The sequence below is a fragment of the Malania oleifera genome, chromosome 2 (assembly GCF_029873635.1).
Source record: "Malania oleifera isolate guangnan ecotype guangnan chromosome 2, ASM2987363v1, whole genome shotgun sequence".
NCBI lineage: Eukaryota > Viridiplantae > Streptophyta > Magnoliopsida > Santalales > Ximeniaceae > Malania > Malania oleifera.
Window position 1 is genome coordinate 66663491 of NC_080418.1, and position 288358 is coordinate 66951848.

Below are 288358 nucleotides of genomic sequence, written 5' to 3' on the forward strand. Positions count from 1 at the left end.
CCAAGCTAATGTGTACAATGAAATCCTAAACACTCTCACAGGATATAACTTGAAACTCAAGAGAGAATATGTGTTAATCCCAATATGATTTTTGTAATGAAAAATATATGATCTTTGTATACAAAAATATGTATGAAGAGTTTTCTCATAAATCTAAACCCAATACGACATATCTCAAAAAATTGATTTTTCAAATAAGATGTGTGTTGGAGATCTAGGGTTTTCTCAAATAACTTTTGTAAACACAAGAAACTATGAAATCTTTGAATGAATATATGAGTGTGAATGCTTCAAAGATTTATGCCCAGGGATAAACTTTTCCCAAAATATTTTTCAAATAATATATGGAAAACTAGGGTTCTTGCTCTCTCAATAAAATATTAAAAATAAAATTACAAGAGAAGAAATACTTTGAATGCACAAATCAAATGCTTGTTTTTACCAAACCTCAATCCAAAAGATGCTTTGTAAGATGTTTGCATGAAAGTCCTTTGAAAAACTGAGAGAATGCCCAAAAATGTCTTAATGTGATAGAGTGTAGGCAAGAGATTCAAAAGTTGTTCAACTAGGGTTTAGGGTTTGATATTTATAAGTATTTTTGGGATCTAGGCATTTTTTGGCTATTGGATAAAAAATAACCATTTTTATTATAAAAAAAAAATCTGCCCATTGCGCGCTGAAGCGTCAGACGTCCCGACTGACTCATCGACGAGTGTACACACTAGTCGACAAGTGTTCAATACTCGTTTGTCGACGATACCAGGGGTTCGTCGCTGAGTGGCCTGTTTGAGATTTTTGAGGTGTCGGTATTTTCTCGTTGACGAGGGCAAAGCGTTCGGCAACGAGTGGCCTTCAATCATTCATCAATAAGACCAGGGGAATCATCAATAAGCTGCATGTTATTAAGCCCGATCCAACTTAGGTCAATGCATATGAATATGTCATGAAAAACATGCATCTTAAGGTTAGTCTATTTGTCATTTTTGAGCTTTTAACTTTATCATGTGATCATACATATACCAATATAATCTAAAACAATACAACTGAAATAAAAACTACGTCTTCACTCATTTTCTTTTAAATTATCTTATTGAATGGGCCAAGGTTTGTGAGCTTTATATTCCTTACGACTTCTATTTTTCCTTTGCCTTGTGTGCGTGCTTGAAGTATAAACCTATTCAAGTACTAAATGCACAGATGAGATATATGTATTTTGCATTATCAAAACGAATCAGACTCAAAATGTCAACATCTTGCATCAATGAGAGTAGATGAAAGTTTGGCATACCATTGCCTTGAAGTTTGTTTGAGGCCTTACAAAGACTTAACAAGCTTGCAAACTTTAGTCTCCCCCTTTCGTCCGAATCCCGAAGGAAGCTGCATATAGACTTCTTCATCAAGGTCGCCATAGAGAAAGGCATTATTGACATCGAGTTGATGGATATGCCAATTGCGAGCGGAAGCAAGAGACAAAATGGTATGGATGGTGGTCATTTTAGCTACCGGAGCAAATGTCTCGGTGTAATCAATGCCTTTTTATTGACTGTAGCCCTTGGCAACTAGGCGAGCTTTGTATCGTTTGATGGATCCATCAGACTTGTATTTGATCTTGTATACCCATTTGCAGTCAATAGGTTTTTTACCAAGAGGAAGAGGAGTAAGGTGCCAGGTGTTTTTGAACTCGAAAGCATCAATTTCAGTACGCATGGTAGTACGCCAGTTGAGATCTGTCATGGCCTATAAAAATGACTGTGGTTCTTTGGCAAGAGAAAGAGTTGTGGTGAAAACACGGTGAGAAGGAGATAGGTGGGAATAAGATAAAAAATTAGTCAAACAATAAGGATTACGTGACAAACAAACCATTGTAGAGTCATATGATTGAATGGGCTGAGATGGTAAAACCTATTCCACTTGAAAATCTTGCAAGTATGTCGGTGGCTAAGTAGGATGACTAGATCGTCGAGGAGGTGGAGAAGAGGGTAAAATATTAGATGGAGATGAAGGAGAGGTTGGTGGTGAAGATGGTGATGAAGGTAGAACTTCAATGATGTCAAGAGAAGGAATAGGACAAGGTAAGACGTGTTCCATGGATTTGAGAGTAGATGAAACAAAAGGGAAGGAATCTTCATGAAAAAGAACATCTTGAGACACATTGTATGTTGCAAGGTTATAAAGTTGGTAGCCTTTTTGGCCATATATATAACCAAGAAAAACACATCGAGTCGCTTTGGGATCAAATTTAGATGGATTTTGCGAGTGAGTGGAAGCAAAACATAGGCATCCAAAGACTCGCAGATGGCTATATGCAGGTTTGATATTATACAATATTTTGTAAGGAGACAAACCACCTAGAATAGGGGAAGGAGTTCGGTTAATGATATAAGTTGTGGTAAGAATAGCATCCCCCCAAAAGTGTTTCGGCATATGTGCTTGAAAAATTAATGCACGGGCAACATTAAGAAAGTGATGATGTTTGCGTTCAACTACTCCATTTTGTTGGGGAGTGTTGACGCAATTGGTTTGATGTATAATGCCTTTGGGTGCATAGAATTAAGGCAAGTCAAACTCAATCCCATTATCACTTCGAATAATTTTTATGATGGCGAAAAACTAATTTTCGATAAGGTGAATAAAGGATTGCAAAATAGGGCGTGTGTCAAATTTGTGGCGCATTAATTAAACCCAGGTACAACGAGTATAATCATCAACAATGGTGATAAAATAGTGTGCACAACTAGTGGAAGGGACACGATGGCTCCCCTAAATGTCAACATGCAACAAGTCAAAAGGTTTAAGAGAAGAAATGGAACTAGATGGAAAAGGTGCATGAGTTTGTTTTGCCAATGGACAAATTAAATATGGATCTGAATTGGAACTACAAATTTCTAAAAATTTATTGGAAAGAAAAGACAAATTTTTATTTGACAAATGATCCAAACGACAGTGCCAAAGTTAGGAAGTGGATGTGGATGTGGATGTAGCCACTTGACAACGAGCATTCCTGGTGAATTAATATAAGCCATCCCGCTCAGTTCCCATCCCAATCATCTTCATCAAGCGTAGGTCCTGAATGAAACAAAAATCTGAAGAAAAAATAACGCGACAATGATGGATTTTGCACAATTTACAGATAGAAATTAAGTTGAAATGAAAAGTCGGGATACAAAGGACATCGTTTAAAACAAGATTAGAAGATAAGTGAACTGATCCAATATGAGTGACGGTGGCATGAGACCCATCCGGTAATTGAACAGTATGGCCATGTACGGGGATAGACTGTGTGATAGCAGTAGGTGAGTAAACCATATGATTAGTTGCACCACTGTCAAGAGTCCATAATAAATCATTATGAGATTTACCTAACAATGGTAATTCAACACTACCCACTTGATGTGCTATGGGTTGATAGGGAGGAGAGTTGTTAAGAATGGCAAGAAGTTGCCGACACTATTCAGGAGTGAAAGGAAGGCTGCTGGTAGATGGATGTGAAGAAGCCTAATGAGCACTGTGCTTAGGACCCTAATTGGGTTTAGAACTGCGAGGCTATGGAGGGAAGCCATGGATGCAGTAGCATCGATCTATAGTATGACCTTCTTTGCCACAGTGAGTACATTTGAAAGACTTCCTGGGTGGACTGAGGCATCCTTCCTTTCATGGCTGATGTTTGGTGGTAGCCAAGGCAATTCCATTAATGGATGGTGGAGACAGAATGTTGCGATGACGTTCTTCTTGAAGCACAAGGGCATAGGTACGATTGAGAGTGGGAAGTGGATCAATTAGAAGTATTTGCCCACAGATTGCAGTGTATGAATCGTTGAGCCCCATCAAAAACTTCAAGACATGATCTAGTTCTTGTTGTTTAAGGGTCTCCTAGTGTGCGCTACAAGTACAGGTAGATGTTCCTTGAATTGCGCATAATTCATCCCACAAACTCTTTAATATGGAAAAGTATGCACCAACTGATAAGGATCCTTGAACAAGATTAGCAATATCTTGTTTAAGCTTGTATAGGCGGGGGCCATTGACTTGGGAGTATCGATCTTTCAGATCGTCCCATATGGCATGAGCAGTTTCATAATAGATCACACTGCTAGAGATTTCCTTTGAAATAAAATTAAGAAGCCAAGAGATTACCATAACGTTGCATCGTCTCCATTGTGAGTATTCTAAGGATTCAGAAGGTGGTGGAGATAGTGTGCCATCAAAGAAGCAGTTTTTGTTCTTCGTTAGAGGTGCGAGAATCATTGCATGGCTCCATGTAGAATAATTATCCTCCGTAAGTGGTGGAGAAACCAAAATCAGTCCAGGATAATTTGATTATTGGAGATATAAGTGCAGATCATCTTTGCATTGCTACCATTGCAGTGATTGGGAACCGTTGTGATCATAAACATATGCCAAAACACCTTTGCGGATGAAGTTGTTGGTCTTACAAGGCTTAAAATCTTGTTTTGATGATAACAAATAAGAAGAACTTAACATATTTGGTTAAGCAATGATATTTCAGGATTTAAGTATGAGAACATAAGGTCAAATGCTTATAAGGATGAGTCAAAGCTTATATTCAAAGAAAGATGATCATATAAAGCTTTAAGAATCAAACCATGAATGCAAAGATGAACTAACAAAGCTTGAAGTCAAGATGGAGCTAAAGAAAAGCAAAGCAAGAGAGCCAAAGAAAAGCAAAGCAAGAGAGCCAAAGAAAAGCAAAGCAAATGAGCCAAAGAAAAGCATGAAAACTTAAGTGCCAAGAATGTCAAAAGTCCTAGAAGTCTTTATGTAAGTACTTCATATTTTAAATATCTTATGAAATACTTTGAAGCTCTTTAGGATGCAATTAAGACTTAGAGACCAATTTTTGAAAACTCGGGAAAATGATTTTGAAAAGTCACAATTGAGTTTTTCAAATAACAAAGGTTTAAAATCTTAAAAAAAATGAAAGTTTTGGAAAAATGGACTACTCAGCCAACTAACCAGATTGTACTATGGTGCCTCAGGTGACTAGCATTTTAAAACCTTTAACTGAACTATTTAGCCGACTGACAAAATTGACCTGTGTCCAGTCAGCTGACTGACAAGGGGGCTGTCTAGCCGACTGACAATATTGAACTGAGTTCAGTCAGCTGACTGGAAATTTATTTCTAAAATTCCCTGACAAACAAAATGGTGTCAGCCGGTCCAGCCGGTTGATCTATACAAAAACTGACCCAGTCGAGTGACCCAGCCGACTGACCCTACATGAATTTTAAATTTCGAACTTCAACGGGAAAATTCTAAAAATTAGTTTTTCAAATCTAAATGATATAAAAACTTAGGGGACACTTCAAGTAACTTGGGAAACAAGGAAACTCACCCTAAAAAGTCTATAAATACTCCTTTAACCCAAGGAATCAAATCGCCAAGCAAAAATCAGCAATCAAGCATCCTACTTTCAATCTCTCATGAAGTTTACTCTTGCTCAAATTCTTGCTGGGAAAATTTTATTGAATTGTTGTTGATCAAAAGCCACGATTCTAACTTGCTACTAAGTTTTCAAATCCAAAGAAAGAACCTCTGGTGATATCTTGAGCTTCAATTCTATTTCATTTTGATATTTAAATTTTGAAGTACATAGTGCTGAATTTGTACTAATCTGCTCTGTTTGAGAGTGTTCTTGTATGCAGCGTTTATTTTGTATTTCTTGTAGTTCTTGAATGATTTCAGGTTATTGGATTGTTGACTAAGCGTGGGTTATCGCTTGGAGAGGTGACTACTCTAGCCTATTAAAGGAGTGCCCAAGCGTGGGGTATCACTTGGAGAGGTGATTACTTTAGCCTACTGAAGGAGTGTGTAACGATTTTGTCCCACCCGGAAAGGAATTGGTATAGTGGAATCCTTAGGTGGTTTTCCTAAGGCGAGGACGTAGACTGGGGTTAAGCTGAACCTCATAAAAACCTTAGTCTTCTTCTCTTTCCCTTACTCTCTTTAAATTCCTGCAAACATATCAACTGCGTGGATGATTTAATTTCTTAATCATATATACTACATAATTTGGAAATTAAATAAACTGAAGTTTAATTTGGTTTTGGGATTGTAGAAACCGAAAGGGAGTACATTGGCTGATTAATACTTTGCAGAAACCTCAAAGGGAGTACGTTAATTGGTTAACACTCAAAGACAAATTAACTGAAAGTTTATTTAAATTCTGAGTTGTTTGGGATTTGAGTTGTGGTTTGCATTAATCAAATTACATTCACTACAGGACTTGAAACAAACATATACACAGGGCTATTAACAAAAGCTGAAATTACCAAAGTGCTGAAAATTATATTTGCTTGAGTATTTTGTTTTTAATTACTTAGATGTTGATTGGTTATGTGGATGTTTAAGTTTTTGATCACTTGTGATTGGTAAATCAATTGGTTTGGTTGATTGGTTTTGAGGATTGCTTGTTCATTTAAGTTTTCGTGGTTATGGATTGAATAAAGAATTAAGCATGTGTTGTGTTGTTCATAAATCATCAAGAGCTTAAGAATTCATTAAAAGATTTGAAAGAAATTTTAATAACCAAATTCATCCCCCCTCTTGGGACACCTTGGTTTTCAAAAGTGATTATATACATATATATATATATATATATATATATATATATATATATATATATATAATCAAATAATTGGAGCAAAGGTTCTACAACCTTACTTTGATACCATGATAAAACTAAAGTAGAAATGAGAAGAAAATCAAAGAAGCAAGGATTGAATTTTTGTGTGTTATTTCAATTTGTACAACCCCTATTTATACAAAGAATTAGGAAAACATTCAAACAATCTATACACCAAGATTGACATTTCTCCTTACGTGATTTCAACCGTGATTTGATTTCTTGATTCATGCAACAGATTGCGGCATTTCTCAATGCTCGATTTATGTCGTGAAATGTGATATTCCTCAACATGAAAAGAAAATAAAAAGGAAAAAAAAAAAGCATTTTTAAGATTTTAAATATATATATTTTTAAATTCCCATAGTGGGCCAAGTGTCACCATTGACTGTGACACGTGGCACAATCAGGGCCTTAGGTTGTTTGTTGGGTGATCTCATCATCATGATATCATTCAAACACATGTTACCTTCTGAATGCTTCCCACCTCAAATAAAAAAATTTTAATTACTTAATTTTGGCCATCCGTAATGGGCTACGTGTCACGGTCTGTGTTAAAGGGTTGAAGCAATGAGGCAGTGTCATCTGGTGCATAACAAGACTTTTTGGTGACATCATGCTGACGTTACCCTACTATGTGTCACTCTCATGAAATTGTTAAAAAATATATAATTTTTAGTTGTTGAGGTTTTCCACATGTCACCAATTTGTGGTGAATGTGGCAACGTCCAAGCCATTGAATATGTGAATTTAGGTGTAATTCCAAGAGGGGAGTGAATTGGGTATTTTAAAAAATCTTGGTCTCTTGAATCCTAATTTTGAAAACTTACAACCACACACGCACAAGCTAGGTGACAAGCAATTCAGTATTACACAACCTAGCAATTTCAAAGTATGACTTTATCAACCAAACAATATTACCCAATCACTCACAAACGTAATGAATATTCAATATATACACAATAATCAAATAATTGAAAGCAAGCAAAAATTAAAGTGAGATAAGGGAAGAGAGATGCAAACGTGATTTTTATGAGGGTTCGGCCAACCTGGCCTACGTCCTCGTCTTGGGTTTACCCAAGGATTCCACTATGCTGCTCCTTAACTTGGGACGAAACTTCCCGTTACAATCTGCTGCTTACAAGAGGTGTAACTACCTCCTAATCCATTGCTTACAAGAGGCGTAATTTCCTCCTCACGATTCACAAACCGAACTGTTAATACAAACAATGAATTACAAATTTTTGAACACTCAGACACTTCTCAATTAGCTAATGAGCACAATCAGCCCTAAGCACTCTCATAAGGTATAATATGAAGCTCAAGAGAGAATATATTTTTCTCAATGATGTATGTAAAAATATGATCTTTATTTGAAAAATATGTGTGCATAAGATGCTTTAAAGATCGAAATTTTATTTAATATCTCCCAAAAATAATTTCTTAAAAATATATGCTTTGGAGATCCAAGGGTTTGTTTTCAAATAACTTTTGCAAGAATAAAATATGAGATCCCTTTAAAAATAGTCTTAAATTTCACACAAATCTAAGTTCTTGCTTTCAAATATTTTATGCAGAGATAATATTAAATCTTTGAATAAAAATAATACACATGAATATCACAAAGATATAATCCCTAGAAAGAAATTTTTCCCAAAAGATTTTTCAACCAAATATATGGAATACTAGGGTTCTTACTCCCAATAAATATTTTAAATAAAAGACTACGAGAGTATATGAGCTTATAAAAATAAGATTGAATGCTCAATGTTAACTTTTTGAGTCAGATCCCTGCTTTGATGCTGAGAAAACACCATTTTCTTATGTGTGTTTTTAAGTGCCTGAACAAATTTACTATTCAACACACACATAAGGCAAGTGGGAAATGGAGGCCAAAAGACTTAAAGCTTAATTTAACTGGTGCATTCCATGGAGAGAAGAGCAATGGAGAAGAAGAAGAAGACATTTAATTTTAATTTGTAAATACATTTAATTTTTTATTATTTGGTATGTAATAATGCATGTATCTGCATGATATGGATAAAATACTCAGAATGACTATAAACAAACCCTAAGGACCAACACACTTCACATAAAATCTTTTCCTAAAAGGCTAAAATAATACAAAAGGTTTAGAAATAATTTATGGTCAAATTTGGGGCAAAAACGAACTTCGGTCGACCGATGTTGGATTTTTTGGCTTAATTTAAAAGCCTGGTCGACCGAACCTATGGCAGTATAAATGCCACGGTCAATTGAATCAGCCAGAAGTCAACATGTTGACTTCGCTTGATCGACCGTTCTATTTTGAACACATCACCATCGGTCGACCTAACCGACACGTGTTTGACACCCCAACTACTTGGTCGACTGAACTCATAGTTCAAAATAGCCTTGGTCAACCGAACCTCAAGGATGGTCAACCGAACCTATGTCATGATAGACCGAACCTACGAAGGGTTCTGAATCACCCTGAGATGGTCGACCAAATCTGTAGTTTAAAATTTACACGGTCGACCGAACCTATTAATATGGTCAATTGAACCTTGAATATGGTTGATTGAACCTCTCGGGTTGAGAATTTTTTAAAGTGCTAAAACGTCATTAATTTTTAATTAAACTTTTCAAAAATACCGAGTGTGTCCCTCAACGGTCAAATTTTCAAAAAATCTATAAATACCCCTTCATAACTTAGATTAGCAACTTTGATTAGCCAAATTTTTTTCTCTAATCTTTTGGGCTAATTTTTATCAAAGTTCCCCTAAACTTATTTTTCATTGCAAAACTTTTTTTTTTTGGGGAAAAAATCTTTATACTCTCCCAACTCTCTTTCTTTCATTCCTTGAACATTTTCTATAAGAGAGCATTTTTGTTGGGGCACTTATTTTTATTGCAAAAACGTTTTGAGCATAAATCCTATCTTCTCCAAAAATATTATTTCAAATATTTATTAGAGAAAATATTTGTTTTACATTTGATCTTTGAAGCTTTTATTGCATGTTTCATATAACATCAAAGATCTTATTTATTAGTCTTTGCAAAAATATTTTTAGAGCAAAAGCCCTAGGTTCTATGGTGCATATTTGAAAAATATTTTTAGGAGAATATTTTATCAGGGTTCAAATCTTTGAAGTATTTTATCATGTATATATTTCTTCAAAGATTAGAATGTTTATTTTGAAAAACACCATTTCTCTAATGAGCATAACTCATATCATATGAGAGTGCATGTATTTGAGCTTTTAATGTGTACATCCATGCTTGTATTTAGAAGCATTTTTATATGTACAAAAATAGTTTTTATTGTACCGGTTGGGTTCAGTTCGTAAATTGAACTGGGGAGTCTCAACCCTGTAAGTGAAACCGATTCGGTTCAACCCGAAAATTGAACTGGGGTGTTTCAGTCCCGTAAGTGAGACAAGTTGGGCTTAGCCTTGTAATTGAGCTGGGATTTTCCTCACCTCGTAAGGAGATGATGTAAACGGCTTTTGCTCAACCCGTTTAAGTGAGCAGGTTTAGTGGAATCCTTGGGGGGTCTGCCTAAGGTGAGGACGTAAGTTGGTTTGGACGAACCTCGATAACAAATATCGTTTGTCTCTCTCCTTTATCTCATTTATTTTATACACTTTAATTTCCATATGTGTATGCCTACTTATTTGAGTGTAAGCACTTGGATCTTGAAGGTGATAGTGACGAATGCCCAAACTTGATGTGAATGCTTTGGAATGCAGGCAAATTTAGCAAAAGCTAAGAAAAAGTCTCTCTAACGTGTTTCTCCTTGCTTCTTGGCGTTTCTTAGTATTTCTTTAGGGTTTAGGGTTGATTTAAATAAGCATTCTTGGCCTTTGATTAATTCTCAACCGTTGGATCATTTAATTAAAAAATTTTCGCCTGTTTCTACACTGGAGCATGCATTCTGTGCCATGAACTCGTCGAAGAGTGGATACATTCGTCACCGAGTGTCCTTCATTCGTTCATCGACAAGGCTAAGGGATTCGTTGACGAATGGGATGTCTGAGATTTACATGGTCTCGGTATTTTCTCATCGACAAGACTAAGCATTCATCGATGAGTGACCTTCATGCATTTGTCGACGAGGTCAGGGGACTAGTCAATGAGTGCCCTGATTTTAAGCCAAATCCAACCTAAGTTAAATGCATATGAATATGTCATGAAAAACATGCATCCGAAGGTCTGTCTATATGTCATTTTGAGTTTCGCATCATATCTTATGAGTTATGCAAATACAATCAAACCTAATTTGCGGAATACAATTGAAAATCTGGATTGTCTTTATCCTTATGCTTTTTTGCTTCCATGGATTGAGTCAAGTGGTATGTACACGAGCAAAAATGGGATAAACCTAACCAGGCTCCCCCTAAGATAATGCATGATTTATAATATAGTAATTTAATCCAGACATGTTGTAGAATATGACATATGAAGCAATTTACACTGTAAGAACCCAAACCATGATATATGGATTTAATTAATTAAAAGAATGGTAGAATGGTAAATTGAGTAGGCTTTGTCGACGAAGCCAGAGTTCGTCAAAGAAGGCCTTATGTTGCTTCGTGACGAAATGCAGGGGCTCGTCGACGAGGAGAAGCCGAGGGGTTTTGAGAATTTAGAAATCTCAGGCTCATCGATGAGGTCACTGTCTCGTCGAGGAATTATCTTCAGTGCCTCGTCGATGAAGACGCCATCTCGTTGATGAGGGTGGCTGAGTCAAAGGGCTATAAATATCCATTTTCATTACTTCTCAGCTAAGAAATCTCAAATCCTTTCTCTATCTCTTTAAGAACTCAAAATACTCTTCTCTCTTTTTAGATTTCTTCGTCGTACGTTGCGGATATTGTAGATCTGACGTTACCACGAGGATTAGGGAAGGATTCTCTACAAGATTTACGGACCGAATCTTTGTTTCGGGCATTTTCGGGTTTTAGCTTGAAATCGAGGTAAGGCTCTATTATCCATTCTATTCCTATAGTTATGGAGGGAATAGAATTGTGAGTATATTATGTGTAGACACCCTATTTTTGCCCTAGCCAAATAGAACAATGGGTCTCCTCTTATTTTCATTATTATTATTATTACTATTATTATTATTTTTCATTAGTATTATTATTAGTACTTATTTTTACTTCTATTTTATTATTATTATTTATTTATTTTTCACTATTATTTTTAATTTTTATTATCATTATTATTAGTATTTTTTATTACTATTATTACTATTATTTTATTTATTATTATTATTATCATTATTACTTTTATTTTTATTTCTATTTATATTGTTTATTATTATTATTATTATTTATTATTTTCATTATTATTGACATTATTTTAGTATTTTTACCTTTACTATTATTACTATTATTATTATTATTTTATTATTATCATTATTTTACCTTATTATTATTATTATTATTATTATTTTGTTATTATTATTTTCCTATATTATTAGTACTTTACTTGTATTTTTATTATCATTATTATTATTATTATTATTCATTTTTATTTATTATTACTAGTACGTTTATTTTTACTTTACTATAATTACCTTTATTTTTCATATATTATTTATTACTATTATTATTGTTATTATTTATTATTATTACTATTATTGTTTTTATTACTTTTGGTGATGTTATCATTATTATTATTATAATAGTATTTTATTTTTATTAATATTATTGTTATTATTATTTTACTATAATTATTTATTATTTACTAGTAGTATTATTATTATTATTATTATTTATTACTATTACCTTATTGATGCTATTACTATAATTATTATTACTATTATTATTATTTCTATATCTATTATTACCATAAGAATAAGAATAAAAAAAATAGAAAAAGAAAAATAAAATCCCAAAAAGGAAATATGTTTAGGGTTTTTCAAAGTTTTTTTTATAAGAAGAGGGGGGGAGCCACAGCCGGAAGGGGGGGCGGCGCTGCACAGGAGGCCAAAAAAGAAAAACCAAAAAAAAAAAACCTAAACTTCTCTCTCGCTGCCACAGCCTCACGGCCGCCCCACCATCATCCTCACCATTCCCTTGATCTCCATAGCCTCTCCCCCACCACCATCTCCTTTGCTCTTCCCTCACAGCAACCCGAGTACACAGTAGCCCGCAGAGCCTCGACCATCTGCTCCCCCAACTTCATCAGCAACCACTCCGACTGCCTCTCCGTTCCACAGCCCAACAGCCCCACTCCGTACCTCCTCTGCCCCGAACCTCCAACGCCTCCAACCGCTGCGGTCCTGCATCACAGTCCAGCCACCGGCGACGCCTCATGCACAGCTCCGGCCACGCGGAGCACTCCCTCACGCTGCCCCTCCTGAACCTCGACCACCGGTAAAACCACCACTCTTGCCATCCTCCAATCTTAACCTGCAGCAGACCCACAATCCCCAGCAGATATCTCAGCCACCAAAAAAAAATAAAAAACCTGAACACACACACAGAAACGCACACACACAGCACACACACACAGCAACACACACACACAGCACCCACACGCTGCACACACACACAGCATACACACACACAGCACACACGCACAGCACCCACACACTGCACACACACACAGCATACACACACAGAAACGCACACACACAGCAACACACACACACAACACACACACACTGCACACACACACAGCAACACACACACACTGCACACACACTGCACACACACACACACACAACACACACACTGCACACACAGTAAAACACACACCTTTATCTGTATTTTTATTTATTAATTTATTTTTCTTTTTTTCTTTCCAGTTTGGTTTATTTCTTGGTTTTGACATATTCTAATATTTGGGTTTCATTGTAAATGCAGTGGCATGCTTAGGTTGTATATATATTAAATGAGTACCATTCGTTTTATAGGTTTTTATTTATTTATTTAAGGTTCATGGTAATTTTTTTTTTTTTCCTTGTTTTTTTGTTGTATTTGTTCCATAGGTTAATTGTTTTATTATTATTGTTGTGAAGTTTTTTTTTTGTATAGTTGGATTTTGTCTTAATATTTAAAGTTTAACCTTTTGTATTTTTTTGAATTATTATTAGTGTAGGATCCTTAATGTTATAATACGTGGTCATATGTTTTATTCATGTTGTAGGTTTTTATTATTGTTATAGTTATTTGAAATATTCGGTTTTCATGTTTGGGGGTTATTTTTGTTTACTGTTGTGTGTTCAATGTTTGTGCATTTAGGGTAATTTTTATTTAATTTCATTGTTGTACTTATTTATTTGACATTCATGTTTGATAATTGATATTCATGTTTCTATGTTTTGTAGTATTTATGATTATATTTGTAGAATTTTCTTGTTAAACTTTTACTGTAATAGGATTTTTAATATTTGTTAGTTAGTATCCATGTTTGTATTTTGGCTATACGTATTATTTAATAATCATTGTTGTTATCACAGAATTGTTATGGTTAAAATATGTTTTAAAATTTAAGTTTATATTTTTGTTGTATTTAGTGTCCGTATCAGGTTTCATACTAATTTTTTAGGGTTTCCTCATTTTGATTCATAGTGTTCCCATCTCATCATACATTGATTTCCATAATTCGATGTGTAAATTATTTCCTTAGTTTTGGTAATATTGTTTCCGTATGTATTAAGTGTATCACTGATTGCATGTTCATATTAAGGTAAATGTCTTTTAGTTAAAATATGCGTATTACTTTTATTATTATTTTAATATTATTATTATTATTGTACTACTTACTATTACTGTTAATATTACTATTATAATTATTATTACTATTAGTATTTGTTATTATTTTTATTATTATCATTTTTAGTATTGTTATCATTATGGTATTAACTATTATTGTTATTAACATTAGTATTGTTATCACTATTATTATTAATATTATCATTATTATCAGCATTAGTATTATTACTATTACTAATATTTTTATTTTTTATTTATTTATTTATTCATTTATTTTTTGTTATTTGGTCTTATATGTACTAGAATATTTATTTTTATTAAAATATTTTTGATTTTTATCCCTATGATTTTATTGCGGGGGTATTAGCCTTTGGGCATCACGTACCCTAAGCTCTGAGGGAATATATGTATATATTTATTTATTTTCCTATGTATTTATAAATTCATAAAAAGGAGTAATGTAAAGATTTATTAGATTAACTTAGGGATAATTTTAAATTAATTAGGTGCCGTTCTTAAGAACGGGCGCGTAGGGGGTGCTCGTACCTTCCCCTCGCGTAACCGAACTCCCGACCCCAACTCTGGTAATGTAGACCGATTCTACCCCTAACGGGGTAGTGATCATGTGTTCTAACCGCACTAAAGGTTAGTGGCGACTCCTACACCATATTTTTCCTGAAAATATTAAATTGATTTTTAATTTCGCCGCTCGGGGCACTCGCGCTCCCGGGACGTCGCGACATTATGTACTGTGGTTTATAGGATTTGGGAACTCGGTTTGCTGTTTAGGGGCCATAGAGTTTGGGATTTGTTGTTTGGGGAGGTAAGGGGATTCAATTTATGTCAATTATTTTTGAAATCGGACTCGATAGAACTGTAGTTCACGGTCCTGTGTGCGTTTTGGTAACTCATTTGGGGGAATCTAACGGGTAAAATTATGGGTTTTTCATGTTACAGTTTTGGGAAAAAGGGGCGATAGGCTGCATCCCTGTTTTTATTGGAAACCGTTAATATATTGTGATATATATTGTGTTATAGGGATGACCGTGTCTTGACTTGTTTAAACTGTATATGGTTGGAAAATCATGATTTTAGATTACCAAATGGGTGTGGAATTGTTTGGTTATATGAACATGCATGTGTTGTGTTTTGATGAAATGAAATAGGAACGGGCTTCCGAATTGTTCCAGGTTTTGAAATTCGGCTTTCGCTGAAGAGTGCGCAATACTACTAGATAGGCTGGCTTTTGCCGAAGGATGTGAAAACACCAGATCTGCATCGATTCAACACTGTGGGTTGATGCTATGCTAGGTTACAGGGGGCACCGGCGTTTGCCGAAGGGTGTGAAATATCACCAGACTGCCGACGTTTGCCAAAGGGTGTGAGATATCACTAGATCACCGATTTTTACCGAAGGGTGTGAAATACCACTAGACAGTCTGTAGTGACCCGAAAAATAATACCATTTTAATAATAAGAGGGAGAGAAAATAGATACAGAAACAGAAGGAGACCATAGACTTCGTCGATGACATTGCATTTTGGAGATAATATGAAATAATCATAGTTACGGGAAATTGCCAAGCTTCATCGACGAACAAAGGGTTTTGTCGATGAAGGCTTCAAGGATTTCGTCGACGAATACAAGGCTTTGTCGACGAGAAAGTACCGAGAGGGGTTCTGAGGCAGCCTGAATTTCGTCGACAAATACAAGGCTTCATCGACGAATTTAATGAAGGATTCGTTGACGAAGTGATGTGTCTTGTCGACGAACCCGACAGTATAAACATGGGAAAACCGGGATTTTATCTCATTTCCAGTGCCTCTCTCTCTCCTATGACTTTCTCCCTTCTCTCTTCATTTCTGGCCCCACCAGTCGCCGGATTGACGATCCGAAGCTATCACGACGCTCTTGGTAGAATTCTCTACAAGTTTGCCGGAGCGAATCGTCTAGGAAACGAAGTTGGATTTCATCCCAAATTCAGGGTAAGGTCTTTTATTGAGTTTTTGACTTCCTGACAATTATAGAAAATTATGTAGACTAAGAAATACTGATGTTTTGTTATGGGGGATTATGTTTTCAGGATGTTGAGTTAGGAATCCTGCGGGTATAGAGCCAGATTTTTATAAGGACTTTTCAAAGTTAAGGTAAGGGAAATATGCTATGTTAGGAATTTTTATAAAGTTATTAGAGAATTTATAAACATATACTCATATCAGTTTATTATATAGTTTATACAGAATATGAGTTAAATGCTTGTGTGGCGTAGATTTCCATGAGATAAAGAATTTATATAGTTTTGTGATGTATCATACTATACTGAATACACAGTTATTGACAGTACATACAATTTACATAGTTTTTCCAGTATATCGGTTTACACAGAATATACAGATATAGATTTATATTCACAGAGAAATGTACATGCTTATACAACTTTTATATGAATGGTTTCATGAAACATATATATACATATATCCATATACATGTATACAGGTACTTAGATCAGTATTTTATATTACAGCTTTATACAGAACAGTATATATATATATATATATATATATATATATATATATATACAGTGTTATAGCATGCCATGTTTTCCTATTACCATAACATATAGAACACACAGACCGAGTATATGTACAAAATACACAGATAGATATACAGAGGTAGCATCAAGATGCTACAGATACAGTATTTACAACACAGAAAGATAAAGTTATGGTAATTTTGAAATCATGATGAAAACAGTAAAACAGTATATATGTATATATGTATATAGTATTAGATCCCTGAGAAAAGTTACACAAACAGATACAGATTACAGAGCACGGTACCGTTGCTAGATACAGATAGAGTACAACCACATATCTCAGATAGTATGTGAGTACCGTCAGTCGTGCTCGGAGAGTATGCAGCTCCCCAGTACACTGGGTTGAGGGGGCCGGTTTGACGAGGTAGTAGCCAGTCTCGAGCTTAGGAGAGAATACAGTTTGGCCAGGCTGAGGTAGTGTAGAGTATGATGACTTATCTGGAGGGCCGACTAGATAGTGTCTCGCCTACGGGCCGCACAACCCTGTCATGAGGGGTCAAATCATGACGTACAGAGTTCTAGGGATACAGAATAGTTATATGTATGAAAACAGTTCTACAGTATATGATGAAAATAGTATGATATATATTATCAGTATGAAAAGTAGAAATAGATGATACAGTATGTTTTAAATAGAGAAAGAAAGATATGCTTGAAAGATATGATTTGTAGATGATTTATTGCATTACAGTTCAGTCATTATTTTAAAAGTATCCTTAACTTAGTTGTCATACACTACTAATAGCATATTTCCACTTACTGAGCGTCGACTCACCCCATTTGTAACGACTTAAATTTTAAATGAAATTTAAATAATAAAGAAAGGAAAAATTGGAAAAAAGGAAAAGAAGGAAGCTACCAAGCTTTGTCGACGAACACAGGATTTCGTCGACGAAGGCTTTAGAGATTTCATCGACGAACCCAGGGCTTTGTCGACGAGAAAATGCCGAGAGGGGGTTTTTGAGCTGACTAAATTTCGTTGACGAAGGTCGGACTCGTTGACAAATTCCACCACCTATAAACATGAAAAATATGATTTTTATCTTCAATTGCAAGCCTCCTCTCGACGAGGAGTGGATTTCTTCAACGAAATTTGTGAAGAACTTGTCGACAAAGGTCGGACTCGTCGACGAATTCCACCGCCTATAAACATGAAAAATCTGATTTTTATCTTCAATTGCAAGCCTCCTCTCCGCACTCTCTCTCTCCTCTTTGGCTCTCTCACTCTCTCTCTTCGATTTTGGGTTGGTTTTACGCCGGATCAAAGATTTGAGGCTACCACGACGCTCCTGGCGAAGTTCCCTACAAGTTTGTTGGAGCGGATCGTTGGGAAAACGAAGTTGGAAATCATCCCTAGGTTGAGGTAAGACTTTTTAAGCCACACTAGACTTTATGGTAGTTATAGAAATTGATGTACGCATGAAAATACTGATGTTTAGTACTGGGGGTTTTGAGTTTCAGGGTGTTGATCAGGAAGTCATACGGGGGGTTAGCCTAGGATAGTTTGGGGGCTTTCTCAGTAGCCAGGTAAGGGAGTAAATTAAAGCAGTTCTTTTCCACGCAAACTATTATTGATTATGAGTAAATTTATTTTCAGAAAAGCATATGATATACCTATATATTATAGATGAAATGTACGTTTGGGAAATACTGCTATTATGATGAAACGTATATGTATGTATGAGATGATAGAAAAGCACAATTTTAGAATATGAAGTATGACTTTTAACAGAGCATGTGTGGCATGAATATGATTTTACATGAAATGAGATATGATATGTATGCTTTTACGTGTAAAACACATTTTCAGGTATTTTGGAAAGACGAGTTATGCTAGATTGAGTTTGATGAATATATGATAAAAGAGTTATTTTTAGAATGTAAATACCTGAAACGATTCGGCACGAGGCCGTATTTATGTTATCGGTGTGAGGCCGTATTTAGTATGCTATCGGCTCGAGGCCGTATTATTTATGTTATTGGCACGAGGCCGTATTTATTATGCTATCGGCGCTAGGCCGTATTATTATGTTATCGGCACAAGGCCGTATTTATGTTATCGGCGCGAGGCCATATCTATGTTTTTGGCACGAGGCCATGTTGATGTTACGAATGTTCATGTATTATATGTTATTGCAACTAGGATGTTAGTTTAGTTCAGACCAGGAGCTCGGTACAGTAGCTATGGGTAAATTTTGGCACAAGGCCGTATTAGTGCTAACCATCCCACGAGGGGATGGGAGATGAATAGTCGATGTGGCTTTTAGTAGAGTGTGGACGTCCACCTGGCAGTCCGAACCAGGGTGTGGTAGGCTCATCGTACTTACAGACATATTTGATTTGGCAGTGGTTGGCCAGCCATTGTCGGGTCCCGCTTTCGAGCTGCACAACCCGTCATGGGGGGTAATACATGATATTAGCAAGCTATTCATCCTGGGTTGATTTTTTAGTATTACAGTTATAGCAGATGTTTATGTACGTTACGAGTTATTAGCATATATGAAAATGTATGATTATTTCGAATGATATGACAAATGTTTTCCGACTTATGAAATGTACAATATATGTATATTGCACTAAATATTCATGTTGTCACACAGCTGTATTTAGTTTATTTTCCCTTACTAAGAAGTGTCTCACCCCCAACATTATTAAATTTTTTAGGAGCCCCTAAAAGACCGATGGGTCAAGGCCGCCGTTGAGATTAGTGAGATTACCCCGTGAGGAGGGTAAGATTTTGTACTAGGGTTAAAATTATTTTGTGTATGACCCTAGAGATATTTTGATGTATATGAGGATGTATAGTAGTACAGTATATTAATGTTAATAGAAAGCTCTGGTATTATGTTTTGTGGATGGATGTATGGATTTTTATGTTTACTGCTGCTAGGAATTTCACTATGTATGACAGGTGTCCCCATTACCCACGGGTTCGAGATGACCATTTGATTTATTATGTTGTATTTTGTTATATTTTAATGAGGGATGTTACACCATTATCTTACCATTTTTCAGTTGAGCCAGCTAGGCGAGCAGATCAGGCTCGCGGATAGAAAGTACTTAAATCACCCTGGTTATAGGGTGAGTTTTTGTCAAAACTGTATATCTTTTTGAGTAGATGACACTGGAGGGATATTTTTGTATGGTCTGTATATTCTAGATTCTGGTATTGTACAGTTTATGCATAAATGGTTATATGATTTGTGTTTTCACTGTGTAGGAATGTTTATTGTATATATTTAAAAAAAAAATGGATAAAATTTTGAGGTCGTTACATAGTCCAGCTTCGGTCGAAGGGTGTGATGACACCAGATTGTATTGCTTGTTTTGTGAAAATATTGGAACTGTTTTAATTGTTTGAACTGTGCATGTTAGTATGTCATGATAACACTCATATGTCACACACCGATATAATCTGATTCTTCCTTATTGAGAGGTGTCTCACCCCTACTGTATGTACATATTTTTCAGGTCCTTCGAGTTACCGGAACTAGCGTCCTTGTGTTGGGAGCGTAGTGGTCGGTATATTGTAAGAGGTACTTGGGTAAGTACTAGGATTGTTTCGGGTTGTCTTTTGTGGTTTTGGACTGACACTCGGATTGTGTTTTGTATTATGGATCCTAGTTCTTTTGTATAGACTCTGGTATGGTACAATATATGAATAGAAAGACCTTTTTCCGCTGTGTATCTGTAATGTATATGAATGTGTATAGGGTGTATGAGAACCCCACGGGATCGGACCCTCATTCATTGTATTGTGTCATTGTTGATTTGCATGATACAAGGATATGTTAGATTACTTATTCACCCCTAGGTTCCATTACCGGGCTCGGGGCGTGACATACACAGTTTAGTTTCTCCAAAATTTTCTTACTTAAAGTATGTTCGATTTTGCAATATGCCCAAAAATATTTGTTTCCATCTCTCCCTATTGCTCTAAAAATTATTTTTACTCTAGAAAATATCTCTCCTCCTTTTGATCTCGAAAAAAAATTTTGCTCTAGAAAATATCTCTCCCCTTTTGATCTCCTAAAAATTATATTTGCTCTAGTAAATATCTCTCCTTCTATTGACATCAACAAAAAGGTATAAGGAAAAAAAAATGTGAATACTCAAATATCTTACCCCTCTATTGAAAAATTGTATTTCTCCCTCTTTTTAAAAGTATAGCTGTTTGTAGAAACAATTTTCATGGTGAATATACAACAGTATTATAATTAACATTTATATAGGCAAGCAAACAATTCAGTACAATATAGTCCAAAAGTCATGTGTGCATCAACATGTATCAAATATCCATTTAAGAGTTTAACACGCAGTTCTTTATGAATAGCAATTACTTAATTTTAAGTTAAGTTGCTCCCCCTTAGTTATGTACTCCAATATATCTCAAGGCAACTTCTCTATTATGCATCAAGCCTAATTCACATATGATTTGGATAAACCTATCCTCCGGAAGTGGTTTCGTGAATATATCTACCCATTGCGCATCTATGCACATAAACTCAAGTGCCACGTCCTCCTTTTGCACATGATTACGAAGAAAGTGATGTCTAATTTCTATGTGCTTAGTTTGTGAGTGCGATATGTGATTTTTTGAGATATTTATTACACTAGTATTATCACCTTTTATGGGAACAGTTTCATAGTACAATCCATAGTTCATGAGCTGTTGCTTCATATATAGCGTTTGAGTACAACAACTTTTAGCTGCTATGTATTCTGTCTCAGTTGTGGACAATGCAACTTAGTTCTATTTCTTGGATAACCAAGAAACTAGAGATTGTCTTAAAAAGTGACAAGTGTTGCTCGTGCTCTTTCTATCTGCTTTATTATCGATAAAGTTAGCATCATAATAACTGACAATCTCAAGAAAAGTGTACTTAGGATACCATAATCCTAGTTCAATAGTTCCAATAAGGAGGGAAATGTCAATACTCAAAATTTTGTTAAAAAAAACCCCTTAAGACTTGGCTTTACTACAAGATGAGCTAGAACATAGCTAATTATTAAGGTGAGGGCATTTGTAGGCATGAAAAAGTTATCAATGCCTAATAAATAAATAAATAAATAATAAATAAAAATTGTTAATAACAAATTAATCTTCAAATTAAAAAAAAATAAAAAAATACATCTGATTGATTATTTTCACAAGCCAAGGTAATTAAAAAGTGTAAAGGGCCTAAAAAAATAGGCTTCGAACCCTAACATCTAAACATAGGCTAACCCAATAAACATGACTATTTATTTTATTAGACCAAATTCATAGATAAGGACACATGTCAAAATTTGAAGGGCTGTAGGGTTTCATTTAACCCTAATCCTTGCCTATAAAAAATGCCTCACGTTGGCTTCAAAGGGGATAAGAAAGGAAAAGAAAAGAAAAAAACAGAGAAAATAAAATAGAAGAAGAAGTAGGAGAGAACATGGTTTGAAGAAAGGAAGTGACAAACACAAAATCAAAAATCAACCTTTATTTTTGTAGCAACCTCGACAATTGAAGAATACTTGAATTTTGGTTAATTTTGAGAGATCGATTTTTCTTCCAAGCATCTATTGCTCGTGATTAGGCTCACGTTCACAAAAATTGGATTCAGATCCACCTTCTAATGAATTGTCAAATTTCATTGAAACTAATTGTCCCTTGAAGATCCAACATTAACTCATTTGATTGCAACTTTAAGCCTTCAAATTAGCGGATCTCATCAAATAGATCAAAGTTTACACAAATTCACCTTCCATAAATTACCAAATTTATCCTTCGAAAAAAATCCATCACAGGGCTCTCAAATAGACAAAATTCTGTTAAATATTAAAAGATCAAACAAACTCATACTTCATAAATCGTGAAATTGTTCGTTTGGAAGATCCAACATCGACTTATTCAAGAACAACCTCGAGCTTTCAAATTGATAGATCTCATAAAATAGATCAAAGATTAAACAAATTCACTTTTCATAAGTTGTCAATTGATCACTTGAAAGATTCATCACCCACTTCGTCAAATCAATATATCTGGTCAAATTAATCCAAAATCAAACAAATCCAACATTTGAAAATCGTCACATTGATCATTCGGCAAATCAACCATTGTCTTTGGGAACACACTTCTCGAGACTTCGAAATCAATGGATCAACTTTTAAGGAGATTGAATCAAAAAACCACTTTACTTCATTGTAAAACATACAGAGATTGTTCCAATTCATTTATTCATTAAAAAAATGAACGTTTATTCCAATTTTCTTATCTTATTTTTAAAGGTACAAATTTTGTCCTTACCCTATTCATAGAGTAAATATTAAACAATTTGCATTGAAATCATAAAGATTTAAAAAAAAAAAAAATCATAAAATTTAGTAAATATACAATTTTAAATTATCATAAAAAATTCTTAAAATTTGAAAACAGGCCATAAAATTCTTTACACTTATGAAATGTCATAAGAAGATTCTATGAATTTAATAAAGGTTCATAAAAAAATTAAATATGCCATAAAAATAAAAAAATCTTCAAAAAATTTCATCAAATTAAAAAATTATAGAAATTTTATAAATAATTAGAAAATAAAATTCGGTTGGCACCATAAGAATTGGTCCGATTTTCCAAAAATCCGTTGAAATTGTGTATATCAATAATATAGTTTGTGGATTAACACTCCCTCAGTTGTTAGGTCTAAGCTCTTACTTTTATTTTTCAGAATCATAGAGTATATAAATAATTTGCTAAAATCGGAAAAAATTAATCAAAATTGATCATATTTCAACCAATTTTATTGCGGTTTGTCCATCTGAGAATAGAATCGAATTTCAAGAATAAAATAGAGTTGCTGCATCTAGTTTACAGAATCACGAAGAACTGTATTTTATCCGGAATCCTATTTCCACAATTGGGGGAATCCCAAATATAGACCAGAATCGTTCCGCATTCCATGGAATCGACCCATTTCCCATAGTACCCTACCTCCCAATCTGCCCTTCTTTCCAGTTCTTCATTCTTCCTCCTCCTCTCTATCTTTCTCGCTCACCGTCGCTCCTACAGTGGCCCCTCTCCGCCGCCGCCGTGAGCCCTTGCCGTCGTAAGCCCTCTTTCACCGCCAACATCAAAACAACGGCTCTGCAATAGCGAGTAACCAAACCAGCGACGCATCTCCAGCGAGGTTGTTTCCCAAATACCGTTACCCATTTGGACTCCCGTCCGCTCCCCTGTTCCAAACCTTCAATCAGCAGCCATGGTCGGAAATCATGGGTAATCGGAATCGACAGCCATGGTCGGACAAACTCTCAGGTGAAATTGGCAGCATTTCAAGCGATCGAAATCGGCATCCATTTCAGCCCATAAGCAAGTTGCAGCTCAAGAGGGTAATCGAAATCGACACACATAATCGGAAATGGTTTTGATCAAGGCTTTGATTTGTTGCTGAAAAACGCTTGATTATAGTTGTTTGAATCAGGTTCACAATCTAGTTGTTCATTTTCTAATCCTTGATCTAATGGATTTCGCGTGAAATTTATGCAATGCTACAGAAATTATGTTGATTAGGTTTTATTGTAGAAGAGCATCATGCTTATTTGTAAATTTGGAGTGTGCTATAGCTTGTATTTTCAGATTATGTGAACCAAACGCCCCCTTAAACAGTATATGCTCTATGGATTGACTTCCATTTTTGGCATAATTTTTTTAGAGAACTGCAGATATTTTGCGAACTTATTGATGCCAAACATTAGCTGAAACATGTGGCGAGGAACTGAATCGTTTCTTTGTCCGACCACCGACCATGAACATATGATTGAATTTCACAATTTGGGTTTAGTATGATTCTTCTCTCTTATTATTATTATTATTATTATTATTTAATTACATAGTTTGGCTCCGTATTTACTCAACAATGTTTTGGCCTGTTTCCGTGGGTTCAATTTCAGTGTTCTTGATGAAATTATAATAATGTGGTTAAGGTTTATCCAGAATATGCATTTCCCCATTGTTTGGTTGCTGATGAATGCAAGGAATGGAAAAGAAACTTACATGTTAGTTCTGTGTTTCATCATCCGGCATTACAAGAAATTCAAAATTTGTGTAAAATACATTTTGCTTGTGGTGAGGGTAGGTTTCAATTTGTCCACCTGGGACTTAATGTTTTACACTTGAACAACCTGCTGTTTTACACTTGAACAACCTGCGCTTTAGTGCTTCCATTTTTCATCGTTTCAGTCCGTTAACTACCTATACCATTCAAGTTATTCTAATAATGAAATTAGGGTAAAATTGGGGGAAGTTGGAGCTAGGGCTTGCATAAAAGTTTTAAGTAGCCGAAGGTGATATAACAGGGCATTTTACTGTGCTGACAGCATATGAGCAAGTGGTTTCCTCTCCTCTCTAGGTGGCTAGAGTTGTATTAAGGTCATGTTGGTGCCTTGGTGGTGGCGGTTGTGTGCAAGTGGTTGCAATAGTAGTGCTTGCATGGTGGTGTGCATGTGTGGCTGTGAGTGGAGGAGAAAGGAAGGGGCGGTGGTGGCTAGGATTTAGATGGCCATGGGGCTGCTCTCGTTTTGATGCTAGGGATGTTGCAACGGGCTGTTGCTGTCGTGAAGCCTATAATGTCTGATATTGCACCCTCTCAATATAGGTGGGTAATGACATAAACCATACAAAATGGAGAAAACTGTATCCATTAAGTGTAAACTTGAACCATAGGGGGGTAAACTGAAAATGGCCAAACCACGAGGGGAAAGTGTATTTAACCCTGAAAATCTGCACAATTCCTTCTATCAAGCATGTGTAGTTTGTGTCTTCAATCAACAGTACACTCTTTTCAAAAGAAACATTTGTTGAGACCGGAGCTTGGTTCATTGGAAAAGTTTGAGATTCAAAATAAAGATTTTTCCTCACTTGTCATTTGTTTTAAATAATTTGGAATGTAACTCTAGTTGCCTTTTGCTAGGTGTTCTTGGCTGGGAACATCACACAAGGCTCAAACTTAGCTAGGAAAATAGTGTATATGGTGGGTTTTCTTGTGCATGGAGATGTCACTTTCCTCAAACAATTTGCTGGAAATAGAAATATGAGTTAAAGGAAAAGTCTCGTCCTTTTGTGGGATTAACCTTGTTTTATGTAGTTGTAGGGTTGTGTAATTCCCTTTTGATGAGCCATAGCGGCATAAAGCTGAAGGTTATTCTGAGCTTGAGGACGAGACAACCAATTGTCTTATATTTCAAGGCCTTGTGACTCCATATCATAGGATTGACACCATGACCCATGCTATCATTTTGATTATTAGAAAAATGTTTTTTGGTGTGATCTTTGAATCATCCTTTATAAATTTTAAAATCCCAAGTATCTTTGTGAATACTAAGTAAATTAGGAAAGTGGGTAAATGTAGAAGATTATATACTATTTTGTAGGGGGATTATTTCCTTGTTTAGAATTGTTGATTGGATTATATAATGTAATATTGAGATGTACATAATCAGAAGAAGAAATATAGAAATTTATTCTATCTTCATGGTATCAGAGCTAGGGTTTCTAAACCTTAATTAGCAATGGAAGACGGCGCCGTCAATAGCAGAGGGTCGAGCTCCTCTGCAACTCTTGACGGCGACTGTGAAGTTACCTTCATCGTGGGTTCGAATGGGCTAGACAACTCAGCCTTCCCACTCTCGGTGGAGAGATTGAATAGAAAAAATTTCCGTGAATGGGCTCAGTCCATCAAACTAGTGATTGGAGGTAAAGGAAGGTTGGGATACCTTATCGGAGAAAGGAAGAAGCCAGCCTCAACCAACGTAGCCACTCTGCTAAATGGAAATATGAAAATTCCATGGTGACTGCATGGCTCGTAAACTCGATGAAGCCCATGATTAGCAAGATTTACCTGTTTTTACCAATGGCGAAGGATGTCTGGGATGCTATTCGTGAGACGTACTCTGATGTTGAAAGCTACTCCCAGATTTTCGAGATAAAGACTCGATTGTGGCAGTTGCGGCAAGGAGAGAGAGATGTCACCGCTACTTCATGGAGATGACAACTCTCTGGTAGGAGCTTGACCTAAGTGTCGATGAAAAGTGGGAATGCCTTGGCAACAACATTTGCTATAAGAAGAGTCTCGAAAACGAACGAGTCTTTGAGTTCTTGGCTGGCCTCAACTGTGACTTGGACGATGTGCGAGGAAGGATCCTTGGCCGATGCCCCCTTCGTTCTACCCGAGAGGTATTCATAGAGGTAAGGCGTGAAGAGAGCCGTCGTAGCGTGATGATGAAAGGACCAACCGGACACACAGGGGATGAAATATCGGCCCTGCTCTCGAGAAATCGCAGTATTATGACAAAGGTTCCGACCGGACATACAGGGGATGAAATATCAGCCCTTAACTCGCGAAATAATGAGGTATCGGCCCTAATCTTACGAAATTCTATGGGTACAGGATAAAGGACACATAAAGGGAAACTATGGTGTGAGCATTGTTGCAAGCCAAGCCGTTCAAAAGATACCTGCTGGGAGATTCATGGAAAACCTGCAGATTGGAAGCCGAGACAATATAAAAAAAATCGTGGGTATCAAGCTACCACTGACAGTTCAACTGAAAAATCACAAGGTGAAAAAACCAATAATACCACTCCAAGTAGTGCATTCAACCCTGAGCAGTTGATTAGCTATATGAAATGTTTTTCTTAATTCAAACATCGGGTTAGTCTTCCATTGGTTCTCTAGCTCACCGAGGTAATTATTTGTCTGCATTAAATAGTATATCCTGTTACAAATCACCATGGATCTGATCATATGACTGGTTCTTATCAATTGTTTTCATCCTATTCACCATATGCTGGAAATCTGAGAGTCAAAATTGCAGATGGTTCTCTCTCACCATTTGCCGGTAAAGGAAGTATTCGCATATCTGACTCTGTAACTTTAAAATCTGTCCTACATGTTCCCAAGTTATCTTGCAATTTGTTATCCATCAGCCAGTTAACAAAAGACTCCAATTGCTCTGCTAAATTTGTTTCATCTCATTGTGTTTTTCAGGACCTATCATCGGGGAAGACGATTGGCACTGCTAAGGCGTATGAGAGACTCTACTACTTTGAGGAGGCAAGGTTGAGTGAACAATGTAATATTGCAATTTGTATTCTGCATCTATTTCTAGAGATAGTAAACTTTTGTTATGGCATTCTAGGATGGGTCACCCAAATTTTCAATATTTAAAACGTTTGTTTCTGTCTATCTGTTCAAATAAAATGTCTTCTAAGTTTCAATGTGAAGTGTGTGAACTTGCAAAATACCGGCGTACTTCTTTCCCAACATCCATATACAAACCATCCCGCCCATTTACTATGATTCACAGTGATTTGTAGGGACACTTGAGATCCCTCAATCGCACCTATACGAAATGGTTTGTTACTTTTATTGATAACCATACTCGTCTTTGTTGGGTTTACTTGTTGAAAGATAAAACTGAAGTCCGTTCCATTTTTGTCAGTTTTCATTTCATGATTCAAACATAATTCTAGACTCACATTCAAATTTTACGTACTGATAATGGTACGGAATATTTTAATGATATTTTGGGAACTTATCTTCATGAAAATGAGATTGTTCATCAGAGTTCTTATGTGGATACCCCTCAACAAAATGGGGTTGCTGAACAAAAAAACAGACATATACTTGAAGTAGCTCGGGCATTGATGTTCACTACAAACATGAAAAAATATTTTTGGGGAGATGCCATCTTAACAGATACACATCTCATTAATCGAATGCCTAGTCGAGTACTTTCCTTGCCACTCCTCTCCAGATATTCCAAGAACATTTTCCTACCTCTGGACTCCCCTCCAATCTTTCGCTAAAAATCTTTGGCTGCACTATATATGTTCATGTTCATGCTCACCATCGGGATAAATTGGATCCTTGTGCCGTTAAATGTGTCTTCATTGGTCACTCCCCTACCCTGAAAGGCTACAAATGCTATGACCTTGTCTCAAAAAAGATGTTTGTTAGCCTTGATGTCACATTCTTTGAAACCACTCCTTATTTTCCAAAGACCTCTCTTCAGGGAGAGAAATAGAGTGAAGATCGGTTCTTTGACTTCTTTACTACTGAATTTGTGCCATCTATTGAGTCTCCCATTGCTTCATTCCCGGACCCATCTACTGAGCCTCCCATTGCTTCACTTCTTGACTTGTCAAACACAAAAAAACACTTAACCTTAGGGGGAGATGCAGGAAAGCAAAACAACACAGACATACTTGTTTACTCAAGAAAGCCAAACACAAAGAACAGGGAGAATCTCATGCCTGAGGCACGAAGAGCGTTGGAACTGGTGATGGCTCCGAACAACCATGAGTCCACGCCTAATCCCGATTTGGTAATAGATAGTCATGAGCTCTCTTCTGATAATCGTGTACCCGATGACATCAATTTACCTATTGAAGTTAGAAAACAAACCAGGTCATGTACTCAATATCCTTGGTCTAAATACATGTCTTATAAAAGCTTGTCTATAGGATATCGTGCTTTTGCCTCTAACCTTGATAGGATGAGAATTCCAAAGAATATTCAGGAAGCTCTGGAAATACCTAAATGGAGGGAGGTTGTCATGGAGGAAATGTGAGCCCTAGAGAAAAGTGGAACTTGGGATGTAATGAATTTGTAGAGAGGGAAGAAACCTGTTGGTTGTAAATGGGTCTTTACAGTGAAATATAAATCTGATGGGACAGTTGAACGATATAAATCTAGACTCGTTGCAAAAGGATTTACACAGACTTATGGCATTGACTATACGGAGACATTTGCACCAGTGGCAAACTTGAATACAGTTTGGGTCCTTTTATCCTTGGCAGCCAACTTAGATTGGCCACTGCAACGACTTGACATTAAGAATGCATTTTTAAATGGCAAGTTAGAAGAAGAAGTCTACATGACAATACCACCAGGCTTTAGTAAGAAAGGTGAAAAAAATAGAGTGTGTAAACTCAAGAAGTCCTTGTATGGACTCAAGCAATCTCCCAGAGCATGGTTCGACAGATTTGCAAAAGTAATAAAGAACCAAGGATATCGACAAGAGCAATCAGATCACACCCTGTTCTTCCAATAGTCTTAAAGGGGTAAGAGAACAATTCTTAAAGTGTATGTTGATGACATAATCTTAATTGGGGATGATACAGTAGAGATGGAAAGATTGAAGAAAGTTCTAACTACTGAATTTGAAGTTAAAGACTTGGGACAAATGCGATACTTCTTGGGCATGGAAGTTGCTAGAACGAAAAAGGGTATTAGTGTCTCTCAGCGAAAGTATATCACTGATCTCCTAATTGAAACTGACATGCTTGGATGCAAACCTAGTGAAACCCCGACTGAAACTGTAAAGAGGGTCGAAGACTATGGAATTCCAGTTGAAAAGGAGAGGTATCATAGATTGGTTGGTAAGCTAATCTACCTATCACGTACCAGACCAGATATTGCATTTGCAGTTAGTGTGATAAACCAACACATGCATTCACCAAAAGAAGCTCATTTAGATGCTGTGTACAAGATCCTTCGATATCTTAAGGGCTCCCTGGGCAAAGGACTCTTCTTCAAGAAATGTGAAAGCAAGGAAGTAGTGATCTTTACAGATGCAGATTGGGCAAAATCAGTGGAAGATAGAAGGTCCACCATTGGTTATTGCACATTTGTCTGGGGAAATCTGGTAACTTGGAGAAGCAAAAAACAGAATGTAGTGGCTCGTAGTAGTGCTGAAGCTGAGTTTAGGGCAGTTGCTCAAGGAATATGTGAAGGACTGTGGTTACGGAAACTCTTGGAAGAACTACAGGTCTCGTTGAAATTTCCTATCAAACTCTATTGTGACAACAAAGCGGCCATTAGTATCTCTCTCATTTCGGTTCAACATGACTGGACTAAACATGTGGAAGTGGACCGACATTTTATCAAAGAGAAAGTTGAAGAAGGAACTATCTGTATGACTTATGTACCCACCAAGGAACAAACTGCAAATATCTTTACTAAAGGGTTGGCACTACAGAACTCTGATGATCTCATTAGCAAGTTGGAGATGATTAATATCTATGATCCAACTTGAGGTGGAGTGTTAAAATCCCAAGTATCTTTGTGAATAATGAGTAAATTAGGAAAGTGGGTAAATGTAGAAGATTATATATTATTCTGTAGGGGTATTATTTCCTTGTTTAGAATAGTTGGTTGTATTATATAATGTAAGATTGAGATGTACATAATAAGAAGAAGAAATTGAAAAATTTATTCTATCTTCAATAAATTATTTTCTCATCAATGAAATCATATATGCAACCATTTTGACTTGTTGATTCCATGAATAGGTAGATAAAAATGGCAAGATGGGTTTTCCTCCCTTTCTGTCTTGTAGACGTGAGAGGTAGGGGTGGTGGGTTTCTTTTGTGTATGGGCCTTCTAGACCTACTCTTAGGAGCTATTTTGGGATGATTATACTCTATTTTTGGTCTTTGTTCCCCTAGGTGTATTGTTGGTGGTGATTTTAATGTTGTTAGACTCTTGCAGGAATAAAGGGGGAGGGAGGGTTACCTTGAGCATGCAACATTTTGATACGTTTATTGGGGAGTGTGGTTTGAGAGATCTCCATTTGGGTAACCCTTGCTATTCTTGGTTTGTTGGTAGTTCTATGTCTGTTGCTAGTTGGCTTGATAGGTTTTTCTTTTGCATTGAGTTAGAGTGTTTGAGGATAAGTTTTTGAAACTTTCCCAAATTGTTCTACCTAGACTTGCGTCTCAACACTTTATTGTTTTTTTTGGTTGGAATCTAGCAAGGTCTCTTGGGCCCAACTCCTCTTTGTTTTGAAAATATATTGTTGGATCATGAATCTTTTCATTCTTTGGCTAGGAATTCTTGGAATGAGGATTGGCGTGGGAAGGTTTCAAGTTTATGAGGAAGCTTATGCGTTTGAAAGAGACTTTGAAGATGTGGAATCAGGAGGTGTTTGGAGTTATTACGATTAGCAAGGCCAACATCTTTGGTGAGTTAGATTATCTAGATAGAAAAGAAGAAGATGCAAATCTTTTGAAGAGTGAGGAGGTGAATAGGATTTTGTTGAAGAATGAGTTAGAAGACTTGATCTTTAAGGAAATAAGAAATTGGAGACAAAAGACTTTAAATGGGTTAAAGATGCTGACCATAGTTTAAATTTTTTTCATAGGTTAGCTAGGAGGAAGTGCTTGATTGGGGAATTGGATTTGTATAAAGGTGAGGTCATCTAAGATCGCTCTTCGATTGCTTCTAAGGTCATTAATTTTTGCTCTAACCTTTACACTGAGGAGGATGTCTTTAGACCGATGATCGAGGGGCTAGAGTGGAATCCCATTTTTGGATATAAGATGTTTTGATTGGAAAGATAGTTTAAGGAGGAGAAAGTGAGGGGTATTGTATTTAGGACGGAGAGGGATAAGGCTTCGAGGTCAGGTGGATTTAATATGATTTTCTTTTCAAGGTTGTTGGGAAGTGATTGAAGGGCATTTGATTGAGGTGTTTAATGAATTTTAAATCTTCATCCCCTTACCTTTTCACTTGGAACAACATTCTTTGGAGGGATAAGGTGATTGGGAAGATTCGGGCCTTTGTATGGACTTGGAAAGCATTAACACACAATATGCTTCTGCGAAGAAGGCCCGCATTGTGTGTTGTGGATGCAATGAAACAAGCACCCATTCCTTCATGCATTGCGGGTGGCAATGCTGCTTTGGAATTCCCTCTTTTCTTATGCAGGAAAGAGAGTGGCTTTGTGAAAAGTGGGAGAGTTTCTATTGAATAAATTCAGGGGCTTTGGAAAAAGATAGAAATGGTAGAGCTATTTGGAGTGCGGCAGTTTTTACCATTCTTTGGACCTTGTAGATTGAGAGGAGTGCTAGGATTTCTAAAGGTCACGCAACCTGCTCACTGCTAGTATGAGATAGAGGGGGTGTTTGTTTGATTTGAATGACCTTTGAATAGAGGTTATGTCTAAATTGTTTCACTAAGATAGTTAGACATTAGACCGCTTGGTGGTTGCTTTGAATTTTCTTAAAATTTGTATGATAGAATCAGACTTAGAAACATGTTTGATTTTCTTTTTTCCAATTTTATCCCTTCTAAAAATTGAAAATGACAAAAAACTCAACACCTTAAGTGGTTAAAATTAAATAATAAAATTTATTTTAGTTTAAAAATAATTATATTATTTTTACTTATTAACTAAGTATTTGACAAGAAAATATTATTATTTTATTAAATTAAAAAGTTTAATTTATGTAATTGTTTATTAATTTTATCAAATATTTATACTTCTAAGAGTTACGAAGGTTAAAATTCAAAAGCAAACACATATTTAGATATTAGATACCAAGCAGTTAAAATAGTTAAAATGTTCAATATTTAGATCTAGTGACCAGTTCAAGTTGAATTCAGTGGTTCACGAAATCATATATGAATTTAGGGTTCAACACTTAACACTTAGTTTTTACCAAACACCCCCAGAGTGATATTCCTCGCCCCCTTTTGGGTGCACTCTCTTGGGTTCTTTTTGGGGGATTGCCCCTATCCAATCTCAAAAGAGATTGGATGGCAGTGCTTTTGTACTTAAGTACTCTTTTTGTTACTAGTTATTTATTTATTTTTTTGGTGTATTTTTTTTCTGTTCTGAATCTTTGGGGAGGACTCATTATTCTCCAAGTCTTGTACTCTACTTTTTGGATATTAATAAAATTTTTTTCTTTAATCTAAAAAAAATGTTTGATGAATTTTTTTGGAATGGGATTTTGAGTAAGAGCATTAATTCCACCTTTATTACTTTGGTGCCAAAAAAGAGTTGGTCTATCAAGGTTGTAGATAAGATCTGTTAGTCTAGTATCCCTTGTGTATGATTTTATCGCTAAAGTACTAATGAATAGGCTGAGCTTTTGATGAGACTATTTCTAAGGTTTAAAGTGCGTTTGTGGATGTAGGCAGATTGTGAATGCTATTTTGATTGCCAATGAGGTAGTGGAGGACGCTCGAAGAAGGAAAAGGGGATCATTTTAAAATTGGATTTTGAGAAAGCTTATTATAGAGTTAATTGGAATTTCTTAGATGAGATTTTGTGGATGGTTTTTTGAAATTTTGATGGAAATTATTTTAGATGGAAATTAATTTGCATTTCGATTTCAAGGGTCATGGAAAATGGAAATTTCGATAATTTCATGGAAATTTAAGACTATGCTCCTGACTCATCTCCTCAGAACCATGCGTACACTCACAAATTCACAAAAATGGAATTAGGGTTATTTCCCTTACCCTTGTGTCTTTGGCTCGACCAATGTGGCAACACCCACTCAGTAGTTAGCCCACCCCATTGCTGGCAGACCAGCTTCACCATTCCAGCCTCTTCCTATCTTTCCAACCTCCTCTAATCCCCTTTGGCTGCCTTTGCCTATCACCGGTCACTCTAGCCTCCTTTGTAAGTTCTTGCTGCGTTGCTATTTGAAACTTTTTGGTCTTCATTCTTCTAGTACAGGCTTTGGAATAATTTTTTCTTTGCGATGTTATATCTTTTACCACGAATTTGGACCCCAAGAGATAGTGCCTCCACACCCGGAGATAGTGTACCACAGCAAGAAGCTCCTTTTCCTGCGCTGTATAGTTCTGTTCCGTACCTGTTAATTTTCTACTTTCAAAAGCAACTGGATGCCCTTCCTGCAAAAGAACTCCCCCTAATGCAAAGTCTGAGGCGTTTGCTTGTACTTCAAATGACTTTGTCACATCAGGAAGGATTAGCACAGGATCTCCCACAATCTTTTTCTTTGATTCAACAAATGCTGATTGACACTCTTTTGACCACTCCTATGGCACTCCTTTCCTCAATATATTTGTTAACGATACAACTATTCTAGAATACCCCTCTATAAACTTCCGATAGTAGTTGGCTAGCCCCAAGATGGATCACAGTTCTCTAACGGATGTAGGTGCTCGCCATTCATTGATGATTTGTACCTTTGTTGAATCCATCCATATCTGGCCCTCTTCAATGATATACCCAAGAATTTAATACGCTTTGAGTGAAAGCACACTTCTCCTTTTTTACATATAACTGATTTTGGAGTTTTTGAAAGACCTGCTAAAGGTGGTCTTTATGTTTTGCTAAGGATGCGTTGAAAACCACTATGTCATCAAGGTAAACGACTACAAATTGACCAAGGTAGTCCCAAAAAACCTGATTCATTAAAGTACAAAAGGTTGCAGGTGCATTTGTTAACCCAAAAGGCATGACAAGGAATTCAAAGGCTCCATAACGGGTGACACAAGTGGTCTTAGGTTCATCTCCCTCTACAATGCGCACTTGGTGATATCCCGATCTCAAGTCTAGTTTAGTGAAATATTTAGCTGTACTTAACTGGTAAAAAATATCGGCAATCAATGGAATGAGATACTTGTTGCGAACTTTCACCTTATTAAGAGCTTGATAATCTACACACAAACGCAAACTTCCGTCTTGTTTCTTCTGGAATAGCATTGGGGCCCCAAAAGGTGCTTTTGATGGGCGGATGAATCCTGTTGCTATTAGATCATTTAGTTGTCTTCTAAGTTCAGTTAACTCAAGCGGCGCCATTCGATAAGGGGGCACATGCTGGCGGTTTTACCTGCGACAAAAGCTCAATTTCGTGGTCAATCTGTTGTCGAGGTGGTAAAACCCTGGGTAGCTGTTTTGGGATTACCTCCTTGAATTCTTTTAACACTTCCTTAATTTCAACCAGATAGTCACCTATTTCTTCATTTTTTGAAACTACTGGTAGAACTACGAAAGAAGGTTATCCCCTTTTTACTCCCTTCTTGAATTGGAGGGCTGAAAGCAGTTTCCTCTCATTGAAAGTGTTGTAGGCTGCGGGAACCGCACAAGGTGTGTCTCCCATTATCACAAGGCAACCCGCAGCTGCGATCGGCATTGAGAGTGTCACTTTAAGAAAATCCATCCCTAATACCACATCAAAGTCATCGAGGGGTGCCATGATGAAATCAATTATTCCAGACCACGACCCCATTTGGTAAGCTACTTTAGGTGCCACTCCCACCGTGGTTAACGCTTTAGAATTTACCGCTTTTAACTTTCCCACATCCTTGTCTACTTGTAATTCTAATTGCTGAACTTCTGTACCAGCAATGAAATTATGGGTGACCCCTGTATCAATCATGACCTTGATTTTCTTTCCATTCAGAAGTAGATCAACGCACATTAAACCCTTTTCCTGAGACTTGTTGGTAACTACTTGGCGCTCTAATGCCCCCAAAAATCTCAATGCTCCCACCATATTTTTTTTTTCTTTTGGGGTGGTTGTCGGGATTTTGGTTTCCCCTCGAAGGGCCTTTAGAGCATTCAAAATCTTTCGTTCAAGGCACTCCGCCACTCGATGTGGTCCCATGCAAAGGAAACACGAGACCGGAAATCGACGCTTCCCACCACTTGTTCGTCCGCCCCTCCACTCCCTAGTCATGGGCACTTTTCTATTTTTGCAAGGATTATTCATTTCCTTGTCCCTTCCCCCATTTGTGGGCTTATACACTTTATTGGGTCGGAATCATTATTGGTGGACATTGGGAAATTCCGCTTTCCAGAACTGTCTGAAAAATTATCCAACCGTTCCGCAGCGGTGAGGGTGGAAGAGAGGTCACTAGCTACTTGTCGGCGCAGTTCATTCTTCGGTCATGTTTTCAAACCTCGGAGAAAATGAAATAGCCTATTTAATTCGGTCATGTCTATGATGTCCAACATCAAGGCCTGATATTCCTGAACATAACTCCTTATTGAGCCGGTCTGTTGCAATTCAACTACTTTGCCCCGTGCTATGTACTCTACATTTTCTGGATAGAATTAGGTCTTCAACGCCTGTTTCAAACCATCCCAGGTATTAATGACACACCTATTGTGCTGAATATCATTCCATTTAGTTTTCCACCACAATTTAGCATCCCCAACATAGTATGAGGTTGCCATATTTATCCGGTCCGCCTCCAGATCAACCCATGAGCACATGAAGTAGTGCTCCATAGTAAAGAAGAAATTATCTAGTTCCTTTGCATCTCGAGTCCCCCCAAAACTTTTAGGTTCCGGTACCTTTAATTGAATACCCTCACTTGGTTCCGCAATCGGTCTTCGGGCTATCTGCCCCATTGCATTCACTTCCACCATCATCTCTTGTAAATCCCTCTAAACTGGTCCACAACACTTTGGACATTGCCCATCTCCTTCAAATATTCCTTTAAAGCACTGATGGACTCCTTCACATTTTCTGCAAGGAAATCGAAATCATCCGTTAGCTCCCGTAAAGAGGCCTCAAGCTCTATTGGCTCTCCCTGGTGGAATGTTAGAGATGACAATGTGCCCTCAATATGTTCCAGCCTACTCTCAAAGGCTTCCAACTGCTCGATACTCCTTTAGAATGCCTCAAGCTCTACTGGCCTTTTCTCCAGGGATTTTACACGTGGAATGAATTTTTCAAGTTCCTTAATTCTCTCCTCAAATTGTGATACCCCATAGAGATTTCCTTTAGGATTTTCTTCAGCGGCCTCAAGCTTTGTTGGCACGCCTTTCTCCTTCATCAATTTTGCCACCAACCCTTGGAGTTCTCAGCACGTTGTCTCCAAGGTTACAAGTTTTGCCTCAAGTGCCTCACTACGCTCTACTTTTTCAGACTTGTTTCTCATGTTATACCGCTCATGGTGCTTGCATACACTGTGCTCTGATACCAACTGTCACGAACCCCAAAAATAGGATCAAGTTAGGGTCGTGCAGCACTTGTTGAGAGCTCTCCCCCGACGAGTCAGCCAATAATCACACGTTCAAGCCTGTAGGCACGAACACCAGGTGAGTCTCAATACTCAAGAGAAACAAGGAACAATATGATATCACACGAGCAAGATATTCACATACACGGAATAAGGCTACAACAATAAGGTATATCACAATCCATGGCAACAAAACACCACAATGAAAAGGACTACTTGTATTATTTTAGATCCAAAAGAATAACCTTACAAATGTTAACACAAATAATCATAGATTCATTCTAAATCCCTGGAGAATATAATTAGAGCAGTATCTCTCTCCCCCTTTTCCACATTACATTGTCACTCCCTAACACACAGTCATAATAAAGCTTTTTAGTGGAGGGTCAGTGTTTATCAATCATTGTAAAACTCACTAGAATTTGTAAATGTGTTTAGCCTACTTGCCTCCCTCACCAAGAACACATTTCCTACGAGGTGTTGTTAATGAATTACATTGCTTCAATGTTGCCCAAGTGATTGTCATTTGCTTACATGAATTGTTTACTGCTTATGCATACTTTGCATTCAATTGTTGTGAATGTGTTCTTGTGGGAACCTGCGATATACGTTGGTTGACAAGTTGAGCAAGAGTGCTTTAGCTAGTGCCGCTTGATCCTTCACAAGGCGTGAAGTGTTCGACCCGTGATTATTGATATTAGAGCCTGCTTAATTGTTTTATGAATTTGGTTGCCTTAATATTGTGGGATTGTGTGAAGCATCGGTAAGTGACCATGCCAACCAATATTGAGAGAATTGAGGCGCTAGAGGCGCAGGCTAAGACAACCAACAGTGTGGCAGTGGTGATGACTAGACTTGTTGAGCCTGTTGATGTATTGGAGAGATCCCAAAAACATCTATAGGGTTATTGTGGAGATATGTTAGAGGACTTCCATGCCACAATTGAAGCTTTTCAGATCTAGTCGGGAGATCATAATGCCAAGATGAACTTGATGGTTTGTGCTATGGGAAATTCCAACTCTATAAGGATAGAGTATGGAAGAACAAAGGTGTAAGAACCTAGAGCATATGGTGGTGCCTGTGATGCTAAGGAGTTGGAGAACTTCTTATTTGACATGGAACGATACTTTTGTGCAGCAAGGTCGCAAAAGTATTCGTGGCTACAATGTACTTGAGTGGCGATGCTAAGCTGTGGTGGCATACCAAGTACGATGAGGGACATAACGGACGGTGTGTAAATGATTGTTCGGCAGACTTGCAGAGAAAGCTCAAGGCCCAATTCTTTCTTGAGGGACAATATGGGTTGTGGTTAGCTAATCTGAAGGGACAAAAAAGGTTCACTTGGATGGTGGTAAATGTAAGGCTAAAAGGGGTCAAAGGGAATTGGAAATTTGCATTGCTGTATTAAACATGATGGAAAAGGTCTGAGAAGTGGCTTTCTTTGGTAGTGCTTGTTAGGTTCTGAGTTGGTGGGATTGCTTTTTCATTCTTTGTTTCTAGCTTTCATTTTTGAGGACCCCTTGTTTTCTCTTGCTTGTATTCTCTTTCCTTCTTAATATAGCATTTTTTAAAAAATAAATCTAAATATATATCATATATGTATGTATGTCTATGATGTCTATCTATATATGTGGGTGGCCTTGCCTCTTTATTATTGGGCTGTGGAAACTGGAAAATATCTGCACACTTTTTCATTGGTGCTAAATCTGTGGTCTATCCTGGGCTCTTATTTTAGGTGTCTTATTCTCCTGTGGTTTTGTTTTTTATACCAATCATTTTTATGCTTGTATTGAAAGTGTAATTTTGTTGTTTTCTTCCTGTGCAGTATTTGACATTAAATGCTTGTGGTGGGGCTTCTAATGTTTTTGAGCACCCATTGACAGTGGAAGGAACATGTTAAAAAAGTTAGTGTGCTTTTAAGGCAGCAATGAAGCGCTATGTTTATATCAATGATGATGAACCATCACATGATCTCTACTGTGACAATCGTATATCAAACAGAAAGTATACTGTACTCAACTTTCTTCCCAAAAATTTATGGGAACAGTTCAGGTGAGCCTTGAATTGATGCCTTAATATTTTAGTAATCATCATTTATTCATAAATTTAGCTAGTCAGTTGAGTAAAAGTGCATGTTTGACAGTTACTGTCTTATTAAGTATTAAAACATCAATTTTGCATTAACTCTCTCTACCTCTCTCTCATTCGTACTTGGGTTAATTTTATAGCAATATAGCATTTACATTTTGCTGAAAATTATCCTTTTCATGCATGAGACTGGTACTAATTTGTCCACTAAATCTCATATGTTATTTTCTGTGGCTGACTACCATGTTTATTATTGTTGTGCTGTTATGTTTTGGGTTTTATATTGTACTAAGAATTGCATATTCTCTTACTGACTCTACAAATGATTGCCTAGGAGCAGTGCACAATCACTTTGGTGCTGTTTGGTGTTACTATTAAAAATAATGAAAACGAAAACCAAAAATTAGAACTAAAAACTAGAAACAAAAACTAAACAGTGAAAACCAGCAACTCATTGGTCAATATTTATTTATTTGTTAACCACATTGCAGTATAGCATCAATGAAAAGGAAATGACAGCACTTTCAAGATTCAAAATGGAGGAGCAAGCATAGGCTAGGCCAAGAGAATACAAACAAAAGAGGAGGAGAGTCCTTAAAAAAGAAAGCTAAAAATGAAGAAAGAAAAACAACCCAAAGCATAACTGCCTGCCAACCCAAAGACCGCACTACCCGAAGAAAGCCACTTTTTAGATCCTTTCCATCAGAGTTAATAAGCATTAAGCATTGCAAGTTGCCAATTTCCTTTGACCTTTCTTAGCCTTACCACCATCAAACTGGGCTTCCTTTCCTTCTGATTGGCAAACTACAAATCCATTTTATCCAGAAGATTCTGAAAACAAGAGCCAGGAACATGCTCAGTCTGCTCATTCTTGCTTATTCCATCCTTCTCTGAACCAGAAACTCCTAAATCAGAAGAATCTGATTCAGACCCGAATTGTTCACGAACCTCGTCTATAAGTAGTCCTCCACCAAAATCGAAGTCACCGTCTAAGTCACTCTCCTTTTCTCAATAGAATTTCCCTCTCTTAACTTTTTTGGGTAGTTCAAATTTCAACCTAGTCAAAGGCTCCTCAATGTAAAAACTGCCACTGCTTCTCAAAAATTTTGGGCCCGTTTAGTTGTGAAAACATTTTCTAGTTTCCAATATTTAGTTTTCCAAAGAATTATAAAAAATTTTGGTTATTTTTTTAATTTTTTAAGATTTGTATTAAGAAGGTAGAAAATTATTATAGATGTGCAAAATAATTTTTCATTTTTTATTTTTATTTTTTAAAATAATCACAAAAAAAGTTCAGTGAATTTTTTTTTTTTTTTTCCCGAATTTTCAAATTTCATATAAGGTAATCTTAGGAATCATGGATTTTGGGTCTTGCATTTGGATTTATGTTGATTTAGAACAAACTCTCTATAATCCACACAAGTTAAAGTCCAAGATCCGAATTACATGCTCCCATATGCAAAGCAAGAGCTGGAAATCTAAAAAATAATGAATAGATGTTTTCTAACTTTTCTATGGCTATGTTTGGAACTCAGGAAATATCGGAGAAAGGAAAGGAAAATACTAAGGAATTCATATTTTCATGTTTGGTTATCAAGGAAAGTGAGAGAAAATAAAAAATATTTCAAATCTATGAACAAAATTTTAATATCATTAATATTTAATTTTTCTTAATTTTTAGTCATATTAAAACTAACTTTCATTTTTAATACTATTTCATATAGAAGGAAAATACAATGGAAAATGAATTTCCTCCTTATTTTCTTTTCCTAAACAAAATTCTTGATCCAAACGGACCTATATAAATTTGGAAAATTGGAAAAAGGTGGCATTTTGTAATTATTTGAAAATTTAAAATGAAAAATAAAACTATTTTCACAAGCAAATAGTGCCAAAATTGTTTATTGTTGTTCATTTATTTAATACAAATGTTGTAAAAATGAAAAATGAGCTAACTTTTTTTTTTATTTTTTTACTTAATTTCTTGGAAAACTAAAATTGAAAATGAAAATCCTTTTCAAAATTAAATGGGCCCTTAACTTTCCTTGCATCTACATTAGAAGATCTCTCAATTGAGGTGTCCCTTTCTTGCATACTCTTCTGCTGCTCTTGAGAATAAACTTCTGGTAATGCTGACTTTCCGGAGATCTGAGATATTGTCTCCTCATCCATCCTCACTATGTTATGACTCGTGTTCACACTATCTCAATTCCTAGCCTTGTATGTAATTGTATTTTCCTCCTGTACATTGAGAGCATCATTGTCAGAAGAAACCCCTCCACAGTGCTTATCAAATTTCAAATTGTCCCTTCCCTCCTCTCTCTGCTGTCCGAAAGAGGATATAAAAACTAAAACAATTTAAAAACTTGATTGAATAGATGCTCATTTTTTTCCTTGAATCAAATAATAATAAAATATATATTTAAAATAATAAGAATACAAAATAATACAATTTTAAAATATTATAATAAAAATAGAATTTATTATAATTATTTTACTTAATTCTTATATCTTAAAACTCAATTTTTAGTGCTACAAGAACAATCCTATTGTATATGAAAGAAAAATAAAAAAAGGATGTCCCTGGGCCAAGACTCCCTGCTTGGCAAGGAAAAATAGTGAAAAAGGAAGACATTTTTATTTGTACATGACAAAGGAAAAATAGTGAAAAAATATTTTTTAAATGGTTGCTTTCCCGTTTGGGGCAACACTAGAAGAAAAACTTATTTAAAGATTTCCTCTTCTTCCATGGCATTCTAGATTTTAAAGTTCCTGAAAACTGTTGCTTGAAAGGCTTTTGTATCCACCTCTATGAACTTGTAAAAAGGATTCGAGTATGCTCTGTGCTTGCCTCTCCAGGAGGATCCTGCACATCAGAAAGATTGTACGGTCCCCTCTGGTCTTGATTTTGACACCACTGTGGCTCGAAGTATCTGGTGCCCTTTGGAGTCGGCGAGAAGAGAAAAAGGGCTGATTGGTGTCTCTATTTAGACCTTGGGGCTCCCTACCCTGTGTGGTATATTTAAATTCACATGGTTATTTGATTTTAGTTTGAATAAAAAATATGTATAAAATGATTGATTAAATCACAAAAGTTAATTCTGAATATTAAATGTTTTGGAAGGTTATCAAAACAACTGAAAACAGTTGAAATTGAAAACTAGCAACATAAAAAAACTTGTGACTTTGGTGACCCCAAGGTCATGGGTTTGATTCCCCCTTGAGAGTTTACCCCGGTGAATTACCAGGGGTGCGTTAATAGGCGGGTGGCTTTCACCTCCCGGGTTTGGTACTGCACCATAGTATCCAAAATGGGGGCGATGGTGGCGGAAGTCCCCGGGTTATCAAAAAAAAAAAAAAAAAACCTGTTGTCATATCTGTTTCTTCACTGGACATAAACGCAAACAGAAAACAGAAACAGAAATAGTACCAAACAGATCCTTAGTTTAGTTGCTCATTTTGCACACTGTTTCTGAATTTTTACGTATTCATATAATGTGACCATTGCCGAGTAGCCCTCTGCATTTGTGTTATATAATCTTCTGCTGTATTTTTATCTTATGTCTGTGTTTTGTTTTTTAATTTTATTGAAGTTTTGTGTTGCATTTATTCTGAAATCTTCTCAGATTCACATGTCTATTATACGTTAAGTTGCTTCCATGAATTTCGTACACATGATTTTCTGTTTTATTATGTTATATGTATCTCTTAGGTACTGTCTTTCTTTCTTTCTTTCTCTTTTCTTCACCACTTCCTAACAAATTTATCTTTTTTTTTTTTTTTTTTTGTTTTTAAATAAAATTTCCAGCCGGTTCATGAACCAGTATTTTTTGTTGATTGCTTGCCTTCAACTGTGGCCGCTTATTACCCCTGTAAATCCTGCAAGTACATGGGGTCCGCTTATTTTTATTTTTGCAGTCTCAGCATCAAAAGAGGCATGGGATGATTACAATAGATACGTTTCTGACAAGAAAGCAAATGAGAAAGAAGTTTGGGTAGTTAAGCAGGGCATGAAAAAACTTGTATGGAAGTTCTGCCAATCCCTGACCTCTTGTGGTTTATGTTGTTTAATTTTATGAATTAAAAGAGAAGCTAAATTTACTTGCATTTATTGCCAACTGCAAAGCAGCATTTATCACTGATGCATTACCGGCTTGCAGTCTGAGGAAATTTAGTTCCATGGGCTTTATTTATTTTATTGTTTATTTTTACTATTGAAGGGAAACAGTGATGTTGAGACTCTGAATCATTTGGAACTACTTAAAGAAAATTACTTTTTTGGAAAAAAGTACTTATATGAAAATGTACTTATCTATAAGTAGTTTGAGATTACTTATTATAAGTACTTTTTGGGATAAGCACTTTTTTCAAAAAAATATATTTTCAAAAAATACTTATTTTTCTTTTTAAAAAAATGACTTTGGAAAAGTACTTTTTGAAATAAGTACTTATTTAAGTATAAACCAAACGCCACATATTGACACAAGTACTTAAAATAAGTACTTCTATGAAAAAGTACTTATTATTATTATTATTAAAGACTTTCCAAATGGCTAAATTTGAGGTAAGAGTGAGCAAGGCGATTGAAAGTCTACAAAATAGGAGTATATGTAAAGAATAGAGAGGGAAGAAGAATGATCTAGGCAACTGTGTGTTATGCTCAATAATGAAACCATGACACTCAAAATTCTATTCATTGACATGGGAAGCTGTTTTGATGGGAGAGAACCATGGAAGGCGAGATATAAGTCTGTTTAACTGGTATTATATGTGCAAGAAATCAATGTAAAGAATAGAGAGAGAAAAAAAGAATGATCTAGGCAACTGTGTGTTATGCTCAATAATGAAACCATGATACTCAAAATTCTATTCATTGACATGGGAAGCTGTTTTGATAGGAGACAAACTTGGAAGGAGAGACATAATTCTGTTGAACTGGTATTATGTGTGCAAGAAGATCATCTTCTTCTTTATTGCAAAGGAGTTAAGAGAATTGTTGTGTCTATTTTGGTGGATGTTTTACATCTTTTCCTGACCGGTAAGCATATCAAATTTTCTTGAAAGGATGCATCAAGACTTTGATGAATCCATCAGTGGTATGGAACTCTCTTAGCATTGCCAACACATTCCCTGACAACCTCCAAATTATGCTGGAAGAAAGCTATGGTAAACCCACCAAACCTTGGGGCATTGTCTCCATTTATTTCTTTAAATGGAAGAAAGATCTTTTCTCTGGTTGGTTGTGCTTAATAGGAAGAGCACCAATAACTTGTTGCAGATTAGAAGACCGTTTAAGCTCTATCTGCAGATGTATGTGTGCTTTGTTTTAATTGCCCTGAAACTGTTTTGCATCTTTTCTTACATTGTGACTTCGCCTGGAGGATTTGGAACAAGCTATTTAATTATTTGGGGAATGCTGGGTTTGTCTAAAGACAGTGGAGGAGTTTATGGCAATTCATTTTGTTGGTTTCGGCAGGAAAATGGAGGGTAAGGAGTTACAGAATTGTGCCTTATTTGCTGTATATTGGGGCTTGTGGATGGTACGAAATGTATGCATTTTTTCGGGGAAAAGTTCTCTTTTGCTAGTTAGGGAGAAGATTCAAAATTTGGCTGAACTTCAGGGCACGTGCTTTTTGGATGTTCAGCGTGATTGGCTTTCCTCGTTGAAATGATAGACCTGCTGATTTTTTTTGGGCTATTTCTAGTGTTCTTTTTGGTTTTTCATTTTTTATTTTTTATTTTCTGAGGTAGCCCAGAGTTTTGAAAGGGAATGTCTTACTCTCTGGCTTGTACATCCCTATTCTATCAATGAAATTCTGATGTTACAAAAAAAAGATCTTTTTTCCACTTCTGTCTCCTCAAAAGGTGTCTCTAAATCAGTGGAAGCCTCTCCATCAAGAGCCTTCCCCACTAAACCATCTATATGGAATCTACAATTATTTCTACCCTTTAAGAGATCTTTAGATTGAATGTGCCCCCCAATTTCTAGATCTTCTGTCTCTGCATCCCAATTCATCTCCATCATCTCAATAAAATTGAATATCATATGGGTGCCGACAATTAGGCAAAAGAATTTTTTGTTCTTATTTCCTCTTAGCCAAAGAGATTGATTTCTGCCTCCATGAGTTCTCTCCATCTTAGCTTGCCTAATTTTTTTGCCTCTTGCTTCCAACCTACTCTTTCTTCTTTTTCTCTTGGAACTCTCCCATAGCTTTTGTTAGACACCACTTTACCCAAAACTTAAGCTGTTAGGTGGTGGACCAACAATGTATGTCAAGCTATTCAACAGACCTCTCATGTGCTACCCCATCTTGCACTTGAGGAGGCAGTTAGATGAACTTGAACACCTGCAAAAACACAAAGGCAAAGTGCACTAAGATAGACATAATGTGCGATAACATAGATAACAAGACTTGAATCCAGGACCTCTCAGAAACAAAGCTCTTACCATGTTATATTACACCACTTTACCTATAAGCTTAAGCTGTTAGGTGGTGGGCCAACAATGAGTATCAAGCTATTCAACTGCTTCTCTGGCATCAAGCCTTTTTATCTCCAACTAGTTCTGTTAGATGATCTTGATGTGCCCCAAAACTTCTTATTCCAACTTGCTCTTTTAGCAATTTAAACTTAGTCACTAACACAATGCTAGTACTTCCTCTTTCAACGAGCTGATTCCACCAGTCTTGCGGATTTTCTAAGCAATCTGCCCCTGGTCACATTCTCAAATCAGAATGGCACTTTGCCATGCCATATTTCCCCAAATTCAGAGGAATTGAAACACTTGATCTCAAGAGTCGATCTCCCTAAAGTTGGACCAAGTAAAATCCAAACCCCTAAGGGCAGATCAATAAGAGCTGCTTAGTGGATGAAGTATGTAAATCCCTCAAAAACCAGAAAGTTCGCTCTCGTACTACTTCTTTCCTAGGTCAACACCACATTGAGATTTCCTGATATGCACCATAGTTCAGCCCATCTCAGCTTCATCTGAAGTCTGAACTAAATCTTGTTACAGAGCATTTCTTTTGTCAACTTGCTGCCCTAACAAATACACCTTACCAAACATCCATCCCAATTTCTGCTGTTTCAAACTTAACTTGATAGCGATTAACATTTCCAATGACTTCTTCCTCTTTCTCTATCATCCCTTGTGTTCAACATGAACATGTTTTTTTTGATAGTAAAAGAAGATGCATTAGAAAGAGATATGATCAAGTACACCTAGTTGAGTACAGGAGGCCTTCCAAAAATTAAAAAACAAATAACAAAAAAGGGAAGAAAAATAAAAATAGAACAAAAAATTACGAATAATCAACCAAGAAAACCCCTTTTAAAATTAGCTAGTTTCTCTTGTTTCTTACTTACCTTACTTTTACCGCTATTGAGTTGAACTTCATTTCCTCTATGATCATACAGCCGCATCTTATCCATCAATTTCTGAGCTTCTAAATTCTTCCCAGAAATCTCCTCGACAGGGGTAGGCACAATTCTATCCTTACACACTTGCTTTTTATCCATTCCATCATACTCAAAAAATGGAAATACCCTCCAAATCTGCCATTAGAGGTGGAGGCACATACGATAACTCCCCAATTAAGTCAGAAGAGTCAGAACTATGTCCATATCGTTCCCAAATTTCATCCAAAAGCAGCCTCGCCTCACCATCAAATTCACTAAGGACTTCACTTTCATTACTTGAGAGATCTCCCAGTTCTCCTTGCTTTGCTATCCCACTCACTAGTTGTACCCTTCTGAACATTTGGGCCTTCCACAATATGCAACTTTTATCCTTTATATCTCCTTAATAGCTTTGGCACTATCCCACCAGAATACCCCATAACCATCTGAACTGGCTAAAGCATAAATTTGGTCCTGTACCGAAAGATTTCCCACCCTGAACCATCATTTTCTACTTGAATCTTGTCTACACCAGCTTCTAGGTCCTTTTTAATACCCCTTTTTTTAACATGAACAAGATGCCACCTGTAGCTCTTGTCGCAGCTTTACCAAACCTTCCACATGCTTGATACCCTGCAGTGCTTTCATATCCATCCTTCACTACTTCCCCATATTTTTGTTTCATGAGGACATACCATATGTGGTTTTTGCTTGCTACCTTCCATCATTAATTTCCCTTATATTGTGCGAGAGCTGCATTAACCTTCAAATCTACTGTCCCCTTCCCTCACCTCCCCTCTGCACATCCTCACCCTCACCTGCTTCTCATAATTAGAATAGCATTGCAACCTCTTAAAGTTCTCTGTTTTCTATTTTCCGCATTTGAAAATTTCACCTCGTACTCCTAGATTTCTTCCTCACTGTACTTTCTAGGATTCATAAAGCCTCCTCTTCAATCCCTTCAAACAGCAATCTGAATTGTGCCATCCACCTTCCCACCCTTTTTGAAGTCTCCATCTGATCCCAATCAATTCTCTCTCTCGACATTTGTTTAACATTTCAGTTAGTACATATTCATGCACTCCATCTAATTCAATTTACTGTTTAGAACCTTCAGTTGCTTCAGATTCAACTGGCTCTAATTTTAAATAAAAATTTTCTTGTCTTCCTGTCCCCGCACTCATATATTCTCTCATCTTCTCCATTCAAGTACCCCTTGAAAGTTTTGTCCTTCCAACTGACATTGTTCTGGTGAACAATCTTAAAGGACACTTTTACCCTTCCCTTAACTTCACAATCTCGGCCATTCCAAGACTAAGAGAAAGAGGAGAGAGGAGAATATCCATTTGTACATCCTGTCATCCATCTAACTCAGTCTTCTCATTTTGTTTCTCTTGCTAATTGTTTGTGGAAAGCAAAGACTCCTTCTAAGGTTAGGTTTGGCGTTGATGGCCAATTTTTAATAGAGTTAACATCAGCAACCTGTTACAGATTAAAAAGCCTTAAGAGGCTTTGTCTCTTGATGCGTGTGTGATGTGTTGTGCTAGTTGTAAGATAAATGCGCATGTATTTCTCCATTTTATGTGGCTTGGTTATTGTGGAACAATCTTTTTGGCTTGCTTGGTGGGTGTTGGGTGTGTCCTAACACTCTGGATGATTTTCTGTAGATCGATGTTAGAGGTTTTGGGAGGTGTAACCATGCGATGATTTTATGGCAATGCGCCAGTTTAGCTACTCTGTGGGGGCTTTGGCTGGTGAGGAATGTTAGTTTTTTCCAATATGAGGCTTCATCTGCCAGTTCGATTTGGGATTGGATTGTATTTTAGCTTCATTGTGGTGTTTTTGTCAATACGCTTTGGAACTTAAATATTGAATGAGATTGGATGGCTCTGCTAGTTTGATTTGGGCCTTCCTCTTTTTTGTTTTCCATTTTATTTTTCCTGTTTTGATTTAGTTTGGAGGATTTATTATACTTGCCTATTCTGTCCTGTCTTGATTCTTTTAGTCATTTTCTTTTACAAAAGGCTCTCTCACGTTTTTAAGAGGAAGACAGGATCAAGTCACATCTTTCCATTTGTTATGTGGGATATAGTACTTTTGCTATTGATATATTTTGAGTTGTTTCTCTAACTGATCTGTAGAGAGATTGAGGGCTGCTCTCTTGTAATAAATATCTCCTCTATATAAAAAAAAAGAATAAAGAAAAACAGGTCTAGCTTGTTATCCCTATCCATATCTGTTGTCCCTTCCATTGTTTCCTTTTGATCCTTTTTGGGGGTAAAAAAAAATAAAATTATTAAGGGAGAATATGAGATATAGACTGGAGTGATGGGGATCAACATGCACCTCGAGTATCTTTCGCGGATATTGTGACACGTGGACGACCACCCTAAGTCCACCATTGGATGTGAACTATATTTGTAGGTACTCTGAAGTTCAAGCCCAAATGATCACTTAATGGACTTTTACATTGGATGGGCTTGAAGAATGAAATAAAGGACTTAAGCTTTGGAGCATGGAATTGAAGATCACTTGAAGATCCATGAAATAATGGACCAATATCACCCCTTTCGCCCCCTTTGAATTCGGCCACTACATGACAACTTGCAAGTCAAAGAGTCTTGGTCTTTCAAGAAGCATTTATTTCATTTTAAGTTCCTAGACTCCACTATCATAATTATTCTAGTTCCTAGGCACTTATTTCCTATGACAGACTATTTCCTAGGAACCTCAATGTCTATGTTTTAAATGTTTTATACTATTTTTGTATTTTATTTAATCTCTTAAGAAGCCATGTGCAAGTCACGTGCATACTCATGTAAGGCTATAAATATGCCATAACTTGTATTGTAAAAGGGGTCTTTGCATTATCAATTAAAAGAAGTCTTTGCTTGAGCTTGTGAAGCTTGTTCCCCTCCTTGTGATTGAGTAGTGTGAGGCTACATTCCGTCTCCCCGAAGATTGGGTGGTGAGAGACCACAACAACATTGACGTCATCATCAACACTCCATGCCCCACTCCTCTTTCATAGCTCATAGCCACAACCTTCCTCAAAGCTTCATTCTTGTCTCAAGAATTCGAAGGATTGACAAGCTTGTTCGTGGTGCGATAGAGTACTCGTGTGCCTTGGTGTTTGTCATTCTGAACCTCTTGGTAAGCTCGCTTTAATTCCTTGTTTGTGACCATCTAAAACAGCCCCTAAAAGTCCCTTGTAAGCCTTGACACCCTACTTGAATATTTGATTGAAAACCTTGTTCATTCTCTTTGAATTCTCCTAGATTTTCATCATGAACAGGCTTGCTAGTACCGTGCTTAGGGATATTTGATTTATATGCTAGGACTTGTGATCTAAGACTTTTAATATAACATCTTTTAAAGTGAACTTGATTACTTGAATGAAATGATCAACTAAGGGCTTTTAAACCAAATCATATACGTTAAATTTTAACAACTTGTGATCACTAGAATATGTTTGTGATGTTCAAGCTTGGTTAATTCAATTCTACCCTTAGATTGTGATATTGTGTGTGTGCTACAAAGAGGGTCAACTGTAGGACTAGGGCTATTTAGAGCTGTCCTACATCATGGAGGATAATATATCCTCCTAAATCATCCTACAGAATACAAAACTAAAGAAAATCTTGAAGAAGGAAAGAATGGAAAAATATCACATCAATAGTGTTCGTTAATATCTCAGAAAATTTGAAAAGAAAATCTAGTTGAAGCCACCAGAGGAGAAAGCCCAAAGTCACACAAGAAAACCAATTCTATCAATGACAAAGTTAGTGTGTGTTCATTAAAAATACTGACATTTCTTTCCAACCATTGCCCAGAACACAGCTAAAAAGTTAAAACAGCGAAAATCATGATCTTTTAGTACTCTTGTCCTTCCCAAAACCTCTAAAAGAAGTAGAAAGGAAGTCTTACCATGAGTCTGCAGTGTTTTCCAAAAACTCCCAAGCCATTGTGTATCTGTTAAAAAGATGATAAAGAGTCTCAACACTATGAAAACACATAATTCAAACCTACCGGGATATAGCCTTGTTGGCCCACCTGCTCTGCAATGAATTGTTGATGTTTTTCTATGAAGGATAGCCAAACAAATAATTACCTCAACCTTGGAAGGAACCTTTGCCTCTGAATATGATTAACAAGAGGAAAAGACAAGGAGGAATGGATCAAGTGATTGAAAAATGATTTTACATAAAAAGCCATCCACAGTCCAAGCCCTATGGCCTCTCACCTGAATGAAGACCGAAGAGGATCCTAAATATTGAGCAACAAAGAAAGTCCACCCACCTACCAATGACTGGAATTCTTAGATAATCATAAGGGAAGAAATAGGTAAACATAGAAAGCTGATAAATGAGGGAAAGTGATGTTTAAATAAAAAAGACATGCCCCACCCACAAATCCTCCCAAAAATGGATACGAGAGCCTTCACCTACTTTATATTTATTACAGATTTGAGAGCCATCAATTTTCTTTCGATCCATTATCAATCCTGCCAGTTTTTTTTATTCAAGCCAGCCCATCAAATTTAAAATTTGAATTCTCTTGATAATAGAGACACCTGAGTGCCTATTGTCTAATGACCTTAACTGCACACCTTTAATCCCTCTAGCATCCCTTCTGATCCATCTCTTCCTTTCAGATCTTTCATCCTTGCTATGAATTCACATGCTGCTGTCTGAGGATGTTTTGCATTATTTGGGTGATTATTTTTTCATTTCATTTCTTTTCTTTCTTTCTTTTTTTTTATTTAATAATTTGCTTTTGCATTGTTTTAGAGCAGTGGGCAGGAAAGGGAGGTCTAAAAAGGTGTGGAATATTGGCTTTGAGGTGGTGCATCTGGCGAGAGAGAAGCATGTTAACTTTTGAAGGGAGAAGACCTTTCTTTTCGATTTTGGAAAATTTACCTGTTATTTTTTGTCTTTCTTGGAACTTATTTGAGCTGTAGCTATGGTGGTCTAGACATCTGGGCATGCTTGCTGGTGCTGTATTTCATAGAAGGATGGGGAGTTGGTGAATCACCTATTTCTCTGGTGTTCTACTGCTTTTGAGATGTGTTCTCTCCTGTTTATTGTATTCAGAGCTTTGTGGATGATGCTGAAACCAGCTTTGGATTTGTTGTGAAGTTCGTAAGGAGGGAAGATGAAGCTAGGAAGCCATTTGGAAGGAAATAAAAATGCCTTGGTAAAAACAAGCCCCTGTTTGCATGCCTTGGAGTCTGGAAAGAAAGGAATGAGAGGGCCTTGGAGGATGTTGAGTTCCATATCCATCGTTTATTGTTCTGTTCTGGTGTTTCCTGGAACTGTCTTTTTGGAATGCCATTTTGATGGATCATTACTTTTATTTGCTAGAATTTCATAAATGAAACTAGATTTTTTGGTGGATCCTTTTCATCTCTTTTTGTGGTCTTCATGTATTTGTGTGTCCTGGGTACTTGCCTTTTTCTTCATTAATTTTCTTTACTTATCGAATTTCATTCATCTAGCTCTAATCTATGGTAAGGTTCCGTACACTGTTATATCATACATTATTACTCAAGTAAAAACCCCTAAAGATAAGCTTGACCAAAATGCAATAATTTCTTTAAAATAGAGTATCTATTTTGGTTAATTCTCCATCGAGTTTAATTAGGATTCTTTTGGCTGCCAAAGCTCATCAGTTGAACCTAACACCCCTCCCCCCCCCCTCCCCCCCCCAAAAAAAAAAACTATGAATTCATCAATGCAATATTGCATCATTGATCAGTTGTTCCTGAAAACACCACAAAATTTTGAACTAGAAATCGGATAGAAAGATTAAAGGCCTTAGAGGAGATGAAGAATCAAATTAGTCGGCCTCCCCCACACCTTTGAATGATAAACCAGTGGTTGAAAGCTGAAAATAATGAGAAATATCGGATTTGTCTTTAATCGCAGAACATATTGATTTATAGTCCTCCTAGAATCCATTGCATTTCGTTGAAATACATCCTGTCTTTTCACCTTAGTAGTCCTATGCATGGTAAGTACTATAGCCCCAATCATGGCTGCTAATAGAATAAGACTAGGAACCAAAAACTAGATGGAATAGTAGGTATGAAGTAAATTGCCCGATGTTTCCAAATTAGTCCAACTTCATACCTTTGCGGCATAAACCGTAATCTCAGAGAGGTCGTATTTCTTTGGGCATCTCTAACTATTTGGTTAGCGTCTTTCACTTAATGAATCACGTGATTTTCAAAGCATTAATATTCCTCAGTGCAGCGCACCATAAAGACTAGGCTTTTGGCTAAAAAGAATAATAGTGTTGCCAAGGTCGTAAATTTCAATTTCGACTCAAATTTCGAAGCTCCAAAAGTACGGAAATTTCAATTTTGATGTCAATTTCGATTTCGTTTTGGAAAAATAATGGAAATTAGTAGTAAAGCATGGAATTCTTGTGAAACTTTAGAAATGGTTAACAAACATAATAATATAAGTTTTAGGACTAATATATTACAAATTAAATACATCTATGTTTTGTATGAGGTGGAAAAGTTGTAAAATAGTATGTGTATCAAACATATTTGTAAGATAATGTACATTAAACATATTCAGTTAATACAAATGAAATTCATAAATCATTTAAATATTATTCATTATACAAATAATGATAATTTAGACATGAATAGTTAAATAAAATGTTACTATAATTTTATTTTTTCATATAATTTCAAAAGCACTTGTAATAATCTTTTGCTTCGATAAAATAAATAAAATAAATTAAAAGAGAAATTTCACTTCACTCCTAAATCTCTGATTTGAATTTTGACGAAATTTCATTGTATAGTTAAAATTTTGACAAGTTTCACTAAAATTTTGAATAATTCGTTGAGATTTTGACGAAAATTATGCAAGATTGAAATCGACTGCCATTTCGATTTTAAGGGTGACGAAAATTGGAAATTTTGACAAAAATTTCGACAATTTCGTGGAAATTTGAGACCATGAGTGTTGCCTTTGTCTTCATGCAAAACACGTCTACCATACTGTGAGGAAAGTTGTGCGTGGGTCTAAGGCACAGGAACAGGAAGTGCCACGACAGGAAGGCGAAAGGAGTGATGCACACTCTACTCCTCGCCAAGAAAGACGACAAGGCCCTCCGCCACTGTTGTCATTGAAGGATTCTCTTTGAATGAATCTGATTTTTCACTGTGAAGAATCTTTCATAGTTGCATCCCAGTAAGCGTCCAATGAGTCGGGATTGCCCTGGTCAATTGTATTGAATTATTTTACTATGCATTATAAGCTATTAATTATTAATAAGATATAATTAAATTTTGGAATGAATAAAAAGAACCATTTATAAATTTAAATTAACATCAAATAAGCTAAAAATTTTAATTTAGTTATTAATACTATTTTTAACATAACTTAATGTGATAATTATATATTATAAATATACATCAATAACAAGATTATTGTTTATTAATGAAAAATAATATTATATTATTTTTGTTAATAGAAAATATTAAATTTTAATTATAAATAATTAAAATAATTATTAATGAAATTTTCAATTAAAAAATCTTCATAGTTATAATTTAAAATACGTTTAAAAATAATCATATAGTACTCTATTATAAAAGTAAGTATCCAAATACCACATGTTTTAAACACAATCAAACACCACTAGTAAGTTATAACTTTCAGCACTTTTTCAGTTTAGTGCTTATCATTAGTACTTATAAAATTCAACACTTTTTCTGTAAAGCGCTTCTGCATAAGTTGTTGTAAACGATCTTTTTTAAGTGGTTATGGCGTTTGCTTATAGAAAAAAGGATTCTCTATGGTATGCGGTGGTTAAAGATAAATTTGGTTTGTGAGGAATGCTAATATTATAGCTAAAGTTACTCATGAAAGCCCATGCAAATTCATTTCGCGGGTATATTCTCTCTCTCTTTGTTTTTTTTTTTCTCTCTTTTTTTTTTCCTCCCTCCTGTATCAAGTATAAAATGGAAGATGGCTGTAGGGTTTGGTTCTAGGAGGACCTCTAGATAGGAGAATCATGTTTTTCAGTTGCTTTTCTTTGTATGGATTGTCTTTGTGCCATGATTTACTTATTTATTCTTTTTCATTAATCATGACATTGGGTTTTCTAGTTAGATTCTTTGGCTTAGTAAGCTTTACCTCATTATCTGTGTTTCATTTTTTGTTTTGAGTTGGTGGATTTCTCGTCTTTGCCTTGGGTATTTTTCATTATCTTGAAATAAAATTTCTCTCTTAGCAAAAATAAAATTGAGAATTTTTGAGGGGCATGTGATGTCTTCTGATTTCTTGTAGCATGAGGGATGGTTTCCCAGCTTCATGTTGGTGCTCTGCCTTCCAGTTTCTTTGGAGAGGTCTCATTAACTAGTATGAAGAGAGATTGGAAATTCTTTTTATTTTGTTTTTTCATTTGTTTCTTCTTTTGTTTTTGTTTTTTTTGTTTTTTTTTTGTTTTCTGTAAGAGGACACCTTATCTTCTTCTCTTCCTTTATTCTTCTTTTATCATAGAAGAAAAGGCATATGGTTTTAGAATTGTATGACAAAGCAGAAGAAGCATGAGTAATTATGCACCTAAATGCTTGGACATTGATGGGTCAGGGTCAAAGAGAAAGGTTCGACGTATAATTGTCTTATGGCCAAACTGATGTAATATAAGAAATGTACTTTCTTTGATTGAAATTTTGAATGAACCCAAAAGTCTTGGAGAAACTTAAGGATATAAAACCCACTTCCAGTAATTTAGTCACAGGAGTGCAATCTGTCTGATGAAATATAGAACTATGATAATTAATACTTCATAGTCTTAGTGACAAATACAATACTGTTTTGAGGAAGGGTATGAATTAAATCAATGCTATAGACATGGCAAGCATTTGTATGAGAAATGATTGCTTCATGATCATGGTAATTTTTTGATTTTTGTATGGCATTTTCCTTATTTGGTCTGACAATCATGTCATGTTTAGTGATATGAAATCATAATCTCTAATACCAGAAAGGGGATTCCCATAATTGGTCTGGTTTTTTAATTCCACAATACACCCCCATAGGGCCATAACTTCCCCATAACTATTCTTCTAATCAAATAGAAATACCCTTTAGCTGCTGCCTATTTTCTCTATACTTGGTCTGGTTTTTTGAATGGCCAAAATACCCCTATAAGGCTATAACTGTCCCATAACTGCTCTATAACTACCCAAAGTACTCATAATCAAATAAAATACCCTTCAATGCCTGCCTATTTTCTTGACAGTTTTTTTTTTTAAATTAAAAAAAAAAAAAATAGAGAGCCTTGGAGCACAAATGTGATGCGTGCCCACGGCTAGCTGATGGTAGCGAGCAATGACAAATTCTGTTACCAGGAAGAGATATAGACTTGAGATGCTACAAAGCAATATTTTATTAGTTTCTTTGTCTTATATATATAGAAGACAAATTCTGTTACCAGGAAGAGATATAGACTTGAGATGCTACAAAGCAATATTTTATTAGTTTCTTTGTCTTATATATATATATATATATATATATATATCTATCTATTTTTACTTATTCTCTTGAATTGGTTTACCCTTTTTCATTTGCATTAAATTTTCTGGAACTAACTTTTTTTAATCTTGCTTGTTTGTTGGTGTTATGCGCTTGTAGATTCAAGCACAAGATATTCGTGTTGGGAATATAGTGTGGCTTCGGGAGAATGATGAAGTGCCATGTGATCTTGTTCTAATCGGTACCTCAGAACCGCAAGGTCTTTGCTACATAGAGGTAAATTTGTCAGTCTATACATTCTTCTTCTCAAAACTCTTGGTTAGATTTGAAGTTGCGAAAAGACTAGGGATCCAAGATTGCAACAAGGCTGCTAGATATATGAAGTTTGGTACTATAATATCAGATTTTTTCTCTGTTGAATTCTCTTTACGAGGATCCTATAACTGCTAAAAAGAGCGAATATCAAGGGATGTTGCTCCTAGAATCCTAGATGTTTCAATCTAGTTTTGCATTAGCTCCCACATAGAACTTGTCATGACCTTGGAGGACCCAAAGTTGCAAAATAGGCTCTATCTCAAAATGCAAAAATTGAAGTATTTGAAGATTCTTTACCAATTATGAATGCAATCTGCAGCACAGTAATTGGGGTCTGACTATTTTTCTATGCAATCTGATTGTCCAGAGTCACAATCTTTTTGCAAAATTGTCATCGCGTTATAGAAGTATATGGCTTTAGGTATACTGTCTATAGTGGAAGTGGAGTTACTGATATAGTTATGGATTGGTAAGATAATTAATAGAAGATACATAAAATGATGTCATATTAAAAGAATTAAATTTGTGTGTGGCACCACTTTTTTTTTTTGATTTCCTGTTACTCTTTACAAAATGCTTGTTCATGTATTACATGGTAACTTTAATTTATTTGCTAGGGATCCTGTTTGACTACTGTCTTTTGAAAGTGGGAATCCAAAATAGTGTAGATGTATCTGGGATGTGAGAATGAATCCATTGGAATGAAAATGATTTGAGTGAATCAAGCATCTGGATTGCATGTTAGGAATGATGCCTCATGGTGAGGAAACCTTGGCACAATGATAGGGGGCTAAATTCATTAAAACAATGTTTCCAAAATGCAGAAGTAGAACTGTATACATCATGCCCCTTCCAGCCTTTCCTTCCTCCCAATCCCCCCAAAGAAAACAAAGAAGAAAAAGAAAACAAAGAAGACCTTTTGCACCGGATGATATATGTTTATATTATATTTGATAATTACGCCGGTAAAGAAGGGCTTGGGACAAGATTTTAGAAAGCTGGAAAGAAAAATGATGTTTTCCTCTTGGTGACAATGTCCCTGCCCATTGAGCCCTCATGCATGGCGTTTCCTCCCTCATTTCATTTCCTAGCCCTCTTTCTAACCTTCTTCTCTACAGAAAGGACTACTCTCCCCTCACAATCATCCCTCCATTTTATTAGTTAACCCTTGCCTCGAGTTCAAAACCTACTCAACACCGGATTCTAAAACATACCAGCTTATGGAGTATGCTAGAAACATTCTTTCATCATGTTGGAGAAGGAGGAACTCGTTTGGGTCCTTAAGATGCTGGGAGTGATATGTGAGGCCAATGTAGGTACTGCAGAGAGTTGTCATGGAACCAGATACAACATGGCTGGGAATAGTGTGGGTCTGAAGTTTCTTGAAAATGGTAGAGGCAGATATTTATGTCTGGAGAAAGATTACAACAAGCTTCTTCCTGCTGTCCGCATCCTGAAGGGTGGTCAAAAAAAGGGGTGGAGGGCTCTTCTTGATGCTCTGTTGGAATTCTTGTCAACCACAACTGAGATCCCAAAATCAAAGAGTGTAACTTGAGGTATTTGGATTGCAGATCATCAAACATCAGGACAGAGGAAAAGAGTGAGAGGAGAAGTGCGTTCTTGAGACTTTTGCTGAATATATCCTTTGCCAGCATTGTCAGAGGAGGTTCAGTGATGATGACAGATTTTGGAATCGCTACCATATGCAATCACAGGGGCTGGGGGGTGGTTCCTATCTGGCATTCCATCTCAATGCGAGAAAACTAGAGGCCGAAGTCTTTTGACCATAGGAAGAAAAAATCTGTATTAGTCATTAAAAACAAGGGCCCAAATGCTGAGAGCTCAAATTAAAAAATGCAGTATGCCAAGCTTGGTTTGGAGATAGCCGACCTCAACTAGGGAAATTAGAAGAGTTGGGTAGGCAGGGTTCAAAGGACAGACTGTGCCCAGGAGAGCCAGTGGAAGAGTGTTTTGTTAAAGAGGTTGTCATGACTGGTAAAAATTTTGAAAATATTGGCAAGCAAGCTGATCCTTTAACAACAGCTTATGTGGAGACGATGAACATGATTCTTGAAGGGAATATAGAAGATGTTTCAATGTATGGTTCAGATGAAGATTTGGATAACATGTGCGAGTCTGTGAAGGAGCTTCTCGTTGATCAGCTGATAGATGATTTTGATGAAGGATTGTATGATTTGTTTGAACCTCCTGATGGAGATTTTGAAGAGGGTGAGGAAAATAAGGAGGAAATTTTAGAATTGAGTTCGCAGCTAATGGAGAATGGTAGCCTTCACTCGAATTCAGATCTTGCTCAAGTGGGTATAATTTCTTCTAAGCATGATTTTGACCAGATGAAAGCTTTAAATATTGCAGGAAATTTGCCTTCTGACCCTAGTATTGTGATCAGTCCCTACCTTGTTTCTAAGTCTGTTGTTCCTTTTTTTGATGTTTTTTTTGGGGGGGGGGGGGGGGGGAGGGTTAATACTTGGAAAATGGATTTTCTTTTTGGGGACCCTTGTACATCTAAAAGTAGTAAAGGCCTTCTTCCTATCCCTATTTAACCGATGCCTTCTTCGGATACTTTTTGTCATAGGGATGACTTTTCTAGCGGGGAGGGCTATGATCCTAGCTATAAAGGAGGCGTGAGAGACTGTCTAGTCCCGCAAAAACTCCTTGAAGACATGGGGTTTGGAGTTGGTAGAGCTGGTTGGAGAAGTGGTTAGGTTGGGTTTAAGTCTTAGGATGTATGAGAGAAGGAAGAAGAAAGTCCAAAAGGAGCTAAAAGATTTTGTGTTGTCAATTAGTTGGGGGTGGGAAAGGCTTTGGGAAGGGCAGGAAACACATTAGATTATAAAGATAATCAGTTGGAATGTGATAGGTTTAGGTAGCTTGAGGAAGAGGAGCTTGATTAAGGAGGTTTTGGATAAGAATTCCCCCGATATTGTTCTTATCCAAGAATCTAAATTGGAATCGATAGGTGGGGGCATAGTGAAGAATATTTGGGGTGGGCTTTGCAGCAATCGGTTATTTTTGCCTTTGTGAGACACTTCAGGGGTTATTCTCATCTTATGAAATTTGCCCCCTATTTTGAATGTTGATACTTCGATGGGGTTTTTTTCTTTGTCGATTTTATTCAAAGTAAGAGGGAGGGGGCAGTGGTGGGTCTCTTCAGTTTACAGACCTTCTAGACCTATGTTGAGGAACTCTTTTTGGGAAGATATTTGCTTTATCTTTGGCTTTTGTTCCTCTAGGTGGATTGTGGGAGGTGATTTTAATGTGGTTAGATTTCCTAGATAGAAGAAAAAGGGGGGCATGGTACTGTGAGTATAATCAAGTTTGATTCATTGATTAGGGATTGCGGGTTGAGATATCTCCCTTTGGGAAATGCTTCTTTCACTTAGTCTGTAAGGGGGGTCTGGAGTGGTGGCTAGTAGATTGGATAGTTTTTTGTTTTGTAGTGAGTGGGAGTATGAGTTTCCTGACCCCTCTCATATCACTCTTCATAGAACTACTTCCAATCACTTCACTAAGTCTAGTAAGATGACATGGGGTCCTATCCATTTCAGGTTTGAGAACGTGTGGGTGAACCATGCAACTTTTTAATCTTTGGTTGGGGATTCTTGGGGAGAGGAAGGTTGAGTACGATGCTCAATGAGGTGGTGGAGGACGTCCATAGGAATAAGAAGAGGGGGTTTATTTTCAAAGTAGATATCAAAAAGGCTTATCATAGAGTGAGCTGGAGTTTCCTGGATAAGGTTTTCGTGAACAAAGGTTTTGGGGAGCATTGGCGCAGGTGGGATAGGGGCTGTTTGTTTAATGTGTGGTTTAGTTATTGTTAATGGTGAGCCTTAATATTGGTTTACTTCTTTGAGAGTCACTAGACAAGGAGACGCATTATCTCCCTCTTTGCTTGCCATTATAGTTGATGTCTTAAGTAGGATGGTGGATAAGGCGGTTGATAGAGGGTTGACTAAAGGTTTAGGTGTGGAGGATGATGGGGTTGCGGTTTGGTTTCTCATCTTCAATTTGCTGATGATACCATTTTCTTCCTTGATGATCATAAGCTTCTATTTAGAAAAATTTTGGGTATACTTCAAGTTTTTAAGAGGGTTTATAGGCTTAAAATTAATATGGTGAAGAGTGGTTTAGCAGCCTTAAATGTACCCGTTGAGAGAACTAGTGATTGGGCTGCAGATGTGGGGTGTGATTTTTTGGATTGGCCCCTAGCTTATTTAGGGATTCTGTTTAGAGGTAAAGATTTTTGGAATTCAGTAGTGGAGAGGGTCACAAAGAGATTAGATGGTACACAGGGAGCGTTCTTCCTTTTTTTTTGTTTTGGGTAGAATCACACATATCCAGGCTTAGGCTTGTCTTTCTAGCATTCTTCTGTACTTATAATCTGTTTTTAGAGATCTAGTGGGGATTGCTAGCAAGCTTGAGAGAATTATGAGAGATTTTTGTGGTCTGGTGTGGGGAGTCATTGGGACCATTAAGTAAGTTGGATGGAGGTTTGTAGGTCTGAAAAGGTGGGGATTAGGTCTTAGTAACGTGGTGTCGAAAACACTGCTTTTTTAGCTAAATGGTGTGGGGCTTCCCCTTAGAAGATAATTCCCTATGACATAAAGTTATTCTTAGTAAGTTTGGGTTGGATTAGAATGGGCGGGATGCTGACGGTAGTTTAAGATGTTCTTTGGAGAGTCTGTGGAGGTGTATTTCCTAGATTTACTCTATTTTTATCCCTCACACTAAATTTGAAGTGGGGAGGGGTTCCCAGATTCGTTTTGGGAAAAGACACAGGCTCGGGAGTGTTTTTTTTTCCACTTCTTTTCCTCGTCTTTTTAGATTGTTCTCTAAGCCAAAAAGAGTTATTTCTTTTTATGTGGACAATGTGAGCAGCTTTCTTGGAATCTTCATTTTAGGAGACCTATTAATGATAGGGAGAAGGTGGAGTTGTCTTCCTTACTGTCTGTACTGAAAAATTGCAAATAATCCTTGGGTAGGGATGTTCGATCTTGGTGTTTGGATCATTGGGGGAGGGGGTGTTTTCTTATAAATCATTCTTTGAATTTTTGATCTATTCAAACTCTCCCTTTCCTCTATATCCTGTTATTTGGAAGGTTAAAGTTCCCCAAAAAATTAAAGCATTTATTTGGTTGGTTTTGCTTAACAAAATTAATATCAGTGACTTGCTGCAGATTAGGAGACCTTTGAAGGCTCTCTCTACAGATGTTTGTGTGCTCTGTTATAGTAATTCTGAAACAGCCTCCCATTTCTTTTTGCACTGTGACGTTGCATGGAGGATTTGGAATAGATTCTTTAGCATTATGGAAGAGAGTTGGGTTTGCCCCTGTTCAATGGATGACTTGTTAGTCATCTCTTTAGCTGGGCTTTGGAAGAAGGAAGGGTAGGGCAGCTCTGTGGAAGTGTGGCTTTATGCAGTTTTATGGGGCTTATGGTTGGAATGTAACATGTGGATGTTTTTTGGGAAGAAGTTGTATTTGTCTTTGGTGTGGGATAAGATTCAGTTTTTGACTTCTTTATGGTGTCTTGGGTTTGGAATTTCTAGGGAAGCTAGTTTTCAGGATTTATTTGGGGACCGGAGGAACCGTTTTGCATGATTTTTGTTCTTTTTTTTCTTTTTCCTAATTTGTGCCAGATTTTTTTTGCTAGGTTCTTACACTCCCTCCTTGTACAATCTTCTTTTTCTAATAAAAATATCTTTTGAAAAAAAAAGAAAAACTTAAACAATCAGACTAACAAAGCCAACAAACAATCAGACTAACAAAGCCAACAATCCTGTTCAATATTCGAAAATCTAACTCCTTTAAAACAACCAGTAGAAGCACACCAAAGCGAGGCCAAATAATGAATCTTCTCCCATAATGAAGATTTGTTCAGCCTTTTTTCCATAAATATACACGCATTTCTTTCAATTCATAAACCCCACAGAACTGTGAAAACCACATACATCCACAAAGCATGAGCATCCTTCCTTTTTCCAAAACCAGCAAAAGAAGTGGCCAACAAAACCTACACTGACTTTGGACAAACCTAAATTTCCTGAAAAGGCCAAAAAGCTTATTTCATATATTCAAGCAAACAAGAAGTGCGAAAACAACTGAGGCACTGTTTTCAGAATTATCACGACAAAGAAAACATATATCAGGGGAAAGTGCCTTTGAATGTCTCCTTCTCTGCAACAGATTGTTGGTGTTGAACACTGTTAAGAGCAATCAACCAAATAAAAGCCTTGATCTTTGAGTGATATTTGACCTTCCAAATAATTCTATCGACCAGAAAGGAATATTAGCATTGATCAAATAGTTACAAAAGGATCTGCAAGAATAAGCCCTGAAGAGTCTAAAGACCAAAAACGCCTATCCACCCCAAAGGATGGACAACAAGTCCCCAATAACATCAAGGAGGAGACCGCTCCTCTACCTCTCTATTGTTGAGAGTTCTATGGAAAGGGAAGCCCCAATGAATGACCTTCAGAAATCAAAAAGAAGGAAATAACCTCATTCTGACCTTAACTGAAATGATAAAGATCAGGAAAAGGATATAATGAAGCAGCGTTACCTGTCCAGAAGTCTTACCAAAAATGAATACGAGAAGCATTACCCAAGACAAACATAGTGTGAGGAACAAAGAGGGGGTGTACCTGAGAAATTCACCTTCACGGGCCTTCCGAAGAACATTTAGTTCCTAAATTAGCATCCCAACCATTCACATGCATACCAAATTTACTTTTAATGAGTCTATGCCAGAGAGAGGGCTCTTCTAAGGGAAACCACACCATTTAGCCAAAAGAACAGTGTTTTCAGACACCGGGTGACATATTTTTTACATTGAGAATTATTTTGAATTGCCCCAGCATGAAACCTGAATTGATATTCCTGAGAAAGGCGTATGGAAATGAGAATTTGGCTAGAGAAAATGGGCTTTTGTGATTTGAAGTGACAATATTTCCCTTCCATTCTATTAAAGTAACAAAGAAGTCAAAATACCATATCCGTGCAATGATTCCAGTTCTAACATAGTCAATCCAAATCCATAAACGGGAATGAACCATTTCTATTCTCATCGTCTGGGAATGGCAGAACAGGATTCCGAATCTGGTCCCTTCCTATTCCAGGGTCCAAATATGACCTACGTTCACTGATGATAATTTGTACATGTAGTATTTTTGTTCTTAAGAATTCTACAAAAGCCACAATACATTCAATAGAAAGTAGCATATCCATTAGAAACTTCAATGCAGTATACTAAGGGGATGTTGAGTTTACGTAATCTTGGATGCTTCATGGATCATTTGTCCAGGAATGTAATAGTCAGGAACAGGAGTACTGTCTCATGGGAATATTTCTGTTTGATTTACACGCCAGGATGCTTTGGAATATAAGATTAATGTGTTTGGCTCAACATTGGTATTTCACTATTATTTTATTCAGATCACTAGAGTACCCTAAACTCATGAACTTATATTGAGAGAACAAGAACATTCCCAATGCTGGAAAAAACTCTACAAAACTCCATATCAATCCAAATATAATTAATCATCCTCCATCCATATGATTTTCTAAATGCACAAAAGAATAAATAACTCCAAATCATTTACAACAGATTGTTAGAATATATTTATTTTTTTGCTTAAATTGTACTTGAAATATTTTTGTCAGATCCTGCCTTCTGCCAATGTGTGGAAAATATGCTGCGGATGAGGATGTATTCTTTGCGGGTTAAGCATAGGCTTGTCTGAAGCCCTCTAAAAAGTGATTTCCTTAAGCCTAAGATATTGGCAAAAAAGGATTGGGTGGTGGTGTGCTTGCCTCTGCATTTTTTGATTTTGATTTTGGTGAAAAAATTAGGTTGGTAACAGTTTCTGATGGAGGAAGTTGGACTGTACTTTGTTGAAAAAATAAGTTCTGTTAAACGTAGTGGTAGCTTATATACTTTATATTTACAACCTTTCTAATTGAAAATTAAAATGCGCGAAGAGATTGGGGTTGCAATGCTAAATCAGGAGGGGCATGCTTGTCTCAACAAAGTGAAATAGTGGGATCTATTTTTCCCACAAGTTTGGATTCCCACTGAAATAAAAAATATAACTTAAGGGAGAGGTGGGTTTTGAATTCCCATAGTGTTTTTCAGTATTCTTGGGAAATTTCAAATGCCTGCCTCATTTGATTCCATGTTATGCCAAAATGTGGCATTTGAAATTTTGGAGGTAATATTCCTGAAATCCTTTAGGATAGCCCATTTTTTTTTTGATAGCGAAAAAATCTTATATTAGTGGGAAAAGAATTTACAAGAGTTGGAATGGGAAATCTCACAAAGATAATCTGGAACAAACCAGAGAAGGAACAAAAACCTACTGGAAAAAGAAAAAACTCAAAAGCCAGCACATTCCTCCAATCTCTTTGAATCTCCTAGAAACTATTTCCTCTGAAAAACCCAAAACCAACACACTGCAGTGATGCTAAGAACTGGATCTTATCCTAGACCAACTCCCAAATTAATTTTTCCGTGGAGAATATCCGTGCATTCCATCCATATCCCCCATAAAATTGCAAATAAACCACTCCATAAGGCTGCCATATCCAACCTTTTGCAACACCTGTGAAAGAAATGGCTGATAAATCTTCCACCAATATAGTGCATCCCCACCTTTGCCTCATTATACCAAAACAACTTATTCCAAATACTCCGTGCAAAGTTGCAGTGTAAAAGGAGATGAGAAGCTGCCTCAATGTCCTTGAAACAGAGTCACAAACATAAGGAGAAAGTGCCTTCAAAGGTCTTTTGATTTGCAGCAAGTTAGTATTTTTAAAGCCTTAATTTTTGAGGGAGTCTTGGCCTTCCAAATTATAGAAAAGAGCGGAAATGAGGAACAAATCAAGAATTCAAGAAAATATCTGCAAGAATACACGCCTGACTGATCCAAGGACCAAGGGTGAATATCCTTCCTCAATGAAAGATTACTTCTGTTCAATAAAGATAGAGAAACGGAAGACAACTCCTCCATCTCCCTACCATTAATAGGTCTCCTAAAATGAAGATTTTAGGAAACCAAAGGACTACGTAAAACGTTGACAAAAAAAAGATATGGCTTTATTTTTTTGCTTAGAGCACAAATGAAGGAGACTAGGGAAAGAAGTGAATAAAATTTCATTACCTAGCTACGGGTCTTTCTAGAAGTGGATACGTGACCCCCTCCCCACCACAAGATTAGTGCGAGGGGTAAGGGAGTGAGAAATTTGAGAAATGGACCTTCACAGACTCTCAACATATTAGACTATTATTGGTATCCACCCATTCTCATCCAACCCAAACTTGCTTCTTATTACTTGATGCTAAAGGAAAGATTCTTCTGAAGGGAAGTGCCATAACCATTTAGCTGGAGGGGCGGTGTTTTTAGACACCAAATTACCTAGACCCCTTACAAACCTCATCCCATCTGACTAAGTGATCCCTATGACCCCCCACCCTAGATCACAGAAAGTCTGTTATGATTTTCATAAGTTACTAGCAATCCCTATCGAAATCACAAAAACAAACAGAAAATAAAGGGGAATGTTTGAAAGACAAGCCTGAATTAGAGTAATTCTTCCCCCTTTAAGAGAAGAGAGTCCCCTTCCACACATCTAACCTTTTAGTCACCCTCTCTACCATTGGATTTCAAAACTCTGCTGCTATAGAATTCTCCCCCAAAGGAAGCCCTGAATAAGTCAAAGGCCAATCCAAAATGCCACAATCCACTTGTGTGGTCCACTCCCTAACTTGCTTGTTGGGTACTTTTAGAGTTGCTAATCCACTCTTCCCCATATTAATTTTGAGGCCAGACATCCTCTTGAAGATTTGGAGGATACCCAAAATACCTTTAAAAGGACTGTGATCATCAAGGAAGAAAATGGTATCATCAACAAACTGGAGATGGGAAACAACCACATCTTCTCTCCTTACTTTTAAGCCTATAACCAGCCCCCTTTCCACAACCTTATCCTCTATCCTTCTCAACACCCTCTACAAGAACAAATAGAAAAGGGGAGAGAGGGTGCTAAACCAAGATTTGGGTTCGCCATTAACGATCACCAAAAGCCACATGTTAGAAAGGTAACCCCTAATCCAACGATGCAAACACTTGCCAAAACCCTTTCTCGCAAAGACTTTATTCAAAAAGCTCCAACTTACTTTATCGTAAGCTTTCTCAACGTATAATTTAAAAAAAAACCACCTTTTTAATTCCTATGACAAGAATGGCATCCATGATTCCCCCCCCCACCCCCACCACCACCACCACCACCACCACCACCACCACCACCACCACCACGACCACCACCACCACCACCACACTCTGGGCACAAGATATAGTATTAGCAAGCATGACACTCAACCTATTAGCTAAAATCTTAGTAATAATCTTGTACACACAAGAAACTGGGCACAAGATATAGTATTAGCAAGCATGACACTCAACCTATTAGCTAAAATCTTAGTAATAATCTTGTACACACAAGAAACAAGACTAATAGGTCTAAAGTCCTCAACCTTAATAGTTCTACATTTTTTAGGCACCAAGGCTATAAAAGGAGGATTTGGTACTTTTGGTCAAAGTTTTGTTCCCAAAGAATTCAGTAAAAACTTTCAACAAATCACTCTTGACAACCTCCTAACAATCTTGGAAAAAAACGATGTTGAAACCGTTAGTACTTGGGGCCTTATCCATTTCCATCCCAAAGACCACTCCTCTCATTTCTTCCTCCTCAAATGGTCTCTCGAGCCAACTCTTCTAATCGCTGGTAATAGGATTCCTATCCAGCCCTTTTAACGTTGGTTGACAATTATCATCCTACGAATACAAATTGTGAAAGAAATTAGTAATAATGGAAGCGATATGATAAGAGTCATTAAAAACTCTCCCATTCCTCATGTCTAACCCCTGATCCAATTCTTATTCTTCCTATCATTGGCTAGCCTATGAAAGAAAAGGAGCTACAATCACCATCTTTTACGCATTTTAGTTGCTCTTTTGTTTGCAACTCTTCAATTCCTAAAAAATAACCTCTTCCAACTCATTCTTCACGGAAACTCTCCTACTTTCATTGCTAACTAAAAGGCTAACCTCCTCCTCCTTCCTATCCAAGGATTTCAACTCACCTATAATTGTCGACTTTATAATTCTAACGTTCCCGAACTCCTCCTTATTCCATACTTTCAACTTCTCCTTCAAACATTTCAATTTTCTCATAAATCTAATCCCTTCCCACCCCCTATTGATTTACTCTCCCCTTGACTCCCTAACTAGAGATTTGAAAGTCACATGGTCTAGCCACATATTTTCAAACCTAAAAATGAGTAGGTCCCCATGCAACCTTATTATATTCTAACAAAATAGGGAAGTGATAGGATGTGGTCCTAGGGAGAGTACTATTGGTAGGGTTTGGAAACTCATCCTCTCACTCCCTACAAAACAAAAACCTGTCCAACCTACTGGTCACCGCTCTTGCTTCCCGTTATGGACCAAGTAAAAGAGGCATTCCCTTATGGGATATCTCTTCCCCAATCCTTAGTCAAAGAGTCAAAGTTTTGCCTACTAGTAGAAAGTCTTACTCCCCTTTTTCTTCTTTAGGAAATCGCACCACATTTAAAATCATCTCCAACGATCCATCTACGGGAGCAAAAGCCATAAATGGAGTACAATTGCTCCTAGAAGAGCTTCTGAGACTTGGTCGTGAAGGTCCATAAACTGAGGAAACCCAACACTGCCCTCTCTCTCACTTCAAAAAGCATGGAAAGGGAAAGAAAACTTGCTAGCGTGTCAAATTTGGAAAAATTTTGAGAGTCCCACATGACGAGGAGGACACAAGAGGCTCTGCACAAGGTTGAACTATCCCAATCCCTACTACACCCTCACCCCCCAACTAGTTTTGGCTTAGTTTCTTGGATGAGGACTATGTCTAGGGAATACTTTACCGGAATGAACTTAATCAGATTCCTCTTCCTAGTCCCCAGTAAACCTTTCACTTTCCAACTAACAATCCTTATAATTTGACACGTTTCCCTCCTTTCCCTACCCCTTTTCCACCCTCGTAATTTATTGAGGAGACCAAGTTTTTAAGTTCCTTTTGAACTTTTCTTTTTCTGCCTCTCATACGTCTTAGGGCTCAAGCCCACCTTTCACCAAATGCCCATTAGGATCAAGTAATTCCTAGCTAAGGTCCTTAAGGAGTTTTTGTGGGTCTATGTTGTCTCTCTCACCGTCCTCAAAGCTTAAACCACAACCCTCCAATCTATTAGAATCTTTATGGCATACAGTAAGAAAAGAAAGAAAGTGTTGATTAGGAAGAGGAAGAATTCCTCTACTAATGAAAGATGTGCTTGGATCTTCCCAGAGAGATTCACCCTTCCTAGACTCACTCCCCCCAACACCAAAAGAAGGAATAACTGGATTACCAGAAGTGGAAATATTAAGCCCAAGGCTAAGGTCGGAATACAAATGCCCCTCATTATTTAAATCTAACACATGATCAGGATTATGATTTGTAAATTTATACCTTCTTGAGTAAAACCAGGATCCGACTGAGACAATCACTTATAAGTCTTGTGGAATCGTTTCTGAACTGTTGTTTTCACACTGCCCTAGTCCTCGAACTTTCTGTTATTGCCTTTGAAGAGCTGTTTTAAACCCTCCTCATCTGCATATTCAAGGTCAGCTATCATCTGATCGACCAATAATTCCATTATAGATTCAGCAATGCTGCCCAAATAATCTTCTGAGTTGTAAGATAGTTCATCTTCAAATTCCCTCTCTTGTCCCATCGTGATCTCCTCTCTCGGGATTGAGTAAAAAGGAGAGATCTGGTTACAATTTTCAGTTTCCTCCCTGCTGTTTACAGTCTGGTTCCTGCTGGTAGTGAGGAATTCTGTTTCATCACAAGCAGCCTTTCGTCCATCGCCAGCCAAAGTGCTTCCTTGATTCCTTGGAATCTTCCCAACTGAATTATCCGAGCTTGCAGATTCTGTATTTGCTCTTACCACATCAGCCGCAAGCCCTACATGCTGAATTTCTTGAGTTGGATTCTTATCATCATCCCCTATTGGGTCGGTGCTTTGATTTTTAATAACCCATGTTGCCTTTTGTTTTTTAAGCCCATATATATAGGGCCTTTGAGTTTCGGGCCCAACCTTGTCCATAAAAGAATAATTCCCTGCTTTCCCGCCACCGTCTTGTATGTTTTTGGAGTTCCTGTAAGGAAAAGAGCCTCCCCAATTCCTGAGGATTCGAATGATTGCCTTTCTTGATTCATTCCCCATTGTTGTAACTCATTTGGTTACATTGGCAAATGAGACATTCAGCAGAATTCTCTGGAAATGCTTCTTCTCTTTGCACTTTTCTCTGACCTCACATTCATTGAGCCACAGTTGGCACATCTCCAGCTACCAAGGTTAGTTTCACTGGTTTCATTCGTGGGCAAAGAAAGTTCCAGGAAAGCAGCTAAAAAGGCCCTCTACCTGCATTTTTGGACTCCTCTGGGGACTCACACTATATTGATTTTTCCTTTATTCTCTTTCTTCAAACATATATATATATATATATAAATCTACCTCTGCCATTTTCTAAAATCTGTAGGCTAACTCTGCTGCCTGCTTTACTGAAAATAAGTCTCTTACGACATCCTTCACTCCCTTAGCTAGCTTCACAAATCAACCCTTTCAGTTTTGCAGCCCGTACAAGCTTCTCTTTCTCCTTCTCAATAGAGGCAACATATTTCCCTGCAAATCCCATGATATGGTACATTGAGAAGGCCAAAATAACTAAAGAGACTACCTTCCTTTTAATTTTGAGAGTTGCAAAGCTTCCTGTCTTTATTGCGATAATGGATCAGGTGACCAGGGTTCAGGTGCTAACAGAAAATTGGGGTGTCATTCTAGAAGGGTGAAAGTGATATGGGTAGAAAAAGACCTGTGTAGTGGGGTACAAGAGCTGTTGGTGCTCGATCACGATGGTTTGCTCTTATTCTAGAAGGCACAACAGTTCTAGTGTTCTTCAAGGGTTTTGAAGGTGCTTGGCAAAGGAAGAACGAAGAAGTTCTGAATCTCGTCGGCTGGTTCTAGGTTTTGTGACATGAAGAAAGAAGCTGCGAGTCTGCACGACTCTTTTGTTAGAGGGTGGTTGATCATGAGGGGAAGGGTTTAGGAGAGAGGGAGAAGGGAAGGTTGCCATAATCGCATTATCAAAGAGGCTCGGAGGGGAGTGTCGCCATGCACGCACAGTCGCCATACTAATCAACAAGAACATTTAAATTTCATATTTGTTTAAGTAATTTCTTTTTTGGCATAACCAACCCAAATGTTCCCTAAGAGTCCATTCCCCTCATTAATTCCTAACATGACTTTGAGTTTTGAATTTTGTGGGGCTGATGTGATGCTTGTGAGTCATTTCCCTCTCCATTTTTGAGGTTTTCCTTTATTTTTTAGCCCTGGATGGCTGTCTGACTAGTCTGATTTGTCCTCCTTTGGCATGTACTAAGTAAAAGAATTGTTTTTGGCTTTCTTGATTACAGATTTACAGTCTCCTTAATATAAATTTTTATTTTTATTTCTTCCTAGTGTGTGGTAGGACTATCTTGTCTTTTATTTGAGGAAGCAAGTGTGGTGATGCACATCATGGTTTATGTTGCAAAAATATTTCATGAGTAATCACCAAAGACTTCCAGTTTAGTAGAATCACTGCTAATTAAAACAGACAGTAGGCATAGATGATTTGGTAGACTAAATGTAGTGCATATTGTGCGACTAACTTGGATGTTGATTAAGTTTTCTATTAACATAGGATCTTCTTATGAGCTGGCTGTAGTAGAGTTTTGTTCAACCTGCTACCGTATCTGCTTTTGTTCCAAGTGGAGTCTGAATGCTGATATGGGCTTGTTGAGATGGGCATAACTGAGTTTGAATAGGCTTGACTGGTCTAGTTTGCTGCACAATTAATATTAACATTTGTGTGTGTGTGTGCATACATACATACATACATACATACATACAATACATTTATAATTTATTTGGTGAGGACCGTGAGGTGAGGTGAGAGGCTGGTGCCGAGTAGAAATCGTCCAATATGTGACCCTTTTCATGCACTTGAGTTGTGCAACAGTTGATCTTTCTGTGAGCGTGCAATAGTATTAAGGTTGATCTCCTTCATCTTTCCTCTACCCTTTCCTTCAAATTTGAAGGAAACTCCTTTTACTGGGCAAATGCAGTTTTTAATATACCTTGTAACTCTCATTTGAACAGAACAGAGCCTTAATATCTTTAGTGTTTGGTTTTGTTTGAATTGTTTTTTTTTTTTCTGGGGATTCCCGGATTTCGTTGGGAGATGTCTTCTTCCTGATTGTACATTCTTTCTGTTTCTAATGAATTTCTTTTTCTATAAAAAAAAAATCTTTAGTTTTGAAGAATCAAGGATGCTAATTTTTCCTTTAGAGCATGATCTTTCTGATATTTCAAGGAACGTAATGAAGTAAAATACTTTGCAGACAGCTGCCCTAGATGGTGAAACAGATCTTAAGACGAGGGTTATACCTTCTTCTTGCATGGGAATAGATTTTGAACTATTGCATAAAATCAAGGCAAGAATTTCTTATGTCTCATCCTGCCTGGAGCATCTGTTGGTTATTTGCTTTCTTATTAGTTTCTAGTGGGTATTTATACTTTTTTTTCTCTATGCAGGGTGTTTTTGAATGTCCCAGTCCAGATAAGGATATTAGAAGATTCGATGCAAATCTACGGTTGTTTCCACCATTTATTGACAATGATATGTGCCCTTTAACTATAAAAAACACAATTCTTCAATCTTGTTACTTGCGGAACACTGAGTGGGCTTGTGGAGTAGCTGTTTATACGGGCAAGTTTCTAGTTTTTCGGAAGTTTCTTGTTCGAATGTAAATTGTATTTCTAATTTTCCTCCTACCCTCTATATTGTTGCTCATTCTTTTTGCACTTTTGGTTTAAGTAAAAAGGGCTTTGAATTCCTAAAGTGTCTTGAGGTTTAAAGGGGCTCTCTATTGAACTATCGAGGGATGAGGCATGTGATTTGACAATCAAACAAAAAATTTTGTTGGTTAATTGTGTACAATTGAAAGAAAAAGGTTAATGGTGAAGGGGCAGCTATGGCATTCTTGGTTCGTTTGAGGTCTGGAGAAAGGGCATTGATTGAAAGGCATGTGCTTGCCATGAATGAGATTGATAAGGGTCTGGAAAGGGAGAGATGGTTAATTTTAAATTAATAAGATGAATCTTTGTTTCCCTCTCAATTTATGAAGGGGGATTGGACATAAGATCTTTCACTCTCTTCAGTAAGGTTCTTCTTGGCAGATAGCTTGGGAACTTTCTGTTAGGAAACTTAACTGTTTGGAGGAAGGTGGTGGAAGCTGAATATAGGGTGTAATAGGGTAGATATCATCTCAACCTAAGCAGTTTGTGGGGTTTGCCTACGGAATTTACATCCGTAGTGGTTGGTGGTATTTTCTTTAACTTTAAACTTTAAGTTGGAAGCAACAGTCATTTTCTTTTATCGATAATATATGGGCTCCTTTTTGATGTCAAAATTATAAAAGGGGGGAGGGGTTTGATAAAGTTGTTTGAATAGCATGAAGAGCATGTGCTTTGAAGTTTCTTCATACTACAATATTGTTCATCTTAATGTTGGGAGGATGAGTTTCCCTCGGTGTATCATTTGAAGTTGAAAGCTCCATCTGAAGTGTTTTTCCCTATGGGAGGCATCTTGGCAAGAAATATTAATGATTGATGATTCTCAAAGTCATGTGGAATATTTTGATGTATGGATGTTATCTTCCAAGGAAGATGCATAGTTTGTTGATTTTCTTCTCTCACAAGCAGATCTTTGTTTTAACCTGTTTATGCTTTGTTTGGTATTTTCTGGGCTCAAGCTGGATCGGTTGATGAGTTGGATACTTGGATGCTTGGAGAGGAATTAGATGGAGATGTAAATACCGAATCATAATATAGTCTCTCTGGCAAGAGAGGAGTGGTTGAGCTTTTGAGGGGTTGGAGTCATCTTTTGAGAGGCTTAAAGATGGTTAGATCATGACTCTGCATTATGGGACAGAGGGCAAATATGTTACTGTCCCTATATTTATTTGTTTGAGGGTAAGAAGGACTTTTTGTGTCGACCCAACGAAAAGATAATTGCTCTGTAGTGATCTCTATTGACAGCAGTTGCCTTTATGCATCGGCCTTGCATGATAAATCCTTAACAAAAGACAACCTGACTTGCCCTTCATTGGGAGGTTTGGGTGCTTGTGCTATGCTTACAAAGTGTTTATGGTGCCACTATTTCTTTTTCACTTTTTTTAAACTTTTGACACTAGATGTATACTCATATGATTAAGTGATTTGGCTAGGCTTACATGTCCATAAAAAGAATACAAAACAGAAGTGGCAAAAAAGTCTAGAGTACTGATAAAAAGCTGTATCATCTGGAATAATGAACACAGTAAGAGCACTTCTATGTTAAGAACTCCTTTCAACTTCACATTTAGCTAGTTTTTTAATTGTAGCTGCTGTCAGCAATATGCTTTCTCTGTTTTACTTCCTTCTCATTGCAAATTATTTTTTCTTATCCTTCTGCTGGATGAATATTAAGATCAAAAGCACATTGCAAACTGTACTGAAACTATTCTTGCAGTGTGTATAAGAATCTGGATCAAATTTCATCGATTGAATGAAACCCCTCAGAATGAATTGCAAATGATTTAGTGTCAAGAGAACCGAGGACAAATGGCATTAATTACAAAATTCTCAATAAATTTAATTAACCATAAATATTAATGCTCATTTTTTGTTTTTAATAAAAGAAACTTGCAAATGAAATTCCAATGCCAAAGTTCTTCTTGGATTGCTTCTTTTTGTTGATATTTCCTTTATTTGTTTTTTGGACTGTTTAATGGCAAATGAATTTTAATGATCTTATAACATCACACTTGAATTATGCCTGTCCATATATATGATTTCAGGCAATGAGACCAAGCTAGGTATGAGTAGGGGCATACCTGAGCCAAAGCTTACGGCCATGGATGCAATGATTGACAAGTTGACTGGTGCAATATTCATTTTTCAAATAGTGGTGGTAATTGTTTTGGGCACAGCTGGAAATGTCTGGAAAGATACGGAAGCAAGAAAGGTTTGTCAAAGTTACAACTTGCAAGTTTTTGCCATTTATGTAGTGAATCTGTTGGGCGTATACTTCACATGTTTCTCAAAGGCTAATGTGCTTGCTCTGTGGGTATCATCAAAAGGGAAGCCCTTCATCATCACTTGGAAGAAGTGCATAATTGTTGCAATATATCATTTTTTCCTAGTCATGTAAGAAATATGGTGGTTAGGGGTTTCCTGATTGCATTTCCATATTCTACTTTTCCTGAGCACTGAAGCAACCCTTAACTTTTTCATTATGAATTCCAGCGAATTTATGTGTTGTATTTTCTATTATTTCAATAAGATAAACTTGAAAACTTGATGGTAAATGTAAAATTTTTTAAAAATCATGAATTAAGTTGAATGGTATCACCCTCATGTAACACAGATATCAAACTTGATGGTAAATGTAAAATTTTTTAAAAATCATGAATTAAGTTGAATGGTATCACCCTCATGTAACACAGATATCAAAGTTGGAACTGTGGCATTCTTAAATAAAACTAACTTATAATGAAAAGTAAATAATTGTATAAAAAAGGTAGTATAATTTTGGAACATGCATCAATCAACAATTAAACAACATACAAAAACAACCAATGCTAACTTATAATGAAAAGTAAATAATTGTATAAAAAAGATAGTATAATTTTGGAACATGCATCAATCAACAATTAAACAACATACAAAAACAACCAATGCTTAAGTCCCACTAGGTGGGGTTGGCCACTTGAGTTCCTATTCTGTCATTCTACATGATCTAGGGCAATATTCTCTGACATATGGAGGGCTGTCTAATCCTGACTCACTATCTCAAACTCTCAATCAAGTTTTTAACAACTACATAACCTGAACACCTAAATTCTCAAGCACAGCATGAACACTCTTAAAATCTCAATGAAATTTTTTTTTTTGTTAAGGTAAATGGAAGAACTTTATATATATATATATATATATATATATATATATATATATTTTCTCTCTTCTATCAACTCGAAAACATTAACCTTTAGGACAAACAGAAAGTGCTAAACCACAAGGCCTAGAGCTGGTAACAAAGAACTTTGTTAAGAAGGAAGAGAGTGAGTACAAAAAGAAGAGGGCAAAATGTCCTCCAAAAACAGTGGAAAATATTGTAAATAAAGTATATCAATGAAGCAAAGCTCTCCAATCTCTTTGCATATCTACCATAGATAGCCCCCGAAGGCCATCAAGTGAAGAACACCAAAACAATGCAACTTATCCAGGCCACATAAGTGGAGTTCTTTTGACTTTTAAAGATCCTGACATTCCAATGCTACCAAATACACCAAATAAAAGCTAACAAAGCACATTTTGAAATACGCCTCTTCTTGTTGGGCCCCAAGAAAGCATGAACTTGTAAACAAAAAGCACCTTTGACAGGAAGGGCAGCTCAACTTCTCATCATAAGCACCAAATAATTTATTCTACAATCTAGATATTTCAAGAGAACGGAAAGTGCAAAAGATTTGAGCATTGGTCTCGTTAGTTTGGGAACAGAGAGCAGGGAGGCATTTTGAGGCAATGATCTAGGTCAGCAACTGAGATTCAGAACAAAGAGAGAAAGAAAGCTAATAAAGAGAGAAATAAGAGGGCGAGGTAGAAGGAAGAAGAAATAAGAAGAGAAAAGGTAAGGAAGTGCTGCAGGTTAGCTTTGAGAGTCGAAGAAGGAATAGAGACCGAATAGAGTGAGAAAGAAGAAAAAACATGTCTCGCGTGCTCTCTCTCTCTCTCTCTCTCTCTCTCGTGAAATGATTCTATTTCCTCTTGTGCGTACGGTGCTATGGAGCCTCTTGGTGTAGGTTATGTTGAATACCAAATAGAAGGAAAATCCTTGATCTGTGTTTGGACAAGGTGGGGGTGGAGGCATTCTCCTCTTTGCTCCTGGTTGAGAATACTGTCATTCAAAACAGGTGGGTTAGGTTTTTGAGAGAAGCTGCTTCCTGGTTTGCTGATGAGTTGTTGGTCTTTGGTTGGATGGAAAGGGGATTTTGGAGCATTTGGAAGGGTATTGTTTGAAGAGAATCTGTTATTTTAGTAATTTTGATGTGTTGAAGGGGTAATTTTAATCCTTAAGACTTTATTATTATTATATGGGAGGGCACACTTGGAGTTGTATGTAGACACCACCAAGCTGCTGCTCAATTGTCTTTTCTTTTTTACTTATCTCCTTGTCTCTTCTCTCCTTCCCTTCTTCTCTTCTCCGTGGCTTACTTTACAACATTGTATCAGAGCATTGATCTCCCTCAAATCAATTTTGTCTGGATTGGTTTTGATACTCTGTTTTTCGTTTGTTTGTCTGTCTGTTTGTTTGTTTGTTTTGTTTTTTTTTAATTGTATTTATCATTCCCTAATCAGTCCTCAAATCTTATTTTCTGGTTGGTTTGAGATTCTTAAGGACACCCTTCCTCTGGGTTGGTTGTGCTGCATCCTTGGCAGGAAGCTGTGTGTTTTGATGATGATTTTCTGATGTTAAGTCAGTTATACTCTATTGCTAGTATGCTGCTGTTCTTATGTCACTGTTTTTGGTATGATGATGGTGCTGTTTTGATGCCGTGTGTTCATGATTGATTGCTTGAAATCTTGTGCCAATTGTTGGTTGGTTTCAATTTGTGTTCAAATATTTATTTCCTGTTCTTTTCTGCATTTGTTTGAAGTAGCTACCAGCCATAACGCCTGGAGCTGCTGCCAGGTTGTTTATTGAATGCCTGATGTACTTTGCTGCGGTCTGCCCTGTTCTCAGTGGTTAAGTAATTCCTCCTAGGATATTGTGAGATCAATTCTGTAGTCATAGCTGCCTCTTGAAGTTCTGGATTTTGGAGAGTCTGAAATGTTGTAAGTTCTGGTTTTTGAAGTCCTGACGGTGCTGTTTGTGCTATTGTGTGATGCCTAACTTATTCTCAAGTTCCTTCCTGTGATAATTCAGCCATGGATACTACCTCGAACCGTAGTAGGGAAAGTTTTGGAGAACGAGGACAAGGTTTGGGTTCTGGTCATGGTAGTGGTTGTGTACTATGACGAGGAGTTTGTAATGGTGATTCTCGCATTGGCACACATTGTGGCAAGGAAAATCATTCCATTGATTGCTGTTGGGATTTCTTTGGGAAACCAACTTGGGCCATCAAGTCCCTTGTGAAAGGCGATTTTACCATTGACAATTTAAATGCACCTAGCTGCTCCACTTGGGATTTGTATACATCATTCGCCATTTCCTAAGAGGAGTTGAACAATATTTTTTGTATGATTCAACAACTCCAAAATCAGTCTTTTATATCTAGTGCTACCGTGGCCCATTCAGGTACGATCGGGATTCTTGCCTCTTCATCCTCTTCGCTTTGGGCTATAGATTTCGGTTCCTCCTTCCATATGACAAGTAGCCCTAATTTGTTTGAGTCCTTGAACCCCATTACTTTACACTCTAAGGTTATTCTTGCCGATGGTTCGATTACACCGGTTTTTGATTCTAGAAATATTCTCTCAATTCCTTCTATTCCTTTTTTCACGTGTGTTATATGCGCCTAACTAAGCCTCATAACCGTTCTATGAGACTATGACCTTCTTTCCTTCTCATTATGTTATTTAGGATTTCCGTACGAAGAAGAGGATTGGTGGAGGGCTTGAGAAGGATGACCTGTAATATTTCAATGGTGCTAATGATGGGTCCAATAATCTAGGCATAGAATCTTTTGGAGATAAGATAAGGGATGGGCAGCTTAGATGTTTTAGGCATTTGGAACTCAGGCCCAGTAGCACGCATGTGAAGAGGAGTTAGTTGTTGTTTTTGGCATGAAAAAGTGTAGGGGTATACCTTAACTAATTTGGAATGAGCTATCGAGGGAGGATTTAATAGTTCTTAATCTAGTAGAGGAAAATGCTCTCGATCTGGTGAATTGTCGAAAAAGGATTCATGTAGCCGACCTCACCTAGTGCGACTTAAGGCTTGTTGTTGTTGTTGTTGTCATGGTGGGTTTAGTTCTTATCTTACGGATTCCTCAATTTCTACTCATGTTATTTCTCTTGATCAATGGGGCGCTTGCTTGGGCAATCCATCCCTTCTAAAACTACAAGAAGTTTTTCCTATGTTCAAGTCTGTTTCTTGTTTTGAGTGTTTTACATGTCAATTTTGGAAAACATATTAGGACATCTTTTCCGCCTAGAGTTGATTCTTTTAGTAAATTATTGTTTTCCCTTACTCAGATATTTGGGGTCCATGTAGAGTCGAGTTTGTTTGGTCATCAATATCTTGTGTCCTTTGAGCATGAATTTTTGCGCACAACTTGGATCTATTTGTTAAAAGATAGGTATGAATTTTTGAATGTATTTACTAATAGGTCTAGATTTTTGAATGTATTTACTCAATTTTACCAAGAAATAACAGCTCAATTTTGCATCGGTATTCAAATTCTTTGATCTGATAATGCACTTGAATTTTGTTCAAATGAGCTTCAATCTTTTTGCTTGTCCAAAGGGGTTACTGATCAAACAACATGTATACATGCCCTCCAGCAGAATGGAGTAGGTGAAAGGAAAAATAGACATTTACTTGACATAGCACAGTCTCTACTCCTTCATATGCATGTTCCAATAACCATTTGGACTGATGCTCTTCTTACAACCTCTTTTATTTTATGCTTAACTGAATGCGCTTAAGTGTTCTAAGGGGACAAGTTCCCTTCTCCATTATATACCTAGAAACCTCCATTTTTTTTATTGTGCCTAATGTCTTTGGGTGCACATGTTTTGTTCATGTTCCACATATTGGTCAAGACAAGTTTCTCCTCATGCTATTACATGTGTCTTTGTCGGGTACTTGGGAACTTAAGAAGGATATAGATGTTATGATTCCATCACACATTGGAAATGTGTCAGTGCCAATGTTACCTTTTTTAAGGGGACAAGCTATTTCTCTAGTGTTGGGTCTTCTTTGGATGAATTTATTTTGATTGCATAAAAAATTTATGGTCTCCCCTCTTGTGTTGATCCTCCTATTCCTACCCTTAACCCTCTTAATAAATCGTCTACCCCTCTTCCAAATCCATCAATTATTGATTCAAAGAAACAATTGAAGGTTTATGAACGACGGAAAGCAAGCATAGACATCACTACCACCATGTAGGTGCCTCTTAGCAGTCTTTAGTTGCTTATCCTATTGCTCATTATGTTTTAGTTCTTCACCTTCCTAGTCCTATGTGTCCTTCTACCTTTTCCTCAGCTTCTATCCCTTCTTTGCATGTTGAAGCACTTGTTAAACTTGGGGGAAGCATGCAATGTAGAAATGGATGCCTTGACCACTCGAGGGATATGGGACTCGATGGATTTTTATCCTGGTAAAGAGTTGGTTAGGTGTCATTGGGTGTTCACCATCAAATATCTTTTGATGTTTTTGTTGAATGACTTAAGGTTCGGTTTGTTACCAAGGGTTGCACCCAAACATATGGTATTGATTATTTTGAGACCTTTTCGCTCGTTGCTCAATTAAATTCTATTAGTGTATTGATCTCTTTGGCAGTTAATTTCGTTTGGCTCTTATACATGTTGGATTGAAGAATGCCTTCTTGTACAAAGATTTGCAAGAAGAAGTATAAATGGAACAACCTCTTGGGTATATTGCCCAAGGGGAGAATGGTAACCTATGTAGTCTGCATTAGGCCATTTATGATCTTAAGTGGTCTCATCGAACTTGGTTTGACAAATTTAGTGTTGTAGTTTTTTGCATTTTTCTTTGTCCAATGCTACTCTGATCGTTTGGTTTTTGTTGGCGAAATGGAGACAGGATTAGGGAATGGTCAATCTTGGAGTACCAAGTAGAATGAGCTACCATGTCAAGCATATCCTCAAGTCGAGGGTTAGGAAATCTTTACTTGATGATAATTTTATTGAGTTGGGTTATGTCTCACAAAGCCCATTGCCAAGGAGTTCTCCTACTTGCCTATTCAACTCAATGCTTTTTAAGGTTCATCCTATAACGTGGCAAAATAGGTGATTGTGAACCTAGAATGAGATCTATGCCATGCTGAATGTATCGCATAGATGGTAGCTTGCTATGTAGCTCACTAACTCAACTAACAACTCTCCTACCTCATGTGGATCCCCACACAGAAAATCTCGATCTTTAGAGAAGGAAGTTCACCTGATTGCTAAAATACTCTTGTTTTCTTAGCCCTCTGGCTCAATAGCCCTATGATCTAGCAAATGAATGCTTATTTGAGCTAGGACTTAAAGGGCTACCTTTTTCCTGAACTTGGGATCCTTGGGAGTGGGCTTGGTAGGGGTCGAGATGATCATCTCATCTTTATGCCTAAACACAAGTGTTTTCCTTACCATGATTGGTTACATCATGATCGTATAACCATAGATGCCTAACAGGACATGGGTCACATCCATCAGGAGTACATAGTAGTTAACCCTATCCTTATAAACCCCCATTGGATGTGTACAAGTCTACAAAACATATCTCCACAACAAGTAGATTTGTTTTGTTCACCAAACTCACTTTAAAAGGATGAGTATGTGACTCTACCTTAAGGTTCAATCTTCTTGGTGCAGCTTTGAAGATCACATTCATATTACTATTTCCATCAATAACTAGCTTGCATGTGCTATCTCCACATCAAATGAAACTGTAGAAAATAGTGGTCTGTTTCCACTCCCCACTATCCATAATAGTGGATAAAACGCATCTAACCATACTAATGTGGCTGTCATCCTCATTAAAATCATCCAAGCTCATCTTCATCTCCAGAGCACTCAATGGCATCTACAATTGGATCTTCACAATTAGGCATGTCTTTAGTCTCACACCCTAAAGCGAAGGCTCATTGGGGACAAGGGGCAGCAATATGATCTCTAGTGTGGCAACGATGACACTGCACTGATGAGCTAGTAGCTCGGGGAAGACTAAACCCGCTAGAGTGAACAACATGATGGAACTCTATTTGCTTTGCAGAAATCTCTCAAGGGATAGATTGAGGGATAATAGACCTAGGTTGATGAAAGGATTTTGAATGATGAGAATCACTCAGTTCAGCTAAAGAGCTATGAGGGATCTTGAAGTCTGGTAAGCTGCTTTAAAGACTAAGGTGAAAATGATTAATGACTCAATTTCTATCCAAACATTCTCCTTAGAGACCATTCACGAAAATAGTCACTTAGGGTGTATGACCTCAACTATACCACTTCTAAGCAATATCTCCTCGAACTGCTCAATGTACAGAGGTGTATTGTCAATGGTTTAAAAGGTCACTGAACATTTGGTTCTTGTAGGAAGGAGGGAGGTTCTTCTCTTTCAAATTGTCTTGTCACTTCCCATAGGTAATGGGAGGTTCATCCAACCGTTCTAAGGTTTGTTGCACAGTTTGCCACGACTTCTTGGCTAGTCCTACAAGTTTTATCTTGGGAAACTAAACATTGTCCTCACCTCGTACATGGTACCACTCAAAATAATCCTTTGTCTCCTATATGCATTCTAAAATGGAATTTGAGTCTTATTTCCCATCATAGATAAGCATACCTTGCTTGACCGTTCTTGAAATATCTTTGTAGTCCTCTTGATCATGTCAAGGGGAATGTGGAACGTGGCTAGGCTCAGGTTGGTACCCTACATTGTCAGACTCCTCAAAGCTTCCCTCTTCAAATCTATACTCTAGATTAACATGAGTCTGGAGGGGCTGGTTTGTCTTGGGCTTGACTCATCTTGTTAGGTGCTATAGGAACTCGTGGAGTGGGAAGAATGCCCTGGGCTTATCCTACTGAATATGGGGACTCGTTAAGGTGCCCAATTGATTGTTTTAAGCCATCGAGAACATGGCATTTACCTAACAACTATGACTTGGACTAACTGTTCTGTGAGGTGCTCAAATTTTTGGTCCACTGAATCCTAAAGAGTATCTAATTTGGAAGACAAAGATCAGGTAAACAGAGTTCGGTGGGGATGGGTTCAATGTTTTTGTTGGTAGCTATGGGTAATCAGTATTGCAAATGGTACAATGATGCTTAGAAAGACTGAACTTGACTGCAAGTGATATGAATCCTAAAATTGCCATACCAATACAACTGTAGCAAACCTGATCATACTCCTCAAAATGTAGCTTAAATACTATCCTTTTCCTATGATGACTCCTAACATCATCCGCCACCTCTTCAACCACTAAAGGAGCATCTAAGATCTGATGACTATTAACATAAAATTGTTAGATTGCCACTTTACTTAAAAGCTTAAGTTGTTAGGTTGTGGGCCAACGATGTATCTTAAGCTTTAACATTCTTCCTCCCCCCCCCGCCCCCCCACATGCAGGCTGACGGCAGGTGGATAGAAAACACATGATAGGTAACACCCATTGGAAGGAATACAACAATTTTTTAAACACCACACGATAAATGCGGGCAACAAGACTAGAACCTAGGACCTCCTAGTAATTTGCTCTAATACCAAGTTAGATTACCACCTAGAAGCTTAAGCTGTTAAGTTGTGGGCCAACAATGCATATCAAGTTTTAACAATTATAAATAAAGAGTTTTGAGAAATTGCAGCTGTGTTAAAAGCCCATTTTTGTTGGAGAGCACCTTAGCCTAAATCTTATAAACACTAGTAACCAAATTGCTTGAAAGTCACAGTTCAATAGATTTATCTTTCTTAGGCGCTAGAGTGATAAAAGGTGATTTTTACTCTTACCATTCCATTAGCAAAAATGTCCCTAAAAAATTTCATTATATCAGCTTTACAATTGCCCTACAAGCTTGAAAAAAGGCCATAGGAAATCATCAGGATAAGGTGCCTTTTTCTTATCTCTCTCAAAATCTGCCTTTCTTGCCTCCTCATGTTCAAAAGATCTCTTTAACCATTCATCAGGATCAAGAGAATATGAGACCAGCTTTTATGAAAACTAGCAATCTTATCTTCACTCAAAATAGGATTCTTAAACTACCTACACTGACTCTATCCCCAACTCCTTAATAAAACACTTATGCCTCCTAGCACTTGCCACCTTATGAAAATGCCTAGTACTACAAAATCCTCCATCTTAACCTAAACTTTTGCCTCCCAGTAATCTTTTCTCTTCGAAGAACCTTATTGAGCTCATTTAACAGTTGAATCCTCCTCCTAGCCAAATCTTTCGAAAATGACCCCACTAACCTATCAACTTGCCCAATCTCCTGTAAAATCCCATTCTTCTTAAGACCTCACATGCCCAGAAACCTCTTTATTTCACACCTTCAGCTCTCCTTAGCGAACTTTAATTTTCATGTTAATTTGATTGTTTGATTTTAGAAAATAACAAAACCAAAATATCATTTTAATTCCTCAACATTAATGTCATAATGTAAGCCACAATTTGCATTATTGGTTTCATTGTGACTATCAAAAATGGCTTCATCAGGCCTACATCAAAATCATCATTGCTATCAACATTTGTGTTGGTGTATGAATTTCGTATTCATACTCACTAAACATCAACATTTGAATCAGCTATAGAACAAAATAAATTTACGATTTCGTCATTTTTTAATAATAAGTAAACAAAATCAGTTCTTAGCTTTGTCTCTTTCATAGTTGTAACTCATATGATAAAAATACCAATTTTTTAGTCATAGCAATTTAGAAATGTGTCAAAATATATATGTGTACTATAGGTTCCTACCATCCATCAACATTCCTACCACAATCCTACTCTCATCCCACCAATTTGTGTGAAGATCAGGATCATTTTCGCAAAATAGAATAATAGGACGATCTGGATGGTGATAATCATGACCTAGGTTGGTGAGGTAGGATTATGTAATCATAGGATTGTACTATTCTACTACGATCCTTCTGAAATTTTTAGATGGCTTTGTCAACATTTACATCAGCAGTATTGCAGCTCCATCATCTTGACATAGCATGGAAGTTTTATTCTTGTGAATCATGTTGCCATTATTTGAAAAACATTTTGCCTATGTTATCACCCCCTTCTCCTATCCGGTGTATTCCCTCCTTTTTCTTTTCTCCATTGTTTCTTTCCTTGTGCATTTCGCAAATCAATTTTCTACTATGTATTTTCTGTCTTAACTTTAAGAAATGGTAAATTAGTGAAGTTATTGGGACTGATTAGTTGTTTATATTGTGAGGAATGATTTCTGTAATAGAACATTTTCTGTTTTCACTTAAGAAATGGTAAATTAGTGAAGTTATAGGAACTGCTAAGCATAGTTGTTTATACTGCAGAGAATGATTTCTACAGTAGAAACATACGCGATGTGTTTACATTATCTGTGCAATTTGTTTTCTAGTTATGCAATACAATCCAACTTAGTAAAATGAAAATAAGCTGCTTGTCCCTTTGCTTATAGAAATAATGTTGAAAATTTTGAATCCATTGATTAATAAATAATTTGTATTTCATTGACATTGAATATATTTCATTAGTAATTGTCCCTTTCAACTTTCTCAATGGTCTTCAGGTCAGTTACATTTATTTTTTGTTTTATGATTTTCTTCATTGCCCAAATTTACTTTTTTTTTTCCTACTCATAGTATATTCTTGGATTGAATCACAAAGCCTACTATAATGGTTCTTTCAATTTTTTTGTTGCCTAGTTTTGAATCCATAATAACATATTTTTTCTCTTGGATAGCAATGGTATGTTTTATATCCAAAGGAAGGGCCGTGGTACGAACTACTGGTCATCCCTCTACGATTTGAGCTTCTATGTTCCATCATGATACCCATATCTATAAAGGTAAGCAGTTGGATATTTTTCTCATTATGTTAATTTACCTATGTTATTTTTATGGTTTGAGGTGACTATTGTGAATTTGCCATTGTTTCTATTTGATACAAACTTGCTGAAAAGCCTCTTGTTAAAGATGAAATAATCTTAATAGGTTCCTGGTTTTATAGTTTATTGCCACGTTATATTTTTTGATTGGATCTGAATGAATATTCCATGGAATTTTTTCCACATATAGGTGCCCATTTATTTATGTTTAGTTTGGTATACATTGTTGGGTTGGGCCCAGCTCCTTGTAGCTTAAGCTTTTGGGATAATTGCGATCCAGCATGGTATTAGAGCTGGTCCAGGAGGTCTTGAGTTCAACTCTCACTATCTTTGTTTCACTGCTAGGTTTGCTATAACACACCATGTCGTGTTTGTATTTGTGCACCTGTTCAGTTTAATTTCCACATGTACGACTGGGTTCCCGGGGGGGGGGGGGGGAGAGGATGTGTTGGCTAATTTGATACATTGTTAGTGCCACTTCTGACAGCTTTAATTTTTGTGAATATATTGCTGATATAAGTTTTTGTTTCTGTAGTGTATAAGAATGCTATTTGATGACCAACTATTTTTTGTGCATCAGTACTAGCTTATTGTTTGGACAATACAGTTGAGTGATGAGCATTTCTAGAGTTTTTACAAAATTTGCTAACATTTATGGCAGGTGTCTCTGGATCTTGTGAAAAGCTTATATGCTAAGTTTATTGATTGGGATAATCAAATGATTGATCAAGAAACTGGTACTCCATCCCATGCAACAAAGTAAGAAACATAGAAGCCACTATGACTTTCTGTGTCATCAGGCATCGTGTTAGCTTGGACATGTGTTTGAATTGTATTTATTGCTTTTGGCAGCACAGCAATAAGTGAGGATTTGGGGCAAGTTGAGTACATTATGACTGATAAAACTGGAACCCTTACAGAGAATATAATGATTTTTAGACGATGCTGTATCAGTGGTGTCTTCTATGGAAATGAAAGTGGGGATGCATTGAAAGGTTGGTTTTCTGTTTTGTATTAGCAGCTTGGGTATTGACTTGTCTGTTCTGTTACACACTCATTGTACTTTTAATGTCCAAACTTTGTTCTGATTACTATCACATGGATTAGAAATTAATTTTGGATTTTGAGATAAAGTCGATTTCATTCATACAAATGTAACAGATTTTTTTGGCCACTTTTTTATCTGTACACTTGCTTTTAGTCAGTCTTTTATCTGGATTCTGGAGTCCTTTCCTTAAGGTTTTCTGTTTAAAAAATCATGTCTAATGTGTAGCCAGCCACATTAGAAACCTAAACTTATTCACTTTCAGTAAAAACAAGTAAGGCCACAAATCCTTACCTTTATATTGGCTTTGTTGTGTTTCCTTCTTTAAATGATCTCATAGTCTTTCTCTTGGCTTCTAGGGATGAAGAAAGAGAATGTAGAGCAGCCCTTTTAAATATGTTTTAATAGAAATGAAATTTTATTAGGTAAGAAAAGAGACAAAGCATAGGATAAGGTATCTTCGTAAGGAACAAAGCAGAAATAAGGGTAAAAAGAAGGGAAGAAAAGCAGAAAAAATGGAAGACATCAAGTCAATTGGGCCAGTCAATCCCTCGGGAATCTGAAAACCCCTATTTGAAACAATTAGAAGAGAGCCCATAGCGAGAAGCAAGGCATCCAATTCTATCTCAAAGCAGCGGCATAGGCAGTGAGCGTCCATGAAGAAAGTGTGCATTTATTTCTGACCATATGTCCTAAAAGTTATAACACAGCGATGATGGTATAATGGCACAACCTGCTAGCATCCCTTCCCCTCCCAAAATTTCAAAAAGAAATAAGGAGAAAAACCTCCATTGATTATGGACACAATGCTCACCAGATGACCGACAAACCTTATTCTTGCAAACTCGGAGCCGCAAAACAGTGGAAGAAAAGATGTGAACCATTAAAAATAGTAAAATACATAAAAGATAGGTCTTGATCTTGGAATGAAGCCTTAAAATTCCTGTAGTAGATTATTGGTTTTAACTCTATTAAGGATTGCCAATCAGATAATGCCTCAATTTTGGAAGAAACCTTTGGTCTCCAAATGCGATAAACAAGAGAAGAGTTGGAGGATCAAATCAAATAAGAAGGAATTACAAGAGAAAACCCTAGATTCTATCCTAGATGAAGTTCAGACCTTGAAAGCCTCCTTGATGAAGGCTAAAGAGCATCTAACAAACTAAAGAAAAAAAGAAAGCTCAGCCACCTCACAATCATTCAGATTCCTGTAAATAAAAATTAGGGAATAGATGCCTCTTTGATAACCTAAGCAATTCTTCTCACCAGCTCCTAACCTGAACGTCTCCTCTCTCTCCAACACCCTCTCTATTTTTCCTGTTACAGACAAAAAAACAAAGTGGAGTACGCCAAAGATGGGCGTGGACCAAAGTGATATGTTCACCCAAAGAATACAACTAACATTTCCAATCATCAATATGCTTTAGATACTATATAATTATTTGATATCTGTCAACCTTTATTAGAGGCTGATCTTTATGAGATTTACTGCTAACAAATCAGTTGGTTTGTTAGCTATTTTTGGTTCCACGATCCTAGGGGATTTGGGTAGCATGTTACCTGATTCTGTATATAGTCTTTCCTATTTTACGGTTTTCCATTTTCAATAGGATATTCTATTTTTAGTAGGCTGTAAATATCCCTAGTAATTAGATGAGAAATATCATCTATTTAAAGGGAATGTAATCTTTTTCATAGGTGTGTGGAATATTCAGTTTTCTTTTCCACATTTCAACATGGTTTTAGAGCATCCTCTGAACCCTAATCTTCCCATATGACCAAATACGGTATGGCCACTGGGAAACGCAACTCTACCTCTTTAGTCTCAGATGTCACCACCAATCAGGAAGCCATGGTCTTAGGCAACAGCAGAAATTCAGATGGCAGCCTCATGCCCATTACAGGACACAAACATAATGGGAAATAACTATCTCCAATCGTCCCATTCCGTGATGATGTTTATATGCGGAAAGGGAAAGGATGATTATCTCTTAGGAGTTGTAGCCCAACCAAGCAAGGAGCAACTAGAATTATTGTAGAAAATGTTCAGCCAATTTTCAGCAGCCCCTACTACTGTGGTTGGTACCAGTCCTTTGGCACACAGGCAATTTTTTAAGTGTTCTTAATGTTAAAAAGGAGAAGCTAGTCCCATGGATTATAGACTCAGGAGCATCAGACCATATGACCGGAGTAGAAATTTTTTTTTTTCTACTTATAGTCCCTGTTATGAAAATTTAACAGTCAGGATAGCAGATGGTTCACTTTCAAAGGTGGCAGGTTCTGTTAAAATTTTAGAGAACCTAACACTCAACTCAGTTCTATTAGTGCCAAATTTGGATTGCAATTTACTGTCTATTAGTAAAATAACTCAGGATCTCAATTGTGTTACTAAATTTTTCCCAAATATGTGTGAATTTCAGGTCTTGGATTCGGGGAAGACGATTGGCGGTGCTAAGATGTGTTCGTGGCTCTATCTTCTCAAGGTTAATGATCCTCCGCAAGGAACAACTCATAAATCCAATTGTTTAGTGTCTAGAAGTCAAAGTTATTTTTCTGTCATTAATTCTAATAATGATAGTGCAATTATGTTCTGGCACTATAGGTTAGGACATCCAAATTTCTTTTATCTCGAGAAACTCTTTCTTTCATTATTCAATGAGAAAAATCCAAATTATTTACAGTGTGAGATGTGTCAATCTTCAAAACATGTTCGCAACTCTTATCCCAACCGACCCTACAAAGCATCCCAACCCTTTTCAATGATTCATAGTGATGTGTGGGGGCCATCTAGGATCAAGAATATTATTAGATCTCGCTGGTTTATATCTTTTATATATGATCACACTAGACTTACTTGAATATTCCTCATGAAAGAAAAGTCAAAGGCAGGTCATATTTTCAAAGATTTTAACACCATGATCGAAACACAATTCCAAGCAAAATTACAGATTAGGAAAACTGATAATGGCAAAAAATATTTCAAATCCATTCTTGATGATTATCTCTTGAGTCGAGGTATAATACACCAAAGTTCTTGTGTCGACACTCCTTAGCAAAATGGAATTGCCGAAAGAAAAAACCGACACCTACGAGATGTTGCCCGCTCCCTCATGTTCTCTACACATCTATCGAGACACTTTTGGGGTGAAGCCAGTCTCATTGCATCCTACCTCATAAATAGGATGCCCTCTTGCGTTCTCAAATTCCAAACTCCCTGTCAAACTCTACTTCAGTCCTTTCCCAATACTCGACTTATCTCCACTATTCCCTTCAAAGTATACGGGTGCTCAGCTTTTGTTCATGTTTATAGTCAACACCAGGGTAAACTTGATCCTAGAGCCCTTAAGTGCATTTTTCTCGGAACTCTCCAAACCAAAAGGGTTATAAATGCTATTCACCGGCTACTAAAAGATATTATCACTCCATGGATGTCACCTTTTTTGAGCAACAATCATATTATCCCAAATCTGAAATTCAGGGGGAGATTACAAAGGAATTCCAGCTTTAGGATATTGAAGAGTTATCTCACCCTTCTTCTGATTCTGGTCCTTCTCACCTATCACAAATTTCTGAATCTATTCCAACTACTGACTCCATTTCTCCTTCACATCCCTTCTTAGAATCAACTGTGAAACATTAGCATCTGAACATTATTCAATCTACAAAAAATGATGAGTTGATTACCTATTCACGGAGGAGAAGGAACCAAAAGGAGATAGAATAACAAGCATCCCATGAGCAAATCCAAGAGTTTGTTCTGAGCCCTAGATCAAGTGAAAATCCACCAAGTAACTCTAATCCCGAGACTTCCCATGATGAGTTAACTAATGATGATAGTGATTGTCCTATTGTTGTGAGAAAAGGTGCGAGATCATGCACAATACACCCAATATATACTTTTGTGTCATATCAGGGGCTGTCATCGAATTTTACATTTTTTTTGCCAACCTCGGCAAAATCCAGGTTCCTAATAACATACAAGAGGCTCTTGGTACACCTAAATGGAAGTCTGCTGTCTGGGAAGAAATCAGTGTACTAGAAAAGAATGGAACATGGGAGATCACAAAATTACCAATTGGAAAAAGTTCAATATGTTGCAAATGGATATTCACTGTGAAATACAATGAAGATGGAAGTGTTAACCGATTCAATGCTCGGCTGGTAGCAAAGGGATTCACTCAATCATATGGAATTGACTACAAAGAGACATTTGCTCCTGTAGCCAAGTTAAATACAGTGTGGGTCCTCTTATCTTTGGCAGCAAATTTAAGTTGGCCTCTTCACCGACTAGATGTCAAGAATGCCTTCCTTAATGGAGACCTAGTCTACATGGAAATTCCTCCTAGATTCGAGACACAAGCTACACACAACAATGTCTGCAAACTCAGAAGATCTTTATATGGGCTCAAGCAATCCCCAAGAGCTTAGTTCGAGAGATTCACAAAGGTAGTCAGGAGGTATGGCTATTCTCAATGTCAATAAGATCATACACTATTTGTTAAATACTCTCTTGAAGGCAAAATTTCTATTTTCATTGTATATGTGGATGACATCATTTGAATGGGAGATTATGAGGAGGACATGAGTAGTCTTAAAAGTCTTCTAGTTGAAGAATTCGAAACCAAGGACCTTGGGAATCTCAAATACTTCCTAGGCATGGAAGTGGCACGGTCGAGGAAGGGAATCTTTGTCTCCCAAAGGAAATATGTTCTAGATCTTTTGAAAGAGACTGGGATATGCTAAGATGCAAGGCAGTTGATACTCCTGTGGATTCAACAACCAAACTAGGAGCCAAGGAAGACAGTGCACCGGTGGATAAAGGCAGATTTCAAAGACTAGTTGGAAAACTTATATATTTGTCTCACACTTGACCTGATATTGGCTTCTCTGTCAATATGGTGAGTCAATTCATGAACAATCCCAATGATGAACATATGGAGGCAGTTTATAGAATCCTACGATATCTGAAGCTAACATCAGGTAAAGGATTATTTTTTGAGAAGAACCAAAGAAGAGATATTGAAGTATTCAGTGATGTATATTGGGCAGGATCAATACATGATCGAATGCCAACTTCTGGGTACTGCACATATGTGTGGGGAAACATGGTTACATGGTGAAGTAAGAAGCAATTAGTTGTGTCAAGAAGCAGTGCAGAAGCTGAATTCAGGGCAATGGCACATGACATTTGTGAAGGAATATGGCTAAGAAGGCTTCTAAAGGAATTAAAGATTTCAGGTGAAGAACCCATGATGATGTTCTGTGACAATCAGTCAACCATCAACATGGCAAAGAACCCAGTGCATCATGATAGAACAATGCACGTGGAGATTGATCGACATTTCATAAAATTAAAAAATAGAGGAAGGAATAATCAAGATGTTGTATGTGCCTATATGTCTCCAAATAGCCGATATCCTTACCAAGGCTCCGCCATGAAAGAATTTTGATGATCTGAGTTCCAAGCTGGGCCTAATCAATATTTACAGCCCAACTTGAGGGGGAGTGTAGAATTATTAGATGTCTATCAGCCTTTATTAGAGGCTGATATTTAGGAAATTTACAGCTAACAAATCAGTTGATTTGTTAGCTATTTTTGGTTCCACGATCCTAGGGGATTTGAGTAGCATGTTACCCGATTCTGTAGATAGTCTTTCCTATTTTACTGCTTTCCATTTTAAATAGGATATTATATTTTCAGTAGGTTGTAAATATCCCTAGTAATTAGATGAGAATTATCATCTCTTTAAAGGGAATGTAATCTTTTTCATAGGTGTGTGGAATATTCAGTTTTATTTTCCACATTTTAACAGATACCTTAGCAATGACTAGGCCCCAAAAGCCAAAGACTATGGATTACCACCCAAAGGAAGCCTAAATAAGTCATATAGGCCACTGCAAGAAGGCACAGCCTGCTATTGAAGAAACTCTGAAATCCAAGCTGAGCACAAATTAGTAGTAGTTATTCCAGCATTCCATGTGTTTATCTTCCGGACGGAAACCTTTTATAAAATCTATAGAAGGGTAAATGTACTGCAGGACTCCCTTACTTCAGCCTGAAAGAAAATGGAGTCATCATCATACTACAAATGAGGTACAATTACATCCTCAGTTCAGCAAATAAGACAAATTCTGCGAACCACAGTAACTTAATTCTCTAATCAGTACCTGTTTTAGCACTGTTTTGGAACAGTAACAGCAGATTTCTGCTAGCCTCTCGTGCCTTTTGCTGCGAGAGTGATTGGTAGGCACTGCAGGGTCGAATCCTCAAAATCCTAGCCTCCAAATGTTCACAATCCTAACTGGTCTTGAGCTGAGCTTGGGAGAGAAATCTTCTCAAAGGTAAAATGCCAAAATACCTCCTGGAAAAGTGGCTGAAGGCTCCACTAGGGTTGAAGCTTCCAAGAGAAGCCGACTATTTATTTATTTATTTTTGATAGAAAGAGAAGCCAACTCTTATTCTGCACATAACTCTCTCTAAAAGCCACTTATGTTCTACAGCTCCACCAAAAATAAATCCCTTGACAAAATTACCCCCTGAATTTACAAAAGAGACCCCCAAAGCTAATTTGACCAAAATGAACCCACCCCAAATTTCAGAAATTACAAAAATACCCCTAGCATCCATAAATAGAAACACTTGATATAATCAGAAAATTAAATAAATACTGGTGATTGCATCATTTCCCTCCCCCCCCAACCCCCCCTGCCCCTTTCTTAGAAAGTACTTGCCTCCATGCGAGTTGTCATCTTGGCTGCCTTGCACATGTTGTTGGTCCCTTAGGAAACCTAAGAGGGAGGGGGGTGAATTGGGTCTTTTTATAATTTTTATGACCCTTACCCATTTTATCAAACTCTTGGTGAGTACTGCTAGTATGTATATTCTAGTGAATGCGTTGCGGAAGCTTAGATAAGAATAAGTTTATGTTCACTCAGAACTCATCCTATATGCACACAATTGAACAACTAATTCAATCAAATAATAAGTAATGTAAGAGAGGGGGGAGAGAAATGCTCAAACTCTTTTATAGTGGTTTGGTCTCCTTCACGAGCACCTACGTCCACTCTCTCGACCGAATCCAAGCCAAGGTTCAACTAGCAAACTTCTTGCCTTTCAATTGGGGCAAGAGCACAATTACGAGACCTAGTCTTTCACCAGAGCTAGAATACAAAATATGGCTTTCATCGAGGCTCAAACAACACTTACAAAGATGAGAAATTTCAAATGATTTGTGGCTTAGTATCTCTTAAGTAGATTGATGCTACAACTCAAGCTTACAACTCAAACTCAAAGAAATGAGACTTGGAACTTGAAGAGAACTAAAACTAATGAAAAAAACTTTTACAAGAAAGTGCTCTCTTAAGAACATAATACTCTCTCACTTGGACATGTGGATGAGAATGGAGACCACTTTATAGCAATTTCTCTTGTGCTTCTTCCTTGAAATTGGACTCCTTTTATAGTCAAAATTGTCCACTAGACGTTGGAGAGGTTTTGGCTCCATGTGATTAAGGTTGGAATTAAACAATCAATTATATGACAAGAAATCTGTTTTTTAGATGCGATGCTTTTTCTTTTATAAAATCACAAACGGTCAGTAAATACCAAATAAAATTCTATAAAAATTCATATTTGACTTATTAACGAGTTTAGTTTCCTAAGAAAAAAGAATCACGCCAATTGGAGTAGCCGTTGACAAGATAAAATTCAAACACTACAAATATGTTGAGCTGCTTGTATGGACAGAATCTGTAAGCTGACTTGTACAATTATAATAAATCAAATATTTTTTCAAATTAAGTGTGCCATATCGTCCTGGAATCCCCATAACGCCTACTTTCATATAAGTAAAAGAAGAGAAATATTTGCAAAGATTCTATAGAAAGATGTGTCTAATTCACTGCAGCATACTTATTTTTGATTCTGATTTTATGATAGTGCAGAATGATTATATTGCTTTAATTATTAATCCTACATTATAGCTCCAAAACGTCTACATAAATTTTTTTTGGAGAGATTGATGAGTTTAATTTTATATGAAATAATATTATAATTTTTGGACTCACGTGGAATAAAATATAGAATTAGATTCACAAATAGTACAAAATTATAGTCTGAGTTTTTTTATAGACATAGGGTGCACTTTTACAAAAACACCCATTTTAGCTCTAGATATATAAGAGTCAAATTAAATGTTCTTGAAAAAATTTATGTGTTAATTGTTATATATAAAGGGCCTTGTCACATTTGGAGCTTTCAATAAAACTATATAGTCATTTTACTATATGATACTCAAGTTGGTACATTTGCTTTCTGGCTAGGTATTAACATACTTAGCCCTAAATACCAAAGATGATTTATATAAATATAAAAGAAAATAACTATCACATAATATTTCATGGAGCACAAATTCATATAATACATGCAATAATTCTTATTTGTTTTGTAATCATCAAAATCATCATGAAACCTAGTGGGCTAACACATGTTAGCGTCAATCTTCATGAATTCCTCCTTGCTGATCCATGAGTTCTCACAATTGGGTCTGCCAGCCCATTTTACCAATAATTTGAAATAAATTCCAGTCCTAGTCTTCATCCCTTGTACATGTATGACAACCTCAATTTTTTCTTCCTCACATGAAGTGACTGGTGGAGTTCTTGCACTCGACACTTTGTATATCACCATGGAGTGGGTTCAGCCACATTAAAATTGGCGATATATCTACAAGCCATGAGAGAGCTCAACTTCAGAGTCATTTTCACCAAATGTGGGTGCAAATCTTTCAACCTTTCAACTTGTTGTAAGGATGGAAATCTCTCTGACAGAAAACCATCACCCAGTCACCAACTTGATACTCCTTGAACTGCCCCTGATGATTAGCAGCTTCCTTATAGAGTTGGTTCAAACATCTTGGCATCATTCAGAATATGCTCCCATTTGCTTATCTAGGACTTTTGATGGTCAAGCTTTCCTTTCTAGATGATAAAAAATCTGAAGTGATTATCATTTTTTCTTTTAATTTCCTGCACCTCGATTGCCCTTTTCACCACATCTTCTCCTTTGCAGGTAATCATTTTTGAAATTTTCCTAGTCTGAAATTCATCTCTATGACTGTAGTGCAATAGCCTTTCTGTCCACAGTCTCCAAGTTCCATCCCTAAAGAGTGAATAAAGCTGTGTGATAGGAGGACTTAGGGTTTCTTGAATAAGTACGTTTCCAAGAAGATCTTTGACTTGCTTTTGAAGCTCTTCATGCTATTTTGGGCTCATTCGATAGTGGGGCAAATGAGGTAATGTAGCATGTGGTAAAAGATAAATTTGATGTTGTATATCCCTCATGGTAGGGGGTCCAACAGGTAACTCAGCTGGCATCACATCTTTGAACTCATTAAAAATCTCTTTGACATCGTTTGGAAACTCCAACTGCAGCTTCCCTGCCTTTTGAAAAAGACATAAATCAGCCCACTTTCACTTTCTTGAGTAAAATCCTTTTTTTTTTAAGAGTGAAAGTGAACAACCATTTTCTTGCCTCTTAGCATCATCACCCATCATTGATTTTAGCACAAACTTCTTCTTTCTCTCACCACTGTTGACAAAAAGATGAATAAGTATTCTTGGCACCATCATGGATTGTGTCTCCATCATATTGCCATGGCTGCTCAAGAAGAATATGACATGCATCCATTGGAGCCACATCATAATAAACATATTCTTTAAAGAAACCAATTGAGAAATTAATGTGGCATCTTGAAGAGGCTATTACCTCATTTCCATTGTTGAACCACGGAGTCCAGTATATGGCTGTGGATGTCTTTCAGTTTTAAATCCCAGCTCGTCTACCATCTCTTGAGAAACTAGATCCTCACTGCTCTCACTATCAGTTACCAAGTTGCAAAGCTTTCCACCAGCTGTACATTTAGTTTGGAAGCTATTCTTACATAGAGAATTGCTGCTGCTGGCTGGAGGGGAAAGTAATGCCCTTTGATGACTGAAGCCTTACCAAGGACATTACCCTCAATCCCTTCTTTCATCATATCCTTTTCAACTTCCACTTGCTGCTATTGGTCCTCAAGCATTGCATAATTGTCTTTACCAGCAGCCTCTGGATCCTTGGCAAGATTAACTCTGGCTTCAGCCCTTTCTGGACGCTCGTTGGACTTGTGGCCTAGCTTGAAGCATCTGCAGCATTTAATCACTGTTTTCCCCTGGTTTTGGGCTGTTTTACCACTATTATTGCTGATTGGTTAGTTAACACGCACAAGGACTGTTGTCTGACCACTTCTAGTGTTGCCATCCACCTTACTAGTTGATGCACCATTGCTGCATTCTATCCCAAGCTTCTTAGGCATGTTGCAGGTAAGTTGTGACTCAACTTTTAGTGCAAGCTGATAGGCATCATTAACCTTATAAGGATGCTGAAAGCTTACTTGATCTTCTATGGTATTTTTTAGACCATTCACATAGCGACTAACCCTTAGTGTCTGTTTCAGCAAGATTGCACCTCAATGAAAGCCTGTGAAACTCGAGTGTATTCTTTGACTGACTTGTCATGCTGCCTCTAGTTTCGAACCCTTGGTACAAGTTTTGCTCATTATCTGGGGATAGAAATTTAGCTTTTAGCTTCTCTTTGATCTTATCCCATCTTAGGACTTTCCTTTTTCTCCTATTCTCAAAATCATTTTGATAATGTTTCTGCCGAGTAGAAGCAGGTCCCTTGAGCTTGGCTACCACAAGCTTCATTTTCCTCTCTTCTGGCATATTTTCCACAACCTTCCATATCACCACAAAATTCTGAAATATTTACTTGTACACTGTACTATTGAAATTTTGTCGGGCACATACAATGCGATCTTCCCATCTTGTAGGCCTTTCATTTTGTCGTACGGGCTTTCACTTTCAGAACTCCTATCCTCACTAGAGCTGTCAATTTCAGCCTCAGGTTTCTCATTAATTTCATTTCTTTCTCATTTAATTATCACCATCATTTCAATGGCCTCGATTACCCATAGATTGTGTAACAAGCTGGGTAAGTTGGCTAACTTGTTCCTGCAGCTCCTCAAACATCTCGATTGTCATATATCTACCTCTATGGTCCTTATTTCCTCTTCCACCCCTTGCAGCCATGAGCTCACAGGATCGAACTTGCTCTAATACCAATTTGATGCAAATAGAACAAGAAATTCAGAAATAAAGACTGAGTTCAGAATAGTATTTCAGCAATTGATTATATTCTCTTCTAATTATCACCATCATTTCAACAGCCTCGATTACCCATAGATTGTGTAACAAGCTGGGTAAGTTGTCTAACTTGTTCCTGCAGCTCCTCAAACATCTCGATTGTCATGTATCTACCACTATGGTCCTTATTTCCTCTTCCACCCCTTGCAGCCATGAGCTCACAAGATCGTACTTGTTCTAATACCAATTTAATGCAAATAGGTGTAGAAATAGAACAAGAAATTCAGAAATAAAGACTTGAGTTCAGAATAGTATTTCAGAAATTGATTAAAGCAACTAATAAATCCATAAAATAATGAAAATATGCCTGCTGTGAGTTTTAGTTCAGTGAACAAGACAAAGTATGGGAACCACAGCAACCTAATTCTCAAATCAGGTCCTGTTTTGCACTGTTTCAGAACGGTAACAGTGGATTTCTGCTAGCCTCTCATGCTTTTAGTTGCAGTGGAGGGACTGGTAGACACTGTGGGGTCGAGTCCTCAAAACCTGGCCTTCAAATCTTCACAATCCTAGCTGGTCTTGAACTGAGTTCTGGAGAGAAATCTTCTCAAAGCTAAAATGCCAAAATACTTCCAGGAAAAGTGGCTGAAGACTGCTATTTATGCTAGGGTTGAAGCTTCAAAGGAGAAGCCAACTCCTATTTTGCACACAATCCCCTCTAAAAGCCACTTATGTTCCACAGCCCCACCAAAAATAAATCCTTAACAAAATTACCCCCTGAATATTACAAAAGAGACCCCCAAAGTTAATTTGACCAAATGAACCCAGAATTTCAGAAATTACAAAAATACGCCTAGCATCCTTAAATAGCAACACTTGATATAAGCAGAAAATTAAATATATACTGCTGGATGCATCACTGCAGCAGACCCTGAACAAGGCCTTTTTTAAGAGCCTTAGTGATCAATTTACTTGAAACATTAGCATAATTCAAATCAATATTCAAAATGTGAACCAAAATCTTAATTTTATGAATCGATAATTGAGTATTGAATTGAATAATAGGATTTGATGAAGCTTCTAAAATTCAGTTGTAAGTTGCACTTGCATATATGTATGAGTGTGCGTATAAGAAAAACAACATACATTAAGAAATGATGAACATTGAACAATCAGGTGCCCTAAATGCATACATGCATATCTATGAGTGTGCATATAAGAAAAACAACATACATTAAGAAATGATGAACTTTGAACAAGCAGGTGCCCTAAATGCGTACATGCATATCTATGGATGCGTGAAAAGTATATTGTTTATTATAATATTAAAAAGCAAAGATAATTACTATTTCAAGTATAGAAAGAACTTCATATCCAAGCACTTCTAGCTCAATTGGATTTGGATTGAATCTGAATGCTTCTCACTTGTGATTTGTAGGATTCAAGTTGAGAATTGTATGGTTTGTGGTCCATTCTCCCTTACTTCAATTTGCTCAAATGATTAATATGGGTAGGCTAGGGAAAATTGTACCTTTTTGGCTACTGTGGTAGCAATCAGACAAGCCACCTCTCAAACTCCTAATTTGAAGCCCTTTTCTGCCCAAAACTTTATCTAAAAACCTGCAAATACTCGACCATACTCTCCTCCCCACCCTCCACCCCCCCTCAAAATCCAACTTAAAAACAACCCTCTGGCTCTTCCTCCTCCTTTATACATCCTCAACCACCTCATTGGTTGCAAGCACACAACATCAGAAATTGGCTACCAAGAATAGGAAATAGAATAAATCAAAACAGCACTCCACAAATCCTTAGCCATCTTCTTATGCATACTAGTTACCAAGCTAATAGGCCTGAAATCCTTCATCTTAATAGAATGATTTTTTTGGGCAGCACCAAAGTGATAAAATTGAGCTAATTTCCTTCACACCGTTTACTTAAAAAAACCGGTAATCTCAGTCCCCAAGTCAAATCATTTCGTTTCTTTTCATTTTGGTCCTTATCTCCCAGTGTCATTCACCCATAACACCATAATAGAATTGTTTGATTGTCATCTGTAGATTGGCAATTTCATGGCTCTTTGCGATTTGAGCTGTCTGTGTGTGTATGGCACATGTATAGTGAAACCAGAGCAGTGCTGCCGTCTTCTTTGTTCCCCATTTCATCTACCCTGTTCCCTTGAACCCTCCAGTCTGATTTTTTCCAGCACTGGCCATCATGATAGGCTTTAGCAATGCCCCAGCTTCTTGTTCCTGTTGGATTTGCCTTGAATTGCTCCTTTAGAAGTTCTCCACTCATTTTCTAAGGTTCTAGCTTTTTAGCTTAGGCATAAGGCATATTGATGCAGGATAGCATCAGAAAATAAAGAATTTGGGGGAAATAGATGAGAGAGGAAAACTAAGGAATAAGGAAGAAAAGGAAGTAGATACAATCCTGCTGCATTTCTTCCAAAGAAACAGTTGGAAGAAACCGTTAGCTGAGCACCAAAGAGAGAATTTTATCTTGTTGTCCTCTAGCAAAATTAGAGAGGTTTGGGGAATGGATGCGAGGACAATGGTGGATTCTGGCAGATTTTTAACCCTTGTTGAGTTGTGCCTCTGTTCTTTTGGTATTTCTTTAGAATTTATTTAAAAAAAGTTTAGGAATTGGTTTTCATGGGGAGATTTAGCATCTTTATTGATTAAGAGAGCTTCCCTTTTGAGGAAAACAATAGTGCGTTCGACATCATTGAGACAAACAAGACGCATTGTTATTCTATCTTGCTTTCTTTAGAGAAGCAAAGGTGGTTTGTGGCCTAGCTTCGCGATTTCATGTTTATCAACACTCCACTTCCATGGGTGAAATCCCTTAGGATCCCAAATCATTTCTTCTTGGCTTGGTTAAAAGCAAATGAATTTGGTCTTTTTATTCAATTGGAGAATATTCTTAACAAAGGGGCCATGCATATGATATGCGTGCTAGATGGTAAGATAGCTTAAGGGTGGAAGAACTTTCTTGAAATTTTCTAGGGGAGAGTGGAGGCAAACAAAACTAGTCGAACAGTCCCACAGAGAAATGAGGTGAAAAAAGAAAAAGAGGATAAGAAGCCTAGATATTTGGATTGTAATTCTTTGAATGTAAGCCATGGATCAGTTTTTTTGGCTTCAACTAGTGAGAATCTTTGGAAACAAGTATCTCATAGTTTGGAAGCTCCTTGGTGGTGGTGATGGAGCTCTTCTGGTAGGAAGACAATTTTACAATATTGGAAGGATGAATCATAGCAAGATTGACGGGATGCTGAAAGAAAATAAGATAATAAAGGGGAAACAAATCAAATATGGCGAAGGTCATACAGCAGGTTGATACAGGAGGGCAGTACTTTCAAGGGCTGAGGCCTAGCTTTCACGATAAAGCTCAAATTCAGATTGGGCTTTCAACTTAAAATGGGCCTCAAAAGTTTTTAACTAATGGGCTCAAGGAGGCCAAAATGCTTAACATAGTTAATGGGCTTCAGTCTAATGAGTACCAAGTCACAAGCACAAGTCTAAGGAGTTTTGCGTAGGTGGGCTAGGAAGAATTTCACCAGGGACTAAAGCAAACGAGCATGAAAGAAAACATCGATCCAAAGTTTTGGAGTTCATGAGATGGATCACAAAGTTGTCTCTTGCAAAGGAATGTAGGATTGGAGAAATTGCCTGGGGCAGCAAGAGAAAATAATGGCAAAGGTAGAAATGAAGAAATTCCATTGAAATAGAAAGCGATGGTTCAATGACTTTCAAAACCACATGAGAAGGCGAAGGACTCAATTGGGATTGGGGATGAAGAGGCGAAGAGGAAAGGGAAGGAAGTTTTTAATTTGTGAGCTTCTTTCCGCTTGAAGAAATTGATGAGAAGACAAAGTTGTTACATTCTTATGACTCTGAGGAGAGACTGCTACTGGATTTATTGGGGCACATAGAAATCTTTAAGTTCGAAGATAGAGTGTCCTTGCAACAGATTGGCCAAAAGGAGTGTTTCGTAGTAAAGAAGGATGGAGTAGGATCAAATACTATCTTCTCAACAAAGAAGACTTGGTGTTGAAGATCTGAAGGGAGGTCAAAGTTCAGATGAGACCCTAATTTTAGAGGAGCCTAGTCTTTCTTGGGGGCTAGGAAGGTAGTGGGCTATTAATCCCTTTGTCATCCTAAATTCGATCTCTGAATCTTATCCAATTGAAGTTTGCAATTTGGGTAATGAAAATCTTGGGCTTGCTTAATAAACGCTGCCAACACTAAAGCTATTCTTTCTACTCCTAAGCATTCTTTTACATCATTTAATTCTCTTTTATGCCGTAAGGAGTCAATCATTGATGGTAAATTACAAATTATGGACCTTCTAGGCAATGAGAGGGGCAACTGTGAGGTTTAAATTTCTTGATGAGTTAGATCTTAGCTTGGCGAATTGTAAAGGCGAAGTTGTCAGGATTGGGGGAGTGGCTATGGGAAATAAGACAAAATCCTCTAAACTGAGTAGGGAACTAGGCAAACTTGCTTCCTTGATAAATTGTGGAAAGGGTGAAAGACGTTTGGTTAATAGCAAAATTAATCAATGAAGGTTCTTTCTTGGAATGTCTAGGGTCTAGGGTGCACTTGAAAGTGTAGAGTGGTTAAAAAATTAATTAATAGTCTCTTTCTTGATATATTATTTTTATAGGAGTCTAAGGTAGAGCTGTTGGATGGTTTTTTGGTGAGGAGTGTTTCGGATTGGGGTAGATTCTTGTGTGGGATCTTTGGGACTGTGTGGCGGGGGTCTTTTTAATTTGATTTGTTTCTTTTTTAATATGTTGTTGGAGGTGAGAGACTATGGTAATTGGTGGTTTGCTTCAATTCATGGATCCACAAGGTTTGGCAATGGTTTTTTATTTTTTATTTTATGAATTAGGAAGTTTTTTTGGTCTTTGTAGCCCTCATTGGGTGGTTGGTGGGGATTTTAATGTTATTCGCCATGGTTGTAAGAGGGGGCACTAGGGTGACCAATAGTAAGCCTGAGGGGGTTCAACTTTTCCATTCATGATTGTGATTTTAGGGACATAGGCTTGAGTATGATCTACTTGGGTTGATTTTGGGGGTAGGTTGTATTCTTCCCACATTGATTGTTTCCTTTTCACTAATGAGTGGGAAGTTATGTTCCCTAATGTTGCCCAAGAGGTTGTTGTAAGGCTTGTGTTGGTTCATTGCCTAGTTGGCTGGATGCTAATCCTATGCAGTGGGGTTCTACCCCTTTTAGATTTGAAAATATGTGGCCGACACACCCTTCCATTACTTGGGTGGGCAGGGTTCAAATTTTCGTGTTAGTTGAAGTTAGTGTAATGCTAATTGAAAGTGTGGAATAGGACATTTTGGGGACCTTAAGAACAAAAGGATGTGATCCTTGATGAAATTGAAGGCTTGGATAGCTAAGAGTGTGGTTTGGCTTGTGAGGAGGATAAGCTTAGAAGGGGTCACTTGACTCACCTTAGTGATGATTTGGATTTGGTCTTGTTTTGTAAGAGGGATTGTAACACCCAATTATTTCATTGGGTGGTGAATGGGAGCATTGGGAGGAGGAATTTTATTAGAGAATTGGGGTTAGATTTGGAAAGAGTTGCATATAATTCCAAACTTATTGGGGAAGGAATCATGAATTTTTGTAGAAGCTTGTCTGAGATTTCCGAGCATAGATTAATCATTGAGGGGTTTGATTGGTGCTCTATTAGCGAGGACTGTGCTATTTGGTTAAGGAGGTGAATGGGGCAGTATTTGAGATGGAGAGATACTCCAGGCCAGATGGTTTTACCAAGGATTTTTTACTTTATTTATTATTTTATTATTTTTTAGGAGAGTTTGGAGGTATATAAAGATGTTATTATGGAGTTCTTTCATGAATTTCGCCAATGGGGTGGTGGGGTAGAGTGTAAACTCTGCTTTTATGCCCCTCTTCCCTAAGACAGAGTGATCTAAGAAAGTGAGGGACTTTTGGCCAATTAGTTTGGTTACTTGCCTTCATAAGGTTTTGGCCAAGGTTATGTCTTGGGGGTACAATAACTTTTGAGTTATTTGCTTTCTTTAAGGATAGGAAAATTTTAGATGTTGTTTTGTTTGCCAACAAAGTGATGGAAGATGTGAGGAGGTGAGGGAATGAAGTCTTATTTAAGTTAGATTTTGAAAAATCTTAGACATGGTGAGTTGGAATTTTTCAGACCATGTAATGGACAAAAAAGGGTTTTGGGGAAGTTTGGAGACTATTGATTGAAGGTTGTTTGTTTGTCTTCTGTAACCATGTCAGTTATAGTGAATGGTCAATTGAGGGATTGGTTTAAGGTCTCTCTTGGGTTGAGACAAGGGCATCCTCTTATCCATTCTTCTTTACTCTTGTTGTGGATGTGCTAAGCCGTATGTTGAGTCTTGAGACTTGCTCAAGTTCTTGATGTGATTCAGGGGGCTTAAGGTGTGTAGGGAAGAGATGGTCGTTTCTCACCTTCAATTTGTGGATGATACCCTTTTGTTTCTTGAAGACAATGTTGTGAATTTTTGAAAGGTTTTTAACTTTGCTTAAATTTTTTGAGAAAAATTCGGGAGTAAAAATCAATGTCCAAGAGTGGGGTTGCAGGCATTTATTTGAGTAAGGATGTTTTAGAGGCTATTGGCCTTTAACTTTCCTGTGTCTCCCTCTAGGTGCCAATCCCAATTCCTGTTCTTTCTGGGAACTGGTGGTGGAGAGAGTAGGTAGAAGATTGGAAAAGGACTTATTTATCTGTAAGTGGTCGTATTACTCTTATCAGTGCTGTTCTCACCAATATTCCCATTGATTTTCTTTCCATTTTTAGAGTTGCAGCTGGGGTGAATCTAGCTATGGAGAGAATTATGAGATTTTTTGTGGTTAGGTATTGGGGATGAGAAGAGAGATCATCTAGTTAGTTGGGAGAAGGTGAAAAGACTTGAGCTTGGGGGGTTTGGGCTTTGGGAACTTGGTGTCTAAAAACATTGTCTTAGTGGCTAATTGGCTTCGGAGATTCCCCTAGGAGGCTGACTCTTTATGGCACATGGTTATTAAAACCCAGTACGGATTGCACATCAATGGGTGGGATACTATAGGTAGTGGTATTATTTCTTATGCTAGTAATTGGAAATTTATTTCTTAAGTAGCTCCGTGTTTTTTTCCTATTACTTCGTTATTGTGTAGGGCACAGGAATTGGGAAGATGTTTGGGTGGGTGAGGTATCTTTGGAATTTTTGTTCCCTCGTCTTTCTAGATTGTTCCTTTTGCATAGTGCAATGATTAATGCTTCGTATTCTCTTGAGGGGGGATCTTTTTCATAGAATTTTATTTTCTTGAGAAATCACAATAAGATAGAGGTTGGGATATGACTTTGTTGTTGCATATGCTGGATTCTTTTGTTCCTCAAATGGGTGGTGATTCGAGGAGTTGGGTTGGGGATTCTTTTGGTTTGTTGCCACAAAATCTTTTCCTGCCTAGTTGTTGAAAAGGCCAAATCTTTTTTTCCCCACTTGAACGACTTTGTTTGAGGTCAAGGTTCCTCGATCAAGGCTTTTATGTGGACTCTTCCTCTTAATAGGCTTAAGCTTAATACTAATGATTTGATTTAATTGAGAAGACCTTACGTGGCCATAAGTCCAAATATTTTGTGCCACGTGTTTGGAAGCCAAACATACAAGCGACCATTTGTTTCTACATTGTAGGGTGGCTAGGCTGCTTTGGGATTTTCTTGTCTTGGTTTTTGAGGAGGCTTTGGTGCTTCTTGAGACTATTGATGTTTCGCTAATAGTATGGTATGAAGGATTTGGGAGGAGTAAGCGGGGAAAGTTTTATCGAGGTGTATGGTTTGCAGCTTTTTTTTGAACTTTGTGGATTGAAAGAAATGCAAAGATCTTCATTGGAAAAATAATTATGTGCATTTCCTTTGGGACAAAGTTACTTTCAGGGATTCTTTTTGGGCTCGTTCTTTGAGTTTCTTTCAAGGAATGTTGCTATCGGATCTTCGAAAGGATTGGAAGATGTAATTGTTTTCTTTTGATTCTTTGTGTACATATTATATCTGTGTTGGGAGGATTTTTTATCCTTCTTTCTTTTTAAAAAGTAAAAATATAAAGTCGAGTTAATGCTCTTTCCCATGGTTCAAAATCATGGTTGCGGGTAACGTCGCGTAACGGTCGTGGGTGTCACGGGACGCGGGTGTTGTGTAACGGGAAGTAGGCATAATGGTGGTGAATTTTTTTCACGCATGCCCAACCATGCCAAAATTGGAAAATAAGCGTGAAATCCATTAATACATGATTTTTAATGAATTTTGAAGGCTTTCATTCAACCTACAAATGCTTTTTAATAGGCATTATTATTTTTATATTAATTCTAGTGCGCTGTTTACTAAAAAAGGCATATTTTTTTATAGTTTGCAATACTTTAATGGGTCAAAAGATGTAGAAATGTAATTAAAATGAAAATCAATTAATTAAAGACATAGAGTTACTAAAAATGAGTCAATAGACTCTAGACTCAATATACACATACATGAATTTGAAAAATGATTGGCATCTTGGATTCTTGGTGCTTGATTAGATGACTTCTACACAAGTTAAAAAAAAAGTTATCATCCTTATACAATAAATGAAGAATATAATGATACATATTTCATTAATTAGTTAATTACATAACAATATTACATAAATGATGGATTAAATTTGAACTTTAAGTTACCAACTATTAAAAAATTTTAGTTGATTTATACATATATAATACAATAATTTATATTACAATTTACAATTTAACAAAATAAATATGGAATTGTAAATCTTAAAATTTAATTATTTAAATGGTAGTGTACTTGAACTTGAGTCACTTAAGAGTTAGGACTTGACTAATTGTGTAGAAATTAGAATTTATTATAAATTGTAGATCTAATATTAAATTATTAATTTTCATGATATTAAAAAATATAATTATGTAGAATATTAGTTATTAATTTTTTACTAATCTTTACAAGTTTCTAAGTTCTAAGTTCTAAGTTCTAAGTTCTAAGTTCTAACTCTCTGAGAGTCTTAAGTAACTCTATACATTTTATATTTTAATAATTTTATACTAATTTTTTATTTTAATTAATAAATTCTACTTATACAATCATTTACAAATTTACATACTAATTAAATAATAAATATAAAGTATAAATTGAAATTATAAAACAAACTAAATTATTAATTCATAATAAATTAGTAATTTACAATTGCAAGTAGAACTGAAGTGAAGACTGAAGATTGAAGAAACAAACATACCCAGTTACCCACTCCCCACTCTTGAGCCCTGACAGAAGCTGCGAGAGAGCTGCTGCAGCTGCAAATCTGCAAGCCTCCAAAATCTGGAGGAATCGAAGGTTTCGAATAGAGGAATTGAAGGCTTCGAAGATTCTTAGCTGATTTTTGGATTCTTACGCTAGACGAAGGAGACGAATGACGAAGAGCGAAAAATCAAAAGGCTTCAAGGCAAAAATCGAAGCTGATTTTGGGAATTTCAAAGCTTCAGATCAGTAGATCGAAGCTGTACGAAGGAAACAAAGAGTGATTCGAGTGAAAGAGGGAAGGAACTCATCTTGTGGAGGCAGAGCACAACAAATCGAAGGCTTCGAAGCTGCTTCTTGGTTCTTTGGAGGCTTCAAATGAGGAGATCTAAGCTAGACAATGGAGAAACACACAAAATGGAGCATATTCGAGGAGATAAGGAAGGTACGCACGCAGTAGTGTAAGGGGCTGTTGGCCGTAACGTGTTGTAACGGTGGCCATTACCCACGTGAATTTTCTGCTCACTGCTAATGCGGCTTGTAACGGTATCGTCGGCCTGATTTTCCGTGACGTAACGGCCGTTATTAGCGTAATGGCCGTTATTTAATACCATGCTCTTACCTATAGCCCCATTAACTTGGAACTCTTGAAAATTCATTAGCTTGATCCTTAGCAAAATTTTGAAGTTTGATATTGTTAGATTAACACCTTGCCCGAAAGCTTAGGCTGTTAGGTTGTGGACTTGTGGGGTAACTATATATAGAAAGCCTTATGACTCCCGCATTGTGCACCCTGATTGCATACAAAGAGAAACGGATGATAAATAACACCCATTATAGGGAAATAAGATAGTTTTTGATGACCAAAAAATAAATGCGGGCAGCATGATTTGAACCCACCTCCTGCAACCATGCTTTCTAAGGTCATGTTAGATTACCAATTTACTAAAAAGGCTTAAACTGTTACGTTGTTGGCCAACAATTTATGTCCAGCCTTAAAAAGATGTCTTATTTTATTACTTTATTTTTGATATTTTGATTAAACAATAAACCTGTTTAGCCATGCTGAGCTTGGTTAGGTGACATTCTAGTATATTCATTAGCGTATTGAGTTTGAAGTTTCATATTGTTTTGTTCTCTCTGATGCATTCATGTTACTATTCAAAATTTGCTTTATAACATGCTTTTTAGGATCTCTTGCAGAGACAATGTATGTATTATATGTCTTATGGTTTGTTTCTATATGCTACACAGATGTGGACCTGCTTGATGCTGTATCCAGCGGCTCTCCGGATGTTATCCGATTTCTTACTGTTATGGCTATATGTAATACAGTTATACCCACGGAAAGGTGGTTCTAGCTTCTTTGTTTGTAAAATCTTGCTGGGATGCCCAAGAAAAGCATGGTTGCCATTTTAATGCTTTAAGCATCATCACAATTGTAAATAATATTATGGTTCCTAAATTATTTGGCTGTTTTTTATTGTCTGTAGCAAAACTGGAGTAATCACTTATAAGGCGCAATCTCAGGATGAGGATGCTCTAGTTAATGCTGCTGCTCGTTTGCATATGGTTCTTGTTAATAGGACTGCAAATATTCTTGGTACTACTCATTTTGCTTCTGGCCATTTCTCAAGATGTCTTCCGCTCATTTTTCAAGGCATGACTTTGATAGTGGAGTCAATGATATAACTTCCATGAATTTGTTCAATTGCAGATATCAAATTTAATTCTTTAATTATGCAATATGAAGTATTGGATACTCTGGAGTTCACTTCTGATAGAAAAAGAATGTCAATAGTGTTGAAGGATTGCCAGAATGGAAAGATTCTCCTCTTGTCAAAGGGAGCAGACGAAGCAATTCTTCCTTATGCGTCTGCTGGTAATCCTATTTATAACTGGTTTTTATTCCTTTTCCAATAAGGATTGCAAGAGAACTTTATTAGTTGTGTTTGGTGGTACCTGTCTTAAGTGATGTGATCTACACATCCACTTAATTTTTTCTTTTCCCTTACACGTTATTTGTAGATGAAGAATACGTGATAAATTATAAATCTAGATAAATATATGATAAATCATAAGTCTAGATAAATAAATGATGGATGATTATATCTGATGGGTGATTATTTTTTTCTTTCTTTAAATTATATATTGATAATTTGACAATGGAAGATCTAATTTTTTTTTTTTATATTTTTAATAAGCTTTATTGAATCTAGTTCACACTCGAAGTAGAGAGGAATTTGTGCATAAGTTGGGTGCTGGCTCTTACATCTGGTTAATTCAGCTGGGTTTTCTTTGTAATCTGACCAGGGATGACTGAAGCCACAATCCTAGAGATTTTACTATCCAGGTCATGTGATATGTGATAGGGTATTTTCCAAATCAGACTCCACTGTTGTTTTGGGCATAGATTCCCAACTCCCATGCCCTTCATGGTAAAGCTGTTGATGCAGCATTTGGCAAGCTGTATGCTAGAACATGTGGTTAGGGGCAAAGAATGGAGAGCTAAAATTTTGTTATTGTCAATTAGCATTGAAGACCGACCACTGATGAAACTGGTCGCTTTGGCACTGCTGCAAACTGTGCCGACTGAAATTGCTCTGCTGCCTCTGCAATGTTGTAACCTGCAAGCCTATAATGTTGCAATGGTTTTTAATGTGTTAGTGTTGAGTGTTTGATATATACAAGATTTAAAATAGATGCAATAGAATCTTTGTATTGTATTCGGCTCAATCCTTTATACTATTTTAGTAAAAGATTGGGCCGAGTTTAATTGCAATTCAATTAAGGGAACGAAGAGTAATTACTGGATTCCATTACAAAGTATCCATTGCTTTGAATTCAAATTTGATCTCCTTCCATACCTTTCAAGCAGCAGCTAGTTCAGGACTTCACTTGCTAGCCTCACGGATAATTTCATTACCCTCATTAGCAAGATCACGTCCCTTATTAAGCGCTTGTACACATGCTTCTAGAGCTACTCGATTAGCTACAGCACCCGGCGCATTTCCCCAAGGGTGTCCTAAAGTTCCTCCTCTGAACTGTAGTACGGAGTCATCTCCAAAGATCTCGGTCAAAGCAGGCATATACCAATCGTGAATACCCCCCGAAGCTATGGGCAAACGAGTGTTGAGTGTCGAGTGTTGGTTGTTAGACCAACACTAAGGTACTGAGGGGTGAAAAGCTGTTGAATGTTGGCCAACACCAAGGGAGTTAGGCCATAACATAAGGGAATAAGGAAGGACCGAAGGTGGAGTGGAGGAGGGTTTCCATATAAGGGACTTAGGATTGAGGAGCCATCGCACATGGGTGTCTAGTTATCAACCCTGAGGATTGAGTATTCAGGGAGGAGGAGAGAGCAGAGACAAGTAGGCAACCCTAAATTGACATAGTGACTTTTAAGGAAGGAGGAGGGCAGAGACGGTGAGACAATATAATTTGGTAACCTGTAAGCCCCAGCCCTAAATCTGAGCCAGGGCTGCTGGATCCTGGGGAACTGTGCCTTGGGTATATTTCTTGGTTTTTTGTTAATAAAAAAGAACTTCAATTGTTGGTTGGTTTGGGTTTTTTTACTAGCATAACTGATAACCAAATTGGATATAATTCAGTACCCATAAAAAATGAATCTTAACTGGTTAGATCGAATTGGTTTGGTTTGGATGGTTTGAACTGACTTCTGCACAGCCCTACCGTATGCTACTTGAAGCTGATTTTGTTGGCGCCCTTCATCTGGATTGGAGATGGATCATGGTTGTTTGTGTCTATATGGCATGTGTTGGGCCTGTTAGCACTTGGGTAAATAGATGGGAGCTGCGGAAGGCAGGTGGAGATGGATGTGGCAGAGCAGATGGGAAATGGATTCTTTGTCTACTGTTGCTTGAACTTTCTTATAATAAAATAATTTGATGAGGAACCAACATATTTAAATTATCTACTGACATCTTCAGAGCTGTATGACTAATGATTGGATCTTGATTTAGCTGGAAAATTGTAAATTGCCAACAGCGGCACTTCTCTTAGAGGCAGAGAGAATGGGGGATCAAAGGTGGGTGGCAATTGACCCACCCCCTACCCCCTTTTCTTCCCCAAGAAGAATAGAAATTCTTAGGCCCTTCAAATTTTTTTTAATATTTACAGCATAAATCTTAATTCACCCTTCTAAAAGTTTAGATATTTTTCCTGAGTTTGTTCAATATAATCAATGGGATGTCTCTGTAGTGGCTCTACTTTGCCCCCTGACAAACCTCCGACATAATAGTCAGAGGCGCGAGGCGAGCTGAGGCGCAAAGGGTCTTTGAAGCCGAGGCGCGAGGCGAAGGCTTCGTGAGGCGCACAATTATTAAAATGGTGTAAAATATCTATTTGGGGTAATTTATATATGAACATATGAATATCTAGTGATATTAGAATTTAAAATGGCAAAACATTCAATAACAAAATTGGAAATTTAATAAAATTGCCAAGACGAAGCCCAAAAGCATCAACAATTCAACATAGTTCAACATCAAAAGAAAAGAGTACAATAAAAGATTTCAAAATATAAAATCTAAAAATCCTCCTCAATCATCACTCATCACTCATCATCAACTAAGTCGGCGAAGATATCATCATCTTCCTCTTCATCATCAGAATTGTTTTCTCCAACATCTTTTTCCTCTTCCGTCTCCTCTGCACTATCCACTTTGATTTCTTCCTCATCTACAAGTTCCAACATTGTGGTCCGACCCCTAGCACTTGTTGCATTACTAGATGAAGCCCTTCCTCTTCCTCTAGACAATGATGGCACATTTGTACTTATTCTTGATCTAGTGTGATGCAGGGGGTTATTTAGTCCAGCAGCATTAGCAATAGAATCCTAAGTCAAATTATCATCTTCAAACACAAGTTCACCATCCTCATCAGAATCACCATCCATCCTACCAATCAACCACTCATTGCTATCATCAATGTCCTTTAGGAGGATGGGATCAATGATGTCATGTTTGTCGTATCGACGCCTCAGAGTTCGATTATATTTCACAAATACCAAATCATTCAAGCGTTGCTGGGATAGCCTATTTCTCCTTTTGCTATGAAGCTGCAAAAAGTTTACAGTAATATGGTTAATAATGATTCTAAAAAGCAGTAGATTGGTAGTTCTTGTTCTTTAATAATTAATCCATGATATACTAATGACTTACATGTTGGAATATGCTCCAATTTCTTTCGCAGCTGGTAGCACTACACGTGAGGCTAAGAATTTTCACAGCAAACTTTTGCAAGTTTGGAGTTGTTGATCCATATGCCATCCACCATTGCGCTGTTATAAAATAAATTTTAAATGAATACCTACTAGGTAAATAGCAAAAATAATTTTCAAAAATAAAGAGGTAGTACAAATGCCACTTTACCTGGTGCTTTTGTCTTCCTTTGTCTCATTGCCAAACTAATTCCAAAGACACCACTAGCGGCATTGTATTTTTCCAACTCATTTGAAACTTTATCTTGCATTTCAATAGATGGCAGTAACCTTGCAATACATTTGTACAAACCCGTCATGATTTCTTCATCTTGCAAAATGTTGGGGTTTGAATAGAAAAATTCTGGATTCAAGTAGTGTGCAGCTGCATGCAACGGTTGATGGAGTTGGCATTCCCACCTCGTATCAATAATTTCAAATGCCTCCTTGAATTTATCCTCTCTCTCACCAAAAGCCTTAGCTATGGCTTCCTTAGCCCTATCCATTGCTTCATAAATGTATCCCATTGCAGGCTTCTTTTCCGCATCAACCAAACGGAGTACACGAACAAGTGGACCTGTTAACTTAAGAGCATAGACGATGGTACTCCAAAAAGTAGGCATCAAAACAATAGTAGTTGCTCTTTTGCCAGCCACCTCCTTTGCCCATTTAGTAGTATTCCAATCTTCAGAAGTAAACATCTTCCTCAAGTTGTTCTTTTGAAGATGGATTGAACGAAGGGTGTTGAAGGCAGTTGCAAATCTTGTAACTGCAGGTCTTAATAACTCCTTTCCTCCAGTGAACTGTTTCATCAAGTTGACAACGCCAACACGATTATAGATATAGCCATTCAAAAAAATTGCCCTTTCAAAGTTGCATGAATTGAAGGCATCTTCCCAATATCCTCCAAAATTAAATCAATGCAATGAGTAGCACACGGTGTCCAATATAAACGTGGCCTCTTTGCTTCCAACAATCTCCCTGTTCAAAATTCAAGGAATGAAGCCGTTAAAATATTAAAATAAACAATATATACACTATAGAAAGTAGTTCTAAAAATAAGTTCTTACCTGCTGCAACATAGTTTGATGCATTGTCAGTTACCACTTGAATCACATTTGATTCTCTAATTTCCTCTACCATCTCATCAAGTAATCTATACATTCTATCTGCATTCTTGACAACATTAGAAGCATCAATAGACTTGATGAATACTGATCCCCTTGGAGAGTTCACTAAAAAGTTGATTATGTCCTTATTAGCAACTGAATCTCTCCAACCATCAGACATAATTGAGCAGCCATATTTTGTCCATTCCTCCTTATGGACCTTCAACAACTCTTTCATTCGGCTAACTTCCTCCTTTAGGTACGGAACTCTCACTTCATGATAGCTAAGTGGCTTTATTCCAGGACCATATTGTCCAATTGATTCAAGTGCCACTGCAAAGCTGCTAAAACGTACAGCATTAAATGGTATCCCAGCATCATACATCCACCTAGCAAAATCTCCCATTGCCTTTTTTCTTAGTTCTTTCTTGCACGCTTCATTTATTGATGTTTGCTTCATCTTCCCTTCTTTCTTAGCTTGAACCGCTTTCTTTGGATCGGAGTAAAAAACAAGTCTATAGGCCCCTTCTGTTTTGGTTTCTTCAAGTTGGATTGGTATGATCTTTTACTTCCATCACTAGTAAGCACTCTCTTGCCACAAATGTCAATTTCTTGAACTTCATCTTCTTCATCTTCACCGTAATGATCTATATCATCAAAGTCGGGCAATAACTCATTTTCCTCCTTTTCCATATCTTTCTTCAACATATACTCTTTAATCTCCTCACGTACATGAGAAGGGCACTTAGAGCATTCTTTCACATTTCAAAATCCTCCGACAATGTGTTGTTTTGCCCGAAATATTCCTCCCCTTGTGACTTTAGCACAAAAATTGCAAGTCAAATTATTTCTATTTTTTTGATCCTCCAAATGTGCATACTTCCATGCGGGATCTTTCTTTGCCGAGGCCTCACATCTAGAACTAGAATCCATTTAAGATTTTAGACTTGGTATCCCGTATCCTAACTGAAAAAACAATGCATCATATATTTAAAATTTAAGACTTACATAATGCATTTTCAAACAAATTAAAAAAACAGTAGCTAAATTTCAATAAAAAGAATAAATATTATGTATTAGTTATAATTTATAAACTTACATTAATTAAACTTAATATTATAAATTAAAAAACAGTAGCTAAATTTCTGTAAAAAAAAAAAAATATTATGTTATTAGTTATAATTTATAAGCTTACATTAATTAAACTAAATATTATAAATTAAAAAACAGTAAGCTTACATATAAAGAAGAAGAAGAAGAAGAAGAAGAAGAAGAAGAAAAAGAGCAGGTAGCAGTCAGCAGTCAGCAGTCAGCAGCATGCAGCAAGCATGCAGCAAGAAGAAGAGGAAGAAGAAGAAGCAGAGAAGCAGCAGGCAGCAGGACGCAAGCAGCAGCAGCAGCAGCAGCAGCAGCAGCAGCAGAAGAAGAAGAAGAAGAAGAAGAAGAAGAGAAGAGAAGCAGCAGGCAGCAGGACGCAAGCAGCAGCAGCAGCAGCAGAAGAAGAAGAAGAAGAAGAAGACTTACAAAGGTTCGAAGGCTTAAAGACGATCTCCAGCTGGTTCGAAATGTTGAAGGTGACGTGACAAACTCACGTTGTGCTCGAAGGCAGTCAGGCGAACTCACGACTGCTTCGAAGGCAGGCAGACGAACTCGCGAGGGCTCCGGTTGGCTCAAAACGAAGTCGTGCAGGTCGTGCTTCTTCAAAATGTCAAAGATGAACTCACGATCTTGGTCGAAGCTCAAAGACGAAGTCGCGAAGGCTTCCGGCTGGTTCAAAGGCTCGCAAACGAACTCATGAAGGGCTTCGAAGGGTTGAAAGGGGCTAGGGCTTTGTTCGTTTGAGTCGAATGAGGGATACGAGTCTGGCTTGGGCTATTTCTCTCCTTTAAATGGCTTAAAAATACACAAGGTGCGCCTCAATGCACCTCGCGCTTCATTGCACCTCGTCTCGCCCGGGGTCGCCTTGCCCCACCTGGCATGAGGCGGCAGACTCATCGCCTCACTGCGCCTTGCGCCTGAGGCACGCTTTTAACTACTATGACCTCCAACCCAAAAAATAGAAAAAGAAAAAGGAAAAATTTTCTAGCTTTCTCACTTATGTCTTCCTCGTAGGGCCTTGCATGGCCATATCATCTTTAGTAAAAGCCTAAAGGCAACATATTAATTTTCTTATAGTGTAGCTGTCAAATAGTATTTCCTTCTGAGTATTGGTTTCTATGTGTTTCACATTTTGTGTCATATTTTGTATCATGTTGTGTATGATAAGATACAATTTATACCTGAAACTAAATATTAGGGTTTTGGTAAGACATTTTAATGTTTGAAAGTTCATTTAACTTCATTGTATCTTAGAAGGCATTTGTTTTCTAAACCTGTAAGAAAGGAAGAATTTGTTGTATTGTTGGAGAAGTCTAACTTTGTACCTTTTTTTTTTTTTTTTAAAATAAATAATTATTGATATTTTGTTGGGTTAGTTTATATTAAAGGTTAAGCCTTGAATTCGAAGTCGTAAAATTTTTTGTTAATGGCATTTTGCCACATTGGCTTAAGTATTATGGTATGGTGAAATAGTCAAGTATTTTAAAAGGATTATAGTTTACTTTGGTGAAAAATTATAGTTGACTTGCATAATAGGTTTATTAGAAAACTAGAAGCTTGTATCAGCATAACTAAGTTGTTGCAAAAAGTTTGTGTCTACCGGTATTGTGCATATTTTGAGTGGTTTGTATCTTTGTCTTTCATACAGTTAAAAATAATATACCAATCTGCAAAATGTTCCATAATGCATCACATCATTTGTTTTTATTTATAGTTTTTATGATGGAGGGTGTTGACTGGCTACCTGGGGGTCACTATCGCAGCAACCCCCTGCCATGGTTGTCACGTAAAATACTGGTTTAATCTTGTGAGAAATCAAACCCTGGATGTATTATTTATTATTCACTGCCTTTTGTCTGTATCTTGTGACTTTTTGTGTAATTAATAAATATGTTGTTGTTATTATTATTTGTGGGATTCTGAAGGTACCTTGTGAAGTTAATTTATTGCTAAATGCCCTCACTGTACTCAGCTATTGCATACATGAAAATTTTGGTTGCTCACACTCAATTTACTTCAGGACAACAAACAAGAACTTTTGCAGAAGCAGTAGAACAGTATGCACAATTAGGATTGCGCACATTATGCTTGGCTTGGCGTGAATTGAAAGAAGAAGAGTACCAGGAATGGTCTTTGATGTTTAAAGAAGCTAATAGCACATTGGTTGATAGAGAGGTAAAGGGTGCATCTCATTTATTTATCATGAATATTTTTTTTCTTTTGACTTTTGTCCAGCAGAAGTTGGTAAATAATATGTCCAATATCTCTTATTGCTTTCTCTTGTAGTGGAGACTAGCTGAAGTCTGCCAAAGATTAGAGCATGACCTTGAAATCCTTGGGGTTACTGCAATAGAGGATCGCCTTCAGGTTTATAGAAATTTTTTGTTGGGCATTATAATCCAGCTTGCCGCACAAAAAGCAGCACCTCATATATTGTGTCTTATAGTGGAATGTTTACAGTGCTGTAGTAGCTTTAGTTATAATTGCTAGTGCATGTCATAATCTTTGTCTAATGTTCCAGGATGGCGTGCCAGAAACAATTGAGACCCTAAGAAAAGCAGGGATTAACTTTTGGATGCTAACTGGAGACAAGCAAAATACTGCTATACAGATTGCTCTTTTGTGCAACTTTATCTCTCCAGGTAGATTAACTTTCTTTACATTTCTTTGTTCTATGGTATTGCACATTTGTAAATTATTTCTTATTTATTTATTATTTTTTTGTTAAATATGAAAGCGTCGAGGATAAGATTTGAATCTCTCACTTTGAGGATTCTGTGCACTACATATGATGTTCTCATTAGGGATGTGCAATCAGCCAGTTAGGCCAATTCAGTCAATTAACTGAAAAAATTCGGTTAACTATTCATCATAACTGAACCAACCGAACTGCCCTTCTTACCCGACCCTTACCTGACCGAACCAAATTACAATTAATTATGGGGAAAAAAATATGATTGCATGCTTTCAAAATTCAACATAATAATTTTCAAAAATCATTTCTATTAAATCCATGTTATCTTTTTATAAAATTTATTTTTACTTTTATTATATCAATCAATTATTAATACAATGTAAACACACAAGATACTAAGATGGAACTCATGTGAATATTTGACATTTAACAAAATTAACCAAAATTCACTCAAAATTCAAATTCTTCTGCATATAAATCGTCAAACATTCAAATTCACTTTGAACAAAATTTATTGAGTTGCTAGTTTATAGTGTGCTTGACTTTGAGTATATAAATATAAATTATATAATAAATCCATATTCCTAGTTCAAGCATTGTCAGCATAAATCCATGAAATTCCCTCGACTCTCGAGGGTCTAGAGTCCATAGTCCATACTGTGCTCGACTCTCGAAGGTCCAGAGTCCATACTTTGCTCCACTCTCGATAGTTCAAGGTCCCAACTATTATATTACAGATCAAACATGAAATTCAAACTAATAAAAAAAAAAGGGCAGCCTGGTGCACAAAGCTCTCAAAATTAAGACAAAAAAAACAACATGAAATCTAAACTGTTTCTGAAAAATTAAAACAAAATCTAGAAGAAAAATTGAAATGGCTTCATGCATCAGCTACCACTTCATGGCTTCTTATCTCACAAGCTCCCACTCCCCAAGTCCTGGATCTTAAGCATAATCTCAATGTGAAACTAACCCTATGTCTTTCTTTGATTGACTTATTCATCAATTGTGGACTCCAATGCAACCTTTGACTGCTCTAAAAAATTGTATAGAAGCACTTGTAAGTTATAATAACTAATCATTCAATGAACAAATGAAAATTTTTGATAATATATATATATATATATATATATGTATGTATATATAAATATAATATTACCTTTTTCTAGATTTTCAAGGTCATCCAAGTCTTCTTCAACCTTAATTGGACTAGATGAACCCCAGATTCAATCTTGCATACATATAAGAGCTTGCACAATTTTTGGAGTCAAAGAATTCCTAAAGGCATCAGGAACCCGCCCCCTGGTGCTAAAAGTAGACTCTGAAGCAATTGTAGAGATGGGTATTGCTAAGATGTCTTGAGCCATATGTGAAAGGATGGGAAACCTTGGACTATTTAACTTCCACCACTCCAAAATATCAAAGCCCTCCATGTCATTTTTGCAATCCTCCTCCAAATACCTATCCAAGTCCGATTTGTTATCTCCCACTCCAATTTGAGTCTTGAACTTTTGATACAAAACTTTGAACTTTTGTTGTGCTGCCCCTTGACTAGTGGAGCTTGAAGTTTCACTTCTGCTTGATTCTTCATTTTTAGATTGTGATAACTTCTTATACTCAAGGAACAATTCAAATGTGGCATCCTTAACCTCTTTCCCCATCAATATACCTTTGTCACCTTCATACATTGTAGAAAGAGCATATTGCACAAATTCCAACTTACGTCGAGGGTCAAGAACAGATGCAACAAAAATCAACATATTCATTTTCTCAATGTTTCCCTAGTACTACTAGTATTTTTCCTTCATTTTCATGATCATTAAACTCAACTCCAAATCATCACTACTTTCCCACTCTTTTAGGAGACAATTAATCCCATTAATTTCATCAAAAAAGGTATTACTTGTAACATACAAAGAATTTGAAACTCGTAAAGTGACGTCATAGAAGTGTTCCAAAAACATCACAAACTTTCAAATCTACTTGGTGTGCCATCCCTAGCCTCAAGCTTAGTTCTTAAAAAAGGATCTTTATCCCTAAACCTATCAAAAACTATTTCATATCTTTTAGCTGTGTCTAGCATCATATAAGGAGAGTTCCATTGAGTGCTAACATCTAGGCATAACACCTTTTTGCATTCCACTTTTTCTATTTCTGCACAACGCTTGAAATTTTTCAACCTAGTTGGTGAATGCCTAACATATTTGACTGCATCTCTAACATGAGCAATTGAATCCCCCATTTCTTTCAAACCATCTTGCACAACTAGGTTAATTATATGTGCAATGCATCTCATGTGAATGAATTTAGCCCCTAGAATGTCCTTTTTCCAATTTGAAAATTTTGTTTTTATGTAGGCAACTGCACCTTTATTTGAACTTGCATTATCTACTGTCAGAGTAAACACATTGTCAAGTCCCCAATCAAGCAAACACCTCTCAATAGCCTTACCTATCTCCTCACCTCTATGACTAGAAATTGGACAAAAGTTAAGGATCTCTTGGTTTAATTTCCAGTCATCATATATGAAGTGTGCAGTCAAACACGTATAATTCACCTTTTGCAAGATGTCAGTTGTGAAACTAACCCTTTGAGAGGAGGTTTTCAAAAACTTTTTCACTTTAACCTCTCTTCCATGTGAAGGTCGTAACAATCCCTAGAAATTGTCCATCTTGATGGATTTCGAAAACGAGGGCATGCAACTTTCATAAGATTTTTGAACCCCATACTCTTTACAAATTTAAATGGCAATTGATCAACAATAACCATATAAGATAATGCCTTTTGAATTGCTTCTTGGTCAAACTTCCAATTTGTAAGAGTTGCCTCTGATAATTTAGTTGTTTGTTTTGTTTCTTCAAAATATGGATTTTGTGGACATCTAACCATATGATATCTAAGTGTGCCTGTACCATTTATTTTAGTATTAGCACAATAATCAATATGACAATAATGACACTTACCCTTGGTTTCACCGGACTTGGTCACAAATTTAGTGAAGTGATCCCACACTACAGATCTTGGTCTCATTCTCTTCCTTGTTTTTTGATTAGATTTAGTGGGATGATTAGTACCACTCTTAGTTGTCATGCTTGGATTTGAAGGTTGATGTTGGGAAGTCATTACTCATTTTTCCTTTAATATCCGAAAAAAGAAGAAGAAGGTAAAGCGCAATCATAAATAAGAACTCTCAAATGGGTTAAAACAAATTCACATTCAAATTGACTTAGTTGCACTAAGTCTAATGACAAAGAAGAGTGCAAAGTACAATCACTATGGATGCTAATTCATACAAAAACCTTGATTGCATATAAAGCCTCGTAAGTCCTTTAAGTTCATAGTATATTGTTTACCTCAGTAAGAATGATAATTCATACAAAAACCTTGATTGTAGTTTCTATTTTCAGGTTTTTGCAAACACTTAGAGAAAAATGATTTGGAGAACGAAGAAAGTGAGAATAAAAAAATTTATGGGACAATAAGGCAAAGACATCCAAAGTCCAGATGCTAACATCCACTTCATACGAAGGTTGAAAAGGATCTAACAAATTAAGAAGCAAAGAAAGCTCTTTTGCACCCCATATCATTGAGATCTGAGCAAAAGTGAAAACCTAATAAAAACAACCCTTATAAGAAGGAATTTAGTGCAAGCAAACATACCTAGATCAGCCATGATGTAAACTAATCTTTGAAGAAGACTTGTAGGAATCGTTTCTCTTGCCTATCCTTCTTTCTATCTTTATTCTTCACCAGATCATATGGGTAAACTAATGAGAGAAAGATTGGTGGCAAGAGGACAATATCCGACCCTATATATATAGCTATTATCCGACTCCGCATAAAAGTAGGCATTAATAGGAAAAAACCCTTCCACTTCTCCATTAACTCTCACATCATTTGAAAGCCAAAAGCCACCTTAATCCATTAATCCAAAATGTCCATTGGCCTTCCATTTCACGTGGTTAATAATTCTATATTTTCCCACTTGGCCCATGTGAATGACATTTATTTGGATTAACAAGATAACCATAATATGCGCATAACATTCGCTTATTCATACTTTAGTGAGATTACAACAATATAATAATTAAATAACTTAATAACATGAGTCATGGCTGTAAATATCAATAAAGCATCATCTTCCCTTCCATGTACTACAATGTTAGCAAATTATTTAATTATAACTCATAATAGGAAGTAACCATAATGTCCCTGTAATGTCTTTGCCAAAGACTATTCCTGTTAAAAATAATCCATCTCCATAATTATGTAATTGATGGTAAACAGGAATAATGTTCAGAAACACGATTAGTGATATCATTATACATGCTATAGAACGAAACATAAAGATCCCCTATCATACATCAGAGATTACAACAAAGACCCATGTGATCAGCGTGTTCCTTAATTGCCTTTGGTGCCAATCCCTTAGTTAAAGGATCTGCTATCATGAGCTCAGTCCTAATATGTTCTATAAGCACTGCCTGTTTCCGAACTTTCTCCTTAACGGCCAAATATTTGAGCTCCATATGCTTAGTGCCATTAGAATATTTGTCGTTCTTGGAGAAAAAAACTGCTGCAGAGTTATCACAATATATTCTCTTCGGCCTGACAATACTGTCGACAATTCCAAGTCCCGAGATAAAATTCTGCAACCATAAACCATGAACTGTGGCCTCAAAGCATGCCACAAAATCAGCTTCCATAGTAGAAGCTGCTATGATAGCCTACTTGGCGCTTTTCCACGATATTGCTCCTCCATCTAATAGGAACAAGTAATCAAAAGTTGACTTCCGACTATCAACACAACCAACAAAATCTGAGTCGGAGTAACCAATCACCTCCAACTGATCATATTTTCGATACGTGAGCATATAGTGTTTTGTTCCTTTCAAGTATCGTAAAACCTTCTTTGCAGCTTTCCAATGCTCCATCCTGGGATTACTTTGGTATCTCTCGAGCATTCCAACTGCAAAACTAATGTTCGCTCTCGTACAGGTTTGAGCATACATTAAGCTTCCAACAATAGATGCATAAGGAATATTTTCCATTCTTTTCTTTTCTAATGCATTTTGTGGACAATCCTTTTCACTGAACTTGTCCCCTTTACAAATAGGAGCAGGAGTGGTTGCACATTCAGCCATATGAAATCTTTCTAGAACTTTATTGATATATCCCTTATGAGACAACCCTAACACTCCACGTGATCTATTACGAAATATTTCAATTCCTATCACGTAAGTTGCCTCACCCATATCTTTCATTTCAAAGTTCATAAAAAGAAATCTCTTGATGTCATTCAATAAACCAAGATCATTATTGGCAAGCAATATATCGTCAACATATAGAATCAAGAAGATAAACTTGCTCCCACTGACCTTTAGATATAAACACCAATTAACGGTATTTTTCTTAAATCCAAAGGACATGATGGTATCATGAAATTTAAAATACCATTGTCTAGAAGCTTGTTTAAGTCCATAAATTGACTTTTTTAATTTGCAAACCATATGCTCCTTTCCTTTAATCATTAAACCTTCCGGAAGATCCATATATACCTCTTCGTCTAAATTCCCATTCAAAAAAGTAGTTTTCACATCCATTTGGTGTAACTCTAAATCAAAATGAGCCACCAAAGCCATTATGATTCTAAGAGAGTCCTTTTTAGATACAGGAGAGAATGTCTCTTTGTAATCAACACCTTCCTTTTGAGTGAAACCTTTTGCTACAAGTCTGGCTTTATATCGTTCAATATTGCCATTACAGTCATGTTTGGTCTTAAAGACACTTTTACACCCAACTATTTTGAAACCTTCAGGAAAATCAACAATGTCCTAGACTTTAGTTTGTTCCATTGATTTCAATTCATCATTTATAGCATTGATCCACTTTTCAGAATCATTACTTTCACTGGCTTGTGAAAATGAAATCGGATCTTTACTTGTCCCTAAATTATAACTAAATTCTTTCAGATATACCAAATAATCGTGTGAAATAGCTGATCTTCTTTCTCTTTGAGATCTCCTTAATGCTATTCCTCGTGATTGTTCTGCAACTGGTTCATTAGTGACATTCTCATTATGGAGTGACTGATAACTAGATTGTTGTTCAATGTTATCATACTGTTCGATAACTGGAGAAACAAAAATTTCTGTTGAAGTTCTGGGCATCGGGATAGGCACTCGAACTTCAATTACCACATTACGTGATACATCACTCCTACTAATTTCACCATTCTTAAGGAATTTGGAATTTCCAATTTCAACAATTCTCGTACTATGGTTAGGACAGTAAAACCTATACCCTTTGGACTTCTCTGGGTAACCAATAAAGTACCCGCTTACAGTTCTAGAGTCCAATTTCTTTTCATGTGGATTATAGATCGTAGCTTCTGCTGGACAACCACAAATACGAAAGTGTCTTAAATTCGGTTTCATTTTCGTCCGCTATTCGAAAGGAGTCTTTTGAATTGCCTTACTAGGAACCTGGTAAACAAATAAACGACTGTCTTAAGAGCCTCCATCCACAATGAAATGGGTACTGTGGAGTTACTTAACATACTCCTAACCATTCCCATAAGAGTACGATTATGCCTTTCAGCCACACCATTTTGTTGAGGCATACCAGGTATTGTGTATTGTGCACAAATACCATGCTCTTTTAGGAATTTAGCAAATGGTCCTGGACATTGCCTAATTCCATCATACCTACCATAATACTCACCACCTCTATCAAATCGAATGATTTGCACCTTTTTATCCAATTATCGCTCAACTTCAGCAATATATGTTTTAAAAGCGTCTATTGCTTGAAAATTTTCATGCAACAAATAGATATAACCATAATGTGAAAAATCATCAATAAAGGTGATAAAATACTTTTCTCCACCAAAAGACGGTGAGTCAAAAGGTCCACATACATCAGTATGAACAATTTCCAGAAGATTTCCACTCCTCGTGGCCCCTTTCTTTGTATATTTGATTTGTTTTCCTTTAATGCAATCAACACATACATCAAAATCAGTAAAATCAAGGTTTGTAAGAATCCCATCTTTTACTAATTTCTCCACTCTCTCTTTGGATATATGACCTAGTCTTTTATGCCACAAGAAAGAGGAGTTTTCATTAACCTTGCTATGTTTAGTTCTAACATTATGATGCAGGGTGAGGAGTGTTTCAGAAATTTTTTTTATTAAGATTAAATTTATATAACTCCTCAGATAAAACACCAGAACCAACACATAAGCCATTTTTCAACAAACGGAAACCTTTATGTTCAAAATACAAACCATAACCATCATTATCTAGTCTTGACATGGAAATTAAATTCCTAGAAATAGTTGGAACATAAAAAGTATCAAACAGGTCTAAACAATGACCTGACTCTAAAAACAAACGAAAGGTTCTAACACCAACTACTAGTACTTGATTTCCATTTCCCAAGACTAGAAAATGCTTATTTTCCTTTATGTTCTGGATCAAAAGGTATCCCTTTCTTTTCGAACCAAGCTCTAGGCAATTTTTCTTTAAATGCCCATAGCCATGACAGAAATAACATTTCGGTCCATTATGTTCCTTCTTGCGAGCCTCATTGCCATGAGAAGGTCCGCAACCTCCAATGGATCTTTCTTGAAACTCTTTTTCGGTTTCTTTCCTTTGCTTCCAACTGCATGACTCATGACATTCATAGAATGTTGTCCTTGTTGCTTAAGCCTTACCCCTTCTTGAGTTAACATACTTGCCAATTCATTCACATTCTACTTTTCTTTAATAGTGTTATAGTGAATTTGAAATGGCCCATACTGAGGAGGTAAAGAATTCAGAATAAATTGAACAAGGAAGCTCTCTTCAACATTCATTCCCAGTGAGTTTAGTCTAGTAGCTAGATTAGTCATATCAAGGACATGTTCGTTCATTCCTCGGCTATCATCAAACTTCATGATGGTAAGTTCAACCATTAATCTCCTAGCAAGGGACTTGTCTGCTGAACGAAACTGATCTTTCACAGCCTTAAGATATTCCTTTGCATTTTCAAGTTGAGGAAGTGTTGTTTTAATATTGTTTGCTATACATATCCGCATGAACATAATACTTAATCTGTTCAACCTTTCCCATGACCTATACAAAGCTTGCTGCTCTGAATTGCTTGTTTCAGCAATAGCAGCTGGTTTATCTATTCGCAGAGCTAAGTCCAGATCCAGAGCACCAAGGTGAAACTGAATCTGTTCATTCCAGTCAGAGAAATTTGTCCCATTAAAGATTGGAACAGAAGAAGCTAGCAAATGTAGTGAAACAGGAACAGACACTGCGATAAAATGATCACAACATTAATGCTTTGAGTAAAACACTTTCATTAGTAAATTGCGTTCAATCTGTGGATTAACTTATGCAATATACTAACATTTACATTTACTAGTGATTTTCACCCACCCAGACATAATTGATAACCCTTTAAAGTTCGATTGGTCTGTCACCTTTGGGCATCCATCCCAATCTCACTACCATTCTTTCAATTATCCTAGCTAATTCAATGATTACTTGAAAGTCGGTGCACCTTTGGGTCAACCATAATAATCAAATAACCATTCTGTAATAATTTTTGCAAAATCATATTTCAATTCAATGTTTATAACATTTCTTAGTAAGATCACTTTGGTGACAACATGCTAACCATAAAATAAACATTGATTGATTCCTTGCTTAGCAAAAAATTGTCCAAGCTCACAATAGATAAATAAAATCCCAGAATAAGACTCACAGCAGATAAATAAAATCCCAGATTAAGATTTTCATCATGAATGATGTATAAAGTTCGGACCATAACATTTCAGACCTTGCATGCATAAATACATTTATTAACCCAACATAAGTGAGTCCATACTAAACTCAAACAATAAAGCATGCATAACGAAATATTCCCTGATTGCTATAAGGCTGTTTGCTAGGGTGGCGCTGATGACATGGTAGTGAGCCTAGTGATTATTGTGCTAAATTATACTGGGTAAATTTTTAGGTAAGTAGGGGGTCACAATGGACCGCTTAAGTCCCAATTTCCTATACAGAACTTTTCCTTAGATACGTAATTAGCACAATATTTCACTATAGTGGTGATGACGATTTCGGAATCATGATATAACAATCCAATAAATCCAACGACTATATGCCTCCATCAATATTTCATTAAATCCGACAAACAACATGGAAATTTTCCGAAATCAAATGAACAAACATTATGAACGCTAAACATTACACAATTAACAAAATCAATTTCTATATTAAAGGATAAATATGATAATTTCAACCTAGGCTCTTATTCCACATGATAGAATTTATTCTGTTGTTTTTCTGAAATTATAGGATGTTTAATTATCATGATCTTCACATATATTTTCTTTATGCTGAAAACTAAAGAATCCATAAACAAACATACCTGGATCAACCATGATGTAAACTAGTCTTTGAAGAAGACTTGTAGGAATTGTTTCTCTTGCCTAGCCGCCTTTCTATCTCTATTCTTCACCAGATCATATGGGTAAACTGATGAGAGAAAGATTGGTAGCAAGAGGACAATATCCAACCCTATATATATAGCTATTATCCCACTCCCCATAAAAGTAGGCATTAATAGGAAAAAACCCTTCCACTTCCCCATTAACTCTCATAGCATTTTGAAAGCCAAAAGCCACCTTAATCCATAATATACTCAATATAGAGAAAGAAAATGGATGAAATCCATGATATGAATCTCCACTAGTTTTCATGAGAAACTCTATCCCAAGATTATCATCCCAAATATTCTCTTGCAAGCCAAGTTAACTCTAAATCTTGATTGCAAAAATGCAAAAAAAAATTAGCTTCCTAATGGCAAAGATTGTAGCCACTTTTGTGCAAGGATGGATGCTAAATTCTTGAGACAACTCCCTTGATCTCATCCATAACTACACAAAGAAGGGAAGAATTTAAAACAAACCCTTGATGTATTGGAAATTCTCTAGATTATCACAATTCACAACACTCTTTCTTTGTCATTAGACTTAGTGCAGCTACTAAACAACGACTAGTGTTCACACGAATCACACAATTCAAAACACTAGTAAAATATACTTGAAAATTTTCATCAAACCAGGATAACAAATATTAAAGCAGCTAGAAACAAAAGATCAGCACATGATTCACAAATCACAACTACCAATTCTTAGGTTATCCGTATGCAACAAAGATTAATTGTATAGAATGCAGAAATGGCACAAATCTCAAATCTAATGACTTGTAACAACCTAAGAATCTAAGTCTGAGAGGTGCTCAGGCAACGGCCACAGCAAGGGCTAGGGTGACGGTCACTGGCTCACAGCGAGGGCTAGGGCAACAACATGGCGATTGGCGATAGCTAGGGCAACGACAAAGGGCCAAGGGCGAGATGACTCAAACTCTCGAAGTCTCTACTCGATCTTGAAGCCAATTTGTTGAATGGTGAGATGGAAGTTTTGATTTGGAGTAGGGGCGAGCTATGAGCACAACAGACTGAAGGAGTGGTCGCTGAAGTTTCGATTTGAAGGGCCGGAGGTTGACTAGTTGGTGTGGTCGTTGACTCGTTGGAGCGCAGAAGCTGGTTGGTTGGTGATTAGCGTGGAGGCTCGCTAGAGTTGGATGGTTGGACATTGGACGGCTGTACTAGAGCTTGGAGGGTGGAAACCTGGAGGCTAGACTGTTGGATGCTAGAAGCTTGGAAATTGGAAATTTTGATTGGTCCAATGGGAAGTTGGGAACCCTAATTCCCAAAGGCGAAGTGTGGAATTAGAATCGTGGATTCGGAATGTGGATTGTGGTTTGTGGAACTCAAATCTATGGAGTGCAAGAGCAGAGTGCCTAGTGTGGACTGTGGAGTGGGTAAGTTGGTAAATCGGGTTAAGTTAACCGGGTTATTGGTTAAACTTTGACTTTTAAAATGTTAACTTAACTATAAATTGAATAATATATATTAATTATTAATTAATTATATAATTCAGTTAAATTAGTTAACCGAAATTTATTTTCTCCATAATTGAACTGAAAACCGAATAACCGATTTTTCCCAAATATAAAACCGAATCGAACTGAACTGAATTGAATTAAAATTAAACCAAACCGAACCGACCGAATTTGGTGGGTTATTTTGATTAATTCAGTTTTCATCGAATTATGCACACCCCTAGTTGTCAGCCCTTCACTTTCCAACTTGCTGATCTTCATCTTCTAAAAACAGTAATGTTTCCATTTTATTTCTATTGAGTTCAACTATTTGGGACCAGAAAAGGTAATGCTTGTAAGCAATCTCATCCTTTTAGGATCTTCAGTTGCTTTCTTCCTATGATGAATCTATCTTTATCACACTCCCAGTTCCATGGTCTTAAATTTCTGCGAAATTGTTAAACTTTTTGTCAAAATTTCGGCATTCCACCACCATTGAAATTGAAATGACAGTCAATTTCGTCTTGCAAAAATTTTTGTCAAAATTTCCTTAAATCATCAAGAATTTATCAAAATCTTAAAATTTGAGCTAAATTTTAACTATAAAATTAAATTTCCCCAAAATTAGAATCTGAGATTTGAAACCAAAATAGAAATTTCTCTCTTAATTAATCTTGTTCTTTTTTAATTGAAATTAAAGATTCTTGCGGGAAGGATACAAATGATAGATTTCGTACTTTCGAATTGTATGTAAAATTAGAGTTATATACTAGCTACAACATTCTATTTGGTCAACTATATTTAAATTATTGTTCTCTGTATATAAATGACATTTAACTAATTTATGAATTTCATTTACTTTATTTAAATATGTTTAATAAGATTATAATATTACAATTATTGCACCTTATGCATCACGTACATGTCATTGATGTATTTTATTATAATATTTAAGTTCTAAATCATGCTTTACTAGTAATTTTGTTCATTTTTTAAAATTGAAATCGAAATTGACACTGATATTGAAATTTCCATAATTTTTAAGCCTTGAAATTTTAGTCAAAATTGAAATTTAAGACCCTGCTCAGTTCTTGCAGCACTTTCATGTGTACTGTAGATGTTACAAGTAGGTAGGCGTATTGTGTTCTGCAGCAGAATTTCTAACTTAACGACTTGTTTAAAATATGAAGTTGTGAGAATGATTCTGTTTATGCTTTTTCTATGTGGTTGCCCGTGTGATGTTGTCACATCTTTGAGTTGGACTATGACTATTTTCTGTTTTTAGTGGAAAGCAAGCCACCTTCAATGTGTGTTACAAACTTACAGCTCAAGCATGATATTTGATGGTTTGGGGCTTCAAAGATTTGTAGCCAAATTAAGTTTCATGCCCTTGAATTTTTTTTTTTTAATCTGAATGTGAATGTCACGGGTTTTTATCTATTATATATTTTTTTATGTTTAAAATATCTGCTTAATGTCACCATATTGATTCTATTGATTATCCTAAAGTTGGCCTTGTGTGAATGATATTCTCATATAACAGAGTCTTTTCTAACTTTAAACTTGATATGCTTTTATCTGTAAAGATTGCTGCAGATGGCTGCCTCTGGATAGGAAATATTGTATTGCTTGTTGCTGTGAGTGCGTCTTTTAGGCTTTAGAAAGGCACATTGTCAAGATACATTGATGTGATTGAGGGCAAGTATGGTCCATTAACTTGCATGAAAATAATCAGGGAGAAGATTAGTGAATTTTAAATCCCAGGTTTATACCAGGATTGGTGTTGAGGGAACTTGAGTCTATCTTTCTGCAACATTTGAAAAGTTATTCTCTCTCTCTCTCTCTCTCCCGGGCAGCGAATGTTGTGTAGGATAAGATAATGAAAGTGCAGTATAATAGTGGAGATATACAGAATCTCAAGTTTTGGGTTGAACAGAATTATGATAGGTTTCCTGGTAAAGTTTTTGAATCTCCCTGTCTTTGCAAATGTCAGGTCTGCAGGTGCACTTGTTCCTCGCTGCCCTGCTGCTGGAAGCATTACTTCAGTGGAAAAAAATTGAAACTTGAGCATTACCTTCTCCATCCATGGTTTAAAGACCTTCATGGCATTTATCTGGAGGTTCCTGTGCATGAATCTGTTTTCTTATAGTTTAAAATATAGTTAGGCCATCCTTTTTACTCTTATTCTTATTCATCAAAATTTAGGTGCCATTTTGTATCACTGTAAAATGAAGACCAGAAGCAAAAATTTAGAACTAGAGATAGAAAGAAAAATTGTAAAACTAGAGAGTAGCAATTGTTTGGTTATATTTCAAGAAACAAAACAAGTTGAAAGCCTGATAGAATTCATGTTCATTTTTGTCATTGGACCAAACATGAATGAATTATTTAATTTTTAGTTGCATCTTTTAACTACAGATGCAAGTTTATGCATTTATGTCCTTGCCAACTAATGGAGTTTGGATCAGGAGAAACATACTTTAGTTTCTTAAATAATTTGGCGAGAAGCATGTTTGGCTTTAATCATTATTCTTTGATTTTAAGGTGCGAAGAAACCTCTAGACAGTGGCACAGCCATTCACATAGAAAGGAAAAATTTGCGTTGTGTTAATATTTTAACTTTGTGATAGCAATATATGCTATCATGTGTTAAAAATAAAATAAAATCGTAGCCTGAGATATTAGTATTTTTTATATTTTATAATTTTAATGACAATATAGTGCAGTGCTGTGATAAAAAATTTAAAAACTACATTTATTTTAAAAATAAATAAATTTCCAAACAATATTATTTAGAAATAAGAAAAATTTAAAATTTGTTTTTGATCACCTTCCCTTTGTATATCTAAATTGAGAAAAAAGCATTTTCATGATTATATGATATTTCCTTGTGGAAAATTGCTTCAAAATATGGAGAATTGGCAGAGGGCCTTAGATAACCTTCCGTTGTATCTCCAAATGTAGGGAAACAGTATGATGGTCATGATGTTTTTGCTTTGCTCTTGTTTTCAATGAATAAAGTAAAATCAAGTCCTATCTTTATTTTGACGTTTTTTTTCCCTTATCTGTGTTCTAATTTTGCTCAAAAACATCGTAATTAGCAAAAAGATTCAAAGGAAAGTGAGCAGCTTGTAAAGGCAAGAGTGGGTACATGAACAACAGGAGATTATGGACTTGAGGACGATAAAATGCCTGGCTGTGGTATGTATCGATACAAGTTATAACAATTGCAGTGGGTACTATTAGGCTGCAAATCATCTCTAAAATTTTCCAATTGAGCACAGGGCAAGATAGTATTATCTCCTTTTTTGTGGTTGATTCTGGTAGCCATCTGGTTTCTTGGAACTTTCATTTTAGAAGATCTCTAAGATGATGGAGAGATGATGGAACTTTTCCCCATTGTTGTCGTTATTGAATAATAATCATCTTTCTTTATATAGGGGTACTTGGTTTTGGGCTCTGGATGAGTTTTTGACCCGTTCCAACTCTTATTTTCTCTCTATTTTCACATATTTGGAAGGCTAAAGCTCCCATAAAGAATAAGGCTTCCATGTGGCTGATTGTGCTGACTAGAATCAATATTAATAATCTGTTGCAAATTATGAGACCTTTGAAGGCTTTATCTCCAAATGTTTGTGTGCTTCGTTATTTGAGTTCTGAGTAGGCTCCTCATTTGTTCTTACATCTTGATTTTGCTTGGAGCATCTGGAATAATTTATTTAGTGTGTTGGGAGAAACTTGGGTTTGTCCAGCGACGGTAGATGGAAAGTTGACCATCTGTTTTGAGGGTTTAGGAAGGAAAAGGATATGACTACTCTGTGGAAGTGTGGAATTTTTGCAGTGCTGTGTGGTTTATGGTTGGAGCAAAATGCATGGATTTTTTCAGGGATAAAATTGAGCAGACAGCTGGTTCGGGAGAAAGATCCATTAGTTGGCTTCTTTGTTGTGCATTGGCTCTCATTGCCTTAAGGGAACGAGTTTTTTGGGAATTCAGCGAGATTGGAGGAATTTTTGTCTTTGATATTTCAAAGTGTTTTGTGTGTTTTTAGTGGGTTATCTTATTATCCTTTTTGTCAATTCTTCTCCTTCTAATGAAATCTCTTCTTTTGCTACTACGAAAAAAAAAAAAAAAAAAAAAAGAAGAAGAAGAAAAAAATCGTATCTAAAGTTGTAAGGACAATGAGCTCTGAATAAACTGATATAACACTGGTGTAGGAATTTTGGAAGAACAAGTGGACAATTTTGTATATAATTTTATGAAGACGTAGATAAGGTTCAAAAAATTCCTTCTCTGGCTGTTTTACGAATTTGATTCATGTGGATTTGAATCTTGACTTTTGAAGTTCCAGCTTTGGTTAATTTTTAGTCATTATATCATGGAATATAATGAGAAACAAAAAAAAAGTTAGTGGTGATACATGGCTCTGCTTAATATATTTCTTCATCCAGTTGCTCTTAAAGAGAATTCCTTCTCTGACTGTTTTACGGATTTGATTCATGTGGATTTGAAATCTTGTATTTTAAAGTTTCAGCTTTGGTTAAGTTCTAGTCATTATATCATGGAATATAATGAGGAAAACGAAAAAATAGTTAGTGGTGATGCATGGCTCTACTTATTATATTTCTTCATCTGGTTGCTCTTAAAGAGAATTAACATTTTGCTGGTGAGGGGAACTTGTGGAATTTTAAGACATTCTTGATCTTGGGCAGACAATATTGAGCTTTCAAACTGAACTTTTTCCTTGAACTTATGTCAAATTAAGTGAATGGGTTTGCAACTAAACCCCTAAATATTTACTTTAAGTTGAAGCTTTTAGTTGGTTTTTGTTAGAAATCTATGGCATTAAGTGCAGTTTTTGATAGCTTCGTAGCCATGGTCTTAAATTTCAATTTTGACTAAAATTTTGAGGCTACAAAAATATGGAAATTTCATTATCAAGGTCGATTTCAATTTCATTTTAAAAAAGCTGTAAATTACTAGTAACGCATGGAATTATTTTATCAAATTCTAGAAATTGCCTACATTCTCTTTCCTAATATATCTTTTATTATAAAACGTTTTCTTTTAGAAATTGTCAATAAACATAATAATGCAAGATTTTAGAGCTAAAATCTTATAAATAAAATACATCAATGACATGTATGTGCTGTATAACGTGCAATAAGTGTAATATAGTAATCTTAGTAAATGTATTAAATTAAAGTTAATGAAATCCTTAAATTAGTTAAATATTGTTTATTATACAAATACCAATAATTTAGATATAATTGACCAAATAAAATGTTGTAGCTATCATACAACTTCACTTTTGCATACAATTTCGGAAGTATGAAAGCTACGGTTTATATCCTTCTTGCAAGAATCTTTAGTTTTAATAAAAAGAATAAGATTAACAAAGAGTGAATTTCTAATTGGGTTTCGAATATCAAATTTAATTTCGAGAAAGTTTTAATTTAAATTAAAAGTTTTGCCAAATTTAGCTGAAATTTCAAGCTTTCAATAAATTTATGATCATTTGTGGAAATAAAGAATGAAAATTGCGCAAGATGGAAATTGACTGCCATTTCAATTTCGAGGGTGGTGGAAAGTGAGAATTTTGACAATTTTGTGGAAATTTCGACAATTTCATGGAAATACAATTTCTTGTGATCCATATTTGGCCTCACTTAAAGTTTGCCCTTTTGCACTTTGTTCTGTTTGTACATTTGCAACTGTTCAAATTCAGTTTGTTAATCTCAACTTGCAAGCTGTGTGCGTTGGGAAGGTGGTTTTGGTGGTGGTAGTGGTGGTGGTTGTATAGCTTTTTGACTAAGCGGTTGACTAACAAATCATCCAATATTTTGTGCCATTTACCTTGATGTTATTTTGTTCTTATTTTGTCCTGCTGTGCTGTTGACAGAACCAAAAGGACAGCTACTATTAATTAATGGCAAGACTGAAGATGAAGTTTGTAGAAGTTTAGAGAGAATCTTACTCACAATGAGGACAACAACTTTGGAGCCTAAGGTACAGCTTTTATGGTACTTATAATTCTTGAATGGATGCAGTTATTATTATCATTATTATTTTGGGCGTCTGGTATTTTGTTCTTGCTTCCTTTCACATTTGACCCCTCCTTATGTTAAGTTAGTATTAATAAAGCATAATTAGCTGTTAACTACAATCCAATGTTATGATGGTTAGATTGATTGCTGTATATTAGATTAATTTAAATATTTGAAATATGATCTGCAGCATTGGTGAAAATGCTAAAATATTTGAAATTTATTCTGTTTTTTCCTTGTGCAAGCTGTAACAATGTAATTCACATCATGTGTATAGCTATGAATTAACACTTTATATCAATTCAGCCCTCAAGCTAAATTTAGTCTTAGCAGCTTGATTGTGCTTCTGTTTAAGAGATTTGTAGAGGCACCGCTGGACCTAAAAGTTTAAGTTGTTAGATTGTGGGTCAATAATGTGTTTCAGGCCCTTAACACATGCCTGCACATGCAACCTGATGATTGCATGTAAAGAGATAATTAACAATGAACACAACCTCAACATTATATATATCAAGCCTCTGTTGCTAGGGCTGCACACTCACTTTACTTTCCTGAAGCTCAAGCAATTTGAACACTGCACCTATGCTTCAGTGCTATGCTGCTGGTTATTTCTGCACCCATTGTACCAGGTATTTTTAGCCTCTCTTTATAAGTGAATGTTCTTAGACGTAATTTATATTTTGAATTATTATCTAAAAATTTGGAAGTTTACAAAAACAAGTAGTGATATCCATTCTATTTCTGTCCTGTATTACACAATCTAAAAATGTAATTCATGTATATAAATGTGTCGTGTTATAAACAAACTTGCTAGTAATCAATTTCAGCCCTTTTACTAAATCAAGCCTCGGACCTTTACATTCCTAGCATTCAAATGCTTTGAACACTATGTTGAAATGTGCTGCCACACTGTCCTCCCAGCTGCTTATTTATGTAGCCATTTTACCATACATTGTAACCCTACTTCAAACAGTTCTATTTCTATGCTTTAGCAAGTGATAAGATTCAGAAAAGAACAAGGAGGCAGGATTTCTTTAATGAGCATGTACTGTGCCATGGTAATGGAAGACCATCTACATCTTTTGTGCCCATTCAGCACACTTATGTTAGGTGTAGATTTACAAAATTTTGTTTGTATAGAATTTTCTTTGTATTCTGTAATTTCCTGTTTTATAAGGGTTTTTATTTAATATGTTTTAGTTAGTAGCGGTTATGAATACTGGGTTTATAAGTTATTTACGCAGTTATTGTTTGAATCAGATTGCACTTTCAGTTTCTCTCTCTCTTTCTCTCTCTCTCTCTCTCTCTCTCTCTCTCTCTCATGCAGCCTTTTCTCTCCTTTCCTTCTTCCTCTTCCTTTCTTCTTCTTCCCTTCTCTTTCTGTTCTGTTCTTTTCTGCTCTCCCCTGTTCATTCTTTTGCCAGCAGCCTATTTTCCTTCTCTTCTTCTCTGTTCTTTTTTTCTTCCTTTCTCCTCTTCTTCTTTCAAATTCTCTCCTTTAATTCTCTCTCAGGTATTATTTCGAGACGTTCCGTATATGAGCCTCTTCAAACAGGGCTTGTTTCTGAATGTCAGTTGCTGTCCTATGTCAACTTGGTATGAGAATAGCCCTGAAACCATATCCACTTTCCTCTATCACTGCCATTGTTGTCACACTCCAAAATGATTTAAAGTAAATTTGAGCCTATTTCATTTGTTGTCCATATTGTTGCACAATTACAACTTATATGAAGCATTTCAAGTTCAGAAACCAAGGAAAATTGAAAAATATCAAAACACTGTTCATCAACTGCAAATTTCCAGAAAATTATGGCAGTACCATGATTTTGAAAGCTTTTTCCATGCATCAATTCATGACATCTCCTTCAGGATTGCAGACATACACCACCAAAACACCATCCCCTGCAATTTCATCCTCACTCGACAAGGTGTATGGTCTCATGCGCCACATGAAGGTACTCCAGCCAACGCCCTTCAGAAATCCCAGATCTGCCAGCATCTTGATACACCGCCACCATCGCTCAAGTCAGCTGCCCCTAATCTGCCACCAGCTGTAATTTCATCATTGGAGGAGCCTTGCGGGCAGCGCATGCCATGCCCTCCCCATGCGCCATCAACTTGCATGAGGAAGCTACCTGAATTTCTCTTACTCTTTCCAGACTTGCAAGAAATTTCTTCCAGCCACAATAATTTGATTTTTTTTATTCCTGAGATTTTGGAGCTGACCTCAAGTGTCAGTGTATGATAGATGTTTTTGGAAGATACTTTCAAAGCCAATACTAGATTCTGACCTATTTGGTGCTGTTTAAAGGCTGTTTTTGAGGATTTGAGAGATTAGGAGTTGAGAAATTGAGTGGCTGTGATTTTGCAATTTGTGTTCAAAACCTTTGGTGAGGTAACCAAATGCTCTCATTTATCTTGATTATGCTCACATGATTAGGAAAATCAATGATTTGTATAATTACTAGGTTCTTGTCACCATTTAAAAAAAAAAAGAAGCTGCCCTTTGTCATGTGAATTCCTCCAGTTCATTCATTGCTTGAATCTATGTTCATACCCCCTACTCCCTGGTGATGTCATGTAGGACCATGTCAACTCATGTGCATTATCCTTGATAGCTTCATGTGCATTGTAGCAATTTTTGGATTCATATCACTTGTGGTCAAGTTTAGTCTTCCTCGGCATCATTGTACCATATTGCATTAACAATGGCTACCAACAAAAACATTGAACCCATCCCCACAGAACTTGAACCAATTGATACCCAATCTTTGTTTGTCTTGTTTAACAATAGTAAGGATTTGGTGGACCAAAAATTTGAGTAGCTCACGGAATAATTTGCTCAAAACAAGAAGTAGTTAAGTTGAGACCCTGTTTTAGATGGCTTGAAACAATCAGTTAGGCACTCTAATGAGTCCCAATGTTTAGTAGGGTCAGCTCAGGGCATTCTTCCCACTTCAGGAGTTCCAATAGCACCTAACAAGATGATTCAGGGGCCAAGACAATAGGCCAGTTGAACCCCTCCAGCCTCAAGTTAATCTTGAGTCTAGATTTGAGGAGGGTAGTTTTGATGAGTTTGATAGTGTAGGGTAACAACCTAATCCTTGGCATATTCCACACTCCCCGAGGCATGATTAGAAGGACTATGGAGATGAAGGGTCGAGGTAGATATGTGCACCTATGGTGGGAAGTTAGACCCAAACTCCTTTTAGATTGCGTAGAGGAAATGGTGATTAATGTGAGTGGTATTGCATACGTAGTGAGGACAAAGTGCAGTTTGTCAAGATGAAATTTGTAGGACTGGATGAGAAGTATTGGCAAACTGTGCAATAAACCTTGCAATAGATGGTAGTGGGAAAGAAAGGAATCACTCTTATTGTAGAAATCCCTACAATGTGAACGACGGCCACGGTTGGTGAATGACAGCCAGCAGTGTGAATGACGGCCACCTACCATGATGGGTGAGCCACCACCACCACCTACCATGAGATCTTGCCACAAGCCATAGGCTATAAATTGAGACCCCCCACCGAAGCTGAACTACACATCTCAACTGCAAGTTGAGTCCTCTTCTATTTTTCCATATTTTATTCTCTATGTACATGTTAAATAGGGACCCGAGTATGTAAAGGATACACAATTGAATATACAATTGATTCATTCTCATTCTCTACATGGTATCAGAGCTAGTTTTTTCCTAAACAAAGCTAACTATGGGGAACAACTCCATCAACAATCGTGAGTCGACAACCTCAGAGATTCAAACCAGTCGAACCAATGCCATCATTAGTTCGAATGGACTAGATGGCTCTTATGTCCAACTATCGACAGAAAAACTCAACGTGAAGATTTTCTGAGAATGGGCCAAGCTCGAAAGGTAACAAGTGGCGAGCAACCATTCTGACAGTGGCAGCTAGAGGTGAGCAAACGGTCGGTTCGGCCAAATTCAGTTAATTAACCGAATTGACCAAAATTTTCGGTTAATGAGAATTTTTAACCAAATCGACCAAATAGAGGGGCTTCACCGAACTGAACCCCACTGAATTACCTTTTTGGGTAATTTGGTTAACCGAATTAATTTGAAATTAATTAATAAAATCATAATATAATTGTAGATTTTTTTTACTAAATACTAATTAACAAATTAACATATACTAATTAACATATTAACATATTAACATATTAACAAATTAGCATATACTAATTAACATATTATCAAATTAACATATACTAATTTATATTTAAATTTTAATTAATTATTAAACCAGTTATTTCAGTTAACCGAATTAACATTCATCTTAACCGAACCGATAAACCAAGTAGCCGAACTTTGTAAAACCATAACCGAACCGACTGATCTTGTGTTCTTAATTGAACCGAACCGACCAATTTCAGTCGGTTAATTCAGTTAATTTGGGTTTCCCCGAATTATGCTCACCCCTGGTGGCAGCAACAGCACCTCTAGCCATGACCAACTATAGAAAATCATCGAGATGCTATTTGCTCTCCAAGCCTTAGGTTAGTCACCAAAAAATACTCCATTTGGTAATTTGGCACAGGTAATTTCTCACAAGCCTTATACACCTTTCGTAACCATACACCCTGGATTATAGATTTTGGAGCCTCTGACCATATGACAGACTCTTATCACCTTTTCTTATCATATACCCCATGTGCTGGTATCCTAAGAGTCAAAATTGCTGATAGATCTCTTGCTCTTGTTGTCGGCAAAGGGAGTATTCGGATTTCTGACTCGATTACTTTAGAGTTTGTTCTTCATGTTCCAAAAATTATCTTGTAATCTTTTGTTTGTCAACCAACTCACTAAACACTCCAATTGCTCTGCTAAATTTATTTCATCCCATTGTGTTTTTCAGGACTTGTCATCAGGGACGACGATTGGCAATGTTGAGGAGTATGAGGGAATCTACTACTTCGAGGAAGCCAAAATGAGTGATTAGTGTCAAAATAATTCTGTCTGTCCCTAAGAATAGTGACCTAATGTTATGGCAGTCTCGGTTGGGTCACCCCAATTTTCAATACATGTGACGTTTATTTACTTTGCTATGTTCAAATAAAATGTGTCTTGATGTTCAATGTGAAGTGTGTGAACTCCTAAAACACCGAAGAACTTCATTCCCAAAATCCAAATACAAACCCACAAAACCTTTCACAATCATTCATAGTGATGTATAGGGACCTTCCCAGATTTCTAATCGCACTCACAAAAAATGGTTTGTGACATTCATTGATGATCACACTCATACTTGTTGGGTCTACTTGTTAAAAGATAAGTTTGAAGTACGTTCGGTGTTTATTAACTTTTATGCCATGCTCCAAACTCAATTTCACACGAAGATTCAAATCTTGCGTACTGACAGTGGCATGGAATATTTCAACCACACCTTGGGTCTCTTCCTTCAAGAAAAAGGGATAATTCATCAAAGCTCATGTGTTGCCACCCCTCAACAAAATAGAGTTGCTGAATGCAAAAATAGACACATTCTTGAGGTAGCACGAGCCTTAATGCTCACTATCCACATGCATACAATGTTTTGGGGTGATGTTCTAATAGCCACTTACCTTATCAATAGAATGCCCAGTCGTGTTCTTTCCTATGCTACACCCCTTGACACTCTTCTTGAATTTTCCCCTACCCCTTGGCTGGACTCCAATCTCCCTCTTTGTTTATTTGGTTGCACTGCCTTTGTGCATGTCCATCCTCACTATCGCACCAAGCTGGATCCTTGGGCCACCAGGTGTGTCTTCCTTCGGTATTCTCCATCCCAAAAAGGTTACAAGTGCTATGACCCTATTTCTCGTCGTCTCTTTATCAGCCTTGATGTCACCTTTTTCGAGACCACTCCATTCTATCCCAAGTCTTCTAGTCAAGGGGGAGAATGTGAGGGAATCTTAGACTCCTAATAATTCCAATGGTGACATGTTTTTCCAAGACTTTCCTCTCACCAATCTACCATCCTCCTCCACTTCCTTGCCATTCACAGAAGGAACATAAACTCAGGGGGAGAGATAGAATCACAGAATAACAAGGAGACACTAGTCTACTCATGAAGGCCGAAGCCAAGTGGTAATGAAAAAACTCATACCTGAAGCACCAATAGAGTCAAAACTAGTGGCAGCTCCGAGCAACAAGAGCCCATTCAAGAGCCTCTCAACAACTCAGAATAGGTAATAGAATTAACTCCTAATAAATTTGTTGATATTGATCTGCCCATTGCTCTCAGAAAACATCCTCGTTCATGTACCCTTCATCCTATTGAAAAATTTGTGTCCATAATACCTTGTCCACGGGATTCCGTGCCTTTACTTCTAACCTTGATAGGGTCAAAATTCCAAAGAAATTGAGGAGGAACTTGAAATTCTAGAATGGAGAGAGGCTGTAATGGAGGAGATAAGGGCATTGGAAAAGAATGGAACATGGGATATGAATTTGCCACGAGGAAAGAGACCAGTAGGCTGCAAATGGGTATTCACTATAAAATACCGAATAGATGGGACAATTGATAGATACAAGGCCTGGTTGGTTGCAAAAGCATTTACTCACACCTATGGCATCGATTACACAAAAACCTTTGCACTTGTGGCAAAGTTGACCACTATCCGAGTGCTCCTATCTACGGCAGCAAATTTAGATTGGCCACTTCAACAAATCGACATAAAAAATGCATTCCTAAATGGTGAGCTAGAAGAAGATGCGTACATGACATTACTTTTGGATTTAGTAAAAGGGGCGAGGAAAACAAAGTCTGTAAACTGAGAAAGTCCTTATATGGACTCAAACAATCTCCCAGGGCATGGTTTGATAGATTTACAAAAGTGATAAAAGGAGAGGGATATTGCCAAGGACAATCCGACCATGCTATGTTTTTCAAACAAAAAAATGGGAAGAAGACTATTTTGATTGTGTATGTAGACGACATTATCCTCACCGAAGATGACATTGAAGAAATGGGAATATTGAAGAAAGTTCGAGTCACATAATTCGAAGTGAAGGATTTGGGGCAAATGCGATACTTTCTAGAGATAGTGGTAGCTAGAGCAAAGAAAGGAATTAGTGTTTCACAACGAAAATACACCCTTGATCTCTTGACCGAAACACGCATGCTAGGTTGCAAACCAAGCGACAAGCCTATTGAAGCTAGAAAAAGAACAGAAGATGTTGGGAAGCCAGTAGATAGGGAGAAATATCAAAGATTAGTCGGCAAACTAAACTACCTGTCACATACTAGACCAGATATAGATTTCGCAGTAAGTGTAGCAAGTCAGCATATGCAATCTCCAAAAGAAGCACACTAGGAAGCAGCCTTTAGGATCCTAAGATATCTAAAAGGATCTCTAGGGAAAGGCTTATTGTTCAAGCGAAGTGAACAAAAGGAAGTGGCAATATTCACTGATGCTGATTGGGCTTGGCTTTATAGAGGATAGAAGATCCATGACTGGATACTGCACCTTTGTATAGGGAAATCTGGTCACTTGGAGAAGCAAGAAACAAAATGTTGGTAGAATTCAGAGCTGTTGCTCAGGAAATATGTGAAGGGTTATGGTTGCGGAGGCTATTGGAAGAACTACATGCCTCGTTAGAGTTACCTATCAAGTTGTACTGTGATAATAAGGCAACTATCAGTATCTCTCTCAACCCTGTCCAACATGACAAAACTAAACATGTGGAAGTTGATAGACACTTCATTAAAGAAAAGGTGGAAGAAGGAAATATTTGCATGACATATGTCCCTACTAAGGAGCATATTGCAGACACATTCACCAAGGGACTGCCTTGGCAACTCTTAGAGGATTTCATTGGCAAGTTGGATATGATCAACATCTATGATCCAACTTGAAGAGGAGTGTAGAAATCCCTACCGTGTGAATGACGGCCACCTACCATGGTGGGTGAGCCACCACCACCTACCATGAGATCTTGCCACAAGCCAAAGGCTATAAATTGAGACCCCCCACCGAAGCTAAACTACACATATCAACTGCAAGTTGTGTCCTCTTCTGTTTTTCCATATTTTATTTTCTATGTACATGTTAAATAGGGACCCGCTTATGTAAAGAATACACAATTGAATATACAATTGATTCATTCTCATTCTCTACACTTATAGATAAGGTTGAGCTGGAAACTCAAAGGCTCTATTTGTATGGGCTTAAAAAATAGACGGCAATGTGGGTTATTAAAAAACAGAGCATGGGCACAATAGGGAATGCTGATAAGACTCCAACCCAAGAAATTCAGCATGTAGGGCTTGCGGTTGAGGTCGGAAGAGCAAAGACAGAATCTGCAAGCTTTGGTAATTCGAGTGGGCAGAGTTCAGGGAATCAAGGAAGCTCTTTGGTTGGCGATGGCCAAATGGGTTCTTGTGATGAAGCAGAGTTTCTCATGACCAGCAGGGACAAGAATGTAAACAGCAGGGACCAAAGAGAAAATTGCAACTAGATCTCTCCGTTTTTCTCACTGTTAGAGAGAGGAGATGACAATGGGACAAGAGGGGGAATTAGAAGATGAACTGTCTTATGACTTAGAAGAAGATTTGGGCAGCATTGCTGAATCTTAAATGGAATTATTGGTCAATCAAATGTGAGCTAACCTTGAACATGCAGATAAGGAGGGTATAAAACAGCTCTTTGAAGACAATAACGGAGACTTTGATGAGCAAGGGCTGCGTGAAAGTAATGATCCCACAAGGCTCAGAGAAAGATTATCTTCAGCTGGATCTTGGTTTTGCTTAAGAAAGTATAAATTTTACTAATCATAATCTTGATCATGTGTTTGCTTTAAATAATGAGGGGCATTTGCCCTTTGACCTTGCCCATGGGCTTAATATTTTCCCTTCTAGTAATCCAGTTATTCCTTTTGGTGTTTTTTTTTTTTTTTTTTTTGGGGGGGGGGGGGGGGGGGGGGGGAGGGTGAGTTTGGGAGTATGATTCTCTCTTGGAGGATCTTGGTACATTTTCATTATTAAAAGAATACTTCCTTCTCCTGATCAAAACTTTCTTTTTTTTGAAACTGTATGCCATAGGGAAGATTCTAATATATTGGAGGGCTATGGTTTAAACTATGAGGGCAGTGAGAGAGACAATATAGACCCACAAAATATCCTTAAGGACCTCGGCATGGAATTACTTGAGGGTGGGTATGATCCCTAAGGACATAGGGACACATAAGTAGAGGAAAAAAAAAGTTCATAAGGAGCTTAAAAACTTGGTCTCATCGATAAATTACGAGGGTGGAAACGGGGTAAGGAAAGGAGGGAAATGTGTCAAATTATGATGATAGTTAGTTGGAATCTTGAAGAGGAACCCGATTAAGGAAATTTTGGTTAAGTACCTTGGATGTAGTCCTTATTTAGGCAACTAAGCTAGAACTGTTAGACTGGAGGGCTGTTAGCAATATTTGGGGATTGGGAATTTTTTCCCTCGCATGGTGCCTTTGGTGGCATCCTCGTTATGTATGACTTCTAGAATATCTAGGAGAATTTTTTTTCCCTTTCTATGCTTTTCAGAGTGAGAGAGAGGGGGCAATGGTGGGTTTCCTCAGTTTATGGACCTTTTTAACTAACTTTCAAAAGCTCCTTCTAAAAAGAACTAAACTTAGTTTTTGGTTTCTGCTCCCCTAGATGGATCATTGGAGGCGATTTTAGTGTGGTGATATTTCCTAGAGAGAAGAGAGGGGGAGGGGATAGAGTCTTACTAGTATGCAGAACTTTGACTCTTCGATTGGGGATTGTGGTTTGAGAGATATCCCTTTGGAAGCACCTCTTTTACTTGGTCTGTAAGGGGGGCAAGAGCGGTGGTTGGGAGGTTGGATAGGTTTTTGTTTTGTAGGAGTGGGTGGACAAGTTTCTGAATCTTACCCGTAGTACTTTCCCTAGAGCACATTCGATCACTTCCCTATTTTGTTAGAATCTAATAAGGTGGCGTTCGGGTCTACTCCTTTTAGGTTTGAAAATAAATATGTGGTTGGATCATGCAACTTTCAAATCTTTGGTTAGGGAGTCGTGGAGAGAGGAAATGGATAAGGGGTGGGAAAGTTGTAGATTTATGAGAAAATTGAAAGATTTGAAGGAGAAACTGAAAGTATGGAATAAGGAGGAGTTTGAGGATGTTAGAATTAGAAAGTCGAGAATTATGGGTGAGTTGGAATCCTTGGATGGGAAGTAGGAGGTTAGTCATTCAGTTAGTGAGGAAAGTAGGAGCGTTTCCTTGAAATATGAATTGGAAGATGTTAATTTGCAGAAATTGAGGAGTTTGAGAAAAAAAGACAAAACTTGAATGGGTAAAGGATGGTGATTGTAACTCCTCTTTTTTTCCATAGGCTAGCCAATGGTAAGAGGAATAAGAATTTGATTAAGGATTTAGACATGGGGGATGGGAGATTTTCTAATGACCTTCATTTGATCTTTTCCACGATTACTATTTTCTTTCAGAATTTGTATTTATAGGACGGGAATTGCAGACCAATTTTTGAGGGGCTGGACTGAAATCCTATTACTGACTATTAAAAGAGTTGGCTAGCGAGACCTTTTAAGGAGAAGGAAGTGAGAGGGGTGGTCTTTGTGATGGAAAGGGATAAGGCCCCAGGTCAGGATGGTTTCATCACTTTTTTCCAAGATTTTTGGGAGGTTGTTAAGTGTGATTTGTCGAAAATTTTTAGTAAATTTTTTGGAATGAGACTTTAACCAAATGTATTAACTTCTCCTTTATACCTTGGTGTCTAAAAAATATAGATCTATTAAGGTTAAGGACTGTAGACGTATTAGTCTTGTTTCTAGTATGTACAAGATTATTAGTAAGGTTTCATATAATAGTGCGAGTGCGGTGTTGTGCTTGCTAATAGGGTAAATTGGAGCTTTTCTGATGAAGTCTTTGCAAAGGAAGGGTTTTGGTTAGCATTGACGTCGTTGGATTAGGGGATGTTTTCCTAACATGTGGTTTTCAGTGATTGTTAATGGTGAGGACCTAAATCTTTGTTTAGTGCTTCTAGGGGCATTAGACAAGGTGGTCTTCTATCCCCTTTTCTATTTGTTCTTGTAGCGGATGTGTTGGGAAGGATGGTGGGTAGGGTTGTGGAGAGGGGGCTGGTTTGAGGCATTAAAGTAAGGACAAAGGATGTGGTGGTTTCCTATCTCTAGTTTGTTGATGATACTTTTTTCTTCCTTGACAATCACAATCCTTCTTTTAGAAGTATTTTGGGTGTTCTCCAAATATTTGAGAGGGTGTCTGGCCTTAAAATTAATATGGGGAGGAGTGGATTAGAAGCTTTGAATATACTTTATGAGTGAGTTAGGGAGTGGGCCATTGAAGTGGGGTGTGGAATTCTGGATTGGCCTTTGGCTTATCTAGCGGTTCTTTTTTTGGTGTTTGGGTGGGGGGGGAAGGGGGGGGGGGGGGATCCTATAGCAGCGGAGTTTTGGAATCCGTGGTGGAGAGGGTGATGAAGAGATTAGATGGGTGGAAGGGGGTGTTCTTCTCTTTAGGGGGAAGAATTACTTTGATTCAGGCTTGTCTTTTAAGATTCAGGCTTGCCTTTTAAGCATTCCCTTTTATTTTCTATCTATTTTTAATATTTTGGTAGGGGATTGCAAGTAAAGTGGAGAAAACAATGAGAGACTTTCTGTGGTCTGGTGTCGGGGGTCATAGGGATCACTTAGTTAGATGGGATGAGGTTTGTATGCCAGAAAAAAAGAGGTTGGGTTGGGCCTAGGTAAGTTGGTTTCTAAAAACATTGTCCTTTTAGCTAAATGGTTATGACCCTTCCCTCTAGAATAATCTTCCCTTTGGCATCAATTAATAAGAAGCAAGTTCGGGTTGGATGAGAATGGGCGGGATACCAATAGTGGAGGTCAATTTCTTGGATTTATCCTTCCTTTATCCCTCACACTATTCTTGTGGTGGCGAGGGGGTCACGTATACGCTTCTGGAAAGACCCTTGGCTGGGTAATGCAGTCTTATCCACTTCTTTCCCTCGTCCCTTTTGTTTGTGTGTTGAGCAAAATTGAGTCGTATCCTTTTTGTTGGGGATTTGAGTAGTCCTCAGGTTTTCTCGAAACTTCATTTTTAGGAGACCTTAAAAACCCTCTTAAGAAAGGGGAGATGGAGGAGTTGTCTTCTTTGCTATCTCTATTGAATAGAAGTAATCGTTCATTGGGGCTCGCACTTAGTCCTTGGATAAGTTAGGAGTGTATTTTTGCAAATATTTTTTTAAATTATTGATCCATTCTAATTTGTCATTTCAGCTTTTTCCTATAATTTGGAAGGCCAAGGATCCCTAAAAAATTAAGGCTTTCACTTTGTTGGTTGTGCTTAATAAAATAAATACTAATTATTTGTTGCAAATCAGAAGACCTTTGAAGGATTTGTCTCTTGATGTTTGTGTGCTCTGTTTCAAGGACTTTGAGGCAGCTTCTCATCTTTTACATTGCGACTTTGCTTGGAGGATTTGGAATAAGTTGTTTGATATAATGGGGAAGAGTTGGGTATGCCCTATATTGGTGGAAGATTTATTAGCCATTTCTTTCATAGGTTTTGGCAGAAGGAAGGATCACCTGTATGGAGGTGTGGTGTATTTGCAATTTTATGGGGGATATGGATGGAATGGAATGCACGAATTTTCTCTAGAAAAAAAAAAAAAATTCTAGAATTGATCTGGGATAAGATCTAGTTCTTAGCATCACTGTCGTGTGTTGGTTTTGGTTTTTTTGGAGGAAATAGTTTCCAAGAGATTCAAAGAGATTGGAGGAATGTGCAGATTTGTTGAGTTTTTTTTTTTTTCGTTTTTTTTTTTCATGTATGTTTTGTTGTTTCTTTTGGTTTGTTCCAGGTTTCTTTGGGAGATTTCTCAGTCTCCTTCTTGTAAATTCTTTTCCATTAATGTACTTTTCTTTTTCTATAAAAAATAAAATAAAATAAATTAAGAAGAGTTGGGCCAAGGAATTGTTGGGTTTAGTTAGTAGTTTATTATGTGCTTTTAGTATTTTAGTTAGTATAGGATTATGTGTAGTGTAAGGATTTGTTTTTGTGGGTGTGGGCGGTGTTGCATGATTGTGTTTGGAAAGTGGTGTTTGCACAAATGGGCCTAGATTTAGTGAGGTATTGTCCGCTTTGGCCCACTGGCCTCTCAAGTTTGTCCTATAAAAAGGCGTCTCACGTAGCTGCAGCCCAAACCATTCTTATAAGCCGAAGATTTCCCTAGTACACATCCAATGTGGGATTGTGACATTCTCACTTGTCCAATCTTTGACGGCCTCATCCCACTGCCTTATGTATGGTCCTACATGATAGTACCCCTAGGGTGGCTTTGGTACTAGAGGAAGGAGAGGAAAGAGGGGATAGAGGAGACACAAGCAGGAAATCTACGTTCACTTCAACTCAAATTCAATAATAACTGCCTACAACATGGCTTTCACACACTATTTATGAGAAAGCATATATGAATTACAAACAAACCCCTACATTACTCAAATATTGCAAACAACCCTCAAATACACATAATCCTATACTTATTAATGCTAAACACACATAATAAACTACTAACTAAACCCAACAATTCCTTGACTTAACATTTCTTAATAAGGATCTTTCATGGTCTTACTTCTTATCCTACATCACATAGCCTTAGTCCTAGGCTTGAGGATATGCTTGATATGCTAGCTCGCTCTATTTGGTACTCCAAGATTGAATATTTGACTTTCATAGTGGGTATCACCAAATTAGAACTAGACAAGATGAGTAGAAAAGAACCTTTAAGGGGTGTCTGATTGGACACCTTTAGCTGGTAGCATGGTCTTAAGTTTCCACAAAATTGTCGAAATTTCCGTTGAAATTTTCGATTTTCGTCAAAATTTCCGATTTCCGTCACCCTCGAAATTGAAATGGCAGTCAATTTTTGTCTTGCATAATTTCCATCGAAATCTCAACGAATCATCCGAAATTTATCGAAACCTCGGAATTTTAGCGAAATTTGTCGAAATTTTAACTATGCAATGAAATTTTGTCGAAATTCAAACGAGAGATTCAAGAGTGAAGTGAAGTTTCTCTTTTAATTTATTTTATTGAAACAAAAGGTTATCACAAGTGCTTTTGAAATTATATGAAAAAAAAAACTTACAGTAATATTTTATTTAACCATTCATGTCTAAATTATCAATATTTGTATAATAAATAATTTTTAAATGATTTATGAGTTTCATTTGCATTAACTGAATATGTTTAATGTACATTATCTTACAGGCATGTTTGATACACATACTATTTTACGACTTTTCCACTTCATACAAAACATAGATGTATTTAATTTGTAGTATATTAGTCTTAAAACTTATATTATTATGTTTGTTAAGCATTCTAAAGTTTCACAAATAATTTCATGCTTTACTCCTAGTTTCCGTTATTTTTTCAAATCGAAATCGAAATTGACATCGAAATCGAAATTTCCGTCAAAATTTTCATTCTTTTGGAGCTTTGAAATTTGAGTTGAAATTGAAATTTAAGACCTTGGCTGCTAGAGATTTTAAAGCGGTCAAGAAGAAGATGAGTAAAGCACCTGTATTTAGGCATCCAAACTTTAGAAGTCTTTAAGTTGTGTTATGATGCCTTTGAGGTAGGTATAGGTGGAGTTTTGAGTCAAGAGGGATGCCCTATAGTAGTCTTCAGTGGAAAACTATAAGATGCTAAGCAGAGATAGAGCACATATAATAAAGAGCTTTATGCTATGGTGAGATCCCTTCAACATTGGAGATTGCATTTGTTGCCTTGGTGTTTGTACTCTTCTTTGACCATCTTGGTTTGCAATATTTGAGTTCATAGGAAAAGTTGGGTGCTGGGCATGCTAGTTGGATAGAGGGACAACGCTATTGATAACATAAGCCACTTGAGGCCAGAAAATGTTGGTCAAATAAAACAATTGAGCGATTCCTTACACCTTCATGCATTTTTGCATATGTGGAAGTGCCACCGCATCTCTGAAGGGAACATAGATTGAAGGCCTCGACTTTTGTTTGTAAAGGCTTTGGAATGTCAAAAATGCAGTAGCAAAGTATGTTGCTATGGGGAAGATGAGTTATTTGTTTTTGGTGAAATGCTTCCTCATCATTGCAAGTACATAGGAATGATTATAAATAAGTTTCACAACTTGATTAGCCTTTAGGATTTTGGTTGCATGGATCTTCAATGTTGCAATACCACCAACATGAGATCCAAACAATGTGCAGCACATGGACTCCAATACAACTTCTCCTTCTTTGCCATAAGCTTCTTTCTACCATTTACCATGTTCTTCGCATCATTTGTTATGACCTGCACACAACATTCTCCTCACCAACTTCCTCAACCACCTCATTCAGATACTTAAACATCAAATCACCATTTTTCATAGAATCAAAAGCATCAATGGATTTTTAAAAACCATGTACCAGCAGCACTATTCACAAGGAAATTAAACAAGACCCTTGAACACCCATGAGTCCATCCATTAGCCATGATAGAACATCCATATTCCTTCCAAGATTTTTTGTGCTCTTTCAACATGCCATCTGTCTTTGACTTCATCTTTAAGGATCCATGTCCTTGTCTCTTGCATAGACGGAGGCATGAAACCTGGTCCATAATTAGCAATGCCATCCACCATAAGACACCAACATATGTCATCCATCAAACTAAATGGAAGAGCATTGTTGAACACACACCGTCCAACTTTCCTACAGACCTCATTTTTATCTTTTTTCTTCCATTTTGAGTTTAGAGTGGTTTGTTTGTTCAGCAAAGGTGTGAACTTGTCCACTGGACCTCTAGCCTAGAATGAAGGCCATGCCCATCCTTTTTGTTGCTCAAGATCTCCAATTGATGGAGAAGAAACACTCTCAACCCGTCCTCCTGAGCCCATCCCAATCTATTCAAGAAGATCATTTCTTTTGCACTTATCTTCATGGAATTTTTCAAGAGCAATCTTGCATTCATCTTTCACGTTTTGAGGAGCTTTTGGGTAAGGTTTCATTCCCTTCCTTGTTCCAGCCAAATGATGTTCAAATCTTGTCACAGTCCCACTGCAAGTTTGATCACAAAATTTGCATCCGAAAAATTTTTCTCCATCAACTTCTTTTTTGTATTTCCAAACAAAATCTTTTTTCTGCGCCTTCAATTCTCCTTCAGACATGATTTTGTTTTATTAAATAGGAACAATCAGCAGATGCAGCAGGAAATTAAATTTTTTTTCAGAATTGAGAGCTCACTGCAAGAAATGGGGGAAAAGTGCAGCAGAGAAACAGCAGCTCTTCAATCTTTCATTGTGGAAAAATTTGGGAAAAAAAAGTGAAAAAACTAAAACAAACAGCAAGGAAAACTGGGAGGTAACTAAAAAATCAGCAAGACTTCATTAATTCATTCATTGATTTCACTCTTTCAAAATTTCCAATGTTTCCTTACTTATATTTGAAAATTGAAAAGTGAAAACAATTCAAAAGCAGCTACAAGTGCAACTCACCTTGACTTCCAGAGTTTCAACTGAGACTTGAGACAGACTGGCAGGGAGTCTTAAGAAGAACAAAACTAGGGAGAGACTCGCCACTCTTTTGCCCTGTACCTGTAGCTGCTTTTCCCGCACTCTCTTTTATCTTGTAAAGGTCCCCCTTATGTAATAGGGGTTAAGGCCGGGGGGGGGGGGGGGGGGGGTTGCATGCCATGGTCAAATCCGTGGGGCCTATAGAGGGAGGGAGGGAGGGCAAGGCTTCGTTAGTTTATTCGAAAACTGGGGGGTAACTAGAAAATCATTCAGCAATGCTTCATTAGTTCATTCATTGATTTCACTCTTTCAAAATTTCCAATGTTTCGTCACTCATATTTGAAAATTGAAATGTGAACAATCAAAAGCAGCTACAAGTGCAACTTGCCTTGACCTCCTTAGTTTCAATTGAGACTTGAGATAGACTGGCAGAGAGTTTTAAGAAGAACAAAACTAGGGAGAGACTCTTTAAGTGCGCCACTCTTTTGCCATGTACCTGTAGCTGCTTTTCCCGCACTCTCTTTTATCCTGTGAAGGCCCCCCTTATGTAATAGGGGTTAAGGGGTGTGCAGACCATGGTCAAATCCGCGTGAAAAACCGCAGGGCCAAGAGAGAGAGAGAGAGAGGCCCCCCTTATGTAATAGGGGTTAAGGGGGGTGCACACCATGGTGAAATCTGCGTGAAATACTGTGGGGCCGAGAGAGAGAGAGAGAGGAAAACTGGGGGGTAACTAAAAAATCATCAAGGCTTCATTAGTTCATTCATTGATTTCTCTTTCAAAATTTCCAATGTTTTATCACTCATATTTGAAAATTGAAAAGTGAAAACAATTCAAAAGCAGCTACAAGTGCAACTCACCTTGACTTCCAAAGTTTCAATTGAGACTCTAGATAAAGACGAACAAAACTAGAGAGAGAGGGAGAGAGAGAGAGAGAGATGAAGAAGTAAGGAGCTCTGCACATGTGGGAATGGAGGAGAGGGCCTTTAGTCGTCAAGGGGTAGGGGGTGATGCCTCTACGTTGAGCCCTAATTTCTCTTTTTCTTTCTTATTTTTTTTGTTTCGAATGTTTTTTATATCACACCAGTTTTATCTACTCCTAGGGCAAACTCATTTCCTTTAGAGGCGTAAAAAACGCACCTTTTGTTCTTTGATATATGCATCATCTTCTAAGGTGAACGCATTTTAGGACTTGCGCCTTTTAAATTGCGCCTTAGGCCGTTTTATGCCCAAAATGCATTAAGGTGCGCCTTGAGGTGTGACTTAGGAATTCCTTTTAAAAGACTGATAGTATATGTCAAATACATAATCATAATACCTTTACTAACTCTTACTTATTGACATAACACTAACACACTAATAATGCTAAATGACTAAAATAATCAACAAGGGCCATCATAGAGATTTTGTATCTTTCATCATCCATGAGGGATACCAAGTACTAGCTTATGCATTCCCCATACTTCTTTAGATATCTTAGTTTGGGAATTGCATGCCAGAGGATTAGTTTGTCTTTTGGGAGGGGATAAAAACCATTGCCTTAGTTGCGGGTAGGTTGTGTTGGCCTTCCATGAAGAGGGATGTTGCTTGGATAGTGTCTCAGTGTCATGCATATTACTTAGCCAAATCAGTAGACACAACACGGGTCTTTATACCCTCTTCCATTGCCACACATACCTTGGGAAGACCTAAGTTTGCATTTTGCTCTTAGACTCCCTAAAACAGGTGGAGACATGATTCTATAATTATTGTGGTTTATAGGTTTTCCAAGATGGCATATTCTATCTGTATAATAAGACTTTTGATGCATCTCATGTGGCTAAATTGTTCCTTAACGAGGTGGTCAAATTGCATGGTTGCCAAGTTCCATAGCGCGATAAGGATATCACGTTTTCTAGTTACTTTTGGATGACACTTTGGAAAATGTGTGGAATTCACTTGATGTTTTCTTCTTCTTGCCACCCGTAAATTGATGGTCAGACTGAGGTTGTGAATCTCAGTATTGGTGGCCTACTTTGGTGTGTAGTGGGAGAAAAACTGGGCAGTTGGGACTTGGTGCTACAGTGCTTCTTACTGTTGAGTTTGCTTATAATAATTCTGCGAATAGGTCCATCACCAAGAGTCCTTTTTTCATGTGTATTTGGTTGCAAACCCCGTGTTCCCATTCAGAGTTTGCTGAGTCTATTGTGTCACATTCATGAGTTGGATGCTAATTTTAGGTGAAAATTTCCACGAGTATTATGGATTATGAACTTTCTGCAAATGTGCATTGTAGAGCTAGACTTTAATGTAGGTGATGGTGTCATGGGTTGTATTGGACCTGTACGCTACCCTAGAAATTCATTTAAGAAGCTCTGTGCTTGTGGCATTGGCCCCTTCTTCATCCCAAAGAAACTTGGACCTAATGTGCATCTACTTGATTTTATCTATTTATATGACCTTTATTCTAGTTTTTAATGTGGAGGCTTTGACACCTTACCGAGGCACCTTTAAGTCTCTTGTGTTGCCATCTAGTACTCATGTAGGGGCTGTAAGTCTATAACTCCTCAGGCTCTTCCTATTTCTCAGCTGCAGTAGATAGTGGAGTCTATTTTGGATGATGAGTTTGTGACGTCTCCTCAAGGTGGCTTTCGACAGTACTTGGTTCAGTAGAGAGTCGTTCCGATTCAGATATTACATTGCGTATTGAGGATGCTGTCCATGAGGGTGCTTCTAAGTTAGTCATATTTATAGTCTCTCTCCAGAGCAGGGTTCTTTTTAGCCGGGGGAGTATGGTGGAGGACCACCTGCATCTTTTAAGCTGCACGTTTGGCACACTTTGTATTGAACTTATCGTTGTGTTGTGTTATTTCCTGTTTTATTGGGATTTTTATCTGTGTTTAGTTAGTGGTGGATATAGATACTGGGTTTGCAAGTTATTTGAACAGTTATTGTTCCTCTCCTTCTTCTTCCTTCCTCCTTTTTTCTTCCCGTCACTTTCTGTTCATTTCTTTTATGCTCTCCTCTGTGCTCCGTGCTGACAGGGGCCTATTTTCCACCTCTTCTTCTCTGTTCTTTTCCTTCTCTTCTTCTCCTCTTCTTTCTAATTCTCAACCTGAATTCTCTCTCAATTCTCTCTCTGTTTCTGAATCTCCGTTATTGTCCTACATCACATGGCTAGTGTGATGATTCTGATAATTGTTTGTAGTGGTTAATCCAATCGCTGAGAATACTTCATCTACTTCATCTTAGAACAACAATGCAAGCTGAGATCTGATTGGTTTTTTTTTTTCTTTTCAAACAGGATGTGGCATTTGTTGTTGATGGCTGGGCTCTTGAAATTGCACTCAAGCATTATCGAAAAGCATTTACAGAATTAGCAATACTGTCCAGGACAGCTATATGCTGTCGTGTGACGCCATCACAAAAAGCTCAGGTGCCTTCAATCATTTTGCTTTATTTTGTATTTTGTTTCTTTTGTCTGTTTTGGTCTGTTAAGTTCATTTTGAATTCCTCTGCTACTTTTGGGATTACCAAATTTTTTTTTCTTGTGAATATTATTCCTTTTTTCCTTCATTAGTAAACTAGTTTAATAATGTGAAAACAGGATTTACAAACTTCCTCCTCACTCCCCCCCCCCCCCTCCCCAAAAAAAGTTAGGAAAAATAGGAATGAAAACGAGGTGGCAGACTATGTGAAGCTAGAGATCAGGCATCTAGTTCTGCATAAGCTTTCAAATTGGGAACAAAACCTGTTAAACAAAAAATTTAAGCATGAGATGATGGATTCTAGAGGAAGAGAGCCTACAGATCATACTTAATGTAGTGTTCAGAAGCTGTTGCTGAATGCTAGCTAGTGTTTATTTATGAATTATGAGCAGTATATCTGTAGGTCCATAACCCTGAAGAATTAGTGAAATCCAAGTTGGATGCTAAACTAGTACACTACTTCATATTCATTTTCTTTATTTAGATGCTCTAGTGCAGATATGATGATTTTTGTTTAACCACTCGGGCTTTTGATTTTGGACTTCAGAGTGAACAGAAATCTTGAAAAGGTATATTTTTAATTTGAAAACTGTGGATCCAGCTTGTAAACATTTGATACAAACTGGCAATGGGCTGATTCCTGCTCAATCCTTGCTGTATTCTGGCAAGCAGTATCAAATGCAAAGTAGGATGTGATCTGTATGCTGCAGTAGGAATTGGAGCTATTTAATAAGATTTATATATTAATAGTTGTAGAAATTGACAATAAAATTGAATATAATTGTTAACTAAGCATGAATATGGCCTGAAGTTTTTATATTTTAAGATGTAAAGTTTGGACAAAATTTGAGAAGTTGAATGCTTTGCCTTTGTTGCTATTTTCCTTTACATATTGACATTACCTCTATCTTTGATGCAGATATTGATGCTTGTAAGGACTACAAATTGATAATTTGTTAGATTACCACTTTAACTAAAAGCTTAAGTTGTTGGGTTGTGGGCCAACAATGTATATTAAACTTTAACATAATTGATATTGATGTTTTGAAAGGAAGGTCTAAAGTGAAGCATTTTAACCCTTATGAAGCGAGGCGTAAGCCTCAAGGCATTGAGGCATATTCCTTTTGTGAATTTTTTTTTTTTTTTGGACTTATGTTAATAAATTACATATATTTTCAAAAAAAAAAAAAAAAAAAAGTTACAAATAATTATTTAAAAAAAAAATGCAGGAGCTTTGTGCCCTAAGGCTGGCCTTTTTTTTTTTTTTTTTTAATGCAAAATAATTTTTTTTTTTTCAAAAAAATCAATTATAATTTGTAAATTGCTTGTTGGCCATTCTAAGAAATTAAGAATACTAAGTTGAGTTCATTCAGAATGTTTGGGAGCTTAGAGTTTTAAATATGGATTTGGATTTGTGTAGGTTTGATTAAAAAACAGTGTAGAGTTCTGTTCAAATTCAAATCCAAGTCCCAAAATCCTAGGCCCCAAAACAGCCTTTAGTAATTCATGCTGAGAGATATTTATAACATTGCAATATTCAAATTATTTTCATGATCTAAGATTTACCCATTCCACAAGGCTCCCACGCCATCGGGGTCTAAGAAGGGCATGACGTATGCACTCTGATGTCAATGATTGGAGAGACTGTTTTGTAATTGAGAACTTTGACCATCTAACTTAAATGTAGCATCCTTATCATTGAGCTAAGGATCCCCTTCTTAATTATTTTGGAAGGTTGAGTTTTAAGAGTTTTAAGAGTTTTAGATACTAAATCAGGTTAGAGTTTCCTGTCATGGAAACATGGGGTTAAAATTTCCATGGCAAATCGAACTTGAGATTCAAATATCCATAGTGTGTAAGCCTCAAGCCCTCGATAAAAAAAAGCAAAGGGTGTGCCTTTTGTTTAAATGAGCAAGACTTAGAGTATAATGCATTGGTATTTTTGCAATTTGGTATTTAGGTTGTGCCTCAAGGTGTTTTGAGCATGTGAGCCTCAAGGTGAGCCTATATTGGACCTTTTAAAACATTGATTGATATTATTGCTACTGCTGATTTTTCTCACTGCTATGATTGAGTGATCTTTATTCTGTTGTAACATCTTCTAAATCTAAACATTGTTCTGTATCTGGTTGTGAAGTAATTGTGATTCTTTTGAGTCACTGGTTGATTTTTTACCCCACACCAGTTGTTAGTCCTAGTATTTCACCATGTAGTCATGGCAATGATTTTCAATATATTCTTCTGAAATGTGATGTTCACTTATGAAGAAAATGATAACTATCTAATGTGATCCTTTTTTTTTTATATTAGTAACCACTATATGTGTATTTCTATAATTTTCACAGCTTGTGGAGCTCTTAAAATCATGTGATTATAGAACATTAGCCATTGGAGATGGTGGGAACGACGTGAGAATGATACAACAAGCTGACATTGGGGTAGGTATTAGTGGGAGAGAAGGATTACAGGCAGCAAGGGCAGCTGATTATAGTATTGGGAGTAAGTTGTATTTTGAATGCACATTCATATGCTTGTTTAAGTTACATTGATGCATACATATGTACTTGTTGCTTATCAGAAAGTCTAAGATAGCTAAATATATTGCATATGATTTTCTGTTGTAGTGGTCATGAGTAACAATAATGTAGCTAAATTTGCCTTTTTATGTATGGAAAATCTTATTTCATGCAATAGGCTTTAAGGTATCATTTTTCTATTAGAAAACAAATTATTTGGTTGCACAGTTTTTGTTGCTATTTTAATTAAAGTGGCCACAACAAATATGCTGGCATGTCTAATGGTACGTGGATCCTAAAGTTTGCAAAAGTTTGATTTTTGTGTGATTTCGAAACATTATTTTTGAATCTGTTCATTGTTGGTGACATGGCTTGATTTTACAGTTTTACTTGTATGACTTTTTCACAGGTTGATGGGAACTTTGGGTGCTATTAAAATTTCGTTTGATAATTGAGAATTTTATAATTTTGACAAGACTTTCATTTTCATTAAGGGGGCGGTGAGTTGGTTTATGGAAAATCCTAAACAACCACTTTGGGATGCTGTTTTTAGGATTTTGCAGTATCTCAAAGGCTCTCGCGGCAAAAGTCTTATATATATGTAATAGAAATTGTGAGATTGTGGAATATTCTAATGCAGATTGGGCTAGATCATTTGATGATCAAATGTCTGCTACTGGATATTGCACACTTGTGAGTCGTAATCTTGTTACCTGGCGTAGCAAGAAAAGAACTAATGTAGCAAGACCTATTGCTGAAGCAGAATATCAAGCTATGGTTCATACTGTAAGTGAGTTTATGTGTCTGAGGTCTCTTATGTCAGAGAAGGTGTTCTGGGTAATGAAGCCAATAGATGTGTTTTGTGATAATCAATCTACAATTTATACTGCTAGCAATCTAGTGTTTCATGAGTGGATAAAGCACATAGAAGTTGAATGTCATTTTGTCAGGGATGCTGTGTTGAAGAAGATTGTGAGGGATTCCCTTTGTGAAATCTGTCAATCAATTAGGCAATGTTTTTACACTTACCTAATGTTTGTTACAAATTGGGGTTAGGTGATATTTATACACCTCTAGCTTAAGGGGGAGTGTTAGAAGAGAATATGTTATTTTAATAACTAGGTCGTGTTAGGGGTATTTTTATCCTTAAGCCTTTGTTATTATTAATAATATAAAAGGGCAGACCTGGAGCTGTACGTAGACTCCAGGAAACTGCCGCTCAGTTTTTTCCTTTCCTTTTCTCTTCTTCTCCTCTTCTCTTCTCTCTCTCTCTCTCTTCTTTTCCTGTCTCTAACTTTACAACAATACAAAAATAAAATTTAATCACATGGATGTTGAGGTTTTTATTTTTATTTTTATTTTTTTATATCATTTTAAATTTTTAGAAGGGATAAAATTGGAAAAGCGACCTTTGAATTTCCACTTTGCCGAGTCAAACTTTTTTCCAAGTCAGATTCTATCTGAAGCATTTTAAGAAAATGGAGCTGCCACCAAATAATCTGATGTTTGATGAATTCACTTATTTAGTGAATCAGTTCAAACGTGGCCTCTATTTAGAAGCCATTCATATCAAACAAACATCCCTAAGGCTAGTTTATGATTTTCTATGGATGTTGAGGTTCATTCTAATATTTGAACTGGAATCAGAAGTTATTTTGAAAAATAAATGGTCATACTTCCTCAGATGCTTCCAAAACCTGCACAAATTTGCTGCAAACTATAATTGTTGTTTTACTAACATAAAGCTGATATACTTTTCTTGAGGATGAAGCTATAGTTTTAGTGTTGCCTTGGTGAAATTGGAAGTTTGCTTAGAGATCTTCTAATAACAGAATACAGTGTTAACCATGCACTGCAAAGGTTTTGATTTCATAGAGATGCGTAACATTATTTTTGTAAATAGAATTTTTCTTAGTCTCCTCTTAGAGAATTTTTTCTAGTTTCAATGCTTGCTCCCTTTATAATAAATACGTTATCTTGTAGCTAAGTGTTGGGGTATCCATTATATAACAGGTTCACAGCTTCCTAAAGAAATGCTGGAGCGTGGCATGTTAACCGTTGCATATGAGAAAAAATAGCCTGTTTGTTACGTCTCCTTGGTGTTGATGTTTTGAACTCCTGACATTTATGAGTAATTTTTGTTTTGCAGAGTTCAGGTTTCTGAAAAGATTGATACTTGTCCATGGGCGGTACTCATACAACCGCACAGCATTCCTATCTCAATATTCCTTCTATAAGTCCCTAGTGATATGTTTCATCCAGATTTTGTGAGTTTTTTGAACATTTTTGCTTTCTATTTTTTTTTTTTTTTTAATTTGAAGAATTATTGTGTATACTATATGTCTGCTAAAACCTATTTTTCTCTGCGATGTACTGACATTGGAACAAATTCAGTTTTTCTTTTATTTCAGGGGTCTCTGGGACCAGCCTTTTCAATTCTGTCAGTTTGATGGCCTATAATGTTTTCTACACTAGTATACCTGTTCTAGTCAGCGTCCTTGACAAAGATCTTAGTGAAGGAACTGTGATGCAGCACCCACAAATTCTATTCTACTGTCAAGCAGGGAGGTCAGAACTTTATTTGTTTGTCATGTATTTACATATATGTCATGTGTATTCGGCCCAATGTTCCTTTTTTCTGTCTCCACTTTTAAGTCAGAATTTCAACGATTAATGAAACCTTAACATTCATAATTATTTATCCTTGGAAAGAGACCATGGTTCTGTGGAAAGATGCATAGAAAGTTTTCCTTTCGTGATAGATGCTGTATATTTGCAAGGAAGTTTATTATTGATCAGGATCCTCGTTGAAACAGGCTTCTTAATCCTAGTACATTTGCTGGATGGTTTGGGCGGTCTCTATTCCATGTGAGTTCTGTTTATTTTTTTGTTTAGCCTTACCTTCTTATTGTTATTACTATTTACTATTATTATTCCATTTCTAGCTTTCAGCGCTGAAACGTTTGGGTTGAAATGAGCGAAATGGTAGCTTGAGCTTCCAAAAAATTAAAAAAAGTCTTGAACAAATGTGGTGAACCATGCAAAGCATTGAATTCAGAATTATGGCTGATTATTAGGATCATAGAGGAAAAAATGCTCTTGCAAACAAATGGATATGTTATGGTATTTAATGCTTTGCGTTAACGAAGTTAAGTTTGCACTAAAAAAGATGAAAAATGGGAAAGCTATGGGACCAGATAACATCCCAATTGAAGTTTGGAAATGCTTGGGTGATAACGGAATTATATGGTTAACTAATTTATTTAATACAATTGTAAAAACTAAGAAAATGCCAGATGAATGGAGGAAAAATATTTTAATACCTATGTACAAAAATAAAGGAGATATTCAAAATTGTAATAACTATCGTGGAATTAAACTTATGAGTCATATGATGAAACTATGGGAAAGAGTAGTTGAACAAAGATTAAGGTTGGAAAGGAAGATCTCAGAAAATCAATTTGGTTTTATGCCTGGGAGATCTACCACAGAAGCTATTTATCTTTTAAGAAGATTAATGGAAAAGTTTAGAGAAAAGAAGAGGGACTTGCATATGATATTTATTGACCTTGAGAAAGTATATGATAGGATACCTAGGGAACTTCTATGGTGGGTTTTAGAAAAAAAGGGTGTATGTTGTAGGTATACCGATGTCATTAAGGATGTGTACGATGGAGTAATGACTAGTGTAAAGACTATAGATGGAGAAACTAGAGAAGTTCCAATTACTATAGGTGTACATCAAGGATCTGCTTTGAGTCCTTATCTTTTTGCTTTAGTGATGGACCAATTGACTAAGAGTATTCAAAAGGAGGTTCCATGGTGTATGTTGTTTGCAGATGATATTGTATTAATTGACGAAACTAGGGATGGAGTAAAGGCTGAGTTAGAATTATGGAGAGAAGCTTTGGAATCTAGAGGCTTTAAGATAAGTAGAAATAAAACAGAATATATGAAATGTAATTTTAGTAATGATAGGAGGAATATTGGAGACAAAGTTAAACTTGATGATGAAGAAATAAATAGCACTTGTAGATTTCGATACCTTGGATCTATTATGCAAGCTGAAGGAGAAATTGAAGATGATGTAATGCATAGAGTTAAAGCAGGTTGGGTAAAATGGAGAAGTTCTTCAAGTGTTCTATGTGATCGTAGAATACCCTTAAAATTGAAAGGGAAGTTTTATAGGACAGCTATAAGACCAGCTATGCTATATGGATCAGAATGTTGGGCGACGAAGAAACATAATATCCAAAAAGTAAAAGTTGCCGAGATGAGGATGCTTAGATGGATGAGTGGTATAACATTGAAAGATAAATTAAGGAATGAACATATTCGTTGTAAGTTAGGTGTAGCTCCTATAGAAGATAAGATAAGGGAAGGACGACTTAGATGGTATGGACACTTGCAACGTAGGCCTTATAATGCACCTGTGAGGAAGAGTGACTTAGTTACTGTGGGGGGCAGTAGAAGGGGTAGGGGTAGACCTAAAATAACTTGGGAGGAGATAGTGAGTAAGGATTTAATATCTTTGAATCTATCAAAAGAAATGGTCCATGATCGCATAAATTGGCGGAAAAGGATTCATATAGCCGACCCCACTTAGTGGGACTAAGGCTTTGTTTTGTTGTTGTTGTTGTTGTTTTGGTTTCTGTATTACAATTTGCAGATTTTCTCTGAGCACCAAGTATAGATATGAATCTGTAGGACAGGCAAAAAATTAATGTTTGAAAGTATTTATAAAGTTATCTCGTGAAATTGGACAATAAACTTTTTTTTTTTTTCCCGGAAAATTGAGGTTCTAACCTTTTTCTATGAATTTTGCTGACCTGCATTGATTAGCAGAATTCATTTGAGATATTTTTTCAGTGGTTGTCAAACACTTCTCATTAGGCATATGTTGATGATCCAGAGAGTTTAGCGAATGGTAAAAGTGGTGGTTTTGTGATATGCTGCCTTCCAGGTGCCATGGTCTGTGCATGGAGATGATGTTACATCATGACAGAACTTTGATGACTTTCTGTTTTTTTGTCAGCGGAATAATAAATCTGGCCTTTTCACTGCATAATGTGGTTCTCCAAATTCAAATAATAAATCTGGCCTTTTCGATGATAGATAGTTCATCCCTAGAAAAAGAATTTTTAAGACTTTTACTTGTAGCGATTTTAGCAGTTCTTTTTTAAGAATGCTTAAATATCTATAAATAACTTTTTATAGATTAAATCATCCATTTTATTCATAATTTTTAATTAAAACTAAAATAAAATGACCGTATAGATTTAAAATATAATATCCATAAAATTTTCAAAAAAAAAGAGAAATAATAAAAACTGTTGAAAAAATATTTTTTCTATTTTTCAATGGCCATGAACAATATGATTATTCTTGTAATGTGAATTTTAAAATATGATAATTAAGTAAAATAATATAGTAAGTTATATTTTTAATATAATATATTTTAATTTGTATTATTTTGTAGTTTTATTCTTTTAATAATATATTATTTTATTCAAATGAGCATTTTTTAGTCAAATTTTAAATTTGTTTTAATCTAGCTTTAGAAATATTAACCAATTAGGTTGCTAGTTTTGAATTTTAGTTTTTTTTTTTTTGGTTTAGTTTTCATTTCTGGTTTTGCCCCTAAAAGCTTGTTTGGTTCACAGAATAGTTGTTTCTTGAAATAAGATGGAATATAGTGAAAATTACGTTAATGTAGGTAAAATTCTATATCAAATGTAATTATATAATGAAGAGGCAATGATGGTCTTGTAGTGTTGTAGAGAATCACTAGTTCTCTAAATTTTCTATTTGCACCACTTTAATTTAATTTGCTAATTCATCTGCAATCATCTTGTATATTGGGCATTTATATAAATGATAATGATTTAATCACATCTTTTAGATTGTTTGTGTATGTTCTAAATTGCTAATGGTCGACAAGACAGAGAAATGAATGTTCAGAATTGCAATACGCTAGAGTAGACCATGAGATGGAAACTCTATCATAAAAAACTGTGAAGTGTTAGACCTTGACATTTGAAGAGTTGTAGCTTTCCAATAAATGTGCACTCTTTATGTTTTGAAAAAATGTTTTTTGGGTAATTTTTCTTATTTAATTAAATATTTTTCCATTCTGACTTCTTAAATGTGAAATCGATATCACAATTATTAAGTGACTTTTGATCCAAATCTCATACATCTTTCTCTGCTTATAATGCATGAGCATACATGCACAGGCATGCAAAACATATGAACAAAACTGTTTTAATTTGTGTGCCCTCATGATTTTCTTGGTTTTATGTATATTGTTCATGTTACTGTTTTCCAAATTGCTAATTTGAATATAAAATGCAGGCTATTGTTGTATTTGTAATCTCCATACATGCATATGCTTATGAAAAAAGTGAAATGGAGGAGTTATCAATGGTGGCACTTTCTGGGTGTATTTGGCTTCAAGCATTTGTTGTGATGTTAGAGACCAAGTACGATTCAAATCCATTATGTTTGTGTTTGGGCAGTTTCATCTTAGCCATGCTTTACTTTAATTGGCTTAACTTTGGGTCTTAGATTCCTTTAAGCTTATAAGTTTTTTGGAACTGTAAGGGCCATTTAGTTGTGAAAAAACAGTCTTCATTTTTCATTTTCAGATTTCCTAATAATTATAAATATGTTACCTTGTTACCAGTTTTTCAAGATTTATATAGGAAATCTAGAAAACAATAAAAAAGATGTTTTCCAACTTTCTTATATATATTTGAAAAACTGGAAGACTGACATTTCGTAGTTACTTAAAACTGTTTTCCACAAGTGAACAGCATCTAAATTGGTTCATAATCAAGGAACACCAGTGATATTACCCATCTGGAATTTGTTTCCCTGACTTAAATAATATTAAAGAGGGCCATTGTGTTCCAACATTGAAGAACATTTGGTCCATCCTTTTTTCTTTGACTCGGTCTCACCTGTGGCTGACAAGTAACTGAATTTTAAAAATTGTCGAGTTTGTTAAAGTTACGTTTGGTTTATGTTTGCAGTTCATTCACGTTATTGCAACATCTGGCCATATGGGGAAATCTGGCTGCTTTCTACATCATCAACTGGATTGTCAGTGCCCTGCCATCATCGGGGCTGTACACAATCATGTTTCGACTCTGTAGGCAACCATCTTACTGGATAACAATAGTTGTAAGTTCTTCTTTCATCGTTATGCCATTTTCCAATTTGGTCTTCAGTTAGGATCTAGATAGTTTCTTCTAGGGCTGCAACAGGGAACAGGATGCTAAAGGACCAAACAGAACCTGGAACCTATGGTTTGGTTCTGTTCAGTATTTGGTTCTTACACACGCACATATATATTAACCAAACAAGCTGTTAACTGAACCGAAGCATTTACAGAACCAGAGTGAACTGAACTGTCATAGATTCACACACACACACACACACACACACAATGAACTGAACCAAACTTGAATCTCTACTAAAATTCATATAGAAAATTTGCAGTGGATGTAAAATTTTAAAGTCGTGGAGTTGGGATTTGAACCCTGGACTTGCAAAGTCAAGTCTCAATGAAGTTTCCAAGTTCCCAGTGTGCAATGCCCAACTCCCCTAAACCTTGCTCGTAAATTACTCCCTTACTATTATTCAGTGTTCTTTCCCTTTCCTAGTGTCACGGGTTGAACACTTCATACATTGTGAAGGGTTGTGCTTAGTGTTAGCACCCTAGCTTAACTAGTCATCTAAAAATATACCATGGTCTCATCACATGGACAAATTCACAACCATCAAATACAGAGTTAAGCAGAGTAATACACAAGCATGAATGTAAATACGACTCATGCAGTAAACTGAAAAGCAACATACTTTATTATTCACACCTCTGTAGGCAATGTTTGTTTAGCAAGGGAGGCAAGTACACTAAACACATTTACAAAAGCTACTGAGTTTTACAACAACTGATAAATGGTCACCTTAAATATCTTTCTATGCTATTCTAGCTCTAGCACTAGGAAACATTAAACTGATTGAGGAGTCGTACTCCCATTTTTTACTAAGGCATTATCCTACTCAAAGAATAAGACCCACAGTATGATTTATGTGATGGTTAGTTAATTACCCATCCCATGCACACAAGCATATGCTCTGAACAAACTTTGCTTGTGATAGCTGTACAAGTCCAAAATTCCAATCACCCATCTTGAAATGCCACTTGTTGCCATGCAATTGCATGCAATCATGTGCATTGCAAGTTGAACAATAGGTACTCCAGAGTCCAGTCCTCAATGGCCGCCTTTTTCATCTGCTATTTATTTGTTTATTCTCCTTTTCTGTTTCAAAAAGGTAGCAAGTGTTCTATGATTTACTTAGCTTGCCTTCTCTCTCTCTCTCGCTGAATGTTGATAGCAATGGCGATCGTTTTTCTGCAAGCAGACAATAAACAGGAATTTCTTAAGTTTGAATTAATAGCTTGTAATTTGGTGTGGTGGGTCTGTCTTCCGGAGCCTAGGGAATAGTTTTTAAATTCTGTTTCTCCAATATAACATGTCCCAAGGAATATGATTGCATTCATGTTAAGAAATTTGAATTGTGATCAACAACTGCTCCAAAGAGCTAGTAAATTTACACCTATGTTCTACTTGTGTATATCCAAGCTACATGACAATATGTGGTTAGATATCAACAAGGTTCATAAGGAGATTGGATGTGGTGGGTCTTCTATGTTTTATATGTCCAAGTGGCTGGGCATGGGCAGGAGTATCTAAGTACTTGGGCCACTGGGGTCCGTTAAAGGATTAAAGATTGAATGTACATTGATTATTGGTCAATTTTTGGGAATAGGCTCTAGACTAGACTTGAGTGTATCAGTCTCTCTCTCTCTCTCTCTCTCTCTCCCTCTTGTGAAACCAAACGTCTCCTCCTTTTGTGTGTAAAGTTCCATGAAGAGGTTGCAGCATGGTTCATTGATGGGTAATCGGTTTTTGGTTGGATGGAGAGTGGTTTTTGGAATATTCACAAGGGTATTACACAATACTAGTTGTTGATTAGGTGGATAAAGGTTGGAAAGTTCTTGGAGTTCGCGTTGGGATGGAAAAATAATCGTTTCTTGCCTACGGTTTGCTGATGACTCTATCATTTTCTTGGGGGATCATAGCCTCTTTTTTTTTTTTTGAATATTTTTAAGATTTTTCATATTTTTGATATGATTTTGGGGCTTAAGATTAATATGGGGAAGACTGGTTTCACAGCTATTGATATGTCAGTGGAGCACGTTAGGGAGTTATCTTCGGAGATAGGTTGCATTGCATTGGATTGGCCATTATCATATTTAGGCGTTCCTTTGGGGGGTAATCCTAGCCATGGTCTTAAATTTCCACAAAACTGTCGAAAATTTCGTCGAAATTTCCGGTTTTCGTCACCCTCGAAATTGAAATGCCAGTCGATTTCCGTCTTGCATAATTTCTATTGAAATTTCAACAAATCATCCGAAATTTATCAAAATCTCGAAATTTTAGTGAAACTCGTCGAAATTTGAACTATGCAAATTTTCCCGGAATGCAAATGAGAGATTTAGGAGTGAAGTGAAATTTCTCTCAATTTATTTTATTTATTTTTGTCAAATCAAAAGATTTATTACAAGTACTTGTGAAATTTATGAACAAGTAAATTTACAACAACATTTTATTTAACCATTCATGTCTAAATTATCATTATTTGTGTAATAAATAATATTTAAATGATTTATGAATTTCATTTGTATTAACTGATTCACTGAATATGTTTAATGGATACTATCTTACAAATATGTTTGATGCACATATTATATTACAACTTGTAATATAACTTCTCCACCTCATACACAGAATAAATGTATTTACTTGTAATATATTAGTCCTAAAACTTACATTGTTTTGTCTATTAATCATTTCTAAAGCTTTATAAAATAATTCCATGCTTTACTACTTATTTCCATTATTTTTTTCAAATCAAAATTGAAATTTCTGTACTTTTGGAGCTTTGAAATTTGAGTCGAAATCAAAATTTAAGACCTTGATCCTAGCACTTCTAGTTTTTGGAATTCAGTTGTTGAAAGAGTGTCTAAGCATTTAGATGGGTGGAAGGGTGTTTCTTTTCTTTTCTTTTTTTTTTTCCTAGGGGTTTCGGATTACTCTCATTTAGGCTTGTTTTTCTAGTATCCCGCTGTACTTTCTTTCTATTTTCAAAATTCCTGCTGTGGTGGCTAGTAAAATTGAGAGGATTATGAGAGATTTCCTTTGGTTAGGGATGGGCATTGGTGAGGTGGGAGTTGGTTTGTAGGTCCAAACAGAGGGTGGTTATTGGTTTGGTCTCGGAAATTTGGTGTCTCAAAACACAACTCTCTTGGTCAAATGGCTTTGATGGTTACCACTAGAGGATTATTCCTTGTGGCATAAAGCCATAAAAAGCAAGTTTGGATTCAATGAGAATGGGTGGGATACCAATTTGGGTCTTAGATGTTCTTTGGAATGTTTGTGGGAAGCTATTTCTCAAATTTATCCCCTCTTCATTCCCCATACTAATTTTTTGTTGGATAGGGGTTGCAATATTCGTTTTTGGAAAGATTTGTGGGTGGGGAATTTTGTTGTGTCCACCTCTTTTCCTCATCTATTTTGTTTGAGCTCAGGACAGGATTGATCTGTTTCCTCTTTTTTTGTAGAACCGGGTGGTCCTTTACCTTTCTGGGATTTCCACTTTCGGAGACCCTTGAATGATAGGGAGATGGAGGAGTTATCCTCTTTGTTTCTCTTCTTGAATAATTGTTGAGTCCCTTTGGAAGCTGATGGCTGCTCTTGATCTTTGGACCCCTCGGGGTTTTATTCCTGCCATTCTTTTTGTGGGTTTTTGACTAGTACTGGTTCTCTTTTTACTCTCTATAAAACTAAGGCCAAAGTCCCTCCAAAATCAAAGCTTTCTCTGGCTGTTTGTGCTTAATAGGATTAACACCAATAACTTGCGACAGATTAGGAGACCTTTGAAGGCTCTCTCTCTGTAGATATGCGTGCTTTGTTTTAATTTCTATGAAACTGCTTTGCATCTTTTCATGCATTGTGATTATGCCTAGAGGATTTGGAACAAACTATTTTATTATTTTGGGGAATGTTGGGTTTGGCCAGAGACAGTGGAGTAGTTTTTGACAATTCATTTTGTCAGATTTGGTACAAAAAAGGAAGGTAAAGAGTTATGGAATTGTGCGCTTTTTGCAGTACTTTGGGGCCTGTGGATGGAACGAAACACACTTATTTTCTCGGGTAAGAAGCTGTCATTTCTGTTGGTTTGGGAGAAGATTCATTATTTGACTTCTTTTTGGTGTGTGGTTTTGAATTTCAAGGGGGTCTATTTTTCAGATATTCTGCATGATTGGAGTTCTTTTTTGACTTGTTAGGGCATGCTGATTAGTCTGGGTCTTTTTTATTCTTTTTGGTTTTCTCTTTTTACTTTTTCTGGGGTAACCCAGAATTTTGAAAGATGTTCTATGCTCCTGTTTGTACATTCTTAATCTATCAATGAATTTCTCTCGTTATAAAAAAAAGATTCTGTGTACCTTCCTGGCAGTGCAAAGGGTGACAAATGATGAAGCTCCACGAGTGTTTTCTGCAAGCTAGCAAAAGGATTTACCAAAATATTTTGGTGGTGTAGTTCCAGATGGTCCTCCACGCATCAGATCATGGAATCAGGTGGTGCTAGTGGGCAATATAGGTGAAGGTGAGGGTTGCAACTCCAAACTCCTAGAAATCAGGATAGGTGCTGTAGGTGTGGTGGTGCAGTTCAGACAAAGGTCTCTGTGCTTTTGAAGACAGCAGTCTTTGCAAACCAACTGGAATAGTATGAGAAGGAACCTAGGGGTTGGGCAGGGGGTGCACTCTTCTTGGAGGTAACTAGGGTTGCGTTTTGGGTGCCGGGGGGGGAGAAGCTGTGGAGAGGAGTGGGGTGAAAGGAATATTTCTTGTTTTGGACCTAGCCCACTTAATTGAAAAAGAAGGTGCCTCTTTTGTATATAAACTGCGCCATTTATTTGAGCAAGCCCAAAATCTGAGTTGGGCTCTAATGAGGAGTCTAAGGGAGGACCTCATTCTTTGGGCTCCATACAGTAGGTTAATGGCAAGAGTCAGGATGTTGGTTGGGGAAATGGAGAACCAGGTAAGACCTTGTCAGATCTCAGTCCCTAGATTTCAGTCCCTAGAGCTCAGGAAATGAGCAGTGGTAAGGAGGATGCTAGACCTTGTGATCATGAAATTGATTCCCAGTCTCCAGTACTCCAAATTTCCATTTGAGCTGAACGAACTCTGGATCATACCCAGAATATTAGTAGTTCAGAGTCAGAACTAGACTGTGGTGTTAAAAACGCAACTAGCCTTTGAAGAAGGTTCAAAAGGTGGGGTGGAAAGAAGTAAAATACCAGGAGCTGTTTTGGGGGAGATTGACAATGTCTTGTGTCTGGATTCTGACAGATTTGAGGGAAGAAGGTGTATACTGGTGGAAAGGCAGCTCTTATGAGTGCTGAGATGAGGAAGGTGTTTGGAGAGGAGAGAAATTCTGGTGTGACAGGAACAAAGTTTTTAAGGAGAGATTTCAAAGGAAAACTTAGTATAGTGGAAGACTCTCTTACAAAGGAGGTTGGATGCAGCAATGGGAAAGAAAAGGATGTAAAGAAGTGGGGGTATTTTTCAGATTCAGAAAGTGACCATTTTATTGAATTTCACTGTGGTGGGGGGGTTGTTGTTGGATGAGATTCAAAAACAATATGGGTACATTTCTGATTCTTGTGACAAAGTGGGGGATTTATCTTATGTCTCCCCTGTTGGAAGGTTTGGAGGGAGTGTCTATTTTTGATAATGGTTTCGTCAACAATTTACAGCGTAGGGATGGAATTTTGCCTACATCTGTGGAGGAAATTCCTAAGAAGAACTTAGAAGCTCAATATCTTTTGGATAAAATGGATTTAAAGTGGAGTGATATTGTAGGAAATGAAGCATGCTTGGATGGTGGCAAAAGTCAAAAGATGAAGGGTCAAATGGAATAAGCGAATTTGAAGAACTTGGTAAATTATGATGGAAAGAGTTTGAAAAGGGTTTCTTTTGTGTAATTTTTTTCATGTTGTGATCTTCTGCTTTTTGTTTTGTTTTTTTTTTTTTTTTTTTTTGTTTTTTCCTGTTTTTTGGTTGACTCCTTGTTCCCACACATTGTACCTTTTTTTTTTTTTCTCTCTCCTATCTAATATAATTTATTTTATTATTTAAAAAAAAATTGAATGTACATTAAATTATTAAAATAAAAATGAATCTTTATTGGGCTTTTGTCAATCATTGAAAGTTTGTTGCAACTCTGTTTTTTAGATTTCTTTAAAAAAAAAAAAAAAAAGATATTCATTAAAAGAGAAGGATATATATAACTGAGGATAAAAATCTTCCAATAAACAGAAAATTAAAATAGCAAAAGAAAGAATAGCAAGTCCCATCAAAATAGCCTGTCAATCACGTTGTGAATTGAAAATATATGGCCTCTTAAAGCAAGCAGCGGTGAGTGCCCAAAGAAATGTCAAAAACTGGATTCTCTCCCAAAGCAATGATACAGAGGAATTTTTCCATTGAAAATATGTGCATTTTGCTCTAGCCAAATTCCCAAGAATGCAATGAAAACTGCACATCTCATGGTATGATAGTATCCTTACTCTAAAAATCTTGGAAATTAGTGAGTAGGAAGCCTTCAACCAATTGTGGATGGACATCTCTCTCCAAACAAACCAATCTGGTCTACAATCCCTAAACTTGCAATAATAGATGATACACATTATCAGAACTTTTACAACATAAGGAACAAATATTTGAGGGTAAAACCTTATGCAGCAACAGATTGTTGGTGTTAACTCTTTTAAATACTACCAAACAAATAAATTCCTTTTTCTTAAAGGGAACTTCAGCTTTCCAAATATTACAATGAAGAGAAAGGCCTGGAAGAGAATATTGAACAATAAAATAAAAATGAGTTGTATGAGAGCTTCCCCACAAAACCCACAACCAAACACCTCAATTAGCAGGGTGACAAGATTCCAACAAAAAGTAGAAAGATGCAAGCACCTTAATCTCCTGATCATTAAGGTTCCTTCTAAGATGGAAGTCCCGTGAAACAAAATCACCAGCATCCACAAAAATTAAGAAAATGTGGGCACCATGAACCATGAAAGTGAAAAGGATAAGGAAAAAGAATTGAGAAAGAAACGTCACCCACACAATTATCCTCCTAAAAATGAATAAGTGAACCATTTCCCAGTTTATACCTGATTATAGAAAATAACAAAGAATAAATCTACAAAATAAACTGCCAAGAGCTCTCAAAAGTATTTTTCTGATGCCTATGTGGCCTATACTCCTATCTATCCTGCTACCGGTCAAATTAATTGCTTCGTGTCAAAGGGACTTCACCTCTTAGAGAAACTGCCATAACCATTTACTTAATTAAACAGTGTTCTTAGACACCAACTTTCAGAGACTCAGACCTCTCTCTCACTTAGACCTGCAAACAACCTCCCAAAAACTAAATAGCCCCTCATCTCTTTCTCCTGGACAAAGAAAATTTTGTATAATATTCTTTCATACTGCTATCCCAAACAATGATAGAAAATAAAGAGTAATAGTAGCAGGACACACCTGAATTGAAGTAGTATGATCACCCAAAGATAACAAGGCATCCTTCCTTCCACCCATGAAGACTCTTAACACTTTAGTTTCTATGTTTCCTAAAATGCAAATGTCCTTGGACCTTCCAGCTAGATGAGAGCTAAATAATTCAAAATGAATCTAGAACTCCACAACCTGCTAAAAAGTTAATGATTGAGAGGATGAACTTGATGAACCTCATCTAAAACAATGTTTTAAAAGGCATTCGTGAGGCGCGCCTCTTGAGGAATTTTGAGCATAAAACGCCCTAAGACGTAACCTGAAAGGCGTAAATCCTAAAATGCGTATGCCTCAAGGGAGAAGGCGTAGGCCTCAAGCAAAAAGTCGCCCCTTTTAGGCCTCATATGGAAAGACATGCGCCTTTTGGGAGCAGCCTGATTTAAAATATATATATATATAAAGAAAAAAACAAGTAATAGCTTGGTAGGGCTTTGACGAGCATCAAAAACCACCTCTCTTGACAAAGCTTCTTTCTTCCAAGCTTCCATATCTCTCCGATGACTCCTCCAGCTTCTCGTCTCTCTCCGACGTGTCGATGACTCCTTTCGAGGTATCGTCGAAGACCCCTTTAGAGCTCTCGTCTTTTTCCAACTTTGCATCTGGCTTCGAAAACTCCTCCAGCTTCTTGTCTCTCTTCGACAAGTGATTACCCCTTCCAACCTCTTATCTACCTTTGATGACCCCTTCTAATGCCTCATCTCTCTCCGATGACCCATTCGGATATCTCGTCTCTCTCCAACAACCCTCTACAGCCTCTCATCCCTCTTTGTGACCCCCTACAACCTCTTTGCTTCGAAATCTCTTCTCAATCTGAGGTCTCTGCTTGAACTAATTCGAGTATTCAACTCTCGCCTTCTCTAGCGTTGTTCATGGAAGACTCCCAGTGTTGTTCCAGTGTTGATTTAGATTTAGATTCTTAGAATGTTGGATGATACGACATTGTGATGCTTTAATGTGGCTTTTTCTTTTTTTTTTTATAATGTTATGGCTCATGCTTACTTTTTAACATGTATTATTTGAGTTTGTTAGCTAAAATTGGGCTATATGATATTTTAAAATTATGATTTATTTTTTTCTCCATTATTCTAAAATCTTTCTCATTTTTTACTATATATAAATTGATTTTATTTATTAATAATTAAAAAAAAAACAATCCCAAAATGCTTACGCCTCAATGCCTTAAGGCTTACGCCTTGCCTCGTGGAGGAGGGTAAAGTGCCTTGCCTTACGCCTTCGTCTTTTAAAACATTGATCTAAAACATCCACCATTCAACAAAACCCAAAAAAACTTAACCAAAGAAGTCCAAGTAGGTCTTAAATTTTGATTTCGACTAAAATTTCAAAGCTCCAAAAGGACAAAATTTTGATTTTGATTTGAAAAAATGATGGAAATTAGTAGTAAAACATGTAATTCTTTTATGAAACTATAGAAATGGTTAATAGACATGATAATGTAAGTTTAGGACTAATATATTACAAATTAAGTACATCTATGTTGTGCATGAGGTGCAATGGTTGTATTATAATGTGTATTAAACGTATTTGGTTAATATAAATGAAATTCATAAATCATATAATTTATTATTCAAATAAAGATTATTTAGACATGAATGGTTAAATTAAATGTTGTTCTAAGTTAAAATTTTCCTATAATTTCAAACGCACTTGTAATAATCTTTTGTTTCAATTAAACAAAAAAAAAACAGAGAGAAATTAAGAGAGAAATTTCATTTTGCATCTAAATCTCATGTTCGAATTCCAAGGAAATTTTATTCTATAGTTAAAATTTCAACAATTTTCACTAAAATTTCAATATTTCAATAAATTTCGGATGATCTGTTGAAATTTCAACAGAAATTATGTAAGACAAAAATCGATTGCAATTTCAATTTCGAGGGTGATGGAAAAATAGGAAATTTCAACAGAAATTTTGGAAATTTTGTGGAAATTTAAGAGCATGAGTCGAACTAACCTGATCATAAGCTTTCTCATGCAACTTAAAAACCTTTCTCATATGGCCATAACCTTTCTCCAATGAACGGCCAAAATTTGCCTACCCTCCAAAAGCTCTGAGACTCTGAGAAGTAGTATCACTGAAAACCATAGTTCATGTTTCTTTTTCTTTTTTTTTTTAATTGAGTTTCTTTACAGAACTGCCTTCCATTCCTTCTCTCTGTCATATCTGTGCTGAAAAATAGGAGAAAACAGAAATAGTGTTTTCTCTTACCTTCACAAAACCATTCTTCACTCTTGGAAGAGTAGTGTTCTGCAATTTAGAAGGGGCAGAACACTTGTCAGCTAAGGTGGTACCCACATTTCACTGTATTATTAAGATTCAAAGATTGCTTTTTTTAAAGTTGCTTTTTCAATTATTTAGCTGCTTTGCTATTATCGATAAGCATCAAAATTTCAGTTTTTATTGTTTTTTCTTAGTTCCTTCTCTTAAACAACATGAATTTCAGTGTTTTTTATTAATTTTATTTACTGCTTTCCTTGGTGAGAGCATAAACATGAAATATGATTTTTTAAATTGTTAAAATTTTAAGATGTAATTACTATTTTTTTATGTTGCACTATATTAATATATGCATGTCATTTGGAGTTGAATTTGGAAATTTGTACTGAATTTTAGGACTCAATTCGATGCTGGATACTTGATTTGGGATTTTGATTCATGATTCAAATCTTGATTTGACTAGTATGCTTAAAACCATATCAATCTTTAGCATGGACATTTGAAATGATCTTACGAGCAGTAGTCACTAAACCAATAGGCCTTAAATCTGATACCTTAGATGAACAACTCTTTTTAGGCAAGAAAGTAATAAATGCTTTGACCAATAATCTCATTCAAATAAAATTCCTGAAAAAATGGTCAAAAGTTAACTCTCACCATAACTTAACAATCCTGAAAAAAATCTGTATCCCTCTCCATTTGGAAAACAACCCTCTTTAACCTCCTCTTAAAAGGCCTTTCCAACCAGTCATCTAGTCATTAGATAAAAAAAAATTGAAGACTCCATCATTGGACTTCAGAAAAAAGAGTAGAGATTCTTTTTTCAAGTTCGTAATCTCCTCTGTAGTCGAACTGGATTTTCTAGTGACTGCCTCTTCCCTAGGTTCCAACTCTTAGATCAAATTCTTCTAGAATTGCTATTACCCTCCATGACCCACTTCAATTTGGTGTTTTGCCTGGGACTTCTAAGTCCTAACCAACTGAAAAAATCAATTCCTCAAAACTCATTTTTGAGATCCATGAATCCTCTTTCCTAGTGCATGACTCAATATTACACGTGGTACTAGCCTTTTTAACTCTTGTTTTCCCAAAAACCTCGAAATTCCATATTTTTTTGATCTTCTTAAGGTGCTTCAACTTATTCCTGAACCTAAAATCCTCCCATCCCCCAGAACAATCATTCCACATATCGTAACCAAAGAATGAAAAGAGTAACGATACAACCACGTATTCTCAAATTGAAATGGCATGAGTCCCCTCTTGATTTTACTATCTAGAAAAATATGGAAATGATCAAACTCTGGTCTTGTTGGCAGAGATTTGAAAATTCATCTTACCTGTTTTCCACTTTACCTAAAAGCTTAAGCTGTTAGGTGGCCAGCGTGTGTATCAGGACTTAACACCCCCTCACACCTGCAGCGCAACAGCACATGGAGAGATGAACAAATGATAAACAACACCCATTATAATGAATAAGATAATTATTAACAAACATTAGAAGTGGGCAACAAGACTAAAACCTAAGACCTCTTGGTAACCAGCTTTGATGCTATGTTACATTTTATCTAAAAGTTTAAGCTGTTAGATTGTGGGCCAACAATGTAGATCAAGCCTTAATTTTTCCAAAGAAAACAAAAGGAAGCCTATCCAAGTAACTACTGACTTCTCCTGACCAACTAACCAAGAAAATAAAGGATTTCTCAAAGGGAGATCTCCTTCAAATGACAATCCCTAATAACAATCCTTGTCAAAATTCTGCATGGTAGAAGTGAACCTCAGAGTCTAATAGCCACATAGGGGAAACAAAAACCATTTGCCACATTTCAAAGGTAAGAATGAAGAGTTGGTCTAGGAGGCCATAAACTGAAGTAAACCATCACTAACCCTTCCCATTAATCTGCAATAAAACAAATAGGGAAATACAATATGTATCCCAAATGGAAAACACCAATGTATGCATTCTCAGAAAACTGTACTCAATCATTAATCCTCACTTCCTGATGTGTGAATAAAGTACATTCCCCCAGATCAGCTGACTTATTGGTGGTAACATTGTAACTCATTGTGAATGAGTTGGACCGTTGGATAATCATCTCCTCTAGTATCATTAGTTGCCATTAACTGGTCAATCTACAAACCTTGCTCTGACTCACATGTACTTCCAAGCTCATCATCCACTTCATCCATCTGATCTGATAATTTTCTGGAATGCTCCAAATTTGACAGATGACTGCAATTCCCCTCATTTTACCTTCCAATGCCCTCAGAACACTGGATATATTTGAGATGACAGACCTGGAGATCAGGTTTTTTTAACCCATGCTTTCTTCATCAAACTATTGCCTCACACTGGTTATTCACAGCATTTAAACCCATTTGGGTCCAAGATTCCGGTGTCTGCTATCTTCCCTAAAACCTCTTTTTCTACCTTCATAACCCCTTCAAAACCTCTCCCCCTGCAGATTTATTCTGACCTGTTTATTTCAGCACTAACTGTACCCTGGTCATTTGTGATTTCAGTCTTGTTAATGTAACTCAGCCCCATAGTACCCAACTATTCGAACTGGAGGGACAATTGGTCTGTCCAAGCTCCTGAATCTAAGGTCTTTCGATTTTCTACTTTTCAAGTCCAGTCTCCTTCAGTAGGAGGCTTGACTACTAATCCAGTAGGTTCCCAAACTGCGGCCACCATAGACCCAAAATTATTTGGGCTACCTTGCTAACCTGTTTAAAATTTAAATGATGATAAATTGTTAATATAATCTCGAGATAGAGGTCGAACTTGGGCTCAAAATATGGAAACTTTCCTCTCTAGTTTGATGACATGGTCCTTTGATTCCAGATCACAGATTGCCAGCCTCCTTGGATTTTCTGTAACAATCTTGAAGAGAGTTGGGAGTTGTTTTTGTTTGCTGTTGAATGATTGTATTTGAAATATACTGACCCTCCCTCCATCTTTTCTTCCAGAAATGGCAGAACCATCTAGTCTTGCGGCATTCAAATAGCCACTGTTGCAGTTCTGAAATCTCTAGTCCTTTTTCATCTCTGTTCTCATCCCAGCCTTCTCTGGATCATTTAAAGCCTGAATGCATGCCCACCTCTAAGCCTCTTTCCCATCTGAAAAGTGTATAGGACTGCTCTCTGCCTCAGAATTTTCATACAAAGAAATTGTCCCCTGATATTTGACAGCTGCCTTGCTAGTAAAAAGCCACCCTTGCCTCCCACAAGGATCGGACTAGAAGATTTTCTCTAGTCCCGGAGCCATATAATCTCCTCATCAACAGGCAACTGAAAATCTGTTTTTGTCTGCCATAAAATTCTAATATCATTATTGTAACATTATCTAATAAAAGATGATGTTAAAAGTCTTTTCTGTCTGGAAGAATGCCACAATATCGGGGTAAGAACTCAAACCAGATATAGTCTGAATCTTGATTGCAAGAAAAATGTTAAAAGTGCTTAATGGGGGATTTTTTTGGTTTAGTTTTTCTAATTTGTAAAGTTCAGCTCTCTTGGACATGAACTGGTTCTGAGGATGTATTGGTCAGTTGCGGGTCCAATTTAGTGATTTGGTTTGGCTCTGAATTATTCTTGGAACTAAACTGAACCATTTAGGCCCTTTTTCCATGCTTTGGACTAATTGCAGCAGCACTGCATCATGCTACTGAGGGACTGCTATCTCCAGAGAGCTGGGGTTAATATGATGTTGCTTTCAAACCAGCTGTTATGATGCTGCTGACCATGAATTCATTCAAATTATTTCTGGAGAGATGAATCGTCCTCTCCATTCTCTTCCATGACTGACTGAATATTTTTTCCTACCCCTTGATAAGGTCATACCCTACCTTTCCTCTCTGAGCTGTTACAAGTCTCAGTCTTTCTTTAATTTCATTGGGGTCCTCCTGCATGTATAGGATCCCCACGTGATAAGCATTGAGTTTCAACTGAAATTAAATGCTTCCTACAGAGCTTATAAGAGCTGGGAAAAAGAATTGTCATTGGAGAGGATCCATGTCCAGTTTTTTCTCATTTATATTGACGCCTAGTATGTTGTGAAGTGATATATTGGTGGCTGGCGACCTCAAAAAACCAAGTACATCACAGTGGAGAAAAGCCAACCTCTTAATTATTGTGCCATGTTAGTTTTTTGGTTAGTAAATTGTACCTACTTATTGACTGATATAAATTATAATTGCCTTTCAGCTCATTGTTGGAGCGGGAATGGGTCCAATACTGGCCTTGAAGTATTTCCGATATACCTACAGATCTAGTAAAATCAATATACTTCAACAGGCTGAACGTTTGGGTGGGCCTATCTTGTCACTGGGAAATATCGAGCCTCCGCCAAGATCGGTGGAGAAAGATGTTTCTCCATTATCTATAACCCAACCGAAGATCAGGAATCCTGTGTATGAACCACTATTATCAGATTCTCCAAATTCGACCCGGAGGTCTTTTGGCCCAGGGACGCCATTTGATTTCTTTCAGTCTCAGTCCAGATTGTCCACAAGCTATTCCAGAAATTGCAAGGACAACTGAATTGTACAGACATTCAACTGTCTAATGCAGCAGATGAGTCGTTTGACTGGTTAATGCAGATGAGTATATCCTTTTCTTTGCTTTTTTTTTTTTTCTTTCTTTTTTTTTTAAAGGGTAAATTAGCATTCTATGTATTATACATGCATTCCTGTAATGCCAGCTTCCACTGCCCGTTTGAACAGTTGCAAGGTTCAATACTTCAATTTGTTATCCCAAAATGATTGAATGAAAGCATTTGGTTTTACCATTTCGAATTTTGGCTTTATATTACACATTGAGAATAGATAGAGAGAGAGTGGCAGTAATCACTATTTAATTATTCCTTTTTTTTTTTTTCCCATACTTCAACCAAACTTGGGTTTATTGACTGGAATGTACACTGAGAATAAGATTCGCAGGTGGGGGCCACTGAAAACAAGCCTCTTTAGCAGGTGCTAGCCATACCTCGGGGGTCAATTGGCTCCCAAGCATTTACTAGTATTATGGGCCAACTGTCCCATGAGCAAGCATTCAATTTCCTCTCAAGGGTCAGGGTTGGTGGGTGGTGGGTCAGTCCTTTCGGGAGGGGGCCAGCTGCGAGGGACCCCCTGGCCCTGCCCTCTCAAAGGATCACTTTAGCATGGGCTGCGCCCCCTCCTCCACACCACTCCTTGCGAGACTGACAACTGGGCCGCCCACCCACAGTGTAGCTGCCAGAGAGAATCATTCCAACCACCCCAGCTGTCGCTGCAGGTAAGCACCCTTCCCCGGGAGCAAAAACAAAAAATATGAACAAAATATGGACATTATAGTAGAATGGCACACCATGCCAAGAAGTACTTGGGAGTCATGCGTCCATGCACTGAGCGTGTATGTAGGGCATGACTTTTCAATTCCCTGGGTCCCTTGAATAATTTCTCATCAGCCCGATTGATTAACTGGAAAGTCTAATCAGGAGTTCATTTGTTTTTAGATGAAAACTTTTGATGCATGTTGCCTTTAAAACTCCTAGTGGCGAGTCTGAAGCCTTGGACATATGAAGAAAAAAACACGCTCAAGGCTAGAAGATTTGGAAATTATTTATGCCCCAAGAAAACATTATTTTTATTATCTTATGCCAAAGAAATTTTAAAATATAGTTTTTTTTTTAAAAAAAAAAAGCTTGAGAAAGGTTAAATAATGAGCAACTTTATTTTCAAAACCTATTTTAAATAAATAAATCATCGTGCGTGCAGAGAGGATTTTATTTATTGTTATTATTTTTAAAATAACACGAACTGTTTTTTTTATTTATCTAAATGCCCATTTACTTTAAAATATTGTCAATTTAGGTATATATATATATATATATATATATATATGAAAGCTACGTCTTATTAATATAAATTTTTATTTATATATTTTTTTATTAATAACTATTTTTTCTCATCAAAGTGTTTTTGCTGGCAAAACAAATGTAACCTTAAGTTCTAGGGTAATAGACCCCGATCAAATCCCCCACCACCAAACACCCCCCTTCCCTCTCCTCAAGCGAAAAAGATGATAAGGACCTTGGTTAGCCTTCCTTATAAACTAAACAAAGAGCATTCACATGTATACATATGCATAAACATATGAATGGTCAATTTAAAATTTTATATGCTTCTTCAAGAATATATACTCTTAGCAATTATAGCCTCAAAATTTTTAATATTATTAGTTCATGCATATTGCACATCAATAATATTGTGTAAAACATTTTTATAATTTTTTAATAAAGTTTAGATATATTTTCAAAACAAATTAACAATATGTAGTCATAATTTATCTTACGAGTATTAATGTGTGATACTTTAAAAAAAAAAAAAAAAATACAAACATTGACATGAGATACTATAATAACACCATGCAAGTATAGGAAAGTGAAAAATCTTTAAAAATTTAAGATGCGATAAGAAAAAAAAAATACCCTAATTAAAATTAAGACAAATATTGAATTTTAATATTTACATAATATTATAAATAAAACTTACTAAGTATAATTTTTCATTTCTTTATAAAAACCACAATACATGAGTTCCTCTAAAAAAATAGTAATAAATTTATTAAAATTTCTAAATTTTGATTTGCTTCATAAAATTTTAATTGCTGTTATTTTTTGTTTATTTGATGAGCAATTAACAAGCTTTTTAAATATTTTGAATAAATTTCAACTTTATTATTTAGAGAGTACTTCTAGGACTATTGTTCATTTCTAAAATTGATCTTTTAGAAGCTTTATTATTGTTTATGTAAATGATATTAAACACTTCGCAATAATTTTTAGATGTTAAAGAAATTCACCTATTTTATTTTGGGTGTGCATTTTATTTAACATTTATAATACCATTGCATTTTTTTTTTGAATTAAATGAAATTTTAAAATCCAATTTTTGACCTATTCAAACTTATTTTTTTATATTTATATATTATCTAATGTAATTGAATTTATTTATTTATTTTTTTAAAAAATAAATGTCTTACTTCTAAAGATGATAATAGTTTTATCTGCAAAATTATTTACATTGTCATTTGTACTTTTATAAATAATATGTATATATATATATACACAGCTATCAATATATCATTGACATACAATAATAAGAAAATAAGTGAGCCATCATCAAGTTTGTTCACATATACGCAGCAGTCATACTCACATCGTTTGTAGCCAAGTTTGATCATGTTGGAATCAAACCATTTATACTATTGCCTTGGAGATTGTTTCAGCCCATAAAGAGATTTCTTCGACCTGCAAACTAAATTTTCTTTTCCTGGTTTAATGAATCCCTCCGGTTGTGCCATATATATTTGTTCCTCCAAGTCACCATGAAGAAACACCGTCTTCACATCCATTTGTTCCAAATGAAGATCATAATGAGCTACCAACCCCAACACAACTCTAATAGAAGTATGTCGGACCACTGGGGAAAAGATCTCATCATAATCTATTCCCTTCTTCTGTGAGTATCCTTTTGCCACCAATCGTGCCTTGAACTTCTCACCTTCCTTTTCTGATATTGCTTCCTTCTTCCAATAAACCCATTTGCAACCTATCGGTCTTTTCCCATTTGGAAGCTCCACCAACTCCCAAGTTTGATTCTTACGTAGTGACTCCATTTCCTCAATCATTGCTCCCATCCATCTATCTTTCTCCTGGTCATGCACTGCCTCTTGAAATGTAGTTGGATCATTGCAACTAGTAAGAAAAGCATAAGACACTAACTCTTCAGACCCATACCTTGCGAAGGCCGAATATTGCGTCTAGATCTTCTTAACGGAATATCGTTGACTTACTGGTTTTCCAAGCTAGAGCTCCCTGCAATCACGGGATCATGATCATTTACATTGCACTGAACTTCCAACTCCACCTGCACGATATGTTCATCACTGCCCCAGCTTTCTGGCTCCTGTTTTTGTTCATCACATTCTTGAGTACGCTTCACCATAGCCTTCTCATCAAAGACTACATCCTTAATGATCACCACTTTGTTTGCCACTGGGTCTCATAACTTATACCCCTTTACACCTTTTGGATATCCCAAAAAAAAAAGCAACAACAAGACTTTGGATTAAGCTTAGACCTCTCCTCACTAGACATGTGGACATAGGCTGGACACCTAAATACCTTTAATCCATAGTAGTCTACTGCATTTCCCGTCCAAACATCTTCCACCACTTTACTTGCTAATGATGCCCTTAGTGATCGGTTTACCAGAAAACAAGCCATACTAATTGCCTCAACCCATAAGTTCGTCAGTAGCCCTGCATTCAATTTGAGACATCGAGCCCTATCAATAAGAGTTCGGTTCATCCTTTCTACCACACCATTTTGTTGAGGTGTCCGTCGAATTGTAAAATATCTCTTGATGCCTTGCTCTGCACAAAACTCCATAAACTGAGAATCAGCGTACTTGGTCCCATTATTCAATCTTAAACATTTGATTTTCCTCCCCGTATGGTTCTCCACTTCAGCCTTCCAAATCTTAAATTTAGAAAATGTACTAGATTTGTGACGCATGAAGTAAACCCGTTCCTTCTGTGAGTAATCATCAATGAAACTCACATAATATACATATCCACCCTTTGATGCATCCCTAATTGGGCCCCCAAACATTTGAATGCACATAGTCAAGAATTCCTTTTGTCTTGTGCATACTTGGTCTAAACTTTGCCTTATTTTGTTTCCCAAGAACACAAATCCTGCAAAATTCTAGTAAGGAGGATGTTGATGCCTTGGTAGTGTTGCGAGGTATAGCGCGGCAAGGTAGGAAGGAGATATGGAGGGAATCTAGAGAATAGGATCAAACACTGGTTGATCGGGGTTGCACTTTTGAGCAGTTCACCCAAATGAGCCCACCGGCATTTACAGGAGGAGCAAACCCGATCGGAGCTAAAGATTGGGTTTAGGAGATAGAGGAACTGCTGAGTGTGCTGCAGTGCATGAAGGAGCAAAAGGTGCAGTATGCCACCTTTAAATTAGTGGGGGAGGCTAAGCAGTGGTGGAGAGTAGTGAAACTAGTGGAGAAGCAGTGGCTAGGACCTACGATTATTACCTAGAGCCGTTCTAGGGAGGTTTTCTTCGACATGTATTTCCCCGCTGCTACCTGGGAAGGTAAGGCAGAGGAATTCCTAAATATGACTTAGGGGCCCTTGACAATGCAATAGTACACGGCCAAGTTTGTGGAACTATCTCACTTCACCCTATATATGATCCCATACGAGCCAAAGAAGGCCTGGAGGTTTGAGGCAGGGCATGCGCGTATGGGTGGTGGCGTTGTTGACTCAGAGTTTCTCTGAGTCGGTGGACAAGGCCATGGTAGTTAAGGCCAACATTTAGGAGGGTGAGAGAGTAACAAACCAGAAGAAGATACCCTTGCCTAAGGGATTTTATATACCCAAGATGGGCAGTATCTTATAGTTTTTAATGAACAAAGGCAATTAAAATTTTGTGAGGGAGGAGAGTCTGTCCAGTTTATAAAAGCTGACTACTTCTCTTTTTTCTTTTTTCTTTTTTCTTTTTTGTTTTTTCCAGATTTCTATTTTGATATTTAAAATTTTTAAAAAAAAGTCAAGAATGTGAAGATATATTTATTTTATTCAAAATTGAATTTATTGGGAAATTATTAGTTGAAGGATATATATATATATATATATATATATATATATATAAATTTTAGTTAAAAATTATATTGTAGGGTAGTATTAATATATATTTTTATAAGATATTTTGGTTTTTTGGTTTGGTTTTGGGTTGGAAATCAAAACCAAAACCGAAAACCAAAAGATCAAACTAGAAGTTATTTCGGTCCGGGTTGATTTTTGATTTTTCGGTAAATTTTGTGCACCCCTAGTTCTACAATACTGATCTTATAATAGTATAATCACACTTTATTATTATATTTAAAATAATAAACCATTAATAGAAAAATTAAATTAGTTTAAATATTAATTATTTTTAATTAGTTTAAATAGAAACCTTAAACTTCGAAGAGCTAACTATGACATATAAGGAAATAACTCCCTTCATTGGTGCCACTTTCAAGAATACGTGATCTCCTAGGTCAAACTCTAGTTCTTGTCGGCGAGTATCTGTGTAACTCTTTTGCTGGCTCTGTGCTATCCGGATCCTGTCTCTGATAAGTCTGATTTTATCCTGAGTCTGCTGTATCAGCTCTGGCCCCAATATCTGTCTCTCCCCAATCTCATCCCAGTATAACAGGGATTGGCACCTCTTGCCATACAGCGCCTCATACGGTCCCATCCCAATGCTGGTCTGGTAGCTGTTATTATACGCAAACTCGACCAGTGGAAAATGCTGTATCCAACGACCTCCAAAGTCCAGCACACATGCTCGCAGCATGTCTTCCAAAATCTGTATTGTCCTTTCCGTCTGCCCATCTGTCTGAGGATGAAAGGTTGTGCTGAACAACAATAGAAAAACCATAGCCCCTTGCAGACTCTTCCAAAAACGAGATGTGAACCGTAGGTCTCTGTTTAAAACTATGGACACTGGGATGCCATGGAGCCTAACTATCTCCTTAATATATAACTCAGCCACATTGTCCATGGAATAGTTAACTCTGATTGGCAAAAAGTGGGCATTCTTTGTCAATTGATCCACCACTACCCAGATAGCATCCTGTCCATGCAACGCCGGCGATAATCCTGTGACGAAATCCATCGATATATGCTCCGACTTCCACTTAGGAATGTGGAGTAACTGCAATGATCCTACCGGTCTCTGATGCTCAGCTTTCACTTGCTGGCACATCAAACACTGATCCACGTATTGGGCTATCTCCCTCTTCAGGTTGCTTCACCAGAAGTACTCTCGAAGATCCCTATACATTTTAGTGTTACCTGGATATACTATATACAGGGAATGATGTGCTTCCTCTAGAATAACCTTCTTGATCTCAAGGTCGGCAGGAACCTATAATATGATACGAAACCTCAAGGCTCCATCATCTAAGATGCTGAACTATGTTTCCTGACCATCCTGTACCTTCTCCATAAGCTCTACTAGTTCCGTATCATTCCTTTGAGCTACTTTAATTCTCTCCTGTAGAGTTGGCTGCAAAACCAAGTCAGCAATAAATGCCTAGTGATCGTCCTTTACCAGCTCCACACTGAGCCTCTCTAAATCCATCTGGATCAGATGCTAAATCTCCATTGCATATATAGATGAATCCACTGATTTCCGGCTCAAAGCATCAGTGACCACATTAGCTTTTCCTGGGTGGTAGCTGATAGTGCAGTCGTAATCCTTAATTAGCTCCAGCCATCTCCTCTGCCTTATATTTAATTCCTTCTGCGTGAAGAAATACTTTATACTCTTATGTTCAGTAAATATCTCACACCTACCCCCATATAGATAGTGCCTCCAAATCTTCAGTGCATAAACAACCACCACCAATTCTAGATCGTGGGTAGTGTAGTTCTTTTCATATTCTTTCAACTGTTGTGAGGCATAGGCTATCACTCTCCTTCACTGCATCAACACGCATCCGAGCCCTTTATGGGGCGCATCATTGTAAATTACAAAGCCCTCTTCTCCTGAAGGAATCGTCAACACAGGGGCAGTGATGAGTCGTTGCTTCAATTCCTAGAAGCTATGTTAACATTCATTAGACCACTCAAACTTCACCCGTTCTTGGTAAATCTGGTCAATGGGTCTGACAGTTTAGAGAAGCTTTCAACAAACCTGTAGTAATACCCAGCCAATCCCAAAAAACTCCTGATCTCATGCACATTCTTTAGTCGTACCCAGTCTACTACCGCCTCAATCTTACTCGAATCAACAGAAATATCACCCCTAGATATAACATGTCCAAGGAAGGTAACTTGTTCCAACCAGAACTCGCACTTCTTGAGCTTCGCATATAGCTTCTTCTTTTGCAACACCTAAAGCACTATGCTCAAATGCTAATCATGCTCCTCTAGGCTCTTCGAATATACCAGTATATCATCAATAAATACTTCCAAAAACTGATCCAAATACTAGTGAAAGACCCTGTTCATCAAATCTATAAATACTGCAGGAGCATTTGTCAACCTAAACAACGTAACCAGAAATTCATAGTGTCCATACCGTGTTCTAAATGCTGTATTTAGAACATCTTCTCCCCTAACTTTCACCTGATGGTACCTAGAGCGTAAGTCTATCTTTGAAAAGATCTATGTCCCCTGTAACTGGTCAAACAAATCATCGATATGCGGGAGCGGGTATTTATTCTTGATAGTTACTTTATTTATTTCCCATTAGTCAATGCACAACCTCATCGACCCATATTTCTTTCTCACAAATAAAATCGGTGCTCCCCAGGGTGACACACTGGGCCGAATAAACCCCTTATCTAACAATTCCTACAACTGTTCTTTCAATTCTTTCAACTGTGCCGGTGCCATTCTATATGGCGCCTTCGAAATCGGCATTGTCCCTGGAACCATATCAATATCAAACTCTACCCCACGATTAGGAGGTAGTCCCGGCATATCCTAGGGGAACCCATCAGGAAAATCTCTCACCATTGGGATATCCTCCACCCTCAGCTCCCCTTTTGATACTGCCTTCACACAGGCTAAATATCCCTAACAGCTTTCTAATAGCAATCTACATGCCTAAATAGCAGATAGTAACTAAGGTGGGGTGTGCACACATGATCTCAAAAATCTGTACTCCTGTCCCTCTTGAGGTTTGAACACTACCTCTCTCTGATGGCAATCAATGCTGGCATAGTGGGTAGCTGGCTAGTTCATTCCCAAGATTACCTCAAACCCATGTATGTCTAAAACTATTAGATTAGCTGACAAAGACCTCCCCTGAATATCCACTGGACAGTCCCTAAGTACCTTTCTACATATCCCTATAGCCCTAATCGGCATAGCAACAGACAAACTAATATCTACCTACTGAGGTTCAAAGTCACAAAACTTAACATATTCTCGGGCGATAAAAGAATGAGTTGTCCTCTAATCAAACAAGATAGTAGCTTTAAATGAAAATATTGAAACAGTACCTATTACCACATCTTGCCGCTTCAGCATCTCTCAGCGTTAGTGCATAAACTTGTGCTGGAGCAGTATTCCTCTACTGTCCACCTCAAGGTGTTTGATAGCCTCCTTTATATGGTCGAGGAGCAGCCGTTTCCACTGGCGGTGCCTGACAGTTTCTCACAATATGCCCAGGCTGGTGGCACTGATAGCAGACAACCTCCCTCGCTTGGCACTTCCCTGGGTGCCTTCTGAAACATCTGGGACAAGGAGGGGGCATTTGTTTGCCCTGTACTGCTCGATCTTCTCCTCCATGTCGCCATCCCCCTCTGTTATCATATCTCCTCCATGACTCTCGACTGAACCCTGCTTGAAAATTAGAAGGCACGGGTCTCTTCCTCTAGCTTTGTGCTGTTGTGCCTATTTGTAGGCCGCTCTTAATCATTGCAGCCCTGTCTACTATCTCTGAGAAGGTCTGAACTCGGAAACCTACCACTTGCTCATACAAGTTCTACCTCAGGCCCTCCTCAAACTTCCTTGCCTTCCTCTCCTCATCTAGCACCAGATATGGGATGAACCGGGACAACTTAATAAATCTCGCTGCATACTGCTGGATCGTTAAAGGCCCATGTTTTAGATACTGAAACTCTGATGCCTTTGCACTCCTGATCGTAGCAGGAAAGAACCGCTTGAAGAAAATCTTCTTAAAGCGACTCCACGTCATTGCTATAGGGTTGGGCCTCTGCTCCTCCAGTAATCTCACTGACCTCCACCAACGCTTTGCTTCCCCAGTCAACTTAAATGTGGCAAATAACACCCTCTGCTCATCTGTACATAAGAGAATTGCTAGTATGTCCTCTATGTCTTGAACCTAGTTCTCTGCTACCAGTGGGTCCGCTCATCCAATAAAAGACGGGGGTCGCATATGCATGAACTGCTCGATCGTGTAACTCCGCTCCCTCGAGCTCCTGGCCATCTCAGCCATCACCTGCTGAGTGACGCTACTTAACACTGCGTCAGGGTCTCCACCGCCCATACTGGAAGGTCCTACTCTATCACCTCCCACACTCGTGTTACTGTTCCTTGGATCCATCCTTCAAAGAGAGCAACTAATCTTAGCATACAATTACTATCACACAACTAATACACTACTATAATTCATAAATTACTCTTTCACGACCCTTTATCTTCACATCCTTAATCCCCATTTAAGATTCAGTCTTACCATTTAGAAACTATGCGATAGTATCCATAGTTTTCCTAAAATCGTCACCCCAGAAAAAACACAGAAACAACCCCAGTACTCATGTCTTTAGGCTGCAAGATAGAATCCTGAATTCTCACTTCATCCTCTAACAATCACTAACACACATTTCAATCCACCCCTCTCTTATTTCCCTTGAAATCCACTCCTATACTCTGGTATTGTATTCCGCTGTCTACTAAAGTCTACAAAACCTAGCAACCTAAATTCTAATACCAAACTATGACGCCCCGATCCTTGTACAATTTTTTTTTTTTATAAACAATAACAAATATTCACTCATCATCAACAATATTCGCCAATCGGCCACGTTAATAACCCTGTTACCACTCATACGACCCAACCCGCATTGGGTACCGGGTAAAAAGTCATTTCATTTATACAACCTAACAGCGGAAGATATTATATACTTAACAACCAAAATACAATACCCAGAGTATCAATATACATATATGTATACATTACCATCACACCCAAAAACAACTCAACTTTAGAGGAATTACACCCCTTAGTCCAAGAACCCACCCTGTGTGTCAGGGTCTCAGCTTCCTATGGTCTCGGAGCTCTATCACCTAACCTATCTATGTTCCCTGAAAAATTTAGATAATTTGGGTGAGACACATCTCAGTAAGAAGGAATAAATTATTTACAGTGTGTGGCCATATGAGTTCAATTACAACACACTTTACTTTTCAAATCAACATTTCATCTGAGAAAAATACACTGATAAACATATTCTCATAATCATATAGATATACAACACAAGATTTTATAAACTTTTAAATCATTTCTCAAATTAAATCCTTTCCAACATATATTTACCTGTAAAGTTCCTGAGAATAGGGAAGATTACCCGGTCATACAGGTAGCTTCCCTCTGTCCTAACACATTATGCAGTCAGGTATGACCACATTTGATACCTATCAGAGTACTCACCTTACTCAGTAAGCCTTTAGACAGAGAGTTTCACTTCACCTCAATTATTTATATTATTAACTCACACGGATCTATATCTCAATTTTATCATTCTTTATTTTCTCAATTTCCATATTTCTTTCATTTCTCATTTTAGTCCATTTTATCATTCTTTCACTTTCCGTTTCCATTTTACTACCCGACTCATGAGTATCCTTGGTATCTAGTACTAACATCGCGTCTATAACTCATGGATATCTTGAGGATCTTTCTTTCCACGTCATGCTTCCCCCTATGGTCAAGGTTGTGCGGCTCGAAAGCTGGATCAAACCGCGGTTGGCCAACCTGGTTAAATCAAAATATCATATCATATATCTCACGTCAGTAGTACAATTGGCTAGCCTATAGCCTTGATTCGGACTTAGGGGGCATAACAACTCTATTAAACAGTTCAGACGACTGTCACGCCACACGCTCCAAGAGTCCGTGTGGTTGCACTACACCACTAGCAACGATACCATGTGCAATATAATAACCCATCATTAGGGTTTCCATAACCATTCATCAGGGTTATCATTACCACATACTCGAAAATTATTATGCGATATTGACATTTCATCAATCACATTTCAATTCCATATTGTAGTATTAATATTTCCCATTTTCACATTTTCAGTATATACGTTTCAGAATTCACGTTCTCATTTTCACGTTTTAATATTTCCATATTAATATACATCATTAATCTCATATCAGTATATCTCAATTCATCTCAATATAAATGTTTTCATCATTTCCTGTGCACATTTCATCATCTCATAATAGTATATATCGTGTTTCATGTATTTCAATATTTCTCAAAATACCCATATCAGTAATTCGAAAAATCTCAATTTTCATGCAAAACATTTCTATTCATATATAAATACCATATTTCATTATTTTCCACTAATAACATCAATAATTCTCATTTCAATATTTTCTCAGAAATTACTTATCGTTAAATTTCATATTTTTCAATATACGTCATATGCCACATAGTTTTCATCTAATATTCATAATAATATTAATTTCACACTCCAAAATATCACAGTTTAATATTACTCAAATGCCACACAATTTATCTGATATTTATATCATAATAATTTTCAGACATAATACCATATGCTCATTTTCACATTTTAATTCAAATAGTAGTTCTAAAAATACTGTTATAATTTATTCCCCTTACCTGACTTACTGAGAGTCTCGTTAAAACTCAGATCCTACACCCTTGGTGCCCGAAAGTCAAATCCTGCAATTTGCATTTTTCCCAGATTAATTAATTCATTTCCCCAAAATAATACCCATCTAACCTTCCATAGGCACCATATACCCAAAATTAACATTTGTACTAATATTTAACGCCCTCACTTGAGTTTCTCAACTATGCCTGCGGGATCCTGAAATTACACCCGCGGTGCTCACCCGGACCTTAAATTTCAAAAATCCTACTTCAACCGTAGATTCTCAACATTCTAACATTTCTAAATCAACACTAATTAAATAACAATTAACCCCTTAATAGCCCCCTTATCCCAAATTTGGGATTATGCCTATGATGACCCCACGAGAAATTCGCTCCGCTAGATTTGTAGAGAATTATCCGTAGATTCTCGTGGTGGTGTCCGATCGCTGATTGGGCTTAAAATTCGCAAGAAATTGAGGTAAAAGTGGAAATTTAACTTACCTTAGGAGATATGCCTACATCGCTTTTACCACCAATCCGCTCTGGTAGAAATGACGGCGACGAAAAACGGAGTCTAGTAGTATCTTTTGATTTCTGATCAGGTGAGTATTTGTCGAGAAAACGAGGAGAGAGGGAGAGAGAACAAGAAGTGAGAGACGAGAACTGGGCAAAAGGGGGGGGGGGCCTCTCTGCGCAGAACACTTTAATTCCAATCCTCTTGAAGCAGAAGCTTCAAGAGGTTACATATATATATATATATATATATATATATATATATATATATATAACACACACACACACACATACATATATAAAATAAATAAATAATTAATATTAATAATAATATATTTTATTAATAAAAATAAAAAATAAATTTTAATTTTTATTCTTTATTTTTTATAAATTTAATTATTATTATTATTATTATTATTATTATTATTATTATTAATATTATCACCCTACTAATCTTGTATAGTCATTTTTGGGGTTATTACATCCTCTCCCTCTCTGTACTCTCTCTCTCTCTCTCTCTCTCACACACACACACATAATTTCTCTTCCATTTCTCAGTCAAATTGAAAAACTGACATCATTCTCGGGTACTAACTCTGCTCTTCAACGATTTAACCAAAGAAATTTCATCATCTGCACGCCGTAGGCACCACTCTAAGGTTAGGGTAAGCGAATTAGATTATGTCAGAATTTATTTTAAAAATATGTCTGTTTTAAATTAATTACGTGAATTTAATTATTTTTATATGTTTGATTTAAATTAAGTTTGTTAAATTAATTATATTGGTTTTATTCAAATATATACCTGAGTTAAATTAAATTACGTGGATTTGATAGATTAAATTTGAGTATGTGAATACGACTATATTTGTTTTATTTAAATATATTTGTGTTAAATTAAATATGTGGAGGTAATTATACCCGCATTTTTATAAAAATATACCTGAGTATATTATTATACATTTTTTTTTCGGTGATTTATGAAATTATAATTATTATACAAATCATGTGGCATGAGTTTAATTTATTTTATTACATAATTGAGCATGTTTGGGATTTTTATGGTATTATATTTATTACATGTTTATTGTGAATTTTACGGGGTTATATTTATTATGTGTTTGATTGAAAATAATGATGAGATTTGGTTACAAATTATATGTTGAGAAAATGATGAGATCATTATATTGTGTTGTTGCATAAATTGCAATATTATGTTTTAAGAACCCTAATGGGCCGAATGTGGTGGATGCTCGGTATCGCAGCTACAGATGAGTATTAGTACAGTCATACTGTTGTGAAAGTGTTGGCGGTAGATAGTGGATTTGACCTGAGTAGGGGAGTACACACCTATTTTCAGATCAGGATGTGAGACAAATCGCACTGACAGACATAAACCTTTGATTTAACTTTGGTCGGCCAACCAATGCTAAGTCCAATTTTCGGACTGCACAACCCGGTCATGGGGGTTAAACATGACATGCATCGACCAGAAGTTGTTCTTTTATACATTTTTGGATATTTATGTGATTATGGCCATTTAATGGGCTTAATGTTGTTTTGAAGAAAAGTACGTATATTGATATACGTGATCCATAGGTTACAATGAAATTTTTATTATAGAAAATGTATGTGGTTCTCTGTTTATAAATGTGGTTTTAACAGTTGAATTATTAAATTAATTATTTTTATACTATAACTCATTTTAGTCACATACTAATAATAATTTAATCCTTACTTACTGAGAGATATTTCACCCTATTTTTTATCAAACATTTCAGATATTTTAAGAAGCATAACGGAAATCAGAGCAGCGTAGCGGAAGCATGTGTGAGGTTAGAAAGCACATTTTAGATTAGATATTAAATTTGTTATTCTCGTATATTTTAAAGTTTCTAAGGATGAATTAGGTTTGATATTGGAGATATAGTTTTAATGAGATTATTCAGTACTCTGGTATAATTAATTTGAGGTCTTACGATATAAAATTATTTATAGGACCCCAAAAATAATATACATGTAAGTGTAAAAGAAAAAAAAATTCGGATCATTACAAAAGGGATATTTTTAGAAATATTGTGAAATTGTTACATATAAAAACATAAATTAGTAACCATTCTTCATGTACTTCAAGTATAAACTCTTAGCAGATGATACACACAATGCTTATGTATATATATATATATATATTAGAAACACCCAAAACTAACATAAAAAATAACTTTTAAAACTAACGTAAAAAATCTCATATTTAAGCAATTAAAATATGATTTATCAAAAATCTTATTAGATGACATCTAAATAATAAGAATAATATGCATTCTTAACTATTTCTTTTCATGGTTAAAATTCAAAACTTTGTTATCAGATACATAATTATAAAATAATGGAGAAAAGTAGCAGAACTAAGAGTAACAAAATGATCAAGACCCGATGGATAACAAATTTTGACTGAATCTAGATTTGAGAGGAGACGACCCATTTATAAACGGGTCAACCCAAATCTAACCCGTTTAATAAACATGTGATGAATTTGGGTTGGATATCTATCAGGTCGCCTATTTACATTAATAAAATAATATTTTATAATTCTTATTTTTGCTTTTGAGCTTTTGTATAAAAAAAATTTTTATAGTTACACTTACACAACTATATTTGTTGAAAATTTGAAAAGGAAAAAAATAATACACAATGCAACTATATTTGCATTGGTATTATTTTTAAAATTTTAAATCATATTTTTTAAAAAATTAAAGAGATGCACTGTTTTTAAAATTTTGAGTTTTTTTTTTATTAAGATATTAATAAAGAAATTAAATGAATAGATGAGTGTTGTTTTCATTTAAAAAGACATGTAAAATTTGATAAAATATTTTAAAAAATTAAAATGTGTAAATTATATTTATTTATTTAATAAATAAATAAATTTAAATTTATAAATTATTTACACATTAATAAATGAGGAAAACTACCGGTGGCAGTGCCGCAGAGCTTGGCGTCCTGATTATATACATTGACACGATTCCCTTCATGCATGATGGCACGTGGCCTCTTCTAATTGGCCACACATGCTGTCTGCCTAACCAATTAAGCTGATGCATGCATGGTGCATTTTCAACTCGTGATGTACTAACTCATAATAAGAGCACTCTATTCGTGCTTCCCATTTATTACAACCTTGGAAATTCTTGGATGACCTTGGAATTAAATATATATTATTAATTAATGAAGGGTTATCATCAAACCTTTGTAAGGAGTAAAGAAAGGACATGATGATCATGATCACGATCACGATCACGATCACGATGAATCTAAGGTGCTCATTAGGGTAGACTTTTGACAAATAATCTTAGTAGGTCTAGAGAATTTATAGAAGCAACTTGAAGATTATCATTATGAAATACTTCTTTTACATATTTTTTTATGAATTATTGAATGGATTCCAATCCTCTTCAAGATATTTTCCTTTTTGTTTTGGACCATCCAATAATTCTTCGACCAAAATATCAGAGATATTTTGAATATTTTATGCAATCAAATTTTGTGATCACTACCTTTTATCGAGGTCCAAGAGGATTAGAACAACGCGATACTTGCTCGTTCTTAGATTAATTATATCAAGTAATTAAAGATAAAGCAAATGTTCTATATTTAATTACCTACAATTTACTCTAATGACCTTTTGAAGAACACTTGTTAGCAATGGTTTCTCCACATAAGATTTATAGTCCAATCATAATATTCCACGTTTGTATTTAAACTCATACAAGTAAGATAATAGTGTGAATTCAAATGATATAGATCTTACACCACTTTAGTAGGTTTTTTCTTTAAATAATAATTTTTGAAGTATTTTAGATAATTACTAATCCACTAAGATAGTGAACTTACCCTTCTTTCATTCTCTACTTAAATACTAAAGAATTACCTCAAATAAAAAACTCATCGCTTAAAATTCAAACCTTATCATTCTAATTTGAGTATTAAATTGGCTGTTTTTAGTAAATTTAAATGTTAATATATAATTAGTTTTAAATCTTAAGTAAATAAATCGTTCTTATATGTATTTCTCTAGTTTTTTACTTAAGACAATCATTGTTCCAACCGCATGAATAGGAAGAAGTATGATTCTCACATATGTTGTTTCCCTTGCAAGAAATAATATCATTTACTCATCTATTACTCCTCTACTACCGGAATCTAAATGTGCTTATTTTATGTTGTAATATGTGGTTCATATTGAGTGGAACACATGCACAGAGAAAGCATGCTAAGGAAAAATAAGAAAGCTGGTTTGTAGGAAGAAACAATTGATAGTTTGATCGGTGATTACATCGATGGTTTAGGCTCAGGAAGAAATCGTTGAAATTTTGTCTAAAACCATCGATGATTTCAGTCTCCCTAAGAAACCGTTGATGGTTTGCTAAAATCGTTGACAATTTTGTTTGATGCTGTTTTTGAATTTTGAATTTTGAAGATCAATAAGTTAGGGATTCTAAGGCAAATTGTAATGACTTGCCTATTTTACCATATTTGTTTTCACATAAAAACATATTATCATTTTTAATTACCTTGTTATACTGATATAAACATGGACCACCTAGACCCGTGGGTACTGGGGACATACCTGCCAAACAATTTTGACACTTAAGCAGCAGAAAACATAATTTACATACAACCATCCAATAAATCACAATACCAGAGTTCTATTAAATTTTCTAATTATATATATACAATCATCCACCAAAAGACTAAAAGTATCCTAGGGGCCAATTCCCAAAATAAATTGACCCTAGTACAACAACTCACCCTTCTGATAGGGTAGTACAGTCCAACTCTACTGTCACGGAGCTCTATCTACCCCTCTTCTCGAATTTCCTGAAATGTTTTAATGTTGTGGTGAGACACCTCTCAGTAAAGGAAATAAACTAGTATCGGTGTGTCACAACATGAGTATTTTCGTGTTGTACATATAAATAATTCATGAAACATAATTGGAAAAGTTTGACTGTACTAAGCTGAGTATAACATGATTTGTTAATTCATACTATAACATAGTGCATACTGTATATGAAAAATATCTCATATAATTGTACTAGACTGAAATAACACCCAGGATGGATAGCTAATTGATGTCATGTCTTACCCCCACATGATTGGGTTGTGCGGCCCGAAGGCAGGACCTAGTAATGGCTAGCCAACCATGCTAGATCAAACATAAGTCTATAAGTACGATGGGCCTGCCCCACCTGGTCCCGGACTGCAAGGGAAACATCACCACTCTACACTGAAGCCACATCGACTGCCATCTCCCACAGTACTAGTCATGTGGTAGCACTATCATAATTCGGAACATATAGATATGGTATCATGCTCATGAAAACTGAACTATACCATACCATCTAGGTTCTGATAATATATAATATGTTTCATATACTGAACATAACTGTTTCATGTTTCATAGTAATATCTGACTTGATAATATTTCATGAATTCTATAATATCATAAATATGGCATCTGCGCCAACATGAATCACGACATCTGCACCGGCATATCGTAATATACTAAACATGAATTTCTTACACTATTTTACATAGTATTCATAAATTCATGGTTTTGCACTGTTTAATAATTTTCCTGAAAACTAAAAATACTTGATAATTTAAGAAAACGTGATATTCCATTGACATAATTTTCATGATAAATAATACTCATGCCACACAAAAATGGGTAATATCTGGAACATAAAACCTGTTCAAAAATCATATTTCCTGGTAACCTATTAAAATCATATCTCTATTCAATTGCGGTATTTTCCAAACATAATCATACAATATACATATTTGCTTGAAATAAAATGCTATAAAATAATGATTAATTTTATGAAAAAAAAAACTGAATTAGTTTATCCCCTTACCTGGCTTACTAAGATGCCCACATAGTTCAATCCTGAGCTTGTGGCATTTCCAGCACAAAACCTACAATTTCCATTTCCGTAGAACATTCAACAGAATTCCAACATAATTCCATAAAACATTTCCTAGGCTCATAATAACCTAAATAAATTGATAAACTCCAAAATAATCAAATTACCTTGGTTTTCCTGAACTATGCCCACAGGGTCCCAAAATTAAACCCGTAGCACTTACCTGAGCCCTAAATTCAACGATCCTAATTCAACCTCAGAATGCGTAATATTTAACATTTTTAAATCTACAATAATTAAATAATAACTAGCCCCTTAATAATCCCCTTAGCCTAATTTTGGGGTTCTGCCTACGACGACCCCACGAGAAATCCGCTTCGCCAGACTTTAAAGAGAATCATCCTTAGATTCTCGTGGTGGTGTTCGATTGTCAATTGATCTTAAGATTTATGAGAAATTGAAGTAAAAATGAGAATTGAGTTTACCCTAGGAGATATGCCTACACTTCTCCTTTGACAAATCCGTTTGGTAGAAATGTCGATGGCGGAGAATGGAGTCCAGCGGTATTTTCTAATTTTTGATTGGGCAAATATCAGTCAAGAAATTGAAAAGAATGGGAGAGAGAACAAAGGAGAGATGAAGAGATTGCTGTGGGGGGGGGGCGGCGTTCTGCCTCCTTCTTTGTAATTCCTTTCCATCCTGATTCTTTAGGAAGGAATGTGATTATATATATGTATATATATATATATATATATATATATATATATATATATGTGTGTGTGTGTGTGTGTGTGTGTGTGTGTGTGTGTGTGTGTGTGTGTGTATACACATATAATATAATATTAATATATTATATTATTTAATTATTTATAATAATAATTTAATAAATAAATAAATAAATTTTATTTATTTATTTATTTTTATTTTTTGGAATCACTACATCCTCCTGTAATAATATTTTTAGGGTGTTACATTCTCCCCTTCGTATAAAAATTTTGTCCTCAAAATTTGCTATTCATCACCTTTTCATCCTTAAAAAAGAATACCCCAATTTTATTAATTACCCTTACTTATGGCGGAGGAATACTGTGATTATAAAGGAGGGTCGTGGGAGATTACATCTATCCAAAATTCTCCCAAGCCATTCACATCCAAAAACTAAAAACTCTATCTGTCTTATGTTACACTATACAAATCAAAGTACAACATTATTATTCACTCTTATTCTGACTGGCTCAACTCTGAACTCCACTGAATAAATATGGATATCTTTGGCGCATCTGATCCTCTAATTTCGTGGATGCCTCCTCAAAGGCATGATTGTGCCCTAAAACTTTTATTAGTGGAATTTTCTTCATGTGTAACTCCTATTCCATCCAGTCAAGAATCTGCACTGACACTTCCTCATAAGTTAAGGTATCACCCAACTCCAGTGCTTCATTACTAACTACATGAGAGGGGTCCGAGATGTATTTCCTCAATATTGAAACGTGAAATACATCATGTATTCTAGATAAAGCAAGTGGTAAAACCAGCTGTAGGCAACTGGACCCACTCGCTCAAGAATTTCAAATGGCTCAATATACCTAGGGCTTAACTTACCCTTCCTCCCAAATATTATAGTCCCCTTCAATGGTGCCACCTTCAGGAATACATGATCCCTTGTTTCAAACTCTAACTCTCACCGGCGAGTATTAGCATAACTCTTCTACCGACTCTGCGCTGTACTGATTTTGTCTTTAATGAGTCTGACTTTATCCTAAGTCTACTGAATCAGTTCTGGCCCTAATAGCTATCTCTCTCCCATCTCATCCTACTATAATGGGGATCAGAACCTCCTGTCATACAATGCCTCGTATAGTGCCATCTCGATACTGGCGTGAAAGCTGTTATTGTAAGCAAACTCAATTAGTGGCATATATCGTACCCAGCTGCCTCTGAAGTCCAGCACACATGCTCACAACATGTCCTCTATAATCTGTATCTCCATCTCTATCTGCCCATTTGAGTGAGGATGAAACACCGTGCTGAAGGATAACTGAGAACCCATGGCTCCTTGCAAACTCCTCTAGAAATAGGATGTGAACTATGGGTCTCGATCTAATACTATGGATACAGGAATGCCATGAAGTCTAACTATCTCTCGAACATACAACTCTGCCAATCTGTCCATGGAGTAGTTAACTTGGATAGGAAGAAAGTGGGCAATGTTCGTCAGTCTATCAATGACCACCCAGATGAATAGTATACAGAGATCTATGCGCTTTTTTCAGAATAACCTTCTTAATCTCAGGATCGGCAAGTACACATAATCTGGTACGGAACCTCAACGCTTCATCATCGAAAATACTGAAATTTGCCTTTTGACCATCTCGTACTTTCTCTATAAGCTCAACTAATTTTGCATCCTCTTTTTGGGCTGCTTTAATTTTGTCTCGTAAAGTCGGCTGTAAAATCAAATTGGCGATAAATGCCTGATGGTCACCCTCCACCATCTCTACATCAAGCCTCTCCAGATCCATCTAGATTGGGTGTTGTATTTCCACTGTAGCTATTGATGAATTCACTAACTCCTAGCTCAAAGTGCCAGACATCACATTTGCCTTCCCTGGATGGTAGTTGATGGTGCAATCATAATACTTGATCAATTCCAACCACCTTCTCTGCCTTATATTCAACTCATTCTGTGTAAAGAAATAATTCAAGCTTTGGTGGTCGGTAAATATCTCACACCTAGCCCCGTATAGATAATGCCTCCATATCTTCAGTGCGTGGACCACTGCCACCAGTTCTAGATCATGCATAGGATAGTTCTTCTCATATTCTTTAATCAGCCCAGATGCATAAGAAAAAAATCTCCCATGCTACATCAACACGCACCCAAGTCCCCTCTAGGATGCATCACTGTATATGACAAACCCATTCTCTCCTGATGGAATGGCTAACACTGGAGCAGTAATCAACCACTGCTTCAATTTTTAGAAGCTCTGCTCACATTCATCAGACCATTTAAACCTCACATTCTTCCTCGTGAGCCGTTTCAAGGGGCCTGAAAGTCTAGAAAAATCATCTACAAAACGCTGATAATACCCTGCCAGACCTAGAAAACTCCTAATCTCCTGGATATTTCTCGGTATCGGCCAATCCACAACTACTTCTATCTTACTTGGATCAACAGATATGCCATCCCTAGATATCACATGCCCTAGAAAAGTAATCTTCCTTAGCCAAAATTCATATTTCTTAAATTTCGCATACAACTTTCTTTTCTTCAATATCTACAACACTAGTCTCAAATGATGCTTGTGTTCCTAAAAGCTCCTTGAATAGATCAATATATCATCTATAAAAACAACCACAAACTGGTCCAAATGCTGATGGAACACCCGATTCATTATATCCATAAATGTTATTGGAGCATTAATCAAACCAAACGGCAACACGAGAAACTTGTAGTGCCCCTATCTGGTCCTAAAAGCTTTCTTCGACACATCCTCCGCTTTAACTTTCATTTGGTGATAACCTAACCGGAGGTCAATTTTAGAATAAACTCGAGTCCCTTGGAGTTAATCAAATAAATCATCAATTTTGGGAAGAGGATATATATATTTTTTATCGTCACTTTATTTATCTATTGATAATCAATACACATTTTCATGGTCCCATATTTTTTCTTTACGGAAACACCGGTGCTCCCCAAGGCGACACACTAGGCTTGATATATCCTTTATCTAACAACTCCTGCAACTGAAATTTTAACTCCTTCAATTTAGCTAGAGCCATTCTGTAAGGCGCTTTAGATATTGGTGTCGTCCCTGGAAGAAGATGCTATCGTAGACGGTGCTCGGTAGTCTCTCGCCATATGCCCTATTTGATAGCACCGATAGCAGACTGTCTCCCTAAGCCAGCACTCTCCCAAATGTATTATGTAACATGTGGGCAATGAGGGGGCATCTGTTTGTCCTGTCTTGCTCGATCTCCTCCTCCTGGTCTCTGTCACCTTTCTACTGTCATATCTCGTCCAAGGTCCTCTACTGGACCCGACTTGAAATTCTGAAGGTACTGGCCTCTTCCCCTGACTCTGCGCTGCAGCACCTCTCTGCATGCCACTTTCTATCACTGCAGCTCTGTTAACCACCCCTGCAAATGTTTGAGCCTGGAAGCCGATAACCTGTTTAAATAGATTCTACCTCAAGGCTTCCTCTAATTTCCTTGTCTTCTTCTCCTAATCTGGTGCCAAATGTGAGGCAAATTGGGACAGCTCAATAAACCAAGTTGCGTACTGCTGCACCGTAATCTGCCCCTGTGTTAGGTGCAAGAAATCTACCGCCTTCGCTCTCCTGATAGTGGCGGGGAAGTACCGATTGAAGAATAATCCTTGAATTGGCTCCACGTCACCGGCACAGGGTCCAGTCTCTATTTCTTAATCAACCTCGCTGATCTCCACTAGCGCTTTGCTTCCCCAGTCAATTTAAAAATCATAAAGAATACTTTCTGTTCATCTGTACATGGAAGCACTGCCAACATATCCTCAATATCCTGGACCTAGTTCTTCGCTGCTAGAGGGTCCACTCCTCTAGAAAATGATGGGGGTCTCATCCGCGTAACTGCTCGATCATGCAGCTACGCTCCCCAGAGCTTTTGTAACGCCCTGAACCCTTAATCCCGGGTCCAGTGCGTTACATCTGATAAAATCTCTGATAATTCATAAACCAATATATACGCAGCGGAAAATATAAACATAATCTCCATATAACACAATACCAGAGTTTACTAATTATAACTATAATCTATAATAAATCATCCATCACCTGCATTTTCATAAATCTACATAACTCCCAAAACAATTCAGTATTTTCACAATCATTCCTTACTCAATAGCCTTAAAACATAAAGACATAAAACATAAATATTTACATTCCCCAAAATTAACATAGAAATATACTCTTTTCTTTTTCTATTTGCCAATAATGCTATAAAAACCTTGAGCTCTCAAAGCTCAACCTCGAGGATATCCTGAAAAAGAAATACATTTATATTCGAGTGAGACACATCTCAGTAAGAGAATAAACAATATATTAAAACAGTGTGTGACAAACATGAGTTTATATTTGACATATTATTTAATATTTGAAAATCGTTAACATGAATTTTGAAATCATTCCCTGAACCTAATCAAACACATGCAAATATTTAACGTACGAGATTACCCGAGAATAGGGATGATTACTCGCCCATACAAGTAACACCCCTTTGCTCTGATATTTAGGTAACCCTAAGGTCACTACTAAAGCATACCAGGGCACTCACCTTTCTCAGTAAGCCCTCAAGTGATAAATTGATCTCGAACTCACACAGTTCATACAAAAGTTTATCGGTGAAGGCCCTAAGGATAGGGAAATCTATCCACCCATACAAGTAGGTTCCCTCTGCCCTAGTACGTTATGCATCTATTGTCACATTTGTAGCTATTAGTGCACTTGCCTTACTCAGCAAGCCCTCAGGCGAAAGGTATGCCTCGCCCAATCGTAACATGTTCTACGTACATACATACTTCTAATATCATAATACATCATTCTTTCTATCATTATTCAATTATACACATCTGTTCATATTCATGACTTAACATTGCATTGCATTTCACTTTAAGTGACTCTTTCCCATTTTACATTGTTCACATTCACATTTCATTTTTATTTCATTCATTTCCCTTTTCATTTCATACCCAGCATCTTTCAGCTGTTTTACTCAGCATATTTTAGCTGTCATACATTTACCCAACATCTTTTAGCTGTTTTATTCAGCATATTTCAGCTGTTTACCTAGCATATTTCAGCTGTTTACATGGTTGCATTAACACACACAAGCGGCATAATTCATTTAACATTTTCATACTCAGTTCATTCCCTGTATATCATGCATCTCATACATATATCATATTTCCACACATCATTCTTATTTACTCATGCCACACAATTCAGCAGTAAAATGCTGCAAATAAACCAACCCACAATTAACATTCATATACTAGAAAAATACTTTTAATTTCTTGCATAATTATTTTGAAAAATATTTCACTTCCATCAGTTCAATTTCACATATACGTATTTAATAAACAGTCCTAAATTCGGAAAAACATAATTTAAATGGTTGGCATTTTAAACCCATACTGAAAAATTTACACGTACATATAACACAATTTATTTTTCATTTAATTCATAAAAATTCTGATTTAATATATATTTTTTCCCTTACTTGATTTCTTGCACTATGCCAACAGGGACCCCAAAAGATGCCTGCGGCACTCACTCGGACCCTGAAATTAAATTCCTAGTTCTAATAAATTAATCCTTAATAAAATACTATTTAAATATTTCCTAGGGCCATAATTCTCAAATTAATAGTAATATCTTCAAATATACCCAATTTGCCAAAATTTTCAAATCCCACTCTCGCTTTGGAGTAGGGCCTATAAAACCCCAATTGAAAAATTACCCACACCAACATGATGACAACCACGATTAGGACCACGTGGTGGTACTCGATCGTCTATTTAATCGCATATTAATAGAGAAATTAGAAAAATAGGAAAAAATTACCTTTCCCCAGGAGCAGTGCCTAAGCCGTTTCCATGAAAAATCTGCTCCAGTAGAAATGTCGGCAGCGGAACCAGAAATCCAACGGCACCTTTCATTTCCTGATCTGACGCAAACCCATCAAGAAATTGAGAGAAAGAGAGAGAGACGGAGACGGAAAGCGAGCAGAGGGCGTAGGAGGAATTTAAGGGAGCGCAGTTAGTGTTCTTTGGAATTTGGATTCCAGCTGCTTCCTGAAGGTTACTTCAGGAAGATTTACCATATGAATATATTTATATGTATATCCTTATAATATTATATTATTATTATATTATATTATTTAATTAATAATAATAATTTTTTTATTTTTTTTATTTTAATTTTAATTTTAATTATTTTTTTCTTTCATATTATTATTATTTATTTATTTATTTAATACATCAATTCAATAATGTTTAACTAATTAATTGATTAATAATTTTAATTAATTAATTTTGTTTATTATTTTTTCTAATTATTTTAATTATTTTAATTTTTCGAGTCTTTACAGCTTTGAGCCATCTCAGCCATCACCTATTAGGTGATGCTGCGCAATACTGCATCAGAATCTCTACCCCACATACTGGAAGGTCCTACTCCATCACCCCCAATATTTGTGTCACTACCCCTATGGTCTATCCTGAAAAGAAGACAACTAGTCTCAGAATTCTATCACCATTCTCACAATCAATATATACATTAATCTATACTCATATTTCATATTTCTAAAATCATCTATCTCATCATCCTCAAATCCCATTTAAGATTCAATCCTACCACTCATAAACAAGAACCAGTGATAGTGTCCATGACTTTCCTGAAATTGTCACCCCAGGAAAAACACAAAAACAACCACGGAATTCCTGCTTCGAGGTTGCAAGATAGAACCCTAAATTCTCAACCTCATCCTCTAAAAATCTCATGCTCATTTCTCATTCTATCCACTCCTTATTTCCTCTAAATCCATTCCTATACTCTGGTATCATTTTTGTTGCGCTCTAAAGTCTACAGAACCTAACAACTTAGGTTCTGATACAAAATTGTAACGTCCTGTCAATTTTACAATATATTTTTTTTTCAAATAAAAAAAAAACATCATTTTTAATTACCCTGTTTCCCTATTATACTGATATAAACATGGACCACCCAGACCCGTGGATACCGGGGACATACCTGCCAAACAACTTTGACACCTAAGTAGCAAGAAATATAATTTACATACAACCATCCAATAAATCACAATACCAGAGTTCTATTAAATGTGCTAATTATATATATGCAATCATCCACTAAAATACTGAAAGTATCATAGGGCCAATTCCCAAAATAAATTTGACCCTGGCACAACAACTCACCCTTCTGACAGGGTAGCACAATCCAACTCTACTATCGCGGAGCTCTATCTACTCCTCTACCCGGATTTCTTGAAATATTTTAATGCTAGGGTGAGACACCTCTCAGTAAGGGAAATAAACCAATATCAGTGTGTGGCAACATGAGTCGTGTTGTACATATAAATAATTCATAAAACATAACATGAAAAGTCTCACTGTACTAAACTGAGTAAAACATGATTTGTCAATTCATAATATAACATATTGCATATTGTACATGGAAAACATCTTATATAGTTGTACTATACTAAAATTACACCGAAGATGGATAGTTAGCTGATATCATGTCTTACCCCCACATGACTGAGTTGTACAGCCCGAAGGCGGGACTTAACAATGGCTGGCCGACCATACTAGATCAAACATAAGTCTATAAGTATGATGAGCCTACCCCACCTGGTCCCAGACTGCCAGGGGAACATCACCACTCTACACTGAAGCCACATCGACTGCCATCTCCCACACTACTGGTCATGTGGTAGCACTATCATAATTCTAAACATATAGTTATGGTACCGTGCTCTTAAAAACTGAACTATATCATACCATTTGGGTTTTGATAATATATAATATGTTTCATATACTGAACATAACTGTTTCTTGTTTCATACTAATATTTGACATGATAATATTTCATGAATTCTGTAAAATCATAAATATGACATTTGCACCAACATGAATCACGACATTTGTGCTGGTATAACATAGCATGTAATCTCGGAAACTGCGTTGGCATAACGTAATATACTGAACATGAATTTCTTGCACTATTTTACATAGTATTCATAAATTCATGGTTCCTGCACTGTTTAATAATTTTCCTGAAAACTGAAAATACATGATAATTCTGGAAAAAACGTGATATTCCATTAACATAATTTTCATGATAAATAATACTTATGCACACAGAAATGGGTAATATCCGAAACATAAAACCTGTTCGAAAATCATATTTTCTGGTAACCCATTAAAATCATATCTCTGTTCAACTGCGGTATTTTCCAAACATAATCATACATTATACATATTTACCTAAAATTAAATGTTATAAAATAATGATTAATTTTATGAAAAAAAAAACTAAATTAGTTTATCCCCTTACCCGGCTTACTGAGATGTTCACACTGTTCAATCCTAAGCCTGTTGCATTTCCAGCACAAAACCTACAATTTCCATTTCCCCAGATCATTCAACAGAATTCCAACATAATTCCACAAAAAATTTCCTAGGCTCCCAATAACCTAAATAAATTGTTAAATTCCAAAATAATCAAATTACCTTGGTTTTCCTGAACTATGCCCGCAGGGTCCCGAAATTACACCTGTGGCGCTTACCTGAGCCTTAAGTTCAATGATCCTAATTCAACCTCAGAATGCGCAATATTTAACATGTCCAAATCTACAATAATTAAATAATAATTAGCCCCTTAATAACCCCCTTAGCATAATTTTGGGGTTCTGCCTACGACGACCCCACAAGAAATCTGCTTTGTAAGACTTGTAGAGAATCATTCTTAGATTCTCGTGGTGGTGTCCGATCATCAATTGAGCTTAATATTTACGAGAAATTGAGGTAAAAGTTAGAATTGAGCTTACCCCAGGAGATATGCCTATGCTGCTCCTATGACAAATCCGCTCCGATAGAAATGTCGGTGGTGGAGAATGAAGTCCAGCGGCATTTTTTGATTTTCTATCGGGTGAATATCAGTCGAAAAATTGAAGAGAGAGGGAGAGAGAACGAAGGAGAGAGAGAGATCGTTGGGGGGGGGGGGTGTTCTGCCTCCTCTGTAATTCCTTTCCTTCTTGATTCATCAGGAGGAATGTGATTATATATATATATATATATATATATATATTAATATATTATATTATTTAATAATTGATAATAATGATTTAATAAATAAATAAATAAATAAATTTTATTTATTTATTTTTTTTTATTTTTGGAATCACTACATCCTCCCGTAATAATTATTTTGGGGGCGTTACACAAATCCTCTAGGGATTGATACAGGGGTATTTAGGGAACTTTCTAATCCCTTTGTATGCATAGTGTTAGCATAAATACAATGTTGTAGCCTTGGTTTTTACAAATAGTGAATTTCAGTGGCTACTTGCTTCCATGGACGTAGACACATTGCCCAACCACATTAATTCTTATGTCACTGTTTATTTACTTTCCTTATTATTTGTGTGATTTTGTTTTCAGTATTGTTCATCATTAGTTGTTGCAGTACATGATCTGGGGTTTTCACTGCGCATTAATTTGCATAACAAATTGGTGTTAGAGCTATTGGTTTTAATGGTTGGGATTTCTTCTGCAAAGTTTGACATTGTCAAGTGCGACAAATGAGAAAATTTTGGACTATGGCAAAGGGGGGGGGGGGTTAAGGACTTGTTAGTGCAACAGGTTATGGTGAAGGCATTATACGGAAGGTAGCTAGAAGGCATGGACGACATGAGTTGGAAGAAATTGGAAACAAAGGTTGTGGCAACTATTAGGTTTTGTTTGTCTTATGATGTGATGTATCATGTCATGAATGAGGAATCACCGGTGGTAGCTTGAGTGAAACTGGAGAGTCGGTATATGTTCAAGTCATTGACGAACAAGCTGTATTTTAAGCATAAACTATATAGGCTTAAGATGTTAGAGGGTTCAGATCTAAACTAACACATTAATGTATTCAATTAGATCATCAGTGATCCGAAGTGAGTTAAAGTGAAGTTCGAAGATGAAGACAAGGTATTGATGTTGCTGAATTCCCTACTTGCATTTCCTACGTATGAGAATTTGGTTACAACTTTGATGTCAGGAAAGAAAAATATTTTAGGTTTTCATTAGAAGAAGAAAGCCAACAATGAGAATTCACAAAGTGAAGGGTTTGTAGTGAAGGGTAACTAGGAACGTGGGAGAAGCAAGTTCCGAAGTGGACCAAATAGAAATAAGTCTTGATCCAATTCCAGGAAGACGAAGAGCATACAGTGTTTTAAGTGAGGGAGAAAGGGGCACATAAAATCAGATTGTACAGATAGGAAGAAAGGAAATGCAGAAAATAAAGAAGGTTCATAAAAATCTGCGAATGTAGTAGAAGAAGGAGACTCGGAGAGCCGTGATGGTGATATGCTTTTGATTTCATCCGATTTAAATCGTCTTACAAATTCTTGGATCTTAGATTCGGTGTGCCCTATCACGTGAGACTTAACAAAGATTGGTTCACCACTTATAGGTTAGTAAATTCTGGTTTTGTTCTGATGGAAACTGATGTTTCATGCAAAATTTTCGAAATAGGGAATATTAGAATTAAGATGTTTATTGGTGTTGTGAGAACATTGTGTAATGTTTGGCATATATTGGAGTTAAGGAAGAATCTGATTTCATTGGGCACTTTAGACTGTAATGGGTTTAGTTACAAGTCTTCAAGTGGGGTAATAAAGGTGAGTAAAGGTGTCCTAACGGTGATGAAAGGGCAGAAATTACCAGGGAATATCTATACACTGCTAGGTCCCATAGTTGTAGGTGGAGCTACAACTCTAGAGTCTGAGTCAAATAGTACTGTCTTATGGCATATGCGGTAATTAGGGCATATGGGTGAGTGTGGGATGATGGAGCTTCATAAGATAAATCTTTTGAAGAGTGTCAAAACATGCAATCTAAATTTCTGCATATATTGTGTGCTTGGTAAACAAAATAGGGTGCAGTTTAAGAAAACTACACACAAGACGGAGGGAATTCTTGACTATATTCATTTAGATGTTTGGGGGCCAGTAAGGGTAGCATCACGAGGAGGACACATGTATTTCATGAGTTTTATTGATGACTACTCATGAAAGCTTTGGGTGTACTTCATCCGCAACAAGTCAGAGACGTTTGACAAGTTCAAATTGTGGAAAGTTGAAGTGGAAAACCAGATCGAGAGGAAGATCAAATACCTCAGGTCCGACAGTGGTACTGAGTACACTGATTTGAGGTTCATGGAGTTGTATAAGCAACATGGCATTAGGAGAGACTTCACAGTATGCAAGATACCACAACAAAATGGTGTGGCAGAAAGGATAAACCAAACTATAGCTGAAAGAGCTTGGTGTCTTAGGTTGAATGCAGGGCTTGTAAAGAACTTTTGGGCAGAGGTAGTAAATATGGTGTGTTCCTTGATTAATAGATTACCAAGGGTAGCACTAGATGGGAAAGTTTCAGAGGAGGTGCAGACAGGTAGTGCGGTAGACTACTCTAGTTGGAGAGTGTTTGGATGTCCAGCCTATGTGCACATTTCTAGTGAGGAGAGATCGAAGCTTGATGCAAAGTCTAGACAGTGTATCTTTTTGGGGTATTAGAAAGGGGTAAAAGCATTCAAGTTATGGGATTTGAAGGCAAACAAGGTTGTGATTAGTAGATATCGACGTGGTTTTTTTTTATGGGAAAGCCATGTTGCAGCATACTCAGAAAGAAGAAGAGAAACATGTGTCAGACAACTGCAGTAGCAATGAGCATGTGGTATAGGTGGAGCTAGAGACTCATAGCAGAGATAAAAATACTCAGAATGTAGGGAGTTCTTGCATAGGAGATCAACGACATCATCATAGTATAGTTATAGATAGACTTAGACACACTATTAGACCACCCCTCATGTATGGATTTGATGATTTGGTTTCTTATACACTCATTACTAGTAGCGGGGATCCTACTACTTTTCCAGTGATAGTGCACAACCAAGAGAAAAGTAGATGGATGGGTGCTATGATAGAGGAAATATAGTCTTCGCATAAGAACCAAATGTGGGAGTTGGTGGAGCTTCTAGAGGGGAAGAATGCAACAGGTTGCAAATGGGTGTATAGGAAGAAAAAAGAGGTATCAGAAAAGGAAGAAGAAAAATTCAAGGTTTGTTTGCTAGCAAAGGGTTACTTACAGAGGAAAGGGGTTGACTATGATGAGATCTTATCCCTTGTGATTAGATACACTTCGATCAAGGTAGTGTTGGGATTGATGGTGCATTTCAATATGCATTTGGAGTAGATGGGCGCAAAGGTAGCATTTTCCATGGTGATTTGGAGGAGTTGATTTACATGGTACAACCAGCCTAGATAGGAACACTTAGTCTGTAAATTGAGGAAATCACTTAACGAGCTGAAGCAGTCTCCAAGACAGTGGTGGACGCGGTTTGACTGCTATATGATCTAGATTGACTACATGAGATGTGAGTATGATTGCTGCGTTTATGTGAAGAGTGTTGATGATGGTTCATTCATTTTTCTATTGCTTTATGTGGACAACATGTATATTGCTGCCAAGAGTTTAACTTAGGTCAACAAGTTGAAAAATCTGTTGAGCTAAGGATTTGACATGAGAGATTTAGGTGTGGCCAAGAAGATTCTTGAGATGGACATTCACAAGGACAAAGCTTTTAGGAGATTGTGGTTATCTCAGCGTAGTTATGTTGAGAGGGTGTTGGAGAGGTTCAACATTAATGGATAATGCAAAGACAGTGAGTACACTGTTGGCGAATCATTTTAGATTGTCTACCCCCCAATGGCCGAAGATAGATGATGACGTTCATGACATGTCAAAGGACTCATATGCCAATGCAGTGGGGTACTTGATGTATGCTATGATTTGTACAAGGTCGGATTTGGCACAAGTTGTCAGTGTGGTGAGCAAGTTTCTTTCAAATCCAGGTCGATAACATTAGGATGCAGTCAAGTGAACTTTTAGATACTTAAAGGGTACTACAGATTTTAACATCATGTTTGGTAGATAATAGGATAATCCTTCAGTTGCGGGATATGTGGATGCAAACTATGCAAGGGACTTGGATGACACAAGATCTACTGCAGGGTATATATTCACCCTTGTGGGAGGGCCTATTTGTTGGATGTCCATGGTTTAGTCTCTAGTTGAACTATTTACAACTGAATCAAAGTATATAGTAGTGGTTGAGGTTGCCAAGGAAGCCTTGTGGCTTACTGGATTGGTCAAGGAGCTGTGTATTCAGTAAGGTGGAGTTTAGCTGCATTGTGATAATCAGAGTATCATTTATTTGGCAAAGAACCAGTTGTATCATGTGGGGACCAAGCACATAGATGTGAGCTTTCACATGATCAGGGAATCCGTTTCTTCTGGTGAACTATTGCTCAAGAAAGTTCACACTTCTGAGAATGCAGTAGACATGTTGATAAAGCTTGTTACCACAGAAAAGTTCAAACATTGCTTGGACTTGATCAATGTCTCCAGTTGATAGACAGGAGGCATTCCAACCTATTGTCCAAGTGGAGCTTTGGGTTATGTCTTCATTTTTTCTCCTAAGGGGTGAATATTTACCAAGGTGAAATTTGTTGTAGTATGTGACTCATATTGAGTAGAATACATGCACAAAGAAAGCATGCTAAGAAAAAATAAAATAAAATAAGAAAACTGGTTTGCAAGAAGAAACAATCGATATTTTGATCGATAGTTCAGGCTTAGGAAGAAATTGTCGACGTTTTGTCTGAAACTGCCAACGGTTTGTCTCAGTAAGAAACCATTAGCGATTTGTTGAAACCGTAAACAATTTTGTTCGGCGCTGTTTTTGATTTTTAAATTGGGAAGATCAATAGGTTCGACTTTTGAAGACAATTCGTCCGAGCATTGATATAGGGATATTTAGGGAACTTTTTAATCCATCTATATGTGTAGGTTAGCATAAATACAATGTTATAACCTTGGTTTTGACAAGTGAATTTCAGTCACTACTTACTCTCGTAGACATAGGTACATTGTCAAACACGTTAATTCTTATGTCATTATCTTTTTACTTTCCTTATTATCTATGTAATTATATTTTGCATATTTTTCATCATTAGTTGCTACATCTTTGTAGAATTGCTAATGCTGTCTTCTATCTTGACCTCGCACAATTAGCTAACATTTAAAAGATAAATAGATGTAAATGAAAAAAATTCTCTTTGTGAGGCTTGGACCCCATACCCCACCAAAAAAAAAAAAAAAACAAACGGTATGCTGCTTTAATAAAGAAGAGCAACTCGTATTTCTTTTTTCATTTAAATATAAATAAATTTGCACTCCTTTAACTAAAACTTTCATCCTTTCTACTTCCCTTCTTTCTTATCTTTTCACTTTTCTTCTGTTTCTATTTAATTTCTTGTTAATTTTTTTTAATTCTCATATCATGCTAGGATAAAATTTGTACCACTCCAGAGAAAAAACAAATGGAAAGAAAATGACCAAGTCTCTCTTATTACTCTCTTTAGAATTCCGAAAAGATTATACAGACAGACTCAAATCAAGCTCAAAAGATTCAAACACGATTGAACACAAATTAAGCTGGCTATATATAGATCGATGACCCAGGATGTGCAAAATTTTGTGCATGCCCGTCCTTCCCATCCTCCCATCTTCCCATCTTCATCAGCAACCTACATGTGCAGCCATTATTAATTGATGATGAAATGATCCATCAGCTATCTCTCTCTTTCTCTCTCTCTAGAAAATATATCTACATCAATAGATCGTTGACCCACCCCAAATCAGGACAACCCCATCCGTTCTCACTCACTCTTTCATCACCCCTCCTCCACCCTTTTCTCCCACAATCTTTTTCTACTGCTAAAAAATCTCTTGTTGATGACGACGACGACGACCCATTAGGCGTAGAACTTGTCACGGCTTTATTATTAATTAGTTCTTCTTCTTCTTCTTCATCTTCTCGAATATCAGTAGTATTGTTAATCCACTGGTTTTGATGATTTCCCTTCTCAGCACAATAATTGGCAAGCGATGAAGCTTCACTCAGATTAATGGCTTCCAAAGAACTTATCAGCTCCGTCAGAACATTCTTGTAACTCAACATCGATATCTGATCAGCTACACTACTTCCGTTCATACCCAACCGCCTCTCCCTAGACTGACTCCCCAGCACAAACCCACCTCCCGATCGGCCGGAATTGGCCGGCGATACAGGCGGCGAGAGCGGAGGAGTCGACGACGGGGAGAAATTGGACATATCCATCAGCGTAGAAGTTGGGGAGTTAGCATTGATTGAGTGACAGAAGAAGCAACAGTGCTGCTTTGCCGGAGAACCCACCGCCGCCGAGTTCCGCTGATACTGCCGATCACCGGAATCCTGCGGAGGCAATACACGCAGCTGCTGCGGCGTGTGAGCGAAGAAACAGACCTTCCTCTTGCAGTTCTTGCCGTCCTTACAGGGCTCGGTCCTGTACCTGGCAGGGTGAAGCCAGCACTCGAACACGCCGTGAGCGAACTCGCAGTCGTCGCCGCGGCTACACCCGCCGCGGCGGAAGTCGGGGCAGACAGTGCCGGCGTAGTGGTGGCGGCTGAGATCACGGCGGCGGGCCTTTTCGCCGGGATGGGCGAAGGGGCAGTCAGTCCAGTCGTGGCTGCGACTGCGGGTGCAGCGGCGGATCTTGAACTCGAACATGCGGAAGTGGTCGGAGGCATAGGGGTCGGGGTCACCGTCGGCGTCGGAGTTGTAGGAGAGGAACTTGAGAAGGAGGGACTCGTCGGCCGGGGGGAAGATGGGGGCGGTTCTTGGGGAGGCGGCGGAGAACGTCATGATGTCTATGGGGTGGTGGTGGTGGGAAAGTAGCTTGCGAGGAGGGATGTCTATGGGACGAAGGGTTTTTTGTGGGGAGAGGAGTTGGTGGGAGGGATGAAACTTGTTGTGTTCCGCACAAACACTGCTACTACTGCTGCTCATCTTCTAATTAACAGACTGCAGAGAGAGAGAGAGAGAGAGAGAGAGAGAGAGGTTAAGCACGCATAAGAAGTGGGGTTATTATGAGGTGCTTGTGTGAATGAAGATGGAGCCGGTGAGGAATGAGATGGCAGGGAGTGCTATATAGAAAGAGAGAGAGAGAGAGAGAGAGAGAGAGAGAGAGAGAGAGGACAAGAGTAGGATGGTGTAAGCAAAGGGCGGATGTACGTGGCGACTGTATATTTGGGATGGCATGCAAAAGGTACATAGGTGTCAACTTCTTCACAATGCTTACATGCATATGATATAGGAATAGGACAAACCCCCCTCCCCCTTTGTTTCAATATTGTTTCGATTTTGCTGTGCTACTTGTTTGTTATATACTGTGGGCTGTGGTTTGAGATAGATAGGGGTTTAAAGTTTAAACGGCCCGAATTTAGAAAAGAGAGACCCATTTTGAATTTCTTCATCTCATATGTTGTTCCCAATTTGTTTCCAAGTATTATTTGTTATAAAATGATGCAGAAATTAATAATTAAAAAAAAAATAAAGATGAACAAGAAAAGAAATGGACACGAGATAGAAATTTACGTGGTTCGGCTATAACTACTTCACGGGCAGATGAGATCAAAACTTCACTATTTCGGGAGGAATTACAAAGTAATATAAAATTGGCCTCATGGAGAATTGGAGTAGGGGCATTTTCATAATTTTATGGATTATTTAAGGAGTAAGAAATGAAATAATATAAATAAATAAATATTTATATTATTCAATCCTATCTTGTTATTTCTTTTATGTTTTTTTTCTAAGATGATGATAAGATTAGGGGGGACATCCATTTATTATGTGGGTCCCCCATTTTATAATACTCCCCCTTGAATGTCACTCATATATATTAATTTCTTTTACTAAAATCATAATGTCTCATTCCGATAAGATGAACTAATTTCTTGAATGTTGTAGTAGACAATGTTTTGATGAACAAATCTACTAGATTATCACTTGATCGGATCTATTGTATATCTATATCACCATTCTTTTGGAGTTCATGTGTATGAAAGAATTTTGGAGAGATATGTTTCATTCTGTCACCCTTTATGTATCCTTCTCTTAGTTGAGTTATACATGCAACTTTGTCTTCATATAAAACTATTGGAATATGCTTGATTGATTGAAAAGTACTACTTTCTTGAATATGAGAAATCATTTATCTGAGCCACACGCATTCTTTACTAGTTTCATGGATAGCTACTATTTCAGAATGATTGTAGGATGTTGATGTAATCATTCGTTTCACTGATTTCCAAGATATAACAGTTTTTCCATAAAGAAATACATACCTAGTTTGGGTTTTAGCATTGTGAGGATCAGATAAATATCCATCATCTGCATATCCTACTAATTGAGATTTGGAATCAAATGAGTAAAATAGATTCAAATCAGATGTACCTCTCAAATAGCGTAGAATGTATTTAATTCCATTCCAGTGCCGCTGAGTAGGAGCAAAACTATATCTTGCTAATAGATTTACAACAAATGTAATGTCAGGTCTTGTACAATTGGTCAGATACATTAGAAAGCCGATATCACTTAAATATGGTACTTGAGGACCAAGTAATTCCTCCCCAACTTCATAAGGTCGAAATGGATCCTTCTTTATATCGAGTGATCGCACCATAATTGGAGATTCCAGAGGATGAACTTTGTCCATATAGAATTGCCTTATCACCTTTTCGGTATTTAAATTGATGAATAAGAATTTCGCCATTTACATGTTCAATTTGTTGGCCAAGACAATATTTTGTCTTTCCTAAATCTTTCATCTCAAATTCTGCCATTAAATAATTAGCAGCTTTAGTGAGCTCTTTAGGAGTCTCGACTAAATTTAAATCATCAACATACACTACAATTATAACAAATCCGGATTCTGATCTTTTAATAAAAGCGCATGGACAAACTGGATCATTTATGAATCCCTTTTTCACAAGGTACTCACTTAATCGATTATACCACTTGCGTCTTGATTGCTTTAGTCCATATAAAGAACGTTGGAGTTTAATTGAATATAAATTTCTGTGTTTTGCTTCAGGTAATTTAAATCTTTATGGGATTTTCATATAAATTTCATTATCCAATGATCCATATAGGTATTTTGTTACTACGCTCATAGTCGCATGCTCAGTCGTTCAATAGCTACTACCCCAATTAAGAATCTGAAAGTGATTCCATCCATTACAAGAGAACATGTCTCCCCAAAATCAATTCTGGGTTTCTGCAAGAAATCTTGTGTCACAAGCCTTGCTTTATATCAAGTAATTTCATTATTTTCATTTCACTTGTGCACAAATACCCATTTGTATCGAACGGACTGGATATCTTCTGGTGTCTGGACTACATGTCCAAAAATTTCTCTTTTTAATAGAAAGTTTAATTCTGATGTGATAGCCTCTTTCCATTTTTGCTAATCACTTCTATATCGACATTCATTAATAGATTTAAGTTCAAGATCCTCATTACTTCTGGTAATGTAAGTAGCTACTGCATATGCAAATGTGTTATTGACAACAACTTTATTTCTATCCCACATTTCTCCTGTGTAATGAAATGAGATCTCGTTATTATTTTCAGGTATATGTCACTTTTCAAGGGATGTCTCTTCAGGAGTTTTCTCTTCAGGAGATTCCTCTTTAGGAGGTTCTACAATAGGGATTTCATTTTTAGGAGAAACGGGTTTGTGAATGTTGAATGGATTATCCAACTATGTATCCTCTTCTAGAGTGTTAGTAGATTTCAATCTTCTCCTTCTCGGAGTTTTATCTTTTGCACCAACAGGCTTTCCACACTTAACTTGTGGTTTAGGTTCATTAGCCGGCTGTTGTCCTTCAGGAACATGAATACGTGCTGGAATATTTGTAGCAAGTATATGAAATTTTATTATAACCTTAGTATCTGCAAAAGAATCTATTAATTGATTTGCAATTCCTTGCAAATGGATAATCTTTTGAACTTCAAGTTTACTTTGATTTGTGCGAGAATCTAAATGAGATAAACTCATGATATTTCGTGTGATTTCATGTTGTGCTTTAGGCACTGATTTTTCTCCCCCTAATGTAAGGAATATTGTTTCATTAAAATGACAATCTTGAAAATGTGCTTTAAACAAATCACTTGCTAAAGGTTCAAGATATCTAATAATAGAAGGGAATCAAAACCAACATAGATACCAAGCTTACGTTGAGGACCCATTTTAGTTCTTTGAGGAGGGGCAATAGGAACATATACTGCACAACCAAAAATTCTTAAATAAGAAATATCAGGTTGTTGCCCAGAAACTAATTGCATGGGTGAAAAATTATTGTAAGCGGCTGACCTTATACGAACTCAACATGTAGCATAAAGAATAGCATGTCCCCAAATAGATAAAAGCTATCTAGTTCTCATAATCATAGGTCTAGCAATGAGTTGAAGTCTCTTAATAAAAGATTCAGTTAAACCATTTTGTGTATAGGTATGAGCAATGGGATGTTCAACATCTATTCCAAGTGACATACAATAGTTATCAAAAGTGTGGGATGTAAACTCACTAGCATTATCCAAATGAATTGATTTAATTATTGGATAATCAAGAAGATGAGCTCGTAATCTAATCAATTGAGAAAGAAGTCTAGCAAATGTAGTATTACGAGTAGAAAGTAGAGAAACATGCGACCATCTAGTATATGCATCAATTAAAATCATAAAAAATATATTTAAATGGTCTAGATGGTGGATGTATTGGTCCGCATATATCACCATGAATTCTTTGTAAGAAATTGGGTGATTCAAGACTTACTTTTGAAACAGATGGGTTGACAATTAATTTCCCTTGAGTGCAAGCCATACACATGGAATCATTTGATAAAAGAATCTTTTGGTTCTTTAGTGGATGACCATGTGAATTCTCAATGATTTTTCGCATCATTACATCTCCAGGATGTCGAAGACAGTCATGCCAAAGTGTAAATAACTTTGGGTCATTGCACTTCTGGTGCAAGACATATGTGATTCAACTGTTTTAATCTTTGTATTAACATTTAATGAAAATATATTTAAGTAATGGAAATATTTCCTATCTCGAAGAATTGTATGTGTTGTAGCACTATCAGTTAAATGAACTTCTTCCAAAGACATCTTAGAATCGATCAAAACTTTAAGACAATTCACACTACAACACATTTAAAAAAAATATTACTATAATTGATCATAACATCAATTTATAATCAAAATACTATATATATCCTAAAATATTACATCATTATTTTCATCTAGATTTACAAAGAAATCAGTAACATCAAGATAAACAGAGTTTGATGGTTCAACATTAAAATATATTGAAACAACATTATCAGCAAAATTTGTTTAAACCTCTGTACTCTTTTCCTTTATAGATGCTTAGTATAGATCTACTGAGTGTCTGGGAGTACGACAGATATGCGATCGATGACCTTTCCCTCCACATCTGTAACATTCAGTTTCATGTTGCCTAGGTCGCTGATTTTGATCATTTATTCGCTTCTGGGGCCATCCCTCTTCTAAGGGTTGTCCCTCTTCTGGGGGATTACAGTCTCATGTCCATGCCATTGATTATTTTGATCATGGCCACGACCATGCCTGTGGTCTCGTCCTCAACTGCGAGATGTATTCATATTCACTTTAGGGAATTGGGTTGAACCAGTTGGATGAGTTTGATTATTTTTCATTAAAAGCTTGTTATTTTGTTCGTCATCAAGAAAACATGATATTAGTTCAGAAAATTTAGTAAATTTCCTCTCCCTATATTGCTGCTGCAGGAGCACATTAGTGGGATGAAAAGTAGTAAAAGTTTTTTCTAGCATGCCTTCATCAGTAATATTTTCACCACATAATTTTTGCTTCAAGCTAATCCTATGCAGAGCTGAGTTATATTCACTAACAGTTTTAAAATCTTGCAACCTCAGGTGCAACCCTTCATATCGACCTTTTGGTAAAATCACAGTTTTTTGGTGGTCAAATCTATCATTTAAATTTTTCCATAAGATAAAGGGGTCTTTAATAGTGAGGTATTCAATTTTTGATTCTTCATCTAAATGATGACGGAGAAAGATCATAACTTTTACGTGATCCTACAAGGATGCAGTATTTCCATCTAAAATAGTGTTTCCCAAGTTCATTGCATTTAAATGGATATTAACATCAAGAATCCATGATAAATAATTGTTGCATTTGATATCAAGTGGAACAAATTCAACTTTGTTTAACAATAATAAGGCAATTTAGAAAACATAATATAAAAACTGAATTAAAACTAAGATAATAGTATAATATTATTTTCACCCTTCTAGGGTACTTAAATATGTTTCTTAAGAAAAATTATTTTATTTTTTATTTTTTCTCAATTTATACTCTTCAAGAGTATAATTCCAATTTACAATATTAAATTGGTTAATAATTTACCACCTATTTCAGAGGTCGATTTAAACATCTCTTGGAGAGGTTAAAAATGTACCCTCTTCGGGAGGCAAATATTTGCCATCTCGTATGGAGATTAGATACATAGTATCTTTAGGAGGTTTATCTCTTCGGGAGATTAAATATATTGCCTCTTTATGAGGACTATCTCTTATGGAGATATATATATATATATATATATATATATATATATATTATATATATATATATATATATATTATATATATATATATATATTATATATATATATATATATATCTATATGAATATATAGAGGTGGTACAGGAATAAAACCGTCCATTTAGGCGGTATAAAAAAAATATAGAAATATATCAGCTGGTTAGATTCTCGTGCTGATAACGTGTTATAAAATGATGCAGAAATTAATAATAAAAAAATTAAAATGAGTAGGAAAAGAAATGGAGATGGGACAGAAATTTATGTGGTTTAGCTATGCCTGGTCCACGGGCAGATGAGATCAAAACTTCACTATTTCGGGAGGAATTACAAAGTAATATAAAATTGGCATTGTACAAGATATCTTTCCTACTTTCTTACCTTGATCTACTTCTCTTGATCTATTCTTTTTGATCTATTTGTCTAACACAGTTGAAAACAAATTCCTAAAGTGAGTTAGGAAAGAGTGGAAGAGTGAAAATTTATGTAAAATTCTCCATCCTCCACTAACTTTATCCTTACTTATCCTTCATTTCCTTCTTTGAAATTTCTACCTCCAAAATGAACTAAGAACTTTCCTATTTATAAAGAATTGGAGTAGGGGCATTTTCATAATGTCATAGACTACTTAAATAAAATAATATAAATAAATAAATATTTATATTATTCAATCCTATCTTGTTATATCTTTAATGTTTTATCTTCTAAGATGATGATAAGATACTTGAGGGGGGGGGGGGGACATCCATTTATTATGTGGGTCCCCTATTTTATGATATTATTTATATTTTCATTCCCATCTCATTATAGAATTTGCTTTTCATCTATCAGACATTTCAATTTCCACTCCCTTTATTAGAAAAATACATATAAAATGTTAAAAAGATAATTCTTATATCTTTATTGTTGGAATTTGGGTGATCCCAAGAGGAGGGGGGGAGGGGGGGGGGTGAATTGGGTTTTAAAAACTTTTGGCTAAATTAAGCATTTATGCCAATTCACCACATATTATATCCCATTCAATGTACACACGTATATGTAAACTAATTTTAACAATGAAAGTGAATATACATGTGTGCAGTATATCTTATTTAAATCAAATGTGTGTATGCAAATAATTATAACACTAAATGAACATTCATGCACATGCTAAAATTAAAGTGCAAGAATTTAAATAAGATACAGAGAGAGTGATACACAGATTTGTTATCGAGATTCAACCAAACTAGCCTACGACGCCTTGGGTATACTGTGACGACCTGCTTAATTTCCATAATATAATATAACCAATATGACAAAACTCAGCAGATCATAATCCACCTGGACCCGAGGATACCAAGGATATAACAATAACACAATGTGGAAGCCAAAGCAGTAGGAAACATAAAATCAACATATCATAAACACAAACCATCCATCACAATACCAGAGTTACTACATCCACTGTATTTAAATTTATACATCCCAAAAAGAAAGACCTAGGGACATTTTCACAAAAATCCAACCATCCCCGTCAAAACTTACCCTTCAGAGAGGGCAGATCAATAGAACTATATCAGCAGAGCTTTACCCACTCTCCTATCAGGGGCTCCTGAAATGTTTATAAAATTTAGGGCGAGACACCTCTCAGTAAGGGAAATAAACTAACACTAGTGTATGACAACATGAGCATTTCTGTGGTATACATATAATCATAAACATAACTAGTAAAATTGTATATATATCATTTCTGGGAAAACACGTATAATCAAAACATGACAGAATATACTGTATTCTCATAGCATAACTCATCTCATATAATAATAATACAAAAACATTCATTGTAGGTTAGCTGTTTGTTGTCATGTATTACCCCTACATGATTGGGTTGTGTGGCCCGAAAGCGGAACCTAACAATGGTTGGCCGACCACTGTCAAGTCAAGAGTACAGTCTGTAAGTTCGATGGGTCTGCTAGACCTGGTTCGTACATCAGGGGCGCTTACACACTTCTTAAAACCACATTGACCATCCAATTTCACACCACTCCGTACAATGGTGTTAACACAAATATCATGATAAGTCATGAACACATAGCATTGGTACCGTGCAAGTGCTAGCCTAAACCAAGCCAACTAGGTTCTGATAGCATATAACATATAATGAAACCGTGATACATGGATATTTCATACTATTAATTGCCAAATCAATATCATTATGTCTTTTTGCATATATATGTATATCATGAAAATCAACAGTCCGTACATCGATATTTCATATTTTACCATAGCTTGACCCGTACGTTGGTAAATCATATCCATAGCTTGTCCCGTACACCGACAAACATATCCATAGCTCGGTTTATACGCCAGCAAATCATACCCATAATTCACCCCGTATACTGGCAAACCATACACATTGCTCGGCTCGTACGCCGACAAATCATATACTTTGCACGGCTTGTACGCCGACAAACATATAAAAATAACAGCTTGTACGCCGATTTTTTATTATAAAAATCCATATCTTTATCATATTCCTAAAAAACAGTATTTCATAATAAAATCTATTCATGCCACACAAAATGGGTATTTTGTATAATCAAAACATAGTATCGTTTTCAACAGTATTTCCCAACATAATGCATATATATATTTCTCTGAAATTAAATGCTATAAAAACATACTTATAATTTTCATAAAGACATCTAGCTTATTTTATCCCCTTACCCGAATCCTGAAAAGCCCTTAAAACAAACAGCCCTGCACCCTCAAGGTTCCCCATTTAACACCCTGAAAATAACATTTTCTAGAACTAAAGTTCAATATTACTACGCGTACTACGCTTTCTACAACTGTCAAATAAGCAAATACTGAGTAGAAAGCCTTACCCTAGATTTGGAATGGTTTCTAACTTAGCCCCACCGACGATCCACTCTGACAGACTTGTAGAGAACTTTCTCAGGAGCATCGTGGTGACCTCAGATTGTCAATCCAGTGACTAATGGAGCCAAAATCGAAGAGAGAGAAGGGAGAGACCATAGAGAGAGAAAAGAAAGGGTTTTGGTGAATTTCCTGCGCAAGAAAATGAGTTTAGCACTATTTATATTGCGGGATTCATCGATGAGCCACGTCACCTCGTTGATGAGTCCTGTAGAAGGTTCATCGACGAACGTGAACCCTCGTCGACGAATTTCAGACTTCCAAAAATCCTCTCTTGGTATCTTCTCGTCGACGAGATGGATTTCGTCGATGAGATCCTGAAGAACCTTCGTTGACAAAACCCCTATGTTCATCGACGCGGACTGAAAAATTTCTTGGAATTATCCCATCCACAATGCAACGTCGTCGATGAACGCAAAGTTGGCTACCTCCTTCTGTTCCTGTTTCCATTTCCCTTTTTTATTATTATTTAAATACCATTATTCTTATGGTCATTACATTCTCCCCTCCTTATAAAATTTCGTCCTCGAAATTTACTGTTCATATAACTCATCATACCTTAAAGGCAAAATGGTCTACCTATTTTATTACTTACCCTCACTTATAGCGGAGGAATACCGTGGTTACATTTCGAGTCCTGGGAGATTACACATACAAAAGAAAATTCTCCCAAAACTAAAATGCCACTTAATAACTAAACTTTTTACATGTACCTGCAAAAGAAATACTATCTAACTACTTACATTTTACCCGATTAGACTTTTTGGAATAGGTGCGGATACTTTTGCTTCATCTGCTCCTCGGATTCCCAAGAAGCCTCTTCAACTGTATGATTCCTTCACAAAACTTTTACCCAAGGAATCTCCTTGTTACTTAACTCCTATAGTTTCCTATCCAAAATCTGTACTGGTACCTCCTCATATACCAGTGAATCATTAAGCTCTAATTCACCATAACTGATGATATGAGAAGGATCTGGGACGTATTTTCTTAACATAGACACATGGAATACATCGTGGATCCTGGACAACATAGGTGGCAAAGCTAGCCTGTAGGCAACCGGCCCCACTTTATCTAGAATCTCAAATGGACCGATAAACCTAGGACTATGTTTACCCTTCTTGCCGAACCTCATAACCCCTTTGAATGGAGCTATCTTCAAAAACACATGATTACCCACATCAAATTCTAGATTCTTGCACCGATTTTCAACATAACTTTTCTATCGGCTCTGAGCTGCACTGATTCTATCTCTAATAAGTCAAACTCTATCACATGCTTGCTGTACTAGCTCTGGCCCCACAACTCGTCGCTCACCCATCTTATCCCAAAACAAAGGAGAACGACATCTCCTACCATATAGAGCCTCAAATGGTGCCATGCCAATGCTGGTTTGATAACTGTTATTATACGCAAGCTATACCAACGGCATGAACTGAGTCTAACTACCCCCAAAATCCAATACGCACACTCGGAGCATATCCCCCAATATCTATATCATCCTCTCAGTCTGTCCATCTGATTAATGGTGGAATGTTGTGCTAAATGATAAATGAGACTCTAGATCTTCTTGCCAGCTCCTACAAAAACGTGACGTAAAATGCGGGTCTCGATCTAACACAATCGATACTGGCACCCCATGAGAACGAACTATCTCTTGAATGTAAATCTCCGCCAAACGGTTAAGGGAATAGCTAATCTTGATAGGTAAAAAGTAGGCGGTCTTAATCAAATGATCAACTATCACCCAAATCGCATTCAGGCCATGTTACACCGTTGGCAGACCTGACACGAAGTCCATGGATATATGATGCCACTTCCATTCTGGGATAAATAACGGTTGCAACTAACTTGCCGGCCTCTGGTGCTCAGCTTTCACCTGCTGGCACATCAAACACTACGCTCCATACTTGGAAATCTCTCTCTTCATACCACTCCACTAGTTAGACTCTCGCAGATCCCTATACATCTTTGTACTGCTGGAATGAACTGTATACAAAGATCTATGGGCTTCCTCTAAAATAGTCTTTCTGATGTCAGCATTGGAAGGAACACATAACTTGGAATGGAACCGTAAAGCCCTGTCATTTGCAATACTGAATTCCTCTCCCTAACCACTTTGTACTTTGTTTATCACCTCTGCTAACTCTGGGTCTTCCTTCTGGGTGGCTTTAATCTTCTCCTGCAAAGTAGGCTGCACCACTAAACTAGCAATGTGAGCCTGAGAACCACTTTCAACTAATTCAATGTCGAGTCTCTCCAGATCCATCATGATCGGATACTGGATCTCCATAGCCGCCAACACTAGTTTCCTAGACTTTCAGCTTAACGCATCAGCTACCACGTTTGCTTTCCTTGGGTGATAACTGATAGTGCAGTCAAAGTCTTTAATAAGTTACAATCATCTTCTCTGCCTTATATTTAATTCCTTCTACATGAAAAAGTACTTCAAAATCTTATGGTTAGAAAAGATTTCACACCACTCGCCATACAGATAATGCCTCCAAATCTTCAATGCGTGTACTACTGCAGCTAATTCAAGATCATGGGTAGGGTAGTTATTTTCATATTCTTTCAATTGTCTAGACGCATACGCCACCACCATGCCATGCTGCATCAATACACAGCCAAGTCCCCTCAAGGACGCATCACTGTAGATAGTATAACCCTTACCCCCTGACGGGATGATCAGCACCGACATTATGACTAGCATTTGCTTCAACTCTTGAAAAATATGTTTGCAGCTGTCGTCCCACTCAAATCTAACATTCTTCTTAGTCAGTCGTGTCAAAGGCCCCGATAACGCTGAGAATCCCTCTACAAAACGACGGTAATACCCAGTTAGCCCCAAGAAACTCTTGATCTCTTGGACATTCCTCAGTCTAGTCCAATTCACAACCGCCTCAATCTTACTAGGATCCATAGAAATACCATCTCCAGATATAACATGCCCCAAAAACACAACCTTCTCAAGCCAAAAGTCACATTTATTGAACTTAGCGTACAACTTCTTTCCCCTAAGTGTCTGCAGAACCTGCCTTAATTGCACCTCATGCTCCTCATGGCTTCTTGAATAGACCAGTACATCATCAATAAAAATAACAATGAATTGGTCTAGGTATTGGTGGAAGACTCTGTTCATTAAGTCCAAAATACCGCAGGAGCATTCGTCAAACCAAACGACATAACAAGAAACTTGTAATGCCCGTACCTGGTCCTAAAGGTCGTCTTCGAGATGTCTTCTACTTTCCCTTTCACTTGATGATAACAGGATCTGAGGTCAATCTTCGAATACACCCGTGTACCCTAGAGCTGGTCAAACAAGTCATCTATACGGGGTAGAGGATATTTATTTTTGATTGTCACTTTGTTAATCCCCTTATAATCTATACACATCCTTATAGACCTGTTTATTTTCTTCACAAATAGAACTGGAGCTCCCCAAGGGGATACATTGGGTCGTATAAAGCCCTTATCGAGCAAATCTTGCAACTGATCCTTCAATTCTGCCAATTCTGTTGGTGTCATTCGATAAGGTACTTTGGAAATCAGCACTGTACCTGGAAGTAGATCAATAGGGAAATCTACCTCACGATCGGGTGGCAAGCCTGGTAACTCATTTGGGAAAACATCTATAAATTCTATTACTATAGGCGTGCTAGCAAGTTTCATTTCATTCTCTGACATCTCCTTTACAACAACCACAAACCCCTGGAAACCACTCAACAGTAGTCTCCTCGCCTGAATAGCTGAAACTAGCTGAGGCGGGGATTGCACTTGTGACCCTATGAACTTGAATTCTACTCGTCCTAGAGGTCTGAATATCACTTCTCATGAATGGCAATCTATGTTGGCAAAATTAGCTGCAAGCCAACCCATGCCGAAGATCACATCGAATCCATGCATATCTAGCACTATCAGATTAGCAGACAAAATTTCCCCTTGAATATCAACTTAGCAACCCTAAAGCATCCTACTACACCTCATTGCCGACCCAGTCGGTGTAGATACGAACAATTTAGTATTCAACAACTATGTTTCTACCCCACATAATCTAGTGCACCCTGAAGACATAAACGAGTGTGTGGCTCTTGAATCAAACAATGCAATAACTTTAAAAGAAAGCATAATAACCATACATGTCACCACGTCACCTGCTATCTCAGTCTCATATGGCGTCAGAGTAAACACCATGGTTGGAGCCATATTCCTCTGCTGGCCCCCACGTGGCGCCTGATAACCTCCACCTGCTCGACACTCTCCCTAATGTCTCCTACCACAAGTCTGATAGATTGGAGGACCCTGCACTACCTGAACCTCACGTCCTCTAGTCTCTTATCTCTGCCCTCTGCAATGGTTTCCCCTCCTCCACTAACCCGGTCTATGACCCTGCTCCTGTAGATGCAGATCTCTTCCTCTGTCCTTGTTCTTCTGCATTGAGACGCTCACCAATCTCTGCCAAGACACCCCTGTCGACTAACTCAGTAAAGTCCTGGATCTGTAGCACCACCACTTGCTTGAATATATTTTGCCTCAAGCATCTCTCAAACTGCCTCGCTTTCTTCACCTTATCAGGGACAATGTATGGGGCGAAATGAGAGAGCTCGATGAAATGCGCCGCATATTGCTAGACGGATAACTGTCCCTGCTTCAGACTCAAGAACTCTTTAACTTTAACCTCTCTGACAGTAGCTGGAAAATATCTATCAAAGAACAACTCTTTAAATCGGTCCCATGTCATGGCTATCAGAGTCGCCCTCTGCTGTTCTAGCAGTCTCACCACAGTCCACCACCTCTCGGCCTCTCCCGTCAGTTTATAGGTGGCAAAGAGGACCCTATGTTCCTTAAAACACTGCAACACAGCTAAAACTTTCTCGGTCTCTCGCATCCAGTTCTCAATCGCTGCAGGATCAACTCCACCTGAAAATGCCGGAGGATTCATCTTCGTAAACTTTTTTATAGTGCACCCATGGCCTGCTGGCGGACCACCCTACCCTCTAGAGCTCCTAGCGATCTTAGCCATAACCTGGTGAGCCACGCTACGTAATACCGCGTCAGAGTCTATCTTGCCTGCACCTGATGGCCTTGCTCCATCATTGCCACTCGCATGGGAACTAGCTCCTCCTGGATCCATCCTGAAAAATAATAATTGCAACTCAGTAATCTTATCCTTATAATTTACCTGCTTAACCTAGGCTCTTATCTCAACACTCTCAAATTATTTCTAATCCTCAGTCTTACATTCTAGGAACACAACTCGAAAATAGCTTACAATAGTTTTCCTGAAATCGTCACTCCAGGAAAAACACAGAAACTACCACAGAATTCCTATCTCTAGACTTTAGAACAAAACCTCAAATCATTTCCTATACTCTGGTATTGTTTCCGCTGCATTCTAAAGTCTACTAAACCTAACAACTTAGGCTCTGATACCAAACTGTGAAGACATGCTTAATTTCCATAATATATATTTTTTCCATAATATAATATAACCAATATGACAAAACTCAGTAGATCATAATCCACCTGAACCACAGGGTACTAGGGATATAATAGAAACACAATGTAGAAGCCTAAGCAGTAGGAAACATAAAATCAACATATCATAAACGTAGACCATCCATCACAATACCAGAGTTACTACATCCACTGTATTTAAGTTTATATATCCCAAAAAGAAAGACCTAGGGACATTTTCACAAAAATCCAACCGTCCCCGCCAAAACTTAGCCTTCAGAGAGGACAGATCAACATAACTATATTAGCAGAGCTTTACCCGCTCTCCTATTAGGGGCTCCTGAAATGTTTATGAAATTCGAGGTGAGACACCTCTCAATAAAGGAAATAAACTAACACTAGTGTGTGGCAACATGAGCATTTCTGTGGTATACATATAATCATAAACATAACCAGTAAAACTATATATATATCATTTCTGGGAAAACATGTATAATTAAAACATGATAAAACATACTGTATTCTCATAGCATAACTCATCTCATATAATAATAATACAAAAACATTCATAGTAGGTTAGCTGGTTGTTGTCATGTATTACCCCCACATGACTGGGTTGTGCGGCCCGAAGGCGGGACCTGACAATGGTTGGCCGACCACTGACAAGTCAAGAGTACAATCTGCAAGTCCGATGGGTCTGCTAGACCTGGTCCGTACACCAGGGGCACTCACACACTTCTTAAAACCACATCGACCATCCAATCTCATACCACTCCATACAGCGGCGTTAACACAAATATCATGATAAATCATGAACACATAGCATCGGTACCGTACAAGTGCTAGCCTAAAGCAAGCCAACCTGGTTCTGATAGCATATAACATACAATGAAACTGTGATACATCGATATTTCATACTATTAATTGCCAAATCAATATCATCATTTCTTTTTGCATATATACGTATATCATGAAAATCATCAACATGTACACTGGTATTTCATATTTTACCATAACTCGGCCCGTACGTCGACAAATCATATCCATAGCTCAGCCTGTACGCCGAAAAACATATCCATAGCTCGGCTCGTACACCAAAAAATCATATCCATAGCTCAGCCCATACGTTGGAAAATCATATACATAGCTCGGTCCATACGTTGGCAAATCATATACATAGCACGACCCGTACGTCGGCAAACATATAAAAATAATGGCCTATATGCTGGTTTTTCATTATAAAAATCCATATCATTATTATATTCCTAGAAAACAGTATTTCATAATAAAATCTACTCATGCCACAAAAAAAATGAGTATTTTGTATAATCAGAATATAGTATTGTTTTCAACAGTATTTCCCAACATAATGCATATATATATATATATATATATATATATATATATATCTCTCTGAAATCAAATGCTATAAAATCATACTTATAATTTTCATAAAAATATCTACCTTAGTTTATCCCCTTACCTGAGTCCTGAAAAGCCCCTAAAACAAACAGCCCCGCACCCACAGGGTTCCCTGTTCAACACCTTGAAATTGACATTTTCCAAAACTAAAAATCAATATTACTACGTGTACTATGCTTTCTACAGTTGTCAAATAGGCAAATACTGAGTAAAAATCCTTACCCTAGATTTGGGATGGTTTCCAACTCACCCCCATCGATGATCCGCTCCCGCACACTTACAGAGAACTTTCCCAGGAGCGTCGTGGTGGCCTTAGATTGTCGATTCGACGACTAATGGGGCTGAAATCGAAGAAAGAGAAGGGAGAGACAGTAGAGAGAGAAAAGAAAGGGTTTCGGTGAATTTCCTGCGCAAGAAAATGAGTTTAGCACTATTTATACTGTAGGATTCGTCGACGAGCCACGTCACCTCATTGACGAGTCCTATAGAAGGTTCGTCGATGAACGTGAACTCTCGTCGATGAATTTCAGAGTTCAAAAAATCTTCTCTCGGTATCTTCTCGTCAACGAGACGGAACTTTGTCGACAAGATCCTAAAGAACCCTCGTCAATGAAACCCCTGTGTTTGTCGACGAGGCTTGAAAATTTTTTTGGGATTATCCCATCCAAAATGCAACGTCGTCGGCGAACGTGAAGTCGGCTACCTCCTTATGTTCTTGTTTCCATTTCCCTTTCTTTTTATTATTTAAATTCCATTATTCTTCCAGTCATTACACATACTCCCCCCCAAGGATTCCACTATCCCTGCTCTCTTAAACGGGCGGAGCAGGAGTCGTTACAACCTTTCCTTATAGGGCAAGGTAAACCCCAACTCAATTACAAGGCTGAGCCCAAGTTGTCTCCCTTACTGGGCGAAAACTCCCCAATTCAATTTCTCGAATTGAACCCAACTAGTCTCACTTACGGAGTTGAGGCTCCCCAGTTCAATTTGGGTCTGAACCTAACCGATACAATAAAAAACCATTTTTTCACATATGAAAATGTTTCTAAATACAAGCATTGATGTACACCATTAAAGCTCAATACAAACACTTTAGTATGATATGAAATATATTCTCAGTAGATTAAGGGTGTTTTTCAAAATAATATTTCAACCTCTGAAAATAATTTGTATGATGAACACTCAAAGGTTTTGACCCTAACAAAAATATTCCCCCTTAAACGTTTTTAAGAAATCATATGGAAAGAACCAAGATTTACTCTCAAGGATGATTTTAAAACAATAAAGGAAATAATGAGAGTAAAATACTTTTGATGAAGTAAATGCCCTAAATAAAAACTCTCTTTCAAAAATGATTTTTCAAGTGAATGAATAAATGAAAGAGATTTTGCGAGAGTACGAAAAATTTGCCTGAATGAAAGATTTTTGTAATGAAAAATTAGTTTGGGGGAACTTTGATAAAAATTAGCCCAAAAGATTAGAGAGAAAAATTTGACTAATCAAAGTTGTTAATATGAGGTTATGAGGGGGTATATATAGACTTTGTGAAAAATATGACCGTTGGGGACACACTTGGAATTTTCTAAATTGTTTAATGAAAAAATTAAGCTTAATTAGCACTAGAAAATAAACCAATTCAAGAGGTTCGGTCGACCATATTTAAGGTTTAGTCAATCACGTTAATGAGTTTGGTCGACGGTGACCATTTTGAATTGAAGATATGGTTGATCGTCTCAAGGTGATTTTGAACCTTTTGTAGGTTCGGTTGACCAAGACAAGGTCAATTGACCATTCTTCAGATTCGGTCGACTAAGTGGATGGGTGTTTGACACGCTTCAGTTTGATCGACCGTGAACGATACATTCATTTCAGAACGGTCGACCTTCCAAAGTCAAAAAGTTGACTTCCAAATGGTTTGGTCGACTATGGAAATTATAACTCCACAGGTTCGGTCAACCATCGCAGGTCAAACTTTTGACTTCTAGGTAAACGGTGGTTCGGTCGACCAAGCTAGTTAATACTAGTTTGGTTCGGTCGACTGATGGCATTAAAAATGAATATTTTTCCAAAAAAATCTCGCGTCGGTTGACTAGCTTTGTTTTTGCCTCGATTTTGACCCTAAAGCTATTCCAAAAACTTTATATGATTTTAGTTTTTTTATAAAAAAAGTTTTTTGTGAAATGTACTGGTTCCTAGGGTTTATCTACGGTCAATATGAGCATTCATTCATATCATGCGAATGTATGCATTATTATAGACCAAAGATAAAAATTAAATGTAATACACTTACAAAACAAATGTCTTCTTCTTTACTCTTCTATCTTTCATGGAAAACGCCAGTTGATGTAAACCTTTTTGCTTCTATCTTCCTATTTTGTGTGTGCATTCTGAATTGTAAACCTGTTCAAAACATTAGGCACACACATAAGATATATGTGCTTTGTCAGCATCAAAACAAGGATTAGACTCAAGAAGTCAATAATCTCCCCCTTTTTGATGATGACAAATGCACCAGAGCAAAATGGGTACAGCCTAAAAAGGCTCCCCCTAAGAATATGCAAAATATAAAATATGGACACTAACGCTCAAGCATATTCACGAAAGAAGAGATTACAAAGATTATGCATTTAAATTTTTGCATTAAAGTACAAGCTCAAATATTTGCCCTAAAAAAAACTTCCCTTTTTGGTTATAAACATTTTGCGCATAAAATTCCCTCCCTTTTGGCATTAGCAAAAAGGGCTAAGTTAAGTAAAAAATAATTTTATCATTTAAAATAGACTTAGCAAGGAGAACTCCCTCCTTTAAAGAAACTTTTATTTATCTTAGAAAGACACTTTCCCTTTTTGGTATAGGATTTGGGCATAGAGAATTTCGAACTGTTTTAAAAAATAGGAATTAAGCACACAAAATAGTTTTAATTGGTCATCTAAAAGATAAAAATGACATGATGAATAAGACCAGATCAGAAATACGCACAAGCCATTTCAATTTAAGCACAACATAAGACATCGCAAAAGATTGGAATTCAAAAGCATATGGCACATAAAAAATTCGTTTGAGCATAAAAATGATCTAACTAGTTTGCATGAATTTTCATATATATATGATCCATGAACCAGTTATGCAACACCCTTGAGAAAATTTGAAAATTCATGACACAAAATTTTAACATAGAATAGCACAGGTCATGAAGACATTTAAGCACACAAGCAAGATATAAGATATATTCCATATAAGTTCAATTCTTGAAATGAAAAACTCCCCCTATGTCATGCAAATTTCCTAGTTTATAAACCATCATCAAAACATGTAACGTTTGATTACAAGGATGATGCTTTACCATTTGGGTCTGAAATGAAAGTGCATAATCCAAAGATTTGGACCAAATGGTTTCCATGAACTAGTTATCCTAGGTCAATAAGAAATGTATATAATGAAGGACATCCTAGGAGGATTCAAAAACTTTGATTATACTTGCTTATTCAATTTTAGCCCAAAGCATATAAGTTTCAACATGTACAAACCTATATAACTAATTAGCATGCATTTTCTATAAAGATATTACTAAGGTTCTCCTAGCATGCATTTTATCATAATTGTTTTAGCGCATGGTTTGGATTTTTGATTATGTTTGGGAAAATTCTAACGAAATTTCAGCAGCATGTCATCTGTAAATGGGACATTTCTAAAAAATTCATGAACTAAAAACTTTATAAATTCAAGCAAGCAATTTAAAATAATTTGCATCATGCAGATACTACTCAGTTTAAGCATGCGAGAACTTATATTCACTACCAGCATGTAGTTCACATCACTACATTAGCTAAGCAGGAGGTATTTAGCATAGACATGCATTTTAGTAGAGCAGGCAACAATTAAAATAAACTATCCATTAAATAATTCAAACATTTAACAAGCATAGGATAGTGGCATTCAACACTTAGATCATCCAACATACAACCCCTATATAATAAATATAATATAATAAAGTAATTGTTGGATGAAGTTTCAAATTATCTGCTCCCCTTTAATTTATGCATCAAAAGAATCATATATTCAATTTGCATTATTTAGCAAAACTGATATTTTCTAATATGGGGATGAGCTTATAAATTCCTTAATTTTAATTTATTATTAAAAAATAATTTATCATTTAAGCTCAATGATGAGTTCAGGATTTTACATTATATACCATAAGATAGATTTCCTAAAACTCAATACACTGTGATGGACAAATTTTGCCATATATAAGATTTTTATATTATAGCATATATATATATATATATATATATATATATATATATATCATTAAGAATATAATGATGTTTAAAATTAATTGTCCATTTGAAATGGATAGCCAATATTATCATATATTATCCAATCATAATGATATGTATATATTAAGCTTAAATTGGATACATCAATAAAACTCAGTGGCTCGAATCTCCTAGGGTTCTCAAAATAGCAATAGTGTTTTCTAAAATTTTAAACTCTTAAACACAAAACACTATTTAATCATTTCAAGTATTCTAACCCTATATATATACACATACATACATACATACATATATCCAAAAATCTTATGAAAAAAAATATATATTTGTAAGTGCACCTCATAAGATGGCATGATAAAATACATCATGATTTCGACAAAAATAACACAAGATATGTAGAGACCCGAAAATTATAGTAATTAAATAATGAAGAGAAAGGAAAATTTAAAGGAGGTAAAGCAGGATTTGTCGACGAACGCTCTTGCTTCGTCTATGAACTCCCTTGTACGACTCATCGACGAGATGCAGTGTCTCGTTGACGAAGAGATAATGAGAGAGGATAAGTTAGATCTATTGGTTCATCAATGAACTGTCTTCTTTAGTTCGATTTGTAGAGGCCACGTGTCTCGTCGACGAGGCCACGTGACTAGCCACCTATAAATATGCAAAAATCACATTTTTAGTGAGGAATTTCGTCCCTTTTCTATTTCTCTCTCTAGAAAATGATAGATTTGACTTCTCTCTACAAATCCGGCCTTGTTTCTCCTTGGTTTGATGATCAGAAGCTACCACAATGATCCTGGGGAGATTCTCTACAACCTAAACGGAGTAAAATTTTAGTTTGAGGGGTTTGAACACAATCCCAAAATCAAGGTACGTAAGGTATTTTTAAGTTATATTATTAATATGGAATATATAGGGCCTAAGGAATGTTAAAATAGCATTTTATTGAAGTTTGGGTTGATGAACTCAAATTTTTGAATTAGGGTTTGGTGAGTGTCATAGGAGACATTTCGAGGTTTTCGCAGGTGTAATCTAGGAAACTAGGTAAGGGGAATTAATTATAGTAGGGTCTTTATTAATTTAAACCGACTAATTTGGGAATTATATATATATATATATATATATATATATATATATTTAGGTATGATGTATTTGAACAGTTGATCATTTGGGAAATATGGAAAAGAAATTGTGTGGCAGGAATACAACTTTCATAATTTTAATTGGTTGTTGTGAGTACAGAATGATGAAATATACTATTGGACTGTGATCATTGGTTGGTTATGGATACATGCATGTTGTGAATACTAACAGGTGATAAATTCTGATTGGTTGTAAATACTGCTATTGAGATTGTTGCGTGACAAATATTGTGATGTGTGTATATGGCTTATTTTGTGTGGTTATTCGTGTGTATCATAATAAAATATTGGCAGGCCTGAGGAGTTCATTATATTGCCTAAATGTAATTATGATATGCATTGGCATGCCTGAGGAGTTCATATATTGTCATTATATATTGGGGTAGAGCATTGGTAGGCCTGAGGAGGTTGTTTTATTGATATACTATGGGAAGGTCATGGGGATTGGTACTAGCGGTTAGTAGTGCTTGTGTGGGCCATGATATATATATTCTGTGAGATGTTGTCCTATATGAACCAGTCATGTGTGGACCATGTGTTGATGTTAGTCCTGTGTAGACCATGTGAGATGTTTGTCTTGTATGGACCAGTCTTGTGTGGACCACGTGTTGATGTTAGTCTTGTGTGGACCGTGTGTTTTGTATGAATGAGAGTCCTGTGTGGATAGTATGTTTATGTTGAATGTGATCTAATAAGATGGATAATATAATAATTTAATTATATGTATATATATATAAGGCAAGGTAAAACTTTTTGCCAAGAGCTTGCTAAGAAAGGTGAGTGCCCTGGTATTTTCAGTTTGATGTCAAAGTAGGGGGAAGCTACTTGTATAGGTAGGTAATCTTCCATAGTCTTGGAGATTTTGTTTATATATATATATATATATCCTGAGGAATTACTAAGTAAGGTGAGTGCCCTGATACTGGTATTAAAGTAGAGGGATATTACTTGTATGGGCGGGTAATCTTCCCTATTCTCGAGTATTATTATTAAAAATAATTATGGATGTGAGTATGAAATCAGAGATTAATGTTGATATAAATGATGTGTTTCTCAGCTGCACTTGATAGTGAATGGCAAAAGAATATATATTTTGTACTATTTAAACACTCTGCCAAATAGCACTATGATTTGTTCTTCCTTACTGAGATGTGTCTCACCCTAGTAGATGATCTTATTTTTAGGTCCATCAGGAGATCGAGCTTAGGGCTCCAGTAGGGTAGCATTTTGGGTAATTTGGGAAAGTTTGTATGAACAACTTATGTATAGTTTATGCTTTTAAGTAATGGTATGTAATATAAACAAGCAATGGCAGTTGTTTATGGGGTACATATATGTATACAGGTAGACTCTGGTATTTAAATTTGAGGTATAATGTTTTAATTCCACTGTATGATTGTGATGTATCGTATCAGAAACAGGTGACTGTAACACGTGACCTCTGGGCCCCACTTGGTGGGTTCAGGGCATTACAGTTGGTATCAAAGCATAACGGTCTTGCAAACTTTAAAAATAATGAATACCAGAGCATAGGTTCAAGTTAGGATAAGAATAAAAGTGGGTATGTTAGGATGAATAGTTGTTTGAAAACTTAGAGGCGGTAATTCCTTGATGGTCTTCTATATTTTTCTAGGGGTGACGATTTCTAGAAAACTACAGTAAATCTATTAATAGTTTCGTTTCTAGGTTAAGAGACTGGAATTTGGGAACGTAAGTTGGAACAATAGATCAGTTAGTTGTGTTGGTGTTATGATTTTGTATTAAGATGGTATGAATGAATTGTGGATTAGAACTTATGTGTTATAGTAAATTTTCGCTTGAAACTTGTTTTAGATATGATAAATGAGGAACTATAAGCTTATTTCTATTTTGTCTTCAAAATGGATCCTAGGGGGAAGAACGTTGATACTGGAGGAGATAAACACGTGGATACCTCCAGTGAGAATAACGTTGATGTCTTGGTGGTATTGGGTAGCATAACACGTTATGCTAGGAAGGAAGCTCAAAAAGTACAGGGTTGGCCATCGACAGTTGGGGGCTGCATATTTCATCAATTTACCCGAACAAGTTCGTCGGCTTTTGAAGGAGGTGCAAACCTGATTGTAGCTGAGGACTGGATTCAGGAGATGGAGGAACTCTTGACTGTTTTGCACTATATTGAGGAGCAGAAGGTACAATAAGCCACTTTCAAACTGGTTTGGGAGGCCAAGAGATGGTGGAGGTCAGCAAAACTGGTGGAGGAGCAGCAGCCAAGGTATACATCTATTACCTGGAGCCGTTTCAAGGAGGTTTTCTTCAGTAGATACTTCCCGGTTGCCACCCAAGAGGTGAAAGCGGAAGAGTTTCTACATTTGACCCAAGTGTCCATGGTGCAACAATATGCGGCCAAGTTTGTGAAGTTATCACGTTTTGCTCCACACATGGTTCCAGACGAGCCGCTGAAAGCCTGGATGTTTGAGAAAGGATTGAGGTCGGGGATATGCACTTAGGTGGTGGCATTGATGATTAGAGTTTCTCTGAGCTGGTGGACAAGGTCATGGAAGTTGGGGTCAATATACAAGAGTGTGAGGCAAAGGCGAAATAGAAGAAGAGATCCATATCTTCCAGCTTACATACCGATGTTTGACATGATTCCTAGAGGGGTGATCATGATGTTGGGGGTCAGAGGTCGGATAGGGCTGATCGAGATTAACGGGTGATTGCATTCCACCCCCTTTGTGCTAGATGTAATCGAAGGCATTGGGGGGAATGCAAGGGTGGGAATACCGTGTGCTATAGTTGTTGCAAACCTGGCCACATAGCTCGTGATTGTCATGCTCCATCGAACAATGCACTCACTCCTAATCAAAATAAGAGGAACAACTCGGTACCTCATCGTGGTGGCGCCCCAGCGTGTGTCTATATGCTTGGTGCGGCTGAGGGGAACAATGCTAAAGGTGCAAGTAATATATATTTACGTTTGAATGAGTAATAGTTTTTCTTGATTTTGGGTGATCTGATGGTGTATAAATATTAGAATAAATTGAATTTTATAATGTGGTTAATTAACTTTTAAAATGTGAAAATGATGGATAGCAAATTTTGAGGACAAAATTTTATAAAGAGGGGAGAATGTAGAGACCCAAAAATTATAATAATTAAATAATTAAGAGAAAGGAAAATTTAAAGGAGGTAAAGTAGGATTTGTTAACAAATGCTCTGGCTTCATCGACGAACTCCCTTGTACGGCTCGTCAACGAGATGCAGTTTCTCGTCAACGAAGAGATACCGAGAGGGGGTAAGTCAGATCTATTGGTTCGTCAATGAGCACTTCACCTTTGTCGACGAACTATCTTCTTCGGTTTGTTGACGATGCCACGTGTCTCATTGACGAGGCCACATGTCTCGTCGACGAGGCCACGTGACCAGCCACCTATAAATATCCGAAAATCACATTTTTAGCAAGGAATTTTGTCCTTTTTTTGTTTCTCTCTCTATAAAACAACTACTCTGACTTCTCTCTACAAATTTGGCCTCGTTCTCCTTGTTTTGATGATTAGAAGTTACTTCGATGATCCTGGAGAGATTCTTTAAAACTTAGCCGGAGTAAAATTTCAGTTTGAGGGGTTTGGACACCATCCGAAAATCAGGGGAGGTAAGGTATTTTTAAGTTATATTATTAATATGGAATATATAGGGCTTAGGGAATGATAAAATAGCATTGTATTGAAGTTTGGGTTGATGAACTCAGATTTTTGAATTAGGGTTCGGTGAGTGCCGTAGGTGATGTTTCGAGGTTTCCACAGGTGTAATCTAGGGAGCCAGGTAAGGGGAATTAATTATAGTAGGGTTTTTATTAAAGTTTAAATCAGTTAATTTGGGAATATAATGTATATATATATATATATATATATATATATAAATGGAAAAGAAATTGTGTGGTAGGAATACAACTTTCATAATATTAATTAGCTGTTGTGAGTACCAAATGATGAAATATACTGTTGAATTGTGATCATTGGTTGATTATGGATACTCGCATGTTGTGAATATTGACAGGTGATAAATTATGATTGGTTGTAAATACTGCTATTGATATTGTTGCGTGACAAATATGGTGATTTGTGCATATGGGTTATTTTGACTGGTTATTCACGTGTATCACAATATAACGTTGGCAGGCCTGAGGAGTTCGTTATATTGCCTAGATATAATCACGATATACGTTGATAGACCTGAGGAGTTCGTATATTGTCATTATATATTGGGGTAGTGCATTGGCAGACCTGAGGAGGTTGTTCTTCTGATATACTATGGGTAGGTCATGGGGATTGGTATTGGCGGTTAGTGGTGCCTATATGGGCCACGATATATATTTTGTGAGATGTTGTCTTGCATGGACCAGTCCTGTGTGGACCATGTGTTGATGTTAGTCCTGTGTGGACCATGTGAAATGTTTGTCCTATATGGACCATGTTTTGATGTTAGTCCTGTGTGGACCAGTCTTGTGTAGACCATGTGTTTTGTATGAATAAGAGTCTTGTGTGGATAGTATGTTTATATGGAATATGATCTGATAAGATGAATGATATAATAATTTAATTATATGTATATATATATATATATAAGGAAAGGTAAAAATTTCTACCAAGAGCTTGCCGAGAAAGGCGAGTGCCCTGGTATTTTCAGTTTAATGCCAGAGTAGAGGGAAGCTACTTGTATGGGCAGGTAGCCTTTCCTATTCTTGGAGACTTTGTCTATATACATAGCTTGAGGGCTTATTGAGTAAGGTGAGTGCCTTGATACTAGTATTAGAGTAGAGGGAAGCTACTTGTATGGGCGAGTAATCTTACCTATTCTCGGGTATTAATATTAAAAATAATTATGGATGTGAGTATGAAATCAGCGATCAATGTTGATATAAATGATATGTTTCTCAGCTGTGGTTGATGGTGAATGGAAAAAGAATATATATTTTTTAATATTTAAACACTCTACCAGACACTACTATGATTTGTTCTTCCTTACTGAGATGTGTCTCACCCTAGTGGATGATCATGCTTTCAGATTCATCGGGAGATCGAGAGGGCTCTGGCAGGGTAGCATTTTGGGTAATTTTGGAAAGTTTGTATAAAAAACTTATGTATAGTTTATGCTTTTAAGTACTGATATGTAATATAAACAAGTAGTGGCAGTTGTTTATGGGGTACATATATGTATACAGGTAGACTCTGGTATTTAAATTTGAGGTATAATGTTTTAATTCCGCTACATGATTGTGGTGTATTGTATCAGAAATAGGTGAATGTAACACGTGACCTCCAGGCCCCACTTGGAGGGTCAGGGTGTTCCAAGATATATCACACAAATCATGACATAAGATTTTCAATAAAGTAGAAGGAGGAGGATATACCAAAACTTTGCTCCTTCTTAGGCATTTGAGCACAAGGTGGTGCTCTTCTCTCTCTCTCTCTCTCTCTCTCTCTCTCTCTCTCTCTCTCTCTCTCTATCTCGCTTGGTTTCTTATACCTCTTATGTTTCCCAAAGGGCCTTAGCACTCAAAAGAATAAACTTTATAAGAGCATTAGTAGCTAAGGCAGAGAAAAAAAATATATGCATGGCACTAGTATAATATGCATTAAGGCAATGTCATGCTTTTTCAAAATATTTTCATGTAAGGGAAAACTATGCATTTTAAAATATTTTTTGTGGGATATGATTTCCTATATCAAGCCCATTCCAAAACCTCCAATCAATTGATTTTACCAAAGCATTTTCAATAAACAAATGGTGAAATCATACAATTAAAACAATGGAGGATTTGCAAAGGGTTTACCCTCAAAACAGGGATACACCAAATATGAGCCATTGCAATCTTAATACAAATAGTGGTTCAGCTTATTACAACCTCGCTATGATACCAATTGTTGGAATTGGTGTGATCCCAAGAGGGGGGTGAATTGGGTTTTAAAATTTTTGGGCTAAATTAAGAATTTATGTCGATTCACCACATATCATGTAGAGACTTAAAAAAATAATAACAATAAAATAATAAAGGAAAAGAAAAGAAGGAAAAGGAATTATAAGAAGGAGCGTCAGCAGGAGTTCGTTGACGAATCCAGGGTTCTCGTCGATCAACGTCCTTCTAGATCTCGTCGACAAAGTGCACGTGTCTTGTCGACGAGAAGATATTGAGAGCTGAAAAATTAGGCCATTAAGGGTTCATCGATGAACTCAATATCTTCATCAACGAACACCCTTCTGTGGCTCGTCGACAAGTACACGTGCCTCGTCGACAAGGCCACGTGGACAACCGTCTATATATATATACACACACAAAAGTCACATTTTCTGCGAGGGTTTCAGGTTCTTTTCTGTTTCTCTCACTAAGTTTTGGTGCTCCTCCCTTCTCTTTTCAGATTCGACTCCGTTATACCCCATTTCAATGATTGAAAGTTGCCCCGTTGATCTCGGAGAGATTCTCTACAACTTAGCCAGAGCGAAATGCTAATTTGGGGTTTTTGAGCATCATCCCAAAATCATGCTAAGTGAGTTATTTTAGGGTTTACATGATTATTAGGTATTTTTGGGCCCAGGAAATGTGTTAGATGGTTTTATACTGGGGTTTGAGTTGATTAAACTAGAGTTAATCTGATTTCAGGGTTTGGAGTTTTGGGATGTTGTACGCATGGTTTAGGATTTTAGCAGGCTTCCCAGGAAATAGGTAAGGGGATAAATTAAGTTAGGTACTTTCAGAACATTTTTTATTAAATATTCAGTATTTAACTCAGGAATTACATATAGTTTTGGGAATACTGAGATGGAATTGAGGAAACTTTGAAAAACATATTTAATATTATTTTTGTTAGTAAAATGTGTTTTCAAGCCAAATAATATGTTATAGAATAGTACTCATTTAGGTGTGGCACGAGTATAGATTTTTATTGCAATTAATAGCATGTGAGAATATTTCACAAAAACATAGAACAAGCATGATTTAATGATAGTGTTCAGAAAAACTATAAATAGTACAGTAATTATATTTTCAGTATATTATGATATTCAGTTGGCGTAGAAGCCGTGATATTCAGCTGGCGCAGATGCTGAGATATTTAGCCGACATAAATGTTGAGATATTCGGCTGGCACAGATGCTATGATTAAGCATGTTGTAACAGTTACTCAAAAAATATTATCATTACAGATGTAACATGTGATTTTGAAACAATTATACAAAACAGTATTATGAATTTTACATTATATGATAGCAGAACCCGAATAGCTTAGTTTAGATTCAGAGCACGATATCGTATCTGATAGTTCAAGTAGTGCTACTACACATCTCAAATAGAGTGTGGGATGGGGATATTTGATTGAGCTTCAATGTAGTGCAGGTGCCCCCTAGCAGTCCAGACTAGGGCAAGCCAATCGTACTTACAGACTTACACGTTTGATCTAGCATGGTAATGGCTAGGTCCAGCCTATAGGCTACACAGCCCAGTCATGTGGGGGTAATACATGACATTAGGTAGCTATCCATCGAAGGGGTGATTTTAGTATTATACAGATATAACAAATGTTTTTATGCATACAGAAATTTAGTACGTCATAGTATGTTATATGAATTATGATTTATTCAGATTTATACAGAATAGTTCTTATCAGATTTATCAAATGGAGTTAACTTTATGTACAAATTTTCCTTATTTAACATATATAATATACCATGTATAGTATATGTTTATAATACAATGATACTTCTATTGCCACACACTAATTTATCCCCTTTACTGAGCGGTGTCTCACCCCAGCATTACAAACATTTCAAGAAACCCAGATAGGCGAGCAGATCAAGCTCTGAGGTAATGGAGGCTTATTGCCCTAAACTGATTGAAGGGTAAATAGTTGGAGTGAGATCAGAAAGGTTTATTTTGAGGATCTGGTCTTAGGATACTTTTGGTCTTTTTGGGAGGTATATATATATATAAGTATTCATGGATATAGTAAAACTTCGGTATTGTGTATTATGTTGTATAAACACGGTTTCCGCTATTTTGATAGCATGAATGTATAAATAGGTGAAACCCTAGTACCATTGGGTCGGGGTTGTCTTTTACTTTGGTTTTGAATTTGATAGAATAGAATGGTATTAGAGTTTACACGACTATTATGTGAAAAAAAAATATGGGAGAAATTTCAGGTCGTTATAGTTTGGTATCAAAGTTTAGGTTATTAGGTTCTATAGACTATAGTGTACGCTGGAAAACAATATTAGAGTATAAGAATAGATCAGGAATTTAGTGAGTCAATGTTGGGGAATTAAGATGAGTATTTTGGATTTTTTTTTTCTTTTTTTATAATTGGGAAGCAGGATTCTGTAGTGGTTTCTATGTCTTTCCTAGGGTGACAATTTCAGAAAAGCCATAGTAAACTATTGTCGGGTTGTGTTTTTCAATTACTGGACCGAATCTTAAATTGAGAATAAGGACATTAGATTAAATTGATGATAAGATATTTTAGTTCGATAAATATGTTAGTTAAGTTATGCAGACAGGGTCCTCAGACTATGTTAATCATCTTTTCAGGGTAGACCCTAGGCATAGCAGTGCTCACGCCAGTGGTGATGATGGTGCAGACCCCTCTAGTGCGGGTGGTGGTGATTCAAACGTTGTTCAGCGTAGTGTAACTCAGCAGGTTATGGTTGAGATTGCATGGAGCTCCAGGAAGTGGGTGTTAGAATTGGTGTATTCCCAAGAGTGGGGGTGAATTGGAATTTAAAATTTTTTCTCCTAGGTCAATCTATCCTACAACAGTATATACACAACTTAGGGTGAGTCTATTCAATTTCAGAATGCGTAAATAAATATAATGTGAAATTTAAGTCATACGCATCATTCACCCATAACATACATGTGCGGTAAATATAAAGTGCAGAAATGTAAATGAACACATGATATGTTATCGGGGTTCGGCCAACTGTGCCTACGTCCTCGCCTCTAGCTCGCAAGCAGGAGGATTTCACTAATAGCTCACTTAAGGGTGGAGCGGCACCGTTTACAACTAGGTCAAATTAACACAGGGCTGACCTCAACCTTAACCAGGTCAATTAGCGGGGCTAACCTCAACCTACATGCCTTAACAGGACGATGCACCTAGCTTTCCTAACCGAGTCTAAGCCAATCCGGGACTATTCCAGGGCTAGTCTCCCTTTTCAGGACCGTGCCTGGAAATACAACAGTGTTTGAAATACAATCAAATGGTACAATGAATAAGCTTTCAAGTAAAGCAGATGTGTACCCAAATACGCGCAATTACAAACACCACAGTATGATTCAATATGTAAGCTCAATGTGGTCTAAGATGTCAACTCTCAAATAGATTTACTATCGTTGTAATGAGTGCGTGAGAGTGCAAACCTAAATGATCTTTGTATCACAGGATATTCAATCTAAGTGCTCAAACAAAGATATTATCCAAACTTCATATATTTCAATCAACAAGTTTTCTCAATATATATATATATATATATATATGTATATGAAGCTCTAGCAATGTATAAGTTTGGTTTGCAAAAAGAGTTTAATCTTTGTATTCAACTATAGATATAAATCAATGAATATTGCAACAAAGATTTTTCTCACACAAACAAATATCTCTTTAAAGATTTATCAAGACAAAGCACACTAGATATTTGAAAGTATTTTGAAAATGTTTTGCGACCAAAAAACAAATACAATCTTCTTAAGATGTTGCAATGAAGGTGCAAATCTTAGAAGATCTATCAAAGTTTTCTTAGGATAGACTTATTCACAAAGTCTCCTAAGAATACTTAGGTTTAGCTCTCAATGAAAATAAATCAATCAAATATGAATGGGAGAGCAAACCTATTAAATATAAACACTCAATCGACTTACAGAAGATTTAAGAGATCAAAGAAGGTAAGCATGAGTGAATGGGTTTTGGATATGAGTATTATAGGATTTGGGATTTTTAGAGAATTTCTCTTAATCAATATTTTTAATCCCATGCTAATTATCTCAAATGAGGGTGTATTTATAGACAACCTTTGAAATATAACCGTTGGGGACCTATTTGGAATAATTAGGAAAGTTTAATGACCTTTCAAATATTTTAACCCTGCTTAAACCATTTAATCGCGGTAAAAAAATAGGAGCAACCCAAGAGGTCCGGTCGACCAGAAATGGTTCGGTCGACCAGGGGACTTTTGAACTGAAAGGCTCGGTCAACCGGAGAGGGCGATTTCCCAATTTTTCGAGTTTCGGTCAACCAGGGCATTTTGAACTGCCTGGTTCGGTCGACCAGACCACTGAGAATTCTCCCGAGAACCCTCCGGTCGACCAGGTAGTTGTAGTACAAAAGTTCTCGGTCAACCAGATGGTCAACTGTTGACCTAGGAGGGTTTTGGTCGACCAGGGTCTTTTAAACTACAAGTTTCGGTCGATCGAGTGGTCAATCTTTGACCCAAAGGAGCTGTAGTCGACCAGGCCCTTTTGAACTACCTTTGCTGGTCAACCGGGTGGTCAAACTTTGACCCAGGATGTCTTCGGTCGACCAGGCCAAAATGAACTGGCTTGGCTGGTCGACCGAAAGTGCATCGTGTGTGCATTTCGGTCTCATTTTGAAACAAACAAGCCCTATTCAAGTGCTTAGAAAATATATGTGAAAGTGTGAGTGTTCTAGAGGCACTTGGGGTCCAATTTGAAAACACCGAAAAAGTCCGGTGAGCTTACGTATTATCATGCATGTGATGTGTGTGAGCTTATTACAAACCAAAGACCTATTTACTATTACAGACCTTTCCTACTTAAATATTACAGACCTAAATATAAATTACAACAAATCAATTATATCAAGGGTCTTCAGAGTCTTCATTTTCCTCCGGGTCTCCGAGTGTCATCATAGGATACTGCCAAGTTAAACCTGCACATCAACTTGGCAATCATTAAATACCTCAGTATTTGTCATATTCAAAACAGGGTATGACCCATAGGGTCAATAGTGGGGAGGCCTATTTGCAGATTAGGGCTGTACGATAGAGAAGTTCACCAAAATGAATCCTCTGACATTCTCAGGGGGAGTCAACCCTGTAGTTGCGATACTGCATTATATGGATGATCAGAGAGTCCTGTATGCCACCTATAAATTGACGTGTGAGGCTGAGAGATGGCGGACAACCATGAAATTGCTAGAGGAACAGAGACTCGTATCGGAGATCATAACTTGGAGCCAATTTAAAGAAATTTTCTTTGATTGTTTATTTCCTGCCACCATCAGAAAAGCTAAGGTAGCATAATTTTTGAATTTGACTCAAGAAAATCTTATGGTTTAGCAGTATGCTGCGAAGTTCATCGAGCTGTCACGTTTTGCCCCTTACATTGTACCAGATAAGACTAAGAAGGCAACAATATTTGAAAGGGGCTTGAGGTAGGAAATCTTTAAATAAGTTGTAGTTTTAAAGGTTCAGGATTTCTCTGAATTGGTAGACAGGGCCACAGTGGTAGAGGAGAGTAGACAGAGGGATGTGGGGATATCGAGTAAGAGAAAGAGGCCTACACCTCCAGAATTCCAAGCAGGGTTCAGTTGAGGCCCTTGGAGGGGAGATAGATATGGTAGAGCTCAGAGACGGGAGAGGGGAGATCATGGGTACTAGGGTGAGCAGGCATACCCAATTTGCCCCAGATGTGGTAAGAGACATATGGAAGATTGCCGATTGGGAAATAATGTTTGCTATAGATATGGAAGACCAAGACACATAGTACGGAAAATGTCGTCGGCCACCGAATAGTGCCACGGCCCCTAGACACATTCGAGGACATAACCAGGCACCCAGGGGTGGCATCCAGTAGAGGAACATAACCCTGGTGAGGGTTTATGCTTTGATGCCGAGAGATGCTAAGGTTGTAGGCGATATCGTGACATGTGTGATTATTGTTTTATCATATAAAGCTATTGTTTTATTTAACTCAGGTGCCACCCATTTGTTTGTATTGTTGGGATATGTTAAGTTGACTGGAGTTGAGACACATTTGTTAGATATTGATTTTTCAATAGCCACGCCAATTAAATTAGTAGTAAGATGTAGATAGGTGCTAAAAAACTATCTAGTGGGCATTCACGAGAAAATATTACCAGCCGATCTCGTGATATTAGGCATGCAGGGGTTTGATTTAATATTGGGTATGGATTGGCTGGCAGCTAACTACACCAGCATTGATTGCCATAAAAAAGAGGTGATCTTCACATCACCGGGAGAGCGAGAATTCAAATTTATGGTATTGCATGTACGTGCCTTGCCATAGTTAGTGTTGCCTATTCAAGTGAGGAGGCTGCTTCAGGAAGTTGCCAAGGGTATGTATGTAACGACCTCAAAATTAAATCATTTTTTTTTTATATATATATAAACACATATGAACTACTCTAATACCCCTGCTATGAAATCTCAGGCCTTAAAAGGCCACTAGGGTATTCCTGTATACAATAAACATACCTACGCAGTGGAAACACAAATCATACAACCATATATACCATACAATACCAGAATTTAGTATTTCCAGACTATAATTATATTATACATCTCTTTCTAGTACTATCTACCCCAAAATACATCACTCTGTACAAACTTACCCTATAGATAGGGCAACCAAATAATTACTCTATCTGCGAACTTGATTTGCTCGCCTAGCTAACTCACCTGAAAAAATGTTCAAGTAATGGGGTGAGATGACGCTCAGTAAGTGGAAATATGCTATTACTAGTGTGTGGCAGCTAAGTTGCATACTGTTTTAATAACATCTGAACTGTATCAAATGATAAGTTTGCAAAACATATCTTACATTTATCGTAGTTTAAAATATAACTGTATCATCTGAAATTTCTACTTTTCATACTGCTAATATCATACTATACTTATAAAATACTGTAAAAATTGTATACACATACATAACTGTGTTTTTTTCCTAGAACTCTGTATGTCATGATTTGACCCCTCATGACAGGGTTATGTGGCCCATAGGTGGGACTTAATGTTGGTTGGCCCTCCAAGTAAGTCACTGTACTCTACACTACCTTAGCCTCACCAAACTGCATCCACTCCTAGGCGCGGAACTGGACTGCTACTTCGTCAAATTGGCCCCCTCAACCCAGCGAACTGGGGAGCTGCATCCACTCCGAGTACGGTTTGATGATACCCACGCACTATCTAAGAGATGTGGTTGCACTCTATCTGTATTAGCAACGGTACCATGCTCTGTTATCTGTATCTGTATCTGTAATATTTCACAGGGATCTGATACCATATATATAATACAATAATCTTTCTATTGTTTTCATCATGTTGCCAAATAACCATAACACTATAATTTTGTACTGTAAATACTGTAATATCTGAATAATACAATTGTAGCATCTCGATGCTATATCTGTATATCTAACTGTATAATCTGTCTATATATTCTAAGTGTTATGGTATTAGGAAACATGACATATGGTAAATATTGTACATACTGATCTAAATAAAAACTGTAATATATTGATCTAAAATAAAACTGTAATATACTGATTTGAAAAGATATCTATGTATATGAGTCTATATCTGAATATACTATATAACTTGTTATGGTGGAAAATGCTGTATAAGTTCTATATCAGATAAATATCTACTCAAGCCACACAAACATTAAAAACTGTTATTCTGTAAAATTGGATAATGAACTGGTATATATATATATATATATAATCTTTAATAACATTATTAAAACTCCCAGCATAATATATTTCCTTTACCTAGTTTCTAAAAAGTCCCTATTATACTCTGACCCTACACCCGCAAGGTTCTCCACTCAATACCTTGAAAATTACATCTTCCAGAACAAAATATCATTATTTCTTTGTATACTATATTTCTTATAATGGTGGGAAAGATAAATATTAAATAAAATGTCTTACCCTGAAATTGGGATGGAATTCAAACCACTTCCACCAACAATCCACTCTGGTAGATTTGTAGAGAACTTTCTCAGGAGTATCGTGGTGGCCTCAAATCGTCGATCCGACAAGAAACGGGGCTGAGAATGAAGAGAAAAGGGGAGAGGGACGTTTTAGAAAGAGAGAGGGAGGATTTTGTGCCAATATTTGTTGAAAAATCCGGGTTTTATCTATTTATTGCCCTGAATTTGTCGACGAGACATATCATCTCGTCGACAAGTCCCTGAAGAAGTTCATCGATGAACTTTCACCCCTCGTCGACAAATTTTAGACTGCCTCAAACCCCCTCTTAGTATCTTCTCGTCGACGAGACATGACCTCGTCGATGAGGCCCTTATAAGTTCTCGTCGACGAATCCCCTATGTTAGTTGACAAGATCCTTTTTAATTCTCTGGGTTATTACATTTTCCCTTCCTTATAAAATTTTGTTCTTGAAATTTGCTATCTGTGTTGAACACCATCCACTAAAGAAAATAGTATACTTATTTTATTACTTACCCTCACTTACGGTGGAGGAATATTTGAGGTCTGGGGAGATTACAAATATAAAGAAAATTCTCCCAAAACCAAAATACTACCTATCCTATAATCTAAATAAAATTCAACTAAGCATTCATTACTCCATATTGAGCAATATAAAATGATTATCCTTAGCATGGAAACATGGAATACATTGTGTATCCTGGCCAGAGCTGGTGGCAGAGCTAGCCTATAGGCTACTAACCCCACCTTCTCTAATATCTTAAAAGGGCCAATAAACCTAGGGCTCATCTTGCTCTTCTTTGCAAACCTCATAACTCCTTTCATCGGAGCTATCTTCAAGAATACTCGATCCCCCACATCAAAATCTAATTCTCGGTGCTGAGTGTCAGCATAGCTTTTCTGCAAACTCTAAGTGGTACTAATTCTTTCTTTAATAAGTCGGACTTTATCATATGCCTACTGTACTATCTCTGGTCCCAAAACATGGCTCTCGCCTACCTCAGCACAAAAAAGAGGGAAATGACACCTTCTACCATACAGTGCTTTGTAAGGTGCCATACCGATGCTAGCTTGATAGCTATTATTGTAAGCAAACTCAACTAATGGTATAAACTCGGTCCAGCTACCCCAAAAATCCAACACACATGCCCGAAGCATATCCTCCAATGTCTGAATTGTTCTTTCAATCTGACCATCTTTTTGAGGGTGGAAAGCAGTGCTAAAAGCTAGTTGTGTACCCATAGTCTCTTGAAAACTTTTTCAAAATTGTGATGTAAATCGAGGATCCTGGTCTGAAACTATGGATATTAGTACACCATGGAGGTGAACTATCTCCTGAACATATATTTCTGCCAATCTGTCCATGGAGTAATTGAATTTAATCGGAATGAATTGAGCGGTCTTTGTTAGATGATCAACGACCACCCAAATTGCATTCAATCCCTATCGCACTGGTGGTAACCCTAATGAAGCCCATAGAGACGTGATCCCATTTTCACTCTAGGATGAACAGTGGTTGCAACTGTTCTGCTGGTCTTTGGTGCTTAGCTTTAACCTGCTGGAACGTCAAACACTGCTGTATGAATTCGTCTATTTCCCTTTTCATTCCACTTCACCAGAAATACTCTCGCAGATCATTGTACATTTTTAGTAGTACCAGGATGAACTGTGTATAGTGATTTGTGAGCTTCCTCCAAAATCATTCTTCTAATATCACCATCCGCACGTATGCACAATCTAGTGTGAAATCATAGAGCTCCGTCATGAGAGATACTAAACTCCTCTCCCTAACCTTCTCGCACTCTAACCATAACCTCTGCTAATTCTACATCATCACCCTATGTGGCCTTAATCTTTTCATATAGTTTCGACTACACAACCAGGCTGGCGATAAATGTCTGTAGATCATCCTCTATTAATTTCACACCAAGTCTCTCCAGATCCATCAGGATCGGGTGCTGAATCTCTATAGCTGCCAGTGCTGGTCCCATTGACTTCCTGCTCAAAGCATCTGCTACCACATTTGCTTTCCCTAGGTGGTAACTAATATTGCAGTCATAATCTTTGATGAGTTCCAACCACCTTCTTTGCCTCATGTTTAGCTCTTTCTGGGTAAAGAAATATTTTAGAATTTTATGATCAGTGAAGATTTCACATTTCCCACCATATAGATAATGCCTCCAGATCTTGAGAGCGTACACCACTACAGCTACTTCCAAATCATGCACAGGATAATTTTTCTAGTACTCTTTAAGCTATCTAGAAGCATACGCAATAACCCTATCGTGCTGCATCAATACACATCCAAGACCTTTCAACAACGCATCACTATATATTACAAATCCATTGTCTCCTGAAGGAATAGCTAATATTGGGGCTAAAACCAACTGCCGCTTTAACTCCTAGAAACTTTGTTCATAGTCATCAGTCCAATCAAACTTCACATTTTTCCTCGTAAGTCGTGTTAATGAACCCAAGAACCTAAAGAAGCCATCCACAAAGCATTGGTAATAGCCTGCCAATCCCAAAAAACTCCTGACCTCCTGGACATTTCCTGGCCTTTCTTAACTCATCATTGCCTCTATCTTACTCGGATTAACTGATACACCTGCTTCAGAGATCACATCACCGAGAAAAGAAACCTGCCTTAACCAGAACTCACATTTTTAAAATTTTGCGTACAATTGTCTTTCTCTCAATATCTACAACACCAACCTCAAATGATGTTCATGCTCCTCGAAACTCCTCGAGTAGACCAATATATCATCAATGAACACAACCATAAATTGGTTCAAATACTGATGGAACACCAAGTTCATTAAGTCCATAAATACTGCTGTTGCATTAGTCAACCCAAATGGCATCACCAGGAACTCGTAATGCCCATATCTGGTCCATAACGTAGCTTTTGAAATATCTTCTGCTCTAACTTTCACCCAATGATATCCCAAATGCTAATAAATTTTGGAGTAAACCTGGGTCCCCTAGACTGATAAAAAAAATCATCGATCCTAGGGAGAGGATATTTATTCTTAACTGTCATTTTATTTATCTCCTTATAATTGGTACACAACCTCATGGTCCTGTCTTTCTTCTTCATAAACAGGACTGGTGCTCCCCAGGGTGACACACTTGACCTAATGAACCCTTTATCCAGCAACTCCTGTAACTGATCTTTCAATTCACTCAGTTCAATCGAGGCCATACGATACCTTGCCTTAGATACTGGTGCAAACCCTGGCAACAAATCTACAGTAAATTCAATCTCTCGGTCTAGTGGTAAGCTAGGCAATTCATCTGGAAAAACATATGGGAATTCACGCACTACTGATATATTTGTTTGCTTTAGTTCTTCCTTCGGAAATTCCTTTATGTATGCAACATATCCCTAGCAACCTCCCTGTAATAGTCTCCCCACTGAATTGCTGACACAAGCTGTGGTGAGGCACACACTTATGAACCCACGAGTCTATATTTTTGCTCAGCCGAGGGTCTGAAAATTACTTCTTTTTGACGACAATCTATGTTGGCGTGATGATTTGCTATCCAATCCATGCCCAGTATCACATCAAACCCCTGCATATCTAGGACCACGAGATTAGAAGGTTGTAGTCTCTCCTAAATACTTACTGAAAAATTCTGAAGCACTTTCCTGCATCTGACCATAGATCCCATCGGCGGACCCACAGACAGCTCTACCTCTACTAGTTGTGTCTCCATCCCAGTTATTCTGACATACCCCTCTGATATAAAAGAATGGGTGGCACTTGTATCAAACAAAATAATAACTTTATATGATAAAACAATAAGGGTACCCGTAACTACGTCTCTAGCCGTCTTAGTGTCACTCGACATAAATGTAAAGACCCTTGCCGACGCAATTTCCTCTGCTCCTTCACGAGGCTCCTGGTATCCACCCTGAAATGATCTAAGAGCTAGTGCATATCCTGATGACACTTGACAAGATCGAGCCATATGGTCGGGCCTTCCACAACGATAGCAAACATTCTCCTCCAGTCGGCACTCACTTGGATGTCTCTGTTAAATTCTGGGACAAGGGGTGGGAGGCTATCCACCCTGAAAACCACTGTGTTCTACCATCTGCCTCTGACCCCTGCTAGATCTACCTCCTCTCCAAGGGCTTCAACTAGAACCCACCTAAAAACTCGAGGGTGCAGGTCTTTTCTTCTGGTTCGGCGTCTCATCCTCTCTCGGCAAACTCTCCTCTACTATAATAGCCCTATCTACTAATTCTGAGAAATATTGTATCCTCAATATTGCCACCTACCTATAAATATCTCGCCTCAGATTCCTCTTAAACATCCTAGCCTTCTTGACTTCATCAGGAACAATATAGGGGCAGAAACGCGATAGCTCGATAAATTTCTCCGTGTACTGCTGGACTGTCAATGGTCCCAGGGACAGACTCAGAAACTCCTATACTCAATCCTCTCTGACTAAGGCAGGATAGTACCTATCAAAGAACACATCCCTGAATCGGACCCAGTTCATCGACACTAGAATCGCCCTCTGCTCCTCCAATAATCTAGTGGTTGTCCACTATCTCTTGGTCTTCCCCTGCCAGTCTATACGTAACATATAAGACTCTACTCGTCGGTGCACTGAAGTACTATCAGAATCTTTTTTACCTCCTGCACCTAGTTCTTCGCAACAGTAGGGTCGACTGCTCCTGAAAACGCTGGTGGGTTCATCTTCATAAATTTCTCTATAGTACATCCCTGAGCTGGAGATGGACCTCCCTACTCCCTAGAGCTCCGAGCAATCTCAGCCATAACTTGCTGAGCCACACTATGTAGCACAGCATTTGAATCCCCGCCTCCTGCACCATAAGGTTCAGCTCCATCATCTCCACTAGCGTGAGCACTACTACCTCCTCGGTCCATCTTGCAAATACCGTGAAAACCGTTTCAGAATCCTACTTCCCATACAGATCTAATTTATTCTATTCAACTAAAACTTCAGATTCTCTATTAACAATCTCTCATATTCCTGACCCCAAATCAAATCCTGCCACCTAAACACATGACTTGTCGATAGTTTACTATGGCTTTCCTAGAATCGTCACTTCACGGAAAACACAGAAACCACTACAAAAATCCTGTATCCAGATTACAGAACAAAACTTTAAATCATTTTTCCTAAATTCTGGTACTGTTACCGCTACATTCTAGAGTCTACAGAACCTAGCAACCTAGGCTCAGATACCTAAATGTAACGACCTCAAAATTAAATAATTTTTTTTTATTTTTAATATATAAAAACACATATGAACTACTCTGATACCCTTGCTATGAAATCTCAGACCTTAGAAGGCCATTGGGGTATTCCTGTATACAATAAACATACCTACGCAGGGGAAACACAAATCATACGACCATATATACCATATAATACTAGAATTTAGTATTTCCAGACTATAATTATATTATACATCTCTCTCTAGTACTATCTACCCCAAAATACATCACTCTGTACAAACTTACCCTATAGATAGGGAAACCAAGTAATTACTCTATCTGCGAGTCTGATCTGCTTGCCTAACTGGCCCACCTGAAAAATGTTATAGTAATGGAGTGAGACGACGCTTAGTAAGTAGAAATATGCTATTACTAGTGTGTGGCGACTAAGTTGCATACTATTTTAATAATATCTGAATTGAATAAAATGATAAGTCTACAAAACATATCTTACATTTATCACAGTTTAAAATATAACCGTATCATCTGAACTTTTTACTTTTCATACTGCTAATATCATACTATACTTATCAAATACTGTAAAATTGTATACATATACATAACTGTGTTTTTTCCCTAGAACTTTGTATGTCATGATTTAACCCCTTATAACAGGGTTGTGCGACCAGTAGACGGGACTTAATGCTGGTTGGCCCTCTAGGTAAGTCATTGTACTTTACACTACCTCAGCCCGACCAAACTGCATCCACTCTTAGGTGCGGAATTGGACTGCTACCTCATCAAATCGGCCCCCTTAACCTAGTGAACTGGGGAGCTGCATCCATTCCGAGTACGGTTTGATGGTACCCACACACTATCTGAGATATGTGGTTGCACTCTATCTATATTAGCAACGGTACCGTACTCTGTTTTCTATATCTGTATCTGTAATATTTCATAGGGATCTGATACCATATATAAAATACTATAATCTTTCTACTGTTTTCATCATGTTTCCAAAATAACCATAACACTATAATTCTGTATTGTAAATACTGCAATATCTGAATAATACAATTGTACAATCTTGATGCTATATCTGTATATCTGACTGTATACTCTGTTTGTATATTCTAATTATTATGGTATTTGGAAACATGACATTCTGTAAATATTGTATATACTGATCTAAATAAAAATTATGGTATACTATTCTGAATAATAACTGTAATATACTGATCTGAAATAAAACTGTAATATACTGATCTGAATAAATATCTATGTATATGAGTCTATATCTGAATATATTGTATAACTTGTTATGTTGGAAAATGTTGTATAAGTTCTATATCAGATAAATATTTACTCAGACCACACAAACATTAAAAACTATTATTCTGTAAAATTGGATAATGAACTGGTATATATATATATAAAATCTTTGATAACATTATTAAAACTCTTAGCATAGCATATTTCCCTACCTAGTTTCTTAAAAGTGCCTACTGTACTTTGGCCTTACACTCGTAAGGTTCTCCACTTAGCACCCTAAAAACACATCTCCGAGAACAAAATATCATTATTTATTCGTATACTATATTTCTTATAATTGTGAGAAAGACAAATATTGAATAAAATGCCTTACCCTGAAATTGGGATGGAATTCAAATCACTTCCACCAATGATCCACTCCGGTAGATTTGTAGAGAACTTTCCCAGGAGCATCATGGTAGCCTCAAATCGTCGATCTGGCGAGAAACGGGGCCGAAATCGAAGAGAGAAGGGGAGAGGGACGTTTTAGAGAGAGAGAGAGAGAGAGAGAGAGAGAGAAAGAGAGAGAGAGAGAGAGAGAGAGAGAGGGAGGATTTTGTGCCAATCTTTGCTGAAAAATATGGGTTTTAACTCTTTATAGCCCCCTGATTTGTCGCTAAGACACGCCATCTCATCGACAAGTCCTTGAAGAAGTTCGTTGACAAACCTTCGCCCCTCGTCGATGAATTTTAGATTGCCTCAAACCCCCTCTCGGTATCTTCTCATCGACGAGACATGACCTCGTTGATGAGGCCCTTATATGTTCTCGTCGACAAATCCCCAGTGTTCATTGACGAGATCCTGTTTAATTCTCTGGGTTATTACAATGTCGCTTATGTAAAGGAGATACCAGAGGAAGGATTGAAGATTACTGATATTCAAGTAGCGAGAGAATTTCTAGATGTATTTCCAGAAGAGTTACCTGGTTTACCACCAGATCGGGAGATTGAGTTTGTCATCGATTTACTTCCAGGGTCGACACCAATATCTAAAGCACCCTATATAATGGCCCTAGCTGAGTTAAAGGAGCTGAAAGACCAGTTGCAATAGTTTCTAGAAAAAAAGATTTATTAGACCTAGTGTATCACCCTATGGAGTGTCGGTGCTATAACGACCAGAAGAATAATGGTATTTAAATAATAAAAGAAAGGGAAATGGAAACAGGAACAGAAGGAGGTAGTCGACGAACACAGGGGACTCATCGAAGAGGGTATAAGAAGAGCTCATCGATGAACATAAGGGACTCGTCGACGAGGGTATAGGAAGAGCTCGTCGACGAGAAGATACCAAGAGAGAAATTTTGGAAACCTGAAATTTGTCGACGAGGGTTGAAGTTCATCGACGAACTTTTTATAAGAATCGTCAATGAGGTGACGTGACTTGTCGACGAATCCCGCAGTATAAATAGGGTTAAATAAGAATTTTCAGTCATTTTCCTATGCCAAATCTCTCTCTCTCTCTCTCTCTCTCTCTCTCTCTCTCTCTCTCTCTCTCTCTCTCTCTCTCTTTCCTCATATGGTTTCTCTTCCTTCTTAATAAGATTTTGGGTCGAATTTTTGCCGGTTCGACAATCTGAAGCCACCACGACGCTCTTGGGAAAGTTCTCTGCAAGTCTGTCGGAGCGGATCGTTGGTGGGGTTGAGTTGGAAACCATCCTAAATCCAGGGTAAGGCTTTCTACTCAGTATTTGGTTATTTGGAAGCTGTTGAAAGTTTTATACACGTAGAAATACTGAACTTTAGTTCTAAGGAATGCTGTTTCTAGGGTATAGAGTTGGGAACCCTATGGGGTGCAGGATAGATTTTCTTAGGGGCTTTTCAAGAATCAGGTAAATGGATAAACTAAGCTAGTATTTTATGAAAATATGTATATTTTTATAGCATTCGATTTCAGAAAATAAATATATTTATATATGATATAAATATTTTGGGAAAATAATGTTGAAAATGATGGTATGTTGAATATGCGAAAAACCTGTTAGTGTGGCATGAGTAGAAATTGTTATAAAATACTGTTTTTTAGGAATGTGTTAATGATAAAGATTTTTATAATGGAAAATCGGAGTTTGGGCTGAGATTTTTATATGTTTTGTCGGCGTACGGGCCGTACTATGTGTATGACTTGCCAGCATATGAGCTGAGCTATGGATATATTTTGCCGGCGTACGAACCATCCTATGGATGTGATTTGTTAGCGTACGGGCTGAGCTATGTATATGATTTTCTAGCTTACGGGCTGAGCTATGGATGTGATTTTCCAGTGTATAGGCTGTGCTATGATATGATTTGCCGGCGTACAGGCTGAGCTATAGTAAAATGTGTAATACTAGCGTGCGGGTCGATGATTTTCATGATATACGTATATATGCAAAATGATATGATTGATTTGATAATTAATGATATGAAATATCCATGTATCACAGTTTCAGTATATGTTATTTGATATCAGAAGTTGGTTGGCTTGGTCTAGCTAGCACTTGCAAGGTATCGTTACTATGTGTCCATGGTCATCATGATCATGATATTTGTGTTAATGCTGTTGTAAGGAGTAGTATGAGATTGGATCGTTGATGTGGTTTTTAAGAAGTGTGTGAGCGCCCCTGGTGTACGGACCAGGTCTGGCAGACCCATTAGACTTATAAACTATACTTTTAACTTGGCAGTGGTCGGCCAACCATTATCACAGGTCCCGCCTTTGGGCCACACAACCTAGTCATGTCGGGGTAATACATGACAACAGCCAACTAACCTACCAGGAATGTTTTTGTATTATTATTATTATATGAGATGAAATATGTTTATGAAAATGCAGTATGGTCTGTCATGTTTTGATGATATAAATGTTTTCCTAGATTTGACAAAACAGTTACTGAATATGTTCTGTATGCTATATATATAACATGGAATACTCATGTTGCCACACACTGGTATTAGTTTATTTCCCTTACTGAGAGGTCTCTCACCCCAAAGTTTTATAAACTTTTCAAGAGCCCCAGATAGGAGAGCGGGAAAAGCCCTGTTGATCTAGTGTTATTTGTCTGCCCTCTTTGAAGGGTACGTTTTAGTAGGGATAGTTGGATTTTGTGGGAAGTGTCCCTAGATCTTGTTTTTGGGATATATATACTGAAATACAGTGGATATAGTGATTTGGTATTTATGGTAATGTGATGGATGTTTTCATATTTATAATATTGTGATTGTATATTTCCTGTTGCTTAGTCTTTCGTTATATGTGCTGAAGTATCCCTGGTACCCATGGGTCCAGGTGGATTATGATCTGCTGAGCTCGGATTTGTGATATTAATTTTATTATATTAAAAACAATGTTGAAATTAAACAGGTTGTCACAATTTGGTATCAGAGCCTAGGTTTCTAGGTTCTGTCGACTTTAGAATGCAGCGGAAACAATACCAGAGTTTAGGAAATGATTTAAGGTTATTTGACAGTCTAGAGGTAGGACTTTCGTGCGAGCTTTTGTGTTTTTCTTGGGGTGACGATTTTAGGAAAACCATAGCAAGCTATTGTCGGGTTCTATTCCTAAATTGTAGAAGTGAGGATTAGAAATGAGTTAGAAATGTTGAGATAAGTGGTGAGGATAGGTGGGTAAATTATAAGAATATAATTTATAAGTTGTGTTTGTTGTTTCCAGGATGGATCCAGGAGGAAGTAGTGCCTATGTGAGTGGCAGTGATGGAGCAGGACCATCAGGTGCAGTTGGGACCGACTCTGACGCGGTATTACGTAGCGTGGCTCTACAGGTTACGGTTGAGATCGCTAGGAACTCAAGGGAGTAGAGTGGTCCATCTGCAGACCATGGGTGCACTATAGAAAAGTTTACGAAGACGAATCCTCCGGCGTTCTCAGGTGGAGTTGATCCTGCAGCCTCTGAGAATTGGATGTAGGAGACTGAGAAAGTCTTGGCTGTGTTGCAATGTACTAAGGAACAGAGGGTTCTCTTTGTCATCTATAAACTGACAGGAGAGGCCGAGAGGTGGTGGACTGCGATAAGACTATTGGAGCAGCAAAGGGTGACTTCAATAGCCATGACATGGGACCGGTTTAAAGAATTGTTCTTCGATTGATATTTTCCAGCTACTGTCAGGGAGGCTAAAGTAGAAGAGTTCCTGCATCTGAAGCAGGGACAACTATCCGTCCAGCAGTATGCGGCGTGTTTCATCGAGCTCTCTCTTTTCGCCCCGTACATTGTTCCTGATGAAGTGAAGAAGGAGAGGCAGTTTGAGAGGGGCTTGAGGCGGAGTATATTCAAGTAGGTGGTGGGGTGCAGATCCAGTTTTTTGCTGAGTTAGTCGATAGGGCAACCTTAGCAAAGATTGGTGAGCGTCTTGATGCAAAGGAGCAGGGACAGAAGAAGAGATCTGCATCTATGGGCTACCAGTAGGGTCATAGACCGGGTCAGTGGAGGAAAGGAAATCATGGTAGAGGGCGGAGACAAGAGACGGGAGGACGCGAGGTGCAGACAGGAGAGGGTCCTCTAGTCTGTCAGACTTGTGGTAGGAGGCACTAGGGAGAGTGTCGAGTTGCTGGTGTGGTGTGCTATCACTGTGGTAGATTAGGGCACATGGTGCGAGATTGCCCTACCCCACCAGATGCAGTTCCACCTCCCAGACTATACCGGGGAGGTTATCAGGCACCACGTGGGGGCCAGTAGAGAAATACAGCTCTAGCCATGGTGTTTACTCTGACGCCGGGTGAAGTTGAGACGACCGGTAACATGGTGATAGGTATGGTTAATATGCTTTCTTTTAAAGTTATTGCATTATTTGATTTAGGAGCTACACACTCGTTCATGTCTTCGGGGTGTGTTAAATTATGCGGGGCTGAAACACAATCATTAGATGTTGAATTGTTGGTATCTACACCGACCGGGTTAGCATTGAGGTGTAGTAGGGTGCTCTGAGGTTGTCCAGTTGATATTCAAGGAAAGACTTTGTTTGCTGATTTGATAGTGCTAGACATGCACGACTTTCATATTATATTTGGCATGGATTGGCTAGCAGCTAATTTTGCCAGCATAGATTTCCGAGCATGAGAAGTGATATTTAGATCTTCGAGGGAAGCAAAATTCAAGTTCGTAGGGTTGCGAGTGCAATCCCTGCCTTAGCTAGTTTTAGCTATTTAGGCCAGAAGACTACTGTTGAGTGGTTGTCAGGGATTTTTGGCTATTGTGAAGGAGATGTCAAAGAACGAATTGAAATTTTCTAGCACGCCTGTAGTAAAGGAATTTACAGATGTTTTCCCAGATGAGTTACCAGGCTTGCCACTCGATCATGAGGTAGATTTCCCTATTGATCTACTTCAAGGTACAACGCCGATTTCAAAAGTACTGTATCGGATGGCGCCCACAGAGTTCGTAGAATTGAAGAATCAGTTGCAAGATCTGTTTGATAAGGGCTTCATATAACCCAGTGTATCTCCGTGGGGAGCTCCAGTTTTATTTGTGAAGAAGAAAAACGGGACTATGAGGATGTGTATAGACTATATGGAGATTAATAAAGTGACAATCAAGAACAAGTATCCTCTACCCCGTATGGATGATTTGTTTAACCAGCTCTAGGGTACACGGGTGTATTCAAAGATTGACCTTAGATCCAGCTACCATCAAGTAAAAGTGAAAGCAGAAGACGTCTCAAAGACGACCTTCAGGACTAGGTACGAGCATTACGAGTTTCTTCTTATGCCATTTGGTTTGACGAATGCTCCTGCGGTATTTATGGACTTAATGAACAGAGTCTTCCACCAATACCTAGACCAGTTTGTTGTTGTTTTTATTGATGATGTACTGGTCTATTCGATAAGCTATGAGGAGCATGAGAGACACTTGAGGTAGATCTTGCGGACACTTCGGGAAAAGAAGTTGTGCGCCAAGTTCAGTAAATGTGAATTCTGGCTTGAGAAGGTCGTGTTCTTAGGGCATGTTGTATCTCGAGATGGTATTTCTATGGATCCTAACAAGATTGAGGCAGTAGTGAACTGGGCTAGACCGAGAAATGTCTAGGAGATCAAGAGTTTCTTGGGGTTAGTTGGCTATTATCGCCATTTCGTTGAGGGATTCTCAGCTTTGTCAGGATCTTTGACACGAATGACAAGGAAGAATGTCAAATTTGAGTGGGACGACAGCTGTGAGCACATTTTTCAAGAACTGAAGTAAAGATTAGTCATAGCACCAGTATTGGTTATCCTATCAGGGGGTGAGGGGTATGTCATTTAAGTGATGTGTCTTTGAAGGGACTCGGCTTTGTATTGATGCAGCATGGTAGGGTAGTGGCGTATGCATCCAGAAAGTTGAAAGAATATGAAAAGAACTACCCTACACATGATTTTGAATTGGTTGCAGTGGTACACACATTGAAAATTTGGAGGCAATACTTGTACGGCGAGCAATGTGAGATTTTCTCTAACCACAAGAGTTTAAATTTCTTCATGCAGAAGGAACTGAATATGAGGTAGAGAAGGTGGTTAGAGTTAATTAAGGATTTTGATTGTACCATTAGTTATCACCTAGAGAAAGCAAACGTGGTAGTTGATGCGTTAAGCAAGAAATCCAGGGAACCAGTGTTGGCAGCTATGGAGATCCAGTATCCGATCATGATGGATTTGGAGAGACTCGGAATAAAGTTGGTAGAGAGTGATCCTCTAGTGTGTATTGCCAGCCTAGTAGTACAGCTTACTCTCCAAGAAAGAATTAAAGCCGCTAAGGAAGACCCAGAATTAGAAGAGGTGATTGATAGAGTGCAGAATGGTTAGGGGGAGGAATTTAGTATTGCAGATGACAGATCTTTGCAGTTCCATTCCAGATTATGCGTTCTTGTCGATACTGAGATCAGGAAGGCTATTTTAAAAGAGGCTCACAGATCTTTGTATACAGCTCATCCCAGCAGTACGAAGATGTACGGGGATCTACGAGAGTTGTACTGGTGGAGTGGTATGAAGAGAGAGATTGCCGAGTAGGTAGCGCAGTGTCTAATGTGCCTGTAGGTAAAGGCTGACCACCAGAGATAGGCAGGGCAATTGCAGCCGTTATTTATCCCAGAATGGAAGTGGGATCATATATCTATGGACTTCATGTTAGGACTGCCGACGACATTACATGTCCAGAATGCCATCTAGGTGATTGTTGACCATTTGACTAAGACCACCCACTTTATACCTATCAAGATCAGCTATCCTCTCAACTGATTGGCAGAGATTTACGTCCAAAAGATAGTTCGTTCTCATGGGGTGCCAGTATCCATAGTTTTAGATCGAGAACCGCATTTCACGTCATGGTTCTGGGGAAGCTTGCAAGAAGCTTTAGGGTCTTAGCTATCGTTTAGCATGGCATTCCATCCTCAGTCAGATGGGAAGACTGAAAGGATGATACAGATACTAGAAGATATGCTTCGAGCATGTGTTTTAGATTTTGGGGGTAGTTGGACTCAGTTCATGCCACTAGTAGAGTTTGCGTATAATAACAGTTATCAAACTAGCATTGGCATTGCACCGTTTGAGGCTTTACACGGTAGGAGATGTCGTTCTCCTTTATTTTGGGATGAATTGGGTGAGCGGCGAGTAGTGGGGCCAGAGCTTGTGCAGCAAGCGCGTGATAAGGTTTGGCTTATCAGAGACAGGATCAGTGCAGCTCAGAGCCGACAAAAAAGTTATGCTGATAATCGCCGCAGGAATCTGGAATTTGATGTGGGTAATTATGTGTTTTTGAAGATAGCTCCGATGAAAGGGGTTATGCGATTTGGGAAAAAGGGTAAACTTAGTCCTAGGTTTATCGGTCCATTTGAGATTCTAGATAAAATGGGGCCAGTAGCCTACAAGCTAGCTTTACCACCTGTGTTTTCCAGGATCCATGACATATTCCATATTACTATGTTGAGGAAATATGTCTCAGATCCTTCTCATATCATCAGTTATGATGAATTAGAGCTTAGTGATTCACTGGTGTATGGGGAGGTACCGGTACAGATTTTGGATAGGAAAGTATAGGAGTTACATAACAAGGAGATTCCTCAGGTGAAAGTGTTGTAGAGGAATCATACCATTGAAGAGGCTTCTTAGGAGTTCGAGGAGCAAATGAAGCAGAAATACCCACAACTATTTCAAGAAACTTAAGTAGTTAGGTAATATTTCTTTTGCAGGTATATGTAATAGTTTAATTGGTGCAGCATTTTAGTTTTGGGAGAATTTTTCTTTTGTATATGTAATCTCCCAGGACCTAGAATGTAACCACAATATTCCTCCGCCATAAGTGAGGGTAAGTAATAAAATAAGTAGACCCTTTTCTTGTTAAGGGATGACGAGTTAGATGAAAAGTAAATTTCGAGGATGAAATTTTATAAGGAGGGGAGAATGTAACGACCCGAAGAATAATGATATTTAAATAATAAAAGAAAGGGAAATGGAAACAGGAACAGAAGGAGGCAGTCGACGACATTGCATTTTGGATGGCATAATCCCACGAAATTTTTCAGCTCCTCGTTAATGAACACAGGGGACTCGTCAACAAGGGTATAGGAAGAGCTCATTGACGAGAAGATACCGAGAGAGAATTTGTGGAAACCTGAAATTCATTGATGAGGGTTGAAGTTCATCGACGAACTTTCTATAAGAATCGTCGATGAGGTGATGTGGCTCGTCGACGAATCCCGTAGTATAAATAGGGTTAAATGAGAATTTTCAGTCATATTCCTGCGCCAAATCTCTCTCTCTCTCTCTCTCTCACTCTCCTCATACGGTTTCTCCTCCTTCCCACTAAGATTTTGGGCCGAATTTTTGCCGGTTCAACGATCTGAAGCCACCACGACACTCCTGGGAAAGTTCTCTGCAAGTCTGTCGGAGCGGATCGTCGATGGGGCTGAGTTAGAAACCATCCCAAATCCAGGGTAAGGCTTTCTACTCAGTATTTGGTTATTTGGCAGTTGTATAAAGTGTTATACGCGTAAAAATACTGAACTTTAGTTCTGGGGAATGCTGTTTCCAGGGTGTTGAGTTAGGAATCCTGCGGGTGCAGGACAGATTTTCTTAGGGGCTTTTCAAGAATCAGGTAAGGGGATAAACTAAGCTAGTACTTTATGAAAATATGTATATTGTTATAGAATTTGATTTTAGAAAATAAATATATTTATATATGATTTATATATTTGGAAAAATACTGTTGAAAATTATGGTATGTTGAATATGCGAAAAACCTGTTAGTGTGGCATGAGTAGAAATTGTTATGAAATACTGTTTTCTAGGAATGTGTTAATGATATAGATTTTTATAATGGAAAACTGGAGTTTGGGCCGAGATTTTTATATGTTTTGCCGGCGTACGGGTCGTGCTATGTGTATGATTTGCCAGCGTACGGGCTAAGCTATGGATATATTTTACTGGCGTACAGGTCGTGCTGTGGATGTGATTTGTCGACATATGGGCGGAGCTATGTATATGATTTTCTGGCGTACGGGCCGAGCTATGGATGTGATTTTCCAGCATACGAGCTGTGCTATGATATGATTTGTTGGCATACGTGCCGAGTTATGGTAAAATGTGTAATACCGGCGTATGGGTCGATGATTTTCATGATATACGTATATATGCAAAATGATATAATTGATTTGATAATTAATGATATGAAATATTCATGTATCACAGTTTTAGTATATGTTATATGATATCAGAAGATAGTTGGCTTGGTCTAGGCTAGCACTTGCACGGTACCGTTGCTATGTGTCCATAGTCATCATGATCATGATATTTGTGTTAATGCCGCTGTACGGAGTGGTGTGAGATTGGATGGTCGATGTGGTTTTTAAGAAGTTTGTGAGTGCCCCTGGTGTACGGACCAGGTCTGGAAGACCCATCAGACTTACAGACTGTACTTTTGACTTGGCAGTGGTCGGCCAACCATTGTCACAGGTCTCACCTTCAGGCCACACAACCCAGTCATGTGGGGGTAATGCATGACAACAGCTAGCTAACCTACCAAGAATGTTTTTGTATTATTATTATTATATGAGATGAAATATGTTTATGAAAATGCCGTATGTTCTGTCATGTTTTGATGATATATATGTTTTCCCATATTTGACAAAATAGTTACTGAATATGTTCTGTATGGTATATGTATAACACGGAATACTCATGTTGCCACACATTGGTATTAGTTTATTTCCCTTACTGAGAGATGTCTTATCCCAAAATTTTATAAACTTTTTAGGAGCCCCAAATAGGAGAGCGGGAAAAGCCCTGCTAATCTAGTGCTGTTTGTCTTCCCTCTTTGAAGGGTAAGTTTTAGTAGGGACAGTTGGATTTTGTGGGAAATGTCCCTAGATCTTGTTTTTGGGATGTATATACTGAAATATAGTGGATATAGTGACTATGGTATTTATGGTAATGTGATGGATGTTTTCGTATTTATAATATTGTGATTGTATGTTTCATGCTGCTTAGGCTTCCGTTTGTGTGCTGAAGTATCCTTGGTACCCACGGGTCTAGGTGGATTATGATCTACTGAATTGGGATTTGTGATATTAATTTTATTATATTAAAAAAAATATGAAAATTAAGTAGGTCATCACAAGTGCTATTTGTAAAGAAGAAATATGGAATGTTGAGAATGTGCATCGATTATAGGGAGATAAATAAAGTGACGATCAAGAATAAGTATCATCTTCCTAGAATTGATGATTTATTTGATCAGTTACAAGGGACCTAGATCTACTCCAAGATTGATCTTCGGTCGAGATGCCATCAGGTAAAAATTAAAGCAAAGGATATTCCAAAGACAACATTTAGGACCAGATATGGCCACTTCGAGTTTCTAGTTATGCCATTTGGTCTAACTAATGCACCTGTAACGTTTATGGATCTGAGGAATCGGGTATTTCATCAGTACTTGGACGAGTTTATTGTGGTCTTTATAGATGATATACTAGTTTATCAAAGAGTTTTAAGGAGCATGAGGATCATCTAAGGTTGGTATTGCAGGAATTGAAAGAAAAGAATTTCTTTGCCAAGTTTAAGAAATATGAATTCTGGCTGAGGCCGGTCACTTTCATTAGGCATGTGATCTTTAGGGACGGCATATCAGTAGATCCAAGCAAGATAGAAGTGGTGGTGAATTGGGTGAGACCGGGGAATGTAAGGAGATCAGGAGTTTCCTAGGTCTAGCAGGGTACTATCGGCGTTTTGTGGATGATTTTTCCAGATTATCGGGTCCATTAACACGACTCACGATAAAAAATGTAAAGTTTGAATGGACCAACGATTATGAGCAAAGCTTCCAGAAGTTAAAGCAACTGTTGGTCTCTGCATCGGTGTTAACTATTCCATCAGTAGATGATGAATTTCTCATATACATTGACGTGTCCCAAAGGGGACTCGGGTGTGTCTTGATGAAACATAGAAGAATTATTGCATACGCTTCTCGACAACTTAAAGAATATGAAAAGAACTACCCAGTACATTAATTACTGTGAGGAAAAGGAGATGGTTAAAGCTCATTAAAGACTATGATTGCACTATCAGCTATCACCTAGGGAAAGCAAATGTGGTAGCTAATGCTCTGAGTAGAAAATTAGTGGGAGCAGCATTGTTAGTAGTGACGACCCAGCATTTGTTCTAGATGGATTTGGGGAGGCTCGGTGTAGAGCTGGTAGAGGGTGATTACCAAGCATTCATTACCAACTTGGTACTACAACCTACCCTACAAGAAAATGTTAAAGCAGCTCAAGGGAATGATATAAAATTAGTAGAGCTGATAGATAAAGTGTAGGATGGATAGGAAGAGGAGTCAAGTATTTAAGATGATGGAGCTTTAAGGTTTCATACAAGATTGTGCGTACTTGCAGATGCTGAGATTAAAAAGGCTATCCTAGAGGAGGTGCGCAGATCCCTTTACACAGTGCATCCTGGCAGCACTAAAATGTATTGCGACCTCCGAGAGTCATTCTGGTGAAGCAGCATGAAGAGGGAGATAGTTGAGTTTTTGGGGCAGTGTTTAACGTGCTAGTAGGTAAAGGCTAAGCACCATAGATTGGTGGGACAGTTGCAGCCCCTCCACATCCTTGAATGGAAGTGAGATCATATCTTTATGGATTTTGTTACAGGGTACCACCGGCATTACATGGATAGAACACCATTTGGGTGATTGCAGATCGATCGATGAAGACTGCTCATTTTATCCCTATTGAAGACAACTATTTCATAAGTAGGCTGGCCGAATTATATATCCATGAGATAGTTCGATCCCATGGTGTGCCGGTATCTATAATCTTAGACCGAGACCTACGATTTTCATCACGTTTTAGAGAAGTTTGCAGGAGGTTTTGGGGTCTCAGCTATCATTCAGTATAACGTTTCATTTTCAAAAAGATGGAAAGATAGAGAGAACGATCCAAATACTAGAAGATATGCTTCGAGCATATGTACTGGACTTCAAGGGTAGTTGGACCTAATTTATGCCTTTGGTTAAATTCGCATATAATAATATTTACCAGGCCAGAATTGGAATGACACCTTATGAGGCATTATATAATAGGAGATATCGTTCTTCGCCATACTAGGATGAAGTGGGTGAAAGGCGAGTTTGGGGCCAAAATTAGTGCAGCAGGCGTATTATAAAGTCCAACTTATTAGAGGCAAAATCAGTGCAGCCCAGAGTTAGCAGAAAAAGTTATGCAAATACTCACTGTCGAAAGTTGAAGTTTGAAGATGGAGACCATGTTTTTTTAAGAGTAGCACCGATGAGAGGAGTTATGAGGTTTGGGAGGAAGGGTAAGGTGAGCCCTCGGTACATTGGCCCATTTGAAATACTTGAGAGAGTAGGTCCAGTTGCCTATAGATTAGCTTTACCACCAGTATTATCTAGGATTCATGACATATTCCATATTTATATGTTGAGGAAATGCGTCTCAGATCCCCCCCCCCCACGTGATCAACTATGAGGAATTAGAGCTTAAAGATACTTTAGCATATGAAGAAATACTAGTGTATATTTTGGATAGGAAAGAACAGGTGTTGCACACCAAGAAAATTCCACTAGTAAACGTATTATGAAGGAATCATGCAGTGGAGGAAGCTTCATGGGAGATAGAGGAGGAGATACGATAGAAGTTCCAAAATATGTTTAGTGGCTAATCGGCATTAGTTAGAAAAAGTAAAGTAATAGTTCAGGTAAGGTAAGTATTGTTTCAATTTGACTTTATGTAGTGCAGGGTAGTATATATATAAATTGTGTTTTAAATTATAGGATATAGTGGGTTTTGAGAGAATTTTGATTAGTTATTTTAATCTCCTAGGACCATAAATGTAACCACAGTATTCCACCACCATAAGTGGGGGTGATTAATAAAAGTACATCGAATTTTTCCTTTAAAGGTTAGTACATGTATAGTTAGCAAATTTCGAGGAATTTTCAAAAGGAGGGGAGCATGTAGAGACCCGTAAAAATAATAAAAATAAAATAATAAAGGAAAAGAAAATAAGGAAAAGGAATTATAATAAGGAGCATCAGCAGGAGTTCGTCGACGAACGTCCTTCAAGATCTCATTGACGAAGTGCACGTATCTTGTCGACGAGAAGATACCGAGAACGGGAAAATCAGGTCATTAAGGGCTCATTAATGAACTCAATATATTCGTCGACAAGCACCCTTCTATATCGTCGACGAGTACGCGTGCCTCATTGACGAGGTCACATGGGCAACCATATATATATATGTGTGTGTGTGTGTGTGTGCAAAAATCACATTTTCAGCAAGGGTTTCAGGTTCTATTCTGTTTCTCTCTCTAAGTTTCGGTGCTCTTCCCTTCTCTCTTCATATTCGGCTCCATTATACTTCATTTTGATGTTCGGAAGTTACCACGTTGATCTCGAGGAGATTCTCTACAACTTAGCAGGAGTGGAATGCTGATTTGGGGGTTTTTTAGCACCATCACAAAATCAGGGTAAGTGAGTTATTTTAAGGTTTACATGATTATTAGGTATTTATGTGCCCAGAAAATGTGTTAGATGGTTTTATACTGGGGTTTGAGTTGATTGAACTAGAGTTAATCTGATTTCAGGGTTTGGAGTTTTGGGACGTTGTACGCATGGTTTAGGATTTTAGCAGGCTTCTCAAGAAATAGGTAAGGGGATAAATTAAGTCAGGTACTTCAGAAAATGTATTATTAAATATTCAGTACTTAACTCAGAAATTATGTATAGTTTAGGGAATACTGAGATGGAACTGAGGAAACTTTGAAGAACATATTTAATATTATTTTTGTCAGTAAAATATGTTTTCAGGCTAGATAATATGTTATAGAATAGTGCTCATTTAGGTGTGGCATGAGTATAGATTTTTACTACAATTAATAGCATGTTAGAATATTTTATAAAAACATAGAACAAGCATGATTTAATGACAGTTTTTAGAAAAGCTATAAACAGTACAGTAATTATATTTTCAGTACATTATGATATTCAGTCGGCGTAGATGCCATGATATTCAGTCGGCGTAGATGCCGAGATATTCAACTAGGGCATATGTTGAAATATTCAGCCGACGCAGATGCTATGATTAAGCATGTTATAACAGTTATTCAAAAAATATTATCATTATAGATGTTACACGTGATTTTGAAATAGTTATACATAACATTATTATGAATTATACATTATATGATAGTAGAACCTGAATGGCTTAGATTAGATTCAGAGCATGGTACCGTAGCTATCAGTTCAGGAAATGCAACCACACATCTTAGATAGAGTGTGGGAGGGGGACAGTCGATTGAACTTCAAATGTAGTGCAGGTGCCCCCTAGAAGTTTTGACCGGGCTGGGCATGCCAGTCGTACTTAAAGACTTACAAGTTTGATCTAGCATGGTAGGCCAACCATTGTTAGGTCTCCCCTACGACTTGCACAACCCAGTCATGTGGGGGTAATACATGACATCAGCTAGCTATCCATCCAGGGGGTGATTTCAGTATTATACAAATATAGCAGATGATTTTTATGTATAAAAAAATTTAGTATGTCAGAGTATGTTATATGAAATATGATTTATTCAAATTTATATAGAATAGTTTTTATCAAATTTATCAAATGAAGTTAAATTTATGAACAAGTTTCCCTTATTTAACATATATAATATACCATGTACAGTATATGTTTATAATACAATGATACTCATGTTGTCACACACTGATATTAGTTTATCCCCCTTACTGAGAGGTGTCTCACCTTAGCATTACAAACATTTTACGAAACCCAGATAGGGGAGCAGATCAAGCTCTGAGGTAGTAGAGGCTCATTGTCCTACCCTAACTGAAGGGTAAGTAGTTGAAGTGAGATTAGAAAGGTTTATTTTGAGGATCTGGTCTTAAGATACTTTTGGTCTTTTTGAGATGTATATTTATAAGTATTCATGGATATAGTAAAACTCTGGTATTGTGTATTATGTTGTATAAATACGATTTCCACTATTTTGATAGCACGTATGTATAAATAGGTGAAACCCGGTACCTTTGGGTCCTGGTTGTCTTTGACTTTGATTGAATAGAATGGTATCAGAGTTTACACAATTGTTATGTGAAAAAAAAAAATAAATATGGGAGAAATTTCAGGTCATTACAGTTTGGTATTTGAGCCTAGTTTGTTAGGTTTTGTAGACTATAGTGTACAGTGGAAAACAATACCAGAGTATAGGAATAGATTAGGAATTTAGTGAGTCATTGTTGGGGAATTAAGATGAGTATTTATGATTTTGTTCCGTAATCGAGAAGTAGGATTTCCGTAGTGGTTTTTGTGTCTTTCCTGGGGTGACGATTTCAAGAAAGCCATAGTAAACTATTGTCGGGTTGTGTTTCTTAATTATTGGACTGAATCTTAAATTGAGAATAAGGATGTTAGATTAAATTGATGATACAAGATTTCAGTTAGATAAATATGTTAGTTAAGTTATGTAGACATGGTCCTCAGATTATGTTTATTATCTTTTCAGGATGGACCCTGGGGGTAGCAGTGCTCACGCCAGTAGTGATGATGGTGCAGGCCCCTCTAGTGCGGGTGGTGGTGATTCAGACGCAGTTTTGCATAGTGTGCTCAACAGGTTATGGCTGAGATTGCACAGAGGTCCAGGGAGCGGGGATGCCCAACTGCAGATCAGGGCTATACGATAAAGAAGTTCACAAAAATGAATCCTCCAGCTTTCTCAGGAGGAGTCGACCCTGTAATTTCTGAAAACTAGGTGCAAGAGATGGAGAAAATCCTGACCATAATGCATTGTACGGATGATTAGAGGGTCCTATATGCCACCTATAAATTAACGAGTGAGGCTAAGAGATGGTGGATAGCCATGAAATTTCTAGAGGAACAGAGATCCGTACCGATGATCATAACTTGGAGCCAATTTAAAGAAATTTTCTTTGATCGTTATTTTCCCTCCATCGTCAGAGAAGCTAAGGTAGCATAATTTCTGAATTTGACTCAAGGAAATCTCATGGCTCAGCAGTATATGATGAAGTTCATCGAGCTGTCACGTTTTGCCCCTTACATTGTATCAGATGAGACTAAGAAGACAAGAATGTTTGAGAGGGGCTTAAGGCAGGAAATCTTTAAAGAGGTGGCAGTTCTAAAGGTGTAGGATTTCTCCAAATTGGTGGACAGGGCCATACTGGTAGAGGAGACTAGCCAGAGGGATGTGGGGATATCGAGTCAGAGTAAGAGGTCCACGCCTCCGTGATTCCAGGAAGGGTCCAGCTGAGGCCCTTAGAGGGGAGACAGATACAGAAGAGCTCAAAGGCAGGAGTGAGGAGATCGTGGGTACCAGGGCGAGTAGACATACCTTATTTAGCCCAAATGCGATAAAAGACATAAAATAATGTTTGGTATAGATGTGGAAGACCTGACCACATAGTACGGGATGTCGTTGGTCACTGAATAGTGCACCAGCCCCTAGATAGATCCAGGGACATTACTAGGCACCAAGGAGTGGCAGCCAGCAGAGGTACATAGCCCCAACGAGGGTCTATGTGTTGACGCCGGGAGATGATGAGGCTGCGGGCAATATAGTGACAGGTATGATTATTGCTTTATCATATAAAGCTACTTTTTTTATTTGACTCAAGTGCCACCCATTCGTTCATATCGTTGGGATATGTCAAGTTGATTGGAGTTGAGACACAGTTGTTAGATACTGATTTGTTAGTAGCCACGCCAATCGAATTAGTAATGAGATGTAGACAGGTGCTTAATAACTATCCAGTGGGCATTCAAGAGAAAATATTACCAGCTAATCTTGTGATATTAGATACGCAGGGGTTTGATATAATATTGGGTATGGACTGGTTGGCAGCTAACTATGCCAGCATTGATTACCATCAAAAAGAGGTGATCTTTAGACCATTGGGAAATCAGGAATTCAAATTTATGGGATCGTGTGTACACACCTTGCCACAGTTAGTGTCGGCTGTTCAAGCAAGGAGGCTACTTCAGGATGGTTTCCAGGGGTATGTAGCTTATGTAAAGGAGATGTTAGAAGATGAATTAAAGCTTGCTGATATTCCAATAGTCAGATAATTTCTAGATGTATTTCCAGAAGAGTTACATGGTTTACCACCAGATTGGGAGATTGAGTTTGTCATGGATTTACTTCCAGTGTCATCACCGATATCTAAAGCACCCTATAGAATGGCTCCAATAGAGTTAAAGGAACTGAAAGACCAGTTGCAAGAGTTGTTCGATAAAGGGTTTATCAGACCTAGTGTGTTGCCTTGGGGAGCGCCAGTGTTAATTGTAAAGAAGAAAAATGGAATGCTAAGAATGTGGATCGATTATAAGGAGATAAATAAAGTGACGATCAAGAATAAGTATCCTCTTCCTAAAATTGATGATTTATTTGATACAGGGAACCCAGGTCTACTCCAAGATTGATCTTCAGACGGGATACCATCAGGTAAAAATTAAAGCATAGGATATTTTGAAGATAGCATTTAGGACCAGATATGGCCACTAAGAGTTTCTAGTTATGTTATTTTGTTTGACTAATGCACCCGCGGCATTTATAGATCTGATGAATCAGGTATTCCATCAGTACTTGGACCAGTTTGTTGTGGTCTTTATAGATGATATACTATTTTATTCAAAGAGTTTTAAGGAGCACAAGGATCGTCTGAGGCTAGTATTGCAGGAGTTGAGAGAAAAGAAGTTGTTCGCCAAGTTTAAGAAATGTGATTTCCGGCTGAGGCAGGTCACTTTCCTCAGGCATGTGATCTCTGGGGATGACATATCAGTAAATCCAAGCAAGATAGAAGCGGTGGTGAATTGGGTGAGACCGGGGAACATACATGAGATCAAAAGTTTCCTAAGTCTGGCAGGGTACTATCAGCATTTTGTGGATACTTTTTCCAAATTATCGGGTCCACTAACACGACTCACAAGAAAAAATGTAAAGTTTGAATGGACCAACGATTGTGAGCAGAGCTTCTAGGAGTTGAAGCAGTAGCTGGTCTTTGCACCAGTGTTAACTATTCCCTCAGGAGATGATGGATTTGTTATATACAGTGACGCGTCCTAGAGGGGACTTGGGTGTGTGTTGATGAAGCACCGGAGAGTTATAGCATACACTTCTTGGCAACTTAAAGAATATGAAAAGAACTACCCAGTTCATGATTTGGAGTTGGTTGCAGTGGTATATGCTCTAAAAATCTGAAGGCATTATCTATATGGTGGAAAATGTGAGATTTTATCTGATCATAAAAGTTTGAAGTACTTCTTCACCCAAAAAAATTGAATATGAGGCAAACGAGATGGCTAGAGCTCAATAAAGACTATGACTGCACTATTAGCTATCACCAAGAGAAAGTAAACGTAGTGGCTGATCTTCTGAGCTGAAAATTAGTGGGAGCATCATTGTCAGCAATAACGACCCAACATCCGATCTAGATGGATTTTGAGAGGCTCAATATGGAGCTCGTAGAGGGTGATTACCAGGCAACTTGGTACTACAGCCTACCCTACAGGAAAAGGTTAAAGTGTCTTAGAGGAATGATACAGAATTAGTAGAGCTGATGGTTAAAGTGCAAGATGGACAGGAAAAGTAATTTAGTATTTAAGATGATGGAGCTCTGAGGTTCCGTACCAGATTGTGGATACTTGCAGATGCTGAGATTAAGAAGGCTATTCTAGAGGAGGTGCACAGATCCCTTTACAAAGTGCATCCTAGCAGCACTAAAACGTATTGAGACATCCAATAGTCATTTTGGTGAAGCGGCATGAAGAGGGAGATAGCCGAGTTTGTGGAGCAGTGTTTGACGTGCCAGTAGGTAAAGCCTAAGCATCAGCTGGCGGGATAGTTGCAACCACTCCACATCCATGAATGGAAGTGGGATCATATCTCTATGGAATTTTTTACAAGGTTATCGCTGGCATTGCATGGGTAGAACGCTATTTTGATGATTGCAAATCAACTAATGAATACTGCTCATTTTCTCCCTATTAAAGTCAACTATTCCGTGAGCAAGCTGGCCGAATAATATATTCAAGAGATATTTCGACCCCATTGTAATAACCCCAAAAAGGGATATAGAAGATTAGTGGAGTGGTTCCCAAAAATAAAAAATATAAATATAAAAAATTTTTAAAAAAGAATTAAATTAAAAAAATATTTTAAAAAATTTAATTAATGAATGAATGAATTAATTAAGTACTCGGATTTAAAAAAAAAAGAAAAAAATAATTAAAATTTATTATTATTAATATTAATTAAATATATTATTATTATTATTATTAATTAAATATATTATTATTATTATTATTATTATTATATATTCACTCCTGAAGCTTCTTTGAAGCTTCAGGAGTCATCTTCACAAAAAAAAAAAAAAAAACCTGCGTAGCCCCTGAACTCACTCTCTCTCTCCTCTCATTCTCTTTCCCTCTCTCATCGATGTCATGGCGGATTTTCGTCCAATCAAATATCGAAAGATACCGCTGGACTCCATTCTCTCATGCTGTCATTTCTACCGAAGCATATCAGTGGTAGGAGCGGCGTAAACGTATCTTCTATGGTAAGCCAATTTCCCCTTTTTCTTTAATTTCTTGTAAATTATAAGCCCAATCGATGAACGGACACCACCACGAGAATCTAGGGATGATTCTCTACAAGTCTAGCGAGACGAAATTCTCATGGGGTCGTCGTGGGCAAAACCCCAAATTTGGGGTACGGGAGTTATTAAGGGGCTTATTTTTAATTAATTAGGATTAATTTAAAAATGCTAAAATGTTGAGCATCTGGAGTTAAAGTAGAATTTTAGAATTTAGGATCCGAGTAAGCGCCGCGGGTGTATATTTGGGACCTGCGGGCAAAATTTAGAAAATTAAGTGGAGGTGTTAAATAATAGTTTAAATGATAATTTGGAGTATATGGAGCTTAGGGAAGGTTAGTTGAGTATTATTTTGAGGGAAATTAGTTAATTAATTTGGGGAAAATGCAAATTTCAGGAGTTGAATTTCGGGCGCCAAGGGCGTAGAATCTGGGTATTAATGAGTCTCCCAATAAGTCAAGTAAGGGAAATAAATTATAGTAGTATTTTTAGAATTACTATTAAAATTAAAATGTGAAAATATGCTTATGGTATTTTGTTTGGAAATTATTACGATATAATATTAGATAAATTGTGTGCCATTTGAGTAATTCTAAAGTGTGATATTTTGGAGTGTAAAATATAACGATGTGTAATTTCTAAGAAAATATTGAAATTAGAATTATTGATGTGATTAGTGAGAAATAATGAAATATGGTATTTATATGTGAGTGGAAATGTTTTGCCTGAAAAATGAGATTTTGTGAATTACAGATATTGGAAAATAATGAAATGTGGTATTTGTTTGTGAGTGGAAATTATGTACATGACAAATGAGTTTGTTCAAATTATTGATATGAGTATTTTGGAAAAATGTGAAAATACGTGAAATGCGATATATATTATTACGAGGTGATGAAATGTGCACAGAAAATGATGAGAATATTTATATTGAACTGAATTATGATATACTAGATTATGATTGATGAAATGTCAATACCGCATAATGATTGCGGGTATGTGGTAGTAAACCCTGTTGGATGGTTATGATATTGAGCATAGTACCGTTGCTAGTGGTGTTAGTGCAACCACACGGACTCTTGGAGCGTGTGGCGTGACAGTCGACTGTGCCATTTTGTAAGGTTGTGGGCCCCCTCAGTTCGAATCAGGGTTATAGGCCGGTCAGTCGTACTACAAACGCGATATGTGATATGATATTTGATCTAACTGAGTTGGCCAACCGCAGTTAGATCCAGTATTCGGGTCGCACAATCTTGACCGTGGGGAGAAGCATGGCGTGGATAGAAAGATCCTCAGGGTGGCCAGGAGTTACAGACGCGATGTTGGTATTTGATACCAAGGATACTCATGAGCCGGAAAGTAAAATTGGAAACGGAAAGTGAAAGAATTATAAAATTGGCTAAAATGATAAATGAAAGAAAGAATGGAAATTGAGAAATAAGGAAATGTTAAATATAAGAAATGAACCGTGTGAGTTAATGACATAAATAATTGAGGCAAAGTGAAACTCTCCGCCTAAGGGCTTACTGAGTATGGTGAGTGCCCTGATAGGTATCGGATGTGGTCATACCTGACTGCATGACGTGTTAGGGCTGAGGGAAGCTACCTGTATGGGTGGGTAATCTTTCCTATTCTTAGGAACTTTGCGGATAATTATGTGTTGAAATTATTGAATTTAAGAAATGATTTTAAAGCTTATAAAAGTTTGTGTTGTATATCTATATGACTATGAGAATATATTTGCCAATGTATTTTCTCAAGTGAAATGATGATTTGAAAAGTAAGGTGTATTATAATTGTACTCATATGATCACACACTGTAAATAATTTATTCCTTCTTACTAAGATGTGTCACACCCAAATTATCTAAATTTTTCAGGGAACATGGATAGATTAGGTGATAGAGCTCTATGACCATTGGGAGCTGAGACCCAGATACACAGGGTGAGTTTCTAGACTAGGGGAGGTGTAATTTCCCTAGTGTTGAGTAGTTTTTTTTGAGTTTGTGATAATGATGTATATGTGTGTATGTAGATACTCTGGGTATTGTATTCTAAATGATATAAATACACTGTCTTCCACTGTTAGGTTTTATAAATAAAATAACTTTTTACCTGGTGCCCAATGCGGGTCAGGTCGTGCGAATGATAGTAGGATTGTTGACGTGGCCAATTTGTGAATATTATGGATGGCGAGTGAATATTTATTTATTATTAAAAAAAATTGTACGAGAATCAGGGCGTCACAGTTTGGTATCAGAGCCTAGGTTGCTAGGTTTTGCAGACTTTAGTAGACAGTGGAATACAATACCAGAGTATAGCCGTGGATTTTGAGGGAAATAGGAGATGGGTAGATTGAAATGTGAGTTAGTGATTGTTAGAGGATGAGGTGAGAATTTAGGATTCTATCTTGCGGCCTATAGACAAGAGTACGGGGTTGTTTCTGTGTTTTTCCTGTGGTGAAAATTTTAGTAAAACCATGGATACTATCGCTGGGTCTTGTTTCTGAGTGGTAGGACTGAGTCTTAAATGGGGATTAAGGATGTGGATAGAAAAGTAATCTATGAGTTATAGTGGTGTGTGGGTTGTGTGATAGTAATTGTACGCTGAGATTAGTTGTTTCCTTTGTGGGATGGATTCAGGAAACAGCAACACGAATGTGGGAGGTGATGGAGTAGGACCTTCCAGTATGGGTGGTGCAGACCCTGACGCAGTGTTGCATAGCGTCACTCAGCAGGTGATGGCTGAGATGGCCAGGAGCTCAAGGGGGCGAAGTCGCATGATTGAGCAGTTCACACATATGCGACCCCCGTCTTTTGCTAGAGAAGCGGACCCACTAGTAGCAGAGAACTGAGTTCAGGACATAGAGGATATATTGATAGTCCTTTAGTGTACAGACGAGCAAAGGGTGTTATTTGCTACATTTAAATTGACTCTGGAAGCAAAGTGCTGGTGGAGGTCAGTGAGATTACTTGAGGAGTAGAGGCCTGACCTTGTAGTGATGATGTGGAGTCGCTTCAGGGAGATTTTCTTCGAGCGGTACTTTCCCGCTACAGTTAGGAGCGCAAAGGCATCGGAGTTTCTGTATTTGATATAGGGGTATATGACAATGTAGTAGTACGCAACGACATTTATTGAGCTGTCCTGATTTGCCCTGTATATGGTGCCAAATGAGGAGAGGAAGTTTGAAAAGAGCCTGAGGCAGAATTTGTATGAGCAGGTGGTAAACTTCCGAGCTCAGAACTTCTCGGAGATAGTGGATAGGGCTTGTGTGATTGAGAGCAACATACAGAGAGGTACAGCAGCCCAAAGCCATAGAAAGAGGCCCACACTTTCTGATTTTCAAGCAGGGCCCAGTCTAGGGCTATGGAGGAGATATGATAGCAGAGGGGATGACAACAGGGAGGAGGAGAGTGAGCAGTGCAAGGCATACGGATACCCCCTCCTTGTCCCAGATGTTTGAGGAGGCACCCAAGAGAGTGCCGAGCGAGGGAGGTTGTCTACTATCAGTGCCACCAGCCTGGGCATTTTACAAGGAACTGTTAGGCATCGTCAGGGGTAGTGGCTACTCCTCGACCATATAGAGGAGGTTATCAGGCACCTCGAGGTGGACAACAGAGGAATACTGGCCCGACACGAGTTTATGCATTAACGCCGAGAGATGCTGAGGCGGTGGGAGATATGGTGACAGGCACTATTTCAATACTGTCATTTAAAGCTTCTGTCTTATTTAATTCTGGGGTGACTCATTCTTTTATCGCCCGAGATTATGTTAAGTTGTGTGGGTTTGAGCGTCAGTAGTTAGATATTAGTTTATCTGTTGCTACACCGACTGGGGCTATAGGGATATGTAGAAAGGTACTCAGAGACTGTCCGATGGGTATTTAGGGGAGGTCTTTTTCAGCTAATCTGGTAGTTTTAGACATGCATGGGTTTGAGGTAATCTTGCGTATGGATTGGCTAGTTGCCTACTATGCTAGTATTTATTGCCATCAGAGAGAGGTAGTATTTAGACCTCCATATGGATAGGAGTATATATTTGTGGGATCACGTGTACGCACCCCACCTCAGTTACTGTCTGCTATTCAGGCACGTAGGTTGCTATCAGAAGGTTGTCAGGGATATTTAGCCTGTGTGAAGGTAGTATCATAAGGGAAACTGAGGGTGGAGGATATCCCATTGGTGAGGGATTATCCTGATGTATTCCCCATGAATTTTCCATGACTACCTAATCGTGAGGTAAAGTTGGTTATTGATCTGGTTCTAAGGACAGCGCCGATTTCGAAGGCGCCGTATAGAATGGCACCGATAGAGTTGAAAGAATTGAAAGAGCAGTTGTAGGAACTATTAAATAAGGGGTTTATTCGACCTAGTGTGTCGCCCTGGGGAGCACCAATTTTGTTTGTAAGGAAGAATGATGGCTCGATGAGGTTGTGCATCGACTATTGAGCAATAAAGAAAGTAACTATCAAGAATAAATACTCGCTCCCGCGTATCGATGATTTGTTTGACTAGTTACAGGGGACAGATCTTTTCGAAGATAAATTTAAGCTCTAGGTACCATCAGGTGAAAGTCAGGGTGGAAGATGTTTCGAAGACGACATTTAGAACATGGTATGGCCATTATGAATTTCTAGTTATGCCATTTGGTTTGACGAATGATCCGGCAGTGTTTATGGATTTGATGAACAAGGTTTTTCACCAGTATTTGGACCAGTTTGTGGTAGCATTTATTGATGATATACTAGTTTATTCAAAGATCCAAGTGGAGCATGAGGAGCATCTGAGGATAGTGCTTTAGGTGTTGAGAGAGAAGAAGTTGTATGCGAAGCTCAAGAAGTGTGAGTTCTGCCTGGAACATGTTACCTTCCTTGGACACGTTATATCCAGGGGTGGTTTTTTTATTAATCCGTGTAGGATTGAGGCAGTAGTAGACTAGGCATGACCAAAGAACGTGCACGAGATCAGGAGTTTCCTGGGATTGGTTGGGTACTACCATAGGTTTGTTGAGGGCTTCTCTAGATTATCAGGCCCATTGACTAGATTGACCAAGAAGGGAGTGAAGTTTGAGTGGTTTGATGAATGTGAACAAAACTTCCAGGAGTTGAAGTAGCGACTCATCACTGCGCTTGTGTTGACAATTCCTTTAGGAAAAGTGGGGTTCGTAATTTACAGTGATGAATCCCATAAGGGGCTCAGATGCGTGTTGATGCAGCGAGGGAGAGTGATAGCCTATGCCTCACGACAGTTGAAAGAATATGAGAAGAACTACCCTACCCATGATCTGGAGTTGGCGGCGGTTGTTTAAGCATTGAAGATTTGGAGGCACTATCTTTATAGGGGTAGGTGTGAGATATTTACTAACCATAAGAGCTTAAAGTATTTCTTCACGTAGAAGGAACTGAATATGAGGTAGAGGAGATGGCTGGAGCTAATAAAGGATTATGACTACACTATTAGCTAGTACCCGGGAAAGGCTAATGTGGTTGCTGATGCTTTGAGTCGGAAATCAGTGGATTCATCTGTATCTACAGTCTAGATTCAGCATCTGATTTGGATGGATCTAGAGAGGCTCGACGTGGAGCTGGTAGAGGGCGATCACCATGCTTTTATTGCTAACTTGGTTTTACAGCCGACTCTACGGGAGAGAATTAAAGCAACTCAGAGGAATGATGCAGAACTAGTGGAGCTTGTGGGAAAGGTATAGGATGGTCAGGAACCAGAGTTCAGCATTTCATATGATGGAGCCTTAAGGTTCCATACCAGGTTATGCGTTTTTGCTGACCCTGAGATCAAGAGGGTTATTCTAGAGGAAGCACATCAGTCCCTATATACTGTACATCCAGGTAGCACTAAAATCTACCAGGATCTTCGCGAGTCTTTTTGGAGGAGTAACATGAAGAGGGAGATAGCCCAGTATGTGGATTAGTGTTTGACATGCCAACAAATGAAGGCTGAGCATCAGAGACCGGCGGGATCATTACAGCCACTCCACATTCCTGAGTGGAAGTGGGAGCATAGAGCGATGGATTTCATCTCAGGATTACTGCCGACATTACATGAACAGGACGCTATTTGGGTAGTGGTGGATCGACTGACGAAAACTACCCACTTTTTGCCAATCAGAGTTAGCTACACCATAGACAGATTGGTTGAGTTATACATCTAGGGGATAGTTACGCTCCACGGCATCCCAATGTCCATAGTTTCAGATAGAGACCCACTATTCACATCTCTTTTTTGGAAGAGTTTGCAAGGGGTCATACGTTCTCAGTTTTCGTTCAACATAGCTTTTCATTCTCAGAAAAATGGACAGATAGAGAGGACGATACAGATTATAAAGGATATGCTGCGAGCATGTGCGCTGGACTTTGGAGGTCGTTAGATGCAATATTTGCCACTAGTTAAGTTTGCATATAACAACAGCTACTAGGCCAGCATTGGGATGACACCGTATGAGGTGCTTTATGGCAGGAGGTACCGATCCCCGTTATACTGGGATGAGGTTAGAGAGAGATAGGTATTGGGGCTAGAGTTGATACAGCGGATTTAGGATAAAGTCAGACTCATCAGAGACAGGATCAGGACAGCGCAGAACTGGCAGAAGAGTTATGTTGATACTCGTCGGTGAGAATTGGAGTTTAATGCAAAAGATCACGTGTTTCTGATGGTGGCACCGATGAAGGGAGTTATGAGGTTTGGGAGGAAGGGTAAGTTGAGCCCTAGGTATATTGGACCATTCGAGATTCTTGAAAGAGTGGGTCCAGTTGCATGTCGTTTAGCATTACCACCGGTCCTATATAGGATCCATGATGTATTCCATGTTTCTATGCTGAGGAAATACGTTCCAGACTCCTCTCATATGATCAGATATGAAGCATTGGAGTTGAAAGACACTTTAACTTATGACGAAGTGCTAGTGCAAATTCTTGACTGGAAGGAACAGGAGTTACGCACGAAGAAGATTCCACTGGTGAGATTTTTGTGGTGCAATCATGCCATTGAGGAGGCTTCCTAGGAACTAAAGGATCAGATGCGCCAGAGATATCCGCACTTATTCAGTGGAGTTTAGAGCTGAACCAGTTAGAGTGAAAAGAATAATATTATGTAGTTTTTATTTGTATAGTGTAACACAGGATAGATAGGATTTTTAGTTTTGAAATGTGAATGATTTTGGGAGAATTTTGAATAGTTGTAATCTCCCAGCACCCTCTTTGTAACCACGGTATTCCTCTACCATAAGTGAGGGTAATTAATAAAATTAGAGTGTTTCTTTCTAAGGATGGGAAGTAGATGAAGAACAAATTTCGAGGACGAAATTTTTATGAGGGGAGAATGTAATAACCCCAAAAGGGATATAGAAGATTAGTGGAGTGGTTCCCAAAAAAATAAAAAAAAAATAAAAAAAGAAATAATTAAATTTTTAAAAAATTAAAAAATAAATAAATTATTAATTAATCCAATTTTTAAAAAAAGGAAAAAAATAATTAAAATTTATTTTTATTTTATTAATAAAATATATTATTATTAATATTATTTAAATATATTATTATTATTATTATTATTATTATTATTATTATTATTATTATATATTCACTCCTGAAGCTTCAAAGAAGCTTCAGGAGTCATCTTCACAAAAAAAAAAAATCCTGCGCTGTCCTTGAACTCACTCTCTTTCCTCTCATTCTCTCTTCCTCTCTCCTCGATTTTGTGGCGGATTTTTGCCCGATCGAAAATTGGAAGATACCGTTGGACTCCATTCTCCGCTGCCGTCATTTCTACCAGAGCAGATCGGTGGTAGGAGCGGCGTAAACGTATCTTCTATGGTAAGCCAATTTCCCATTTTTCTTTAATTTCTTGCAAATTATAAGCCCAATCGACGAATGGACACCACCATGAGAATTTAGGGATGATTCTCTACAAGTATAGTGGGACGAAATTCTCATGGGGTCGTCGTGGGAAAAACCCCAAATTTGGGGTACGAAGGTTATTAAGGGGCTTATTTTTAATCAATTAGGATTAATTTAAAAATGCCAAAATGTTGAACATCTAGAGTTAAAGTAGAATTTTTAGAATTTAGGGCTTGGGTGAGCGCCGCGGGTGTAATTTTGGGACCTGCGAGCAAAATTCCAAAAATTAAGTGGGGGTGTTAAACAATAGTTTAAATGATAATTTGGGGTATATGAAGCTTAGGGAAGGTTAGTTGAGTATTGTTTTGGGGGAAATTAGTTAATTAATCTAGGGAAAATGAAAATTTCAGGAATTGAATTCCGGACGCCAAGGGCGTAGAATCTGGGTATTAACGAGTCTCTCAATAAGCCAGGTAAGGGGAATAAATTATAGTAGTATTTTTAGAATTACTATTTAAATTAATATGTGAAAATATGCTTATGGTATTTTGTCCGAAAATTATTACGATATAATATCAGATAAATTGTGTGGCATTTTAGTAATTTTAAAGTGTGATATTTTGGAGTGTAAAATATAATGATGTGTAATTTCTAATAAAATATTGAAATGAGAATTATTGATGTGATTAGTGAGAAATAATGAAATATGGTATTTATATGTGAGTGGAAACATTTTGCCTGAAAAATGAGATTTTGTGAATTACAGATATTGGAAAATAATGAAATGTGGTATTTATTTGTGAGTGGAAATTATGTGCATGACAAATGAGTTTGTACAAATTATTGATATGAGTATTTTGGAAAAATGTAAAAATACGTGAAATACGATATATATTATTACGAGATGATGAAATGTGCACAGAAAATGATGAGAATATTTATATTGAACTGAATTATGATATACTAGATTATGATTGATGAAATGTCAATACTGCATAATGATTACAGGTATGTGGTAGTAAACCCTGTTGGATGATTATGATATTAAGCACGGTACCATTGCTAGTGGTGTTAGTGCAACCACACTGACTCTTGGAGCGTGTGGCGTGATAGTCGACTGTGCCATTTTGTAAGGTTGTGGGCCCCCTGAGTTCGAATCAGGGTTATAGGCCAGCCAATCGTACTACAAACGTGATATGTAATATGATATTTGATCTAACCAGGTTGGCCAACCGCGGTTAGATCCAGTATTATGGTCACACAACCTTGACCATGGGGGGAAGCATGACGTGGATAGAAAGATCCTCAGGGTGGCCATGAGTTACAGACGCGATGTTGGTATTTGATACCAAGGATACTCATGAGCTGGAAAGTAAAATTAGAAACGGAAAGTGAAAGAATGATAAAATTAACTAAAATGAGAAATGAAAGAAAGAATGGAAATTGAGAAATAAAGAATGTAAAATATGAGAAATGAATTGTGTGAGTTAATGACATAAATAATTGAGGCGAAGTGAAACTCTCCACCTGAGAGCTTACTGAGTAAGGTGAGTGACCTGATAGGTATCAGATGTGGTCATACCTGGCTACATAACGTGTTAGGGCAAAGGGAAGCTACCTGTATGTGCAGGTAATCTTCCCTATTCTCAGGAACTTTGCGGATAATTATGTGTTGAAATTATTGAATTTAAGAAATGATTTTAAAGCTTATAAAAGCTTGTGTTGTATATCTATATAACTATGAGAATATATTTGCCAATGTATTTTCTCAGGTGAAATGATGATTTGAAATGTAAGGTGTATTATAATTGTACTCATATGACCATATACTGCAAATAATTTATTCCTTCTTACTGAGATGTGTCTCACCCAAATTTTTTAAATATTTTAGGGAATAGGGAGAGACCAGGTGATAGAGCTCCGTGACCATTGGGAGCTGAGACCCTGATACACAGGGTGAGTTTCTAGACTAGGGGAGGTGTAATTCCCCTAGTGTTGAGTAGTTTTTTTTTGAATTTGTGATAATGATGTATATGTGTGTATGTAGATACTATGGGTATTGTATTCTAAATGATATAAATACACTGTCTTTCGCTGTTAAGTTTTATAAATAAAATAACTTTTTACCTGATACCCAATGCTAGTCGGGTCGTGCGAATGATAGTAGGATTGTTGACGTGGCCGATTTGTGAATATTATGGATGACGAGTGAATATTTATTTATTATTGAAAAAAAAAATTGTACGAGAATCGGGGCGTCACACCCATGGTGTGCTGGTATCTATAATCTCAGACCGAGACCCATGATTCACATCATAGTTTTGGAGAAGTTTGCAGGAGGCTTTGGGGTCTCAGCTATCATTCAATACAGCAATTTATCCTCAAATGAATGGACAGACAGAGGGAACAATTCAGATACTAGAAGATATGCTTCAAGCATGTGTGCTAGACTTCAAGGGTAGTTGGACCCAATTTATGCCGCTGGTTGAATTCGCATATAATAATAGTTATCAGGCCAGCATTGGAATGACACCTTATGAGGCATTATATGGTAGGAGATGTCGTTCTCCGCTATACTAGGATGAAGTGATTGAAAGGTGAGTTTTGGGGCCAGAATTGGTGCAGCAAGCATATGATGAAGTCTGACTTATTAGAAACAGAATCAGTGCAATCTAGAGTTGACTGAAAAGTTATGCAGATACTCGCTGTCAAAAGTTGGAGTTTGAAGTACGAGACCATGTGTTTTTAAGAGTAGTACCAATGAGAGGAGTTATGAGGTTCGGGAGAAAGGGTAAGGTGAGGCTTAGGTACATTGGCCTATTCGAAATACTTGAGAGAGTGGGTCTAGTTGCCTACAGATTAGCTTTACCACCAGTATTATTTAGGATTCATGACGTATTCCATGTTTTTATGTTGAGGAAATTCGTCTCAGATCCCTCCCACGTGATCAGCTATGAGGAATTGGAGCTTAAAGATACTTTAGCATATAAAGAAATACCAATGCATATTCTAGATACGAAAGAATAGGTGTTGCACACCAAGAAAATTCCACTAGTGAAAGTATTGTGGAGGAATCATGCTGTGGAGAAAGCTTCATGGGAGCTAGAGGAGGAGATACGACAAAAGTACCCACATATGTTCAGTGGCTAATAAGCATTTGTCAGAAAAAGTAAAGTAATAGTTCATGTAAGGTAAGTATTGTTTCAATTTCATTTTATGTAGTGCAGGGAAATATATATATATATATATATATATATATATATATATATATATATTGTGTTTTGAATTATAGGATATAGTGGGTTTTGAAAGAATTTTGATTAATTATTGTAATCTCCCAAGACCGTAAATGTAACCGTGGTATTCTTCCGCCATAAGTGAGGATGATTAATAAAAGTACAGCAAATTTTTCCTTTTAAGGTTAGTACATGTATAGTTAGCAAATTTTGAGGACGAAATTTTTAAAAGGAGGGGAGAATGTAGAGACTCGGAAAAATAATAACAATAAAATAATAAAGGAAAAGAAAAGAAGGAAAATGAATTATATTAAGGAGTTGATAGTAGGAGTTCGTCGACGAATCCGGGTTCTCATCAACGAACATCCTTCTAGATCTCGTTGACGAAATGCACGTGTCTCGTCAACAAGAAGATATCGAGGGGAGGAAAATAAGGTCATTAAAGGTTCATCGAAGAATTCAATATCTTCATCGACGAGGCCACGTGGACAGCCATCTATATATATATATATATATATATATATATATATATATATATATATATGAAATTAGGATAGCTTCCCAAGAGGGGGGGGGTGAATTGGAATTTTAAAATTATTTCAGGTTTAATTCTTTATTTTATATTAATCAATCACAACAAGTAAAAAAAAATTCAACCACAACCAATCAATAAGATAATCAAAAACTTGATCTTTGTATCAATAGCCCTATAATAAAGTGTAAGACACACTGATTTTATGCAAGCCCTGTGTTTATTCCAAACTCACAATTCTTCTTTGTGTTTAGCTTTTAAAAAAACTTTTAGATTAATACGTTTAGGATGATCAACCAACGTAGTCCCTTTCGGTTTCCGCAATCAATGATGATCAAGCCAAAAACAAATTATCCTCTGGTCTATTTAAAAACTACACACTCAGAATTAAGAATTTAAAACATACACGCAGGTTGTAAGTATTGCTTAAAAAGTAAAGAGTAAGGAAGAAGAGAGACACAAGATTTTACGAGGTTCGTCTTATACCCATCCTACATCCTCGCCTTTGGAAAACCACCAAAGGATTCACTTATTCAGTTTCGTTGACGGGTGGAACAATACCGATTACAATCACTCCTTCCATTAGGCTAGAGCATGCCTCTCCAAATGATATTCCATCGTTTGGTCCAATGATTCTACAGCCCTGAATCCTCTATAAATAAGAACCAAGATAGAGAAGAGTTTGTGTACAAGAAAACACTCTCACAGTAGAGTAGGTTAGTACAACATTCAACACAATAATACTTCAAAGTAATTCAAATATAAAAGAATTTGAAGCTCAATACTCAATTTAGATCACCAAGTATCTTCCAAAATTTGAAAGATTATGACTTTGAAGGCTTTACTTCGGAGTTTAAATCAGTAGCAATTCAGTAGTTGAAGATGAATGAACACAAGAGAGTTTGAGAGCCTTTTTAAGAACTTTGATTGCTGAAAATTTCTTGGTGTATAAAATCTTTGAAGTTTGGGGCTATTTATAGATGTTTAAAAGTAATTCCTTACCCCTAAAGTTTCCTTGAAGTAGTTTCCAAGTTTTTTAAAATAATAGAGTCCAAAATTTTCATTTAGAAAATATTCCTGTTAAAAGTTTTTAAGCCAACGTTCGAGTGGCAGTCGCCTATCATAGAACAAACTCACAACACAGAACACTGGCAGTCACCTGCCAGAACCAAGGCAGTTGCCTGGCATGACCACCCAGGCGCCTGGCTGTGTTTAGGCAGTCGCCTAGCATGCTACTGTCTCTTTGAAAAAATTCTCCATTTAATTTGGCAGTCGCCTGCCACAAGAGGACAGTCACCTGGCCCTTCTGATTTTCAAAAACTTTTCTTTTTTCAAAAAACCTTTCTTTTCTTTGATTTTTGAAAAACATTCTTTAGGGTTTCTTCCAGAATATATTTCTGAGTTTCTTTTGATTTTATGAGAGCTTCAAATCAGTTTATACTTGAACTTAATCTTGAAGTATTTACATTCAAAACATCCTTAAAATTTTAATCCTTTGATCTTCAAATAAATTTTTGTTCTTCCATCACCTTTGAGTTTTCGATCTTTTCTTTGAGCTTTCATCAAGTCATCTTTAATCCTGATGCTCTTCATAATCTCTTTTTAATCCATAAGCTTTATCATCCTTT

At 37.0% G+C, this 288358-nt stretch overlaps 2 protein-coding genes across 9 annotated transcripts; one reads left to right on the forward strand and one right to left on the reverse strand.

Moving 5' to 3' along the window:
* Positions 1–23605: 23605 nt before the first annotated feature.
* On the forward strand, positions 23606–178874 carry LOC131149486 (phospholipid-transporting ATPase 2). 8 transcript variants are annotated; one of them, XM_058099949.1, is made up of 26 exons: positions 23696–24399; positions 27963–28033; positions 39538–39764; positions 43609–43822; positions 56861–56977; positions 72550–72642; positions 72743–72917; positions 75049–75215; positions 85865–85969; positions 86670–86767; positions 86861–87003; positions 108775–108871; positions 109014–109123; positions 109238–109402; positions 116969–117123; positions 117235–117315; positions 117470–117590; positions 134490–134596; positions 154435–154566; positions 156964–157117; positions 159284–159401; positions 159529–159702; positions 159951–160002; positions 163489–163616; positions 164169–164319; positions 178285–178874. In XM_058099949.1, exons 3-26 carry the CDS (start codon positions 39640–39642, stop codon positions 178618–178620), a joined length of 3318 nt encoding a protein of 1105 aa, XP_057955932.1. In that variant the 5' UTR covers positions 23696–24399; positions 27963–28033; positions 39538–39639; the 3' UTR covers positions 178621–178874. The 8 variants fall into 8 exon arrangements, with proteins under 8 accessions (XP_057955931.1, XP_057955932.1, XP_057955930.1 ...); XM_058099947.1 differs by having other exon boundaries at positions 23696–24307; positions 27963–28047; XM_058099950.1 differs by having other exon boundaries at positions 23696–24307.
* Positions 178875–212168: 33294 nt separating this feature from the next.
* On the reverse strand, positions 212169–213845 carry LOC131148482 (zinc finger CCCH domain-containing protein 2-like). The gene has a single exon (XM_058098179.1). The coding sequence runs from the start codon at positions 213673–213675 to the stop codon at positions 212455–212457; it is 1221 nt and encodes a 406-aa protein (XP_057954162.1). The 5' UTR covers positions 213676–213845; the 3' UTR covers positions 212169–212454.
* Positions 213846–288358: the final 74513 nt, after the last annotated feature.

Excerpts from the sequence above, each read along its gene's own strand:
- LOC131149486 (XM_058099948.1), top strand. The coding sequence starts at position 39,640 with ATGAAGCGCTATGTTTATATCAATGATGATGAACCATCACATGATCTC. Across the intron at positions 72,643-72,742 it reads AACTATTGCATAAAATCAAG|GGTGTTTTTGAATGTCCCAG; the intron begins GCAAGAATTTCT and ends TTCTCTATGCAG. Across the intron at positions 108,872-109,013 it reads ACAGTTATACCCACGGAAAG|CAAAACTGGAGTAATCACTT; the intron begins GTGGTTCTAGCT and ends TATTGTCTGTAG.
- LOC131148482 (XM_058098179.1), bottom strand. The coding sequence starts at position 213,675 with ATGAGCAGCAGTAGTAGCAGTGTTTGTGCGGAACACAACAAGTTTCAT.